Source organism: Patella vulgata, chromosome 5, assembly GCF_932274485.2.
Source record: "Patella vulgata chromosome 5, xgPatVulg1.2, whole genome shotgun sequence".
Lineage (NCBI taxonomy): Eukaryota > Metazoa > Mollusca > Gastropoda > Patellidae > Patella > Patella vulgata.
This window is the reverse complement of record NC_065883.2, coordinates 10,533,407-10,750,628: the sequence shown is the minus strand read 5'-3', so window position 1 is coordinate 10,750,628 and position 217,222 is coordinate 10,533,407. Positions and strand designations below refer to the sequence as shown.

Genomic DNA, 217,222 nt, shown 5'->3' with positions numbered 1-217,222 from the left:
TTTAGATATTTTATTCAAAGTGAGATATGCTCCGTCCTTATTTTCAAAAAGGAGGCTAGGATGGCCGAATGGTAAGCACGTGCTCAGTCCTTATTTTCAAAAATCGGATATGTAATAAAAAGGGATATTATTACTTTCCTTATTAATGCATTGAGAACTTTGTTCTGTATCATGATTGCAAACTTTAAAGGGTGTATGGCTCTATTTTCAAAAACCTGATATGTTATAAAAAGAGATATTATTACTTTCCTTATTAATGCATTGAGAACTCTGGCCTGTATCACAATTACAAACATTAAAGGGAGTATGGTTCTATTTTTTGGAACCTTGAAATAGACAAAAATGGTTCTAAAAGCACATATTAATGTAATATGAATGTATGTAAATATTGTAATTTCTAATCAATTATATTTGGTGAAATAAGTGAACAGTTTAAATTGAACAGCAGTCATTTATGCCTGATTAGTGCATTTTACACATTTTTAGAATTATTATTTTGTCGTTTGTGAATCAGCCTTTACTAATTTCTTCCAAATTGTGTGGTAGGATATGTTTTTATTTGTTCATTACAAAATGGCACCCGAAACAAAAGGGTACACATCTCGTGTACTAATAATAAAATGTTCATTGTGTCTTAAATATTGGATATTAGGATCCTATAGTTTCATGGCAAGATAACAACTGATTAAAATTGATTGGAATTGATTAATATTGAATTTTAATTCATTTTTTTAATTTCGAATATTAATTTGAGACTTAGCTCCTTTAAATATCAAAATATGACTAAAATATTAACTACTTGCATAGCATGTTATGGATCGGTCATGTTTACCCACTTACCCTCTAATTCATTTTTTTAATTTCGAATATTAGTTTGAGACTTAGCTCCTTTAAATATCAAAATATGACTAAACAAGCCAACAGTGAGGCTGATGTCCCCCGCCGAAATAGGAAAATAATTAGAGGACACATATAAATTTATCACAAATTATCTTTTACAAAGTATTGAACAATCAAACAGTATATCTTTACTTATAGTCTAAGCATACAATGTTTTTGATGGAATAATTATAGCATATTAAGGGGAAAACATGCTCTATGCCTACAGATCTAGAGTTTGGTTGTATCAACGGGTCTATTTTCCATCTTGCTGCAAGTTGTGCAAAGTTCACTGTTTTCTTTCTGTCATTAAATGTCAATTCATTATTGCATACTACATATTTAATTAATTTATAATAGTTTCTTTTTCAATTTGTTTTTTCCATTTATTTGTTTATTTACCTTGCCTATATTCATTGTATTGGATTGTATTGGAATTGCTCAATTGATGCTTTTATCAATACCTGGTTATAATATTATGACATGTAATGTGGCAAGTTGAGTCGGGACATGTAGGCTATAATGTAACCTAAATGTATACATAAGTGGATTTCGTTTCATTTTTTTCGAAAATATTGTACAGATAAAAGAGGAGGAATTACAGGGGTAATACATTGGAAAGCTTCTTCAAGAACTAAAGCATAAACTATATAAACGAGCTTATAAAAAGGAAAAGTTTGTATAAAGACGTTTCGTTTGCACAACTGGGTGATGATAAATCACGTTTTGTCTTTCTAGCAGACGACACCGTTTTACGGCGAAAGCACGCGCTCTATTTGTGACGCTTAATTTATTTTATTATTCACTCGACGTCATCACTTAGTAGACTTACTATTTTTAATATGTTGTCTTCGGTATAAAGCTGTTTATGCACAAAACCAAATACTATGACATAGAATATTTTGTTTCATGGTTTATCGGCATTCTATTTGTCACTCATTCTATCGCTATTTATAGAATAGGCTACCTTGGTTACACAACTACGGTACCAAATGTATCTATTAATAAACTGCTCCCACTCCCAGGCTACAATTTGTACACGCTGTGTCTGCTAACAGGTATTTCCTAGATATCAACGGTCAAATTTCCCCGAATATTATTTTACATTTCTGTGATATGTGAAAAGGTTTGTTAAAATTAAATATTGAATACGATTTTATTGGAATGTACGATTTATGGGTAACTCAATTCGAAGGAGTGTGACGGACAGACAGACAAACAGACGACGGACGAACCCATTTTAATAGTCCCCTGCTTTCTTCGAAAGGCGGGGGACAATAAGCATACACACCAATTTTAAACATTTTAACTCAATTCGAAGAAGAGTTATTGTGTTCCAAAGTCTCAGCAAATCAAATTGCTTATCGCTCTGCTTAATCTGAGCAGAAAATGCTCATTATCGATCTTAGTCAAGGTATTACTGTAATGAAACTATACACCAAGTTTCATCACTCTCACTTAATTAGAACTAAAGTTATAGTGTCCCAAAGCATCAACCAATCAAATTGTTTATCTACTTAATTAGAACTAAAGTTATAGTGTCCCAAAGCATCAACCAATCAAATTGTTTATCTCTGCTTACCCTAAGCGGAACGGACAGACAAACAGACAGACGGACGAACCCATTTTAATAGTTCCCTGCTTTCTTCGAAAGGCGGGGGACAATAAGCATGAACATTTACTCAATTCGAAGATCAACCAATCAAATTGTTTATCTCTGCTTACCATAAGCGGAACGGACAGACAGACAAACAGACAGACGGACAAACCCATTTTAATAGTTCCCTGCTTTCTTCGAATGGCGGGGGACAATCAAAGTAGGAGAGTTATTGTTTTCCAAAGTCTCGACCAATCAAATTGCGTATCGCTCTGCTTACCCTGAGCAGAAAATGCTCATTATCAAACTTAGTCAAGGTATTACTTATCGTGTCCCAAAGCATCAACCAATCAAATTGCTTATCTCTGCTTACCCTAAGCGTAAAATGCTCATCTTCGAACTCCATCAAGGCATTGACCTAATCAACACATACACCAAGTTTGAACATTCTAGCTCAATTAGGAAGAGAGTTATCGTGCCCCAAAGTATCAACCAATCAAATTGCTTATCTCTGCTTACCCTAAGCGGAAAATGCTCATCTTCGAACTCCATCAAGGCATTGACCTAATAAACACATACACCAAGTTTGAACATTCTAGCTCAATTAGGAAGAGAGTTATTGTGTCCCAAAAAGTGTGACGGACAGACAGACGGACAGACAGACGGACAGACAGACAGACGGACGAACCCATTTTAATAGTCCCCTGCTTTCTTCGAAAGGCGGGGGACAAATATTAACTACTTGCATAGCATGTTATGGATCGGTCATGTTTACCCACTTGTCATGATGGCATGTAAACCTCTGGCAGTTTTCAATTCAAAATAAGGTGGCGATTAAGAGAATCATAGAGACTTCAAGCAAACCAAAGGCTGGAAAAAGCATGTGGAGAAACAGTCAACTCTGATGTTTGTCTCCAATTATAAGAAAATCTGCAATGAAATTTTTTTTAAACTTTAAAGTTCGTCCCTCTATATAAAAATTGAGAAAAATCAAATTTCAGTTCAAGTAAAATGTATGTGCACAATACAGACTTTATCAAGAAAATCAGAATAGACAAATTAATTTTTCAAGCCAAACTTTAGTCTCTAAATGGGCACATTATAAATTTTACCAAGAAAAAAGTAATTTTCTCAGGCGCAGACACCTTTGTTCACTCAGTTTGAAACGAATGGATTAATTTTTTTGTTTTTTTAAACTGCAATCTGTTTCAATGACAGCAGACGATAAAAAAATCATTTATTTTGCAGAGTCTAATGTAAACACGTGTCTGTAATTTAATGACAATACAGAGAAAGTCATTCACACCAGGAGTGAAATGTCAGACATCTTAAACAACTTGTGGACACACTTATAAACATATATATATACAAATACACATACTCTAGTGTTAAAATATATACCAGTTGAAAGTAGTTTTTCATTATATCATTTCTGATTTCTTGGCCAATCTGAAATATATAAACATGAAAATAAAATGGGTTTTGTTTAATGTCCTACTTTTCTGCACCAACTGGGCTAATGAAGACAGGTATCCACAATGTAGTGTCCAAAGAGGGAAATTCTGATCAGAGGGAGAGAGAGAGCGAGAGAGAGAGAGAGAGAGAGAGAGAGAGAGAGAGAGTTTAACATACACTCTACACAAACATAAATTTTATTTCAATAATTCGCTTGCGTGTAGGGGTCTTTAGCAGTGGGAGGACCCGGAGAAAACCCACTGGGTTGGACAGGCAATCCTACTCCTTGTCACGTACAACCGGGGAATTGGAACCACGCCAGTTCACTCAATGACAGACCTTATGATAGAACGCGCACACACCAACCATTCGGCCATCCAACCCCCATAAAATATAGATGAAATGAAATGGGTTTAGTCTAATGTCCCACTTTTCTGCACCTTTTGGGAATAGAAATGAAATGAAATTTGTTTTAATGTCCTACTGTTCTGTTCACCACGGCTCCCCTAAAATGTATTACAAATGAAAGTAGGTTTTCATTATATCATTTCTGGACCAAACAATGAGTAATTAAAACCTGTGAATCATTAACATCGTCTTTTATCACCCAATAATACTTTCTACAGTAGATATGTGATATATTTCATAATCTCCTTAGGAGATATCGCTGTACATGAATTTGATTGGTCAGTTGAAAAGGAACTACTTTTTTTTATTTTCAAAGAACAGTTCATTTCTTATTAAAAGTAACTTTTTTTTTTATCAAAAATGAACTATTGTTATTCAATTGACCTTGATGGAAACACTGGGTCAATATAAAGGACTTTGCATTGGTTGAATTGCTGTCAAAAAATAATGTATCACTACGCGGTAATGTTCAGTAAAAGAATTATACTTGTGCATGTAAGAAGGGATTGGGTGATAAATAAAATCTCCTACTCGTCTTTTTTGTTACTTTATCAACTTGTGTTGATATTTTTTGATATAAAAAAAGACTGGTAGGAGATTCTCTATATATCAGCTCAGTTTTCAGTATACTTTAAATAGTGAAATAAGTTCATTGTTTTCACCAGAGGACTGTATATGTAAGATCTTGTGTGACAATTTGTACCCAAGACAACTTTATCCTATCTCCAGTGTGACAATTTGTACCCAAAACAACTTTATCCTATTCCCAATGTGTCAATTTGTACCCAAAACAACTTCAACCTATCCCCAATGTGACAATTTGTACACAACACAACTTCAACCTATCCCTAATGTGTCAATTTGTACCCAAGACAACTACATCCTATCTCCAATGTGACAATTTGTACCCACGACAACTTCATCCCATCCCTATGTCAGATTGAATGCATACAGGTAGATTATCTACTATTTTAGTACATTTTAATCTGGGAAGTGAGATATTGTCTGAAAAATGCACGATCGGGATTGTCGATTTTTCACGGAATGATGATGTGTGCTGATTTCAGCGGGATTTGTGACACTTTATTCAACTTTTTCTAAGTGTTGTGTAGCTAAGCAGTAAAAGCAAGCTTGAAAAAACAGATTACCTGGTTTGTAGATAAAAACAGAGAGAGATAGGGTTTAACAGTCCATTCGCCATGGCTAGGTAAATTTGGGACTAACATATGGTTCAAATTTATTTTAATAATTTGTTTGCTCGTAGGGTCTTTAGCAGGGGGAGAAAACCCATGTGTTTGGGAAAGCGAAACTTCTCCTTGTCACATACAAGCTCAGAATTGAAACCACTGCAGTCGACTCAATGACAGAGATGATCTACAGCGCACTGGTTACACAATTTGGCCACCCAACCCCCAAGTCTATAGATAAAGGAGAACAGGCAGAATTTCTATTTGTATTGTTGTTTTTGACTGACAGGAATGTTCGATTTTTGTCACCAAATTTCTAAATACTAGTGATAACGAGAGGCATACAGCAAAACATTTTCATCCAACAACAGAATAAAATGCATCGTGCCTGTATTTAACATCAAGATTGGCAACAGATACGAGAAAATGTACGCATTTGATGGTAAAACATCATCCAACAATAAGCTGTTAATATCACTGCTGAAGGTACAAAACTCTACGCATATCTGATCAGATCTTATCAACATCCAATTCTATCATCTCAAGTTTCTAAGTAACTGTTACAAAAAACATCACATATATATGAAACAAGAGAAAAAAGATGTTTCACAACTTACTAACAACAAATAGTCTTTCTCTGAAAAACTAATCTACTTCTTTTGTCCAGATTTTTGTTAGCCATTTTTAGTGCCATAATTGTATTTTAATGTATCTAAAGCTGGTTGATGATCTGCACAATAAAAATAAACACATTATGTTTTGTTTGGTGATGTCAAGATTTATGAATTTGTTTGTCTACGACTTTAAAGAAGTTTTGAAGAGCTTTTTCTTTTCTTTTCGTAGACATGTTAAACTTCGTACCAGATTTCAGAGGAAAAATTGCTAGTTGATTTTGAGAATACCAAAGGAAAATCGAATTGTCCTGTTGGATATAAGTTTTATTAAATTTTGCAAAATAGGTCTACAGAATATAAAATTGGTTTTGTAAAAATTGCGAGTTGATTTTTAGAATACCAAAGGAAAACTGAATTTGTTTTGTTTTTTTTGGATAGAAGTTTTTATCAAACTTTGCAAAACAAGTCTGCAGAACATAAAATTGGTTTTGTAAAAGGTAAGGTTTGGATGGCTTTTATGGCATCTGGAACATACATTGTAAAAGGTTTAAGGTTTGACATCTTTGATTCCATAAAATTTATTAATTTATTCGTAATCAGTAGTGTTTCAATGGTGAATAAATGGAGGAAGGGAAATGGAGAATTGAAACCACACAACTTGACTATATTGTAAGTATTTATTTTATATATGTATGTTTGTTTATTTTATGTACAGTTTATTATTTATAACCTTGTAGTCCTAAGTTTTTTCTTCTTCCATAGCTACCAGGCCCGGATCCAGGATTTTGTTGAGGGGGTTGGGGATACATTGGAGCAAAGGGTAATCATCAGAGTGCCGCATGCATTAGTGGTTTGGAGTAGTCTCCAGAGTCTTCGTCGTGGCCTCATTAAACAGAAACTAAAATCTGGGAATCCCATTGCTGGCTGCAGGTGCTGGTCTGAACAGTGATGACCAGTCTCACTGGGGCTGAGGGGGGGGGGGGCACCGCCCCCGCCCCCCCCCCCTGCCTCCCCCCCTGGATCCGGGCCTGGCTAACGTGCTTGTTCAAAATGTGACATCTGCCAAACCTCTTTCAAATGGTGATCTGAATTACTGTGGACAATGCGCAGATCCATTCAAAATAGTGAATATTGGGTTAATGAAGACGGATTGTCAATAAAAAAAGACATTGCCCAGACAGAACAACAGTTTACATACGGATTTTGATTCTTTGACATTCACTCGCATGATCGTTAAATCAACTTCTTGGAATAAATTATTTTGTATTTCTGTGCTAAAAGTTTGACCTTACCTTTAAATCTTCATACAAAGGGACGCAAACACTTTGTACCAGAATATCCAGAATTAGCCTAATCAGAATGGCGTGCCACGCAAAGTTGTAATTTTTCTATACAAAATGCCCTAAAGTTGAAGCTTCTAAGCAAACCTAAAAGATTCCGAAACTGAACACGTTTGAATTAAAAGAAGGAATTGTAAAAATGTAGTTGCACCTATAGTATTATTCTTGGGCGTCCATCTGTGTTTGCCGCCAAAATAGAAAGCACGTGTTCTCATATTTTCCGGGATTCCTATAATTTATTCTCATAGGGGTTATCTCCCTTCAATGGACTGGCGTTGACTCAATCTGAACCACCCTGCCTTACTTTTTAGTTACGTACGGTGTTAACTAATATAACCAGAATTAAGGCGAGTGTGAGCGAGTGCAATGTGTTCACCCTCTCCAGAATGACAGTGAGGTGCCAGGAACTTCTGATTGGAAAATTTCCAGGTTCTTAAAGGGCCAATCTCTATTATATTTTGGAGAATAAAACTGCTTAATTTTGCGTTAAAGGCCCTCAAATTCCTCAACCTTAGGGCCGAACAAGTAACTCAATATACGTGATGCGTTTTCAAACAACTCAAACCCGTCAGTCTTCATCTGGAAATGGAGACCGGAGTTCGAAGCTGTATTTTATGGTGTCTGGATAAAACCATATTTTTATTTTATAAAAATAATGTGTAGGTGAAATTAACCTTTCGTTACCAAGTACAGCATATGGGCCATGCCCCCAATTTTATTTCTATATAAAGCATATAATTTATAATTTTATGATTTTATTCAGTACGTATGTTTGTGCCAAATAAATCTATCTAACATACTTGACCTACACATTGAATTTGTGTGAGTGTGACGGAGAATGACCAGAATATACCCGTTTATTGTTGTTGATACAAGGGTCCCAGTGACAATTTTAGGGCCCCGGGGAAGCTTAATCCGACTCTGCTTATACAAGAGAACTAAAGTCTACATTGTCCAGACTGATGAAAATATCTCAACTACTACCAAGGGAAATAATCAAGGTCAAGATGGTGTATAATATTGGGGGGGGGGGGGGCGCTACTACCAAGGAAAATAACGAAGGTCAAGATGGTGTATAATATTGGGGGGGGGGGGGGCGCTACTACCAAGGGAAATAATCAAGGTCAAGATGGTGTATAATATTGGGGGGGGGGGGGGGAGGCGCTACTACCAAGGGAAATAAAGAAGGTCAAGATGGTGTTTAATAGCAATATTTATTTATAACATCACAAGACCGTTTTATTTAATATCATGTAAGCACTTCGACCATACATCATGCACTTACAATACAAAAATAAATATTTATATATATGTATACCAGTTTGCTTTTGCTTTTAAGGGGGCACAGAAAGATAAAACTAGAATTATCGCCAAAATCAAATTTTAATTGCTACTTTAATTTTTGTATCCAAAATTATGATTTTGGCGATCAACAGAATGAGCCCTGGTTTTGGGCCTATAAGTGAGATAGAATTTTTTTTTTTAAAATTCGCTAATAACATTAAAGGTCACAAACCCACAGTAATTGTATTCCATGGCGTTGCATCCTGTGCATAAAACAACATTGTACTCTAGTTCACATGAATCGAGAATCAGTTCACACTCTAGATAGGGAAAACCCCCTGTATTTCCATCCAATATATACTATTTTTCATGTGCTAATGAAATTTATACTAAATAATTGGATCAGTGGATATGAAACATTCGTAGCTAGAAGAATTAAACACATTTCTAAGCACACTATTGACTAAATGCTGAAAACATAAACATAACAAATATAAAATAATTATCGTTGATAATTTGATACACTTCTCAATCAGAATTTGATTTTAAAAAATAGGCTAGTCTACAATAATACCTCGGCTAGTGAAATAAGCATGGATTTATACTGAAAACATATTGACAAAATCGTCATTTTATATTCTCAGTAACATCTATTTGTGAAAAAAACAAAAAGGTTTAAATGTCAAATACAAAATTATTACCACAGAGTATTTGTGAAATGAAATGGGGTTTAACATCATATTAATGAAGATGGGTATACACCATATAGTGTGCTATGAGAGAAATTTTGCCCAGACTGTTTTCCATCCCATCCGAATGACTATACATCGTTCCTAGGCTAGCAAGCTAACGCAGCTCCCAGAGTATTTGTAAATAGTTCAATGAAGATGGGCATACGCCATATAATGTGCTATGAGAGAAATTTTGCCCAGACAGTTTTCCGCCCCATCCGAATAACTAGACATTTTCCCTTGCTTGTACTACTTGTAAATAGTTCAACGTTATAAACCCCATTCAATTACACATTAACTTTTTATAGAGACATATAAATAAGAATTCTGACATTTTCAATAAATTAAAGAAGGTATGGGACTATTCAATTGTACATTTAACATCTAGTACAGATAAATATAGACGACTTCATGCAGTTCCCAGAAAAAATTAGGGAGAAATTGTATTTTTGACATTAGAGTATTGTTGCCCATCGTCCAAACCATCCAAAAGTACTGCTCCCTAAACTGCTCTAGTCACAAAACTTTTTTGTAGGGGTGGGGGTGGGGGGTGGGAAGGGGGAATGGAGATTAGCAGTCACTCAACACAAACTTGGTCATTTCGGGACTAACATATAGGTTCAATTTTATATGGTCTTTAGCTGTAGGACCCAGAGAAAGCCCACAAGGTTGCACAGATGGTCATACTCCTTGTCGAGCGGGCAATCGAAACTACGCCACTGGACTCAATGGCACACTTTAAACCATTCGGCCTCCAACCCCCAGAACTGTGAGGGGCTAGAGGGAGCAGTAGTGTCAAGCAGGTTCAGGCTGTTCAGGTAACAATGGGTTTATCATAGAATACATTTCTAAATAAAAATTGGGCATAAAATAACTACAGCACATGTGTAAATCCATACATTTCAGTTAAAATAAAAATAACTAAAATAAAGCACTTTTGGTTTCCATAAAATTCAATATTTGACATTTGTCAAAGGAGTATTGTTCTTTTTTGCATTTTTGGCAGATGCATAAGTTTTAAGCAACAAAAGCGCAAATCATTCCTTGCAAAGTCCAAAAAGCACTTCATTTTGTATGCTCCAAGGGAGATAAGAACATTTCTGAATGTCTGTTTCCAAATGAAGCTAGAATAATTAACAATATTACAAACTTTCAATTTTCAATCTACATGCAATTTGTAAAATATGTTCCAAAATTTAGGTGGCTTATATAAAAAAAAAAAAAGATAGAAATGTAAATCTTACTCGGTAAGAAAAATCGATTTTGATTTACAGTGAATTAACAGTTATGCAAAGAGTGTTCAAAAATGATATGAACCATTTGAGACATATCTGCCAATCCATCTATGACATATATGCTTCCTTCGCTGGTTTTTGTTATCCGATTCTTTATGCATGTAGATTGTAAAATATTTTCAAAATGAATACTGCTGAAACAAAAACTTCAGCAGAGTTTCTTAAACAATGCCTTGAATCAAAGCAGGCAAGACCCAGGATTTACTGTAATTGGCTGAGTTTACAGTTATTCTGAATTAAATTTCTATTTCTGTATCTTCTGTAATGCCTTGAATCCAAGCAAGCAAGTTTAGAGTTATTCAATTAAACTTCTGTAATCTAAGGTTATTTTTGAATATGATAAAAGGGAATTAATTACATTTATTTTCTTCATAAAAACTTCTAAGATATTTTTTTATTTTTAAAGTCAATGATCATTATTTGTGTATTTTTGGGAAGATATCTAATGACAGATTATTTAAACACGCATTATTCAAGACCTAGATCTTGCAGGTCATTCATTAGGCTTCAAATGTTATATAAATAATAATTAGACATTAATCAACATGACAAGACTATAATCAACTCTTGATGCCATCGGATGGCTTAGATATTAAGTATATTTAAATATGTTTTGCGGTTAATAAAGTTACCGTAAAAATAGATAATCGAGACTTTGTTTATTATAATAACAACTGCAGCAATGACTGTAATTGATTCACTGATAACTAGGCTCAGAGTGAAGTAATTTGACTAAAAGTTTCAATATATTCCGTTTTCATTATCTATTTTTTAACTATTATAGCAAGAACTGTTCAGCTCATTATCTAATCTTACAATTTAACATCTAACTTATAAAACAAAATCAAAATAACAATGGTAGATAATTGATAGGGGGCACTGACTTATACTTATACAGTCAATGCAGAATGTCGGCATTTTTGGCCTGATATTCCATTTAGAGATTCAACTCTCACAATACTATGCCGGTAGTTTGCAAGGGATTCAACATCCCTGAAATGAATATCAGATAACACAAGGTACAATTTTATGGTTACACAATTACTGAGTTTAATGCTAAGTGACATTTCAACGAGAGAGAGAGAGAGATCGGGTTTAACGTCCACTCGACACAAACTAGGTCATTTTGGGACTAACATGGTTCAATTTTATTTCCATACTTCGCTTGCGCGTAGGGGTCTTTAGCATTCGGAAGAAACAGGAGGACCCGGAGAAAACCCACGAGGTTCGACAGACGACCCTACTCCTTGTCACGTACAACCCGGGATTCGAAACCACGCCAGTTGACTCAATGACAGACTTCATGATACAGCGCATGTGCTAACCATTCAGCCATCCAACCCCCCGACGCTTAGCATTAAACTTTATCGCTTAGTATTAAACTCAGTAATTGTGTATCCATAAAATTGTACCTTGTGTTAATATTTTTTAATTACTAAATGCCAATCAAAGAAGACGATCTGAGACTTTAATATATAAAATACAGGCTGGCCACATTCCGTTCAGTAGATTAAACTCATTTTAGTGCAGAGAATGAGTTTTAACCTCCACTCGACACAAACTACCGGTAGGTTATTTCGGGACTAACTTATGGTTCAATTTTATTTCAATATTTCGCTTACGCGTAGGGGTCTTTAACAGTGGGAGGAAACCAGAGAACCCGGAAAAAAACTCCTTGTCACGTACAAGCAGAGAATCAACACCACACCACTTGACTCAATGACAGACCTTCTGATCCATTGTGTTAACCATTCAGCCACCCAACCTCTCTCATTTTAGTGCAAGTAAAACTGGAAAAATGTCTGCCGTACAAAAATAAAGTTCTTCTAAAAGATTCCTTGTAAACATACATGAGTATTTCATCAACAACAAAAACAAAAAAATTCACTATCCACTTCCTTGGATATTTTCTGTAAAACTCCTTAAAAATTATACAGTTATATAATGTTTTAACAATAACATTGATGTTTGTAGCAACAGAGCTATTTGGTCCTCTATAAAATATGTCTGGATATCTGGATATACAAGCACACACACAGAGTTCGTCTGGATTAACCAGGATGGCAGTAGACATTAACCCTCATACCACATTCTTTCACTGAAGTATACATGGAATAATAACAACTTGCCCTTTAAGAGCGCACCAATAAAGCATTTCTCACTTCTAATAAACAAATGCTGAGACAAGACACGATTTCTGTGCACGGAACTATTGGCGATCGAGAGCGGAGAGTAAATCTGGTTCATAGATGGCGATAACAAGCATGATCCCTGCACCGAGAACCATACCGGCACACTGAAACACTAAATGACAGTACGGATTCTCACCATGCTTCGTTTCTACGGAAGTCATTTCTGGTAACTGAAAGAAAAAAAAAGTTTGTGTTAAAGAATGTTGGTTAACTCGAAAATTCACAGTTGTAAATGGGTTGGATAGTAATGGAAGGAGTTTGAATTTGATTGCTGTTAAGGAATGATGGCACATCTCCATGTATATTTGTCCGTCTGTTTAGGGTTCGTATTGACCTAAGGCTGCCCTGAGCCTCAAATTTGGCATATAAGGGCAGCTGGAGAAGCCATCGAGTGACAATTTAAGGCCTGGTGGAGTTGGTCTATCAACTCTGGTTTCTGAGTTATACTACCTCCGATCCATGGTTAGGGTTAGTGCCACTAAAATTGAGGATAGAGGGGCAAATCAAGACGGGTAGAGACATATATATATATAAGCCTGGTGGCATTGAATTAACACTTGCATTACCCATACTAAACTTATGCTGTCTGTCTACAGTTAGCTCTGCTTTAGAACAGACACTAAGACACTATTCTGATTTTATTTAATAAAATTAAAAATTAAAAATATTTAATTATTCTTTCAGTGTATAACACATATGAACCGGTGTAGGACCACATTACAAAACAGTACCGTATACTAATTGTTGGATATGGCTGCCATTTAGGGCAGAGATCTTATTTAAAGTAGAGTAGATAATTCTGTGTGCAGGAGAACTGTACTACACGCAAAACAAAACAGACAACACAACTACATAGACGTTGCAAGAAATGAACAAGAAATATCAAATCGACTGAATGGATCCAACTGATGCTATTTCATTTCGTTTATTATAGTTCAAAATTTCGTTTTACTTGTCTTTAATACATTAGGTTCTGGAAGAGTTGTTATATAACCCGCGTTCTGGTTGATGTGAGGGATTAGCCAATGAAGCGGTCTGTTACAGGTAAACCACTATAAATGTCAACGCTGAATGATTAATCAATGTCTAACATCATCATAAGGTCAAAAGATGCTCGTATGATTCCTGATGCGACCTTCCACTGCAACTGGTCAGATCTTCATGTAGTGTAGGCCATCAAAGGTATAAAACAATCGAAACGGAATATAAATCTGGCCCCAAGTTCACAAAGCATTCTCAGACTTAATTTAAGAATTTACTCAAAATTGTTTGCCTTATTTTAACTAAAATATAGCCCTTTATAAAACTTTTGTTATTTAAATGTATCAAGTACATCAATAAGAAACTATTTGCAAAGTTTTGTCTTTCTGGATCAAAGGTATTTCTCATAAACAGTGGCTGAAAGTTGAGTAAATTCTTAACTTAAGTCTGAGAATGCTTTGTATTTCAATCAGATTAGAATGGGTCTGTACTCACCATATCTACTAGCGCTATATAAAGAAACATTCCGCCAACACAGGCAAATATCCATAATGATGCCTCATTTAAATTTCCTAGTGCCACGCCTATAAACATTCCAATAAAACAGAGAATGGATGACACACAGTTGTACATTATAGCTTGCTTTATATTCATACCCGCTCGTAATAACACCGCAAAATCACCTGAAAAAAATAAATAGAAATAAATATAACAAAATATAATCATCTAACATATATACAATTATAACACTATGAAAAAATAGACAATTATTTACACTATGAAAAAAGAAACAAATATCGTATAATATATTTAACAATAAAAATGCAAAGCGGCGACAAAAAAAAAATTAACTGAAAGAAGAGGGGCGAAAGAACAGTACTTATATACGTAAGGGTCTCAGTGATACAGCTGGGAAATCCTTGTAAATAATCCAGGATGTATTGTTGGGTTGTTCAAAAATTTCAATAAACCACATATCAATATATTGCAATAATGCTAGGGTCCCACTATCACGATTCTTGCTACGATTGAAATCATGGTTTTAATCGTGGAGTAATTGTGGTGATCCTATCAGGTCTTGTCATGTTGATTGCATCAAAACTTATCCAAATGTATCTACACGTAGCAGACCGTGGACTCAATAGGGACAATCCTATCGTAACGCATTGCATGACAGTGGGAACCCTGGCATTAGAATCCTCTGCAATATATAAATGTCAAAACAAATCTAAACAGGAAGAAATCTATTTCGCTATCCTGAAGAAGATTTTTGAAGATAAACCTGCCCAGTCCCTGTATGTGGCAAGCAACTTCATTTGAACAAAGTTAAATAATATCTTGCAACAAATTTACCAAATTTTATTGAAATCCTTGCGACATATTTTCAATTTTTTTTTTCGAAACCAATCAAGTGGCTTAGGAGAATCTATTGATTTCACATTGTCATAGTTTTTGGTTCTTATGTATTTTTTTCAGTAACATCAAGGCCAAATTAGTTTTCTGATTTACTTGTCTAAAATAACAATTTTAAAACCACAACCAAGCTTTTGGCAAAGTCTAGCACACAAAGGAGTCAAGGAATATCTGGCGTTAAAACGACAATCAAAAGTCATGAATAATTAATGGAAAGATGCATTTATTTATGATATTTGATACCATTTCTATGATTTTTGTTTAGAGGAATTTCCATTTTGCAACCCCCCTATTACAGCCTATCAAAGACATTCTGATTTTGATAATGATCCATTTATTATAATGGCTACAGAAACAAGACCAAGAGTGTGTTGAAAGCAATCTGAGATCTCTCTGAAACACAACCATTCTCCTGTGGCAGTGTAGTGTTTTAACACATGACATAATTATATGACATACAAGTTATTTGAAAGATTTAATTCCAGTGAGGTTTCAAAGACGTTTTTTGCTCGAAACCTTGCTAGAAATAAATCCTTTAAGTAACATGTATTCCCTATAATTGTCATGTGTTATTCTCATCCAGTTACTAATGCCGCTTAAACAATTAAGTGTAGTGTTTTGTTTGATTAGACCTAAATCCCGCTCAGTTTCCACAGGTCATTGCTTCAGGAATATGAAACTTAGGAATATCAAACTCAACTTTTTAGGTTTGTGAGAAAGAATGTGTTTGCTATTGTTAGGTTTTGGTATTGTTAAGTTATTGTCTACAACTGTACTAATGCACTGCATTCATTTAAACAAATAAAAATAAATCACTTTACACAAGGAAAATATTATTTAAAAATACCTGCACTGACATTTGTTATAAAAGAAAATGTTTTGTTCAAATATATGTATTTAACAAAAAAACACAGATAAAGGTATTTCAATAAATAGATAGTGTCAGGTGATAAAACACACACACGTCATTAAAAACACATTAAAATGACCTAATTTCACTTATCATGCCTTTCAAATGTGATACATGTCAGGCAATGTGATTCACATACCAGTTTTTCTTACTTTATATTGGACTAATTTGTGTCTCCAACGTCAGTATCTAAAGTCATTGACTGTCTACTGTACTAATGTAGACTTTAAAAATAAGTTTTTTTTTAATACTTACATTTTTTTGGACTAATTGGTGTCTCCAACATCAGTATCTTAAGGTCATTGTATGTCTACTGTACTAATGTAGACATTAAAATTTTTTTTTTTTTTTTTAATTTTTAAGATGTGTTGGGCTTTGTGATAAAGGCCATTTTGAACTGTGTGATACAGACAAAACAAATCGCTAGTTTTATTTGACTAGTAAATTCTAAACTTAGTCACTGACATAAAATCACCAGACAATGAACTTTTCTCTGCAGAAATTCATATCAAGAGGATATGTTTCTACAGAGAAATAAGGTGTGCTGAATGACCTACAAGACTTTGTGTAAAAAAAAATACAAATAACAGAGAGAGAGAGAGAGAGAGAGAGAGAGAGAGAGATGGGGCTTAACATCCACTCAACACAAACTAGATCATTTTGGGACTAACATATCGTTCAATTTTCCAATAATTCGCTTGCGTGTAGATGTCTTTAGCAGTGGGAGGAAACTGGAGGACCCAGAGAAAACCCCACTAACCCTAACCCTACTCCTTGTCACATACAAACGGGAAATGGAAACCACACCAGCTGACTCAATGACAGACCTTATGATGAAACGTGCACATGCTAACCATTCGGCCATCCAACACCAACCCACCAGCCACCTCAGGGAATAGGATTAGTCTATATTAATGTGTGTACTAGAGAGTTAATTGAGTTTTGCTTATTTTCAAAATAATATTCTCGACAATGATTATCTTACCTATTTCATGGGGCAGTTCATGACACATGACTGCTATGGAAGTACTAACACCACCAGTAATGCTGTTAGCAAACGCTGCACCTATCGCTAAACCATCGCTAAAATTATGTATACCATCTCCCAGGATAACCATCCATGCAATCGCTGCTATCGACTGGGACTTCACATCACCAGAAATAGCATGGGAATGACCATGGCCATGGTGGGAATTAGAATGAAGGGAATGAAAACTTTCATCGTCATTAGGAATTCTGCCACTTGAATGATGATGATGGTGACCATGCAACAAACTGTCATGTGTGTCGTCTGCCAAGTTTCGTAATGCTGAAAAATAAATTACAAAGTCATGAATATGTTGGGTTTTTTTCTGCATACATTGTAAAATCATAAAAAAAATTTGTAGTTTCAAATACACAGAAGATATTATATATATCGAGCAGTGCTTTGTGTTCAGGATGAAAAAAGTCTTTTTTTTTTTCTTTCTAGGTTTCTGTGTTTTATAAAACTAGAATTTAATATTTGTTCTTAACGTCTACATTTCAAATAGTTAAAAATATTAATTCTACAACAAGTTCTATATATAATAAAACTATCATATCACATATTGGAAAATAACAAATGCCTGTTTAAAATGAAACAATTCAGACCAGCCTTTGTTTGATACGCGAAATCTACATTTTCACATTAAAAACATTTGAACCTTTTTTAATTTATCGTTAATCATCATGCCAAGTGCATCAAAATCAAAATAACACACCTGGGCAACCCAATTCAACACTTGTTTTAAAAAAAATGACAATCATTTAATATGGATCTTTTTTTATTTAATTATACAGGATATTTTTGTGCAAAATTGAAATTTACAAGTTTTCATTAAAATATCACTTCGAAACAGGGCTTTCTATTCAAACCTTTGTTTTCCTCAGATTAACAAGAAATAAGGTGATTTTAGCATTATTACAATTTTCTAATCTGGTAATATTTTTCTACACAAAAGTTACAAGTTTAATGTATTTATTGTATTTCAAAGTTAAAATTCTTTGTAATTCAGATATTAGTGCACATAAATTGACTGACAGGTAAATTCTCCAATTGGTCATTTTTCACTGCCAGTCAGTCAAGACTCATCAATCTGATTGAAACTAAAGCCCTGTTTTGAAAATATAAGCATATCAAAATCATAATTAATACATAACGAGGTATTTGATAGGATATGATTACACATATGGGAGTGAAGGTGATACATTCAGTGCCAGATTTAGATGAAAAAAGCCTCTCTACCTTTTCCCCCTTCTTCACGATTTGAAGAAGATGAAAGTATGTTTTAAACACAATTGAGGGGCTAGGCTTTGTCACTTATGAAGGCCCCTCCCAATGGATCACCCACCATGACTCATTAGGAATATGAAAGCGTATTTTAAACGCAATTGAGAAAATCTGATAATGAGGACTGGGGTCATATAGGCTACATGTATTTCATTTATCAAAAGCCTCTCCCAATCCCTAAACCTCACGATTGAGGAAGATGAATAATGAGTTTTAAACACACTTGAAGCCTTTGGTTATTCCGCTTATGAGGCTCCTCGCAATCCCCACTCATCACAACTAGAGGAATATGAAAGTGTGCCTCAAAAATAATGTAACAAAATCGAGCAGGATGACAGATTCTTAAGACTGCAGTGCATGTTGGAGCAGCTTTTATCAAAAACACTATTCAGTGACCCCCTAGATCTTTAAAGCCTAGCCTAAAGGAAAATCCGGCACTGGATGCACCTGATGATGGCTGTGCGTGATGGAACAATGGTAATTATATTCTCCTTAACATATATTACATCTTGACATAAAAAATGTAAGCTGATATAAACTAGATGTATTGAAATATGTCTTAAAAGTCATTTGGTTATAGATAAATGTTTATTTAGATATATAGCAAACATTTAGAATGAAAGAATTATACTGGTCACATAAACTTATAAATTGAATACGCCAGGGGACTTCACACATGTACTGTAACATTATTGAAATATATCTTAAATGTATATATGTCATTTGGTAAGAAGACATAGACGTTTATTTAACAGAAAAAGGATTAAACTGCTCCAATATATTTACTTATAGTAGAGGTGCTAGGATATGGTGTGAAAGGGAAGTCAAGCAGAAAATCAGAAGGAATTCCTGGCAAAATGAATAATTTGGAGTATGTCTTGACTACAGAACACAATCAACATAAACAACTGCATTTTGGCATCGATCAGAAACAGATATAACTGACTCGCTTTTTTTTACTGAAATATTTTAAGTTTGACAGGGGGTGGGGGTGAGGAGCCCCTGACACTGCCTTAAAATTTTGACAAATTTTTTAAAAAAGTATATAAAAGTGAAGTCATACTTTGGGTTATACTATCTGAAAAATTAATTTCTAAAAAAAAAAAACCGCTTAGAATTTGAAATGCACACATTTGATTTTAAATTTTTTTTTGTCAGAATCGGGTGAGGACTGAAGACCAACTGACACTGCCTTAAAATTTCAACAAATTTTCAAAAAATTTGGGTTATACTATCTGAAAAATTAATTTCTAAAAAAATGCTTAGAATTTGAAATGCACACATTTGATTTTTAATTTTTTTTGTCAGAATCTCTGCAAAATTTTAATTACAGTATATGTGCTGTAATATTTTTCAATATATATTATTAGCCAAAAAATGAATTTTCGAAGAAAAACTTTTAGGGTATGTTATGTGAAATCAACTACAAATTTAGACTAAAACAATATTTGTACATATTTTATACATTTGCTATTATAAATATCCCTCATTCATCAATGTGGTATCAAAATATATGGACATGAATTTTAAATTTTTATAACCTTAATCCAACTTTTTTATATTATTAATACTATAAAAAAAAAGAAGATAGAAAGGCAGTTTAACATTCATACAATGTACAACACAAACTATCCGGTATGTCAAATCTGGACTTTCATGTGGTTTAATTTTATTTCAATATACTCGCGTGTAGGCATCTTTTTCATTGGGAGGAAACTTGAAGAGCATGAGAAAATCCACCCCATATACGGTATTCAATTTTTTTTTTCAATAAAATGCTTGCATGAAGGGGTCTTTAACATTGGAAGTAAACTTGGAGACCTGGAGACCTGGAGAAAATCCACTCCATATACGGTACAGAATGCAGCAGAAAATCGTACCATATTTTACTGGTAAGGTACCAGTGACATTATGCAAGTGATAACAATGTCTTCTTGTTGTTAATGTCTTACCATATTTTTCTTCAGAAATTGACGACTAGAGAGAGAGAGAAATGGGGTTTAATGTCCACTCGACACAAACTAGGTCATTTCGGGATTAACATATGGTTTAATTTTTTATTTCAATAATTCACTTGCGTGTAGGGTCTTTAGCAGTGGGAAGAAACCGGAGGACCCGGAGAAAACACACGAGGTTGGACAGGCGACCCTACTCCTTGTCACGCACAACCAGGGATTCGAAACCACGCCAGGTGACTCAATGACAGGCCCTATGATACAGCTCGCACATTCTAACCATTCGACCATCCAACCCCCCTGACGACTATAATGTATCATAAATGGAGATAGCTATTTCAAGTATGACATTTTAAAAACCAAATGAATACAAACATTTTTAAAAATATTTTTGGAATAACATTTACCTCGGCCTTTATATGTATCAAGTTAAATATTGGATGTTTTTCTGTTTTTTTGGGGGGTTGTTTTTTTTTTTGCTGCATCAACCCAAATTATGATTCAACTTTTATTTTTACAAAGCCTCAAAGGAATTAAAACATAAATCAATATAAAATCGGATATTCAATTTGAAATTTATTTCTAGTATACAAAACAAATTGTAAAACTATCTACAAATCTTAGCAATTGTTTAAATGGCATAAATCTAGTAATTGAATTGGAAACACACAATTCTAAGAAATAAAATTATTGCTTAAAGAGTCATTTTGGCCGAGAATTCTGTAGTTTGTATTTAGCACTGACAAGAGCATCCTATTTGAATTGTCGCTCATTAATAAACAGTGATGGAATTCCATCAAATTATGTCCTGTGTAATGACATTAAAAAGATACTAAAACTGTTTAAGAGGAAATGTTTCTCTAAATGAAGCGAAGGCTACATGGAGGAAATATCAAATTTAAATATTAGCCTAACACTAACATGATTATTTGGCAAGACATGTATAAGAGGATATTAGCTTGGGTCTAATCTTTTAAATTGTAAACTGTTTTGTTGAGGCAGGCAAGATAAAATTAAACTAAACTGAACCCACCAACATTAATGAGATTAAAAACAAAGCAAATTCTGACTTGACAACTGTTGTAGTAAAAGAAACAAAAAATACAAAATGTGACATTTGTCATTCTGCATTTAGTGATTATGAATTTGATTGTCCTGTTTCATTTCCTGTATCATGCCCTTTGGCATGTTCGAGGCCCCCCAATAATTCCAAAAACTCAAGAATTTTAAATACTGGTATCACTATCAATAATATATTTCATATAAAATAAAATTGTATGCGTTTTGGCCAAATCGATCTATTCCTTATCAATGTGTTTTCATGGAACAAATCTTTATGTTATAATCGGCAAAACAAAGAAAACAAAGTGGTAAACTCTTAAACTTATTCAAACCAATATGTTGTATTGTAATCCTTTTGGCATTCATAAGTACAAAAAATAACAAATTCATGGAAGTAGATATTATCCCTGTATTTATATCCATAAAACTGTCTGAACTACGAACATTGTTTTTAAACTATGATTTGGCCAAGATTTTAAATGGAAAATTAGAAGTTATGCTGTTGTTATTTTTTTGGCATTCGTTGGCCAAAAAAAAACAAATTCATGAAACTAATACTCCAGTATATATACCATTACCATTCCATGGATAGTCCATATATAATCCATATAATTATTCCAATCATATGTATGAATATTCATAAAATATTAAACCTTTCGAGGCTAACAAGAATGTTTTGTTAACATTAATCCTTTTAGTATTACATATTATTTTTATTCATATTTGTAAAGTTGTATTTGTGTGTGAGAGAGAGAGAGATCCATTCGACACAAACTAGATCATTTTGAGACTAACATTTTATTTTAATAATTCGCTTACGCGTAGGGATCTTTAGCAGTGGGAGGAAACTGGAGGACCCAGAGAAAACCCACGAGGTTGGACAGGCAACCCTACACCTTGTCATGTACAACCGGGGAATCAAAACCTCGCAAGTTGACTCAAAGACAGACCTTATGATACAGCGCGCAAGTGCTGAACATTGGGCCATCCAATCCCCCATTTGTAATTGAAATGAAATTAAATGAGGTTTAACATCCTACTGTTCTGCTCCTAAACTGGGCTAATGTAGACGGGTATGCGCCATACAGTGTGCTATGAGGGAAATTTTGCCCGGGCAGCGGCGCTACTGCCTTCTCTTATATCGAATTCCAACTGACAAGGGATCTTTTACGCCCATGTGTACCCGGGACCTTGGTTTTTCGTCCCATCCGAACGACTAGACAGCTGTCCTTGTCGGGCATTTGTAATTGAAAGAAGCAATATATTATAAATATATTATATACTGTATCATAATTAAAAAATAGATCAGATACTGATATTGTAGGCTTTAAATAGAAAGGAAGGTTTTGTGTTAATTTTTGGATTAAAAGCTTTGCAAAGCCATGTGAAACTTACAGCCTTGTTTTTCGAAATATGCAGATTCTGTAAAAACATGCACAATTAAATAAAAAAAACATTGTAGAATAAACATGACAAAAGAAAAAGGGTTGCATATATGAACAAGCAAAATAAAAGACTGGACAAAACAACAAGTGCTCGGTATAAATTTTAGTTGTGGCTGAAAATAAATCTGTAAAAACCTCTCAAAGATTTTAATAAAAATTTAAAATACAAACTAAAAACAAAGATAACATACATCTGGATGTCATTCTAAATAGGGCTGTTCACAGAATAAAAAACAATACAGAATATTACGGCTATAACAACAGAAAATAATAAGGCTGTTCACCGGAAAAAACAACAGAGAATAATTGTGACTGTTCACAGAATAAAAGCAAATAATAATAATAAGGCTGAACAGATTTTAAGGCTGTTCACAAAATAAAAACAATACAGAATATTTTGGCTGTGCACAGAACAAAAAAGCAAAGAATATTAAGGCTGTTCACAGAATGAAAACAGCAAATAATAATAAGGCTGTTCACAGAATAAAACAATACAGAATGTTTTAGCTGTTCACAGAATAACCACAACAGAGCATAATAAGGCTGTTCACAGAATAAAAAAGATAGGTTGCCAGGCACCGAAACATACGGCCACAGCAGCTAAGTCGTCTGAGCAGTCAACAAGAGTTGTCGCATATTTTTTCTATTTTCGGTAATGAAACATTTATAATACACTAAAATCTGATTAAGAGTAACCTCATGAAGTAATTATCAGAAAACCATTAGAATTTGTTTGGGTTTTAGGTCTGCTTCATACTAACGTTTAGTATACGAAACATTTAATATCATGGATTTAGCTGTTCAAGTTATCAAAATTCATTGAAAATCAATATACTTGTTCATTTCAAGACCTTAAACTCTGTGTATCAATCTAAAGTCAATCGGCTAATAACTTTGGTCTCTAGAGCATCCACAAGATTTTTCAACGTGATCATGGGCCATAACTCTGGTGTAGTAATTATCGGAAATCGTTGAAAATCAATAGACTTCTTCGTCACATGACCTCAAACACTATGTATAAATTTAAAATCAATCGGATATTAAATTTAGCCTCTAGAGCGTCCACAATGTTTTTCAAAGTGATCAAGGGCCATAACACTGGCAGTAATTATCGAAAATTGCTTAAAAGCAATAGGCTTCTTCGTCTCATGACCTTAAACACTATGTATAAATTTAAAGTCAATCGGATATTAAATTTAGCCTCTAGATCGAGCGTCCACAATATTTTTCAAAGTGATCAAGGGCCATAACTCTGGCAGTAATTATCGAAAATTGCTTAAAAGCAATAGGCTTCTTCGTCTCATGACCTTAAACACTGTGTATAAAATTAAAGTCAATCGGATATTAAATTTAGCCTCTAGAACATCCACAAGATTTTTTGAAGTGATCAAGGGCCATAACCCTGGCAGTAATTATTGGAAATCGTTGAAAATCAATAGGCTTCTTCGTCTCATGACTGTGTATAAAAATAAAGTCAATCGGATATTAACTTTAGCTTCTTATAGGACCGATGGACGGGGCGACGACAATATACAACCATATTTCAATGTGGGCGTATAACAACAGAGAATATTAAGGCTGTTTACAGAATAAATTTACAGCTATGGCGTGCCTATAAGATTTATCGACTTTATTTATTGTTCACGGATCATTGAATTTCAACAATGACAATTTACTTGTTGACTTTGTAGGCCTTTAAAAACTCTCCACCTAAAGGCAATTCAGTGCATGTCACCAAATAAAGCAGACAATTGCTGCTATTTTTGGTTCAAAATTCAAAAAAACAATTTACGGTTAATTTTCACTGATAAATTGAAGGAAAGATTTTAAACAATCTCTTAGATCGCACATACCTAAACATGTATATAATCAACATAATCCTAATGTATTGTTTGTAAACGTTAGTCACTCGATCATAAACTAAATCACTATAATATTTAATGGAAGGAAGTCTTGATCTTCCTAGATTAATATCAAGGTGACCCTTTTAACATCCCTCTAAATACCAAAAATAAAGTGTTGATCTCTTAAATTGGACACCATCCTTATCCTTACATAATTGTTTATTTCAATATTAAACATATATTATACAAGAGCTAAATCTGCCTATTGCAGGTCTTTCTTTAGGCCTGTATTGTTACATGTATATATACTATTAATTAGACTTTTATTAACAAAACAAGACCATAATCAACTCTTGATGGCATCGGATCCTCGAGATTTTAACTAGATTAGAACGGTTTGCCATTAATTAAAAATTTAATTCAAGAATGGGAAAGCGAGGTTAAATCTCTAATATACAATGTACCAGTGCCCTGGTTACCACAATGCACACAATAAATAATGAGAGAGAAAGAGAATTGGTGTGTAACGTCCACTTGACATAAACTAGGTCATTTCGGGACTAACATATGGTTCAATTTTATTTCAATAATTTGTTTGCGTGTAGGGGTCTTTAGCAGTGGGAGGAAACTGGAGAACACGGAGGAAACCCACAAGGTTGGACAGGCGACCCTACCCCTTGTCACGTACAACCGGGGAATCGAAACCACACCAGTTGACTCAATGACAGACCTTATGATACAGCGTGCACGTGCTAACCATTCGGCCATCCAACCTCCCAAGAAAATAATGTCACATGTACAAATTAATAGTGGACATATATATTGGCAGTTGGAATTCCAGCTTGATGTTGATAGCATAAAGCCAACAATGTAACCATTTTCTGACCCTTCTCAGCCCTGGTCGGGAATCGACCTGCGATATTACCAGTTGAGACTGAAGTGTTGACCAAAATTTACAATCCTTTCACTAGTTTTAAAATTTCTTTGCTAAGGTATATATATATAGTGCATAACTTATAATCAAAAGGTGAAAATACTATAGAGCATAACATATAATCAAAAACTTATATATACGCTCGTACATAAAATATCCTTGCTAAGAGATGGTTTAAGGTGGACAGAGCATAACATACATGTATAATCAAAAACTTATATATAAGCTCGTACATAAAATTATATAAAATATCCTTGCTAAGAGATGGTTTAAGGTGTATAGTGCATAACTTATAACCAAAAACGCATATACATGTAGACATGTACATGTATGTGTTGAATTTAAGATCCTGTATCGAAGAAATAATTGTACAGAAACCAGGAAGTTTCTTTTACCTTTTACTGTAAAAATTGTTTTGGATCTTTTTCCCTTCTTATCTTTCTGTTTACTTTGTTATTTTTACACATGTGGAAAATGAATGGGATGTGATATGTTTTGATACAGCAACTTAGAGGTCAGGGTATACAATAAGTTTGGTGCAAATACATGTGGTCCAGTTTACATAAGTTTGGAGCGATCGCATATGGTCAAGTTTCATAAGTTTGGTGCAAATGCATATGACCATACCCAGTATTCATAACATCAGTACAACTACATATAGTCCAGTTCATATAAGTTCAGTGCAAATATATATGGCCCAGTTTGTATTAGTTCGATACAACTGCATATGGCCCAGTTTGTATTATTTTGGTGCAACTGTATATGGCTCAGTTTGTATTAGTTTGACGCAAGTGCATATAGTCCAGTTTACATAAGTTTGGTGCAACTGCATACACCCATACATAAGATCAGTGCAACTACATATGACCTGATTTACATGTCATAGGTTCAGTGCAACTGCATTAGTCCAGTTTACAGAAGATCAGTGCAACTGCATACGGCCCTGTATTTATAAGTTCGGTGCAACTGCATATGGCCAGTTTGTATAAGCTCAGATCAACTGCATACGACCCAGTTGTATAAGCTCAATGCAACTGCATATGACCCAGTTTGTATACGCTCAGTGCAACTGCATACGACCCAGTTTACATATGTTCAGTGCAACTTAAATAGAAATAGTCCATTTCACATAAGTTCATTGTGACTGCATATGGCCCAGATTGTGTAAGTTCAGTGCAACTATATATGGCCTAGATCAGTGTAACTGCATATGACCAAGTTTGTATAGGCTCAGTGCAACTGCATACGACCCAGTTTACATATGTTCAGTGCAACTTAAATAGAAATAGTCCATTTCACATAAGTTCAGTGTGACTGCATATGGCCCAGATTGTGGAAGTTCAGTGCAACTATATATGGCCTAGATCAGTGTAACTGCATGTGACCCAGTATACATAAGTTCAGTGCAACTGCAAATAGTTTAAATAGTTTATATCCATAAAACAATAAATTTTGTGAAATGATCTTATAAAAAAAGTAATAGTCCAGTGCAAAAGTAAACAGTCCATGTTCATAACTCCTTATGCTTATAGACCAAGTTTCAGTGAATACTTGGCATGAATCTACAATACAACCAAATTCTACATGCCCACATGGTCTGTGCATGGTAGAATTCCATTGTATTGTATGTGCACGATATAAAACCAATTTCCAGCTCCCATACATTCTTGTTGAGTCAATCTGATTAAAACACAGATCTTATTTCGTTTCATTTTTATAGTTCAAAATTTCGTTTCATTTGTCTGTACTACACTAGGATCTGGGAGAGTTGTTATATAACCTGCGTTCTGGATAGCGTAAGGGATTAGCCAATGAACAATTTGTTACGGACTAATTCTTGGCATGCAATGCACGGAACTGTGGGTAAACCACTAGACACTTCAAAGCTGATTGATTAGTCAAAAGCTGACATCATAGGGTCAAAAGCTGCTCGTATGACCCCTGATGCAACCTCCCAATACAACTGGTCAGATCTTCATGTAGTGTATGCCATTGAAAATATAAACAAACGAAAAGTAATATAGATCTATATATTAATCAGATTGTTAAGTTAAGTGAAACAAAATCTCTTAAAATACTTACACTGATCTTAAGATAATTCAAATTTAATCAAAATATAACAATAAATGAAATGAAATGGGATTTAACGTCCTACTGTTCTGCTCCTAACTGGGCTAATGAAGACGGGCATACACCAAACAGTGTACTATGAGGGAAATTTTGCCCAGACAGCGGCACTACGGCCTACTCTTATATCGAATTCCAACTGTCATGGGATCTTTTATGTGCACGTCAATGTGTACACGGGACCTCGTTTTTCGTACCATCCGAATGACTAGACATCTGTCCTTGTCAGGTCCTCCGTCCTGCATCACTGACAAGGGAGATATGTTGGAAAATCCCAATGAACTTTCTCAGCCAATGCAGGGATCGAACACCCGACCTCCACGCTAGCGAGCCAGTGTCTTACCCACTTAGCCACTGTGACCCCACCATTAAACAATAAACATTTCTACATAATAAATAATGTAAATGATCAACTGCTATATTTTGGTCATTGTTATTAAAATTAGCAATTAAATAAAATGGTTATCGAGAAAATATTTGGCTACATTTTACTATTTTAATATTCAGAGTATATATTTCCTTCAAATCAGTTTATTTTCTTTTACCCAAACTGATCATTTTCCATTAGTTTTGATTGACAATGGATACCCTTTTTTTCTCTCATGTTCAGCACTATAGAAAATCACCATCATTAATAATATTAAAGGACAATGTTGGTGTCGGCCAATATTACACATATGTTATAGACCTGGGTCCTGTTTCACAAAATTTTAACTAAGATAAAATCTAAATTTTAGTAATTTGATTGGATAATAGTAGATTAATTTTAGTGCTTAGCCAATCAAAATTGAAGTATCTGCTAAAATTTGGATTTTATCTTTAGTTAAGATTTCGAGAAACAGGGCCCTGGTTGAACACATTCAAAATATAGTCCTAACACTGAGACCTTTGCTATGGTTGATGCGTAACAAAATTTGAAGAATCAGGAAGTGACACAAAAGAAGGAAAACACGAGATATCCTTACACTGTCTTTTATGCTAGGTTCCCATTGTGTTACGATAGGGTTGTTCCCATTGCGTCCACAATCTGATACGTGCAGATACGTTTGAATACATTTTGATACGCTCAACTCGATTGCTATAACTGACCTCTATATATGATAAGACCTGATAGGGTCACCACGATTAAAACCACGATTTCAATCGCAGCACAAATCGTGATAGTGGGAACCTAGCATTAATTAGATCAACAATGTGTTCATTTAGGCTATTTAATCCTTTGCCCCTCCTCCCCATTATGTAATTATATAAAAAAAACATACCTTTATTAGGATGTACGATCATAACCATTTCTTCACAGGTCTGATAATCAGAATCTGTATGTGTTGATAATTTGGCACCAACGGCCTTATCACTCTCGACCTGACATTGTTTGTGTGGTGTCTGATTCTTTAACCTTTTCTGTAAATAATGAGTAAGTTATACATATTTTCAGTTTTTCATACAAATGGAAGGAAGTTTCATATAGTAGGAGCCTAAATATAGGTTGTGATGCAAAGAAACTGTTGCTCAAAGCAGCTAAGTGGTCTGACACATGGATGTTATTTTGCCCCATTCACCCTTCAATTGATTTTATTGCTGTTAATTGTGACATAGAAACCAGAACAGGAACCTTGTGGTTAAGTTTGTCATACCCACATGGGATTGAAAACACGAAGAGGGGTTGGGTAGCCGAATGATTACGGTTGTATCAGAAGGTCTGTCATTGAGTCAAGTGGCGTGGTTTCGGTTCCCCGCTTGTACGTGACAAGGAGTAGGGTCGCCTGTCAAACCTCAAGGGTTTTCTCTGGATCCTCCGGTTTCATTTTGTGGGTTTGCCACATTCATGATGATAACATCCGTGTTATTGTCACTGATGGCTATCACCTATTATTAATAAAATAACGTACATGTACAAAGAAGAGGTCTACTTTTTCCTAAATAAATTTCACTGACTAAAGGTTCAAATAAACGAAGTTGAATCAATACTTTATTTTTCAATCTTGGTGTTTAATGTTTACTTTCACAGAGATGATATCGCAGACAAGTTGTCATTGTTGTTCATTAGTTGAGTGGACTCATATGGGTCTTTCACACATATGCTCAAACCGGGGATCGAAACCACAACCAGCCAACTAGAGCTCGAAGCGCAACATGCTTGAACACAAGACCTGCCTCCCCGCCCCCACCCTCCTGAAAATAACATAGCAATCAGATCAATTAATTAGCCAGAAGCTCACATCTCTGTGTCTGCCACGATCTGGTCTTGTATCTTATGTATTACATGTATACCCAGTAATCTACAGTCTAAAAGGGGACTGTATATATATATAGCAACAATAATGACTGGCACCAGTGCTGTTTTTAATTCTTTAATGTGACCTTAATCTTTAAGAATCTGGTAAAGTTTGATTGGGGCTATAATCCTTCAAACACAATTTATATATGAACAAGGTAACCAATGCCTAGAAAAGCCTTTACCTCTTTTTTGAGCCTGACAATGAGTGGACTTATTATTCTCAAAAAACGTTTCACAGAAACTGAAAGGAAGTTAGAATATTTGGCTCAAAAAGAATAAATGTCTCACCGTTTGTTTACGTTTTCTTTTCAGATCTGTCATAATAGTTAAAATTCTCTCCATTAGGAAAAAGAAGAAAATACCGGTTAGTGCTATTAAACCTTTATAAGTTGCTTTAAGATGGCTGTCATTGCCTTCCCCATGTCCATGATCATCATGACCTTGTGCACTATGACCTCCACCAATAGCCTGGATAAAAAGAGAGAGAAATGGTGGGTAAATTAATTTCATTCAACCCAGAAAACATGAAATTCTGGAAATATTCAAAATTGCTTGCATTCACATTTCATGTTTTCATATCGGCATTTCGAATAATAAATGACATTTCACAATAATACTTATGTTATTTATTAATTAACATTGTGGATGTTTCCATGGTTAGGAGCACAAAAGGTGTTTGTGAAACTTATGGAGCATGTGATTTTTGTGACAATATATTATACACTACATATGAAAACATATTAAGTCTTCTTAAATGTTTAACTTCTACTTAACACATTTAAGGCATTTTGGCTCTAACATGTGGTAGGAGCCACGGTTGCTAGGTGGTTAAGACGCTGGCTCGCTAGCCTGGAGGTCGGGTGTTCGATCCCTGCATTGGCAGAGAAAGTTCATCAGGACTTTCTGACGTGGTTTCCCCTTGTCAATGGTGCAGAACGGAGGGCCTGGCAAGGACAGCTGCTTAGTCCCTTGGATGAGACGAAAAACCGAGGTCCTATGTATACATTGGAATGCACGTAAAAGATCCCTTGGAATTCGATATAAAAGTAGGCGATAGTGCCGCTGCCCGGGCAAAATTTCCCTCATAGTGCTGTATGCCCGTCTTCATTAGCCCAGTATAGGAGCAGAACAGTAGGACGTTGAACCCCATTTCATTTCTAACATGTGGTATATATATTAATTTGATTAATCACAAGTATGAGTCTATAATTAGTAAAAGGAAAACAGAGTCTAGAGAAAACCCCACAAAGTTAAGAGTACTACCCAACTATTTGTTATCGCAGAAGCAAAAAGGAAAGGATCAACAAAATTTTAGCTATTCTGAGACCAATGTATTGTACAATTTTTGCCTGGTCACGGGGTCGGGGGTTTTGTTCCCACCAGTAGCATCTTGTTAAACGAACAATTAAAATAAAGATTGTTGGAACTTACGTGCGGCAGTAAATGAAGAAGTGAATCTCCTGATAAAGCACCAACAGCAAGCGCCACCAAGAACTGTAGCAGATGGTTATAAAAGACTTTCTGCATTATTGGAATAACAGCCACACCAAACAAACCAGCTAGACTAATCACCACAACAGCTATGGTACTATATCCCCACACTATAAGATAAATTATACATATAAACATATATAATATATATTAGAAATTAAATGAATGAAATGGGTTTTAACGTCCTACTGTTCTGCTCCGACTAGGCTAATGAAGACGGGCATTCGCCATACAGTGTGCTATGAACGAAATTTTCCCAGACAGCGGTGATAATTCTCTTACATTGAATTCCAATTACCAGGGGATCTTTTACGTGCATGCCAATGTGTACATGGGACCTCAGTTTTTCATTCCATCAGAATGACTAGACAGCTGACCTTGTCAGGCCCCCTGTCCTGCACCACTGACACAGGGAAATGTCAGAAAATCCAGATGAAATAAAATGAAATGGGGTTTAAGGTCCTACTGTTCTGCTCCGACTGGGCTGATGAAGATAGGCATACGCTATACAGTGTGCTACAAGGGAAATTTCAACTATCAAGTGATATTTTACGTGCATGCCAAATATTCATACAGTTAAATTGCCGATTTAAGTTTTGAACTTACCTTTTGGAGCAATGTTATTTATGTCTTTAATTGAATTCATTAAAATACTGGAATTACTATTTTTATCATGATGGTGGTGATCGTGGTCATGGTTGTCATGAAGATGGTCCCGCTTTCCTGTATTGCTACGACAACTGTTAGTCTCTATTTGAAACAGTAAGGCTGGGCACAGGTATATGAAAGAATCTTCGTCAATACCTTTTCTCTCATCGTAATGAAAAGTTTTTAATAATTCCATTGATGATAAACACTGGAAAAAAAAGCACAGAGGAAACATGTTAAATTATGTTCGAGCCATTTATTTTAAGTTAAAATCTTAAGTTTTGCCATTTTTGATAACACTGGCTTGGTAGAAGAAGGGGGTAGAGGTGTCAAGGGAGACAGATGGGGACATAAGTCATCCCTGGGCAGAGCTGCAAAGGTGTCGCCCCTTTTTCAGATTTTTATTTTTGCTCCAAATATAAATGATAACATTACAAATAACACTACATGTTTGTTCAACATTTATTCAATATACATGTATAATCAAATCTATTTCATTTCACTGATTTCTTTTTCTTTTATTATTGAATTTAACAAAAGTACCGGTAGGACGAAATTATTACTAACTTGTTTGAAATAACAAAATGGTATTTAACCTGTGGCACAGAGAACCCTTGCTATATCGCTATATTGAGAGTATTTGATTAAGAACAATAGGAAAGAACATGTGTACTAAAATAATATTGACTAAAGTTTAAAAGATGTATTATGTAAGATTTTGATAGAGATCTGTCCGTTCTTGTTATAATCGTTCAAAAATACTTTATTCTGATCAAATTTTGACAAGTTATAGCGTAAATAGTCTCGACTGTCCAGTATCATTACCACAAAAATAGTCTTAATTATCTATTTTAACGTGAAATTATTATATGGGACGACTGATCTAATCTATGAATATCTCAGTCATCTGATAGAGGGAGAAATGGGGTTTAATGTCCACTCAACACAAACTAGGTCATTTCGGGACTAAAACATGGTTCACTTTAATTTCAATAATTTGCTTGCGCATAGCGGTTAACAGTGGGAGGAAACCGGAGGATCCGTCGAAAACCCACGAGGTTGGACAGACGACCCTGCTCCTCGTCATGTGCAACCGGGGAATCGAAACCAGGCCAGACCTTATAATACAGCACGCACGTGCTAACCATTCGGCCATCCATCCCCCCACCAGTCATCTGACAATCTAGAGAGTTAAGAAAACCCATGAGGTTGGACAGCTGACCCTACTCCTTGTCATGTACAACCAGGGAATCAAAACCATGCCAGTTGACTCAATGATAGACCTCATGATACAGCGTGCACTTGCTAACCATTCAGCCATTTAAACCCCCAACAATTTATATAACATTTGAAGCCAGAAAAATGACTTGTCATAGCAAGATTTATAGGGCATAAATGTTAGAATTATTTCATCTTATTTATTTATATCTTTATAAAATTTTATCATAGATAAATTTATTAGTAATATGCTGATAAATTATTGCACACATTGTTCTTCATGTGTATGTGGGTCGAACGGTGGATGATAATCAGGAGTAATAAATAAACTTAAAGTGACCATATAGACCTTTGTCATCATAAATGCCTCGGAAAGTGTCACTTGAGTTAAAGAATGTCAAATTATAAATTATTAAAATTATAACCAACATATACATGTAGGGGTTCCACATAAACTGTTGGTCATTTTTAATAATGTGTATGTATATCATAAAGAATGTCAAATTGTAACTCCACTGGTGTAAACACAGGGCTTCGTCTTCAAACTTTTGATGGTCGGTCATTCTTGATAACGCACAGAAACTTTGGGTTTTTTATGCTTTTATCTAAGTACCGTATGGTGAATTCACATGTCTACCACATTTTGTTCATGTAATAGGATAATAATCATCTATTAATGAAAAATTTGTTTTAGTTATTTAAAGATACATTATGGGAGATTAGATAAAGAGTTTGTGCTATAATAGTTTAAAAAAAATAGATAACGCACGTAGAATATGTTGAAATTCCAGTCAAATTGCTCCACTCTGAACCAAGATATTTTGAATTTTAAGCCTAGCCTTGATCATCATTACTAAAGTCGGTACAATAAAAAACATACGGGTAGTCTCAATTATCCATTTTGGATTTAATCATCAATGAGCGTTGAGCAGCAGATTGGATTCAAAACGAGTGAAAATCCGACACATAAGATGGCATCGAGAGTTGATTATGGTTTGGATAAGTTAATTAATGTCTAATTAATAGTTTATATAACATTTCAGGCCTAAAGATTTAGCTCTTGCATAATGTATGTTTAAATAACTTTTATTATCAAAATGTCTTCTTTCATCTATCCATCAATCAGTTTTGTGTATAATGGCCTATTTTTGCCCTTGGTTTATTGAGTGATCATGATCTTAAGTTCATGGTCATATGCTTCTATTCAGGGCAAGGTTAGTGCTAAATGACAAGGCCAGCTCAATTTCCCGTCAGTGGTCAATAGATGTAAACAGAGCTGGCGCTAAACCCAACCACTACCCTAACTCTGGACCTGGCCCAAATGCTTACACTAACCCTTACCTACAACCTCGCCAACAATCACGTGCCCAAACCTTATTTACATCTCAACGACCTTGACAATAATTGAGCTGGCCTTAACAAAGGTCTGTTATTATGATTGATTCATCTGGCATGGTTTTTATTCCCCGATTGTAAGTGCAAGGAGTATGGTCGCCTGTGAAACATCATGGGTTTTCTCTGGTAGTCTGTGTCCTCCTGTTTCCTTGCATTGCTAAAGACCCCTACGTGCAAGTGATTTAGTGAAATCTAATTGAAGCATATCTTAGTCTCAAAATGATCTATTTTGTATCGAGTGGACTTTAATCCCCATTTCTCTCTCTCTCTCTCTAACCAGGTCTTTTGTTTTAGTCATATTTGTCAGTTTCAAGGATCATCATCACCACTCCCAATTCAGTAAACCTCAGGAAATAGAATTACACTCATCATAGCCTGTTTCATATTACACATATACTTACTAACCTATTTAACTTTGGTCAATCAAACCTTCCATCTTAAAAATCAGATTATTTGAAATCGAATGCTTATCGTTTAAACTAATTTCCCAATAGAAGATAGACTTAATTATCTATTACAAAAGGGAGTGTGGTTACATGTGTATATTATCTATGTCAATAATAATAATAATAATATTTGTATCACGCAACTATTCAATCCCCTAAGCGGTAGAAAATTTTCTCACTTTGGAGTGTTAATGATAGTGACTAATTAACCCAGTTCTCAGCAGCTTATAGTATACATGTACTACTAGTACACTACCCTTTTTTAAGTACAATTACTGGGTATTACATGTATAGTTAATTTCCTACAAATGTAAATCAGAATATATTATGGAAAGCACCCCCTCCCTCAAAACAAATTACCTGTGTTACGGTTACACTCTGATAAAAGGGAGTGTGGGTACATGTGTACATGTATATCATCTATGTTGATAACTAGTATAATACCCTTTTTTTATGTAATAAGTGGGATAGATAATTTTCTACATGTGTTAATCAAAATATACCGGTAGGCTGAACTATAAAAACCCCTCCCTCAAAACAAATTTACAGTTATGGTTACCCTCTGATAACTACTAGTATACTCCCCATTTTTATGTAAAATTACTGGCATAATGAGGTGGGATAGTTACATGTAATTTTCTAAATTAAAATGTACCCGTAGGCCTAACTATAAGCCCTACATTGTATTTTTACGTTCAAGTATACACACCATATTTTGTTTCATGGCCTGAAGGTCTTTATCTAAGCATTCCAGATGATTTCATCTGATTGTTCCAACCGATTTCACCTGGGGTGTGAATTCAACAACAGATCGAAGAAAACAACAAAGGTTAAAGACACTGATTTAACCCAATTATCTGCAATACTTACATAAATGTCATTCACGTAGGCTACTCATAAATATATCTTAAAAGGTTTTCATTCAGGCATTCCTGCTGATTGCATCTAAATTAGTGTTCCAGCTGACTTAGCAATGATTCATAGTAGAAATATTTCACAATTTTTAAGCTTTAGAGTGCTGATTGTATAATAAGAATAAATAAAATGAACCGAAGAACACTGTACATTTAGAATTTTATTTATTCAGCTGTTTCAATTGTTTTTATTATTACTTTTGGACCTAAATCACATTCTTCACAGATTGTCACATACAAGCGGGGAATCTGAAACATGCCACTTGACTCAATGACAAACCTTTGTCCTTATGATCTAAAGGGCATACTTTAAACCATTTGACCAAGATCATACTTTAAACCATTTGACCAATCACACAGCCACGCCACCCATTTTATGGTTGTATTCAAAAACAATTAAGTTCAGGATAAAACACAAGACTCTTTACGATTTGATCATACATGTATTTACTTTGGGGTTAAATCAGGACCCATTCAACAATTTGATCATTTTTATTTTGAGGATAGGCCTTAAAAAACACACAAACCTTGATGATTCGATCATATTTAATTTGGGGATAAAACACATGACCCATTCAACAATTTGATTTTTTTATTTTGCAGATAGGCCTAAACACACAACCCTTGATGATTCGATCATAATTAATTTGGGGATAAAACACATGACCCATTCAACAATTTGATCTTTTTTATTTTGCAGGTAGGCCTAAAACACATAACCCTTGACAATTCGATCATATTTAAATTGGGGATAAAACACATGACCCATTCAACAATTTGATCTTTTTTATTTTGCAGGTAGGCCTAAAACACATAACCCTTGACAATTCAATCATATTTAAATTGGGGATAAAACACATGACCCATTCAACAATTTGATCATTTTTATTTTGAGGATAGGCCTAAAACACACAACCCTTGATGATTCGATCATATTTACTTTGAGGTATCACATGACCAACTCAACAATTTGTTCATTTTTATTTTGAGAATAGGCCTTAAAAAACACACAACCCTTGATGATTCGATCATATTTATTTGGGGTTAAATCACATGACCCACTCAACAATTTGTTCATTTTTATTTTGAGAATAGGCCTTAAAAAACACACAACCCTTGATGATTCGATCATATTTACTTTGAGAATAGGCCTTAAAAAACACACAACCCTTGATGATTCAATCATATTTAATTTAAGAATAGAACACAGGACCCTTGAGGATGTGGTGTGAATATATTTTAATTTGAAAATGTATGAAAAGAACACTTGACAATTTGAGCTGCCTAGATGGACTGCATGCTATGATTAATATGCCTTTCAGATGCATACGTTAACACTGGTATAAAACTGTGGTGAATATGATTTAAACCACTTAATGTCTTCTGAAGGCCAAGGTGGGGCAAATAAATCAGTTTAACAATGTTTTCTGAAGGCCAAGGTGAGGCAAAAAACTCTGCTACATGTATGTACATGTAACTGTCTTCAAGCATGCTATTTTATAAATTCGCTTTTCTTGGCAGCCTGAATGGATTGTTGCATGCTGTAAGTTATTTTCTAGCAAAAATGATGACATGTACCTGTGTAATTTTTGTTTGACATTTTGTGCCTTGATTTGGGACTACCTCAAAATATCCAAAAATGGCTTTTTCTCTAAAATTTCCAAATAATGAAAGTTGTAACTTACCAAAGAATGATCAGTATGATGTTCAACAGATCGCTTCTGAATATTTTTTCTTTCTGAGTTCTTTTTCTTATTTTTCTTTTTCTTCTTTCTTTTCTTTTTATCGGTTGATTTCTTTCTACTGTTTTCTGGTTTCTTATCTTTTTTACTTTCTCTTTTTGATTCAGCAATAGCCGTCGTGGTATCTAGACTTTCATCAATTTCAGTATGACCTACATGTTCTTCACTTTCATGATTGTGGTTGTCTTGGTGATCATGGTTGTCTTGATGATCATGGTCATCATGGCTGCCTTGGTGATCATGGTCATCATGGCTGCCTTGGTGATCATGGTCATCATGGCTGCCTTGGTGATCATGGTTGTCATCAGTAACATCTTCTTGATCACGGAGTTCTTGGGGATCTTCAGTATCCTGATGACCATGATCATCTTGGTGATCTTTTGTATTATGAGCCACATGGCTGTCTTTGTGATCTTTAGGATTGTGATTGCCTTCGTGATCATGCTCATGGTTTTCCATTTGTGGATCATGCTCTGCCTGGTGCTCATTTGTTTCATTCGCTGTGGTGTTTGTTAACTGCTTGAACAGTGAATTATTCTTTCCAAGGCCTAAATTAAGCATCAAATTTTCAAACATGTCATAGGTAAGGGTTCCATTTGCTCCTCCATACTTTTCAAAAATCTTTGTCACAAAATATCTGCTCTCCAATCTGGCAATAGCTTCCTTTGATTTTTCTGCGATTTGATAGCCATCATGATCATGAATATGCAGCGGACCATTTTTTGGTGTCGTTTCCGAGTTGGTTGGTGAAAATGAAAGTAGATAGCTAGCTAAGAAGCATACTATACACAGTTTCCTTGTGACACACATGATTGAAAACACCTTAGCCCAGCTAATAGTTAATCCACTGTCACCACTGTTACTCTGAAAAAAATCAAGAAAAGAAATGGGGATTAGCTTTCTACTGTTTTGTTCCGACTGGGCTAATGAAGATGGGTATACACCATACAGTGTGCTATGAAGAAAATTTTGCCCTACTCTTATTTCGAATTCCAATTGTGCAGGGATCTTTTATGTGCCCGCCAATGAGTACACACAGGACCTCAGTTTTTCTTCCCATCCAAACGACTATGGTCCTGCACCACTGACAAGGAGGAACCACTCTGGAAAATCCCAATACACTTTCTCGCCCAATGCAGGGATCAAACATGGGACTTCCAGGTTAGTGAGCCAATGTATAAGCCAATGTGGCTCCTCCTCCATGCCGAAAATAAATATGGTTTCTCACAGCCTATTTTTGTATGGTACTACTTTACAGATGTTGATCAGATGCTAACTGGTCAGGACTATGTTTAGCCTTTAGAGCAAGTATTAATTAAAAGCATCTCTGGCTGTAATTTCAGCGATCATTGCAGTATACCGTTATGAGAGAACAAGATCTAGTAATCAGGTTAGCAAGAGTTTTAGGTCTTAACACAAGGTACAATTTTATGGATACACAATTACTGAGTTTAATACTAAGCGACGTTTCGACGAGGATACTCTCATCTTTATCAAGCAAATGATACAGGTATGTGAATAGTAGGCAAATATATACAGAATATGCAACAAAAATAAGAATCAAATACAATTAAATCTGAACACCTTTGATTAGGGGGCCATTCTGTATATATTTGCCTACTATTCACATACCTGTATCATTTGTTTGATAAAGATGAGAGTATCCTCGTCGAAACGTCGCTTAGTATTAAACTCAGTAATTGTGTATCCATAAAATTGTACCTTGTGTTAAGACCTAAAACTCAATCAGGTCGTGTTTTGTCACCCTTAACGTCTCTTTCCACCCACGGTGCCGATAACAGACATTAAGGTTTTGTATCCATGCATATGAATTGTACAAAAATACCTGTACTCGTAACAATATCAGTTTTGTAACAATATCAAGTTACAGTATGTGTAAATATTATCTAACACGAATATATATATACACATAGAAACACATAATCATACAGGTGTATAACTTGTAGGCTACACCAGTAGGCCAACTCCCTAATTAAGCAGCCCCCTCATTGCCTCTTTCCCTTTTTGTCTCTCTCCACTTAATGCCTTATGCATGTTATACATATTAGATCTATCTAAAATTCATTGCCACTGGATGAGGATGTCACAATGGGGGCCTTGCAGCAACAGTGAAAAGGTAGATATATGTATATAGATTAATTTGGCATCAACATGTCCAACATAGTAAATGACATAATATTTATGGAACCAACTTTCTTTAGAATTGAGAAGTATTTCTAGGGGCCCTTTAAAATTGGGGGCCTATGGCTGCAACTCAATCAGCACTCCCCACCCCCTGTCGTTGTTGTTTGTATGTTAGAGGAGAGTCGAAAAAATCTCACTTTAATCAACAAATTGAAAAAATCTCTCCCCTAGAAAAGCTCTCCCAGTTTTGATAAGAAGAGTGATTTAGAAATTAAGGCGAGTGATCTGATATCAAGGAGAGTGATTAGTTGTGTGTATGGGAAATCGTTCTGAAGATCAACAACTGCATGTTAGGGGATCATTCCTGGATTCATAATACTTATAAACTATACTTCATGCTTTTTTTTTATTATTTACCAGTACTTGTATAAAAACATGTTCTATCATTTATTTAATAAAATCCATGTGAGGGAGAGGAAGAAATGGGGTTTAACGTCCACTCGACACAAACTAGGTCATTTCGGGACTAACATATGGTTTAATTTTATTTCAATAATTCGCTTGCGCGTAGGGGTCTTTAGCTGTGGGAGGAAACCGGAGGTCCCGGAGGAAACCCACGAGGTTGGACAGGCGACCCTACTCCTTGTCACGTTCAAAACCACGCCAGTCAACTCAATGACAGACTTTATGATACAGCGCGCGCACGCTAACCATTCAGCCATCCAACCCCTCTAAAATCCATGTAAGCATACAGGTAATTTTAGACCTTTTCATGTACCGGGTACTGTTGTGAATTTTTAGTTTTGTATTCTATGACAATAACCTACACGGTAATTTAAAAACTTTGTATGGATTACTTGATCAAATAAAAATAGTGTTCTTTTGTTTGTTACCTGAAATTGGATTTTGAAAAAAAAATTTTTTTTTGGGGGTTTTTTTTTTCCATGTAATTGGATTTTGCAATAATTATACTGTGATACACTGTTAGGTAACAATAAACGACCCTATATGAAAAACTAATATCTAATATCTCACACGACGCAATTTATTTACATGTAGCTTATATAAAGTACTGACTGGTTTACAGCTTATAATCTCCAGTATTTTCTTTTACCTTATTTAATCTAATAAAGGGCTGCGTTGGATCAGTGAGTAAAATTCTGGCTTGCTAGCCTGATGGTCAGGGGTTTGCTCCTGGTGTTGGCCAAGAAAGTTCCCCTGGATTTAGGACAGCAGACCTAACAAGGACAGCTGTGTAGTCATTTGGATGGGACGAAAAACTGAGGTCTTCTGTATATTTTACAGCAAATACGTTATTTGTTTTAGCCTATAGGAAGTATTTATACTTGGTATTTATCTCAGAATGTCAACATCTGTCATAAACAATATGATATCATATTGGCAATAGCAAACAACTTGACATAGAATATTAAATGGATGAAAGGCTTACCGGTATAAACATTTCAAAAATATCTAATCCTGTTGTAAATTGTCCTTTAAGAATGCACTTAACCATATTATCGTACAGAAATTATTGTTAGGCCTACTATTAATATAATGTGATCTTTATTAATATTATCTTTCAAATTATTTCAATATATATCATACTTACAATTATTGGTTAACAATTGACTTAGTAATAGGCCTACATGTACTAAAAGGAAAGTCTTAAAAGCAGGTCACCTATATATATAACTTCTTTCAATGACATTTAGTAATTGAACACGAAATACACTGGGCACAATTCTATTGAATACAAATTACAATACTGGTATACAGGGCTGTCGGTAATTTTTCACAGTTGATTAGCAGAACTGCTAATCAAAAAGTCCAATTTTGCCAAATTTGATTAGCAAATTTAAAAATTGATTAGCAGTTTTTCAGTTTCAACATAAAAACCTAAATAACAAGATATTACTTTAGTTCATAACAAATATGATTAGATTCCATTCTTACTATTCTTAGATTTTTTTAGCACTGCCACAAGTACTTGTGACAGTTTGTGAATGTGATGTAGACATTTAGTTAGGTCTTATGTCTGAATCCAATTCTTAACAGTGACTTCCAAGGCCTCAATCATTTTAATTGTTATTTTTTGTTACGTTAGAAATCTTCGTTAGAAAACGATTTCGTCTGGTTTTTATCGTGTATTGCTATTTTTGTTCAATCGAGCGCACCTCGATTAACTAGACACACGCGATATTTTACGGGAATTTTTACTTTGATTTATCATTTTACAATACGTTAACATATATTTATTTTTTTATATTTTATTTACAATACGTGGGGGATACACTGGCTTTATTTCTTTCAAAATGAATATAATATAATTACTTGATGTCTCGCAACGTGAGTGGTACTACTTGATTCCCTATTTCCGGTTTAATAGTCCCTATTCATAGAGTTATGTCCCTGTATTATATAGTACCGTATAATGAATTGTGTCTGGGTAGTTCGAGAAAAAAATGTCACACGGAGAATTCAGTTTTGTTTATAAAATTTTATTCAACATTTTATACACGTTGAAAGTGTTCAGAAAGCCTTCTAGTCTTCAAATGTGGATTATCCTTGTGTCAATATCCAAAATGACAGGCATATTAATGATTCGCAGTTACTGCGAATCAAAAACTATAGATTTTAATTTTTGATTAGCAACGGACAAAATATGTATCGCAAATTGCGCTGCGATACTGGTTGTCGGCAGCCCTGCTGGTATACTGTGTGACACCAGTATATTTCGATCCAAAATATGATAAAAAAAAACGACTAGTAAATAAATAAATAAGACAAATCAATACAAAACCTACATTCATAATGATTTTATTACCAACCATATTGTTTATTACGAACGTTGTTTCGACAACGCTTCTGGTAGGCCTATTCTCTAGTCTTTATCAAGCAATGATTACAGATAAAAAATAAATATGATAGGACATCACATTATATACATGTACATGTACCAAAGAGATAAAGAGATAAGGGGATTAATATTCACTTGACACAATCTAGGTACATGTAATTTCGGAACTAATATATGGTTCAATTTTATTTCAATAATTCGCTGTCATGTATGAGAGCTGGATCTCGAGGATCCAGAGAAAACCCAATCTGATTAAAATACAGATCTGTATTTCGTTTCGCTTTTTTATACTTTCGATGGCCTCTACTACATGAAGATCTGACCAGTTGTAGTGGGAGGTTGCGTCAGGGGTCATACAAACATTTTTTTTACCCTATGACGTCAGACATTGATTTACCCACAGTTCCATGCAGAGCACGCCGTAACAGACCGTTTCATTGGCTAATTCTCCACATCAACTAGAACGCCTGTTAACTCTTCCAGATCCTAGTGTTGTGAAGACAAGTAAAACGAAATTTTGAACTATAAAAAACGAAATAGGATCTGTGTTTTAATGAGACAGGAAAAAACCCACATGCTTGGACGGGTGACCCTACCGCTTGCCAGTAAGCTGGTAATAAAATGACAGATAAGAATTTAAAGCTCACATATTAGATCATCTTATTTTAATAATAATATTAGTTGGGGTTAAATGGCCGAATGGTTAGCATGCGCGTGCTGTATCATACGGTCTGTCATTGAGTCAACTGGTGGGGTCTCAATTTCCCTGGTTGTTTGTGACAAGGAGTAGGGTCGTCTGTCCAACCTTGTGGGTTTTCTCTGGGTCCTCCGGTTTCCTCCCAATGCTAAAGACCCCTACGCGCAAGCAAATTTTTGAAATAAAATTGAACCATGTGTTAGTCCCAAAATGGCCTAGTTTGTGTTGAGTGGACATTAAACCCCATTTCTCTCTCTCTTATAATATTCGACCATGACACCTACTTATATAAGTACAATACAAATACAATAAGAATGTAATATGTATATGAAAAAACGTACATTCATAATGACTTTGTTACCAACCATCTGCAAACTCAACAATAACTGATGTCACTTCACCAAAATATTTAAAAGTTCACGCCTCAAATATCTTTTGCTCAAATATTCTTTGTTCAACTTTTAAACTGGATCAATTGAATGATGTAAAATCCACTATAAAACTATAATACAGTTTTATCTGTCGAAATGAAACCAAATCGAGCACAATCCAAAGCCAATTAGAATTTATAATAATTTTGTGTAGAATTTTTCTAGTTCGTTAGTTCAACCCAATAAATTAGGCAAAACACTCAGTCTTTATAATAGCTGTATATTTACAGTTAGCCACTCGTCAAACAGTGACATACAGAGGTCATACATTACTATCCCCATGACATTAACTCGTTTATCTAATCAAAGTTCAAAGTGATGGATAAGCCTTTATGATATGATGATATCTTACTACTGTGACATCAAAGTAATATTATTTGTTTACAAAAATATAGATTTCACGTGTCACCGTGAAAAAAGCACATGTGAAACCTCGTCACAGGCAGCTTATTATTGTCCCGAACAGCCTCATGGGCCTGTGCAATGTAATAAGCCTTTGTTAGAATGAGAAATCTGTTGCATTTTAATAGAAAAACACCAAATATTTTACCTGTTTTAACGTGCTTAGTTGATGTCACTTATAAAATATATTTTATTTAGCACACTTAAATATCCCGGCGATATGTGATATTCGTGAAGTCTGTTTTTTTGTGCCGTGTGCAATTTCAACGTGAAAATAAAATGGCTGGCCTCTTCACATTGCACGAAGACGCTCCCAAACGAGGGTGGAATGTTCGAGAATCCTGTAGTCGCGCGCAGTCAGGTCTTTTTCATTGGTCGGGAAAGAATGGCATCATCGTTGTCGACAGTTTTACAGCGTGATTAAGCAAAATAGATCCAAGTCGGGATATTCACTTCTTTGTCATATTTAGTTTATGCAAATTTTATAGCCTATAACGACATTAACCTTGTTATTATACATTTAAAAAAAATTAATTTTGTGGGAGGAATCGGGGATTTTCGAAGTGAATTCCGGTGATTAGATGTGAATTTCCGGTGAATTCCGGTTATTAGTCGGGCCCCAAGTTTTGCAACAATGCTAACACCTGTCCATCATATATAGTCCATGTAAGATAAGATGTTTATGGCACATCGGAACTCTCGTGTAGCACTGATTCAGTGTATAAGGGTTGGTGACAAATTAGGCAATGGCGCTGCCAGCTTTTTGGGTTTTTGTTTTTTTTGTTTAAATATGTTTGATGTATAAGGTTATATTTTTGTGTTTTTAACTGTAATGGGGTGCGGGTCGACGTGAAGGTATGAAGACATTTCGGTTTCGCGACCTTTTTGGATACGTACAGCGACTTCGGGCTCATCTGATGACGACTCGAACTTAACGACGGTTCAGACTCTTATTTGAACTCAGTCTAGACGACGGCTCGGGCTAACGGCGGTTCGGACTCGATAATAATAAATGATGAATATCAATTGTTGCTTGATACATTATGATGAATAAACAAAACATTGTTGGGGTGAAAGTATCAATAAGACGTTTCGGTTTCGCGACCTTTTTGGATACCATATTCTGAAAGCGACGGTTCGGGCTCTTCTGATGACGGGTTGAACTCAGTCTAGACGATCGACGGTTCGTACTTAAAAACGGTTCGGACTTTATAATAATAAATGATGAATATATATTACATTGTTGCATGATGAATAAACAAAACATTGTTGAAGATTTGTATATTTTTTTATTGTTTTTTTTTGTTTTTGTTTTTCTTTCATTTTAAACCTCAAAGCGATGGAATTAGCCGAATCATTCGGCCGAATGGGTGGACGCACCAGGCGAATGCTTCGCCCGATTCACCAATCGATTGCATCACCTTTCACGATACAGGATTAAACATGGCGGCGACAATGTCTTCAAACAATCACGTGACTTCTCGCTATTCGATATGACTGGAGAATTAGCTAATGAATTCTACATTCGGACGAATGCTTCGGCGAAGCGGACACACTAAGCGAATATCAAATATGTTTGATTCGGGTGAATATTGGCCGAATGACAGCTGTGGACACACTCGGCGAATTTCGACGCCAATTGATTTGGCCGAATAATTCGACAGGTGTGTCCATCGCGTCACTCAATATTATCCACAAATTAGAAATTAATAACACGAATTAGAAGACTGGCGTCGTTATCTTGCCGTCAAAAATATGTGATCCTAATATTCTAAGGACATAACTGTCCCGAGCGCCATTATAATGACCAAAAGAAAAACATATCATAGAAGATAATGCAGAAGTAATTAAAAATGGCTGATTCACAAATGCCCCCGCCCCTCCCCTCAAAAAAAAAAAAAAAAAAAATACCCTGAGCCGTGCAGTAGGATGGACAAAACAGGCAGGCACAAATGACTGCCGTTTAATTTGGACTGTTCGCGTATTTCACCGAACATAATTGATCAGAAATTACTATAATTTATTTTTGTATGATTGGATATGAATCACTTATTATACACTCATATTAAATTTAGTGGATTATTGGAAAATTAACTCGATCTGAACTTAAAGGAGCTAAATCGCTAACATTTTGGACCTAGAAATTGACAAAAGTAGGTCGCAACACATATAATACTGTAGTATGAATGTATATAAACTGATTTACATTCAATGGTTTCCGTTTTTACTCCAATTTCAAATCAGTTATGTTCGGCGAAATAAGCCAGCAGTCTCAAGCGAGTGTAAATTTCTAGCGTCTGGTTATTCCAGCTTACATACGCCGTTTGATTTGGTGCAATGTGTCTAGCCTCGTCCCTCGAGTCTCTTGATACAACTGGGGCTGAAGCGCATTATGGTACACGATTCGTGTACCAATGGTAAAATTTTTATTTTGTCTTAAATATTGGATATCAAAAGCCCATCTTTTTCCGGTAAGATCACAACATCAATGTTGATTTAATTTGACAAATAAATCGTGTTTTCAATGTTGAAGATTTTGGATGATATTGAGTTAGAGACTTAGCTTCTTTAATATAAACTGACTATGGACGGGGTACAGACGAGATAGACGTATTGAAGGCTGTTTATGAACGCATTAGGATCGTATTATGGACATTATTTACAGATTGCACCCCGACCACAACACATTTTCAGGGTCATAACTAGCTCAGAGCAACGAGTAGTGCGGGAAGTGTTCTCATGGGTGCTGTAAAATTGACGGACAATGTATATCTATGGTCGACAATTTTTTCACAGGGAAGGGGGGGGGGGGGGGTAGCTACGAGAATGTAACTAAAAACGCTGAGATATACTGATGTGCTTGTTTTTAGCTACGATTGGATGCCTTTAGTTCCAAGTGGCAAACTCAATTTCTTTATTAATGTATGTACCATCTTAAAAATAAGTTAATTTTATACTATTAGTACTTATTACACATACACAGTCCAATCTACTGAAACAACATTCATTTATCAGCAAATATTGACAATAAAGTAAATCAAGCGTTGTTTTTATCAAAATTGATTCGAACGTTCATAATTACGCCGTATTACTACTGCGCAACTCTGATCAGATGGGTACTTTGATTGGCTATTGCACACGATGCCCCGCCTTTATGTGTTACATACGTAAATTTAAAATGTCGGAAAAAGCAATCTACTGTCGCTTTGATTTAAAAAGAAGGGATTTGTACCCGTTTCAGGTAGGATTATATGCTTAATTGTGGTTGGGTGTGGCAGAAATATTATAAATAACAATAACCAATCGTTGTTTCGATTAAAAATATTGTCAGTTTTGTTTACAAATGCCGGGTGCGAATCGCTTCCGCATGTGCTACATTGAAGGTAATAGAATCATCTCTTATCTCGAAACATGGACGGTTGAGAGATTAAGGTTTGTTATCTAGGGGGGGGGGGGGGGCGAAACTTTTAGCACGGTGGGGGGGGGGGGCTTACCGAAGAAAATGGGCGTGTTGGTTAAAATCTTGATGCGCGAGTTTAAGCAATAGGAATCCCTTGCAAACTACCATACATTCTGAACATAAAACTGAAATGAAATGGGGATTAATGTCCTACTATCCTATCCCGAACCATACAGTGCACTGTGTGAGAAATTTTGCCTTGTCAACAGTTGATAGTAGAAATTCGATCGATGAAAATACAATTCTGACTATTAAAAGTTGAAAAGTGAAAAGATTGAGTCAAAACTCTGCTCGCTTTCTATTAAATTTCTTCTGTGCTCCAGAGGAGAGGGGATGGCGAATGGATTAACGCGAGCGCTTTAGATCTCAAGATTCCCAGCTTTCTCCAGGACCCCCGGTTTCCTCCCGCTGGTAATGACCCCTCTGCTCTGCTCTTTTCTTGTGGACCGCTACGGAGTCGGCCGCTACTTGACGAAGTTCGCTGGAAACTACGAAATTATTCTAGATGGGAATCGGACGGGTTTATCTTCTATCGCGTGGGTGGTCACGGTGTGGATTTGGAAACAAATTTCGTCATTAGTTTGATAACAATCAGTGAAATCCTTTCGAAACATGGTGTGTGTATAATGTAGTGATTGTTATCCATAGAACTGTGTTATCTTATGTTCAATCGCTAAATGTCATTGACAGACTAAATTGAAAAGGGAGCTATATTTTCTTTATGAACAATTATAATCCAATCGTACGTAAGAAAGGAACCCAGTTAAACAAACGGATTAAAATACAGATCCTAGTTTTTCATTTCGTTTTTATACTTCAAAATTTCGTTTTACTTGCCTTTACTTGCTATCGAAAGTATAAAAAAACGATATGAAATATAAATCTGTATTTTAATCAGTATGCGAGTTAAACGTCTCGACAACAAAATACTGAAGTGAAATGAAATGGGGTTTTGCGTCCTACTGGTCTGCTCTGACTGGGCTAATATAGACGAGTATACGCCATAAAGTGCAGTGTTATGAGACAAGCTTTGCCCTGACAGCGTCATAACGGCCTATTCATATATCCAATTCCAATTGCAAAGGAGTCTTATGCGTACGTCAATGTGTACACGGGACCTTGTTTTTTCGTCCTATCCGAAAGACTATATATTCTCTTGCCAGATTTTCTGTTCTGCACAATGAATGACAAGGGGGAACCGCGCCGGAAACTCTCTCGGCCAAAGCAGGGATATGACAATGCAGGACATCCAGGTTAGCGAGCCAACATCTTACCCACTGGGCCACCGCGGCTACCCAACACAATACTTTAGTCAACAAATATAAAAACAAAGTATTACTTACCCTCGATTTAAAATTATCAAGCGACATACTAATATGAATTTATTTTCTGGACTAATTTTCCCGTAAATGACAAAACATCGCCAACAAGACTAACTGCCCAGTTAAACGTTTAGAATGTTTATATAATACGGATATACTTTTCCACGCCCATCCATTGTCAATTGCCCGAACCGTATCAAAACAGCGGACTGTGAGGTACAATATTTATGTAACCTATTACGGTATGTGAGTAAATAGCTTTATTTAACGTGCGCTTCGACCAGAGCTGATACAATAACATCTGTGTATAGCGTAAATAATTTTTCACAGTCAACGCGACAATCTATATCAGTAGATATCAAAAGTTATCAACTGGTGAAATAATCGTATTGGAAATAAATAAAATTGGATTTAATGTCCTACTTTTCTGCACCAACGGGGATAATGGAAACACGCCATGCAGTGCCCTATGAGATAAAAATGGTGCCCTGGTAGCGGCACCACCACTTACGTTTCATTGAATTACAACTTTCAAGGCTTCTTTTACGTGCATGTCAATGGGTACATGCGTGAACCATGTTTTTTTTTGTGTGTTATTTTTTTTTTTTTTTTTGCTCCATCCGAACGACTAGATGTCATTCCCTGCCGTCCAACACACAGTCCCGCATCACTGACAAGTCAAGGGGCAACATGGATCGAAACTAAGCTGCTTCGGACCATGACTCATTCGGACCAAATTCAAAGCTCATTCGGACCACTATACGACTGTTTGGACCACCATCCGGCTCATATGATAATATACATACTAAAACCGAGATTTAGACATCTAACTAAGTTTAAAAGGGTTTCATCTAGACTCTATCACGTCTATCCGTGCTTTTATTTTGGCCACTTACGTTAATTTCAATACCAGTCCCAGTAGTACATAGCATAATGGAAAATTTACTATCTTACGGCGAATAAATGATGTATAGAAAAGCAATGGAAATATTTCGCTTACACCTTGTTCCAATTAATAGGGTTTCCCAATTTATTAACCCAATTTTAAAGGGGCTAAAACGCTAATATTTCGGACCCAGAAATTGACACAAATGGGTCGTAACGCATAAAATAATGTAATATGAATGTATATAAACTGATTTACATTCAATCGTTTCTGTTGTTTTTTTTGTACAATATAATTTCTAATCGGTTATGTTCGACGAAATACGCCAGAAGTCTGATCAATCGAATGACAATCTCTAGCGTCTGGTTATTCCAGTCTACAGCGATAGTACTTATTGCGTATGCTCTCAAGATAAGAATATGGCGTCACCGTTTCACACGACTTGTGGAAAATGCCTAGTCTCGTTTTTCGAGTCCTTTATTACAAATGGCGCCGAAACGCATTATGGAAATAACCACCCGATAAATACTTTCCTGGGAAAGTATCTTAAACTCGTCTACCACAGGAATAAAACAATTGGATACAGAAGGCATATACAGTTTAATTACAGCATACAAAAGGGATACAAAATCGTTGAACGAATAAATCAATGACGCCTTGCACTAATCCTAACCCTAACCCAGGACCTAGCCCCAAAGCTTACCCTAACCCTAACCTACAATCTCGCCAACAATCACGTGCCCTAACCTTATTCACATTTCAGCGACCTTGACAAATATTGAGTTGGCCTAAACTGATAGATTTAACCCTTTTGAAAGGTGAATAGCCTGTAGACGTTTACTTACATTCCCAGTTCTGTAGTCTGAGGGAGACTAATACGGTAAACTTTTGGATACAATCCACTAAATTTTATAAAATGAAATGGGGTTTAACGTCCTACTGTTCTGCTCCTAACCTCTAAATTTTATAACTTACAATAAAGGGACTAAAATGACCACAAAAAGAACGCCTTTCGGATTAACATTCGAAATAATCTCCCATCTCACGACTAGAGGAAAATGAAAGAGTTTTCAACACCATTGAGCAAAGCCGAAGGTGATGATGGATGTTCAAGATTATTGTGCGTGTAAGAAAAGCTTATGACACTTTCACAAATATTGAACACCTTGGCCAGACGACCCCAAGATATTAAGGCCCTAGGTGTCAGTCTGTGAAGCCTATAGGCAAATCCGACACTGTGTTGAGGACTAAAATGTAATTACTGTTTGTGAAAATTATTTTCACATCACTTCGCTCGGCTGATCATTAATAAAGCATAAAATGTATCCAAAGCTACTTTGATCTAACCTGTTGCAACACAATGAGAATGTTCATTTTTTTGAACAACTAAATCATGAAGTACATTAAGCATAACACCCTTTAGGCTAACTATAAAAACGTGAAAAGTAGTCCTATATCTGCATTCACCAAGCTTTGATGCACTAGTATAAATGTATTAAAAACTAGGCTATATATTTCGTTCAGCCTCGTCTCCATTAGACCAGCCAGTGAAGAAACGTATAAATTTAAACCCCCCATTTCATTTTATTTCAGTTCGTCCCGCACGTCTGTCATTCTTTTCTTATATTATCATTTATTTATAGGGATAATAGAAATATTGGCGGCAGTGAGCGCCAAAGACAGGACAGGGGTTGGGGGGCTCCCCCAGAAAATTTAGAACATTATCCAGAATCACATCAACCAGAAAGTAGAAATAAAATTCCCGTTCAGTTTCCTAGGAGTTGCGTGCGGACGGCCTCGCGCCATCGGAGGAAAAGGGAGGGAGGGAGGGAGGGAGGGAGGGAGGGGGGGGTGTTATCCCAGAGAGTTAGACGGCTGCAAACTCGTTTTCATGGTATTTCTGCCCGCCAATACACCAACTTGAAATTGGTCCGAAATATATATAGCCTCAGCTAATGTGATTTTTAAAGAAGATTTCCATCCATTCGATATAAAGGGAAATAACACGTTTATTATTTCAGGATTCAGCCTATTAATTTTTTTCCCATTAACTTCATTGTGAAATCGATGAACATTATTATATTATTATTATAGAATCATTTATATAGTGCACGATTTCACAAAAATTTGTTCAGGTGCGCAAACAATACTAAAAATAATAATAATAAATATGGAAAATATACATTTAAGAATCTATAATAAATAAAAACATACAATTCAGAATCTATAAGGAGGTGGGTGGATAAGGAGGTGGGTGGGTGGATGGCCGAATGGTTACACGCAGTATGATAAGGTCTGTCATTGAGTCAACTGGTGTGGTTTCGATTCCCCATTGTACGTGACAAGGAGTAGGGTCGCCTGCCCAACCGTGCGGCTTTTCTCCGTGTCCTCCGGTTTTCCCCCACTGCTAAAGATCCCTACGCGCAAGCGATGTATTGAAATAACATTTCATAATTTTGCGATCGTTCACCGTAAGTCTTCAGTCTGGCTGTTGTGCAGACAAGTACGGGAAGGGAGGAATATAAATAAGCGAATTTTTTTTCTGAGTCATTAGAAGAGACTTGATATGTTTGCCCTGTAGGGCTCATCAGTGATCGGCGTTTTATTTAAATTACTAGAGCAACGCTGTTGTGGTTGTTATGACCACAGATCACTAAAGATTTCTCCATTGGCTTTAATGTTAATTCTCGTTTCTTAGGCCGGCTCTAACTTTTCCCAAAATTTTCGTTGGATAGAACGCTTTCTACCACAGATGGAGCAACATGTGGCAACCTCTTGCCCAAAAGCACGTATGAAGTTCACTTGGCAATGTAAAGACTAAAAAACATGCCATTTTCTGCCCTACATTTCAACCTAACAAAGCCCACAACTCTCGTATACTTCCGCCTCAGAATCATGACTATTCACCAAAACCTGACGGGAGATGTATTTACAAACCCTTTTCTTCGATTCTACGCCAAAAAGTTAACAAAATTCGGCATACAAAAGGGGAAAAAAGAGAAAGGGAGAGAAAGACAAAAAAATAACGTTCGCCCTTCATTTGGTGAGCTGTGTCCACCAATCTGAACGACAGACTCACCCTACCTGCAGAGAAGTGACTCTGACACAGTGAATAGCCATGATATCCATATGACGTTATCTAAACGTCACAGGTGATGAGGTCACATCAACAAACAAATGTAAACACCATCATTATGATCATTATCACCATTACAAGACACAATGTTACATTGTAAACAATAGCCTTTTTGCAGCCTTTAGGACGTCTTATCGCTTCTTCCAATGATTTTTCACAAAAATAACATCATCTACAACTCTAGATTTGACGTCGGCATATTGGCACTATTTTGTGCTTCGGTCGTGTCTATTTCAGATATACACAATCAATTCTGTTAATGTTTTTAGCATGGGGATTGACTAAAAGTTAATTTATTTCAGTTCTAAACAAAAATTTAAAACTTTAACGCAATTTTAAAAAAATAGCCAAATTCTGGCTGGGATTACTGAGCAAAATGGCCATTCACTGTATACGTGCGAAAAAAAAGCCAGCTACCATTTAATTTTCGTACGTTAGTTACGTACGCTAGTTACGTACGCTGTGTCCATGTAGAGATGGGGTCATTTCGGGACTAACATATATGGTTCACTTTTATTATAATAATTCGCTTGCGCTTAGGGGTCTCAGCTAGAGGACCCGGAGAAAACCCACGAGGTTTGACAGGCGACCCTACTCCTTGTCACGTACAACCGGGGATTCGAAACCACACCAGTTGACTCGATGACAGGCCTTATAATACAGCGCGCACGTGCTAACCATTACGACCCCCCCACCGAACCGAGAATAAAAATCGTTTTATTATAACTTCACTGGTTATCTATTGTTTTTAAAATTCAATATAAAATTATTCCATTAACTTTTAAATGTTTAAATCATATGGTACCCTTATATTAATCACCTCTTTTAGGTATGCATGTTTTTGTTCTTATACGTGAATGTAAGGCTTTTCTTTAATTTTTTTGTGTGTGTGATTAATCAACATTTCCGTGATATCAGATTGTCGGTTTAAGTGTATGAATCATGGTATGTTTCGAGATAAGAGATGGTATACTATATACATCCAACTAGCCAACCCCAATGCTAATCACAGCTGGATTCAAATAAGCAAAACTGACAATTTGTTTTCAAAACAACTATTGATTATTGTTATTTTGAACATATCTGTCACATCTAACGAGGTACAAATCACCTCTTTTAAATCGAAGCGATAATAGCTGGCTTTCCTCCGGCATTTTAAATTTGACATCCTTACGTCATAGCGGCGGGGCTAAAAATATGTCATGTACAACAGCCAATCAAAATACGCGAAAAGTAGCATACCCTTCAAAGGCCACAAGAATGGCCTTGTCAATTCTGTTAGAAGCACCGCTTGAAAACTTTACTGACAATATTTACAACGAAAGTTGTTTCACTACATTGGACTGGATATGTTTAATTAGTCCCAATAGTATAAAATTAACTTATTTCTTATTAATAAAAAAATTAAGTTTGACATGTGGAACTAAAGGCATCTTAGCACATCAGTATATTTTAACGTTTATAGCTACATGTATATGTTGTCGCAGTTAGGTAGAGATGATCACCCTGTTTCATTAAACAGATGGTCATTAAATGGCCGAACCGTTCTAATCTACTTAAATCGGAACCATTGTGCATTACCCCAGTCGGCGTAGGGCGTTAAACCCTATTTCAATTCATTATTTATTGAAATATTTTATTGTGAGATCTGTTTAAGTAAGTGGAGATAACACAACTTTTAATAGTCTTTTATCATTGTTTATCACCCAATAACACATTCTACACTAGTTATCGCTTGTGTGATAACTTTCATAATCTACTATACTGAGCTATATATATCGCTTTAAAAGATATCGCTTTACATGAATTTGATTGATCAATTAAAAAGGAACTACTTTTTTTTATTAAAAGGAACTACTTTTTTTTATTAAAAGGAACTACTTTTTGGATCCAGTAATATTGCTGGGGAAAAGTTCTCAATTGCCATAAACAATTACAATACTTCCCATAACCTTAAAGGAAACACCGGGTCAATATAAAGGACTTTGCAAAGGATAACATGCTGTCAAAAAATGATGTATCACTACGCCGTAATGTAATCAGGTTCAGTAAAATTAAATCTATAGCAAAGAATTATATAATAGTACTAGCAGGGGGGTCATAACTCCGTAACCGGAAGTGGTAGACTAACGCCACCTGGCCTATGTTACTCCCCGGTCCGAGCTACCCCTATACCAAAAATTTCAGACTCGGGGCAGACCTAGTGTAGCCGCCAACCCCGAACAGACAGACAGATACCCGGCTTCGCTCGGGGGTCATAACTCCGAAACCGGAAGTGGTAGACTAACGCCATCTGGCCTATGTTACTCCCCGGTCCGAGCTACCCCATACCCCAAATTTCAGACTCGGGCCAGACCCAGTGTAGCCGCCAACCCCGAACAGACCGGCTTCGCTCGGGGGTCATAACTCCAAAACCGGAAGTGGTAGACTAACGCCACCTGGCCTATGTTACTCCCCGGTCCGAGCTACCCCTATACCCCAAATTTCAGACTCGGGGCAGACCTAGTGTAGCCGCCAACCCCGAACAGACAGACTTCGCTCGGGGGTCATAACTCCGAAACCGGAAGTGGTAGACTAACGCCACCTGGCCTATGTTACTCCCCGGTCCGAGCTACCCCTATACCCCAAATTTCAGACTCGGGTCAGACCTAGTGTAGCCGCCAACCCCGAACAGACCGGCTTCGCTCGGGGGTCATAACTCCGAAACCGGAAGTGGTAGACTAACGCCACTTGGCCTATGTTATTCCCCGGTCCGAGCTACCCCTATACCCCAAATTTCAGACTCGGGGCAGATGTAGCCGCCAACCTCGAACAGACAAACTTTGCTCGGGGGTCATAACTCCGAAACCGGAAGTGGTAGACTAACGCCACCTGGCCTATGCTACTCCCCGGTCCGAGCTACCCCTGTACCCCAAATTTCAGACTCGGGGCAGACCTAGTGTAGCCGCCAACCCCGAACAGACCGGCTTCGCTCGGGAGTCATAACTCCGAAACCGGAAGTGGTAGACTAACGCCACCTGGCCTATGTTACTCCTCGGTCCGAGCTAACCCTATACCCCAAATTTCAGACTCGGGGCAGACCTAGTGTAGCCGCCAACCCCGAACAGACAGACAGACAGACAGACAAACGACAGTCACAAATATATATATAGATAGATAATAATATATATAGAAGATAAAATATAGAAATAACACCGATTTGCTTTTAGTTGATATTTTTTGGTATCAAAAAAGACGGGTAGGCGAATCTATGTTTATTCCTCATATGTCGAGTAAATCTAAAATCAATGGCTCAGACAGTAAAAAAACCCAAACAAACCAGCAACTATCCCATTTTTCTGCACCAGCTTGACTAATGAAGGCGGAAATGAATTGAAATGGGGTTTAACGTCCTACTGTTCTGCTCCGAACTGAGCTAATGAAGAATGGGGGGAAATTTTGCCTGGACAGCGGCCCTACGGCCTACTCTTATATCGAATCCCAACTGTCAAGGGATCTTTTACGTGCACGCCAATGTGTACACAGGACATCGGTTTTTCGTCCTATACGAACGACTAGGCAGCTGTCTTTCTCAGCCCCCCCCCCCCCGTTTGCATCACTGACAAGGGGGAATCACGCCGGAAAATCTGGATGAACTTCTCGGCTAATGCAGGGATCGAACACCCGACCTCCAGGCTAGCGAGGCAGCGTCTTACCCACTTAGCCACCGTGACCCCCTAATGAAGACAGGCGGACATACGCCAAACATTGGGCTGTAAGCGAATTTGTTCCCGGACAGCTACTGAATTGTAACTACTTTCACGTCAACGTGTACACCGGAACTCGAGTTTTTGTTCCACCCGAACGACTAGACACACTTCCTCGACAGGTCCTCAATTCACTCGGCAAACCTCAACAGATTCCAGTACCCTACATCTAATATAGGCTTACGGAATCTGCCGAGGTTTGCTGAGTGGTCTTCAATTCTGCACATTTTTTTGTAACAGGTATGATTCACTAATGGTATGATCCCACTGTCGTACGATGCGTTACGATAGGATTGTGACTATTGAGTCCACGATCTGGTACGTGAAGATACGGTCGGATTACGTTTGGATACGGTCACCCCGAATGCTGAGATCGACCACGATATATGATAAGACCCGATAGGAGAGAGGGAAAAATGGGGTTTAACTTCCACTCGACACAAACTAGATCATTTCGGGACTAACATATTATGGTTTAATTTTATTTCAATAATTTGCTTGGAGGTCTTTAGCTGTGGGAGGAAACCGGGGGACCCGGAGAAAACCCACGAGGTTGGACAGGCGACCCTACTCCTTGTCACGTACAACCGGGGATTCGAAACCACGCCAGTTGACTCAATGACAGGCCTTATGATACAGCGCGCACGTGCTAAGGCCTGATGGATCACCACGATTACTCCACGATTAAAACCACGATTTCAATCGTAGCACGAATCGTGATAGTGGGACCTAGCATAAGATAACACTGTACACTAACCTTGGTATATAACTCCGATCTGAACAACGAAGTGGAATAAAATTCTTAAAATCAACCTCATCATTCAGTTCAAATATTTATCCTTGAATAAATAAATGATAGCTTTTCCTTAAATTTTACTTATATATTATTATGAAATACGGGCAAAAGGGGGTGTGGTCGAAATAGACAACGTGTGCAAAATTATCATTGGTATTATTACTTATATATTTAACAACCAGCTTTAGGGTTAACAGTCGCTGGGTTTATTAACTGCAACATTTCAATGAGGATACTCGCAACGTTATTAAGCAATAAACCCTCATTGAAACGTTGCAGTTAATCAACCCAGTGTCAGTTATATTTCTATATATATCGCTTTCACTGATGCCCGTTAAAGATAAGATAATACGTATATATTACGAAATACGGACAGAAGGGGCGTGTGGGTGAACATAGTCAACGTGTGCAGCATTATTTTGGTATCAAATTTCATTTTATATATTCTAGTGACTTCTTTGTCAGCCTTTAAATCAGACTCAAAAAATCATCTTTAAACGATTAACAAAAGCTTTTGTATAAAGTTTTGTATGTGTACCCTTGAAGGGTGAATAGCTCATTTCTTGATAATAATAATAACTTTATTTTCTGAGGGAACATATTTAATACACTAGTACTTATTTTCGGGCGGGTTACATGACTGAATAGTTAGCGCGTGTGCGTGGCATCATCAGGTCTGTCATTGAGTCAACTGGCGTGATTTCGATTCCTCGGTTGTACGTGACAAGTAGTAGGGTCACCTGTCTAACCTCGTGGGTTTTCTCCGGCTTCCTCCCACTGCTAAAGACACCTACGCGCATGCGAATTATTGAAATTTAATAGAACCATATGTTAGTCCCGAGCTGACCTAGTTTATGTCGAGTGGACGCTACCCCCCCCCCTCTCTCTCTCTCTTATTGTCAACAAGTCCCTCCTACTCTATAAAACTAGCAACTACACAGTAACAATATTTACAAAGTGTATATATATATATCAGCTTACCAAGGGGAACATTCAAACAAACAAGAAAGAAAAAATGGTAAATAAACATACATTCGGAGGCCAACAGTAATTAACAATGATTAAAACATTTGCCCTGTTGTACTAATGTTAGACTCCCACTATCACGATTCGCGCTACGATTATCATATATTGAGGTCAGTCGTACCGAAACGTATCCGAACGTATCTTCACTATCTGATTAAAACACAGATCCTATTTCGTTTCGTTTTTTTATAGTCTTCACTACATTAGGCTCTGGAAGAGTTGTTATATAACAGGCGTTCTGGATGGCGTGAGGGATTAGCCAATGAAACCATCTGTTACGCCAACTTCTTGGTGTGCCATGCAAGGAACTGTGGGTAAACCACTAGACACGTCAACGCTGATTGGTTAATCAAAATCAGACGTCACAGGGTCAAAAGCCACTCGTACGACCCCTGACACGACCTTCAAGTACAACTGGTCAGTTCTTCATGTAGTGTAGGCCATCGAAACTATAAAAAAACTAAACGAAATATAAATCTGTATTTGAATTAGATTGGTGAACTCAATAGGGACATTCTTATAGTAACACATCGCACGGCAGCGGAAACCTAGCATAACCCCTTTTTGAAAATAAATCATGAAGACGCATGTAAACAAAAATAATTCTAAAAGAACACCGTAATGTAATATGAATATCAAGTCATTTACATTGTATACTATTCAAAAAAAGTAGGGGATATTTGATTTTGGGGGCATAATACTAAAATATGCAAATGACTACGAAAAAAGTCACTATAGAACTTAACAGAAGAAACATTTCCAGTTACATGTGACGCCCAAACGCACCAATAGCTACCGCATGGAATGCAGGTGATGCTTGGGATCATCATGGGGGTCCAACCCAAGATTTGCACGACTCTGACTTTGAATGTTACAGTCATTGTGGCATTGAATTCCAGGGTGGAAACATCAGTTTAATTGTTTTAGTGACCAGAAAACAAATTTTGATATGCGTCGGCTTACACAAAATGAAAGGTTACGTGCCCTTGGCATGCTACAGATCGGCACAACACAGGCGGTTGTGGCGCGGACGATGAATGTTTCTCAGTCTGTCATAAGCAGGCTATGGTCCAGATACCGTGATACACAATCTGTACAGGACAGACCACGCTCAGGTCGACCAAGGGCGACAACTCAAGCCCAGGATCGATTTATCCGTACCTTGGCCTTGAGAAATCGTGTCATCACAGCAAATCAGATCAGCGCTCGTCTTCAAACAGACACTGGTGTGAGAGTGAGTGGCCAGACGATTCGGAATCGACTGCATAGGGGTCACCTTCGCGCCCGACGTTATCGCGTGATCCCTTGTTTGAGAGATCATCACATTCAGGCAAGACGTCGTTGGTGTAGGGATCGTCAACACTGGGATAATCGACGCTGGAGCAATGTGATGTTTTCAGATGAGTCAAGGTTCACTGTTGATTTTTTGAACAGACGTAGGAGGGTGTGGCGTCGTCGAAACGAGCGCTTCCAAGACGTTAACGTCATCAGACATGATCGATTTGGGGGTGGTTCTGTTATGGTGTGGGGAGGCATCACTGTTGCTGGAAGAACGGCTTTACATGTTGTTGCAGGGCGTGTTACAGGCCAGTACTACCGGGACAACATCTTGGCAGTCCATGTTGTGCCGTTCGCACGACGTCATGGCCGCCGTTTCATCTTCCAGGATGACAACGAACGATGTCACAGGGCCAGGATCGTTACAGGTTACCTCCAACAACAGAACATCACCACATTACCTTGGCCAGCACTGAGTCCCGACCTCTCCCCCATCGAGCATGTCTGGGACATGCTTGGACAGATGTTACGTCAACGTCAACAACGTCCTGCCAATGTCCAAGAACTTGCTGCTGCGTTGCAACAGGAATGGGACAATCTGGACCAAAATGACCTTAGACGTCTCATTAGGAGTATGCCACGTCGGATCAATGCTTGTTTGGCAAACAGAGGAGGATTTACCCGTTACTGACTTGGTTGTGATGCTGTGGTAACTTTGCTGTTTGACCCCGGGTATCATTTTACCCTTATAATGGTCAGTCTGTGCCTTACTTAGTCTAACGATCATTTGGAATAAATCGATGAATGTGAACTTCATTTCATTTTGTCATTTGTTTCATTAGGTGACTTTAATAACACTTAAAAATCAAATATCCCCTACTTTTTTTGAACAGTATATATTCATTTTTTAATTTTTTTATTGTAATTTTTAATCAGTTGTTGCCTGGCAATTTGTCTGCAATATCACCACAAGGAAGGAATGGCCTGGCAATGAACAACGCCTAATCGTTCGGAACAACCGAGATCCTATACACGTTGGTTTTCACCAAATGTATGGCGGTATACTAGATTCAAAATTCAAAATTTGTTAGTGTCTTGCTATCGTCTAATTTCTAACTTCTATTCATGTAATTTCTGAATTAAGGCAATGTATAATGCAATTTATTTCAGCTTTTACTGTATTTTATCTTATTTCTATTATTAGGACAAAAATGTCTCCTTCATTGACGCTTTACATTTTTAGCATGAACATCGAAAATATTTAGAATTGTAACAAAAAAATTATAGATATTACAACCCCGCCCGCCCATCTCTCTCTCTCTCCCTCTCTCTCTCCCCGCTTACTCATTGAGCCATTGCGGCCCCCAACGCATGTAACAGTAACAAAGTAGCATTTATTTATTTTAATGTTAGACAATCATATATCTAAAATAGTGGAAGCGGATTCGATAACAAGCCGATTGTTTTGCCAAACTAGCGTAACTAGTAATATTCATACAATTCTGATAATAGTAATGTGAACACCCCAAACTGACTGTATGCCCATAGTGCATGAAAAGAGTTCAGTTTTCTACAATTCGAGCAAGGAGATTATTCCAATTCTGAAAGTTATGGACTAGCAATTATTTGCCCATTGACTTCAATGTTAAATGGCTGTAACATCACAGGCTGTAGCTCTTTGCTCAACATTCCGCTGGTTCTAATCTTTATAGGCACAATGGGGACCACATTTGGCAATCTACTCATCATAATTTTGTAGAGGGTTGACCGTTTAGATTTTTTGCTATGGGGATTTGAAGTTGACTGGGGTGAAAATCGCACTTCCGACACAATGATTGCTCTGCAGAAAGACACTTTACACCCCTTATCCCTCCCCTGTGATATCATCAGTATTACCCCAAACTGCTATGAATTGCAAATTTGATCCCTTTTCTCCAATTCTAGACCAGCAAGTCAACCAAAAAATGCAGGAAGAGTGGAGAAAACAATTAAGGGGAAAACAGTCTATGTATAACTCGCACTATCATGAAATAAGGGGAAATAATTACTAGTCCGAGTCCTTATAAGAAGAAATAAATTATCAGAAGGAATCTGAAGATTAAAGTAAAGTAATTCATGCCAATATCTATTGAAATATATTTTCAGAATAATTACGATCTAAACAAATGTCAGGCTACTAGAAACAAAACTATTATCGTTCAAATTGATAGATGAAAGGGTTAGAGAAAGGTCAGAATTGTTATTATCGCAATCGCAGAGATACCAGCATAACAAATCTTTACCAACCACTTGAAATAAAGAAATAGGCAAATTATAATTGGTGATCAACGGTAAAATTGGTTAAAGGAGATGGTCCAATTATTTTTATATTCTAGGAATAGATAGATAACAATTGACAGGTACTCGAATCAACTTTTAATCAAAGATGCATTCATTATTCAAGAGCTAAATCTGCATATTGCAGATCGATCTTCCTTTGGACCTTAAAGGACAACATTGGTGTCAGTCATTATCACATATGTGATAGAACTGGTTAAACACATTTTAACACAGAAATCATGGGTACGATACATGCGTTATGGAGATTTCAAAAAAGGGAAGTGACGAACGCAAAAAGAAAACACGAGTTATCCGTGTAGGATAAGCACGAGCCAGAGGTTATGCTGGGGGTGCTGGGGAAAGAAAGACTGAAGAAAATAACTCGTGAAAAACAAAAAACGAGAAAATTAGAAAAAAATTCGTGCATTACCATGTTTTTATTAAGTATATAGAATGAATAAAAACAAGGGAATGTACAAACTATTTCTGTTTTTCTCGTGTTCTCTTATCTAATGACATCCAATTACTTTTTTGAATTATCAGATATCCTTCCACAGTCTCACAAAACGACTTTATTAGTGAACAGACATTCGTCCCTGTATCTGTTCTTTTACGTGCACGCAAATCGACACGGGATCTCAGTTTTTCGTCCGATCCGAACGACTGTACGTTGTCCCTTGCCAGGCCCTCCGCCATACACCACTGACACGATGAACTCTTTCGGCCAACGCAGTAAACGTCCACTCGACACAAACTAGGTCATTTCGGGACTAACATATGGTTTAATTTTATTTCAATAATTCGCTTGCGCGTAGGGGTCTTTAGCAGTGGGAGGAAACCGGAAGACCCGGAGAAAACCCACGAGGTTGGACAGGCGACCCTACTCCTTGTCACGTACAACCGGGGATTCGAAACCACGCCAGTTGACTCAATGACAGGTCTTATGATATAGCACGCACGTGCTTACCAATCGGCCATCCAACCCCCCGACATATGGACAAAACATGACATAAACAATATGTGAATACAGACCAGACAATCCAAATATCAAAGTAATTAGCATATAAATCTAATGAAAATAACAAAATACACAACCACACATTGACGATTAATCAGGTTCTTTTAATGGCAATTAGTCCAGGCCAAATACATTGCGCGGTAAAATTCTGAATGGATAACCTAAAAGAGAGCGAGAGAGAGAGAGCGAGAGAGAGAGAGATAGGTGGGCGGGGTTGTAATGTCCATATTTCTAAACTGTTTCGATGTTCATGCTAAAAATATAAAGCGTCAATGGAGGAGACATATTTGTCCCAAAATAGAAATAAGATAAAATACAATAAACGCTGAAAGAAATTGCATTATACATTGTCTTCATTCAGAAATTACATGAATAGAAGTTAGAAATTAGACGATAGCAAGACACTAACAAATTTTGAATTTTGAATCTAGTATACCGCCATACATTTGGTGAAAGCCAACGTGTATAAGATCTCAGTTTTCCATGCCAGCCGAACGATTAGGCGTTGTTCATTGCCAGACCATTCCTTCCTTGGCGCCTAGCGTCCGTTTCCACCTGGGTGATATTGCAGACAAATTGACAGGCATCCGTTCTGAGCCCTTTATGAGTGAACTATACGGTGAAGAATAGATTATTATTAAGCTGTCGCTTTAAAGACCTTCACTGGTAATTTAACCCTTGAACCGTTTATATGATACTGTGGCCTAAAACCCTAAATCCCTTCAACCGTATGCGACCAATATGTAAACATAAAATAATGTCCATATCATTAATATTGAATGTCCATTAACTCGACACAAACTTGGTCATTTCGGGACTAATATGTATATGGTTTCATTTTATTTCAATAGATCGTCAGCGCGTAAGGGTCTTTAGCAGAGAAAGAAAACCCGGAGGACCCGGAGAAAACCCAGGAGGTTGGACAGGTGACCCTATTCCTTGTCACGTGCAAGCTGGTTATCGAAACCACACAACTTGACTCTATGACAGATCTTATGATCTAAAGCGCATGTATTACACCATTGGGCCACCCGACCCCGAGAAAAGAGAAGAAACAAACAGTATAGTCAATCATAATCATTCTAGTTTGAACCACTTCTTAAAAGTCAAAATCGCCAATTTGTCATTATAATATACGATTTAAATAATTCAGATAAAAATTTGTAAATTATCATTGTAATATAATACGATTTAAATAATTTAAATAAAACTTTGTTTTTAAGGACTACATAAATCCCGTTTGAAAAAATGATAAGGGAACCACGGTGGATAAGTTAGTAAGACGCTGGCTCGCCATACTCCTCTCAGTGTTTCGTTTGATTAGAGCTAATCACACTTAACACTGCTGTAAAGGAAGCACATTTCTGTTCCAAATTATAACTGTTCAATAATCCGATTAACAACCAATAGCTGACTGCGTAACAATATCATTCAGGTTTAAACGGGGCTCCAAATTGGACCAAATATGTTTACATAACGCTACGTCATGGCTCACTATTTTATTATGCACAATTAACCAGTGCTTAGTAGAATACTGCAAAAAAACTAATTGCGTGACAAACGAGGCTATCTACACGAATACAATGTAAACAATACTGTATGGAGACGAACAATACTTTAACCGTTTTTAATACCTTAAATCACTGTCCAAAGTTTTAGGGAAGATCCCAAATTAAACGAAGGGTGGTCATGTTGCTGTACTTGGGGATAAATTTGATTGAACGGGCAGAATAGACACACTCCCTCAAAAGTATCAGAAGCCAATCCAGCAATGGCCAGAGCGGGAGAGGGATTTCTCGGGCCATTGCATCAGGAATATGCTCAATCTATTGGAATATTCTGGCTCGCTAGCCTGGAGTTCGCGGTTTCAATCCCGGTGTTGGCCAAGAAATTTCATCGGAATTTTTCTGGCGTGGTTTCCCCTTGTCAGTGGTGTAGGACGGGGGGCCTGACAAGAACAGCTGCCTAATCGTTCGGATGGGACGTGCAACAGTTGGAATTCGATATAAAAGTAGGCAAAATGTCCCTCATACTCACTGTATGGCGTATGCCCGTCTTCATTAGCCAAGTCGGAGGACAACAGCAGAACGTTAAAAACCATTTCATTTTTCAAAAATGATAACCCTCAAGCGTACGGAGGTAGAATATTTTTCTGGATAATAGAGACTAGGGCTCGCGTTGTCACTGCCCAATCAATCACCACAATAATTTTTAAATAAATTTAACAAAAAAAACCCAATGGAAAATAAAGAACTATACATCTATAATGGCAAGGGACTTGAAAAAAATAAACATAGATATATTTTTTATTACCTACCCGTACTTGGTATATAACTTTTTTATTCATAGTAAATTATGATCAATTGCATTTTTATTATTCATAGTAAATTATGGCATCTACATTTTTATTCGAAGCCATTCTTAGTCATACAGTAAAGTATTTGGTGGCAAAATAATATTTAAAATCTCACAATTATTTATTGTAATGTATTTTTCGTTTTACTAACAGTGTGTGTGTGTGTGTGAGAGAGAGAGAGGTTGTAATGTATTTTTCGTTTTACTAACAGTGTGTGTGTGTGTGTGAGAGAGGGAGAGAGAGAGAGGGGGAGGAGCGAGAGAGATGGGTTTAACGTCCACTCGACACAAACTAGGTCATTTCGGGACTAACAGTAGGGGGAAACCACGAGGATGGATAGGCGACCCTACACCTTGTCACGTACAACCGGGGAATCGATATCACGCCAGTAGACTCAATGACAGACCTTATGATACAGCGCACACGTGATAACCATTCGGCCGTCCAACCCCCCAGCATAAAAAAGACAAGGCTGAGCAACTTATATTAGAGAACATTTCACTGATTACACAATTTATTTTACAGAGTTCACGTTATTTACATTCATATTACATCAATATTTGCTTTTAGACCCATTTTCGTCTATTTTAAGGTTCCAAAAGAATAGAACCATACCCCCTTTAAATATTTATATTGAAGGATGGGATAACTCATGTCAGGTTGCTCTATTCGCCCTTTAAATATTTATATGGGATAACTCATGTCTATGGAAGGGTATCGCTGCCAATATTAAATGCTCTGCGACAATGTCGTTTCCATTGATTATATGTAAAAAGTACAATGTACAAAGTCCTAATACCGATATTGATAAAGTCAAAATACCTCTAAGGTAAGAGTTAAATGTAAAACGTCAAATGATAATTGTTAAATGACAAATGTTTTGTGGGAAAATGCTTTTTTTTGACGTGTCTACATTTTACATTTTTCTCATTACATTTTACATTTGCGCTCTGTCACATCCCATTTGTCCTTCACACTTTCTACATAGCAACTTAGAGGTATTTTGACTTTATCATTACCGGTATTATGACTTTGTACATTGTACTTTTTACATATAATCAATAGAAAAGACATTGTAGCAGAGCATTTAATATTGGCAGCGATACCCTTCCATACATGTCAGGTTGCTCTGATATAATATGTATAGAACTACGTCCTTCACTCGGCAATAATTATTATGACGTCGGATCTAAATTGCGTCACCCACAGTTCTAGCTTGTACGACACTATAGAGAAAAAACGGTGGCTCAGCGAGTAACACGTTGGCTTGCTAAGCTGGAAGTCCCCTGTTTGATCCCTGTGTTGGCCTAGAAAGTTTATTGGGATTTTTCGCTGCCCCCCCCCCCTCTTGTCAGTCAGAGGCGGATCCAAGGGGAGGAGGCGAGAGGCGCCCCCCCCCCCCTAATTTTCGACAGTGCCCTTTTTTACTGCTGAAAGTGCCTTTTCTCGGACCCAAATATGTCCGTTCCCAACCCGTTGCAGGGATCCCAAATCATCGACTCAAACACACCAGTCTGGTCTAATTAATGCTTCCATTTTCAAACGAATTCTTGTTGTTAAGCTGACGGTGCCCTAATCCTATACAGTGACTATAGACAGACATCAATGATAGCATCTTGTGGAATCGGCGGCGTATACACTCATGCCCATCACCGACGTGCATGTGTGCAACTTGATGTAGCATTGTTTCATGTGTGGACAGTACACAGTACAAGTTACAAGGCTTAAATAGTGAAGTGGCCAGGGAATAGATTCGTCTTTTTTCCCATCATAATGCCTCGCTCGCCTTGACAATTTTCGAGTCGCATGTCCACCTGGCTTTTTTGTTCGATTTTAAGGCTCTTTTTCAACGATTTCCGAACGTTTACTATGACGAAAATATCAGCCAAATAGCTCTTGGAATGGCTACAGATGCACGGAAATGACGGATAATTTTCTTGGGGACCCCCCCCCCCCCCAAAAAAAAAAAACCCTCTCAGCGGCGTGCCCCGTCTCCGTAGTCAGTGCCCTTATTTTGCGCCCCCCCCCCCTTTTCAAAATTCCTAGATCCGCCCCTGTTAGTGGTGCAGGACGGAGGGCAAAAGAACACTTGGCATATGGAATTCGATATAAGAGTTAAGAGTATAAGCGGTAGTGCCGCTGTCCGGGCAAAATTTTCACTCATGCCCGTCTTCATTAGTCCAGTTGAAGCAGAACAGTATGACCTTCAACCCCATTTTATTAACACGACACTATAACTTCCGTACTAGCCTACAACTGTTACCCTAGGCTATGGTTATTGTAGATGAATATTGTTCAAATAGACATAAGTGACCATGAATATTCTATAACTGGTTTTAAAGGTCACATGTAGCCTTAAACCCCATGTTACAGCTTACATACTACACACAGACAACTGGCTCTCTGCCCTAAATACCCGTCATATCTAAAAATTAGTATGCTATTTTGTAATGTGGTTCAACTCCGTTTATATACTCGTGTGCCACACACACACAAAGACTAAATACACTGATGGCCCCGTGTACACATTTGTCGCGCACGTAAAAGATCCCTTGGCAGTTGGAATTAGATGTAAGAGTGGGTCGTAGCGCCTCTGTCCGAACAAAATTTCCCTCATAACATACTGTATGGCGTATGCCCGTTTCATTAGCCCAATCGGAGCAGAAAAGTAGGACGTTAAACACCATTTAATTTCATTTCTTTGTTGGCTGTTTTGTTCAAAATTTCAAGAACTGAGCTCAACATCCTAATTAATTAACAAGCGCTTTCCTGAAGTTCCTGGGAGTTGGGTGGCCGTATGGTTAATGTGTGCACGTTGTCATTGAGTCAACTGGCGTGGTTTCGAGTCCCCGCTTATACGTGACAAGGAACCTACGCTCAAGCGAATTATTGAAATAAAATTGAACCATATGTTATAGTCCCGAAATGAACTAATTCGTGTCTAGTGGACATTAAACACCATCTCTCTCTCTCTCTCTCTCTCTCTCTCTCTCTCGGTATTATCCAGTTTGGTTTCCCCTTGTTATATAGGAGGAGGACTTTGGGCCTGACAAGCAAAGGCGTCTAGTCGTGTGAACGAGACAAAAAAACTAAATTCCTGTGTATACCACTAACAGAACGTTAAGGACCCCCCCCCCCCCAGATGCAGTTAGAAATTGAAATAAAAGTATGTATTATAGCTCCACTGACAAGGCACAATTTCTCCCATTAGCATGTCCCGTCTTCATTAGCCTCGTGGGGGTCACGGTGGCTAAGTGGGTAAGACGCTGGCTCGCTAGCCTTGAGGTTGGGTGTTCGATCCCTACATTGGCCGAGAAAGTTCATCCAGAGTTTCCGGCGTGGTTCCCCCTTGTCAGTGATACAGAACGGAGGGCCTGACAAGGGCAGCTGTCTAGTCGTTCGGGTGGGACGAAAACCGAAGTCCCGTATAGACATTGGCGTGCACGTAAAAGATCCCTTGACAGTTGGAATTCGATATAAGAGTAGGCCATAGTGCCGCTGTCCAGGCAAAATTTCCATCATAGCACACTGTATGGCGTATGCCCGTCTTCATTAGTCCAGATCGGAGCAGAACAGTAGGACGTTAAACCCCATTTCATTTCATTTCATTAGCCTCGTTGCGGGAACAATTATTTATTAAACACCCGGGATAGAAAATTCACAATAAATCAAAGAGATAAGCACATATTTTATAGATGTATGTTCAAATAAAGGTCAACAATGTTTTATAGTTCCTACAGAAAACTGAAGTGATCCTACAGAATGAGATTTAAAACTATATCTTTATGTATCCTCTTGAATCTATATATGACATGCGGTAAAGGTATGTCTAATATTTTTTTCCGCGTAGACTACCTCGAAATATGCCCACACGACAGTCGTGTGTCTCGGAAAAAGAATAGCTATAGACAGCAAATAATACTTGGTTGTTGACCAAATTTGATAAGGATTATTTATGCCTTCAAGAAAATGATCTCTGTCGTGTTCATAGGAAGGCATATAATGCTGAAGGTCATAAGGGTTCTTCCTCTCCGATCCAAATGCTTCTCACCAAATTTGAAAATCAATGGGGTTCATCCTCTCCTCACAGCCCTAATGGTGCACAACAATAATACCGTAGAATCTTTCGCGTTAACGATGTTTTTCGAAAAAGGCATACTGCGGCATAGAAGGTCTCTTAATGTCGGTAAAGTTCGTCACCTGATGATCCCAATGATTCAAGCCAAACTTGAAAACTTGAGATATATAGTTGGTCACATATTAAACTGTGGCCAGTGCAGTGTCGTTCTGGGGTTAGGTGATGCCCGGGGGGGGGGGGTGACTACTTGATGTTGTTATCTTGCCGTAAAAATATGGGATCCTAATATCCAGTATTTAAAACAAAATGACCATTTTAAAATCAGTACACGAGTCGTTTACTCTATGGTTCCCGGTGCCATTTGTAATGAAAGAAGAAAAAGACATCCCATAAAACAACACGGCTGATTCACAAACGACAAAATAATAATAATAAAAAAAAACACGACGTGTAGAATGGACTTTTCACACATTTCACTTTATATACATTCATATTGATAATGTGCTTTTTAGACACAGTTCGTCTATCTGAAAGGGACAATAACACTCTTGCTGGCTTGACAGCTCCAGAAAATAAAAAAATAGCCTTATTCTAAGTACTAGATGTGTTAGTGTTTTACCTGTTGTGTAAATTATCCATTAAATCCTATTTTACTTGTCCAGAGGGTTCAAAAATATTTTTAAATCCAAGTCACATTTGAAAAGCATTACGTCAGGCTTTTCAAATCATTTAGTTGAATTTTTCCAATTTTTTAAATTAGGTGTGTTAAGATGACATTTGTATCATCAATTAATTGGATTATTGTAAAATAGTACAATTTGTTGACCAGAATAAAGATTGGGACATATTATTCAGTTACAACAAGAGTGGTATTGAGCCTTTAAGGTTCTAAATCAGTGATTTTCAACTTATAGTGTGCCGCGTGTGCCGCGAGATCTTCCCGGGTGTGCCGCGAAATTTTGAACGGCTCACTAAGGAAATTTCTCACTAAGGAAGCCAGCCATTTGACTTTTGAAATTCGAAACACTGCAATAAAGTAAGTTCATAGCTGTGTTTTTCTTTATTTAGTTTGAGTCATTCTATGTGTCTATGACTACTCTATGTCTACGGTTGTATGCCGTCTATGACTTGCCATGTTTTTATTTTGCAAAATTCAAACATTTTTCATATATATTTAGCCAGGTGTGTCATGTGTTCCAACGTGTGCTGTTGGCAAAAAAAAGGTTGAGAACCACAATGTCTTAATGATAGAGCCATTTGCCCTTTAAGCGTGACAGCTTGTAGTCCCCTACACCTAATTATAAGTTAACACCTAGTTCAAAAAACTAAAATTTTAATTTTTTATCTTTTGATTATGTGTCCCATGAAATGGATGCCAAGGCAATCGCCCACTCTGCACCCCACCACCCCATCTCCGCACTCCATTGAATTAATAATAGATCCCCTTTACATACTACTAAGTTGAAACTATAAAATAAAATTTAGCACAAAACGAAATTGTAATAATCGTTTCGATAATAGATTTATATAAGTTACACATCGAACTATATGGACCTATTGAATAATCAGAATATTCGATATGCAGACGTATGTGTTAATAAAATTTTTCACAACATCAATAAAATTTAGTTCTAAATAAATAAAATGAAATGTGGTTAACGTGTTGCTTCTCTGTTTCATCCGGGCTAATAAATACGGGCATACGAAAATTCCAACTAGCCAAGGCTTCTTTAACGTGCATGTCTACGTGGTAAAGTTTATTTTGGTGCCAACCGAATGACTAGATAGGCTGTTATTTATTTGGTTGCCTAAACGAAATCCCTAGCTCTGTCAAAAAATAAGAAAAAATCTTCTAAACAATCGTTTGGTGGATCTTTAAATATTCAATTTTAGTTTTTTCATATCTTTATGGACACTTTTATTGACAGTCAGTCAGGTTTTTTTGATTTTTTATACCCGAAAAAAAAAAAAAAAAATTATGGGTGGGCTTTAAAGATCACGTGATAGGTCACATGGTCAATGTAAACAAGATGGCTGAGGGCAAATGGGAAAACTGTCAAAATTTGCCACCTGTTCATGTGTACACACACGGCGGTGATGTTTTAGCTGGGATTGAACCCCGTAAATCAAGCTCTTTAAAACACAAACAACATTTGATCGATTTGTCAGAGGGTAATCACTCGAATAACAACTTCGTGAATGGCAGAATTCCTAACGATAAACTTGTTCATGACATCGATTATGAATTTGTAAATGGTGGTTTATTAAATGAAGACTATGATTCGCTTGCTGGCAATAATAAATCAGAATTTGTAGGTCACGACGATTTTGATGACAGCCTTATTAATCTTAAAAGTGGCAGTACAGACCTAAATGAACATACATTAGAAAAGAGAGACTTTTATAACACGGAAGTATTGCAGTCAACTGACAGAACGAGGACTGATAAGAGACAAAGTGAAATTGATTTATATAAAGGCGACAAGCACGTTGCCAGTTCAGTGTTATGTGAATCAAAATGTGTTAAGTCAAAAGCTAATCACACGTCTAAACAGGATCTAAAAACTAATCAACCTAATCAGGTCTCAACTATAGGAATTGATCCATATGTTTCTGTTCGATCTAATAATAATGATTCACGATACCGTGTCGAGTTAAACAGGGAAAACGATTTGTTGCTAAATAACCAGGATCAGGATCAAAACGACGGAACCTCGACAGGAAACATGATGGATATGACAGAAGACGTACACTGCCACTTTGGCAAAAAGGTTAAAAAGGATGTCGTAGCCAGAAATCAGTTGGCCGCTGTGGTGATTCTTTGTCTGACTTTTATGACCGGTGAAGCTATTGGTAAGAATTATTCAATGATAGATGCAAGCCAGGACATAAGGCACCTGTGATAATTTGTTCCTGATAATGTCTGTGACAGGTGCCTTATGTCTTCAGGCTTGATTATGTGGGTGATATTTATGTCTTACAATGTCTTTGACGGAGTCTACATATGTTCTAGTTACTCTAGTACATATGTTCAGACATGAAAATGTTATAGCCTTATAGTTTGAACATCTGGGTAGGCAATTTGGCTAAACAGATATTATAATTCCTCCCCAGTGTATATGAATGCTATATAATAATGTGTCCATCAAAGTCAACTTTGTCGAACACTTTTTTGCAATTTCTACTACAGGTGGGCTTGACAAGTTTTTATTTATGTTTATTATTTAATATTGCGTAGCTTTTGCACGTGAGGGGCCTAGAAATGATTCAACAATATATGTGCGTGTATATATGCGGTCTTTCGAACACTCTACATTCAAAGGGATTGTTCATTAGGTCATCATGTTCGATCCCTGCATTGGCTGAGAAAGTTCATCAGGATTGTTCGATGTGGTTTCTCCTTGTCAGTGGTGCAGGACGGAGGGTCTGACAAGTACAGCCATCTAGTCGTTCGGATGGGATGAAAAACTGAGGTCCCGTGTACACATTGGCGTGCACATAAGATCCCTTGACAGTTGGAATTCGATATAAGAGTAGACCGTAGTGCCGCTGTCCTTGCAAAATTTCCTTCATTGCACACTGTATGGCGTATGCCCGTCTTCGTTAGCCCAGTTCGGAGCAGAACAGTAGGACAGTAAAGTCCATTTCATTTCATTTCATCGGGTCATCAGTCAAAGATTGTTATCGAGGGTCGAGTTATCATATCAAATTGTTGATCAAATGTTATCCTATCCTGGAATTCACGTGCCTAAATTTAGGAAATCTTGTAAACACTGTATAGCTCGGAAACTTGGTGTGTTTATTCATTACGGTAAGGAAGGACCCAATCTATTTTCAAAATTTTAATACTAAAAAGAATGTATCTGTAATCATTGGTCAGTGACTTTATAGTGAGGCTAATTGTTCGTTCAAACTGTAGTGTAAAAGCACATAATTATGTAGGACTTTCAATAATTAGTCAAAACAGTTCAAGAACAAAATATGTCCAAACAAGCTAGTGTTATGCGAACCTGGCCAGGGGCAACAATGAGCAACTGCACAATGATGTGTAGACGGTGATACGTTGAATAAAGTTGTTTCTTTATTGGTTAAAGATCGTGTTTTTTTTATGATCAGATGTACCGGTATGAATAAAAAAACTGTATGTTTTATTTTACTAAAAAGGTTTTTTTTTGGGTCATATTTTCAGGTGGTGTTTTATCCAACAGTTTAGCGTTATTTACCGATGTCCTGCATCTAGGAAGTGATTTAATTAGTTTTTTGATTAGTTTATTAGCCATTTATCTCTCACAAAAACCACCGTCAAAAACCATGTCTTTTGGATATCACAGAGCTGGTAAGTAGCTGTCATATTGTGTTGCTTGAGCCATATACATATGTACATGTAACCTATTTAATAAAAGTCCAAGGACTGAACCTTGTGGAACCTCAGAATGTCTGTACCTTATATTATATTACTTGATCCACCATATACCGTAAATGGACCTAATTAATAAATGACGAGCCACGGTGGCTGAGTGAGTAAGGTGCTGGCTTGCTAATCAGGAGTTCCAGGACGATGGGGGACATGCAAGGAACAGAATCTTGTCATTTAGATGGATCGATCCTGTGTATGTAAAATGTTTGTGTGTATGTACATGTAAGAGAACCGTTGACATTTGAAATAAGGGTAGCCCATAGCGCCACTGTCCAGCCAAACTCTCTCTCATTGTACATGTACACTGCATGGCGTATGCCTGGCTTTTTTTTAGCCCGCTTTGTCCAGTTCGAAATAAATTGTATCCAAATCATATGTCTGCAATCTCGTAAAGGCACATACATGCACTATTGATTTTAATATAAATATCGCAAAATATGAAAGCTATAAATCTTTTCTTATCAAGGTAACTGCATAATGTGACCATTCATTTGTCAAACATTTGGTGCACTGTTAAAACTCTTAAAGAAATCCAGATTTATATTTAGTAATCTAATTACTAGTTAGAAAAAGGTCAATAAATGTTGATAAACTATTCATTCAAGTATTATTATAGTAAAGCTATGTTGGTCTAGTAGCAGTTAAGCCCCATTTCTCACTCTCCGTCTCACTAACTTCTGTTTGTTTGGAAATATGTGTTGTCTGAAGATTAAATATATAACGGATAAGATACAGACAGAATAAACAGAAAACTATTTAAAGGCGCTGGCTCACTAACCAGGATATCTGGGGTTCCATATCGGTGTTGCTTTAGAAAGTTCCCTGAAAATTTCCACAATGGTTTACACTTGTCAGTGGTGCCTAGCAACGGATATTGCCTAGTCATTTGGTTCTTGCAATATGCTTGAATAATGTTGATTGTTTGTGTCGCTTTTATGTCAGGTCACTTAAACTGTTATGCAGCCAATTTAAGAGGTGCCAAAAGTTGTATTTGAGAAATGTAAAGCTTTGTAAAATTCAATCAGTTCGTAAATGACATCTATATGTATCATGGCACCTTATTGCACCGCGTTGACATTTCTAGTGGTTTACCCACAGTTCCGTGCATGGCACACCAAGAAGTTGCAGTAACAGATGGTTTCATTGGCTAACCCCTCACTCCATCCTGATAGCAGATTATATAACAACTCTTTCAGATACTAGTGTAGTAAAGACAAGTAAAACGAAATTTTGAACTATAAAAAAAGAAACGAAATAGGATCTGTGTTTTAATCAGATTGGATATAATTAATACACCCAATTTTCACACATATCTCTTAGAAATGTGGACGTTAAACCCCATTTCTCTCTCTTAGAGTTGTATGATGGATTGTCATGACTCGATATACATATACAGTATATTACATGTCTATGACCCAGATACACTTCTTGAATATTTTTCAAGTAATTAAAGTTTATGTTACCACTTGTAAACACTTGGTACTGATACATACATGTACACACTTGAGATACAAAGATTTACTTTCAATTTAAAGGGCCAATCTCGATTATATTTTCGAGGATAAAACTGCTTAATTTTGTGTTAAAAGTCATTAATATAAGTGATACGTTTTCATATAACTTAAACCATTAAGTCTTCATCTGAAAATGGAGACTGGTGTCCAAAGCGGTATTATACGGTGTCTGGATAAAACCAGACTTTTATTTTATAAAAATAACATGTAGATGAAAATTACCTTTCGTTATCAACTACAGCACGTGGTTCATGCACTGTATAGACTTATAAAGGAACGGTAATAGATCATCATGCCATCCAATAAAAAAATTGACCCGAAATCTTAAAAGGATTACGTGTCCGGATAGGCAGTTCTGACATTCACGTCCAAACGACTCAATATTTTGAGCTGAAATTTTGAGACAACGTAAATACACCATTTCTCTATATTTTGGTATTTAAAATTCATACGTCGTCAGACTTTTATTTCTGAGACTCTGGTAAAATCATGATGATCTCTTTAACATATTGCCAGCCATATTTTTTTTGACAAATTATCACAGAACAAATCCATATACATAAGGCCAGGGTTAAAAATATTTCAGTTTGCCCAAACCCGACTCATGATGATTAGGTATGGGTAGGTAGGCAAATTCTTTTTTTTGGGGAGAGGACCAGACTTTGAGAACTAAATGCAAAAACAAAACTATATTTAAACTCTAACTTTATTATTAACGAGAACAGTATAACACAACACATTGTCCGTTGTCTTCGTGTTTATCTCTATTTCATCAACAGTGACATCATCAAAGACGTCCCTCCATGTCTTACTGTTGTTAAATCGCTGCAACTTATTCGAAACGATTGGTTTTACTTTATTTTCGCTTTTTATCACTACCGAAGACGACATAGTAAAGTAATTGTCCGCCATGACAATTGTCCTTGACAACAACTATCGCGATAAATAACGAGATTTTACGATCACATGTCGAGTTTGGTGTTACTATGTATAGACATGAGAGTGGCTGTTCAATCTCCCGACCGATTATTTCGCGTTTGGGAGTCATTGTCAAGCGTAAAAATAATGCTGTTAAAAAAAAAAAAAAAATCTTCAAAAACGGCAATAAAAGAATTTGACTCGCCGGCTTTTTTGGGGGTCGGTCGCGTTTGGGCAAACAGACAATCTTTTAATTTTGGCCTAATATATACATTTTCTAATGATTTGTGTCTGACCAAATATGTGACTTGTCACAGGTGCCTTATCTCCAGGCTCGATTAAATGCTAAATAATCAATATATATATATTTTATTAAAACAATATTTGTATTCAGGATATTTGAACAGGATTAGCCTACATTGTATGTAAAACCCCTCACCTTGTGTACGGTATATTAAACATTCATTATGTAAGAGCTAAATCTGCCTATTGCAGATCTTTCTTTAGGCCTGAAAAGTTATCTAAATCATAAATTAGACATTAATTTAACTTATCCAGACCATAATCAACTCTCGATGTCATCGGTAGCCTGCGATATTTACTGGATTGGAATCTGATCTGCTACTCAACGCTCATTGATAATTAAATAAAAAAAATGGATAATCAAGACTATGATTTTATCGTACCGACTTTAGTAATGATGATCAATTTGAGGCCTAAAATTCAATTGCTAAATTCTAGGTTCAGAGTGGATAAATTTGACTGAAATTTTCAGCAAATTTCCTTTACATTATCTCGATTTTAACTATTATAGTGAGCACCTCCAGCTCTTTGTCTAATTTATACTAATATTTGTGACTGTCGTTTGTCTGTCTGTTAGGGGTTGGCGGCTACACTAGGTCTGCCCCGAGTCTGAAATTTGGGGTATAGGGGTAGCTCTGACCGGGGAGTAACATAGGCCAGGTGGCGTTAGTCTGCCACTTCTGGCTTCGGGGTTATGACCCCTGAGCGAAGCCGGGCATTCTTCTAGTCTCCCATAATGTATCTTTAACATGGATTAAGCTGTAAGAAATTTGATATTGTGGTGAAAAATGCCTATAGGACTTTAAGATTAGCTTATAGATAAATATTCACAATTCTACCAGTTCATGTTTTATCTTTAGGAGTATATATGTAATAAGAGTCCAAATATAACTGTAAAGTTAATGAAGGAAAAAGATAAGCCTTGTTATTGTATATATATTATAATAGTGTTTCGAGCTGACTGCTTTAAAGATGTGTTATGTAAGATTTAGATAAAGAGAAGTGAAATTGACTGAGGTTGAACAAATGTCCTACTGTTCAACTCCAACTAGGATAATATAATGAAAATTCTATACAATGTACCTATGAGGCAATTTCGGCCAAACAGTGGTGCTATGGCCTACTCTTATTTCGAATTTTAAGGGTTCTTTTACGTGCATGCTGATGTGGACACAGGACTTTGATTTTTCATCCCATTTGAACGACTACTTCCTTTGCCCCTTGCCAGGCCCCCCAGTCCTACACCACTGACAAAGCGGAACCATGCCTTTAGATAAAGAGATGGCTGTTGTTGCTTCAATAGTTCAAAAATAGATAACTGAAATGAATATATTGAAAATTTCAGTAAAGACCCCTATGCGCAAGCGAATTATTGAAATAAAATTGATCCGTGTGCTAGTCCTGAAATGACCTAGTTTGTGTCGAGTGGATGTTAAAGCCCTTTTCTCTCTCTGTTGTAGATTTAATAAATATTGTCTTGATTGTTAAGTACCATAATACGATAATAAACAAACTCTCAATTATCCATTTTTTATACGCCCACATTTAAATGTGGTTGTATATTGTCGTCGCCCCCGTCCGTCCGTCGGTCCGACGTCCACAATTGCTTGTGGACGCTCTAGAGGCTAAAGTTAATATCCGATTGACTTTAAATTCATACACAGTGTTTAAGGTCATAAGACGAAGAAGCCTTTTCATTTTCAGGGATTTCTGATAAATACTGCTAGAGTTATGGCCTTTGATCACTTTGAAAAATCTTGTGGACGCTCTAGAGGCCAAAGTTAATATCCGATTGATTTTAAATTTATACACAGTGTTTAAGGTCATGAGACGAAGAAGCCTATTGATTTTCAGCGATTTCCTGTAATTACTGCCAGAGTTATGGCCCTTGATTCAAAAAATCTTGTGGACGCTCTAGAGGTCAAAGTTAATATCCGATCGACCTTAAATTTATACACAGTGTTTAAGGTCATGAGACGAACAAGTATATTGATTTTCAATGAATCTTTATGACTTGAACAGCTAAATCCATGATGTTAAAAGTTTCGGATACTAAACGTTAGCATGGGGCAGAACTTTATATAAACCAAACAAATTCTAATGGTTTTCGGATAATTACTTCACAAGTTGTTACTCTTAATCAGATTTTAGTGTATTATGAATGTTTCATTACCGAATAAAGTAAAAAATATGCGACAACTCTTGTTGACTGCCCGGACGATATAGCTGCTGTGGGCGTATGTTTCGTTGCCTGGCAACCTATCTTTTTGTATCAAGCTATTTTTTGTAGTTTGATATATTCTTAATCACACTGTCACGATGGTCTAGATCGTGAATTGCAAATGAATTTGGCAAACAGAAGTTAAGTAACTCTCATAATGTTGTGAACTTAAACAATGAGGCTAAAGAGACTTTAGTAAGACTGGGTTGTAAACTGTTTTTTGATTGGTTCGCAGACTCAAGCTATGATCAAGGCCAGAGCAGATAATCTGAATAATGTGAATACCCTATGGATTAACGCAGGGCATAGTGGAGTAAAACGGAATGAGACTACTGAAAAAACCGAGGATGGACAAAACTTGCCTTTGTGCTGGACATTGTCTGCGACTGGTACCTTATATCCAGGCTTGGGTAAAATCATTATCATTAAAATATTTTATCTGATCAAATCACCACTGAAATAGTTTACCTGGTCAAATCTTGGCTGAAATAGTTTGTCTGAAACAGTTTGCCTGCAATAGTTGATCAGGTATATAAGGTTGTTACCTTTGAAAAAAAAAATTGTGGGGGGGGGGGGAGCATAAAATCATGGCTGAAATAGTTTGTCAGGTGAAGTCAGTATTATGATAGTTTGTCAGGTAAATATATCTGATGTAAATCCTGATAAATTGGTTCAGTGGTATTCGATAATAGTTTTTCAGATAAAATTGATATTGAAATGGTTTGTCACATCAACTTGTAACATGGATGGGAAATCTTCCTTTGTTCTTTTCGTTCAATAAGCAAAGTGTTTTCCCTCTAGTAGATTGGGTGGAGCTTAACCGTGCAATATCTACACATTATCAATGTTATTGCACACTTTTGCTGGTTTACACTAGTTTTAGTAGAAATCATATAGAGAAGTGGGGTGGGTTTCCTGTGCAATAACAATAAGCATGTTGAGCAGTTGTCAATGTTACAAGTCATTTATAGCACGCTTCATTATTTAACAGGTTTAACCCTCGACCTTCGGCCTCTGGTTAAACTTGTTAACTCATGAAAGCTGTGCTATAAATATAACTTATCATTGTAATAATATACATGTATGCAGTTTCATTGAGTAAACTTTTTTGATATAATGTCCTGATAAATTGTTTCGATGGCAGATTTTTATTGAAACAATTTTATTTGATAAATACACAGTTTTCATGAATAAACTCTTCTTGAATTAATATCCTGATAATTGACCTGGAAATAATATAGCGATTGTATTTTAACATCCTGTTTACGACTAGGATAGCACAGGTGGCATGTATTTAATTATAAGTACTTGTATTCTGGTTCATACATGTGTCCAAAAACTGATACAACATCTACAAATGCTCAACAAATACAGGGGAGGAGGGTGGGGGGGGGAGACAATACATGCATGTGCTCTAATAAGATATGTACATGTATGTGCTCTTATTAGATATGCGCATGTATGTGTTTTTATGACTGTATAAGATGTCTATTTACTGTGAATAACATGTATGTGCTATACTTCCCTGTCTTGTCGTTTGGGTGGGATTAAAAAACGAGGACCCGTGCTGCTGCCCGGGAAAAATTTCACTGTATGGCGTATGGCCCATCTCCATAAGGCGCCCAGTAGTAGCAGAACAGTAAGATGTCATGTTCTGTAATTTGGATTATGTTTTTGTTAAAGCAGAAATTTACTCATTTTGCTGACTTGAAAACAAAATCAAATAATATATTTAAACATTTGCTTTGTACGTAGAAAAATTCACTTGTGTAATCAATCTCGCAAAACAGAAATTCATCAAATTTAATAAAAATCCCCACTGTAACGTTTTTCTCAAAATCAAAAAGATATTTTTGAATAATGTTGCATCAACTATTGTTTTGTTTTATAAATTTGACAGGAGACTGATTTATATTCCTGTCAAACTTTGTTATATAAATTATTTATAAAAATACGATATTATTGTGTTAATATTCAACAAAATATGTACATTTATATACTACATGTAAGGCTGAAACAAATCGTGTAAGCAGAGATAAGAAATGAAATGGAGATTAACGTCCTACTGTTCTGCTCCGACTGGGCTAATGAAGACGGGCCGTGTGGACTGAAAAAAATGTCACATGATCTTGCACAAGACATTGCTTAAAGGAGCTAAATCACTAATATTTGGGACCCACCTAGAAATTGATACAAATGGACGCAACACATATAATAATGTAATATGAATGTACATGTATATAAACTGATTTACATTCGATCGTTTCTGTTTTATTTTAATTTCTAATTAGTTATGTTCGGCAGAAGTCTCAATTGAATTGCAATCTCTAGTGTCTGGTTATTCCAGTCTACACCGATAGTATTTATTGCGCATGCTCCTTAGAAAAGAACATTATGTCACCGTTGTACACGACTTGTGGAATATGTCTAGCCTCGTTTGAGTCGTTTCTCGAGTCCCTTGTTACAAACGGCGCTGAAACGCATTATGGTACACGATTTGTGTACCAGTGGTAAAATGTTTATTTTGTCTCAAATATTGGATATCAGAAGCCCATCTTTTCTTGGTAAGATCACAACATCAATGTTGATCTGAATTGACAAATATTTTGTGTTTTCAATATTGAAGACTTTGGCTGATTTTGAGTTGGAGACTTGGCTACTTTAAATAACCTGTTGTATGTATCTTGCACCCCCTGACATGGATTAAGGAATTTTTGTGTTTACCTGTGAGTTGCTACAACCTGATGTACATGTATTTGTGTTCGCTAAGCACACCAAGTGTATTGACTTGACATCCACGGTTAAAGTTACACTGTCATTTGCATTTTTCACTAAAATATCAATATATCCACGCTAATATTTGTTGCTAAAATATCAAATTTGACTTGACATCCAAAGATAAAGTAACAATGCATCATTTGCTTTTTTTCACTAAGATATCAATATGTTCACGCTAATATTTGTTGTTACAATATCAAATATCTCATGGCTTAATCCACACTAATATCTACTCAGATTCATTATTTAAAATTTACTAACCACAACTCTAGAAAATTTTTACAAGTTGATTTGAGTAGCTGTCATGTTTATCTGGTTATTGTCAGAATATGTAATTATACATACAGATGAAAATGAAATAAAATGTGGTTGAATGGCTTGTCAGCACCTATACAAGCCAGATTGCAGGAAAACATATAGGAGAGAGATAGAAATGGAGTTTACTGTCCACTTGACACAAACTAGGTAATTTCAGGAATAACACATGGTTCAATTTTATTTCAATAATTCGCTTGCGTGTAGGGGTCTCTAGCAGTGGGAGGAAACCGGAGGACCCAGACAAAACCCACAAGGTTGGACAGGCGACCCTACTGTTTGTGGCGTACAACCGGGGAATAAAACCCCCCGCCAGTTGACTCAATGAGACATATAGGTGAACTATCTCCTTTATGGTGTAAATGATTATAATATGGTATATTTTCACATGTGTGACAGGAGTGTTAACCTTCTGGTGGGATTGAAACCTGTACATACATGGACACCCTACTGGTCACCCTACTGACCGATAGTCAATAATAATATTAACAGGTCTCTATTTCGCTTTGTTTTTTTTTTTTATACTTTCGATTGCCTCCACTACATGAAGATCTGACCGGTTGTAGTGGAAGGTTGTGGCCGGGGGGATACGAGCAGCCTTGACCCTATTAACCAATCAGTGCTGATGTTTCTACTGGGATATGCACAGTTCCTGCACCGTACGCTAAGAAAAACTTCGCAATATGCCGTTTCATTGGCTTATCGATCGTTCAACCAGAATGCAGGTTATATAACAACTCTCCCAGATCCCAGTATAGAACATAGAACAAACAAGTAAAACAGAATATTGAACCATATAAAAAACGATCTGTGATTTAATCAGATATACATATTAAACATACATTATGCAAGAGCTAAATCTGCCTATTGTAGGCCTTTCTTTAGGCCTGAAAGGTTATATAAACTATTAATTAGACATTAATTAATGTATCCAGACCATGACTAACTCTCGACGTCAACGCTAGCCTGCGATATTTGTTGGATTACTTTCCTTCTCGATTTAACGATTAAATGGATAATCGAGACTATGATTTTTGTCGTACCGGCTTTAGTAATGATGACCGAGGCTATGCGGAACTTTTGATCGCTTATTTCTCGGTTCATAGTGGATCAATTTGTCTGAAATTTTCAGCAAATTGCCTTTACATTATCTAGTTTTTAACTATTATGGTGAGAACTGTCAACTCCAACTCGTTATCTTATCTCCCATAATGTATCTTTAATAATACATGAAAAAAAGTGTACTTACATATCCAGACATTGTTGTGCTACATGTACATGTACATGAGAGGTCAGATGGAAAATACTGGACTGAATAACAGAATGTAAATGTGTTTATGTTTACTTAATCATTCTACGGCAGCGGGTTTTATAGACAATTATAGACAATTTAATCTAAAATTATAATTAGTACATACATACATACACACTATGTGCTTATTCAACTGGAAGCTGATAAAAGTGTTAAAGAGAGAGAGATTAAAAATAGTTTATGATAGCCATTCATACTTCATTTGGGGTGTTGGATGGCTGAATGGTTAGCGTGGGCGTGCTGTATCATAAAGTCTGTCATTGAGTCGACTGGCGTGGTTTTGAATCCCCGTTGTACATGACAAGGAGTAGGGTCGCCTGTCCAACCCATTGGTTTTTCTCTGGGTCCTCCGGTTTCCTCCCACTGCTAAAGACCCCTACGCGCAAGCGAATTATTGAAATAAAATTTAACCATATGTTAGTCCCGAAATGACCTAGTTTGTGTCGAGTGGACGTTAAACCCCATTTCTCTCTCTCTCTTTCTCTCATACTTCATTTAATGATTTTTTGGGTTTTTTTTGTTTGTTTACAGAGGTACTAGGTGCTCTCATTAGTGTGTTTATTATATGGTTGGTGTCAGGTGTGCTATGCTACATCGCAATAGAAAGAATTATTCATGAACATTATAAAGATGTAAAAGCTGATGAAATGTTGATAACAGCTGGTCTCGGTGTTGTTTTTAACTTAGTGTAAGTATTAAACTGTTCTGTTTTACTTTAATTAGCAAAAATTTGGGGAGTGTTTTTGCAGTATTGTAAAAATTGGATCTTTAAAAGAAACATCTGTCCCAAACTGATTTAAACCATGAGTGTTTAGTGATATCTTTTAATGGGCCCTTTTTTAATTGTAACAAAGAACAACGTCTTGTTGGCTTTCCCAGTTGCTGCATTTTTTTGTCTGGAACTTACATTATATTGCTTAACTTACATCCACACCCCTTTGGCAGCAAAAGATGCATGCTTATTGAAAATAAGGTATTTTGTGGTTACTTTTATCCAAATAAAAATCAATGAAGCGCAGGTCATAATGCTTTCATATTTTGGAAAAACTTTATTTAAACTTTAAATAAAGTTTTTTTCAAAATATGAAAGCATTATGACCTGCGCTTCATTGATTTTTATTTGGATAAAAGTAACCACAAAATACCTTATTTTCAATAAGAAAGTTAACTTCCACTGAGGTGACATTCCTGACATTGCCCCCTTATCTCTAGTGGTAGCTGTGTGTTTAATTATGATATGACATTGACAGTAAACAAAGTCTTGATTATGAATCGTTCTAGAGCATCTGATGCCATCGAGAGGTGATTTTGGTCTTGTTTTGTTAATAAATATCTAATTAATAGTTTATATAACATTTAAAGCCTAAAGAAAAACCTGTAATAGGCAGATTTAGCTCTGGAATAATGTATCTTTAAACTCTCTAATTGTTGACAAATGCAAATACTGTATATTATTCAAATCCATTAATGTTTATCCATTAATTATGTAGAATATATTAGTGTGTTCATTTAGAGAATTCGTTTTCTAAATTCACCTGTATTATTAAGTACTATAAAATCAATGGTAAAAGGGATGTAGCAATTGTTTCATTCTTGTAACTTTTTCCTGTTTGTAATGTAAATAAAGTTAATGTTTACACCACTGGTCGTCTGTCTTGAACTAACACTATTAAACCTTTCATCGTATGAATGTTCAAGCACAATTAATATGAGGGTAGTTAAAGGGTGTAGGGCTCTATTCTTTGCAACCTTAAAATAGATGAAAATGAGTCTAAAAGCAGATAGTAATGTAATATGAATGCAATATAATAGAGTTGGGCGATATACCGGTATTTCGGTATACCGTGATAAAATCATCGGCGATTTTATCATATCGGACTTACTTAAAAATATCGAAAAACCGGTTTATCGTGACTTAAAAAAATTATCGCGATTATGATAATTATCATGTCCCAATATTGATGATAATACATCGTCGCTTGGACTAGTAAGCGAGGAAAATGTGTTTGGCAAGGTCAAGGTTGGAGAGTATTTTCCCCAGTCGCAACTGTCACTGTTCTGATTTTCAGACAAGTAGATTTTAGAACCCTGCTAGTTCTGGTTACATATTATCGTTATATTAAAACTTAATATTCTGCTTCGACTAACTAGTATGTCATTCTATTGATAGAATTAAATTCGTCTACAAGTATAAAATATAGCATATTAAGTACCGGCGGGTCAAGGGTAAATATCCATCATAGCGTCTAGCAACAGTAAAAAAGTGACAACAAGCGACGATTTGCTGCCTAAAAAAAATTCCTCCAGTCCCGTTTGGACTTTCTTTGGGTTTAAGCCAAACGACGTAGACCAGGCCACAATATTCTGCAAAGTTTGCACAAATCCAGTAATGGCTAAAGGTGGCAACACAACCAACCTATATCATCATTTGCGAACACGACACCCAAGTCAGTACAAAAGCTTTTATTTATACGGGATTGCCAGGGTTGATATTAATAAAATAATAAATACAACATACCTTTTTCTTTATTAGTATTTGATACAGTATGCACACAAGACAGGGGTCAAGACCGTCACAAGAATTCAAAATTAGACTTCTATAGACACACGTAAAAATTATCACGATAATATCGTTTATCGTGATATTAGATAAATTATTATCACGATATTTATTTTTCATTATCGCCCAAGCCTACAATATAATATATAAGTAATTATTAACCTGTTGGAATTTAGCCGAAAGTAGATTTATGATACCATAGTAGGTTCATTGTTTTACCAATCGGCTTGATTGAACTTCAAGCGGCTAAAGCCGACAAAAAGCAATCGATTAAGATCCCTCAAATGCATATACATGCAGTGATTTATATTAAATTTTGAAATGTTTTATTGTAATTTCTTATCAGTTATGTTCAATGAAATATTTGAAGAGCCCAAATTGAACAGTAGTGGTTTATGCCTGATTAGTCCATTCTACACTTTTTTTTAATTATTATGTTGTCCTTTGTGAATCAGCCATTACTAATTAGTTCTCCATTGTCTTGTTGGGTATATTTTTCTTTGTTCATTACAAATGGCGCCCAAAACCATAGAAATACCTGACACTGATGTAAGTGACAAGGAGTAGGGTTGCCTTCCAACCTAGTAGGTTTTCTCTGGGTCCTCCGGTTTCCTCCTGCTGCTAAAGACCCCTATGCGCTAGTGTGTCAAGTGGGCGTTCAACCCCACTATAAGGTCTATGGTAGAAAAGATATAGAATTACTTTAAACCAGACAATCAATAAATATTAAGTTTGTTTATATTAGGAACAAGCTTCAAGAATGAAAACGACATTCTTGAAAAAAAAATTTGTTCCTGGTCGGCTATTTTGAACTTACACCTTTTTGTATGAATGTTTTTTTTCGAGGACAATTATGTTGATGTAGAGAGAGCATAAACCTATTGCCTTTTATTTGACATTGTTATATATTTTTCATTCATACATATAAGAAAACATATACCCGAAAAGAAAATATTTAAATAAATTGTAAGGAAATATTGAATAAATTGGATCTTGAGGTCAATGTGACTTTGAAATCTACTTTTGCACACAACTCTTGTTTTGTTAAACTCTTTAACACATCAATCACGTGTACGAACACATTTTATATTATGTCATCTCTGTATTTAATGAATGGGGGTATATTATATACTTTCCATATTAACTTGACGTGATCTTCAGATATATACATGTATTAAGAAACTTTTTATGGTTCAGAACTCTTTAATTTGAGAAGGTTCATCCATAAAACTATCTTTAAAACTTCAGGTATGATATCGATATTATTGAACATCTGCATAAAGATTTTGTATATTCCACGACTAATGATCGGTTATTAAAAATCAGTACAATAAATGTCTCTGAAAACTCCTGTTATTTCTTCAATCTGATTAGATATAAAGATTGGATATGTTATTTTCTCTGTGGTAATAATGAATGAAAAGGAGTTTAACATCCTACTTTTTCGCTCCAACGCGTTAGTAATAATTCATTTTATTAGGTCAATAAAACTGTTTACAATAATTTTTTTTAATAGTGATGTATGTTATGTTATGTAAAATGGTCAGGCCAGAAAGCCGGGACAGGAAAAGTATGTAGTTATTTGGATGAGATGGAAACCAAAGGTCGAGTGCACAGAGGGGGTTTGGATGGCCGAATGGTTAGTGCGTGCACATTGTATCATAAGGTCTGTCATTGAGTCAGCTGGCATGGTTTCGACTCCCCGGTTGTCTCATCACTGAGTCATTGTGACTCCCACATGGTCATAGACTATTACCAAAAGCAAAATGACATAGTCAGTGTCAACTAAATATTAATATCTCTCTCTCTCTCTCTCTCTCTCTCTCTCCTTCATCTTAAAAGCTTACAAGAAAACACAGTAATCATGTACATCAGATTGAGTAAGAAACAGATAAAGCACAATAATGAAGTATATTAAATCTAATAATGCACAGAAAAATCAATGTAAAATGCTTTCTAATTAACTATTTGGTTGTGAATTATTTTTTTAACACAGGTGTTGAATAGAATATAAATCTATAAAAACTATTAATCATATATTGCTTACAGGTGTACAATTATAATATCATTGTAAAGGCTGCCCATTCAATATTAAAATAAGGCAAGTTTACAGGTGTACTAGTATGATGATCCTGATGTTTAATATTAAAACAAGGGAATGCATCAAGAAGAAATGAAAAATGAATAAAACATGGCTACTGCTCTGTACAGGCTAATAAATATGTGCATTATGATGGCCATTTAATACTAAACATTAGGAATCCATCTAGAGAAAATGAAAAGGAAATAACATCCTACTTTTCTGCACCAAACAGGCTAATAAAGACAGGCATAATGGTGGACTTCGGTTATTCTGCCCATTCTTTCTCATTTCCACTTACTCTTATTTAGATTTGCAACTGCTGGGGGATCTTTAACGTGCTGCTAGGGTATATATAGGACCTCGGTTTTCTATCCCATCTAGACGACTAGGGGAACTTTCTCTCTGTGAGTTAAATGTCTCAAACCAAAAAAAATTGGCACCTCACAATATAGTGTGAAGAAAACTAGATACAATATTAAACACGAATTAAATAAAATTTATATTTTTTTAAGATATTTTTTAAAAGAAATGTTTAAAATGTCAGGGGATCTGTAAAAGAGCTGATATTTGTAACCTAAAAATTTACACAAATTGGTCGAAAAAGCATATGATAATGTAATATGAATGTGTATAAACCGATGTACATTCAGTCGTTTCCGTTTTTACTCTAATTTCAAATCAGTTATGTTTGGCGAAATACGCGAGAAGTGTCAATCAAATGGCAATCTCTAGCGTCTGGTTATTCCAGTCTAGACCAATAGTAATTATTGCACATGCTCTCCAGATAAGAACATGGGGTCACCATTTAGCATGACTGGTGGAATATGTCTAGCCTCGTTCTTTGAGTCCCTTATTACAAACGGCGTTGAAACTCACTATGGTACATGGTTCATGTATCAATGGTAAGATGTTTATTTTGTTTCCCGGTAAGACCACAACATCAATATTGATTTAAATTGACAAATAATTTGTGTTTTCAATGTCGAAGACTTTGGATGATATTGAGTAAGACTTAGCTACATTGTACTTTAAGATGCTGCAAAGGTCTACACAAAACCGCAGTTTTCTATCCCATCTAGATGACTAGGGGAACTTTTTCTCTGTGAGTTAAATGTCTCAAACCAACAAAATTGGCACCTCACAATATAGTGTAAAGAAAATTATATACAATATTAAAAAAGTTTTAAATATTTTATATTTTTTTAAATATTTTTTAAAAGAAATGTTTAAAATGTTCATTCAGATTATTCAGGGGATAATAAGCAGAATATGTATTTAAAATAATTTTCTTTATAAAGAGTATTATTTTCGATTAAAACTTGACGCACAGCCAGTTCAGATTTTTTCAAGAGATAATCAGAGAAATTTTGTGTATATCATGTACAATATCTTATGATATAAAAAAGTGAAATTTTATCAAAAAAAAAAAGATTTAATTTTTTCATTAACACTATCAGCTGCTAGATTTAAAGAGGAAGTGACATCAGAATAATGTTTAGTTATGAGTCTGCTTTTAATCATATTGATTGTTGAATATGCATTTTATTTTTAAAATTATAACAGTTTTAATCTCCAATCTCCTTGAAATATTCTTGAATGGGGGATCACGTGGCTAAGTGGGTAAGACACTGGCTCGCTAGCCTGGAGGTCGGGTGTTCGATCCCTGCATTGGCCGAGAAAGTTCCTCCAGATTTTCCGGCATGGTTCCCCCTTGTCAGTGATGCAGGACGGAGGGCCTGACAAGGACAGCTGTCTAGTCCTTCGGATGAGACGAAAAAACGAGGTCCCGTGTATACATTGGAATGCACGTAAAAGATCCCTTGGCAATTGGAATTCGATATAAGAGTAGGCGATAGTGCCACTGCCCGGGCAAAATTTCCCTCATAGCACACTGTATGGCGTATGCCCGTCTTCATTAGCCCAGGTTAGGAGCAAAACAGTAGGACGTTAAAAACCCCGTTTCATTTCATTTATCTTGAATAATGATCTTTGTTTAGCTCCCTATGACGTCTCTTATGCTAGGTTCCCACTATCACGATTCGCGCTACAATTGAAATCGTGGTTTTAATCGTGGAGTAATCGAGATGTTCCTATCAGGTCTTATGTATTTCCCTCATAGCTCACTGTATGGCGTATCCCCATCTTCATTAGCCCAGTTGGAGCAGAACAGTAGGACGTTAAACCCCATTACATTTCGTTTCATTTCATTGATTAAAAGCCGATTCATGATAACATATTCGAGTAGAGTTTTAGTCCTGCGAACTGCAGAATTTTCTTGTTATTGGGCTCTGCTCACTATAGTTTGTTTATTAAATTTTAGCGTTTTCCAAGGTTCTCCCGACATACTAATAGACTGATTGCTGCTTTAAGATTTGCACTCTGTCATTTAGAACTTTTTCCACAAATTGGATGCCTTTGTTGTCTGATGTATTGTATAATCTCTTTAATAGTTGGTTCATGGTTCATTTCATTAAAGTAAGATAACAAATGGATTGATGAATGGGCTTCTGTATGATAGGTGTCATCTAGATTTATGACGTTGGTATTTATTCTATGCTTTCGTAACACTTTTTTTGTGTGTCCCATTTAAATTTAGATCAAACATGTTTTTTTCTTTATTTATTATGAAACGTAAATTGAATTTAAAGGAGCTAAATTGCTAATATTTAGGACCTAGAAATTGACCCAAATGAGTCCCTTGTTACAAATGGCATTTAAACACATTATGGTACGCGATTCGAGTACCAATGGTAAAATGTTTATTTTGTCTTAAATAATGGATATCAGAATCCCATCTTTTCTCGGTAAGATCACAACATCAATGTTGATTTAAATTGATAAATAACTTGTGTTATCAATGTTGAAGACTATGGATGATATTGAGTTAGAGACTTAGCTACTTTAAAAGATATGAAAATTAATGTACAACTTTCTCCCCCAAAATAAAATCCTCATTTGAAAATGTTCTTTGAAATTTTGGTGTCATATCTGTGTATGACTATGACGTTAGTATTATTTCTACTTTCGTAACACTTTGTTTGTCCAGGAGCCCGTGTGGCTTGCCGAATAAGACGTTGTTTGATCCCTACATTGGTCGAGAAAGTTCAGTGGGAGTTTTCAGCGTGGTTCTCCCTTGTCAGTCGTGCAGGACAGGATGGAGGGCCTGGCAATGGAAAATGTATAGTTTGGATGGGACGAAACCAAGGTCCCGTGTACACATTGGCGTGCACGTAAAAGAACCTATCGCAGTTGGAATTCGACATATATGGTTGTCCTGTATAAAACTTGATCAACACCAGACTTCAAAAAGTTCTTTGAAATATGTTTGTTAATTTTAACCCTTTGAGGACATCCATGTATAAAGAATGGGCTCGTTTGAGCATGGTGAATAAAAGTCATTTTGACTGTGCATGTTGAATAAAAGTATTCTTGATTGTGTATGTTGAATAAAAGTACTTTTGCCTCTGCTTGTTAATAAAAGTATTTCTGGCTATGCATGTTGAATAAAAATCTTTTTGACTGTGCATGTTGAATAAAAGTATTTCTGACTGTGCATGTTGAATAACAGTATTTTTGACTGTGCATGTTGAATAAAAGTATTTCTGACTGTGCATGTTGAATGAAAGTACTTTTGACTGGGCATGTTGAATAAAAGTATTTCTTACTGTGCATGTTGAATAAAAGAATTTTTGACTGTGCATGTTGAATAAAAGTATTTTTGATTGTGCATTTTGAAAAAAAGCAATTTTGACTGTGCACATTGAATAAAAGTTTTTCTGACTGTGCATGTTGAATAAAAGTAATTTTGACTGTGCACGTTGAATAAAAGTAATTTTGACTGTACAACATAATGAATAAAAGTATTTTTAATCGTGCTTGATGATAAAAGTGTTTTTGATTGTTCTTGAAGATACAAGTACTTATTATAGCTGTGCATGATCTATACTTGATATTTATTTTGCCATTTTGAAGCTTTAATTTTATATAAATTTTTTTTTTTTTTTTAGGATGGCTGGTGTTCTACATTCTGAAGCATTCTGTTGCTCAGTTTCTTCACATTCCAAATTTGGTCATAATCATTCCCACTCTGCTGGAAATAGTCATGGACACAGTCACAACCCGTCAGAGTATCACCAGTTAACCATGGTAGGCAACTCTATGGAGGATGACGAAGAAATAATTGTCCCAAAACAGAAAAATATTAACGTCCGTGCAGCTTTTATACATGTTGTTGGTGATATTATTCAAAGTATAGGTGTTTTTGTTGCTGCTTTGATAATTAAATTTAAGGTAGGTACACATCACTATGATTTCTTTTTGCACCAATGTTCTACACATGATTGGGAGCCATGGTGGCTCAGTGAGTAGGGCACTCGCTCGCCAACCTGGAGGTCTTGGGTTTGATCCCAGTGTTAGTCCAGAATTCCTTGAGATTTTCCGGGGGATCACGTGGCTAAGTGGGTAAGATGCTGGCTTGCTAGCCTGGAGGTCTGGTGTTCGATCCCTGCATTGGCCGAGAAAGTTCATCAGGATTTTCCGGAGTGGTCCCGCCTTGTCAGTGATGCAGGACGGGGAGGGCCTGACAAGGACAGCTGTCTAGTCTTTCGGATGATACGAAAAACCGAGGTCCTTTGTATACATTGGAATGCACGTAAAAGATCCCTTGGCAGTTGGAATTCGATATAAGAGTAGGCGATAGTGCCGCTGCCCGGGCAAAATTTCCCCCATAGCACACTGTATGGCGTATGCCCGTCTTCATTAGCCAAGCATAGGAGCAGAACAGTAGGACGTTAAACCCCATTTCATTTCATTTCATTTCATTTCAAGATTTTCCAACCCAGTTTCCCACTTCTCAGTGATGTAGGATAGAGGTCCTAGCAAGGAACTGAAATGAAATGGGGTTTAACGTTCTACTGTTTTGCTCTGACTGGGCTAGTGTAGACGAGCATATGCCATATGAGGGAAATAATTGCCCAGACAGAGAGACACTATGGCACACTCTTATATCAAATTACAACTGTCAAGGGTTTTTTTTTTTTACATGCATGGCAATATGTACGCAGGACCTCGCTGTCCCTTGCTAGATGGTCTGTCCTGCACTACAAGGGGGAACCATGCCGTAAAATCCCCATCCCCAACACCGGGATCGAACAGGAATAATGTCGTACTCACTCAGCCACTGCGGCTCCTGGCCTGGCAAGGAAAAAGGATCTAATGAATAAGAACTTTTGGCCATTAGCTTTCATTTGAAAGAAAACTTAGTATTATTTCATACAGCAATTCGTCTTGTATTCAATTTCTTATTGTATTAGTTTTCTTTGTAATTACGTTTAATCTCATTCCTTACAGCCCGAAGAAAAGTATCGTCTAGCTGATCCTATTTGTACATTTATATTTTCCTTATTAGTACTGATAACAACTATAGCTGTCTTAAGAGATACTTTACGCGTTATGTTAGAAGGTAAGTTACAGTGTATTTTATCAACTCTAGGGGGGTTGGATGGTTAGCATGTGTATGCTGTATCATAAGGTCTGTCATTGAGTCAACTGGCATGGTTTCCCTGGTTGTACGTGACAAGGAGTAGGGTCGCCTGTCTAACCTCGTGGGTTTTCTCCGGGTCCTCCGGTTTCCTCCCACTGCTAAAGACCCCTATTGAAATAAAGTTGAATCATATTTTAGTCCCAAAATGACCTAGTTTTCTCTCTATCTCTCATCAACACTAGTAACAACGAAAATGAGTTTTGATCGATCACCAAATGACGCAATCTGTTTCACAGAGGATTACGAAAGTCTTCTAATATCTCTGTAAAAGATGACTGCCTTCAACATGTGATTTCATATCACACAGCGTCAATCATTGGCTTAATGGCACGTGCATTGTTTACATAAGACACTACTAGTCCAAGCAGATTGGTGCCTTTTACTCATTTTAATACCCATTTACACTAAATAGGAAATAATTTTTACCTACAAATACTTCAAACATTTTTGTGAATTTTTCTAATACATACAAAAATTGTTTTAAAATTTAATTTATCGGAGGAAAAAAGTTCATATTTGTGACTCATTAAGTTGTGTCGATGTCATCCTTGTACGGCCCAGTGAATATTCACTGCTGATCAAATGACTGTGGTGTATTGCATCAATTCTGTAGCAATGACAGTTCAATATAAAATGCACAAATTTATTTTTATACGCCCACATTAAAATGTGGTCGTATATTGTTGTCGCCCCCGTCCGTCCGTCGGTCTTGTGGACGCTCTATAGGCTAAAGTTAATATCCGATTGACTTTAAATTTATACACAGTGTTTAAGGTCATGAGACGAATAAGCCTATTGATTTTCGATAATTACTTCAAGAGTTATGGCCCTTGATCACTTCAAAAAACCTTGTGGATGCTCTAGAGGCTAAAATTAATATCCGATTGACTTTAAATTTATACACAGTGTTTAAGGTCATAAGACGAAGAAGCCTATTCATTTTCAGTGATTTCCGATTATTACTGCCAGAGTTATGGCCCTTGATCACTTTGAAAAATCTTGTGGACACTCGAGAGGCTAAAGTTAATATCCGATTGACTTTAAATTTATACACAGTGTTTAAGGTCATGAGACGAAGAAGCCTATTCATTTTCAGCGATTTCCGATAATTACTGCCAGAGTTATGGCCCTTGAACACTCTGAAAAATCTTGTGGACACTCTAGAGGCTAAAGTTAATATCCGATTGACTTTAAATTTATACACAGTGTTTAAGGTCATGAGACGAAGAAGCCTATTCATTTTCAGCGATTTCCGATAATTACTGCCAGAGTTATGGCCCTTGATCACTCTGAAAAATCTTGTGTTTAAGGTATTGAGACGAAGAAGCCTATTGATTTTCAGTGATTTCCGATAATTACTGCCAGAGTTATGGCCCTTGATCACTCTGAAAAATCTTGTGTTTAAGGTATTGAGACGAAGAAGCCTATTGATTTTCAGTGATTTCCGATAATTACTGCCAGAGTTATGGCCCTTGATCACTTTGAAAAATCTTGTAACGCTGTAGAGGCTAAAGTTATCATCTGATTGACTTCAGATTGATACACAGAGTTTAAGATCTCGAGACAAACAAGTATATTGATTTTTAATGAATCTTTTTGACTTGAACAGCTAAATCCATGATGTTAAAAGTTTCGTATACTAAACGTTAGCATAGGGCAGAACTTTATAAAAACCAAACAAATTCTAATGGTTTTCTGATAATTACTTAATCAGTTGTTACTCTTAATCAGATTTTAATGTATTACATGTATAAATGTTTCATTACCGAAAAAAGTAAAAATATGCGACAACTCTTGTTGACTGCCCGAACGATATAGCTGATGTGGGCGTATGTTTCATTGCCAGGCAACCTACCTTTTTGAAATTCAATATGTAACCGTATATAGATAAAAACAAACTATAAACATAGGTTGCCTGGCAACAAAATATAGCATTAGCAGCAGCTACTGGAAAGTCATCCAATCAGTTATGAGATATGCAAACTTCAAATACTTTTTGGAAACATCAAATCATAGTTACATCAATACAGTTCTTCCTTTCAATAGACATACCTGTTTCAGAAAGGTCAGATCGTTATTTAAGCCTCTATATTGCTAACAATATTTTGTAACAAAAGGAAATAACTCTAACGTTATTATAGAAAACCATTGAACATCAATAGGGTTCTTCATTTTAATAGAATAGACATGCAATATAAGTTTAATTTGTTAATAGTGCTAACAAGATTTAATAACAAATAGGGAATTACTCTGGGATTTGTCCAAAAGTTTCTCCCTTTTATTTGTGCAGACAGCCAATATAAAATTTCAGAAAGATAAGGTCATTTGAAGCCTCTACAGTACTAACAAGAATACCTAACAGTGTCCGGGGTGGGAGTGTGGGGGGGAATTGCCGAATGGTTAGCATGTGCACGCAACATCATAAGGTCTGTCATTGAGTCAACTGGCGGGATGTCGATACCCTAGACTCGCTTGTCCAACCTCATGGGTTTTCTCCAGGTCCTTCAGTTTCCTCCCACTGCTAAAGACCCTGTATATATATTTGCATGCACTTAAAAAAAAACCTTGACAGTTGGAATTTGAAATAAGAATAGGCCATAACCACTACAGTCCAGCCACTGCATGGCGTATGTCCATCTTCTTCATTAGCCTAGGGGGTGGTGGATGGCCGAATGGTAAGCACGTGCATGCTGTATCATAAGGTCTGTCATTGAGTCAACTGGAGTGGTTTTGAATCCCCGTTTGTACGTGACCATGTAGTAGGGTTGCCTGTCCAACCTTGTGGGTTTTCTTCAGGTTCTCCGGTTTCCTCTCACTGCTAAAGACCCCTACGCGCAAGCGAATTATAGAAATATAATTGAATCATGTGTTAGTCCTGAAATGACCTAGTTTGTGTTGAGTGGATGTTAAACCTCATTTCTCTCTTTCTCTCCCATTAACCCAGTAGGAGCAGAATAGTAGGATGTTAAACCCCATTTCATTTTATTTCAGTTCACTTTTGTGTTCTACAGATTTCCTGAACGGATATGAAAAGCCAAAGTTTAGGTCTTGTACTTGAAATACCTGTTGCTTATTTATTTAAAATTTGATGGTATAATGCCTGGGGCTAATTTTTAAGTGTTGTAACATTGAATTATTTATAGGTGCAACATTAATCAGTTTTAAAAGTCAAAAGTTTTATTTTTGGGACAGAAAATTACAATTTAATCAGTTTTAAAAGTCAAAAGTTTTATTTTAGAATTTAATCATCTGTTATGTAGAGCAAAACTGACAAGTGTTACTTTAAAAAATTTGCATAAATGTCAGTTACTGGTAGAATGTTTTTATTTGTCAACTATTGCAGTCATTTAGTACAAGTTGATTTATTTTATTAATTGTTAGGGTCTGGTGGAGTGGCCGAATGGTTCAACACGTGTGTATTGGATCATAAGGTCTGTCATTGAGTCAAGTGGCGTGGTTTCGATTCCCAGCTTGTACGTGACAAGGAGTAGGGTCACCTGTCCAATCTTATGGGTTTTCTCTGGGTACTCCGGTTTCCTCTCACAGCTAAATATCCCTATTTTCAAGCTCATTATTGTAATAATATTAAACCATGTGTTAGTCTCGAAATGGCTTAGTTTGTTTTGAGTGGACATTAAACCCCAATAATTCTATCTGTCTGTTGCCCAGTTGGTGCAAGGGCCTGACAAGGACAGCTGTCTAGTCCTTCGGATGAGACCAAAAACCGAGGTCCCGTGTATACATTAGAATGCACGTAAAAGATCCCTTGGCAGTTGGAATTCGATATAAGAGTAGGCGATTGTGCTACTGCCCGGGCAAAATTTCCTTCATAGCACACTGTATGGCGTATGCCCGTCTTCATTAGCCAAGCATAGGAGCAGAACAGTAGGATGTTAAACCCCATTTCATTTCATTTCATTTCCAGTTGATGCAAAATACTACAATCTCAGTAACCAGGAGGCTGGGTATTGCCACTGCACTCAAGATGCGGATAGATGAATAATTGATATTTTTAGTCCTGTCGATGTCAAAGAAATAAAAATGTTTTATATCACGATATTGATGTGGATCATAATAAGGACCAAAACAATTTAAGAGTATTTTTGTACCTATTGATATTGTGTGACGTGGATAATTAAGAGTGACAGGTTACTAATTGAAGCGAGATAAAAATAAATGATATCTCGGGTACAGTGTATGTTTTTTTTCTGGCAACTAACATTTGATCAATTCAAAAATTTCAGATAGATGCGATAGCTATTGCTGGAATTCAAATTTACAAAGATTGATTATAACAACCCCTATAAACGAAAGTGCAGAGTTAGTTATTTTTGCAATTGTTACGAGTTGTTTAGCTCTGATGACATAGCTACTACTTGTGATCATTCATTTCATACTAAACAAATTCACCAGATAGACACCGCAGACTTTATAAGCATGCAAATTTACAAAGATTAAGCCACCCCACATAAATAGTGCTGAGTTAGTTATTTTTGAAATTTTAATGAGTTGTTTAGCTCATAATTGCTTGGATGACTTGGCTGCTGCTGGTTGTATGTTTGTTGGCTGGCAACTTATGTTTCATAAATTCAAAATTTTCAGATAGAGTTATTTAGCTCATAATTGCCCGGATGACTTAGCTGCTGCTGGTTGTATTTTTGTTGGCTGGCAACCTATGTTTCATAAATTCAAAATTTTCAGATAAACAGAGTTGTTTAGCTCGTAATTGCTTGGATGACTGCTGGTGGTTGTATTTTTATTGGCTGGCAACACATGTTTCATCAATTCCAAATTTTTATATAAACATAATAGTGCAGATATATTGTATTAGAACAATGATTTCCTCCCAGGCTTAAGTACGCAGTTTGTTGTCAAGATTGTTCGTACTTGATTATAATTATTTTTATTATTTTAACAGGCGTTCCGAGAGATATAGGATTTGAATATATAAAAGATCATTTAAAATCTATAGAGGGTGTGAAGATGGTTCACAGTCTCCATTTATGGTCATTAACTCTAGGTCGTAATGCACTGACAGTTCATATAGCTAAAGGTAGGTATTGCTGTATCCATATATTGCAGTAGGATCGTTTTGCTGTATCGATATTTTTCTACTTTTATTTTATATTCAAATGTTAGCTAGGCTGTTTATAAAGACTTTATAATCAGTTTATCTGTAAAGACAAGACCCAGGTTGTAAAAACAAATAAATTAAAATGTATATTCACATAATCAGTCAAATTATACTAATTATAGGTTTTGCAGTAAACAATAAATGTCCAAGACTAAAGTTGTAAAAACAATAAAACTATTCAAAATAAAACTTTGCTTTGTGATAAACCCTGACTTTATAGAAATATTGCAGTAAATATATATTTAAGAGATAATCTTATTCATAAATATGGAGTTCTGGTGGTCCTGGTAAGACGCTGGCTCACTAGCCTGGAGGTCGTGTGTTTCATCCCAGTATTGGCTGAGAAAGTTCATCTTGATTTTCTGGCATGGTTTCCCCCCTTGTCAGTGGTGCAGGACAGAGGACCTGACATGGACAGCTGTCTAGTCATTCAGATGGGACGAAAAACCGAGGTCCTGTGTATACATTGGCATGCACGTAAAAGATCCCTTGGCAGTTGGAATTCGATAAAAGAGTATGCCATACTGACACTGCCAGGGCAAAATTTCCCCCATTGCACACTGTATGGTGTATGCCTGTCTATTCATAAATACACTATTTACTATGTAATCTTTATTCATAAATACACTTTAGTATAATCTTTATTCATAAATAAACTATTTACAAAATAATCTGTTTTCATCAACAACAGAATTTACTATACAACCCACCCATGCTTAAATTAACTGATAAGCCTACCAGAAATTAATGGCATTATATTAATTTAACACTCCATAAACTCTCACTGTGTATGATCAACAACCATATCAGAAAAGTTATGTAATATATATATATCGAACAACTTCAGATTTTGAGCTATATAAAGTTTTGTAACCAACAAAGCTCCTAAAAAGACAGTTACGTATTATGAATCTAGATATTGTTTGCTGACTGGACGCTCTGGTATACAATGCAATGTTTGTTTTTTTCTGTAGTACAAATATGCGCAATAAATTAAATAGAAAATTTTAAGAACAGTGAAACCCTTCTATTAAGACCACCTGTGGGTCTGTGTAGATGTGGTCTTATTATAATATATACATGTATGTACAGCAGTAGTCCTATTTAAAACATTGCAGTATACAATAATACATTGATTCAGCATTAACAACTGAAATAACCATACATTAATCTCTAGGGGCCATCCAGCTGGCAGAAAACCCTGGGCAGCATCGCCTTAATCCAGTCCAGACCAACTTTTACTTCATTTAATATCTTGAGCCCCTCCAGTTGATGAAGAACCCTGGGCTGCAGCACCTAAAGCTGTTGCCTTAAGCAGATTCAGAATCACTTTTCTATTATGGAATATTTATTGAAAAACTGTTGTATTATTTCAGATAAAGAGGTTAGCCATCAACACATCCTTCAAGTAGCCACAAAAATGCTTAAATCAGAATTTGACTTTTTCCACATAACTGTTCAGGTTGAAGATTATAATTACGAAGCTATGACAACATGTGATGAATGTCTAGAACTACAGTAAACAGGAAGGAATGTCTAGTACTACAGTAAACAGGACGGAATGTCTAGAACTACAGTAAACAGGAAGGAATGTCTAGTACTACAGTCAACAGGAAAGAATGTCTAGAACTACAGTTAACAGAAAGGAATGTCTAGAACTACAACCAACAGGAAAGAATGTCTAGAACTACAGTAAACAGAAAGGAATGTCTAGAACTACAGTCAACAGGAAGGAATGTCTATAACTACAGTCAACAGGAAGAAATGTCTAGAACTACAGTCAACAAGAAGTAATGCTGGGTTATGGCCTGGGACTTCTAAGTGATATACAGGACTAGAAATATCGTTTCTAACTGTACCTGACAAAATGTTGAGCACTGCTGAACTAGTACCTCATATTTGGAACTTTGTGACGGACAGGTATGAAAGATATTAATAAAAACACGGAAAACAGAAAGCCTGGATTCAAAGCCCAGCTTAACCGGAGCGGAACCCTGAGTCTGACTAAAATTGCGGGGCCTCTAACGCGGCGAAAAGATTATTTCATATCCTTTTTAATGGAATGCATACGTAACACACAATTTGTAACACACAATTAATCGGGGATAGCTCAGTCTATCCGCCCTCGTGCCGCTAGATTGATAACCGTGAAACTTTCATCTGGAATTTGAATTTTTTCCCTTTTTGCCATGAATCGCGGGGCCCCCTAAACCGCGGGGCCTGGTCCTGGGCCCTTTAAGCCCATGCCTAAGCTGGGCTTTGCCTGGATTTGTTCCTGACAATGGCTGTTGATATTTATCTATTGTTGCCTTACAATCTGAAGACATATTTTTTTTATACAGTGAAGAATTGATAATTCTGGCTTGGCTTGTGAAAGTGGCCGTAGTTATGAGTTAAAAATCACTATATATATATATAAACAGACAATCAAAATACCAGAACTATATTGCCTTTACATGTATGTACATTTCGTGGATGGAGCTAGGGCTCATGATATTGTCTAGATTGATTATTTCTCATTGCTCAGAAATATACTCAGAAGAGAAAATTATATGAAGTCAGTGTACGTGCACACAAAGGAAATTAACGCACACACAAATTTGAGACCTTATCAGAATTCAAAATTATGGTTCTCACAAACTACTGCATTGCTTTAACAGAGCTGAATAACCAGCTTCATTAAGCATGAGAGATAGGCATCGCTAAAATTATCTTAAAACAATTTTAAGTTTATGTATACATTTACTATTTTTACAGGAATACTATTTTTACACACACTGACCATTAACAATTTGAGTTAACATTGGTGATAGTGATACAAGCATACCACATTTCAATTTATAGCTAGAACCAGTTGAGAGACACAAACTAAGTAATTTTGGGACTAACAGATGGATCAATTTTATTGCAATAATTTGCTTGCATGTAGGGGTCTTTAGCAATGGGGAGAAACCGAAGGACCCGGAGAAAACCCACAAAGTAGTTATCAGTTGAGAGAGAGAGAGAAATGGAGTTTAACGTCCACTCGACACAAATTAGGTCATTTCGGGACTAACATATGGTTTAATTTTATTTCAATAATTCGCTTGCGCGTAGGGGTCTTAAGCTGTGGGAGGAAACCGGAGGACCTGGAGAAAACCGACGAGGTTGGACAGGCGACCCTACTCCTTGTCATGTACAACTGGGGATTCGAAACCACGCCAGTTGACAGTTATCAGTTGATTTTGTGTCCTGATTTAAAACCGAAAGAACAACTGATATCATTTTACTATTGATATGGTTCAGGCATTACTAACATTAAATTTATTTTGAGCTCAATTTAAGGAATCTGCTCAATTTTTTTTTTAAATTAAGAATCGACAACACCACATTCCTTATTACAGATTTTTTTTCAGAGTTTTTATGGTATAAATTTTGATGAAATAGATAGCACAATCCACATGTTTTATTTTTTAGATTTTGCATTTTCATTAAATTATTGCATTTAAATATTCTTTCAAGTATTTTGATAATATTTTGTTTCCTATATGAAATATTTAACAACATTCATACTTTTCTTGAAATGACATCATGAAGCAGGTTAACTATTCATAATAAAACACAATACAAGGTATGGATATAACTACTTTTCTATTATTTAGTAACAACGTTTCGCATCACGTACAGTCACCTTTTCAAGTTAAGTGTATGTGTTATGAGAGAGGGAGAGAGGAATGGGGTTTAACGTCCACTCGACACAAACTAGGTCATTTCGGGACTAACATATGGTTTAATTTTATTTACATAATTCGCTTGCGCGTAGGGGTCTTTAGCAGTGGGAGAAAACCCACGAGGTTGGACAGGCGACCCTACTCCTTGCCACGTACAACCGGGGATTCGAAACCTTGCCAGTCGACTCAATGACAGACTTTATGATACAGCGCACGCGCGCACGCTAACCATTCAGCCATCCACCCCCCCCGTATGTGTTATGAATTGTTGTTATTAAATAATAGAGAAGTGGTTATATCCATATGTAACTTGTGTTGTGTTTTGTTATGAATATTCAAATTTCAAAATAACTGGTTAGAAATCCAAGAGAGCGAGAGAAATGGGGTTTAACGTCCACTCGACACAAACTGGGTCATTTCGGGACTAACATATGGTTTAATTTTAATTCAATAATTCGCTTGCGCGTAGGGGTCTTTAGCAGTGGGAGGAAACCGGAGGACCCGGAGAAAACCCACTCCTTGTGCCGCACAACCGGGGATTCGAAACCACAGAAATCCAAGAACTAAATAAAACAGATGACAGCTTTCTTTGGTCATTACCCAGTTAAACACCTCAACACTCCTTTGCATAATCACTAATCAAGTTTTGAAAAATATAATTTAAATATAAATTCTTCAAATAAAAGTATAATATAAGAGTAGGCCATAGTGCCGCTGCTCGTGCAAAATTTTCCTCATGCTCGTCTTCATTAGCCCAGTTGAAGCAGAGAGAGAGAGACAGAGAGATTTCGGGACTAACATATGGTTTACTTTTATTTCAATAATTCGCTTGCACAAAGGGGCTTTTAGCAGTGGGAGGGAACCGGAGGACCCGGAGAAAACCCACATTCTGGACAGCGGACCCCGCTCCTTGTCACATACAACCAGGGATTCGAAACCACACCAGTTGACTCAATGACAGACCTTATGATACAGCGCACACGTGCTAATCATTTGGCCATCCAACCCCCCACTACATGTGAAATATAAATGATATAGGTACAACACTTTTTATATGCCCACATTGAAATGTGGTCGTATATTATCTTCGCCCCCATCCGTCCGACCACCGGCCGGACATCCGGCGTCCACAATTGCTTGTGGACGCTCTAGAGGCTAAAGTTAATATCCGATTAACTGTAAATTTATACACAGCGTTCAAGGACATGAGAGGAAGAAGTCTATTGATTTTCAACGATTTCCGATAATTACTGCCAAAGTTATGGCCCTTGATCACTTTGCAAATCTTGGGATGCTTTAAAGGCTAAAGTTATCATCCGATTGACTTCAGATTGATACACAGAGTTTATGATCTTGTGACGAACATGTATATTGATTTTCAATGAATTTTTATACGTCCACATTCATAATGTGAACGTATTATGCCGTCGCCCCTGTCTGTGTGTGTGTGTGTGTGTATGTATGTATGTGTGTGTGTGTGTGTGTGTGTGTGTGTGTCTGTGGTTCGCCTACAGGGCGCAATTCTTCATGGATTTTCTTCAAACTTGGTATACTTATTCCTTATACCCCAAGGAAGATCCCTATTGTTTTTGGTGCATGCCCGACCCCCCGGGGCAGAGCCACGCCCATTTCTAGTATTTGTTTGTTTGTCGTCTACAGGCCACATTTCTTAACTAATAATCTTGAAACTTTGCATACACATTCTTTGTACCCTAAGGAACATCCCTATCGTTTGGGGTGCATGCCCAACCCCCAGGGGCAGAGCCACGCCCATTTTCTTTTCGTGTGTCTTTGTGTCGCCTACAGGGCGCAATTCTTACTGGATTTTCTTCAAACTTGGTATACTTATTCCTTATACCCCAAGGAAGATCCCTATTGTTTTTGGTGCATGCCCGACCCCCAGGGGCAGAGCCACGCCCATTTCTAGTATTTGTTTGTTTGTCGTCTACAGGCCACATTTCTTAACTTATAATCTTGCATACACATTCTTTGTACCCTAAGGAACATCCCTATCGTTTGGGGTACATGCCCAACCCCCAGGGGCAGAGCCATGCCCATTTTCTTTTCGTGTGTCTTTGTGTCGCCTACAGGGCGCAATTCTTAATCGATCAACTTGAAAAAATTTCATATAAATTCCCTATACCCTAAGGATGATCCCTATTGTTTTTGGTGCATGCCCGACCTCCAGTGGCAGAGCCACGCCCATTTCTTTTATTCATTGTTTGTCATCTACAGACTGCATTTCTTAGCGTATCACCTTGAAACTTTGCATACTTACTCCTTCTATCCTAAGGAACATCCCTATTGTTTGTGGTGAATGCCCAGCTCCCAGGGACAGAGCCACGCCCATTTTCTTTTTGTGTGTCTGTATGTCACTTACAGCCTGCAATGCTTAATCGATCATCTTGAAAACTTTTTTATACTTATTCCTTATACCCTAAGGCTGACCTCTATTATTATTGGTGCTTGCCCCACCCCCTGAGACAGAGCCACGCCCAAAATTTGTGTGCCTTTTGTGTCGCCTACAGGCCGCAATTCTTAACATTTCCTTTTGAAACTTTGCATACCTATTCCTTTTCCCTAAGGATGCCCCCAATTGTTTGTTGGTGATTGCCCAACCCCCAGGGGCAGAGCGACACCCATTTTTTCTTTGTGTCTCTGTGAGTTGCCTACAGGCCACGATTCTTTATGGATTGTCTTTGAACTTGGGATATGTATTCCTTATAACCAAAGACGACAACTGCATATCACGACCCCCAGGGGCAGAGCCACGCCCAATTTTTATGTTTATATCATTTACAGGCCGGAATTCTGAATGGATCAACTTGGTACTTGGCATTTGTATTCCTTATAGCCTAAGGGCATCAACTATTGATTTTGGTGAATGCCCCGACCCCCCGGGGCAGAGCCACGCCCAATTTTTGCCTTTAACACCCAAAGGCCACAATTCTGAATGGATTATCTTGGAACTTGGTATACTTATTCCTTATACCCTAAGGATGGCAACTATTGATGTTGTCATTTCAATAACAGGATGGTACCTATTTATATTGTTTCCATATCCAACCCCAACGGGCAGAGCCATGCCCAGTTTTTGTATTTATAGTCTACATGCTGCAATTCTGAATGGATCATCTTGGAACTTTGCATATTTATTCCTTATACCATAAAGACAGCAACTATTTATTTTGATGCTTGCCCCGACCTCCTGGGGCAGTGCCACACCCACTTTATTGTTAGTATTTTTCTGGATATTTGGCAAAACAAACCCGACGTCTAGCCTTCTTTGCCTCTGATCATATTACAGCAATTTCATATTTCATTCTCTTCATTTTAAAAGGTACCATATATCAATCAAAGCTGGAATGTGGACGTATATTGCAGCGTTAGCGATGCTCTTGTTATGAAATGAAATGAAATGGAGTTTAACGTCCTACTGTTCTGCTCCTAACCTGGGCTAATGAAGACGGGTGAATTTTTATGACTTGAACAACTAAATCCATGATATTAAAACAAACAAATTCTAATGGTATTCTGATAATTACTTCATGAGTTGTTGCTCTTAATCATATCTTAGTGTATTATAAATGTTTCATTACCGAAAAAAGTAAAAATATGCACAACTCTTGTTTACTGCCCGGACGATTTAGCTGCTGTGGACGTATGTTTTAATTATTTCATTTTAAAAAGTAGACTAGTTTTTTCTGGGCAACCTGATATATTATAATATTTGAATGAACATATGTAGTTGTAATATTGTAATTTCTATTGATGATTTGTGTCCATCGTGATGTTAACGATGGTGATATAAATATTTTAATATATTGTTATTGTTTGAATAAATATATATAGTATTGTGTCAATGAATATATGTTGATAGTATTTAAATGAATGAATGAATGAAATGTAGTTTTATGGCATGTCAGCTCCAACAGGGCTATATTGCACCAAACATGGTGAATTGTATTTAAATGAATATGAATTCTATGGTATAAATGACTATGAATTAAATGGTATATATGAATTATATGGTATAAATGAATATGAATTGTATGGTATAAATGAATATGAATTATATGGTATAAATGAATTTAAATTGTAATTTTGTAATCTATATTGTAATATATTTTTTAGTGTTTGTAAAAGTAATATAATATATAATCTAGAGACAATATTAATTTATATAGATTAATTTGGCAAAGTAATAATTGGTCTATTTGGTATTATAAAGTTTGTTCCAATAATGTTTTAGTGATCTGTTGGATATTTTTGATATTTTTTCAAGATAAGAAGATATGTGTTCATCATTTCTATTCCATCCCATGCAAAAAAAAAAATGATATTGAAACTTTAAAAGAGGACAAAATGTTTGTCCCAGTGCTTTTGATTCTTAAAAAATACCCTGAAATGTATTCATATTGTATTCTTGTATTTATATTGTATTAATTTATGACCAGATCTTTAATACAAATACAAATACAACTGATATTTTTTGTATACATGTATATATATATGGGATGGGAGAATATTTACAATTATTTCAATATATATATATATATTTGCATTTAAAGGTTCAATGAAATCTGGTGTTTAACTGTAAAAGTGATTTTTTTTTACAGTAAATCCTAATAAGATATTAGTTTTCTTGTTATAGCCTTTATTATTTGTAATATTTTTGTTTTTGTTTGTTAGAAAATCGATTTTTGTTTGTCATTTATTGAAATAATTGTAAATATTCTCCCATCCTGAGTAAAACCCAGTTGGTTAATTCCAAACATGTAACGCATTGCAGTAAAGTATATGTATTGCAATACACATCGATATACAGCAAAGTATGTTTATAACGTTTCACTGGGGACTGGCCTTATTTTGACGTTATATAGTAACTGTAACGCACTGTTGTAAAGTATGTGTATTACAATACAGGCCAATTATAACGTTTTACTACTGGAGGCTGGCCTTATTTTGACGTTATAGTATAAAGTGTAACGCACAGCAGTAAAGTTAGGTATAATACACGTCAATATACGGTAGAGTATGTTTATAACGTTTCACTAGAGACTGGCCTTATTTTGGCCGTATAGTAAATATTTACAAACTTGTAACGCACTACAGTAAAGTATATTTATTACAACACAGTCATTTCAGCATACAGTAAAGTATGGTTATAACGTATTACTGGAGACGTTATAATAAATATTTGCAAACATATAACGCATTAAAGTAAAGCACACGTCGACGTCAATATAAATTAATATGTTTATAACGTTTCGCTTGAGATTGGCCTTATTTTGACGTTATTGTAAATATTTGCAAACATAAAGCACTAAAGTAAAATACACGTCAATAGAAAATAATATGCTTTTAACATTTCACTGGAGGTCTTATTTTAACGTTACATTGAGGTATTTACATCAGTCACAAATAAATACTGTAAAATAGTCCCAATAATTGGTATGATTGGTTTTATTCGATTAGCACAATTCTTCGGCATTTAGAAACTCTTATTTTAATCTTAATTTACTTTCTTAGTATCTGTATAACTTTCAAAACAGAAATGACCAAAAACCGTATAAATGCATGTCCTTATAATAGGTGTCAGATTTAAAAATTGCGATCTTCCGCAAAGACTATGATATTCCAGGATTCTTTATAAAGATACCGAGGCAGAAATAGAGTCTTTTGTTCATGGATTCCAGATTCTATTCAATCAGTATGGTTACTTTGCCGCGCTAAATTACTCCGTTGTATAATTACTGCTATTGGATTTTTTTTTTTTAAATAGATATGTACAGAAATGAATTTATATAAAAAATGTTTTGTAATATTTGGCGGCAATGTCTAATAAAATTGGTATATTTTCAGCTATTTTTAGTTTAAACGTAAAATAAAATGAAATGAAATGGGGTTCAAATCTTACTATTCTGCTCCTATACTGGGCTAATGAAGACGGGCATACGCCATACAGTGTGCTGTGAGGGAAATTTTGCCCAAGCAGCGACACTATGCCCTACTCTTATATCGAATTCCAATAATGTATACACGTGTTTTGTACCATCCGAACGACTAGACAGCTATCCTTGTCAGGCCCTCCGTCCTGCACGACTGACAAGGGGGAAACCACGTCCGAGAAAATTTCCTTAATTTGTTGCTCTTAACACCTTTATCAGCGCTACCATTTCTTGAGGCACCGTGACCAAACGGACAGTCTCCGTGTTACACTTTTATAACTAAATAAGGGGGTTGGGTGGCTGAATGGTTTAACGTGTACACATTAGTTCACAAACTCTGTCATTTGAGTCAAGTGGCATGGTTTCGACTCCGCCCCCCAAGGCTAATACCCTTACGAGCAAGAGAATTATTGAAATCAAACTGAACCATATGTTAGTCCCGAAATTACCTACCTATGGTTTGTGTCGAGAGGACGTTTCATCCCAACTGACAGAATGAACAGATTTATAACTGCGTGTCAGTATGGTTAGCAGTGCCGATTTAAAAGCAAAACGAACCTTCATGTCCACATATCCCCACCCACTTTATCCCTTCCTTACGTACCGAGAGAGAGAGAAATGGGGTTTAACGTCCACTCGACAAAAACTATGTCTTTTCGGGCAGACGGGTAAAGCGAAAAAAATTTTTTTATTTCATCTACTTGGCAAAATAAAGTGCCCGAAATCTAATAAAACACTAATTTTACGGGCTGGAATGGCAGTACAACGCGTCGTTTGCGACCGTCAAATATTCCACAATTTTCGTTGGGGGGGGGGGGGGTCCACACAAGCTCAGCTCCGCTTCTTCGCCCCTCGAAGAAAACCGGCGCCGCTGTCTGTAAACCTAAATTTTTTTTCAGGCAATTCTAGTATTGCTTCCCTAACTGTCACCGAGCCCTAAAAACACTAATTTTACTTTACTTTTAATAGAATACCACGAATTTATACTGAGTTGATTATTGATTAAAACATTTTGTCTGGAGCCACTCTACTTTGTGCGACATTTTTCGGGCATCGATTATTATTTGTGAATGCAGCTGCAACAGTCTGATTGGATGGTTGGAATTCTAAATGGGATTTCGGTTACAAAACCATTGGATACTTTTGGAGTTGCTTACACGGGCTAGAATAGCAGAAAACGCATTTGCAGTGGTTAAATTTTCAAAATTTTCTCCGGGAGGGTGAGGCCCCCATGCCCCCCCCGACGATTGATTGGTTGTTTAGAATTCGGGTCAGCCAGATATGTTATATTGGACCAGATTGAAGTTGCTGTATTCACAGACTGGAATAGCGCAGGAAAACGCGTTTGCGGCAGTTAAATTTTCTCCCAACGGTCCCATCTCCGTGGACTGTAAACGATTGATTAGAATTCAATTTATCCACCTTAATTTTATCCACCAAATTTTCTTTGGTGCGGGGGGGGGGGGGCATACTATAACATAATGACTTATGTCATAGAGGCGTCCTGCCATATTAAAATACGTGTTAGTGATTGTAACATAAACCTGTCGCTATCAATACCCGGCTGGAGATCTTGGTAGTATTCCTTATGTCATTGCGTAACTATAACTTGTTGTTGGCATGTCTTATCTGACTTTCTTTGTCTGATAAACTATATTGAATGTTAAACCTTCATATGATGCTTGATACATTAGACAGGTGTCTAATGAGCTCCTTTGTCTCGAATACGTTTATAAACTCAGAACAGAAACGAATCTTTAGGCGGGTCCAGGAGGCCATGCTAGGCGGGTGCCTAGATCAAGGTACCTAATGGATACGAGAGAGGTGCAGGCAGGGCTAGGAGTTAGGTCCGGCCAGGACTGAGCTAAGGCCATGGGCGCCTTGGCACGAGACGGTACGAGACGACAGCTTCTGGAGTTAGCACACTCATGCTAAGCCAAGCTAATTAAGTCATGACTCCTTCCATATAGTTAGTTCTACGGTCGTTTACATCACGATGTTTGTACCTAATATTGTAAGAAGCAGAATAAAACTATTATTAGATGTATATACCAGTGTTGTCATCAAAGAACCCGATTTAAGAACCAAATACTGTCACATATTAATTGATGCCGTAGACCAGAGCAACGCTTGAAGTCTTATACCACTAGACGACCACAGGCCACAGATTTTAGTATTCACAGGTAATTCTTTTTCTAAATCCTACCATGGCGACGGTTAATAATGACATTGTGCTATAATGTATTATAATTTAACTGGGAAATCAGCAGTTTATCATCACGCTTTATTAAATATCATGGTGTAGTTACTTAATTTAATATAACGTTCAAGCTAGTAGTGGAACAGTCCTTAACTATTTGTAGGAAAATGACTAAAACAAAATTGTATATATATTGTTTGTTTTACAATGGGTCATGTTGTTTTTAAAAGATTATAAATTATAATTGTTTGTTTTGAACACATATTTTGGCATTTAAAATTAGTATCAATAGGTTAATATCGAAAAGTAAAATGTTTTGTGATTGTTTAACTAGAATTGGGTTAACAGTATCGTAATTTGAAATTTAACCCAATAACATTCACACAGTTTTACCGCGTTTATCTCTAAGGTTTTTTATTTGTTTTGTCTATACGTGTATATTACCCCAAGTGTTAATGGGATGGCCCGATATTTACGGGAAAGATTTTATTCGTGTTTAACGTAGTACCCCAAATGTTAATGGGAAGACCCGATATTTACGGTAGAGAGTTTTATTTGTAATACCCCAAAGTTTTATTGGGAAATGCCCCGATATGTAACGGGAGAAGTTTATGTTAAGTGGTTTAACCCCAGGAGGGTTGTGCTCGGATTTACGAGCGAACGTATCGTCTTATTTTGTGTTGTGTTTAAAAATTATAGAGATAAACCGTTAGTTCTTTCAAAAATATCTTATTTAAGATTGGTTAAATGTGTTCAGATCATTCATTATTCTTGAGATAAAACAATATGACTCCCTAATTTCAATTGTATCCATGTAAATAATACTGTAAATATCGTTAGATCGATATCTAAAGTCAAATCTGTTCCACTTGCTAATTTGATTAACTATTAATTAAGTTCACTCCATGATATATATGTTAAGCAGATGATAAAACTTCGGCACGGGTGGCAGTTAATACTCTTCATATGCACATGTCATAACACGCCGTTTTGCCAGACGGTATGGAAAATGAAAAGACTACCGGTCAATAAGAAGAGCTGAACTAAACGGAGCAGGGAATATTCTGACCCCTCAACATTACTGGAACGAGGAAGGGCATCATATGTACCCCACCCCTACAGTTGGCTACGACAGTGCAGTAGCGGTCTTAGAAGATAATTACAGTAGTTTGTGTTCGCGATTCCACCAAATAATCGGTCTAAGAAGATAATTACAGTAGTTTGTGTTCGCGATTCCACCAAATAATCGGTCTAAGAAGATAATTAGAGTAGTTTGTGTCCGCGATTCCACCATTTATGTGAATAATAAGAGTAGTCTGTGTTTGTGATTCCAGGATCTCGTTTGTTTTTTTTTTCATTGACTCGCGTGTGTGACCGATTGTGTGTATATAACTTTTAAGTTCGTGTGTTTTTCATTGACCTTTTCATTTTGTTTAAAGACATTTTTGGATATTATGACATTTTACATGTATATATAACTTTTAAATTCGTGTGTGTTTCATTTACCTTTTCTTTTTGTTTATAGACATTTTTGTATACGACATTTTACGAGTGTTGTTTGTTTTTATATATTTTTTCATTATTATTATTGTTGTTTATATCTTAATAAGAGTAGTAATTATCGACTCCATAGGTATCTAATTTTGTAATAGTCTTTAAAAGTTATTTCATATAATTCATAACTTTATTCAAACAAAGAGAGGTATATAACATAATGACTTATGTCATAGAGGCGTCCTGCCATATTAAAATACGTGTTAGTGATTGTAACATAAACCTGTCGCTATCAATACCCGGCTGGAGATCTTGGTAGTATTCCTTATGTCATTGCGTAACTATAACTTGTTGTTGGCATGTCTTATCTGACTTTCTTTGTCTGATAAACTATATTGAATGTTAAACCTTCATATGATGCTTGATACATTAGACAGGTGTCTAATGAGCTCCTTTGTCTCGAATACGTTTATAAACTCAGAACAGAAACGAATCTTTAGGCGGGTCCAGGAGGCCATGCTAGGCGGGTGCCTAGATCAAGGTACCTAATGGATACGAGAGAGGTGCAGGCAGGGCTAGGAGTTAGGTCCGGCCAGGACTGAGCTAAGGCCATGGGCGCCTTGGCACGAGACGGTACGAGACGACAGCTTCTGGAGTTAGCACACTCATGCTAAGCCAAGCTAATTAAGTCATGACTCCTTCCATATAGTTAGTTCTACGGTCGTTTACATCACGATGTTTGTACCTAATATTGTAAGAAGCAGAATAAAACTATTATTAGATGTATATACCAGTGTTGTCATCAAAGAACCCGATTTAAGAACCAATACTGTCACAATACAAGGTAAGCTCCGCATCTTCGACTCTCGAGGAAGATCGGCGCCGCTGTATGTGTAAACCCGAAATTTTTTCGAGCATATCGAGTTCTGCCCCCCTAACTGTCATCGAGCCCGTATACCTATAGATCCATGTATATTTTCGAATGGTTAAAGTGAAAGTCGGCGGAAATAAAGTTGTAGACATTTAAAAATGGCGTACGTTTTACGGAATCTGTAATTTAAAACTACCTTACTCGGGAAGGATTTGTTTGTTTCAATGGCGAGCAAACATGTTAATTGAAGTAAGGACATAAACAGCATGCGCACTGAGGCAAAAGATTGGTGCATTTTAGTTACGTGTGCAAATGACAGCTTTTCAATAATACCTTTTCACGTGGTCGATTGTGCGTATCATGCAATTAGTTGGTTTAGTTGATCGTCTATAAATTTTTATACGTCAATAATTTTTAAATCTATTTTCACCGCAGGTAAGTCACTAATAGTGGCATTATGATTCATCAGTAGTCAAATGCTCATACAATGTATATTGTAGCGGGGATCACGTGGCTAAGTGGGTAAGACGCTGGCTCGCTAGCCTGGCCGAGAAAGTTCATCGAGATTTTCCGGCGTGGTTCCCCCTTGTCAGTGACGCAGGACGGAGGGCCTGACAAGGACGACTGTTTAGTCCTTCGCATGAGACGAAAAACCGAGGTCCCGTGTATACATTAGAATGCACGTAAAAGATCCCTTGGCAGTTGGAATTCGATATAAGAGTAGACGATAGTGCCGCTGCCCGGGCAAAATTTCCCTCATAGCACACTGTATGGCGTATGCCCGTCTTCATTAGCCCAGTATAGGAGCAGAACAGTCGGACGTTAAACCCCATTTCATTTCATTTCGTATATTGTAACATTATCGAAACTCTTCAAAATTTAGCGTTAATAAGTCTCGCCCCATCAGGGCATTCAAAATCACCAAAATGCACAGAATAAGAGAGGATAAGCCCACTATACCGAAAACACATTTAGAAGACCCCCCCTCCCCCCGCAAGCCCCACACCTAAATAAACAACAAACAACAAAATTAAAAAAACAAATGGCCCCTCTATAACTCCCTTTTCATTGTTTATTACTGACAGCAGTCTAATTAAAACACAGATCCTATTTCGTTTCGTTTTTTATAGTTCACATATGTGTTTCTGGTCTTTACTGCACTGGGATCTGGAAAGGCTGTTATAATTCAAGTGTTCTGGGTGATGTGAGGGTTTAGCCAATAAAACGGTCTGTTACGGCGAGCTTTTGGCGTGTGGTGCACAGAGCTGTGGGTAATGCACTAGAAACATCAATGCTGATTGGTTGATCACATGTCTGAAATCATAGGGTTAAAAGCTGCTCGTATGACTTCCAACGCGACCTAACACTACAACCGGTCATATCTTCATGTAGTACAGACCATCGAAAGTATAAAAAAACCGAAGCGAAATACAGATCTGTATTTTAATCAGATTGTAGGCCTGTTTGTTAATTGTGTCTTTCCGTGTGTTGTTTCTTTATTATATGGTCGACTTTCATTATCACTGTCACTGTCCAGTGATTTGTTTTTCAATATAGCAAACATGATTTTTTTTCAAGAAAGCAAACCCCTTTTTTTACCCAAGAAATACGTTAGAATCCACCAAATGGCAGCGATTTTCAAACATTTTATGGAGGAGGTCTCCTTCCCCCGCCCCCTCCCATTGGTTCCAAAGCTGAATCCCCTTCCGAAAACTCCGTCAGATCACAAACAACAGGGGGCGGGGATTGAATTAATTTGTTTTTGTAAAAACGCATTAAGCTGTTGTGAGATATTTTTATTGTTTAACAGATAAGAGTTACATTATCATTAATTGTCTATAATACATTTATTTACATTTAGTTTTGTTCTCTCTCGTTCTCATTGTTGTTATATTAATAATTATACTGACGATAGACGCTTACAATCATACTAGTGAGTGGTATTCATTGCTTAAACAATAATCATTATAGCTTAGATTAAGGTACCCCATCTGTTGACCATCAACGTTCATGGCGACGTTCTTGTACAGTAGTTTCCTGAATCAATATCAAACACTATATATTTCAACATGTAAAGCCTGCTGGGCTGATATGCTATAGAGTGTTGCTCAGTCGGATGTGGATACCTCACTTTAAAACGTTTAGTTTGCAAGGACCGTGTGCCATAAAATTCATTGAAAATATCTAGTTTTATTGTTGAAGTTGAGAGCGTGTGCATCGTGTTGTGTTGTTTCTCGGATATTTTACTGTAAACGTTATGTGGCCGTGTGCAAGAATTGCGTCGTATGCACTGACCAATTCTTCAGGACTTATATTACCATATCTGTAATTTACCGGATCCGCATCAAACAAACATCAAAATGTCATCAGAAGAAACTTTCCATTGTCATTCCAAAGAGAAGACTGGTAACAAAAAGGTGGCTAAAAGCAAACTTCTTATTGTTTTATGTCTGTGTCTGCTGTTTATGGTTGTAGAAGCTATAGGTGAGTGTACTTATTTTCTCGCTAAATTTACTTATTTTAAAGCTACAATTTCATATTTTTAAGTTATATTTTTAAAATTTATTAAAATAAAGCCTTAAAATAGATGGTATCCATAAACCGTCCTACTTGTTAAAGAATAATCCTATTAATCCTATAATTCACTATTGTCAGCTGAGAAATTGGCAAAAATATCATTTTCAACTTCAAATTCCAACGTTTGAAGGTAGCTAATGCATGGAGGCAATAAGAAAACAAGGGAGGTAATTGTGTTATTATTTCCTGTGTCAATGATTTTTAAGGGTGGGAAATAATGCCCATGGTCGTATAATAGTGAGTTCATAACCTACTGTTTTGACTTTCTTAGAAAATATGAAATTCCCGCTTTAACTGAAAATTTGTTAATTTGTATCACACATCTCGAAATATGGGAAACTGCTGGGCAACAATACAAGAATAATCCTTTCGAGGCTTTTAATAACTGGACCGAATAATAAACTAAAAGAAATACTTAATGAAAACAGCTACTAATCGCAGACTTGCCCCTGAAGGGATAAAACATTTTTTGAACACATACGTCTGAAAAACACCTACTATATTTGGACGACATTTCGAAGAGTATTCTCTCAAAGTTATTATTAGCGTGATAAAAGTTTGAGAATACTCTGTGAATCGTCGTCCAAATATAAACCAGCACATACTGACAAATTAAAAAAAATATCGAAAATACCGGATCTGAAAAACCCCAAAAATTGAAAAACAACACAAGCTAATATGCTATAGATTTTCATGAAAACATGCTTACTAAATGGTGTAAACGGGAGAAGTTTCCGTCCGAAAAAAACGTAACCCTAACCAGTGACCCAACTGAAGTGCCCCACAATTTTTATAAGTGGCCTAACCTGACCATGACCCACCCAAGTCTTATGCGTGACCTAGAGTGAACCATGATCAACCTAGAGTGCTCCACTACATTTTTGTGTGACCAAACGTGACCCATTAACCACCATTATAAACCTGTAACGGTAAATCTCTTTGATCTTTGGGGTATATTATATGCCCGGAATAACTTGCGGTCTGAAAGTCGGGGCGGCTTTGTATACAGGGAAATATGGGGTTATTCTTCAGAAAGCTTTTCTTTAAACCTGTACCGGGTTATTCTTCCAGGGTAGAGGTTTTTTTTCCATAAGAAACCATGATATAAGGTTTTTCTTACGGGAATTCTGGGATATTCTCATCTTGCGTACATGTAAACATAGACGGTTTATAAGCAAGATAAAGTCATCTACTTTGGTTATGCTGGGGAAGAAAGACTTCAGAAAAAAACCTCGAGAGAAAAAACCTCGGCCTGCCGGCCTCGGTTTTTCCTTTTCTCGGGTTATTTTCTCCAGTCTTTCTTTCTCGGTATTTAGTGATTTTTCGGTATTTAGGGTTTTTCAGCTTTCTTCGGTAATTAGTATAAAACATTCTTTCGGTGTTTTTCGGTCTTTTTTCAGAATACACCCCGCCCCCTTCCTCTCTCCATAGCAAGAGATTATGTCAGATGCCCCCCCCCCTTTCTTCACATTTAAATTTATTCCTCTGATGTTCTAATACAGAAATAAAATCCGCAATCATCGTTATTCTTAGACCAATTGCCAATAATGGCAGAACTCACGAAGTTAAACAATTTAGGGAACGAACACGCCATTGGTTACATTTTTTATACATTATTTATTATTTCAGGTGGTGTTTTATCCAACAGTTTAGCGTTATTTACCGATGTCCTGCATCTAGGAAGTGATTTAATTAGTTTTTTAATTAGTTTATTAGCCATTTATCTCTCACAAAAACCACCGTCAAGAACCATGTCTTTTGGTTATCACAGAGCTGGTAAGGAAATATATTATATAAAGATATATATTATGTTTTAATTTAATTTTATATTGGGGGGTTGGATGGCCAAATGGTTAGCGCGTGGGCTTTGTCATTGGGTCAGCTGGCGTGGTTTCGATTCCCTGGTTGTACGTGACAGGGATTAGGGTTGCCTGTTCAACCTCGCGGGTTTTCTCGGGGCCTCCGGTTTCCTCCCACAGCTAAAGACCCTTACGCGCAGGCAAATTATTGAGGTAAAATTGAACCATATCTTAGTCCCGAAATGACCTAGTTTGTGTCGAGTGGACGTTACCCCTCTCTCTCTCTCTCTCTCTCTCTCTCTCTCACACCAAATTAGATGTAACCCGATTTTGTGACGCAGTTATGACGGGTTTCATCGAAGACAAGTCATTCTTGCGATATGAGCAAAATGGGAACGAAAAGTAACAGCAATAAGCAGTAAATGAAACCGAGCTAATGAAACCACGGAGTGTGCAACGAGGGAAATTTTGCCCAGGCAGTGTGAAAGGAGGGAAATTTTGCCCAGGCAGTGACGCTTCCGTCTAATCGTTATCGAATTCCAACTGTCAAACGTTCCTTTACGTGCACACCCAATTTTCTCATTCCCTCCGAAAGACTAGATACTCATACCCGCGCATCACTGACGAAATTGCGCTGGAAAATCCCGTGAAACTTTCTCGGTCAACGCAATGAGCCACTGTGGCTCCAAACAGAGAAATAAACGTGTTTATGGGATCTGAAAGACTAGACACTCGTGCATCACTCACGCTTGAAAATCCCAACAGGAGAAGAATATGGGATCTGAAAGAATAGACACGCGTGGCTCCAAACAGAAGAATAATAATAAAAAATAATAGTTTCACACCCATGCTGTATTTTTTGTTCTTTGGTGCTTTCAGTAAATAATAAATAATAGCATTTTGCCTGCTGTACTTAATTTACTCTTGACCAGAAATGCAAAAATTATCGAATATTTGTGATTATCGGGTCATAAAATTGGGTTTAATGTGTGGCCAATGGTGTTTGCAGGATCTTGGTTTTCCATCCCATCAGAATGACTAAACACTTTTCCTTACGGGCCCTCCTGAGGAATCTTCTTGACCTACACTAAGATCAAACCTCAGAGCTCCTTGTTCATGAGCCTAGGCCGACCATACCTCGAGAACGTTAGATCGGCAACGGTCCTGCACATTTTAGCACATATGACGTCATAATGGATTGTGGGTTAGGGTTTGGATAGGGGCTAGGACATGCAGATTGAGTCAAAATGAAGACGTACACGGGACTAGCTCCAACCCTAACCCTTACCCTAACCCTAACGCACAGTCCACATATGACGTCATATGTACAGGACCGTCTCCGATCTAGCGTTCTCCCACTAATCCACCATGATTTACTCATGATTACAAAACATGACGAATCATTGATCAAAATAACTAAATACAGCCATTGAAAAAATAACCTTGGCCAAATAGCTTTCTTCAATCTTAAACTTCTGAAATGGGAGAAAAACCCCCCACCTTTTTTCAATTTGATACAAAATCAAACCTTGGCCAAACAGCAGCTTTCTTCAATCTTGAACTTCTGGAATGGGAGAACAAAATATAACGTTTTTCAGTTCGATACCAAATCAAATTTCATTTCCCATAAAATTCTCAGCAGGGTTGAAATGTAATCCCAGAGTAGATGATAAACCTTTTTTTATTTGAATTAAATATAAACCACATTTTCTAACTTAAAAAAATATTACGGAATTTAATTACTTCATTTATCAACTTTTTAGGAATGAAAGAAATCTCTATATGGTATTAATGACATAGGGAAGTTACATTTAAAAAAAAAACCTTCTAGATATTAATAAAACGGTGAAACCACACAGGGTTTTTACAATTTTACAATTTAATCCCACATTATCCATCTGCACAATGTCAAGGACCTTGACTGTGTTAGGTGACTTTTTTTACACATTTTAAAGAAAATACATATAACGTGTATCCATCAGCACATTGACTTTGTTGGCGGATTTATTTCATACATTTGAATAGAGGAGATCTAAAAAATGCAGATATATACCCATCCATGAACTACCGTATTAAAGTACATCTTGGAGAATTGGTGCATGAATTTTTGTGATATCAAGGAAAATATATAATGCAATAATAATTAGGGGGTTGCGTTGAAAAAAAAACCAAACACACATTTTTTGGAACTAACGTTTTCAGTATTCTTTAACCGATAAAAATATCAAAAAAGTAAGCACAATTCGTCATAATAATCTTTTAAACAACACGAAAATATGTCTATAAAGATTGTGCATCGCCTCTAATAGTACGTCGGAAAAGTGACAAAAAATGGCCGAATTGTGGGATCTTTGTTGAATATCTTAAGAAAACTGTTCTAACAACATAAAAATATGTTTCTAAAAATAACCTCAAATATTGAGTCTGATAAGTACCAAAAAATGGTCAAATTGTGGAATCTTTGTTGAAAGCGTGTAATTTAGCTCCTTGGTGGTGACAATGCGGGTCGTTATATAAGTGTACTCGCGACCTTTTAGGCTAAGGAACATGACTATAGGAGACCAATCTTAACACAGATTCAGCATCACTTCATTACGTTTATCTAGGTAATTTCCGGGCCTGATTGACATGCAATGATAGGAGATCATCGAAGGCTCAGCAGATTGCGGAAATTACTGTGTTAATTCCAATGAAGTAGTCCAATTCCATTAAAGCCGTTTGAGACATTTTGACTCCATTAAAAATTACATTATTGTAAAAGTTGAACCACAGAAAGAAACATCAATTCGAAAAAAATGGTGTCAAATTCGTTTATAATTTACATGGATTTTAAGATTTTAAAAAATGAGAAAAAAATATTTTCAGCGCGCTAATGCACTATATAAAGAAACATATTATGTTTAAATTTAATTTTATATTACCGTTATCGGAGGCATCTGTAACTCGGCGCTGGTGTCGCTCACACTGATCAGCAGTGAATATTCGTTAGGCCGCGACAATCACTGATAAGGATGACATCGATGCGACTTAATGGGCCACAAATATTAACTTTTTTCCTCTGACAAATTAAATTCTAAAACATTTTTTTTTTAAGTATTAGAAAAATAAATAAGTATCCGTAGGTAAAAGTTATTTTCTATTTTAGTGTAAGTGGGTATTAAAATAAGTAAAAGTCGTCATTCTGCTCGAATCAGTAATGTCTTATGTAAACAAGAGCAAATGATTGACGCAGCGTGATATTACGTCATGTGTCCCTTTCCCCTGCTGATCTTTACTCGGTCCTTTTGAATTGGGTAACACGGTGGCTCAGCGAGTATGGCGTTGGCTCACTAACCAGATGGTCCCGGATTTGACCCAGTTGTTGGCGGAGACAGTTTCTGTTTTTTTTATGAGTTGTCCCAACACTCGATCACGGGTCTAGTTCGGAATGTAAGAAAAACTGAGATCTACCAGTGTAACCGTTGTCCTGCACGAAAACCGACAGTTTTTCATTTGATGGAGATTTTGGCGAAAAACTCCCGGGCAAAGTGTCACCAATAGCATACTGCATGAGATATTACCGCCTGCATAAGACGGTTGGTGTCCGCCAAAATATGAGGTTAAACCTCGTTTCATTTTGAATTTGAATCTCCAGTAGTGGGACTTTACGCTATGTTTCATTTCATTTCATTTTGAATTTGAATCTCCAATAGAGCACTGCCTGGAGTGGGACTTTACGCTATGTTTCATTTCATTTCATTTCGAATTTGAATTCTTCCCAAGGCATACTTTAAACTCCGCTTCACTTTAATTTGAATTTACAGAAGTGGTAGGAGCTTTATTCAGTGTATTATTTATATGGATGGTATCAGGTATTCTGTGTTATATTGCTACATTAAGAATCATACATGAAGACTATAAAGATGTGAAGGCAGATGAAATGTTGATAACGGCTGGTCTCGGTGTTGTTTTTAACTTAATGTAAGTACATGTATTAAACTTCTTATGTTTTGGTCTAATTAGCAAAAATGCGGCGGGTAACAAGACAGAAACCGAGGTATGGGAGATAACAATCTGTTTCACAGAGAATTACGAGTCTCGTATAATATCTCTGTCATAGATGACTGCCTTAACACGTGCTGTCACAGCACGCGGTGTGAATCATTGGCTGAATGGCGCGTGCATTGTTTACATAAGACATAACTGCTTCGGAGAGAATGCTGCATTTTAATCATTTTAATACCCATTTACACTAAATCGGAAATAATTTTTAACTACAAATACGTCAAACGCCTTTATTTATTTTTCCAATATATACAAAAAATGTTTTAGAATTTAATTTGTCGCAGGAAAAAAGTTAATATTTCTAGCTCATTAAGCCGCATCAATGTCATCCTTATCAGTGATTGTCGCGGCCAAGCAAATATTCACTGCGGATCAGTGTGGGGAGATAAGTTCACCCTTCGTTTGTTTGTCTCTGGTAAAACTCGCCGGTCTTTTTGAAATCGACAGCACTAAATTCTAACAAATCCTGCCAATCAGTAGCCACTGGGGGTGGTGCTAAGGAACCGATTTCACGCTGATTAATGAGCAGCAAGTTTTACAAGAGATAAATGAATGGTAAACATATCTCTGGGAGCCGAGATTGGGAAACAGCTGGTCGTTGTTTGACTTATTTTGAAACCCTTTTAAATTAAACTATTGTAAAAGTTAATTCTCTAAAAGGACTATCAGTCCAAAATAGGAAACAGATGATGGATTTTAAATATTTTAAATGTTGAATCTCTAATTTATATAAAAAACAGAAAGTTTCTCCGCCAACAACTGGGTCAAATCTAGTTAGTGAGCCAACGGCATACTCACTGCCCATGTGTTGGCTGAGAAAGTACATCGAGATTTTCTGGCGTGGTCCCCCCTTGTTCCCCCTGACAAGGACAGCTGTCTAGTCGTTCGGATGGGACGAAACAACGAAGTCCCTTGTACAGTGAAGTGCACGGAGCAGAACAATAGCACATTAATCCCCATTTTATTTCATTTACATGGCGACCACCAGTCACAAGGAAGAACACTATCGAAATTCAGAATCTTCCGAACACAAATGCGTAGTTATCTCCCGCTCACGTTCAAATTATGAAAAACCCTGACAGAATTCTTGGTGTTTTACACGGAGTTATTTGAGTTTTAAAATTTGTTGACATTGAATTTAAAGTTACAATTTCATATTTTTAAGTTATTTTTTTTAAAATGTATTAAAATAAAGCCCTAAAATAGATGGTATCTATAAACAGTCCTACCTTGTTCAAGAATAATCCTATTAATCCTATAATTCACTATTGCCAGTTGAGAAATTGGCAAAGATATCATTTTCAACTTTAAATTCAAACGTTTGAAGATAGCTATTCCATGGTGGGGAATAGAAAAACAAGGGAGGTAATTGGGAGGTAATTGTGTTATTGTTTCCGGTGTAAATGAGTTTTAAGTGTGAGAATGACACCTACGATCGTAAAATAGTGAGTTGACAACCTATCGAGCAATAATTATAGAAATAATTATGTTTTGAGTTTCTTAAAAAAAATATGAAATTCTCGCTTTAAAGCTGTTGGTTGATATGTAGATGGGAAGGGGCACACTAGTCTGTTTCCACATTCCAGAATGTTTTTCGCTGTTTTAGTGTAATCAGTAGTATTGTTTGTTTTTCGGAACTTAATGAACGTACAACTTCAATAGAAGGCTTGATCTCGCTTTAACTGCGTACATTTTATCCAGATGTTGTAAAACTCGCAGTCGTTGCATCAGGAAGATGAACGTAGGAATTTGTCGTTCTTTTGTTTTATTTCAATGTAGCTAACATTTTGTTGTGTATGCTTTATTCCAGAATGGCGGGCGTTTTACACATCAATGTTAAACATTCTCATTTTGGTCATAACCATTCTCACAGTCCAGGTGATAGTCATTCTCATACACCGTTCAAGGAATATTCTCATGCATCTTATGGTACGAATAATGAAAGTGACGCGACATATGAGCCCATGGAAGAATCACCGCCTAGTACGGAAAACATAAACGTGAGGGCTGCGTTTATTCATTGTGTGGGTGACATCATACAGAGTTTAGGAGTTTTTATTGCGGCGTTAATTATAAAACTAACGGTAAGCTGTCAAATTTTAAAACTGACAATTGTAAATCATAAAACTAACGGTAAGCTGTCAATGGTAAAATTTGTAAAACTGACAATTGTAAATTATACAACTTACGGTAAATTGTCGATGGTAAATTATAAAACTGACGATGGTAAATTATACAACTGACAGTAAGCTATCGATGGTTAATTATAATACTGACGATAAGCTGTCGATGGTAAATTTTAAAACTGACAGTAAGCTTTTGATGGTAAATTATAAAACTAACGGTAAGCTGTCGGTGATTAAAGGCTCAATACCACTCTTGTTGTAACTGAATAATATGTCCCAATCTTTATTCTGGTCAACAAATTGTACTATTTTAGAATATTTCAATTAATTGATGATACAAATTTCATCTTAACACACCTTATTTAAAAAATTTGAAAAATTCAACATAATGGTTTGAAACGTCTAACGTAAACCTTTTCAAATGAAACTTCGATTTAAAAATATTTTCGAACCCTCTGGACAAGTAAAATAGGATGTAATGGATAATTTACACAACAGGTAGGACACTTAAACATCTAGTACTTAGATAGAGATATTATTTATTTTCTGGAGCTTTCAAGCCAGCAAGAGTGTTATTGTCCCTTTAAAGGACAATATCGGTGCCAGTCATGAACACATATATGATAGAACTTTTTATACACGTTCCAAATATAATTTTAACACAGATATCATTGATACGATAGATGCGTTATCCTTCTATATAACTAACTGAAGTGGCGAGTGATAACAGATTCACAGGCGAATTTCTGCTCACTAATAATTCCTTTGAGGTGATCAGCCAGCGAGAGCTCGAAGCGTGACACTCTAGACAACACATAGGCTATCCCAACCCCCCAATTTTTCGATGAATAGGGTCACGTATAATTTTATAGTATTGTAACCAATGATTGTCCTAATTTAAATAATTGTAATATTATATGAACAATTTCTTTTTTTAAAATATCATTCCAGACTGAACCAGAATATCGTCTTGCTGATCCCATTTGTACCTTTATATTTTCAATAATAGTCTTATTTACAACAATAAACATCGCTAGAGATGGTATACGGGTAATCTTAGAAGGTAAGTACCATATAGTTTCGTATTGACTTATGCTAGGTTCCCACTATAACGATTCGTGCTACGATTCAAATCGTGGTTTTAAACGTGGCGTAATCGTGGTGATCCTGTCAGGTCTTATCATGAAGTCAGTCGTAGTGATCGTTTTGGTCGTATCGTAACGTATCCGAACGTATCTCAGCGTAGCAGATCGTGGACTCATTAGGGACAATCCTATCGTTACGTATCACATGACACATGTGGGAACATTTCATTGAGTAGCCTAATATGTTGTTAGTTGTATGCATCACAGAAAAGGAGAAGGATAGAGAGAGAGAGAGAAATTGGATTTAACGTCCACTCAACATAATCTAGTTCATTTCGGGACTAACACATGGTTCAATTTTATTTCAATATTTCGCTTGCTTGTAGGGGGTCTTAAGCAATGAGAGGACACCGAAAGGCCAGGAGTAAACCCACAAGGTTAGACAGATTCACATTCACGAGTTCGATCCGACGATTGTACTATGATTGTTAGTCTGACTAGTAACGTTAGACCAATCCCAAATCCTAATTATTCCTGCCAGTTTTATAATAAATTTTACTTTATACAAGTAATATAAATTCTACTGTATGCTAAATTCTACACTGGGTAATAATATGTTACAGCTGTTCCCCACGGGATTAGTTTTGAGAGTATTAAAAGTGAATTAGAGTCTATAAGAGGAGTTAAAATGGTCCATAGTCTGTATATCTGGCCTCTGACCGTTGGGCGTAATGCTGTAACAGTTCATCTTGCCAAAGGTAAATTTATATTTCTAATCGATCAAATAGTTTGAAATACTGCAGGGGCGGATCTAGAGCCCCCTCTGCTCAGCTACATTATTTTTTTTTGTAAATCAGTACTTTTTCTTGTCTGCGATATCACTTCGGTGGAAGCGGACGCAAAATACAACTAACTAACAACAACATCAGTACTTTTTATAAGAAAAGTTTCTCGGACGGACGTGTGCTTTATCCTTTATCGTCAGATGTGGGACAGGATGGGCACTCAAACCACGCGATAATGATATAGACATTATGCGATATCACAATTAGTGCTTTGCATCCATGAATGGAATGACAAAGTCATTGTATTAATTCATAATAAAAATTGACATCAAACGAGGTGTTGAATTTCTCTGTTTAAAAAGCTCAATGTTTATGTACATACGCCAAAATGACGATAGAGACCATTCGGGGGAGGGGGGGAGATACATTGTCTCAGGATCCGCCCCTGTACTGATATCCAAATCTAAGCCATTGCCCTTTGACTATAAATAATTACGAAGGCAGGGTATAACACTTTACCATTCGAGATTTCAAATATCTAACATGGTCTAATCGACACCCATGTTCTCATCTTCGCGTCTTTTGGAATAGTTTAGGTCCGAGTAGACTAGGGTGTCCATTATGGCGGGAAATACCAGGGGGAATAACTGTCCATGGTAAAACAAGGGTTATCTCTCTTTTATAACCCCGCGCTTGAAAATGATCATTTTGATGAAATTATATAATTTGCATTGTTAGAAAGATATCTGGAACACAGAACTCGGGGTGTTTTGAGGGTAGCCGGACTAGCACGGATTTAACAACGTCGTGGCCGGTCGGTGATCTGCCTTTTCCGATTTGTGGACGGGTGTTCTACTGGTATCATTTGTTCGTTCGTTGTCCAAATCTATCGATGGCAATATGATGTTTGATTTTCGAGTTGATGCCATTCTATGATTTGGCTGCCCTTCCAGGCATGACTAAAAATATATCGACTTTCAAACGGTCCATTATTTGGGATTACATTTTCAAACACAGTACATAATCTTTCTTTTTAGTACTACATTTTGGAGATTGATATGCGTACTGTACTTAAAAGGGGCATTTTTCATGGGACCATTTTAACACGATGACTTCGCCTTTAATTAAATCACTTTAAAAATCATTTTTTTCAGACTCAGAATTTGATAACCCCGACATAATGGAAACAGCCACCAGAAAATTAAAATCCGAATTTAATTTCTCGTATATAACCGTACAAGTGGAAAATTATAATTTTGAAATTATGTCAAAATGTACAGATTGTAAAGAGATATGATCATAAAAAATGTCTGTTTTGTATATTATAATCATATTATTTTGTTGTTTGAATCCAAATTCTCAGACTGTTGAAAAATGCCTCCATTACAAGTGTGTACTGTGTAGTATTTTTATTGTTGTTATTGTTTATTACAATTTTAATGTGACAAGGATAGGGTCGCCTGTCCAACCTCGTGGGTTTTCTCCGGATCCTCCGGTTTCTTCCCACTGCTAAAGACAACTACGCTCAAGCGAATTATTGAAATAAAATTAAACCATATGTTAGTCCCGAAATGACCTAGTTTGTGTCGAGTGGACGTTAAACCCCATTTCTCTCTCTCTCTCTCTCTCTCTCTCTCTCTCTCTCACACACACACACACACACATGTGGTACCATATGGATGTTTGATAACTGCAACTCAAATTACAGTCAACCAATTTTAATGCCCAATACAGTATGCATGATATTTCGGAGAGGTTTGATTTAATTAAGGTTATTTTCATTTGAAGGCATAAGAAAGGTAAAAACATTTAACAATGTCATATAGCTGAACAGGTGGATTAAATTTATAAATTTGAAACTGTTCGTGAGTGGTGTTGGTAATTCAGGATTTTATGGGGTTATATATTGCCGTCGCAAATATTGTATATCCAGCCAACGTTTTAAGTGTTCATTAGTATGGGTTGGTGCCGAACGGTAGAATGTTAAACCCCGGTTCATTTCCAAACGACAATTTACCTTTTTAGCAGCAATAGCCACTTCTTAATAAGCTGGATTTACCAATATATAAAATTACGGTACAAAAGAAATTAACACATGTTTTTGCCAAAGATTTTAGTTTTCTTGAACCTTTTCGGGTCATATATAAAATAACATTAAAATAGAAATAAACTCATGTTTTTAATTCTCTTGAACCTCTTCGGGCCATATTAATATGTATAAAATTACGTTAAAGGGACAATAACACTCTTCCTGGCTTGACAGCTCCAAAAAATAAAAAATAGCCTTATTCTGAGTACTAGATGTGTTAGTGTCCTACCTGTTGTGTAAATTATCCATTAAATCCTATTTTACTTGTCCAGAGGGTTCAAAAATATTTTTATATCCAAGTCACATTTGAAAAGCTTTACGTCAAGCTTTTCAAATCATTTAGTTGAATTTTTCCAAGTTTTTTAATTAGGTGTGTTAAGATGAAATTTGTATCATCAATTAATTGGAATATTGTAAAATAGTACAATTTGTTGGCCAGAATAAAGATTGGGACATATTATTCAGTTACAACAAGAGTGGTACAGAGCCTTTAAAAAAGAAACAAACACGTGTTTTTGGCTGACGTTTTCAGTGTTCTTGGCCATGAGAACGGTTTTTTTTTTATTTCCATTTATCTATCGTCCTTACACGAGGATACCTTGATAATCCGTTGGAAATAATGTGCCTCGGAAAAATTATATATCCTAGGGGTGTCTTCCGATAATGCGCAACAGGAAACCCTTGTCCCACAGCAATGCTAAATATAATGACGATATGATGTCGTTACGGGGTGACCGTGGTACTGGAGCGTCTAAAACAAGAGAAAAAGAATACGTTTGTTAAGAACAACTGACATTTATTTCGGGTGCTGGTATATACAGTGTGAGTGAGTCACATAATATTAAACGCATAATAATTAATAAAGAAAATACAAAATACATATTACTATAACAATAAGAAATATAAAATGTCGACTTGGAACATTGTACATCGTTTATATGTCACCCAATACGCTCGTGGATATTATTAATAAACCAAAGATTTCATTATTAACGCATGCACTAATTATGTGGTCTTTAGAATGTACCAACATTGTACGCTCAATATTAGAGACTATTCTATTTGCCCCTCAAATATAAAGTAACATACATAAAATATAAGACAATTAAAATATTACAATAAGACAATTAAAATATTAAAATAGACAAAATATAGTTTAGGCTTAAGACAAAAGGGAAATTATACTTTTAAGAACAACTGACGTTTAATTCGGGTGCTGGTATATACAGCTGTGTGAGTGAATAAAGAGAGACGGCGCTAAGTAACTTTTAATCCTCTTAGTTTCTAAACTCGGTCTGAATAAAATAAAACCAAGTACGAACAATCCAAACCATTAGACAAAATTCGAAGTCCTAAAAAAAACGGTATAGGCAAAATAGTGTAATAAGGCAAAATATAATTGCAGGAAATCGTAATTAATGTTTCGACTCTTAACTATACACTATAACCCGGGTATCATTTAATCTTGTGTATCTAGCACTAATTTCTTTCACATTCATTCAATGTCAAATCTTTGTTTAAAAATTCGTATAAATAATTTAATATCACCCCAAACCATCTAATTTGTACATGTGTCTAGTTTAAAGCTGACTAATTAATTTTGATAATGAGTGTTCAATTTACAAGTATTTAATATCCTTACCACTGTTCAAAAATTAATTATTATACATCAACAATCAATTTGGTTGTTTATTTTTTTAACAGAGATCGAGAAATTAAACGCATGTAAATTCGACATAATTGAATGGTCAGCTTTAAACTGGACACAAGTACAAAATAGATAATTTTTCGTGATTTTAAACAATTTTTACGAAGATTTGATATTAAATGAATACGAAAGAAATTAGTGCTAGATAGACAAGATTAAAAGATACCCGGGTTACAGTGATATAAAAGTTGAATAAGAGATATTGAAAACCGCTTAATTTTTTAAATATTTATAATGTACATGAACTGTGCAGCAAAAAGACTTTTCGAGGAGATGTGATAAGACATGACTAAACATCAGAAAGTAATATCTGTATACTATGTCAGCCATATAAAAAAAGGATTATTATTAAAGGCTCAATACCACTCTTGTTGTAACTGAATAATATGTCCTAATCTTTATTCTGGTCTTAACAATCTTAACACACCTAATTTAACAAATTGGAAAAATTCAAGTACATGATTTGAAAAGCCTGACGTAAAGCTTTTCAAATGTGACTTGGATTTAAAAATATTTTTGAACCCTTTGGACTAGCAAAATAGGATTTAATGGATAATTTACACAACATTTGGGAAACTAACACATCTAGTCCTTAGAATAAGGCTATTTTTTATTTTCTGGAGCTGTCAAGCCAGCAAGAGTGTTATTGTCCCTTTAAAACTTTAATCCGAAGCGTTGTACTAATAAGAGGGTGTATGTTCAATATTCTAAGAATAAGCCGATGGATTCTCACTTGACTATGAAGACGTCGTAAGGCCGAAAGATCTTAGTAAATATGTAAATTCAGAAATAATTAAACTAATTAAGTTGTAATAAATAAAATATTTTATTAAACATTAATTATAACTTTTGATTAAGTCACAAACATATCATAATTTCAATTTATTTTAATACTCCGAAATTGCCAAATCATCTTCAGGTGCTATTTGTTCAAGTCATCACATGTTTCTTTTCAACTTTGTACAGCCACAAGTTTACACCTAATCGGCGCATTTAACGAACTCGCCAAATTTTAACTACAAACGTGTTAAATTCTTTATCACAATTTCTGACGAGCAGACCTATCTCGCAATATGTTGACTGACACCCTTGGTGAAGACTGTAATGCTGGAATATTGTTTGTGCAACTGTGCCAAGTGTAACAAAACATTTAAAGACTGTTGAAGGTTGCAATAATAATCAGAGAGAGAGAGAAATGGGTTTTTAAGGTTCACTCGACACAGATTTTTCCATCCAAATCTTAATATTTTTGGTATATAAACCCGGGAGTTGAATTTAGAAACTTTTATATATATAGCAGACGTTGACATAAATGAAATGGGGTTTAACGTCCTAGGGTTCTGCGCATCAAATTCAACGCATATTACCTCAGTATGGACCCCTATTGAATTTACATAAGGTTGATATAGGGAATAACCATAGTTGCTATGGGGATATGGTCTTGATGTGTATTACTGTAGGTAATGACCCCAATTACACAGCTACTGACGTTCGTTCGTTTCTGGAGTTTTACGTCCACTCCCACCTAAGGTGATATCGTAGACAAAAGCTACTGTATGCAAAGTTCAATTTAAATATGATTTAATTGAGGGTGTGCTGGGGTTGGCTTGGGACCGTAAATTGTGGGTCTTTCGGCACGGTAACTGCATTTACAAACCATGTCACGTATGATACAACTGTACTGGTTTGAACTCCCAATTAAAATGTAGAAATTCTGAGCAAAGTTGATCAAATAAATTACGTTGCAGATTGACCATGCAGTATCGACCGTGTGCCTGTGAAAAGAGTACTCATATTCCTCTCCTCGAGTGAGTATATTACCCATTTCATACACACCAATTATGGATACGGGCAGCAACGTAACAAACGCCAACACTGATATTAATATCAGTGGGAGGGTTGCGCGTATCGCGGTTCGAGTAATGTCGCTGTCTACAGTGTTAAAGGATCTTCTAAATTTCAGACTTTTAATAATTTGGATAGCTACCATAATGTTTAAAATGAGCAGAAATACACACGGTAGTGTTGATTGTAGAAACAGGTTGAAATATGTCCCTGCTTCCAATGCTTCGTCACTGAATATTTCTCCGCAGGCTCTTCTGCTGACTCCTTCGTCCCCAAGAGCTTCTGAGAGCACTGCCATAGTTCCCCCAAATGTTACACAGCCAATGATCAAACACGTCACCCACGCAGCCTTCTTGGTGCAGTATCGGCTTTTATGTAACGGTTTCCAAATCGCAATACCTCGATCTAAGGATAAGGCTACAACAAACCAGGGTGAAGTAGTTCGGAACAAGGAGTAACATACCATCCATACTTTACAGAAATGAAAAGACATCTGATGAAAAGAATGTATAAGGTCCAGATGATCTAGGATATCTTCAGTTGCTGTTTGGAGTAACACCATGGTATCCGAGATGGCTGTAACCCGGAGATAAATAGCATAGGAATGTTGGGATATATTCTTATGAAAGGTCATGAAAAATATCAGAATATTGCCAATGAAGCCGATGCTAGCTACGGTACCAACAAATGTGGCGAACGGGAATTGTTCTGTACCGGCCTCTTCGGCGTAATCATAAAACCCCCAAAATGTGTGATTGTCCTGGAGGAGCGTATTGTTGAAGTTCGCCATGACTTCCATTGAACGAATCTGGAATAGACCAAAACATGAAATAAAATAACTATGACCGCAGTTGGACGAATGGTAGACGGTAAACGTCGTTGTCCCAGTAAAGTCCCTCGCTTTGTCGAGGATTGGTTGGCCGAATGGTTTAACCCGTGCGTGTTAGAACATGAGGTCAATTATTTTGTCAAGAAGCGTGGTTCTGATCCCCCACTTGCACGTGACAAGGAGTAGGGTCCAGTCTCGTCGGTTTCCTCCCACAGCTAAAGATCTCTACGCAAAAGCGAATTATTGAAGTAAAATTAAACCAAATGTTGTTATATGAGACTCTAAGAGTATATCTGACAATTCAAAAAAGTAATTGAATGTCATTAGATAAGAGAACACGAGAAAAATAGAAACAGTCCGTACATTTACGTGTGATTATTCATTCTATACTTATAAAAACACGGTGATGCACGGACTTTTTTTTATTTTTCTTTCATGTTATCTTATCTAGTGACAGTCATTTTTTTTTATGAATTGTCAGATATCCTTTCACAGTCTCACACAATTCGAAGGAATTATTAGCGAGCAGAAATTCGCCCATGTATCAGTTATCACCCGTCACTTCAGTTAGTTATATAGAGGGATAACTCGTGCTTTCCTTTTGCGTTCGTTACTTCCGATTGATGAACGATTGATTATGCATCTATCGTATTAATGATGTCTGTGATAAAATAATATTTGGCACGTGTTTAACCGGTTCTATCACATATGTGATAATGACTGGCACCAATATTGTCCTTTAAGCAAAAGCATTATATGAACATTTATACACGCAAATCCGCGAATACAGCTTGTACATTGTTTCTACTATAATAACAGGAAAAACGGTAGATAAACCAGGCTAGATCTATTACTTAAGGCCAACTCAAGATTTCGTCAATGTCGCTGAGATGTAAATAAGGTTAGGGCACGTGATTGTTGGCGGGATTGTGGGTTAGGTTTAAGAATTTGGGGGAGAGGTTAAGTCTCCACATAAGCACTGACCTAGGATGATGAAAAGTTGTTCGTGATATTTCCTAGTTTTATTAAAAATACATACAATACATTAGATTTATATACAAAAGCGATTTCACTGTTTTTTGGTGTTGGTGGCGCTGATGTTCTTCCTTGGGTTGTGGGTTAGGGTTAGAGTAAGCATTAGCGCTCGGTCCAGGGTTAGAATTAGCGCTATTCCTGTTTACATCACATGACCTTTGACCAAACTTGAAGCTGGCCTTATGACATCGATCTAAGCAGATAAACCCCAACAATAATCGTGGAATATCTTAAAAGGGGAATATCTTCGTTTTACCTTAAAAGCTCTTCGCGCTCGCAGATTAAGTCAATTTTAAATTGAAGATGATCAGCATTTATATTCCCATACCCGTGAAACCGGATTGAACTATAGGTTCTGCCCCCACTTGCGGGACGTTAAACCCCCCTTTCATTCATACGGAGATAAAATGTACTTACCGAATAGGTCGGTGAAATAATTTAGAACTTCTGCCCGCGCGCTTGTACAGGAGTGGTTATTGATAAAACGCGTTGCTGTCACCTTCCAAAAGTATGTTGGATGGGAAATAGACACTTTACAAAAAGTCATTACAACTAACAATGGTTTAATGTAGACAATGGATATGAATCGATCGTATATTTTCGTTGTATTAATGTAATGGCGAATCTAAGTGGAGGTCCTAGGGACCCGGACCTCCCCTAAATAACAATATAAGTAATCCACGTATTATTCTCTGTCTACGAAAACTGTAAACGTAAGCTTTGGTTGGGTGGTGTAGCTGATAAAATTGAATATGCGCTACAAATCAGCATCATCGACAACCCAATTTTTCTAAAATTTTCTCCGAGGACCCAAGCCCTTCCCCCTAACCATATACAACCATAACCGTATTTAACCATTAATGGGTATAATTTTGTATCTGTACTGCCATTCTTATTGGTCATCATTATCTTAGTATTGTTTTGTTAATTGTAAATTACATTTGACATATGATCACTGCTTAATGGACACCGCTGAATAATAGTAATTGTCATTGTTCTGAATGCCTCGCACCCAGAGTAGTGTGCCTACGTAACGTCAAACACATTCAAGCGCTAATTATTTCTATTGCAGATCTTGTTTACTATTGTATATATAGAAATGTCTTCATATGACAAGCCCATAACCAACTCTCTAGGCAATAAGATGACCGAGATATTAACTCATTAACCCCTTAACCTAAGTAACTACTTCTTAATCCCCCTTAGCCAATTAACAGCATATCTCCCTGGAGCTAATTAAAGGATTATCTAATAATCCCATATATTGCAGAGAACACAAAATAACATTTACTATTATTCCAGTCAAAAAGCGGTTGCCATGCAAGATACGCCCACATTTTGCAAGAGATGGACAGAACAAAAGCTAAAAAAAAAGCGATTTTTCGTACAATCAGGGGATATAATCCAGGATGTTATGGTTCGATATGCGCGAATATCATGAGGAATCCAAATCTCTCGGATATAAACATATATTTTAAGTTTCATCCAAATCAGATAAAAATTTTGATCTCTAGAGAGTCCACAACCTTGGCATTACATACTTTTACACTATTTGCATACAAGGAACGACCATTTTCACGAAATTCGCACTCAACCATCATTAGGTTGTTACACTAATATATTTAAACGTTTTTTAAAATCCGATAAAAATTGTGCCCTCTAGAGGGTCCACAAGCTAAAGACTTGATTTTATTGTACAATACAGGGGTAACAATCCAAGAAGTTACGATCCCATATGGACTCAGACTAGTAATTATTTGCCTATTGACTTCAATGTTAAATGGCTGTAACATCACAGGCTGTAGCTTTTTGCTCAACATTCCGTTGGTTCCAATCTTTATAGGCACAATGGGGACCACATTTGGCAATATCATCATCATAAATGTGTAGGGGGTTGACAGTTTAAATTTTTTGCTAGGGGATTTGATGTTGACTGGGGTGAAAATCTCACTTCCGACACAATGATTGCTCTGCAGAAAGACACTTTACACCCCCTATCCCTCCGCTATAATATCATCAGTATTACCAAAACTGCTATGAAAATGCAAATTTGACCCCCTTTCTCCAATTCTAGACCAAAAAGCTGGATTTACCAGTATATAAAATTACATTAAAAAATAAATTAACACATGTTTTTGCCAAAGAATTTAGTTTTCTTCAACCTCTTCGGGCCATATTAATATGTATAAAATTACGTTAAAGGGACAATAACACTCTTGCTGGCTTGACAGAAAATAAAAAATAGCCTTATTCTGAGTACTGAGTGTCCTACCTGTTGTGTAAATTATCCATTAAATCCTATTTTACTTGTCCAGAGGATTCAAAAATATTTTTATATCCAAGTCACATTTGAAAAGCTTTACGTCAGGCTTTTGAAATCATTTAGTTGAATTTTTCCAATTTTTTAAATAAGGTGTGTTAAGATGAAATTTGTATCACCAAATAAGGCTATTTTTTATTTTCTGGAGCTGTCAAGCCAGCAAGAGTGTTATTGTCCCTTTAAAACTTTAATCCGAAGCGTCGTACTAATAAGAGGGTGTATGTTCAATATTCTAAGAATAAGCCGATGGATTCTCACTTGACTATGAAGACGCCGTAAGGCCGAAAGATCTTAGTAAATATGTAAATTCAGAAATAATTAAACTAATTAAGCTGTAATAAATAAAATATTTTATTAAACATTAATTATAACTTTTGATTAAGTCACAAACATATCATAATTTCAATTTATTTTAATACTCCGAAATTGCCAAATCATCTTCAGGTGCTATTTGTTCAAGTCATCACATGTTTCTTTTCAACTTTGTACAGCCACAAGTTTACACCTAATCAGCGCATTTAACGAACTCGCCAAATTTTAACTACAAACGTGTTAAATTCTTTATCACAATTTCTGACGAGCAGACCTGTCTCGCAATATGTTGACTGACACCCATGGTGAAGACTGTAATGCTGGAATATTGTTTGTGCAATTGTGCCAAGTGTAACAAAACATTTAAAGACTGTTGAAGGTTGCAATAATAATCAGAGAGAGAGAGAAATGGGTTTTTAACGTCCACTCGACACAGATTTTTCCATCCAAATCTTAATATTTTTGGTATATAAACCCGGGAGTTGAATTTAGAAACTTTTATATATATAGCAGACGTTGACATAAATGAAATGGGGTTTAACGTCCTAGGGTTCTGCGCATCAAATTCAACGCATATTACCTCAGTATGGACCCCTATTGAATTTGCATAAGGTTGATATAGGGAATAACCATAGTTGCTATAGGGATATGGTCTTGATGTGTATTACTGTAGGTAATGACCCCAATTACACAGCTACTGTACGTTCGTTCGTTTCTGGAGTTTTACGTCCACTCCCACCTAAGGTGATATCGTAGACAAAAGCTACTGTATGCAAAGTTCAATTTAAATATGATTTAATTGAGGGTGTGCTGGGGTTGGCTTGGGACCGTAAATTGTGGGTCTTTCGGCACGGTAACTGCATTTACAAACCATGTCACGTATGATACATCTGTACTGGTTTGAACTCCCAATTAAAATGTAGAAATTCTGAGCAAAGTTGATCAAATAAATTACGTTGCAGATTGACCATGCAGTATCGACCGTGTGCCTGTGAAAAGAGTACTCATATTCCTCTCCTCGAGTGAGTATATTACCCATTTCATACACACCAATTATGGATACGGGCAGCAATGTAACAAACGCCAACACTGATATTAATATCAGTGGGAGGGTTGCGCGTATCGCGGTTCGAGTAATGTCGCTGTCTACAGTGTTAAAGGATCTTCTAAATTTCAGACTTTTAATAATTTGGATAGCTACCATAATGTTTAAAATGAGCAGAAATACACACGGCAGTGTTGATTGTAGAAACAGGTTGAAATATGTCCCTGCTTCCAATGCTTCGTCACTGAATATTTCTCCGCAGGCTCTTCTGCTGACTACTTCGTCCCCAAGAGCTTCTGAGAGCACTGCCATAGTTCCCCCAAATGTTACACAGCCAATGATCAAACACGTCACCCACGCAGCCTTCTTGGTGCAGTATCGGCTTTTATGTAACGGTTTCCAAATAGCAATACCTCGATCTAAGGATAGGGCTACAACAAACCAGGGTGAAGTAGTTCGGAACAAGGAGTAACATACCATCCATATTTTACAGAAATGAAAAGACATCTGATGAAAAGAATGTATAAGGTCCAGGTGATCTAGGATATCTTCAGTTGCTGTTTGGAGTAACACCATGGTATCCGAGATGGCTGTAACTCGGAGATAAATAGCATAGGAATGTTGGGATATATTCTTATGAAAGGTCATGAAAAATATCAGAATATTGCCAATGAAGCCGATGCTAGCTACGGTACCAACAAATGTGGCGAACGGGAATTGTTCTGTACCGGCCTCTTCGGCGTAATCATAAAACCCCCAAAATGTCTGATTGTCCTGGAGGAGCGTATTGTTGAAGTTCGCCATGACTTCCATTGAACGAATCTGGAATAGACCAAACATGAAATAAAATAACTATGACCGCAGTTGGACGAATGGTAGACGGTAAACGTCGTTGTCCCAGTAAAGTCCCTCGCTTTGTCGAGGATTGGTTGGCCGAATGGTTTAACCCGTGCGTGTTAGAACATGAGGTCAATTATTTTGTCAAGAAGCGTGGTACTGATCCCCCACTTGCACGTGACAAGGAGTAGGGTCCAGTCTTGTCGGTTTCCTCCCACAGCTAAAGATCTCTACGCAAAAGCGAATTATTGAAGTAAAATTAAACCAAATGTTGTTATATGAGACTCTTAGAGTATATCTGACAATTCAAAAAAGTAATTGAATGTCATTAGATAAGAGAACACGAGAAAAATAGAAACAGTCCGTACATTTACGTGTGTTTATTCATTCTATACTTATAAAAACACGGTAATGCACGGACTTTTTTTTATTTTTCTTTCATGTTATCTTATCTAGTGACAGTCATTTTTTTTTATGAATTGTCAGATATCCTTTCACAGTCTCACACAATTCGAAGGAATTATTAGCGAGCAGAAATTCGCCCATGTATCAGTTATCACCCGTCACTTCAGTTAGTTATATAGAGGGATAACTCGTGCTTTCCTTTTGCGTTCGTTACTTCCGATTGATGAACGATTGATTATGCATCTATCGTATTAATGATGTCTGTGATAAAATAATATTTGGCACGTGTTTAACCGGTTCTATCACATATGTGATAATGACTGGCACCAATATTGTCCTTTAAGCAAAAGCATTATATGAACATTTATACACGCAAATCCGCGAATACAGCTTGTACATTGTTTCTACTATGATAACAGGAAAAACGGTAGATAAACCAGGCTAGATCTATTACTTAAGGCCAACTCAAGATTTCGTCAATGTCGCTGAGATGTAAATAAGGTTAGGGCACGTGATTGTTGGCGAGATTGTGGGTTAGGTTTAAGAATTTGGGGGAGAGGTTAAGTCTCCACATAAGCACTGACCTAGGATGATGAAAAGTTGTTCGTGATATTTCCTAGTTTTATTAAAAATACATACAATACATTAGATTTATATACAAAAGCGATTTCACTGTTTTTTGGTGTTGGTGGCGCTGATGTTCTTCCTTGGGTTGTGGGTTAGGGTTAGAGTAAGCATTAGCGCTCGGTCCAGGGTTAGAATTAGCGCTATTCCTGTTTACATCACATGACCTTTGACCAAACTTGAAGCTGGCCTTATGACATCGATCTAAGCAGATAAACCCCAACAATAATCGTGGAATATCTTAAAAGGGGAATAACTTCGTTCTACCTTAAAAACTCTTCGCGCTCGCAGATTAAGTCAATTTTAAATTGAAGATGATCAGCATTTATATTCCCATACCCGTGAAACCGGATTGAACTATAGGTTCTGCCCCCACTTGCGGGACGTTAACCCCCCCCCCCTTTCATTCATACGGAGATAAAATGTACTTACCGAATAGGTCGGTGAAATAATTTAGAACTTCTGCCCGCGCGCTTGTACAGGTGTGGTTATTGATAAAACGCGTTGCTGTCACCTTCCAAAAGTATGTTGGATGGGAAATAGACACTATACAAAAAGTCATTACAACTAACAATGGTTTAATGTAGACAATCATGGATATGAATCGATCGTATATTTTCGCTGTATTAATGTAATGGCGAATCTAAGAGGAGGTCCTAGGGGCAGTACAAGTAATCCACTTATTATTCTCTGTGTAGCTTGTACATTCCTTCAACTATCTACTAAAGGCGGGTTTAGATGAGGTGGCTATTAATGCGCACTTTCAGACATAAATAGGCAAAACCACGAAATTCACCTACACATAAGCAAAACCACGAAATTTACTTATACATAAGCAAAACCACGAAATTTACTTATAAAATTCTAACCCGCGAAAAGGGCGGAAGTACAAACAACAGCAAACCTTGTCCTTCCAGGCACACAAGTTGCCAATAATTAAAGCATTGGCAAAGCCACGAATTTCCAGACACAAAAAACGTCAAATGGACGAAAAGAAATACAGCTCAGTGTATTCGAACCTTACAATCTGTCTACGAAAACTGTAAACGTAAGCTTTGGTTGGGTGGTGTAGCTGATAAAATTGAATATGCGCTACAAATTAGCATCATCGACAACCCGATTTTTCTAAATTTTCTCCGAGGACCCAAGCCCCCCCCCCCTAACAATATATAACCATAACCGTATATAACCATTAATGGGTATATTTTTGTATCTGTACTGCCATCCTTATTGGTCATCATTATCTTAGTATTGTTTTATTAATTGTAAATTACATTTGACATATGATCACTGCTTAATGAACATCGCTGAATAATAGTAATTGTCATTGTTCTGAATGCCGCACACCCAGAGTAGTGTGCCTACGTAACGTCAAACACATTCAAGCGCTAATTATTTCTATTGCAGATCTTGTTTACTATTGTATATATAGAAATGTCTTCATATGACAAGCCCATAATCAACTCTCTAAGCAATAAGATGACCGAGATATTAACCCATTAACCCCTTAACCTAAGTAACTACTTCTTAATCCCCTTTAGCCAATTAACAGCATATCTCCCTGGGGCTAATTAAAGGATTATCTAATAATCCCATATATTGCAGAGAACACAAAATAACATTTACTATTATTCCAGTCAACAAGCGGTTGCCATGCCAGATACGCCCACATTTTGCAAGAGATGGACAGAACAAAAGCTAAAAAAAAGCGATTTTTCGTACAATCAGGGGATATAATCCAGGATGTTATGGTTCGATATGCGCGAATATCACGAGGAATCGACATCTCTCGGATATAAACATATATTTTAAGTTTCATCCAAATCAGATAAAAATTTTGATCTCTAGAGAGTCCACAACCTTGGCATTACATACTTTTACACTATTTGCATACAAGGAACGACCATTTTCACGAAATTCGCACTCAACCATCATTAGGTTGTTACACTAATATATTTAAACGTTTTTTAAAATCCGATAAAAATTGTGCCCTCTAGAGGGTCCACAAGCTAAAGACTTGATATGGACTCAGACTAGTAATTATTTGCCCATTGACTTCAATGTTAAATGGCTGTAACATCACAAGCTGCAGCTTTTTGCTCAACATTCCGTTGGTTCCAATCTTTATAGGCTAAATGGGGATCACATTTGGCAATATCCTCATCATAAATGTGTAGGGGGTTGACAGTTTAAATTTTTTGCTAGGGGATTTGATGTTGACTGGGGTGAAAATCTCACTTCCGACACAATGATTGCTCTGATAAACTGTTTCAATGGCATTTAGTAATTGAACTAGAGTATACAGGTCACAATTCTATGGAATACAATTACTGCTTTTTACTGAGCGACGTTTCGACTAGGCTTCTCTAGTCATTATCAAGCTATGATAAAAAATGAAAATAATTTAATGCACTCAATATTTCTAACCCTGCTTTTCTACATCACCATAACATCCAGTGAAGTACCACTCAATATTTTAAATTGTCAGCCTTCAGGGGACTATTGATCATTTGTGCAGTCATTGTTCTAAGGGTTTTTCGTATATCAGTGTAATCACTCGCATCAACATCCACATATCAATTATTTTGGTCATAACACAAATCAAATCTCATCTTCGTGGGATGTTGTCATTATCAAAACCTCATCAAATCGTTGTAAATACTCCACAACAATCTATCCTTTTACCATTTGCATTTATTTCAGTGAAAGGGGTCGTTGATAACATTTCATCAATTTTCATTTTCTTGCAACGTTTGTATTATTAAAACCCACTAATCATTGTGTATACTCCACAACAACTTATTCATTAATCAATTAGTCAATTTTTTAGGTTAATTGGTATTATTACTTATTAGCGTACAATTAAATCAGATTACCATTAGGTACACGTAATTAAGTTACATCCCTGGTTTGTCATCATTAACTTAGCATTGTGGTGTACATGTATATATTGTCCTGTCATATTTTCATTTTTTATCATAGCTTGATAATGAATAGAGAAGCCTAGTCGAAACGTCGCTCAGTAAAAAGCAGTAATTGTATTCCATAGAATTGTGACCTGTATAATGATTGCTCTGCAGAAAGACACTTTACACCCCCTATCCCTCCGCTATAATATCATCAGTATTACCAAAACTGCTATGAAAATGCAAATTTGACCCCCTTTCTCCAATTCTAGACCAAAAAACTGGATTTACCAGTATATAAAATTAGATTAAAAAATAAATTAACACATGTTTTTGCCAAAGAATTTAGTTTTCTTGAACCTCTTCGGGCCATATTAATATGTATAAAATTACGTTAAAGGGACAATAACACTCTTGCTGGCTTGACAGAAAATAAAAAATAGCCTTATTCTGAGTACTAGATGTGTTAGTGTCCTACCTGTTGTGTAAATTATCCATTAAATCCTATTTTACTTGTCCAGAGGGTTCAAAAATATTTTTATATCCAAGTCACATTTGAAAAGCTTTACGTCAGGCTTTTCAAATCATTTAGTTGAATTTTTCCAATTTTTTAAATAAGGTGTGTTAAGATGAAATTTGTATCACCAAATAAGGCTATTTTTTATTTTCTGGAGCTGTCAAGCCAGCAAGAGTGTTATTGTCCCTTTAAAACTTTAATCCGAAGCGTTGTACTAATAAGAGGGTGTATGTTCAATATTCTAAGAATAAGCCGATGGATTCTCACTTGACTATGAAGACGCCGTAAGGCCGAAAAATCTTAGTAAATATGTAAATTCAGAAATAATTAAACTAATTAAGCTGTAATAAATAAAATATTTTATTAAACATTAATTATAACTTTTGATTAAGTCACAAACATATCATAATTTCAATTTATTTTAATACTCCGAAATTGCCAAATCATCTTCAGGTGCTATTTGTTCAAGTCATCACATGTTTCTTTTCAACTTTGTACAGCCACAAGTTTACACCTAATCGGCGCATTTAACGAACTCGCCAAATTTTAACTACAAACGTGTTAAATTCTTTATCACAATTTCTGACGAGCAGACCTATCTCGCAATATGTTGACTGACACCCTTGGTGAAGACTGTAATGCTGGAATATTGTTTGTGCAATTGTGCCAAGTGTAACAAAACATTTAAAGACTGTTGAAGGTTGCAATAATAATCAGAGAGAGGGAGAAATGGGTTTTTAAGGTCCACTCGACACAGATTTTTCCATCCAAATCTTAATATTTTTGGTATATAAACCCGGGAGTTGAATTTAGAAACTTTTATATATATAGCAGACGTTGACATAAATGAAATGGGGTTTAACGTCCTAGGGTTCTGCGCATCAAATTCAACGCATATTACCTCAGTATGGACCCCTATTGAATTTACATAAGGTTGATATAGGGAATAACCATAGTTGCTATGGGGATATGGTCTTGATGTGTATTACTGTAGGTAATGACCCCAATTACACAGCTACTGTACGTTCGTTCGTTTCTGGAGTTTTACGTCCACTCCCACCTAAGGTGATATCGTAGACAAAAGCTACTGTATGCAAAGTTCAATTTAAATATGATTTAATTGAGGGTGTGCTGGGGTTGGCTTGGGACCGTAAATTGTGGGTCTTTCGGCACGGTAACTGCATTTACAAACCATGTCACGTATGATACATCTGTACTGGTTTGAACTCCCAATTAAAATGTAGAAATTCTGAGCAAAGTTGATCAAATAAATTACGTTGCAGATTGACCATGCAGTATCGACCGTGTGCCTGTGAAAAGAGTACTCATATTCCTCTCCTCGAGTGAGTATATTACCCATTTCATACACACCAATTATGGATAAGGGCAGCAACGTTACAAACGCCAACACTGATATTAATATCAGTGGGAGGGTTGCGCGTATCGCGGTTCGAGTAATGTCGCTGTTTACAGGGTTAAAAGATCTTCTAAATTTCAGACTTTTAATAATTTGGATAGCTACCATAATGTTTAAAATGAGCAGAAATACACACGGCAGTGTTGATTGTAGAAACAGGTTGAAATATGTCCCTGCTTCCAATGCTTCGTCACTGAATATTTCTCCGCAGGCTCTTCCGCTGACTCCTTCGTCCCCAAGAGCTTCTGAGAGCATTGCCATAGTTCCCACAAATGTTACACAGCCAATGATCAAACACGTCACCCATGCAGACTTCTTGGTGCAGTATCGACTTTTATGTAATGGTTTCCAAATCGCAATACATCGATCCAAGGATAGGGCTACCACAAACCAGGGTGAAGTAGTTCGGAACAAGGAGTAACATACCATCCATATTTTACAGAAATGAAAAGACATCTGATGAAAAGAATGTATAAGGTCCAGATGATCTAGGATATCGTCAGTTGCTGTTTGTAGTAACACCATGGTATCGGAGATGGCTGTAACCCGGAGATAAATAGCATAGGAATGTTGGGATATATTCTTATGAAAGGTCATGAAAATTATCAGAATGTTTCCAATAAAGCCAATGCTAGCTACGGTACCAACAATTGGGCCGAACTGGAAAATATCTGTATCGGCCTCTTCGGTGTAATCATATGTCTGATTGTCCTGGAGGAGCGTATTGTTGACGTTTCTCATGTCTTCCATTGAACGAATCTGGAATAGACCAAAACATGAAATAAAATAACTATGACTTCAATTGGACAAATGGTAGACGGTAAACGCCCTTGTCCCTGTAAAGTCCCTCGCTTTGTCGAGGATTGGGTGGCCGAATGTTTAACGCGTGTGCGTTAGGCGTTAGATCATATGGTCAACTATTTGGTCAAGAAGCGTGGTTCTGATCTCTTACACGTGACATGGTTGAAAGTCCTCCGCCCCCCCCCACACACACTGCTAAAATCCCTACGCACAAGCGAATTATTATTGAAGTAAAATTACACCATATTTTTTGCTTTAATAATACATGAAATCAATTTACAAAAGTACATGCATTGACATAAGGATACAATTCACAGGCTTAAATAATATAGTATACACTGTACCGGGGATGATCAAGAAATCAGAGTTACGATACATCATACTGCCATTTTGAACTCAAATTAGGATTTGCAGATAGTTCAAGTTCAAGCTTGTTTCTTATGTAAGCCTTATAATGTTCGTTGGACAGTGTTTTACCTGTGCATTTTAATTTGAAGATGAAGTATTTTGTTAGACGGATTACATAATTGATGAATTCTAACTGGGATGTGTTTTCAAATTTGCTAACATCGTCATGTAAATTGTAATATCCAAAATGTATGACAGAAGGAGATAGATTACTGTATATTCTATTTTTAATCAAGATGTCATTAAGAGTATTCAACAGGCTTTGAGAAAAAGGGCATTGAATTAATAGGTGCTCTTTAGTTTCCAGCATGCTGTGGCAGAAATCACATAGACCCGAAGCTACTTTTCCAAATTTAAATAATCAATTATTTGTGTATATTATTTTGTGTATGTATTTAAACTTTTATATGTATACAAATGTTATGACTTTAATTAAATATGGATTTTATAGTTTTTTCATCTAATTGTCTACCTAAATATTCTTCCCATTTTAATATAGCAGTGGGTTTAATAAACCTCGCATTAATTCTTTTAAAATAAATATCCTTTGACTTTAAAGTGTCTGAATGAACATTATATAATAGATTCAAATTATTTATTATATCAGTGTATATTATTAATTTATATTCACCTTTATTTATTACATCAGTGTATATTCTTAATTTTTATTTCAAATAATCGTACGGGCAACTTGCCAATCGTACCTTGTCAAATATTAGACTCGAGTGACGTATTTCACTGTAAACGCACGTGCGGAGTGTCTGTATTTTAAGATGTTTAATGGTCTCGAGCTGAGACATTGCGTAATATATTGTAAAAACACTCGGACCTGACGGTCCTCTTGTTGTTACAATATATTACTTAATGTCTCGCTCTCGACCATTAAACAATACATATTCACCTTTACTCGCAAACGAGATATCTATTATTTCGTTTTCAATATTTAAGTTGTAATATTTGCATGATTTACATATTGCAAGTTTCAAACTCCCCGAAAAGGAATCTTTCGCTGGGCTTAAGTGCCGTGGCTGGATAGTTAAGGAAATTCTGTATAAATATTAAATTCCTACTCAAGAATTGTAAAGTGTCACTGGTTGTTATGTTATTCAAATGTTTATTAATATACGTTACTTGATTTGTTATTGGAACCCTATCTCCGATTTTTGAATCGTATATAGTATACTAGTTTGTGATGAGTTGTTCATAGAAATTAATACTAAATTTTGCATATTTAGGGTTATAATTACCTCCAGATAATATTAAAGGGTTATATGGTGAAATGCAGAATGAAAATATTTTAAACCATGGGCTAGTATTGTCTGTGAATATCTTATTAATCCAAAAGAAGGATTTATATGTTAAATATTCGTGGATGTCTACCATTTTAAACCACCATGAGAGAAGTCCTTACAAATCACACCCCTTTTTATTTTATCTTGTCCCTCCCATAGAAAATTGTATAAAAGTTTGTTTAATTTATCGGCAATATAATTAGGAACATAAAGTGACTGTAGTTGGTGGGAAAGTGTAGAAAGACAGAATGTTTTTATTAAAACTATTTTACCCATCAATGTCAATTTTCGTAATTTCCAGTTATTTAAAATGTTTTTTAATTCATTAAAGATACATTATGGGAGATAAGATAAAGAGATGGCAGTTCTCGCTATAATAGTTAAAAACTAGATAGTGTAAAGGTAATTTGCTGAAAATTTCATTCAAATTGATCCACTATGAGCCGAGAAAGAAGCGGGTGAAATTTTTGCATAGTCTTGGTCATCATTACTAAAATCATTAATATAAACAGCATATTCTCGATTATCCACTTTTTCTGATTTAATTATCAACGGCTGTTAGCGGCATATAGGAATCTAATCCAGTCAACATCGAAGGCTAGTCTTGACATCGAGAGTTTATTATGGTCTGGATGAGTTGATTAATGTCTAATTGATAATTTAGATAACATTTCAGGCCTAAAGAAAGACTTGTAATAAGCAGATTTTGCTCTTGCATAATGCATGTTCAAGTTTATTTTCAAAGTTCAATTGATTACGAAATTTTGTGTCAAATGAAAAATGAATGCCAAGGATTTTAATTGAGGAGGTACATAGCGACTGACCTATGTTTTTTATTTGCTGTTCAATGTCAGGGATTTTCCAGTTAAGATCAAATGCTTCAGTGTTTGAAAGGTTAACCGATAAACATGAAATGAGTTTAAATTGATTTAAAACTTTTATTAAATGGTGTGCTGATTTATAGTCACGTAATAAGGATGTGACATCATCTGCGAAAGCGATAATTTTTGAATTACCAAATGTGATACCTGAAATATTACTATCATTTCTAATATGTACACAAAGTTTCGAGAATTAAATTGAACAAGCCTGTTGACATTTGGTCGTCCTATCTAACGCCGCTCCCTATTGGGAAATAGTTTTGTTGTGTAGCCTTGATTTTCTTGTGTAGTCTTTCTTCCCCAGCATAACCGAAGTCGGGGACTTTATGTTGCTTAAAAACCGTCTATGTTTACATATACGCAAAATGAGAATATCCCAGATTTGCCATAAGAAAAACCTTATATCATGTTTTCTTATGGAAAAAAACTATCCTGGAAGAATAACCCGTTACTGGTTTAAAGCAAAACTTTCAGAAGAATAACCCCAAATTCCCCTGTATATATCCAAAGCCGCCCCGCCCCGACTTTCAGACCTCAAGTTATTCCGGGCATAGAATATACCCCAAAGTTCAAAGAGATTTACCGTTACAGATTTATAAACTGAGATAAAATGTACTTACCGAATATGTCGGTGAAATAATTTAGAAGTCCAGTCTCCGCGCTTGTACAGGTGTGGCTTTTGATAAGACGCGTCGCTGTCACCTTCTAAAAGTCGACATAAAAGTGTGTTGGATGGAAAGTAGACACTATACAAAAAGTCATTAAGTAGAAAATCGTGGATATGAATCGATCATATATTTTCGTTGTATTAATGCAATGGCGAATCTTAATGAAGGTCCTAGGGGCCCGGACCCCCCCCCCCCCCAACCCCTAAATGACAGTATAATTAATTCACTTATTATTCTGTGTCTACGAAATGTGTAAACGTAAGCTTTATTTGGGGTGGTATCGCCGATAAAATTGAATATGCGCTTCGACAACCCGATTTTTTAAAAATTCTCCGAGGCCCCAGCCCCCCCCCCTCTAACCATATATAAGCATAACCGTATATAACCATATATGGGTATATTTTTGTATCTGTACTGCCATCCTAATTGGTCATAATTATCTTAGTATTGTTTTGTTAATTGTACATTAAATTTGACATATGATCAGTGCTTAATGATCATCGCTGAGTAATTAACACCAATTGTCATTGTTCTGAATGCCTTGCAGCCAGAGTAGTGTGCCCACACATTGTCAAACACATTCAAGCGCTAATTCTTTCTACTGATTATCTTGTTTTCTATTATATATATATTAATATTTAGACATTTCTTCGTGACAAGCCCATAATCCACTCTATTGACAATAAGATGGTCGAGATATTGACTCATTGACCCCTAAACCTAGGTAACTACTTCTTTATCTCCCTTAGCCAATTAACAGCTAATTAAAGGATAATCTAATAATCCCATATATTGCAGAGAACGCAAAATAACACAAACTATTATTCCAGTCAACAAGTTGTTACCATGCAAGATATGTCCACATTTTGCTAGAGACTGACAGAAAACAAGATAAAAAAAGCGATTTGTCGTACAATCAGGGGATATAATCCAGGAAGGTATCATCCGATATGCGCGAATATCATAAGGAATCTAAATCTCTGGGATATAAACATACATTATAAATTTCATAAAAATCAGGTACCAATTCAGATCTCTAGAGGCTCCACAACCTTGGTATTACATACTTTTACACTATTTGCGTACAAGGAGCGACCATTTTGTCAGACAGTTTCGGTATGATATTCACGAAGTTCGCACACAACCTTCATTAGGTTGTTAAAGTCCGATAAAAACTGTGACATCTAGAGTGTCTACAAGCTAAGTTTCATCAAAATCGGACAAAAATGTGACCTCTAGCGGGTTCATAAACTTGGTATTACATACTCTTACACTACTAGTATTTGCGTTCAGGGAGCGGCCATTTTGTCGGTCCGATTTTTCCGAAATGAGAACTCCATCATCATCAGGGTTTAACGGTGATATATTTAAACGATTTTTAAAATCAGATAAAAATAATGACCTTTAGCTAAAATCAAGCTAACAACACGAATTTTCTTACAATCAGGGGTCAAATTCCAGGAAGTTTCGGTCCGATATGCCTGAATATTTCAAGTTTCATCAAAATCAGATAAGAATTGTGACCTATAGAGTGTCCACAAACAAATTGTTTGGGTTTGGGCCATAAACATACATCTCAAGTTTCATCTAAATCAGATAAAAATTATGACTTCTAGAGTGTCCACAAGCTAAAAGCGTGATTTTTCGTACATTCAGGGGCCATAATCCACGTAGTTTCGATCCGACACATGCCATTATCGAATGTGATTCGAGATCTTTTGGAGATAAACCTATATTTCAAGTTTCGTCAAAATCAGACAAGATATGTGACCTAGAGTGTACACATACACATTCTGAACGGATGGACGGGCAGGGGTGACAACAATATACTTCCACGTGAAAATGTAGACGTATAAAAATTTTCATATATTTCAATTGGAAATAATATATAAGTGGGCATTACGGTGTCGTAGCGTAAAACCGAACGGCGGTTTATTATAGACAGACTTTTGATGGGACTAAAGGTCTTAAAAACAAAATACTCACGTCCTGAAGCCTGTTATTAATTAGTGTGAGTTTAATTGAGAGAACGAATGTAGACTACATCTCAACAGAATTCTTAGTGAACAAAATCAAGAGAGGGGACCATCTAAAAAAAAATACCCAAGTCCCGAACACCGTTATTAATTAGTGTCAGTTTAATTGAGTGAACGAATGTAGACTTAATCTTAAATGAATTCTTAGTGAACAAAATCAAGCGTGACCCAGCTTCTTTCAGTATCAAAATGCACATGAAATGAAATGAAATGGGGTTTAACGTCCTACTGTTCTGCTCCTATACTGGGCTAATGAAGACGAGCATACGCCATACAGTGTGCTATGAGGGAAATTTTGCCCGGGCAGCGGCACTATCGCCTACTCTTATATCTAATTCCAACTGCCAAGGGATCTTTTACGTGCATTCCAATGTATACACGGCACCTCGGTTTATCGTCTCATCCGAAGGACTAGAAAGCTGTCCGTTCTGCACCACTAACAGGGGGAAACCACGTCGGAAAATCCAGATGAACTTTCTCGGCCAATGCAGGGATCGAACACCCGACCCCCAGGCTAGCGAGCCAGCGTCTTAACCACCTAGCCACCGTGGCTCCCATCAAAATGCACAGTTACACCCAACATGGATGGCAACTTCAAGAAGCGGTAGATATTTATGTGCTAGAGATTTTAAATATCGATTCAATAAGCGCCTTCCTGCAAAACATTTTAATCATTTGCCCATGCTGCTAGCCCAACTGTAAGTCTACAGCCACGACAGTTGATGACTTAGTAACAAGATTCCACCAGCGTGTCCATTCTGATATCACTGAAAGTAAAATTTAATCATAGGCTGATACTAGACTGATACTTTACTCAAATGGTACATACTTCTTAGGCCTACAGTTATTTATTTCTTACCCAACACACATTTCTAATATGCCAATGTTTAAAATTTAAAATTAACATCTTTCTAGAATAATCATTGTTTATCAAACATTACTTTTATAATTCAACAGGTTACAGAAAGTATTCAGAATTAAAGAAGATCGTCCAGACAACAACGACGCCTATTCCACAGAAATTCCAAGAAGTTATTAATACCCTGTGTCATTGTGAATGGACAGAAAACAGCATTGAGCAATGTATCTGCCATTACATCTTACTACTCTAAGACGCATGCCCTTTACCTAGCCGGAAAGAAAACCTTTCCACGACTTCCCCATTGACGCATAGATAATATATGCTATGCCCACACGGCTTTTATGTTACTCCCCGTCTCTTCTATCAAATGCACACCTTCCATGCCTTAAATCACGCTTTCCATTGGTGTATTTTTCCTTCCAGATAAATCTGAAAGAAGTGTTGTAATTTTACCAAATCTAACCAAACTAACCGTACCAAATTTAAAGTTCCCATATTACTACGCTGGTATATAAACAGATTTCACCGTCTGAAGATCGGTCTTTCTTTTTCAACATTGAAAAACATAAAGTCAACTTTATTGATTACGGTAATTGGATTACTTTTTGACTGGGTTGGGGGGGGGGGGGGTGGCCGAATGGTTAGCACGTGCGTGCTGTATCATAAGGCCGGTCATTGAGTCAACTGGCATAGTTTCGAATCCCCGGTTGTACGTGATAAGGAGTAGAGTCGCCTGTTCATCCTCGTGGGTTTTCTTCGGGTCCTCCGGTTTCCTCCCACTGCTAAAGACCCCTACGCAGAAGCAAATTAGTGAAATAAAATTGAACCATGTGTTAGTACCGAAATGACCTAGTTTGTGTTGAGTGGACGTTAAACCCCATTTCTCTCTCTCTCTTTCTCTCTACCTTTTGACGGACATTACTCAGCAGCCAAGTGTTGGCTAAAAATACAAAAGAAGTCACAAATGAAGCCCATCTCAGCCCCATGTAATACATGCGAGGTTTAGTTTGTATTGTTTCCTTGATTAACCATTTCCCTCTGTTTTACCTCAGCTTCAAGAAGTTACAATTTTTGTGGTATAAGGGTATGCCTGTATCTTAATTTTTATAATCCTTTACTTTCAGAAGGATTTTGAACTAACTGCTAAGAATGCTAAAGCATCTGTTTTCCCTGATACTGAATGGAAAAGGTGCTTTTTTATTTTTGGTCTGTGTGTATGGGGGGAAAGTACAGATTCTTGGTCTCCAGAATGAATACCGTGACAAAAAAGAAGGCCCACAGATTCGTTAAAAGTATGAGATTGCCTTTAATTCCACTACCAGATGTAAGTAAACCTACATATCATCTATTAAATGAATGGATATCACGTGGCTAAGTGGGTAAGACTATGGCTCGCTAGCCTGGGCCTGTTTCACGAAATTTTAACTAAGATAAAATCCAAATTTTAGTAATTTGATTGGATAATATAAGACTGATTGTAGTGCTTAGCCAATCAAAATTGAAGTATCTACTAAAATTTGGATTTTATCTTTAGTTAAAATTTCGTGAAACAGGACCCTGCAGGTCGGGTGTTCGATCCCTGCATTGGCCGAGAAAGTTCATCCAGATTTTCCAGCGTGGCTTCCCCTTGTCAGTGATGCAGGATGGAGGGCCTGGCAAGGACAGTTGTCTAGTCGTTCGGATGGGACGAAAAACCGAGGTCCCGTGTACACATTGGCGTGCACGTAAAAGATACATTGACAGTTTGAATTCGATATAAAAGTAGGCCGTAATGCCGCTGCCCGGGCAAAATTTCCCCCATAGCACACTGTATGGCGTATGCCCGTCTTCATTAGCCCAGTTTAGGAGCAGAACAGTAGGACGTTAAATCCCATTTAATTTGCATTAATACAAAGTAAAAACAAAGGTATTCTTTATTTAAGATCAACAACTACCAGTATGTAAAATAAACAAGTCAATTGACTAGTTTATAATTGTTGTTTTGCTTCATTTTGAAGTTAATAATTCTCTTTAGATTAATGACTTATTTTTAAGTCAATACTTTGAATAAATGAATACAAAAAATAGTCCAGAATATTATTCGAAGTTTATAAGAATAATCGATGTGGAAATATCTATTTTTGGCAATTAGTAATTTACTTCATAATAAACTAAATCTATAATTACCACATAAGATACGCTAATTATGGTTACGTTTTGTAAAACTAAATCAATATTTTAAAAATCAGACTATTTATTCGTCAATGAATGTTTAGCACACTCACATTGTACAACTGGCAATATATGTAGCATTCGGCCGTAGTCATTCGTCTGATTGGCGATCAAAGTGTACAAGATCTATTCCAATGAACAAACTAAACGCCAAACTATTGTATTAACGAAACTTTTTATTACCGTAAAAGCAGTACATGCAAATCAAGGCTATCTACTGTGCCACATCTTGTCAAAACTTCAAACACTCATACCACATTAATTACCAACAAATTAGTGACACAATAAACTAGAACCTCGAAGGAGTATCGGTACGTTAGTTCACGCCAACAATCAAGTTACACCATGAACTATTGAGTATAGTGACATCCAATACCTGTTAAAGTGAAAAAAAAAACTTGTTAGTTTTTAACTCTTAATAAAACCAAACTTTTTGATATTAGTTTAGTAGACGTCAGGCTCATCATATATGCAAAGGTCAAGGATTATTGAATGGTCAGGTCACCAGTTCGTAGGTCAAAAGTCGAAATACTTTCAAAGTGAAACCGGAAGTAAACAAAATGAAATTCAAAAATGAACTCCTTAAGAATTGTTGCCATTTGGAGTAGGTTAGAAAAAAAAAAAAAAAAAAAATGGGAAAATCGGAAACAAAATGGCGGCTGAACATCGATTTGAAGCTTGTTTTATAAAATCCAATATGGCACCAAACGGTTGAAAATGTTATCGAATAAGGTCTCTGAAAATGAAAGGTAATATCTGCGGCTAATAACACCATATGTCATTTTTGGTCTATTTTTAAATTGGAGAGAACTATTCGTATTCGGGAAAGATTGGGAGACTTCGGTAATTTCCGGAAGCCGTCACAAAAAATGAATATTCAAATTTAAAAGCCTCGGTATGTTCCTTATTCCTACCAATTTTCAACTTGCTACCCCAAATAGTGACGAAGATACGCCATCTTGGATATCGATAAAATGTTAAATAGAAAACTATCGGAAATCTTTGATGCTAAAACAAAGTAATCGAGCGAACCCAAAAACGAAAACCCGACGAAGATCCGTTGAGAAATAACCGAGATAAGGCCAATTGTTCGTCCTATCCTTAAAACTATTCCTGTTTGTCAAAAATGATCCAATTTATATTTAAGAAATAGACCCACGGAGGCCAACCACCTCTACGTTTGAAGAATCTTTGCACCATGTAAGTTGGCTGTAAACTCTGGCTAAATCCCCCCCCCCCCTCCACACACACACAAAAAGAAAAACTATAATAAAAACACTTACAGAAACAATACGGGTTTCGATCAAACGTCGTGGGCGAGGAAATAACTGCTTCTGTATTATGTTCAAAATATAACTATTTTCACATCAAATATTGATGCATTGTATTTGCCGTTCTTTACATTATATTAAAAAATTAATTTCATCAACTACACGTAATTAAAGTACCAAGCACGTCGTGCAGAGTCTAAATAAAGGCGAATAGAGTTTTGAAATACTTCGCATTAATAATTATCTCTTGTCGACAGTGTTTGTAAATTGTTTTCCGACTGAAATTAACAGATTCCATTACGGCCTGTCCACTTGTTATGCTATAATCCCTTACAATCCATTCTGACATAAATATGGGTTCTTGTACACATTAATTCATAAGAATGTAGTTTGGACAGGCACTATTATTACGAATACCAGTCCAAATTTAGTTGATATCTCTGCATTTGTAGTAAAGTTATTGTATTTAAAATAAATTCCAGTAACAAACGCAAATGGCGTTGATGTTCGAGCTTAAAAGTTGTTTTATTGCGTTTCACCGGATCAACCAATTCATGCAGCATATTAATATAAAGGGCGATAATGTCACGGGTTGTTGAATATTGGACAATAATTGAATGATATTATACAATATTGGTTTTTTACAAAGCTGTGGAGTAAAAGCAGACCAAGGGCTAACTGGTGAACTAACACCATGTGTGATAAAATCATGTAACTGTTTTACAATTAGTAAATGAGAGAGAGAAATGGGGTTTAACGTCCACTCGACACAAACTAGGTCATTTCGGGACTAACATATGTTTGTTTTTTTAAAAATTTTATTTACATAATTCGCTTGCGCGAAGGGGTCTTTAGCAGTGGGAGGAAACCGGAGGACCCGGAGAAAACCCACGAGGTTGGACAGGCGACCCTACTCCTTGCCACGTACAACCGGGGATTCGAAACCACGCCAGTCGACTCAATGACAGACTTTATGATACAGCGCGCGCACGCTAACCATTCAGCCATCCAACCCCCCAATTAGTAAATGTCTTCTATAGAATTTATATTATGTACATTTAATTAGCTTAACAAACATTTATGTATTTTTCGTCACACAAAAATCAATAAACTTTCATTGTGGTTCCTGGGCTCAAAGTCAATATTCCATCATGCGTTATTCTCAATTCCCTGTTCTTACAGAGCGAGAGAGAGATGGGGTTTAACGTCCACTCGACACAAACTAGGTCATTTCGGGACCAATACATGGAGAAAACCAACGAGGTTGGACAGGCGACCCTACTCCTGTCACACGCAACCGTAACTCGTCAATAAATAATTGTTTGCTGGATAAATCTTTTTTTATATCGTTTAAAAAAAAAGTTAAAGCGATTAAATGAAAATATAATAATATTGAGTAATTAAGTTCTAAGCTGAGAAAAAAGTCTTTATGTGTTTCAAAACGTTTACCTTTGCTTCAGAAATGTTTAGATTCACTTTCTAATTCTACTTTTTATTTAAATCCGCCCATGTACTGTACATAACAAAAAAATGTGGTATTGGTGTAATAAAACTATACACCAAGTTTCATTACCCTCACTTAATTAGAACCAAAGTTATCGTTTCCAAAATCATCAACCAATCAGATTGCTTATCTCCGCTTAGCTTAAGCAGAAAGTGCTTATCTTGGAACTCCATAACGGTATTACCCTAATAAACACATACACCAAGTGTGAACATTCTAGCTTAACTAGAAGGAGCGTTATTATGTCCCAAAATGTGGGAGAGACATAGTCCCCTGTTTTCTTCGGAAGGCGGGGACAATTACATAGGTCGTTTCATTTTATTCGCATAGTTCTCTTGCGAGTAAGGCTCTTTAGCAGTCGGATGACCCGAAAAAAACCCACGAGGTTGGATAGGTGACCATACTCCTTGTCACGTACAACCATAAGTTGAAAGCAGGGCCCTGGATTGTCTGCGATATCACCTCGGTGGAAGCGGACGTTAAATGAAGCTATGATTAGAGTGTAACGAGGGGGGTTGGATGGCTGAATGGTTAGCGTGTACGCGCTGTATCATGTAAAGTCTGTCATTGAGTCAACTGGCGTGGTTTCGAATCCTCGGTTGTACGTGACAAGGAGTAGGGTCGCCTGTCCAACCTCGTGGGTTTTCTCCGGGTCCTCCGGTTTCTTCCCACTGCTAAAGACCCCTACCTGCAAGCGAATTATTGAAATAAAATTAAACCATATGTTAGTCCCGAAATGACCTAGTTTGTGTCGAGTAGCCATTAAACCCCATTTCTCTCTCTCTCTCTCTAGAGTGCAACAAAGATTAATTGCTAATGATGTCTTTTCCGTTTATAAATTGGGTCCATCTGGTGTAGTAACTGTGTTAATAAAAGGTATCACATGCCATTTTATTTCAAATATGACTTAATTCAGTTTGTACTGTAGTTGGAGTACAGCTTGGAATCGTTGGTCTTACAGCACGGAACCGGAAATTACAAACAATGTCGCACAAGATGCGCCTATATTGATTTGAACTTCCTATCAAAATAAAGAAATTTTGAGCAAAGTTAATCAAATAAATAATGTTGCAAATTGACCACACAGTGTCTGTTGTCCCCTTTTCGACGGATTTCTCGTATTCCTCCCCTTGGGACAGTATACTCGTTGTTTCATACACTTCAGTTATGGCTATAGGTAACAGTGTCATCAACGCCAGAGCTGAAACCAAAATCAGCGGAAGTGTTGTACGTATTGTGGTTGTGTTATTGCTTCTCTCACTTGTGCTAAAGGATCGTCTAAAGTTAAGACTCTGCTTAATCTTAATCACTACCATAATGTTGAGTATCAATAGAATTACACACGGCAGTGTTGACTGTAAAAGCAAATTGAAGTAAGTGATATTGTTTAGTGTTTCCTCGTCCATTTGTTCCCCGCAGATCGTCATGTTGACTTGTTTTTCTGTAAGAACCACATAGTACACGGTCATGTTTCCCACAAATGCTACACAGACAACAACTAAACACATCAACCAAGCAGCCTTCTTGGCACAGTATCGACTTTTATGTAACGGCCTCCAAATAGCAATACATCGATCTAATGATAGGGCTGCAACAAACCAGGGTGAAGTAGTTCGGAACAACGAGTAACACACCAGCCATACTTTACAGAAATTAAAAGACATCTGATGAAAAGACATTATGAGGTCCAGATGATCTAGGATATCTTCAGTTGCTGTTTGGAGTAACACCATGGTATCGGAGATGGCTGTAATTCGGAGATAAATAGCATAGGAATATTGTGATATGTTCTTATGAAAGGTCATGAAAAATATCAGAATATTTCCAATCAAGCCAATGTTAGCTACGGTACCAACAATTGGGCCGAACGGGAATTGTTCCGTATCGGTCACTTCCGCGTCATCATTAGATGCCATAAATGTTTGATTGTCCCGGAGCAGTGTGTTGTTGAAGTGTTGAATAACCTGTAAAAGATGAAATGATTCTGTCATTTTGAGAGAGAGAGAGAGACACAGAGAGAAATGGGGTTTAACGTCCGCTCGACACAAACTAGGTCATTTCGGGACTAACATATGGTTTAAATTTTATTTCTATAATTTGCTTGCGCGTAGGGGTCTTTAGCAGTGGGAGGAAACCGGGGGACCCGGACAAAACCCACGAGATTGGACAGGCGACCCTACTCCTTGTCACGTACAACCGGGGATTCGAAACCACGCCAGATGCCACTGTTACCTATAGCCATAACTGAAGTATACTGTCCCAAGGGGAGGAATACGAGAAATCCGCCGAAAAGGGGACAACAGACACTGTGTGGCCAATTTGCAACATTATTTATTTGATTAACTTTGCTCAAAATTTCTTTATTTTGATAGGAAGTTCAAATCAATATAGGCGCATCTTGTGCGACATTGTTTGTAATTTCCGGTTCCGTGCTGTAAGACCAACGATTCCAAGCTGTACTCCAACTACAGTACAAACTGAATTAAGTCATATTTGAAATAAAATGGCATGTGATACCTTTTATTAACACAGTTACTACACCAGATGGACCCAATTTATAAACGGAAAAGACATCATTAGCAATTAATCTTTGTTGCACTCTAGAGAGAGAGAGAGAAATGGGGTTTAACGTCCGCTCGACACAAATTAGGTCATTTCGGGACTAACATATGGTTTAAATTTTATTTCTATAATTTGCTTGCGCGTAGGGGTCTTTAGCAGTGGGAGGAAACCGGGGGACCCGGACAAAACCCACGAGATTGGACAGGCGACCCTACTCCTTGTCACGTACAACCGGGGATTCGAAACCACGCCAGTTGACTCAATGACAGGCCTTATGATACAGCGCACGCGTGCTAACCATTAGGCAATACACCCCCCACCCCCCTTTCATTTTGAATGTAAAGTAAGAATATTTTGTTCTGCGAAAAGGCAATTAATGACACTTTCGATAAAGTTTGCTTTAAAAGGGAATTTGTGTGAAGATTGGTAATAATACAATATTAAATGCGTAATACCAGACAATAAGATCAAACGAAGTAAAAAGATAATCTTTGGCACTCGACTAACCACAAAATTTATCCTTAATGCAAATGGTACAAATTGATCCATTTTGTCAAATGACTTACCTGCCTGCCAAGAGTTCTCTGAAACAGTTCATAAGAAACGAAACTGTCTTCTCTTAAGGTTTCCTCACCTTTTGTTAAACGAAAACTCTACAGGTTTAATTTTAATTGCATTGACGATCAAATACATGTAAAAAGGCGTTAAAATAAAATCAATTAGTTTTTCCGCTTGGTGTTTGCATTGAACTAGACTGTGATAGTAGGTGTCAGGCCACTTCATGAAGTTTCTGGGCGAGGAATAAACAGAGTGATTTGGATTGGGAGAGGACAATGCTGTTCTAAAATGTTCAGTTATATTATTGGGCTCATGGTGCGAATACAATTCTTTGTTTCACGAAAGGCGGTGGTTCACTGAACACATTTGGCATCTTCAAATCAAAGTCATTTGTTATCGTATGTCCTTACTACCATATCCACCTCACCCTATTGCAATCAATTCCAGTTTGGGTCGATTTTAGACTTGCGAAGATAGAAAGAGTACTGTAAAACATGAAATTATTGCGACATGAAATTATTGCGAGTTGGGGTGGTGAAACATAATTGCGACATGAAATTATTGCGAATTTAAATAATTTTTTTAGTAAATTTGTCTATAAAATGTGGTAGATTGTTAATTTTGAGGTGACAGTCAGCTCTTCAAAACATCGGTGATCATTAGTAACAGTAAATAAACAACTATTAAGGATTATGACTTTGAATCTGTATTCAACAGATCAAAGAAAATTAAATACCTGTTATCAAACTCAATTTTTAAATAATTATTGTTAAAGGGCCAATCCCGATAATATTTTGGAGAATAAAACTGCTTAATTTTGTGTTAAAAGCCCTTAAAATCCTCTACCTTAGAGCCGAGCAACTAACTCAACATATGTGATACGTTTTCAAACAACTTAAACCCGTCAGTCTTTATCTGGAAATGGAGACCGGTGTCCCAAGCTGTATTATACGGTGTCTGGTTAAAACCAGACTTTTATTTTATAAAAATAATGTGTAGGTGAAATTTACCTTTCGTTATCAAGTACAACACATGGGTCATTCATTGTAGAGACCTCTAAAGAAACGGGGGTCGATTATCAGGTCACCCAACGAAAAAATTGACCCGAAATCTTAAAAGGGTTACGTGTCCGGATAAGCAATTTTGACGTTCACGTCCAAACGAATCAATATTTTCAGCTGAAATTTTGAGACAAGGTAAATACACCATTCCTCTTTATTTTGGCGCTTAAATTTCATGCGTAATCAGACTTTTATTTTTGAGACTCTGTTCAAACCGGGATAGTCTCTTTAAATTAAATCCCTTGATTAACTCCAAGCTGACGAACGACTATAAAACACATGGCATGTGACATTTTTATTACCTTCAAAATGGCGATGTACTTATTGGGACTCTTTCTTGTGAAGAGTAATGAAGGGGGATAATTCAATATGGCCGACATTTTAACGAATTTTCACGAAATTATTGCAATTTTCGCAATAATTTCATGCTCGCAATAATTTCATGTTTTACAGTATTTCGTATTTTATTCTTAAAAACACTTAAACTGTTCGTTTTGTTTCCCTACTCAGACGATATCCCATTCCGAAATCTGACCCCACCCCTCCTTCCCATATACTTTAACAATCTGTTGCCCTGAACAGTATCAACAAGCTCAATGATAATCTGACCCCAGCCGCCCTTCCCGTCTACTTTAACCATCTGTTGCCCTGAGCAGCACCAACAAGCTCAATGAAAAGCATCCCAAACGGCCACATCGCGTAGCTTTCAAACTACAGTAGGGGGAATAAACAATGACGGTTTCCAAGCCAGTATGTCTCTTAAATCCAGCATTTAAAAGGCGGGAGAATAGCCATAGAAATTCTGTGTTTTACAAGTACATGTAATCTATGGCGTTGTTTAAACTGTTATCTAACAGGACAGGATGTTTTGCCAATTAATTAGCCAGCAGTAATTACATTTTTCGATTGTCGATAAAATAATAGGTAAATGGTATATATGCAAACACACTGCTGCGAAAATTGTTTTCAATTAGATAATGCGGGGTATAAATCGTTTACATGTATTACAAAATGTGCTAGGTCATGATAACTTTGATAAAAAGCATATTAAATGTCTTCAAACATAGATAATGGAAATGTCTATATGGCAGTAGACTTCCTAGAATCTAAAAATGTCTTTGTTGGACTCTTTGAATCATTTAACATCAATGAATTTGAGTATGTGATGAAATGAACTATTAAAGCTGTCGGGGAATACCCCAGTAGACTCTATAAGCTATTCTATGAAACAGACAATAAGAGAAAGAGAGAGAGAGAGAGAGAGAGAGAGAGAGATGGGGTTTAACGTCCACTCGACACAAACTAGGTCATTTCGGGACTAACATATGGTTTAATTTTATTTCAATAATTCGCTTGCGCATAGGGGTCTTTAGCAGTGGGAGGAAACCGGAGGACCCGGAGAAAACCCACGAGGTTGGACAGGCGACCCTACTCCTTGTCACGTACAACCGGGGATTCCAAACCACGCCAGTCGACTCAATGCGCGCGCAATACAATAAGAATATTACACATGCTGATGTCATCAGAGGTAAGAGGCCATGCTATAAAAGTTGTCCTACATATATCGAATTCCAACTGCCAAGGGATCTTTTAAGTACACAGGATCTAGATATTTCGTCTCATCCGAACGACTAGACAGCTGTCCCTGTCAGGCCCTCCTTCCTGCACCACTGACAAGGGGAAACCACGTCGGAAAATCCCGATGAACGTTCTCGGCCAATGCAGGGATCGAACACGCGACCCCCAGGCTAGCGAGCTGTCGTCTTACCACCCCGATTTCACGCAATCAATGCTCACAAGCTGAGGTTTGAATGTTTTACAACGAATACCTTCTAAGGGCATTGACACAACCGACGGGAAAGATGCCCGATTCAGATACGAAAGTGAAAGCCCTAAGCCCGTTTAAGCAGACCGCCGAGGCACTGAATGCGTAGAATCTCAGTCAGGTAAAAGGACAAACACACAAATGCAAACCACCCAAGTACAAGTTACTTCTGAAATAAAAAGCCCCCCCCCCCACCTACAACTCATCATACAGGGACAACAGTAATAATAACACGGAGAACTAGAATCCAGTAAAAAAGAATGCCATCGGTGTCGTTTTGGACATTATTGATAAAGACCAAGTAAGTACTGACTACTGACCCCACCATCACTTTTCCCTATTTGACTTGACGGAGCTAAATCTCTTACTTAATATCTACAGTCTTCGACAAATTCTAAATGTGTTCGATGTTTATTTTAAACATATATATATCGTCTTAAACATTGTCAATCTAAGCACAGGTCCTAATCAAGGTATAAGGCTTGCTTACCGACCTTAAGCCTGTTCTGCTTCAAACAAGATGGCTGACCATAGAGTTATTCGACGGCATTTCCTACATCTATTGATACCAAAGAGACAATTGAAAGACAGAGAAAATCCTTTAGAAACATATTCTCGAGAAGAATGCTATAGAAAATTTCGCTTCTACTTCTACCTTGAAACCATTTTATTTATTTGCAAATTAGTAAACAACACAAACACGAGATACTTTAAGATATGGCGCTCTCACAATTATTCCGTCTGTTTGCATGTGCTTGCGGTTGTTTTTTTTTTTGCTTTTTTTTTTTTTTTTTTTAGCTTGTGGCACATTTTATATATGTATGGGGTACATGTCAAATGCATCCAAATCGACTATTTGCCGGGAAGTTAATGTCATTGATCTATTTATAACTCTATGCAGCCGACCAATTTATGACGTAATTCGCATAGCAAATTTGTTTTTATGACGCTAAACAGCATCTTAGTCTCAGTTTACCAGTCACATTGTGCTTAACTCCTACTTGACTTGTGCTTACGTAAGAACGGTCTTGAGAATTTTCTAGACGGTATTTTATAAAGTTTCTTACGTAAGCTAAAGTGAAGCATGATTTTGTGCTTACTTTTAAGAATTTTCTAGGAACCGGGCCCAGGTCTGCAATAGCCAAGTCGAAAGCAGAACAGTAGGACCTTAAACCAAGGTCTTGAAGGCATCTTGTTACATATAGCTTGGGAGCGGAGGGGGGGGGGGCTTGGGGTGGAATTCCGAATGGTTAGCGTTTGTGCGCTGCACCATAGGTCTGTCATTAGGTCAACTGGCGTGGTTGCGATTCCCCTGTTGTACGTCACAAGGAGTAGGGTCGCCCGTCCAACCTCGTGGGTTTTCTCCTGTTCCTCCGGTTTCCCTACGCGCAAGCAAATTACTGAAATAAAGTTGAACCATACGTTAGTCCCGACATGACCTAGTTTGTGTAAAGTACACGTTAAACCCTACATGCTTTATACAGTGTTGTAGTTCTAAAAAGGAAACGTATTCTGAAATAATAACTCAGATATTTGCTGGTGGACAAAAACAGTTTCTTTACACTCACAAATTTTAGCAAGAGAGAGAGAGAGAGGGGACAAACAGAGATGGGATTTAACGTCTACTCGACACCATCCAGGTCATTTTGGGGTTTACACATGGTTCAATTTTATTTCATTAGTTCGCTAGTGTTTAGGGTCTTTAGCAGTTGGGGGAACCCAGAGAAAACCCACGAGGTTTGACAGGTTATCCTACCGCTTGTCATGTACAAACGTGGAATCAATACCACGAATAGATTACCAAATGAGACAAAGCACCCCCCCCCCTCTCTCTCTCTCTCTCTCTCTTTTAACTGTGGCGAACCTAATTTATTTATTTTTACTAATCGGCATTGCTATCTTGTTGTACGGATGTAAATAATTAGTTGTCGCTATCTCTTACCTTTTTATCATATATTTTGTTATTAATTGGCATTGTTATCTTATTGTGTCGATGTAAATAATTAGTTGTCGCTATCTCTTATGTTTTTTTTTACTTTTTATTCTAATTATATTACCTTATAAAGCTAGTATAAATTTGTACCAAGCTCAGTTTTATCTGGCAACATAAATCACAGATCATCGCTCAGTATATAATGTATTATAAAATGACAACTACAGATACATTGTTGATTTTTCTTGTTTTATCAAGTCAAGTTTGCTCTATATTCGGTAAGTTGAAAACAGGTTTTATCAAGTTAACTCTATATTTGATAATGTTTATGTTTCTATTGGTAAGTTCAAAATACATTTTTCTTGGTTCTGTCAAGTCAAGTTAACCCTATATTTAATAAGTTGAAGACACATTTGTCTTGTTATGTCAAGCCAAGTTAAACATACATTATGCAAGAGCTAAATCTGCCTATTGCATGTCTTTCTTTAGGCCTGAAATGTTATCTAAATTATTAATTAGACATTAATTAACTTATCCATATATATATTTTTTTATCCTACCGACTTAAGTAATGACGATCGGGGCTAGCCCCAATATTCAGTCGCTAAAATCTAGGTTCAGGGTGAATTAATTTGACTGCACTTTTCAGCAAATTCCCTTTACATTACGTAGTTTTAACTATTATAGTGAGAACTGCCAGCTTTTTATCTAATCTCCAATAATGTATCTTTAATATTTCGTAATGTCAAAACATATTTTTATGATTCTATCAAGTCATTTCTAGATTTGTTGAGTTTAATGCACATTTTATTTTAAGACTGTCTATAATTGGGGTCTGTTTTATTTTTCTTCAAAGCATTTCGACTTTAAAGATGCATTATGTAAGATTTAGATAAAGAACTGACAATTCTCGCTATAAAAGTTCGAAAACAGAGAATGAAAAGGAAATATCTAGAAAATTTCAGTCAAATTACTTCAGTCTGAGCGAATGTTTCGGGAATAGCGAGGTCTCGGCTGTCACCCCTACCGCTGTTACGAGAGTAAACAATGTTTAATATAATCAATAACTGCCCATCATTTCTAAATCCATTGAAATTCAAGAGCACCCAATGGCCCGGAAAGTTGATTATAGTCCAGGCATGTTAATAAATATCTAATGAATAGTTTATATAACATTTAAGGTCTGCAGAAAGACCTTCAATAGGCAGATTTGGCTTTTGAGTAATGCCTCTTTAATGAATAAATTATCATGCCTCATATGACTTTAATGCAACGAGAATTATTCTTGAGCTATTAGTGAAGATACAACTTACACCGCCCGCATGTAACTCATAAGTCAAGATACAAACTGATATAAAACTTCCACGATAAACTGATTTGTAAGCTATACAACGTTTCTGGTTTCAGATTTGATTTACTCCCAATTTACTGTTTCAGATTATCCAATCGGACAACTCCATATTCTGGTAAATTGTCTTTCAACTATGTGTGGTTGGGTGGTCTAGTAGTTTAACGTGTGCGCGTGAAATCATAAGGTCTGTCACTGAGTCAAGTGGTGTGGTTTCAATATATTCCCCGCTTGTACGTGACAAGGAGTAGGGTTGCCTTGTTCTAGCCTTAACTCAAGGCGCCCATGGCCGTCTTTCCACTATCTCCTTTTCATTCCTGCTTATAAACCCTTTCTAGACAAGGATCACGGAAGAGATTATACAGCTGGCTATATTGCATCATATACCAGTTTAAACGTTCAGTACATATTGCTTTACAAGACATAGGACATTACATAATCCAGGCCAGCTATAAGTTAACATTATGGTAATGACTAATGGGTGCAATCTGGACGACCATGGATGTCAATAGCCGACATAAAGATATTGTAATCAATTTTGCTTTACTACTATCTATGTGCTCTCTCTCTCTCTCTCTCTCTTTTTTTTTTAAGTCTTTAGCACTGGTTCTTGATTCCAGGTGCCATCAATGTTGCTGTTAATAAACCAACACGACAGAGCACGATTAATCTTGGTGTAAATACTTCAAGTTGGGCTGGATTCACAGCGTGGTGGTGTATGGATTTAAGGCAGGAGTTTCATATCAACACAGTTAAAATATCAAAACCAATACACGATGGTATGTAAACTAAAAATATAATTTTGGGTACCCCGAATGTGTCGCAATTCAGGGCCCGATTCATAGAAAATTCTTAAGCACGTTCTTGTGCTTAGATTTAAGTAGACTTTGCATTTAAAGATGGGTTCCCAGAAAAGTATTTATCGGGTGGTTATTTCCAATAAAAGTATGGCAATTTTGGTATATATGGAAAGTAGAGATATCCAATCCTACTAGAAAAATACTGGATTCCCCGAAAAACACTTATGGAGCGTATACAGGACAAAAATGTAAGGGTTCCCCTAATCAACAGCCCGACGATTAAGAGTTTCTGCACGCGTAATGTCAAAGGTCACACGCGAGCATTGAGCGATTGATGTACAAGTTGATAAACTTTATGAAGAGTTAGACGTACAACACTTTCTGAGATAAAAATGACAGAAAAAGACGCGGGTAGTGGTTAATCCGAGAATTTAATTAGGATTCGATATTTGTAATAAATAGTAAGCGATTAAAGACAACATCGTCTTATGTATGCAATGAATTCTCCTCTGATTTCCATGACGTGACGTAAACATGACCTGGTTTGATCGAATTTTAATAGCAGGGCATTCCTTCGCAATTACAATGTTTGAGAAGGATTTGAAGCATAATTATGACAAATTAATTAGATTGAATATGTTTTTAGTCCATATATACCATTAAATCACCCAGTTTGTACGCGGGAACCCATCTTTAAGTAAACTTACCTTATTTTGTGTTCCCAGAAAATTCTTAAGAACGTTTTTGTGCTTAGATTTTAAGTAGCACAAGAACGTTATTATGCGTTCCAAGAAAAAGCTTAAGCACAACTTCGTTCTTAAACATAGTCAATCTAAGCACAAGTCCCAAGCCAGGCATACGGCCTGCTTATCAACCTTAAGTCTGTTTCTGCTTCAAAAAGATGGCTGACCGTAGAGTTATTCGACGGCATTTCCGACACCTTTTGATACCACAGAGACAATTACAAGACAGAGAAAATCCTTCTCCAGAAGAAATTTCAAATATACACTTCGAATTAAGAATGCTATAGAAAATGTCGCTTCTAGGCCTACCCTGAAACCATTTTATTTATTTGCCAATTAGTAAACAATACTAGGCTACAAACACACAGGCTACTTTAAGATCAGGCGCTCTCACAATTATTAAGTTAGTTTGTATGCGTCTGCGTTTTTTTTATCTTGTAGCACATTTTATACGTGAATAGGGGACATGTCAAATGCATCGAAATGAACCATATATATATATATATATATATATATATATATGACGTCGATGAAGCAGACGACAAATTTAAGACGTAATTCGCATACCAAAAGTGTTTTTATGACGTTAAAGAGCATCGTAGTCTCAGTTTATGGTAAACTTTACCAGTCACAATGTGCTTAGACTTATACTTGACTTGTGCTTTCGTAAGAATGGTGTTGAGAATTTTCTAGGAACGGTATTTTTATCAAATTTCTTACGTAAGAAAAAGTGAAGCATGACTTTGTGCTTACTTTAAGAATTTTCTAGGAACCGGGCCCTGGAGACAATCATCGTCAAGACCTGTTAGTCTTTCTTGTAAATCATATTTGTTTCATTTTGTGTGATGCCTGTATATCAATTACAGGCCCGTGACTGTACAGTACGGGGACCACGGTGGTTAGATGGGTAAGACTCTGGCTCGCTGCGTTGGCCGAGAAATTTCATCGAGATTATCCGACGTGGTTTCCCCTTTTCAGTGGTGCAAGTCGGAAGACCTGACAAGGACAGATGTCTAGTGTGCAGTTGAATTTCGATATAAGAGTAGGCCATAGTGCCGCTGCCCGGACAAAATTCCCCTCATAACACACAGTATGCCTGTCTTCATTAGCCCAGTATGGGAGCAGAACAGTAGGGCGTCAAACCCCATTTCATTTCATTTTATTTCTGTACAGCGCCGTGGGTCCATTTATTGTTTATTTCTTGCAATGTGTATGTGAAAATGAAATGAAATAGGGTTTAACGTCCTACTGTTCTGCTCCGACTGGGCTAATGAAGACGGGGCAATGTGTATGTAGTTTGTATCTCGTCAGCAGGTATATCTTGTCGGTTTTTTTGTGTGCAGGGGCGGATTGGGGCCTGGAACCGGCCAGGGCTCCCGTGTCGGAGCGGCCCCTTTTACTGATGGGGGTCCCGGGGCTCTAACTTTCGAAAATTTTGAATAATGAACCCCAAATATTCGATTTGGTGGCATATCTGATTATAATCTCTGTCAAATAATATATCTCATAAATCGATTAATTTAGGCCAAAACCCCGACCTGCAAGTAATTTACAACCACCGCAACCTGTGAAATTATCATATCGTCATATTATTAATTTTGCTGAGGCCTTAAAATTGAATTTGTTTTGGAGTTACGAACCATCGGCAGACGTTTCTGGCGTATCCCCACAAACAGTGTGCAGGTGACTTAATAATTAATAAATTTGCGGGCGACAGTGTCGGGTGAATCCGATGAAATTTTCGGATGAAATTCGGAATCCCCATTGTAGGATTCCGAATTCCGGCCCACACCCAGCACACCCGATCCAGAAAGTCTATTATACCAGCCCATTCCAGACTCCAGTGATGGCGTGGCGGCCCGTTAAAGCCATCGGCCACATACAACATGATCATTATCGCTTCATGGCCGGTCCAATACCCATATAATGTTCAGTAGAAAAAGGTTTTTTAGACGAATTGGACAAAATTATTTTTTTCATTTTTTGTCCGACCGGCCCTTCGGGCGATGATGGGCCAATCCGCCTCTGTTTGTGTGTAGTGCGGTCCTCCTGCATTCACTATCATAGTAATCGTCATGTTTTTAGCATAGATTTAAGTGTCAACTTTCTCGGAATTCGCGGTAGCTCAGTGGGTAACAGGATAAGAGGTTGACTCGCTAACTTTGAGTTCCTCTATTCGACAGACCCCTGTGTTGACCTAGAAAGTTTATCGGGATTTTTCGGCGTGGTTGCCCCTTGTCAGGGGTGCAGGACGGAGGGCCTGCCAAGGGACAACGTATAGTCGTTCGGTTGGGACGAAAATCCGATGTCCCATTTAGATATTGCCGTGCACGTACAATAACCCTTGGTAGTTGTTATTCGATATGAAAATAGGCCGTAGCTCAAAGTGTCCCTGATTAGCCTAGTTGGAGCAGAAGAGTAGGTCGTTAAACCTCATTTCTATTCAATTCAGTCAATTATCTCGTCTGTTGAAATAGGTCGAAATAAACAGCTAGATGGATTTGAGATGAGAATAAGTTCTAGTGGTCAGTGTGATAAAGCAGGATTTACAGCAGCCACACCATGCTACAAAGATAGAGCATCAACAACAGATTCTGTATACACCATAGAGAGATGCAATCATCCAGCAATACCATCATTATCCGCTAGATATATTTTTATATCTGTTAAACGCACTGATCCCCGATTGGACATCTGTGAGATTCAGGTATTCGCAGGTACGTATACCGAATGGGTTGTCCTTTGGTTGATGGTCATTTTATTATATTTAAATAACAGTCCAATTCGTTTATACGGTTTTGGGGATCCCCTCCCTTTTGTTACTGCAAGGCCATTTAAAATATCAGTGAGAAATGCACAGGCTCGCTAATGCTAGTTTCCCACTATCGCGATTCGCGCTACGAAAGGAATCGTGGTTTTAATCGTGGAGTAATCGTGGTGATCCTGTCAGGTCTTATCATATATTGAGGTCAGTCGTAGCAATCATGTTGGTCGTATCGAAACGTACCCGAACGTATTCTGCCGGTACCAAATCGTGGTCTCAATAGGGACACTCCTGTCGTAAAGCATCGCACGACAATGGAAACCTAGCATAAGCTGGAGATCGCGGCTTTGATCTCGGTTTTGGCCGAGAAAGTTCCACAGTGGAGAAAGACGTGGTGGTGAGGGGTGTACCCCTTTGGCGTCCACGTACAAGAACCCTTGACATTTGGAATTCGAAATTAGAGTAGGCCGTAGCGGGACTATCTGGCCGCACGTCCGACTTCATTATCCTGGACGTTAAACTGCATTTTATTTTATTTTCTATTATTAATTAACAGCGCTTTCCATGAGAATATTGTCTCATTGAACTGTTGTGCTATATAGTGGTATCTTTGTGATCTTTAGATGACTGTCCAAATGGTTTTTATGGCACCAACTGTAACATACGATGTCCCACATCCTGCCTGAACAACACATGTGATAAGATAGGAGGATCGTGTTCTCACGGTTGTTATGGTGATCACTATGGTAAAACATGCCAGTCTACTTGTAGTAGCCATTGTACTGATGGTAAATGTGATGACATGACAGGGCGATGTTTTGGATGTAAAGATGGTTACTATGGTAAAGAATGCCAGTCTACTTGTAGTAGCCATTGTAAGGATGGTAAATGTGATGACAGGACAGGACGATGTTTTGGATGTGAAGCTGGTTACTATGGTGATGTGTGTGCAGAATCGTGTTCTACGTGTAATGGTCTATGTCGACAATTAGATGGTGCTTGTTTGGATGGTTGTAAAGATGGTTATTGGGGATGCAATGGGTTGTGTCTACAGACATGTTCCTACTGCTCTACAGGAGGCTGTAGGATAGAAGATGGCGTATGTTTTAACGGATGTAAAGATGGCCTGAACAACATTAAATGTAACCAGGGTAAGTTACTCATAACACACTTCATGCTCGTCGTGATTAAAACAGCCCGGGTAGAATTGAAGATGTTTAAGATAAAGACTTAGATAAAGAGCTGACAATTCTCTCTATCATAGGTAAAAACTAGATAATGAAAAGGGAATATCTTGAAAATTACAGTCAAATCTTGTCATTCTGAGCGACGTTTGGAAAATAGCAGAGTTGTTACACAGTTGGGGGTGGGGTGGATGGCCGAATGCTTAGCACGTGCGTGCTGTATCATACGGCCTGTCATTGAGTCAACTGGCGTGGTTTCGAATCCCCGGTTGTACGTGACAAGGAGTAGGGTCGCCTGTCCAGCCTCGTGGGTTTTCTCCGGGTCCTCCGGTTTCCTCCCACTGCTAAGTCCCTACGCGCAAGCGAATTATTGAAATAAAATTAAACCATATGTTAGTCCCGAAATGACCTAGTTTGTGTCGAGTGGACGTTAAACCCCATTTCTCCCTCTCTCTCTCTCTCTGTGTTACACGATTGACTTTATTCAGTAAACTAAGTCTAAAATTAAAATCATTAACCGTCAATTGTGTCTAAATTCGTTGAAAATATCGAGCATAGAGAACTGATTATGGTCTTTCCATGTTAATAAATGTCTAAATGATAATATAACATTTAAAGCCCAAAAGAAAGACCTGCAATAGGCAGATGTAGCTCTTACATAATGTATGTACCACTATCTTAGTTATAACAGAGATTAGATTCGTAAATATATGGTTAATTTACATCAGAACAGAACATCAAACATCTACAGTTACATACATACACCAATACGGGAACTTTAACTATATAGCAACTTAAACTAATCTACATGAACTAGACTACGACAGGAACACATATATAACTATATTAAATCCAACATTCTGCCCGTCTGCAAAGGCAGCGGCTGAACCCAGGTGAGTCCATACGCCGGTCTGTGCGTCTTCCCTCCTCTCCAGTCGTCTTTAGTCGTCCGCATAATTGTCAGCAAACTACTGCTTATACAGCGTACGACAATTAGGGAAAATGGTTAAGAGTTATCATCATATATGGTATTGTTTATTTATCAGATTCTGGTATCTGTAATTGCACTGCGTATTTATTTTGAAGTCATTATCAGATCATGGTATGATGCACTGACCACTGGTACATTCCCTTTGAAGTCCTGCCAAGCGTTGCACACAGATCAAGTGCAGCCCGTAAATGATATATTGAATTAGATTATAGCCAGTTCGTACCCTAACATAAGTTTATACAGAGTTGAAACGTCAATATCATGTATAATCAAAAAAAACAGCAGAGGTCATAAAGTTCTAAGCACCTAAATGATCGTTCAATTTGATAAAAGTTATAGAGTACTTTGTCACATGTGTCTTTAATGCTAGGTTCCCACTGTCATGCGATGCGTTACGATAGGACTGCCCTTATTGCGTCCACGATCTGATACGTGCAGATACGTTTGGGTACGATTCCGTACGATCAACACGATTGCTACGACTGACCTCTATATATGATAAAAGCTGGCAGGATCACCACGATTACTCCACGATTAAAACCACGATTTCAATAGCAGCACTACTCGTGATAGTGAGAACCTAGCATTATCCCCAATTCATTTCATTTATTATGCTCCCAATATTAAAGTTATTAATTACACGATGATGAAGAGGAAATTATATAAGTTTAGTGTTTAATCTGCCTTTGCACGGCGTTTTCTTGGCTTCAAATGCTATATAGATTATTTACATATTTATTGAAATGACAAGCCTCGAATGCACTCTCTATACCATTGGATAGTCTGGATATGAAGTTGACTAGACCATCAGCGCCATTTAATCGGTTAACATTAAACTGGAAAATCGAGACGTTGTTTATTATCACAGTCATGACAGATCGAGACTAAGCTATTGTTGTCAAAACTTCGCTCAGAGAGACTGAAATTTTCAATATAGTGTATTCATTAATTATTTTTGCACTATTATAGCGAGAACTGTCAGCTCTTGATCTAAATCTTACATAACCCATCTTTAATGCAGGCTGCAAACTTGCCACGGAAAATGTGTACACGATCTTGACATCAGAGTTCTTGCTATATTGGTTCTAGCTGAGATTGTTAGACTCGCCATAGCGATGAACCCTACTAATTTAAAGTGGGGTTCTGAAAATGTTTTCCCAGCATGAAGCAATTGTTCCCTCCCCTGGAAATAACCAGGGAACGTATCGAACTTTGCGCATTTGGAGTTACCCCCCTTGTCACATTTTCTTGTACGGATTTTGTCCACGCTTGCTGACATTGTTCTGCCAGGCATTAGGCGGGGGGTGGGTGGGGGCGGAGTGTCACACATATTTGTAGCAGATATATGACTATTTTCATTACAATATTGTAGACACGACATATCATTGCAATAATGTCTAGGTTATTAGTCTTGGGACTCTAAAGTTGTACATCATTTCGTTTCTTTCTGAAGAGAGAGCGAAATGAGGTGCAACGTCCACTCGACACAAACTATAGTTCAATTTTATTTGATTAATTGGCCTAGGGGTCTTTTGTTGTGGGAGGAGGAGATCTCGGAGAAAAACCACGATGATGGATTGGCGAGCCTACTCCTTGTCACATAGACGTGGGGACTCGAAACCACGCCATTTGACTCAATCCAACCCCATTGTTTTTTTACTGGAGTTTAGTTGCTGCTCTGCTGAATTAAAAAGTAACTCTCTGTGCTATTCTTGCTTGTATTTTGTTATGTCAATAAGTATGTCTTTTTAGATGCAGTATGCGGATCACTACCTCCCAGACTACATGCAGTTGCAGATCGCGTGCAAGAACTATATCCTGCTGGTGCTATAGTTAACTATAAATGTATTAAGGGGGCTTATCTACAGGGGTCACCACAGGCTCATTGTCTACCATCTGGTGAATGGGATATTCAATTATTTACATGTAAAATTGGTAAGTCACCATTATGCCCACTTTAGTCAAAATATAATATTAACTCATTAGCTTTTAACCTTGTTATTAACACACTTAACGTTCGCGATGGGCCATTTGCATTTTCGATAAAATTTCTCAAGACTTAATATGTACTCAGATTTATTATTTATCATTCAATTAAGAAAACAAAATCAAAATACCAACGCTCAATAATCAGGTGTCTCGGCTACCGATAGATGCAATTCCGAACTCAATTTATGAGAACTTTGTAAATACCGAACGGAATTGAACCATTTTTAGACTTATATTTATTCCTTTAAATCAAATAGGGAAAATTGGCTACATCTGTTGACATAAACTTTTACAGGTAGACAGGCATCCGCTCTGAAAAACTAATTAACTTAAACTAAAGAGACCCTTTTATTTTTAAACTAAATCAAATTGGTGTAGTCATTTGATCTCATAAATAATAGCTTTGACAACATACTAGTAGTTTGTATTTTGTGATTATAATGATTATTATTATTATTATTGGGGGCCACGGTGGCTACTTGAGTAAGCCTTTGCCTGTGAATGAAAATGAATTATGTAGTTTATATATTTTGTGAATAAATAAATTTACAAAAAAAGACGTTGCCTCGCTAACCTGATCGCTGTTTAGGCTGAGGGCCTGGCCAGGAAGGCATATACTCGTTCGGATGGAACGAACAACCGAGGGTTGTTTACACATTGGCGTGCACGTAAAGCATCGCTTGGCAGCTGGGATTTCGTGTGAAACTAGGGTACATTACATGGCGTATGCCGGTCTCCATAGGCATCGTTGGAGCAGAATAGTAGGACTTTAAACACATTTTATTTCATTCCTTATTATTATTATCATTGTTATTATTATAGCCAGGACATGTGATGAAGCTCATCAACTGGGAGTACCAGTTACACCTACGCTAGTCGTTAGACCGGATATCAAACAACCAGCTGTAACTGTATCTTGTGAAGTTACAGACTATGGTGTTTATACAGTTATAGGTAATTCTTGTTAAAACCTAGATATATCACCCTACAAACCATAATCGGTGGCATTCCGTTCCACTCGACAAACCCCTAACCCCGGGGTTATCCATGGGGAAGACACGTATTCCAATTATCTGCCCTTGATTCTAGGAAACCATCAAAAAATGGTTTACAAACCATTCTTAGCCTCATTGTTTACGTTTGCAACAATATGGCGGCTTGTTCGCTCGGTTAAGAGACAGTTTGCATGAAATTTAATATTAAAAAGATGTTCTAAAATATGTTTTTGGTGATAAAGATGCTTTTATGTCAGTTTTTATATATTTAACGATTTTTTCGATTGGTCGATAAAAATAGCACAATCATCAAGGGCCGATAATTTGAATACGTATCTCCCCCGTGGATGAACCCTGGCGTTAGTGGAGTAGAACGGAATGAGACCACTGGGAAACCATTTTAATGTGTTATATTGCATGCCATGATGTAGTTCTCAAAACACGTGCAGCTTTCTTTTGTTATGATGTTGCTAAAAGAACACCTGTTACGAGTTTTTTTTTTTAAAACATATTTTTATTCAGTTTGACTGAATGGGATTGGGGAACAGGCTTAGCCTATGTAAAACCCCTCTCCCTAAATTATTTGTATATACATATATATTATTAATCCAAAAGGGTGTATATACATAGTTAAAATGGCAAACACATACATATTATATAGATATAATAAAATGGGTGAAAATGTACAGTATATATAGTAGTTAATAATTATACATATGCAAGCACAGTAAGAATCTTTTAATAATAATCAGCATTAGAGAGACTATACATACATAAAAGAGAAGATAAAATATTATTTGATCGAGATGAGATTAGAATTTGTTTGATATATCTATAAATTTATGGACCCGATTAAAAATATTAGAAATAACATCAAGACTGTAGGCTGTGGAGCCGAATAAAAGACAGTTTATATTTTTAAAATCCTGTTGTAATTTGTCTATGGTTTCTGTTCGTGCAATTGAATGTAAGGAACATCGCAGGAGGTAATGATCGGGATCTTCAAATATATGACCGCGTATATATGTTACGAGTTGTGTGTTATGTTATAGATCATAATGTCGCCAATAAAACACATGCAGCGGTGCTACGGCCTACTCTTATATCGAATTCCAACTGCCAAGGGATCTTTTACGTGCACGCCAATGTGTACACGGTACCTCGGTTTTTCGCCCCATCCGAACGACTAGACAGCTGTCCTTGGAGGTCGCCAATAAAGCACATGTAGTAGGTCATGTGTTATGTTAGAGGTCGAGATACAGACAATAGAAACCACGTCACGATGTAGCTAATAACACATGTAATGTGATGTGTTATGTTATAGGTCATGATGTCACTAATACAACATATGTAACATGTTATGTGTTATGTTATAGGTCATGATATCACTAATACAACATATGTAACATGTTATGTGTTATAGTATAGGTTATGATGTCACTAATACAACATATGTAACATGTTATGTGTTATAGTATAGGTTATGATGTCACTAATACAACATATGTAACATGTTATGTGTTATAGTATAGGTTATGATGGAGCTCAAAAAAGACATGTAACGGGTTGAATGCCACAATGTCTCTAATAAAACACGTGTAGCATGGTATGTGTTATGTAATTAGTCATGATGAAGCTAGTAGATCATATGTAACATGTTATGTGATATATTACAGGTCATGGATCTAACAGAACATATGTACATGGCTATGAAGCATCTAGAAGTTATAATGGCACTATTAACTACAACATTGATCTTCATCAAGTTATAAACATAGCTGATGCATCGGCTGAATGTGAACAATTCATTAAATTTGAATGTTACCATGTTCACATAGTCAGTGATGTTGGCTTAACCACACGAACTGGCGAACTAGCTACTTATTTAATTGGAGGTGTCAAGGGTCAAATAGACTGCGCATGCCATATCAGTAATATGTGCGCTAATGATTTGAAGTGCAACTGTGAGAACAATGATGAGCAATTGCGAGTTGACGAGGGGTATATTCGATATAAGGAAGATTTGCCGATAACCGCCATTTTAGTAGGCGATACGGGTAGGTATATCTTCAATTGTTAATACAGTGTACTATGAGAGGTATTTTGGCCGGACAGCGGCGCTACGACCAACTCTTATTTCGAATTCCAACCGCCAAGGAATCTAAGACATACACACCAATGTGAAAAAAATAAAATAATGTTTAATAGCACCGGTCGGGTTATATTGCGCCAAACATATAGCGAATTTAAACATTATCACATTAATATATTTAAATACACAAAAATAATAAGTATAACAGATAATATATATAATTTAAAAATATATATTGCACATTTCGTGTATATAAATAGATAAACGAAAAAGCAAGTTACATTTATATAGTATTTATTATAAAATTTTGCCTCTTTTAGAAAGTCCAGTATTTTACAAAATAGTCCCGGTTGTGCAAATAATTGATGTAGTGAATGGCAACGGTAAAATGTGATCTGACAAGCCCTATGCGCAAGTGAATTATTGAAATAAAATTAAACCATATGTTAGTCCCGAAATGCCCTAGGTTGTGTCGAGTGGACGTTAAACCCATTACAGGTATAAAGACCGCCATCTTCCATCTTGGCGTTTGGTATGACTAATACTCGATTATACAGTTCATATCTTTCTCTCTCTCTCTCTCTCTCTCTCTTTCTCTCTCTCTCCCTCTCTCTCGTCCCGTTGTGCAAATAATTGATGTAGTCAATGGCAACGGTAAAATGTGATCTGACACCGCCCCCACCCCCTCTCTCTCTGTTTTTATCTTGTTTATATTTTGACAGGGCACAGTCAAGAGTACGCATATTATACCGTGGGAAATCTGAGGTGCAAGGGTTAGGTAGGTGTGAATATATGTTTACTTTTAGCAAATCATGTGTGATGGAAAGTGCGGAGAAATACGAGGATTACGACAGTACACCATTAATTTGTTAATTCTCATCTCTTTCACCGGCTAAAACTTTTCCCAAAATGTTCGTAGGGTAGAACGCCTTCCACCACTCTTGACAACGTTTTGTTCAAAAGCATATTTTGAGGTTCGCCATTGAATCTTGAGATGTAGAACTGGAAGTAGCATACCATAAACATGCAACTATTCGCCCTACAGTTCAACATAATATAACTTTTAACTTTGTTATCCTTCCAATTCAAAATGATGAATATTCACCAAAACCTGGCAGAAAATTCGATTTTATATGAAAACGCCAACAAAAAATGCTATTAATAACTTTGCACAACATTCGCGGATGACCAAAATGAAATGAAATGGGTTTTAACGGACATATGCCATACAATGTGCTATGAGGGAAATTGTGTCCGGACAGCGGTTATAACGTCTACTCTTTATTTCGAATTCTAACTGTCAAAGGTCCTTTTACGTACACGCCAATGTTACATGGGACTTCACGGCAAAATGGCCCGTCTTCATTAAAAATTCAGTCAATCACCATGGAGAAAATGCCTTCATCATTGAAACTCGAAACATTCTATTCCAACTGGAATCAATATTATAAAATTTGGTTTAAATGGAACATTCGATCGCCAGGCAAGCATTTCATCAGGAACGTATTTGTTTTTGACCATCGCTATAGTAACGGTTGTTAGGTGTGGGACGGTACGCTTACCTTTCTGACTTCTCCTATGTAGTAAACACAGTATATAATTATAACATGGCGGAGTTAGATTTGTCTGTTACGCTATATTAAAAAGTAATTAATTTGTTTACAAATGATGATTCTTATTTCTCAATTATCTTGTTTGTAGACGCATCTGTCACCAACAAATAGCGTAAATAAAATGCATCTGAATTCAGACCGGTTGTCGATTCATTGTCAGTTGTTGTTAACATAGTCTATATTTGGTCAATCCTTTAGTATTGTTGGGAATATTCAACCAATTAATTCCAATTAATTAATTAAATACCTTGTTGTCCATGGAATAAAATTAATATGAAAGATCAGACCTCGCTCCGATTGGGCATAACCTCGATTAAATTCAGAGAGCAAGTTGGTATTCTCCAGAGTGGGGAATATTGTGATTACCAATTCTACCTTGCTTACAAAAATAAAAGTCAGTCATCGCACCTGAACTGTTGTTTCTCGAAGTTATGAGTGTTGGAAACTGTAGCGTAGATTGTTTCTTATTATAGTAACGGACCCGGACAAACGAGACTAAGTCTCGATTATCCATTTTATCGTTAATTTATAATTTCGTGGGCGTTCTAATCCATTTAAATCTCTGCCATCTGATGTTCTAGATAGTTGATTATAGGCTTGTCATTTGAAGATATGTTTAAATATTAGTCTATATAACATTTGAAGCCAAAATAAAGACCTCCAATGGGAATAGACAGATTTAGCGTTACAATAACGCATCTTTAAAGTGACAATAACACTTTTGCTGGCTTGAGAGCTCCAGAAAATAAATAAGAGCCTTATTCTAAGTATTAGATGTTTAAGAATCCTACCTGTTGTGTAAATTATCCATTAAATCCTATTTTACTTGTCCAGAGGGTTCGAAAATATTTTTAAATCCAAGTCACATTTGAAAAGCTTTACGTTAGGCTTTCAAATCATTTAGTTGAATTTTTCCATTTTTTTAAATAAGGTGTGTTAAGATGAAATTTGTATCATCAATTAATTAGAATATTGTAAAATAGTAAAAGTTGTTGACCAGAATAAAAATTGGCCTGTTACATATTATAGAGCGAAGCTCTAAAGCATCGCGCGAAGCGCGGTGCTTGAGCAAAGCTCTTTTCCTGTAACACAGGAGCGAAATTGAAAAAGTCACCCACAGACTGTTGATTAAAACAAAATTCAGACAGGAACCGGATACACTGGGCAAAACAGGCAATGCGCATGTCAACTTACCAAATCTCGCCCAAGCGAGATCACGTAACTAACAAAAATAATTCTACACACCAAATCTCGCCCAAGCGAGATTACGCGCCTCATAGAACTATTTCTATGACGCGTCTAATCAATGATGTCATATATTTTTTACGTCAATGAAAATAATTCTCACACCTCTTTGTTCTTTTTTTAAAAACAAAATTAATGTATAAAATTTAGATCTAAATAAAAATCACTTTTGAAAAACAAAATTATTTAACATTTTTTGTATCACTTGAGAAAATTAATTATGAAGGTTTTATATTTGACAATAATCAGCTTCGCTCTACTCAGGCAATGCCTGTTACATATAACAGGCATTGCCTGAGTAGAGCGAAGCTGATTATTGTCAAATATAAAACCTTCATTCATAATTAATTTTCTCAAGTGATACAAAAATATTAAATAATTTAGTTTTTATTGAGATCTAAATTTTATACATTAATTTTGTTTTTAAAAAAAGAACAAAAAAGTGTGAGAATTATTTTCATTGACGTAAAAAATATGTGACGTCATTGATTAGACGCGTCATAGAAATAGTTCTATGAGGCGCGTAATCTCGCTTGGGCGAGATTTGGTGGATAGAATTATTTTTGTTAGTTACGTGATCTCGCTTGGACGAGATTTGGTAAGTTGACATGCGCATTGCCTGTTTTGCCCAGTGTATCCGGTTCCGGCTGAATTTTTTTTTAATCAACAGTCTGTGGGTGACATTTTCAATTACGCTCCTGTGTTACCGGAAAAGAGCTTTGCTCAAGCACACTGGGCAAAACAGGCAATGCGCATGTCAACTTACCAAATCTCGCCCAAGCGAGATCACGTAACTAACAAAAATAATTCTACACACCAAATCTCGCCCAAGCGAGATTACGCGCCTCATAGAACTATTTCTATGACGCGTCTAATCAATGATGTCATATATTTTTTACGTCAATGAAAATAATTCTCACACCTCTTTGTTCTTTTTTTAAAAACAAAATTAATGTATAAAATTTAGATCTAAATAAAAATCACTTTTGAAAAACAAAATTATTTAACATTTTTTGTATCACTTGAGAAAATTAATTATGAAGGTTTTATATTTGACAATAATCAGCTTCGCTCTACTCAGGCAATGCCTGTTACATATATGTAACAGGCATTGCCTGAGTAGAGCGAAGCTGATTATTGTCAAATATAAAATGTAACAGGCATTGCCTGAGTAGAGCGAAGCTGATTATTGTCAAATATAAAACCTTCATTCATAATTAATTTTCTCAAGTGATACAAAAATATTAAATAATTTAGTTTTTATTGAGATCTAAATTTTATACATTAATTTTGTTTTTAAAAAAAGAACAAAAAAGTGTGAGAATTATTTTCATTGACGTAAAAAATATGTGACGTCATTGATTAGACGCGTCATAGAAATAGTTCTATGAGGCGCGTAATCTCGCTTGGGCGAGATTTGGTGGATAGAATTATTTTTGTTAGTTACGTGATCTCGCTTGGACGAGATTTGGTAAGTTGACATGCGCATTGCCTGTTTTGCCCAGTGTATCCGGTTCCGGCTGAATTTTTTTTTAATCAACAGTCTGTGGGTGACATTTTCAATTACGCTCCTGTGTTACCGGAAAAGAGCTTTGCTCAAGCACCGCGCTTTGCGCGGTGCTTTAGAGCTTCGCTCTATATTAGAGCGGTGCTTGAGCAAAGCTCTTTTCCGGTAACACAGGAGAGTCACTAAAACTGTCACCACAGACTGTTGATTAAAAAAAAAATTAGACCGGAACCGGATACACTGGGGAAAAATGGCAATGCGCATGCCATCTTACCAAATCTCGCTTGGGCGAGATTACGCGACTCATAGAAATATTTTTATGACGCGTTTCATCAATGACGTCACATATTTCTGACGTCAATGAAAATAATTCTCACACTTTTTTGTTCTTTTTTTAACAAAATTAATCATATAATTTAGATCTATATTAAATTGTAGCCCAAAATGGAAATTTATTGGATTTTGATTGGTCGAAAAGTGGCGTCGAATGAGAATAACAGTCCTCTAAATTTCCTGGGCGACTCACTGCGAATGAATATTTTTTGTGTGCTAGACTCTGTTTGCAGTGGCCAAAAATTCTACACCTCAAAACTTTATTCTAGGAAATCTTCATGACCTTTTTCTTGTATGTGATCAACAATGAAATTCAACCATTGGCTCATTGAAACACACACCTGAAACACAAAAAACAAAGATAGTGAGTGTATTTGAAATATAATGGGTAAATTTCATTTCAAGGCTGGTCTGACCATAATGGTTGCTATGGTCATATTCTATCATAATCAGACTGGTCCAAATCGAAGATTTTCAACAAGTCAATAAAAATACTACAATTTATTGAACCCCGTATGGACCGTAAATAACTGCATGCGTTAACCAATGGGCCACCCAACCCCCCCCCCCCCCCTTACCCAATGAATTAAATAAATACTAGTATTTGTTACATTGTGAATCACATAAACAAACAACATTAGCTGACTACTGGGGCATTTGATGTGACCAAAGACTTATGTATTTCTATTTTATATAATAAAAAAACTACTGGAAGACAACGGATGTATCGAATTGCTTATTCCTTTATTTTGATATGTATACTTGGTTTAATGAAGTATCAATTACAATCGCTTTCGCTTTGCCATCTCTGAATTATTAAAATTCAAATATATCTATTGACGTATAACAGAGGATGGTGTAAAGGTATCTTGTATTATTAATATAGCATGACATGGTGATCAACCAGGGAAAGTTAAAAATGCATTACGTAAGATTTAGATAAAGAGCTGACAGTTCTTGCAATAATAGTTTAAACATACATTATGCAAGAGCTAAATCTGTCTTTTGCAGGTCTTTCTTTAGGCTTGAAATGTTATATGAACCATTAAAGGAGCTAAGTCGCTAATATTTGGGACCTAGAAATTGACACAAATGGGTCGCAACGCATACAATAATGTAATATGAATGTATATAAATTGATTTATATTCAATCGTTTCTGTTTTTACTGTAATTTTTAATCAGTTAGGTTCGGCGAAATACGCCAGTATTCTCCATCGAATTTCAATCTCTAGCGTCTGGTTATTCCAGTCTACGCCGCTATTATCTATTGGGCTTGCTCTCCAGATAAGAATATAACGTCACCGTTTGACATGACTTGTGGAATATGCCTAGCCTCGTTTTTCTAGCCCCTTATTACAAATAGCGCTGAAACGCATTATGGTACACGATTCGTGTACCAATTGTAAAATGTATATTTTGTCTTAAATATTGGATATCAGAAGGCCATCTTTCCCGTGAGATCACAACATCAGTGTTGATTTAAACCGACAAATAAATCATGTTTTCAATGTCGAAGATTTTGGTTGATATTGAGTTAGAGACTTAGCTACTTTAATTAGACATTTACTAACAAAACAAGACCATAATCAATTCTCGATGGCATTGGATACTCGAGATTTTAACGGTTCGCCATTTAAAAATTTAATTTAAAAATGGGAAAGCGAGACTAAGTCTCGAATATTTCAATCATTCGCTTGCGTGTAAGGGTCTTTAGCAGTGGGAGGAAACCAGAAGACCCGGCGAAAACGCACGAGGTTGGACAGGTGACCGCGACCCTACTCCTTGTCACGTACAACCGGGGAATCGAAACCACAACAGTTGATTCAATGACAGACCTTATGATACAGCTTGTACGTGCTAACCATTCGGCCACCCAACCCACCCAGCTCTTAAATTATGCATCTTTAACCAGCATAACATCCTTTATAAAAGTTATTATAAAATTTTAATCAGTTGTTTTCACAATGTTTAGCATGATTAAACTTAAGCGATAATATCTCAAAACGTTTCACTACCTTCGGCATTATTTTTCAGCATGATTAAACATTAGCGATAAAATCTCAAAACGTTTCAATACCTTCGACCTGCCTGATTTAATTTTAGCGATACATGGATGATAATTCGTCAGTCATTTGATTGTAACTTAAAAATTTCATTCAACGCCATGATATATTACACGCAGCCTTTCAAACAGTTCTGTCGCACAGATTAATAATTTATATATTTTGTTTAAATGAAAGAAGGGTATTATTACAGCTACAATAGAAATTTATATTGACTTGAATTTTTATTGTTGCTATGTATTATTATCCTAAATATCAAATGACATACGAATACAAACCAAGCTTGTGTGAATATTTCATGGTTTGATTTTCTATTGTTGCTATGACGAAAAGTGAAGTGACTATAAAAAATTATATCAACATTGTTATGCAAAAAAGATAATGTCCCGCAATATGATCAAGCAAAGGTGGCCACCCTAAACACAAGCCAGGGTATTTTGCGAAGAAAAAAAAATCAAAGCGTCGAAATGACAACGTAAACAAGCTGATTGGGATCATGGCTGATTGGGACCAAAAGTCAAAGCTGATTGGGACCACATTCCAGGCTGCTTGGAACCACATTCCAGGCTGATTGGGACCACCACTAGGCTGATTCGGACCACACGATAAAAAATACTAGAAACTGAGGTTTTGATATTAAATTAAGTTTAAAGGAGTTTTATCTAGGCTATAGCGTGCCTATAATTATGTGCTTTTATGTAGGCCTACGTTATTTATGTTTATATTCCATTTTTTTTATGTCACAGTTACTATATTAACAGAGATTATCTCATTAACCTTATGTAAATTATTATACGTTTTATGCAATTTAAACAGATCATTTTTATTTTATTTTATAAACTTCATAGCTTGTTTCGGAATCCATTATAGCCTATATATTGTGTGTAATTATACGTAGATATACTGTTTAAACCAATTTATGCTAATTTCAATAAGTCATACAAATTTGAAAACTAATACTAGCAATGCAATACAGTAGCATAAAGGAAATCCGAATCCATTATACATATATTGTGTGTAATTATTTAAACCATACAAATACAGTAGCAATGGTAATCGGTTATTTCAAATATGATGTATATAAAAGCAATCAAAATGTTTATCCTACCTTGTACAGAAAAAAACATAATAGATTTATAGGCTCAATTTTAACACAAGTAAACAGGTAGGTGATATCTAGGAAAGTGTACTATATTACTACATGAAAATTACTCAGATCTTACTGACAGCCACAACAGGGAATTTGTGTGATTGGATCTGATTATTTATTGGATTACTAGGCTTGTCATTAATTAACAATAAATGGTGTGATTAGGGTCTTGTATATTGCTACCGGAGTTTTATACTATAAAGTGTGATTTAATTAACTTTGTTTAATGTGTATATTACTAAGAAAATTTTACACATTTGTCAACCAATTTAGTGTTTTGCATTCAACACTTGTCTAGATCAGGAAGGTCTCTGTCTCGGCTACTACTAAATAATAAAATATTGGTTTGTAAAGGAATTGAATCGCCACCAAATGTCTCGTTTTATGAAATACAATGATATTTACAAATTAAAATATTATGCAAAGTACAATTTGTCTGTCATTTTTTCAACTTCACTCATTACAAAATATCGCATTCGTTGCGATCTCGGCCTCTAATGATTTAAGCGGTATCAAATGGACAATAACAGTCCTCTAAATTCTAAACAGTCGCTGTTTAAAAACCTAATTCAATTCGGAAAAACGAGATTATTTAACATTTTTTGTATCACTTGAGAAACTTAATTATGAAGGTTTTATATTTAACAACAATCACATCAGCTTCGCTCTACTCAGACTATGCCTGTTACATATTATTCAGTTACAACAAGGGGGGTTGGATGGCTGAATGGTTAGCGTGCGCGCGCTATATCATGAAGTCTGTCATTGAGTCGACTGGTGTGGTTTCGAATCCCCGGTTGTACGTGACAAGGAGTAGGGTCGCCTGTCCAACCTCGTGGGTTTTCTCCGGGTCCTCCGGTTTCCTCCCACTGCTAAAAACCCCTATGCGCAAGCGAATTATTGAAATAAAAATTAAACCATATGTTAGTCCCGAAATGACCTAGTTTGTGTCGAGTGGACGTTAAACCCCATTTCTCTCCCTCTCTCTCAGTTACAACAAGAGTGGTATTGAGCCTTTAAATCGATCAATAAAAAACAAACGTCATTACCGGTATTGTGACGAAAGGAAACGTCATTACCGGTATTGTGACGAAAGCGAATGTCAGATATAAGTGGATATTTATTTCACTATTCGATTTGAAACTATTTTATCCTTTCTTATTGCGAGGCAGATACAAAACAATATTAGATAATCCCATTTTGTTTTATTGTAGGTAAGCAAAGATGAAGACCTGTGTTTATTGGTTAGACGCTGTAATCTGAAGATTTCCTAATTACATTGTAATTGTAATTCAGTCGATTAAATGAAATATATATAAACTCTTATTAATTGTAATTCAATAGATTAAATGAAATGTATATAAACTCTATAATCATGCTATCTGTAAATGATGAGCAATAAGAAAAATATTTTTGTGTATAATAAATTAATTAATGAGAGTATATCTCAGATACTAGGCCTGTCTTTCTAACCCCGTCGAGTTTCTGCCTTTCTAACCTTACTCAATGACCTACCGCCTCCCCCCACATGTATTAGTCCGGTGGCTGAACGGGGAGGGGGGGGGGGATCGCCACCCGAGCTGTGAATTTATGAGGCCAAGTTTTTCTAGACCAGTGTTTTGCGTAGATTCCGAATATGGGAGGTGATCAGGCGTTTGAGGGGGCGTTTTCGAGATATGGGGGGTCCAATGTCTACAATTGGGGGAAAATGTGATTATGTTCACGTAAATGATGATCATGTTATATATTAATAAAACATAAATTTCTAGGACTGTTCATCTCTAAATAAGTGTTTATGATGCCACTGGACAACTGTTTTGATTGCGAGGTGGGGTAGGTGGTTACAGCTGTGAGTGTGTGTAAGGGGGGGGGGGGGTAAAATTGGCGGGAAATGAGTTCACGTTGATTTAAATGATGATTTTCTTAGAGCTTGATAAATACATTACTTTTTAATTCCGCTGCAAATCTCTAAATATGTGTATAGATTCCTATTTTATTGGGGCGGAGGTATTGGCAAAATGTGATCAGGCGTTTCGAGATATAGGGGTCCAATGCCTACCTACAATTGAGAGGAAATGTCATTATGTTGACGTAAATGATAATCAGGTTATATATTAATAAAACATAAATTTCTAGGACTGTCCATGTCTAAATAAGTGTATATTATGCCCCTGGACAATTGTTTTGATTTGTGGGGGGTGGGGGTTGCCGGTGTGGAAGGGTGGGGGGGTAAAAATTTGGCTGGAAATGAATTGATTTAAATGATGATTTTCTTAGAGCTTGATTAAAACGTTACTTTTTAATTTCGCTGCACATCTCTAAATATGTGTATAAGATTCCCATTGTAGGGGGGGGGGGGGGCAACAGCATAATTGAAGTCAAGGACTTTATTATGCTTATATATCGTCTATTTTTTACATGTACGTAAAATGAGAATATCCCAGAATTCCTTATATCATGTTTTCTTATGGAAAATAACCCCTACCCTGGAAGAATAACCCGTTACAGATTTAAATTCCCCTGTATATATTCAAAGCCGCCCACGGCTTTCAGACCGCAAGTTATTCCGGGCATAGAATATACCCCAATGATCAATGAGATTTACCGTTATAGGATTATGAGCTCAACGAAACAATAACAACAAGTCAAATGAAAATATGCAAAATTTAATAAATCTATCACAAATTTGTCTACAAGAAAACGATTTAAATAATATTAATCATCATCTGACTGTTTCTCCTGATTAAAGATACATTATTTAAGATTTAGATAAAGAGCTAGCCATTCTTGCTATAATAGTTCGAAAATAGATAATGCAAAATGAATAATTTGAAATTTTCATTCAGATTACTCTATTGCAAGCGAAGATATTACCCTTTGAAGGTTTGACAGACGTGTGCAATAATTTCAACAAACGGACTGGTTGTTCGAGGGTAAGTCTCACTACTCCATTTTTAGCTTAAATCAAAATATGGCTGAACTATGCCATCGAGAATTGATTATGGCCTGAATAAGTTAATTAATGTGTAATTAATAAATTAGAAAACATTTCAGGCCTAAAGAAAGACCTTCAGTAGGCAGATTTAGCTCTTGCATAATGTATGGTTAATTAAGATCAGAAATATATCCATTATTCATCCAGTTCTCATTTGACACTAAAAAATAGCTTCTACTCTGGTGAATAATACCATGGTACTCATCAACTCATTAACCAATCACTTTAACATCTGAAATTAGATATTCTTAAGTCAGAAACAAAGATTGCCAGGCAACGAAACATTATGCCCAATGATAGTGGGAGGAAGGGGGGGGGGGGCTGTATTTTCGGTTTACTGCCGAAATAAAATTGAACCATGTGTTAGTCCCAAAATGACCTTGTTTGTGTCGAGTGGACGTTACTCTCTCTCTCTCTCTCTCTCTCTCTCTCTCGTTGTGCATGCAATATACACTATGTTGTGTACAATACTCGTGGTGATAAAACCTACCTGATACTCGCAACTGTGCACTAGTATATACTGAACCATGGATGTTTGTAGCCTGACATTGATACAGGCCTCCATATCGTTCATACGCTGCATGGATCGTTAAAACATTATCTTTTATATCGATATCCCATTTTATAGGTCGTATAATCTGTTCATTCTTAATCCATCTATAAGATGGCGCAGGTTCTCCTTTAGCTTCACACCGAAATGATACTTTACTACCCTCAGTTACACGTTCATCCTTTAATATCTGGGTAAAGTATGGTTTAGCTGAAATTTAATATTGTGGTAATATATGATTTAGCTGAAATATACAGATGTAATTTAATATTTTGGTAAAATACGGTTTATGGTTTAGCTGAAATTTAATATCTGGGTAAAATACGGTTTAGCTGAAATATACAGACGTAATGTAATATCGAGGTAAAGTATGCTTTAGCTGAATTTTAATATTTGGGTAAAACATGATTTAGCTGAATTCTAAATATGCGTTATTTAATATTTATAGATAAAATACGATTCAGGTAAATTAGCATGTTAGTCTCAAAATTGTTAGCACGTGCGCGCTGCATCATTACGCCTGTCATTGAGTCAACTGACGGGGTTTCGAATCCCCGGTTGTACATGACAAGGAGTAGGATTGCATGTTCAACCTCGTGGGTTTTCTCCAGGTCCTCCGGTTTCCTCCCACTGCCAAAGGGGGGGGGGGGGTGGATGGCCGAATGGTTAGCATGCGCGCGCTGTATCATACGGTCTGTCATTGAGTTAACTGGCGGGGTTTCGAATCCCCGGTTGTTCGTGACAAGGAGTAGGGTCGCCTGTCCAACCTCGTGGGTTTTCCCCGGGTCCTCCGGTTTCCTCCCACTGCTAAAGACCCCTACGCGCAAGCGAATTATTGAAATAAAATTGAACCATGTGTTAGTCCCGAAATGACCTAGTTTGTGTCGAGTGGACGTTAAACCCCATTTCTCTCTCTCTCCCCCTTGAACCCATGGAATTAAAAGAAAAGTATCCCTTATAGCACACTGTATGACATTTTCCCCTATAGCACACTGTATGACGTTTTCCCTTATAGCACACTGTATGGCGCTTTCCCTTATAGCACACTGTATGTATGACGTTTTCCTTTATTGTCAATCTGATTAAAACACAGATCCTATTTCGTTTTTTTTTTCATAGTTCAAAATTTCGTTTTACTGGTCTTTACTACACTAAGATCTGGAAAAGTTGCTATATAACCCCAGTTCTGGTTGATGAGAGGCATTAGCCAATGAAACGGTCTGTTGTGATGCACGGAACTGTTGGTATCCTTCTAGAAACATCAACGCTGATTGGTTAATCAAATATCTGACGTCATGTGGTCAAAAGCTGCTCGTAAGACCCCTGACGCGATCTCCCACTACAACTGGCCAGATCTTCATGTAGTGTAGGCCATCGAAGGTATAAAACAAAACAAATCTCTCTCATACATACCTCGGGGGTCGGATAGCCGAATGGTTAGCACGTGCGCGCGCTGTATCATAAGGCTTGTCTTTGAGTCAACTGGTGTGGTTTCGAATCCGGTTGTACGTGACAAGGAGTAGGGTCGTCTGTCCAACCTCGTGGGTTTTCTCCGGGTCCTCTGGTTTCCTCCCACTTCTAAAGACCCCTACGCGCAAGGGAATTATTGAAATGAAATTAAAAAACATATGTTAGTCCCGAAAAGGCCTAGTTTCTGTCGAGTGGACGTTAAACCCTGTCTCTCTCTCCCCCTCCCCCTCTGTCTCTCTCTGTCTCTCTCTCTCTCTCTCATAAATACCTTGAACAGTCAAATTATATGATTTATGGTTATCATATTCTCCTGGTGTTAATAAATAACGGCCATGGGCTGTACAGGTATAAAGACCGCTATCTTCCATCTTGGCGTTTGGTATGACTAATACGTGATTATCCAGTTCATATCGTACATTAGCAGGTAGTCCTCCACCCTCTCTTGTCCAAGAATAGGACTCGACTCTGAAAACAAGAAGATGGTTATACAACTAAATAGTATATGGTATGTTTTCAGGTAATACGTCTTCACCTTTCGTCCAAGAATATAGGTCGTGGCTCTGAAAACGGGCAAAATGAATAAACATTATATTCCATTTCAATTCGAGGTCACCATAAAGGCTTATCACGGTCTATGATGTTTAGACTCGGTCATCTAGTCAAAGCTTGCTGATCTCGAAAAAAGATAACGATTTTAGGGACGCATGCGTAAGCTCGAATGGTATTTCCCAGGCCCAATTTCTTTGATAGTTATCAATCGAGCAGTTGACTAGAATATTCTGGACAATGAATGTGTTCTTCATGGTCTTTTGGGTGGTAAGCTAATTTCCCTTGAACCCGGGGGGGGGGGGGGTGGCTGAATGGTTAGCGTGCGCGCGCTGTATCATAAAGTCTGTCATTGAGTCGACTGGCGTGGTTTCGAATCCCCGGTTGTACGTGACAAGGAGTAGGGTCGCCTGTCCAACCTCGTGGGTTTTCTCCGGTTCCTCCGGTTTCCTCCCACTGCTAAAGACCCCTATGCGCAAGCGAATTATTGAAATAAAATTAAACCATATGTTAGTCCCGAAATGACCTAGTTTGTATCGAGTGTACGTTATCCGACCAAACTTCTTCTAACCAGCAGGAAGCGCTTTGATTCATGGGTTTGAAGAAAAATCAGGGCGTATAGCGTACCCCTGTCTTTCTAGTTTCTATACTATTATTGTTTTTCTTCGGATAATTTTTTTTTTATCCCTCGCGTTTTTGGGAAAAAGTATATGTTCTACAGAATTCAATTCTATAATATCCGAAAGGTATTTAGTTCAAAAGTTGAATGAATAACTAAAACTTTAAAAATGATATCAGAAGGTGACGTCATCGACGAAAATAGGACATAGATATCAAAAGAAACTTTTTTGTTTTTCAACCAATTTGAATGCCGTGTTCACCAATTTGTAGCTGTTTGTATTTCTCTACTTTTATTTTCGGACATTGTGGCCCTTACGACGCATGCGTATAACTCAATTTTAAGAGTGAAAATTCTGAGCGTAACTTTTTTTTATTTTTGAAGATTTCGACTTGGAACTTTCCTGAATACATTACAAATGGCTGGATTAAGCCAAATATGTCAACAAAAATGTTCCGATTATCTCCCTTTTGAAGATGGGGTCAGATTTTCAACTTCTATAATTTTGCCTTATTTAAAAATATTTGTCAATACGAATCGTTTATCAACTTTCTAGAGTAATCTCATAAAGTTAAAATTCACCGGAAGTGCCACCATTTTGAAATGTAAATCAATCTTCAAAACCCTATTCGTCTTACAATTTTCATCCGAATGTCAATAGCTTGAAATTTTTGGAAAGCATTCACTGTTCGCAAGCGATTATCGCAATAGAAATTTGATATTTGACCTAGATTTCTTTTAAAGTGACTTTGCAATCATGTAAAATTCCAATGACAAGCGATAAATTGAGTCATTTGGTGCATATTCTGAAAGTTTTATCAAAATCAGTTGATAAACAAAAGTTCTGTTCAACTTTAAAATGATTAATCTGATAGATTATCTTTTTGGCTTCTACAGTTAAAATAAGTCATTTGAGTATGTAATTGTTTGCCATCGAATTAATATAACATGTCTTTTGTCTACATGAGAGTATGTCATTTCGGAACTAACATATGGTTTAATTTTATTTCAATAATTCGCTTGCACGTAGGGGTCTTTAGCAGTGGGAGGAAACCGTACTCCCGGGGATTCGAAACCATGGCAGTTGACTCAGTGACAGGCCTCATGATACAGCGCGCACGTGCTAACCATTCGGTCACCCAACCCCCATGTTGTTAAGAACAATTGAGCCTTTCTGAAAATCTAATCCCATTAAACCCCATTTCATTTCACAATTATAAACCACAGTCGCTTTAATATTATGTAGCAATATACCCTACGTCATAATCATATCAGCTAAACTATGTACTCAAATATATTACATATCGTCTCTAGCATGTTCCACAATGAATATTGGCACTCTATTTCTCACGTTGTGTAAAACTAAATCAAATAGAGAGAGTCATGGTGGTCCAGCGTCTAAGGCGTTGCATCGCTAGCCTTGAGGGTCCTGTGTTTGATCCCTGTGTTGACCAAAACTTTCATCATGATTTTTCCACCTTGTCAGTGGTAAAGGACATAGAGTGCCCGACAAGGGACAACGTATATTAGTTCGGATGGGACGAAAAACCGAGGTCCCAGGTACACGTAAAAGATCCCATGACCATCTTAATATTATGAAAGTGCAGGCCTTGGCGCAGCTGCCCGGACAAAATTTCCCTCAAAGCACACTGTATGGAGTATGCTCGTCTTAATTAGCCCAGTCGAAGCAGAACAGTAGGCAGTTTAACCCCATTTCATATTTATTTCTTTTCTACTCATTTACTTACCCATGTTACCATAGCAACGACTACGCGTTCTACAACAATATTATGTTAAGACCTTGATACAATTACGGGGCTAAAGCGAGATCAAAACAAGGGCATGTAACCTATTTTTTCCTCAAAAGTGACCGACACTTGTAACCATTTTTCAGTCTATTATTTATGAATGGTTAAATGGTCATAGCTTATATTATTAAGTACAACACGACCATTTATTTAGTGACTATAAATGGGCGAAACTGATTTAAGGCTTGGTATATATATATATATAACTATTGTGGTGTAATTGTCACGATATTTGGGGATATTAATTTATTTATGGTAGGGTACCCTACTTCTGTTGGAGATGTTACTTACCGTCCGAAAGCAGCACACTCTAATCTTAAATCTTCGCCTGCCATTGGTGGATATGGGAAAACGGCGGGAAATTCGTCAGGGAATTGTGGGATCACGCTTGTGTGACGGTTGTATTGTGAACCTATTTCCAAATACAAACAAAACCGAAAGTAAAATCTAAATGAAAATATTTTAAATATTGTGCGGGCATGGGCATTTATTTAGTAAATTGGTCATTTTGGTACCAGTCTGGCTATGAGGAAAGTTTTGTTTCAACTGTCAAGGGTTCTGTTATGTTTACAGGGAACCGTGGTATTAGGGTCCTTTCGCATCGGTACGAAAACGAACACCAAAACGAACATTTGTTCGTTTACGTTTTCGTTTTCGTATCCTCTAACACGCGGTTTGGCAATCCGACGTACGATAATAGCTAGATGGCGTTAATTTCCACTCCTTGAATGTCTCGGTCAAGGCAATGTTTTCAGTCGATTGTTTGGCAGATGTACAACAAATCAAGCAGAATATTGCTTTTGAGAACATTCTACGAACTCTACACAATCAACAATATACACAAAGCCTCGAGAAATGGCGGAAAATTCAATATATGAGACGCGTAACGTTTTTCACTGGCCGAACACTCATTACGGATTGACGTCACAAGTACACACGATTCGATGACGTTTTCGTTTTCATATTCGTTTTCGTACCGATGCGAAAGGTCCCTATTATGTCGTATCCGAACGAACAACTATAGTTTGTTCCTTGCTAGGTTCTCTGCCCTGCTCCACTGACCAGGGAAACCTACGAGGACAAATCCGACAAAGCAGGAAATGTAATGTCTATGTAAGAACAAAATCCATAATAGAACTTCTTTCAGAAGATGGGGCGTTGGGTAGCTGAATGGTTGACGCGTACGCGTTGAATCACAGGGTCTGTCATCGAGTCAAGTGGAGTAGTTTCGGTTCCCCGCTTGTACGTGACACAAAGTAGGGTTTTCTCCCGGTCCTCCAGCGTTTCCGCCACTGCTACAAACCCCTACGTGCACGCAAAGTATTGAAATAAAATTGAGCCATACGTTAGTCCCGAAATGACCTAGTTTGTGTCGAGTGGACGTTAATCCCCGTTTCTATCTCCCTTTCATTCCGAAGCAAAAATGGTGCCACGGAGTAAGAAGCTGGCTCGCTAACTAAGAGGTCTCGGGTTCGCTGTTTCTAAGGATTTTTCGGGCACGGTGTCTCGTCGTTCGGGTGGGACGAAAAGCCGAGGTCTCGTGTACACATTGGCGTGCACGTATAAAAGCCGTTGATAGCAAGAATTCTAAATCCTTGTTGACACAGCTCACCACTCATGGCAAAATTCAATATAATCCGATATATTTTAATCCTACTCACCTTGGAGAGTAAACAAGACGTTGGTAGCCGTACTATTCTCTGTTTGTGGTACTGACTCGTCGCTTTCTGGTTTCTTCAAGGTAACAGAACATACAAATCTCCCCGATTCCAGAAAATAAGAGAAATAAAGTCGACCATTCTGTGATGGAAATATATCAATATCACGTTTAAGGGGTAGATCATCTTTATACCAAGTGTATTCTACGCCTGTAAATAATCAAACACAAACATGGAATCTAGACTCCATCTGTTATGAGAGTTGTTTCTCTTACTTTGACTCAAAAACTTGGCTGAATCTATTTGCTAAGGCCAGCTCAATTTTTGTCACGGTCGTTGAGATGTAAATAAGGTTAGGGCACGTGATTGTTGGCGAGATTGTGTGTTAGGGTTAGGATAGGTCGAATATCTCACAAACGCCCCTACGACGGACTGATTACCACTCGGCATCGTATTCTACGCAAAATTTTACAATAGAAAAGTTGGGTCTGATTTTGTGCCTATTTGATGGACACCCCCGCGCACTGAGCCTCCGGTCTATAAAATATCCAAAAGTAATTAGACTGACAGATTTGCTGTTGTCATGAACGTCTGAGTTTCAGGAAAAATGAATAAAACCGACTTGTTATTCTGACTCACACTGACGGTCAACCAATCGTAACATGGGATTGGTTTCAACGGGAGACGATACAAACGTTACAGAAGAATGTAACATTTTAAAAACATAAATTGTATACATTATAGAGGGGGCCACGGTGGCTAAGTGGGTATAACGCTGGCTCGCTAGTCTGGAGGTCGGGTGTTCGATCTCTGCACTGGACGAGAAAGTTCATCCAGATTTTCCGGCGTGGCTTCTCCTTGTCAGTGATGCAGGGCGGAGGACCTGACAAGGACAGCTGTCTAGTCGTTCGGATGAGACGAACGAAAAACCGAGGTCCCGTGTATACATTGGCTTTAACGTAAATGATGCCTTGACAGTTGGAATTCGATATAAGAGTAGGCCGTAGTGCCACTGTCCGGGCAAAATTTCCCCCATAGCACACTGTATGACGTATGCCCGTCTTCATTAGCCTAGTTTGGATGCAGAACAGTAGGACGTTAAACCCCATTTCATACATTCATTTCATAGCCTACCTGGATAATTTAACGGCGTTTTGCAGTCTATAACAAGATGGCCGTAACAATGACCAGTTACATTCTCTCGAACACCATCATAAAATTTGTTTAAAACTTGAATGAAAAAATGAAATAAAAGAACATTGAAATTAATCTGACACAAATAATAACAAATACTATGGACGCCTAGGAGAGAGAGAGAGAGAGAGAGAGAGAGAGAGAGAGGGAAATACTCGAAACAAACTAGGTCATTTCGGGACTAACATATGGTTCTATTTTATTTCAATTATTTGCTTGTGCGTAGGCATCTTTAGCAGTGGGAGCAAACCTGAGGACCGGGAGAAAACCCAAGAGATTGGACAGGTAACGCTTCTCCTTGCCACATACAACCAGGGAATCGAAACCACAACAGTTGACCCAATGACAGACCTTATGATACAGCGCCCACGTGCTAACCATTCGGCCATCCAACACCGCTAGTCAACTGAAATTATAATTATGATGTTTGAACCTGGAAATGGATACATATGGCCTACTGGGTAATCTTGTGGCGAAGTTCTTGATAAAAGTCTAGGCTCCATTAATTCGAGCACAATCGGTATTACATGCTTATTCATTGCACAATAATTAGTGTGCATCGATTGACGGATATGATGTCACAATTCCAAGAAGGTGTCCCCGTCTTCATTAACTCAGTTGGAGCAGAACAGTAGGACGTTAAACCCCCTTTCGTTTCCACGCGAGTGTCGATGACGTAATGGTCAGTTCACATTTCATGCATTGCGGACACAGAAACCTATCGTCTTCGAGTATAGATCTCTGCCCTAAATGGCCGCCATATCCCCAAAATAGTATAGTATTTTGTAATGTGGTTCTACTCCGTTTCATGTCTGCCATAGGCTACACACAAAGACTAAATAAACCTTTTCAATGATATTAAATTGAAGCCGAATAAATATTTCTCAAAATTAACGAGGTATAATTAGAATTTTCGACTAAAATCCTTGATTTAGGAATTACAATGTCGGTCAACTAGCTTAGTGTCTGTTCTTAAGCGGAACTAATTGTAGACTAGTTACTTTAGTAACGGTGTCGGATTGGATTACTAATTTTCATTTACGGTAACATTCAATTCCTAGATTTTAAATATTGGATAAGCATAGCCACGAGCCCGTAACCTTCGGTCTGCGCAAACGCGGGTTTCATCATGGCAGTCCAATTCAAATAAATTTGTTTGTGTTTTTGAATCGCAATATTCTACTTGAAAATAGTTGATTATTATGAATTTGTGTCAAATGTGCTACGAAATGATTCCTTTGGCGAACAAAGAAGAATCCCGATGAAAAATAGACGGCAAGGATTCAAAAATAGCCTTAGAACAGGAGGTGGTGTAAAGCGTTATTTTCATATTACATGTCAATAGAAACAGCCAGTAGCGATGAAAGGACATACTAGTCCGATTCGACACCGTTACTAAAGTAACATAGTAGTCAGATTAGACAGCGTTATTAAAGTAACATAGTAGTCCGATTAGACACCGTTATTAAAGTAACATAGCAGTCCGATTAGACACTGTTACTAAAGTAACATAGTGGTCCGAATAGAAACCGTTACTAAAGTAACATAGTAGTCCGATTAGACACCGTTACTAAGGTAACATAGTGGTCCCATTAGACACCGTTACTAAAGTAACATAGTAGTCCGATTAGACACCGTTGCTATGGTAACATAGTCGAGCGATTAGACACCGTTACTAAAGTAACATAGTCGAGCGATTAGACACCGTCACTAAGGTAACTAATTGCAGCCAGACCGACAGACGTGTAGTACGCTTGTTAACGAAATGATGTAGAATGATAAAACGTCGATCTGCTGGAGATACCGTTTACTCCTCTCGACCTCTCCAGCCTCAGTTCTTGAGTGGAACATTAAAACCAACTTTATATCATTTATCTTAGTCATTATAGTACTAGAAAATAGAAAATAGAAAATAAAGACTCTTACATCCAGCTTTAATCCTGGCCGGGTTGCTGAAAACAGATGCATAATGATTATAGGCAACACATCTATAATCACCCGGATCTACATTTACATCCGGGTTACGTATAGTGAACCTTCCTTTGGTAAATGAATATCGTCTGTCTGTTCCTGGGTCTAAATGTATTCGGAATATTGTGTCGTAATTTTTATACCATTGATAGCGGGTAGCGTTGCTTGCCTCACATTCTAACTCAATACTGGTTGCCAGGGAATCTCTATATATAAATACAGATTCAGGTTGTTTTGTTATTCTCGGTACCGTGTCGTCAACTGTTTTATCCGGTACTGTAGCACTATCCACTGCACAAATACAATATTGTATCATTAAATGTTTAGTGTTATAGGTACGTAAGGGGGACTAACATACGGTTTAATTGTATTTCAATAATTAGCTTGCACGTGTGGGTATTTAGCAATGGGGGAACCTGGAGGACCCGGAGAAAACCCACGACGTTAAACAGGCGACCCTACTTCTTGTCACGTACAACCGGGGAATCGAAACCACGCCAGTTGACTCAATGACAGACCTGATCATACAGCGCAGACGTGTTAATCATTCGGCCATCCCCAGGAGTGGGAGGGGCGGGGTGGTGTCCGTTCACTAACCAAGAAAAAGTGGTTCGATCCCGATATTTTGTTAGTGGTGGAGGACGACGAGTCTGGCGCGGGAAACGTCTAGTCGTTCGAATGGGATAAAAAAAAACCCGAGGGTTAGGGTCCCATCCTGTACATTTGACAAACGGAAACCACGCCAGGTAATCCCGAACAACTTTCTCGGGCAAAACCGGGAGCGAGCCCGATATCCCTGCTTCGCGAGCCGGAGTCTTACTAACTGCGTCATCGTGGCTTCCGTGTTCAGTTGGATTTTCCAGTGTGGCTTCCATTGTCAGTGATGTAAGACTAAAAACCTGGTCCTGAAGAGAGACACAACTAGCGACTCTGACAAGGCCAAGACGCTATGTCTTATCATTACTCTTTACAATATGATTAAAACACAGATCCTATTTCGTTTCGTTTTTTATAGTTCAAATTTTTTACTTGTCTTAACTACGCTAGGAGTTGTTTCAGCAAGTTCTTGGCGTGCGATGCGCGGAATTGTGGGTATCCTACCAGAAACATCAACGCTGATTGGTTTATGCCGCCCGTATGACCCCTGACGCGATCTCCTACTACAACTGGTCAGATCTTCATGTATAAAAAACGAAACGAAATAGAGCCTTGTATTTTAATCCGATTGCACTCTTTTTGAATCTTTTGTTGTAGAATGTGCATCGTATCTTTTCTTGTCGCTCATTTTTACCAATACTTTGGGCGATATTTACCAAAATCGCGCTTGCCTGTTCTTGTTAGTATTAAGTAGGACCACTAAATTAGAGTCCTGATATTCATCTCGATTTTCCGGCGTGGTTTCGCCTTGTCAGTGATGCAGAATGGAGGGCCTGACATGGACAGCTGCCTAGTCGTTCGGATGGGACGGAAAACCGAGGTCCCGTGTACACATTGGCGTGCACGTAAAAGATCCCTTGGCAGTTGGAATTCGATATAAGAGTAGGCCGTAGCGCCGCTGCCCGGGCAAAATTTCCCTCATAGCACACTGTATGGCGTATGCCCGTCTTCAATTAGCCCAGGTTAGGTGCAAAAGAGTAAGGCGTTAAACCCCATTTCATTTCATTTCATTTAGAGTCCTGATAACGTGAAATGAAACCTACCGTGCAGTGTTATAAAACAGGTCCCTAATAAGAAACACGCCAATAACACCATCCTCAATTCCACTGGTAGAGTCCTAAAATAAACGTTCTCATAATATTACACAGATAACACAAATAACAGCTGACAAACATTGGTCGATTTCTCATAAACGGTTTAATTGGCTGTTCAGAGAGAGAGAGAGAGAGAGAGAGAGGGGTAGGTTTAACGTCCACTCGACACAAACTATGTCGTTTCGGGACTAACTATGGTTTGATTTCTTTTCAAGAATCCAACCTCGTGGGTTTTCTCCGGATCCCCCGTTTTACTCCCACTGCTAAAGACCACTACGCGCAAGCGAATTATTCAAATAAAATTGAACCATATGTTCGCCTTGAAATGACATAGTCTCTCTCTCTCCCCCCCCCCTCTCTCTCTCTCTCTCGTCAAGAAATCGCTAGCGCGTAGGGGTTTCAGCAGTGGGAGAAAATCGGAGGAAACCGGAGAACCCGGAGAAAACCAACGAGGTTGGACAGACGACCATACTCCTTGTCACGTACAAGCGGGGAATCAAAACCTCACCACTTGACTGAATTACAGACTGTGCGTTAATTGATACCCCCCCCCCCCAGCCCCGCCCTCTTAGGTTTTTTTCAGATGGGGAACTTAGCGCTTTCGCGGAGAATGGGTTTAACGTCCAATCGCATAAACTAGGTCATTTCGGGACTAACATAATGGTTTAATTTCATTTCACTAATTCGCTTGCGCGTAGTGGTCTTTAGCAGTGGGAGGAAACCGGGGGACCCGGAGAAAACACACGAGGTTGGACGGACGACCCTACTCCTTGTCACGTACAGCCAGGGGAATCGAAACCACGACAACTGACTCAATGACAGATCTTATGATAAAAACGCACGTGCTAACTATTCACTCCCCCCCCCCCACCCCGACATGAATTAAGTAGAAAGTTGAGTATTGGGTATTATTTTTGCATTTTGGTACAACATAATTATATATGCTTGATCTAGTACTATGTAGATGAGCATCCCTCACTAAGCGAAAATTGGCTTTCATGTACACCGGAGACACATTATGAAAGATTTTGTGAACATGGTTCAGTTGCAGTTGTTTGACTCTATTATCAAGATTTAAACTATTTAAATCTTTGTACAAATTTTGGGTAATTGAATCTCTGGGACCTAAGCCGTGTATGAATCGGATAACTTTGTTGTGAATAATTTGTAGTTTGTTCTTCAGCTTCTTGTTTAAGCCTGAGAACCAAGCTGAACATGCATAATCTAAGTGGCATTGTATAAGAGCATTGGTTAATAATTTCCTAGTATACTTTGTTAAAGACTTGTTATACCTATATAAAAATTTCAATCTGGTATTGACCTTTTTAATAATATTATTAACTATTAATTCACCAGAGAGACAATGATCAATATATAGACCTAAATATTTTACACTATCTGTTGCCTGAATGACATGATCATTACACACTATTTCAAAACTACTAGTTTTCTTTAGTTTTCTACTTGGGCCAAATAACACGCATTCAGTTTTATCTAAATGGAGGGATAAATTGTTGTCTACTAACCAGTCTGAACAAGCCTTTAAAGCTTCGCTAAGTTTTAAAGATACTATTTCAGGATTTGGATGAGAAAACAGGATTGCACTGTCGTCAGCATATGAGATTAATTTACAAGGGGCAGGTATGCTAATGATCATGTCATTCACATAACAGATAAACAACAAGGGACCAGATAAGTAAGCTTAAAGGATCTAAACCGCTAATATTTGGGACCTATAAATTGACACAAATGGGTCGCAACGCATATAAAATTAATATGAATGTATATAAACTGATTTACATTCAATCGTTTCCGTTTTTACTCTAATTTTAAATCAGTTATGTTCGGCTTAATACGCCAGAAGTTTCGACCGAATGGCAGCCTCTACCGTCTGGTTATTCTAGTCTACACCGATAGAATTTATTGCGTATGCTCTCCAGATAAGAATATGACGTCACCGTTTGATATGACTTGTGGAATATGTCTAGCCTCGTTCTTCGAGTCCCTTGTTACAAATGGCGCTGAAACGCATTATGGTACACGAACGGTAAAATGTTTATTTTGTCTTAAATACTGGATATCAGAGGTCCATCTTTTCCCGGTAAGATCACAACATCAATGTTGATTTAAATTGACAAATAATTCATGTTTTCAATGTCGAAGACTGTTAAATTGGCTTATCCCTCACTTCAACCAAAATGCCGTAAATATAACAATTCTTCCAGACCCTAGTGTTGTGAAGACAAGTAAAACAAAATTTTGAACTATAAAAAAAAAAACGAAACGAAATAGGATCTGTGTTTTAATCAGTTTGCGGTTGTTTTTAAAAGTAGATCAAAGATACATTATGGGAGATTTGATAACGAGTTGGCAGTTCTCACTATAATAGTTAAAAACTAGATAATGTAAAGGGAATTTGCTGAACATTTCAGTCAAATTGATCCACTATGAACCGAGAATTAAGCGACTGAAATTCCCATAAGCCTCGGTCATCATTACTAAAGTCAGTACGATAAACAGCATAGTCTCGGTTATTGATTTAATCGTTTAATCGAGAAGGAAAGTTATGCAGTAAATCGGCTTACAATCCACTAAAGATCGCAGGCTAGCGCTGCCATCTAGAGTTGATTATGGCCTGGATAGGTTAATTTATGTCTAATTAATAATTTAGATAACATTTCGGGCCTAAAGAAAGACCTGAAATAGGCAGATTTAGCTCTTGCATAATGTATGTTTAATTAAGCGTTTTAACAACATACCAATAGAATGTGAATACTGTAGCTATGAAATACATTAAGAGAATATAAATGAAACGAAATGGGGTTTAACGTCCTATTTTTTTTGCACCGACTGGACCCGGCTGATGAAGACGGGGAGTAATTAGAAAACGTAATTGGTGTACCCGATGTTTACAGTAAATCATTAAAAAAAATTCATGTCAGCGTCATTTCCTCTTCAAATCAAGGAGTCAGCGCCATGGTCGCTGGGCCATCGCGGCTTCACCAAAATACAGTAAAAATGTACTTACCACGGAATAAGATGTGAATCGTCTCAGAGAAGTAAAATAAATTTGAGAGTAAAATAAATTTGAGAGTATTTATACGATGGGATTATTGCGAAACACCATGGCTTGGTGGTTAATCAAATATTAGAGTATTACCAGATCACTTGACAAAATATTAGCTTGTGATAATATTTGAGATACGAAAGTTTAATAATATCATGCGCGTGTCCAGAAGCAGGGAGTGGGGGTGGTGGGGTAACACATGTTTTCTCGTACTTTCATTTTGAAAAAAACAAACATGCGAATTATTGTCACCGTTTTGACTTGACTTCAATTTAATCCTGGACTAACATGTGGTTCAAAATTCTTTCAATAATTCGCATACTAGGAGGGGTCTCTAAGCAGTTGTGGGGGGGGGGGGGGCGGGGGAGACCAGGAGATAACCCACGAGGTTGGACATACGACCCTACTCCTTGTCACGTACAAGCGGGGAATCGAAACACGCCACTTGATTTGAGGACAGACCTTACGATCTAAAACGCACTGCTAAAGAACACTATGCGCAAGTGAATTATTGTACATTGGATCTCCGCCCCGCCCACCCACCAACGTCGGTTATACGTTACAATAGCCGCGTATGATTTTGAGGTAACGAACTTAAACTCAGCAGTCGAGTATCGACCCCTTCTTGGTCCCGATGCTAGCTAAAACGTTATTATATCCTTCCTGTAATCTTATTATATATGTACTTTAATACTCCATATACATGTATATTGATAACTATAATATATGTTTATATCATTTATGTATCTTGCTTTTGGTAAGCCGATTTATATAAGCCTTTGGCTTGTTTCGGTATCCTGTGAATAAAAATATTGTTTCAAAAAAAAATATATATCCTAATTTATGTCGAGTGGACGTTGAACCCCATTTTTCTTTATCTTTTGAACTGCTGACCTGGGTTTTTAGGTCTGAATTGTGAAATTAAACAAATACATTATTGTGAAATATTTGTGATTATCTGGGTCGATACCTTGACATATATAAAATTAATACTACAGCAATACAGGTGATTGTTGACACTGCTTGGTACGTGTATGGCCTTCGGTCTTTCGTAAGATTAAATAGGGAGTCGCGTTGGCTCATTGGGTAAGACGCTGGCTCGGGATCTCTCCAGCTGTTGACCGAGAACGTTTCTCATCATTGTCCGGTGTGGTTTCTATAGATGTCGGGATCGATCCATCTGCTGGCTGAAAAAGTTTCTGGTTATTTTTCGGTGCGGTTTCCCCTAGTCAGTGACGCGGGGCGAAATGCCTGACCGGGAAAAGTATCTAGTTGTTCGGATAGGATGAAAACGCGAGATCCCATGTATGTTTAACCTGTGTAGACTATAAACAACCCTTGACAGTAATTGGAATTCGATTAGTCCATAGTGCCCCGGACCCGGCGTATGCACGTCTTCATTAGCCCAGTCGGTGCAGAAAAGTAGGACGTTAAACCAGATTTTATTTCCGATCCCATTATGGTATATTGGCGTTAAAGCGAAACATACGCCCACAACAGCTAAATTGTCGGGACGGTCGACAAGGGTTGTCGCATATTTACTATTTTGTAGGTAATGGAGAGCATTTACAAGACTATTTCATACAGATCAGATTATAATTTCCGTCGTTTGAGAGTTCAAAAGGTTCTATAAACTGGAAGAAACTTACAGAAATTGTTGAAATTTCATTTCACTAATTCAAATAATGCATATAAATTTCATACAGATCGGATGATAACTTTTGTCATCAGAGCGTTCACAAGGTGCAACAAAGTAAAACATGGTTCGTAACTCCAGAAGAAATTAACGGGAATTATTGAAATTAAATAGTATTCTTCATCTTACTAATGTTCATAACATATATCAATTTCAAAACTTTAAGATGATCAATGTAGTCTGTAGAGTGTTCAGAAGACATTGTGGACGCCGGACCGACGGACCGTCGGACGGACGGAACTACATTTCCATGTGGGCGTATAACACTTCACTGTTCTGATGAGATTCGCGTTCTCTAGTACATGCTAGATGGTAGAGCACGTGTATGACGACGTAGGATCATGGAACATGCACATAGGAACATGGCGACGTATGTCGCTATACAAAATAGCACGTAAAACATTGTCAGGTTTTTTTTTGAACATTTAGTTGTCCTTCCAAAACTTGAAGATGTTAGAACAATATCATATAAACTACACCAAATGTTTGACTGCTATTGTGTCCTTGTTTCGAGCTCTATAGCTGAACTAATGTTTTCATGTAAATTCACATTGGATACATCATTTTTTTATATACATGTTTACAGCTATTTCCATCTCAGCAATAACATTATGCACGTGTGCGCTGTATCATAAGACCTGTCATTGAGTCAACTGGCGTGATTTCGAATCCCCGGTTTTACGTGACAAGGAGTAGGGTTGCCTGCCGACCTTGTGGGTTTTCTCCGGGTCCTCCGGTTTTCTCCCACTGCTAAAGACCCCTACGCGCAAGTGAATTATTGAAATAAAATTAAACCATATGTTAGTCCAGAAATGCCCTAGTTTGTGTCGAGTGGACGCTAAACCCATTCTCTCTCTCTCCCTCCCCCTCTCTCTCTCTCTGGTATTGGGTAGTATTGGGTAAATCTTCCCACCCCAATTCTTATGGCTTGTATTAAAGACAGCTGCAAGTCTCGAAATACTGACTTAGTATACATTATTACACCTGTACTGAATATATTGATCAGGTTATCAAAGGTATATGTATCCATTAGACATGGAGTCTAAATTTAGCATTATATAAAAATACCCCTACACTTTTGCTATAACTACTACTATCTGTCGCATGTTTAGTCCTGTTTATCCCTTAAACATACATTATGCAAGAGCTAAATCTGCCAATTGCGGGTCTTTCTTTAGGCCCGAAATGTTATCTAAATTATTAATTAGACATTAATTAACTGATCCAGACTATAATCAACTCTCGATGACATCGCTAGCCTGCGATGTTTATTGGATTAGGTTCCGATTTGCTGTTATCTAAATTATTAATTAGACATTAATTAACTGATCCAGACTATAATCAACTCTCGATGGCATCGCTAGCCTGCGATGTTTATTGGATTAGGTTCCGATTTGCTGTTCGACTTCGATTAATAATTAAGTCAAAAAAGAATAATCGACACTATGTTTTTTTTATCCTACTGACTTTAGTAATGATGATCGACTCTAGCCCCAATATTCAATCGCTAAAATCTCGGTTCAGAGTGGATCAATTTGACTGAAATTTTTCGCAAATACCCTTTACATTATCTAGTTTTTAGCTACTATAGTGAGAACTACCAACTCTTTATCTAATCTCACATAATGTATCTTTAATTAGCTCCAGAACAAGCCAGAACTCATACCAAAATGGTCGCTTTATACAAATGAGTATTTAGGGGAATACTAACCCGAACCCTAACCCTAACCCTTTTAAGAGAAGTAAAAACTAAATTAGACCCAAGTTCAGTCTTTTAAATAGGGTTAGGGTTCGGGTTAGTTATCCCCAAAATTCTCATTTATATAAAGCGGCCATTTTGGACTCCGGAAGCACCCGAACCTCGATAAACTACTAGAAGGTTTTATTTGTACCGTGCGGTAAGGACGACCAGCCCTCGATAAACTACTAGAAGGTTTTATTTGTACCGTGCGGTAAGGACGACCAGCCCTCGATAAACTACTAGAAGGTTTTATTACTCAACAAATACCTTCTCGAAGTATGTAATAAATCTAATCGGGTGGCTGGATAATCACAAGCGCATACTTTTACATCTCCATTGGTAATTTGGAAAGGAATACTGTAATGACGTTATATTTGACTTTCTGCATCAAAGTTATCACTTTGTTTCGGACAAAAATCATCCCATCACATCTGTGTGCAATATTTTTATATGTCCCTCTTTGAAAACCCCGTATGCCCCCCCCCCCACCTCTTATATGCAGTTCCTTTCATAGACGCATTTCCACATTTCTTAGTTTGAACAACCTAACCCGGTGAAAGTTTTACGTTCGGCAGCGTTCTTAGGTCATTCTTCCACTCCACTTTGCTAGCAAACAGTATCAAATCGGAAAATGTATTGCCCATAACATCGCTCATGACAGTTGCCTGAGATGGAGGTTCCGTCGAAGCCCACCCCTCACCCACCTCCGTTTTAGATGTTAATTTTGATGTAAATTGCGCAAAAGATCTGGACACCAATGATGCCCTGTTCCCTTCAATACTTGCATTTTCATTTTTAAGCCAATATTTCAGCCGTTTCACGGTCAAAGCCTTGAAATCTGATAGCGACTGAGGACCCATTTCTTTGTCCTTGGGCGCGGCCATCTTTGTTTATAAACCCGGAATGTTTAGCCTCGGTATTGTGAATCTCGACTAATGATAAGATTGCCGTTCGTTATAAATTGGTGGATAAGCTGGAAATACCGTAAAGGTGTTGTTGAGATAAAAGAGAAATCGATTATTGTCGTTTGTTAGTACTTTAATAAGTCTATATATCAACAGAGCACTATGGAATACCGACAATTCAGACACCCTGTGTAAGACCGACATCCCATTGAGGGGGGGGGGGGAGGTGGATAACCGAATGGTTAGCATGTGCGTGCTGTATCATAAAGTCTGTCATTGAGTCAACTGGCGTGGTTTCGAATCCCCGGTTGTACGTGACAAGGAGTAGGATCGCATGTCCAACCTCGTGGGTTTTCTCCGGGTCCTCCGGTTTCCTCCCACTGCTAAAGACCCCTACGCGCAAGCGAATTATTGAAATAAAATTAAACCATATGTTAGTCCAGAAATGACCTAGTTTATGTCGAGTGGACGTTAAACCCCATTTCTCTCTCTCTCTCCCGACATCCCATCATCTAAAATACTAAACACAATAGAACACGAAACATATGTTAATGCTCAAGTTAACCTATACAGCCACGCCCCATAAGATATATTGATCAAACACGCGCATAAAAAAAATCAGTTGTTATTCGACCAAACTCAAAATGCTTCACTGAAGATATTTCCCAATCAAAATGGGAACGTCAGAAATCTGAAAAAAGATTGCGACAATCCAGGCTAGAAGTCTATAGATCTCGGGACCTTAGGAATAAAACAAGTAAACTTATAAAAACTGCTAAATATGATTTCATTCGAGATTCAATACAGAACAGTGCTAGTAATACCAAAGAAACATTTAATATTGTGAATAAACTGCTTAAACGACCAAACAAGCGAAATCTCCTATCTTATCCGAATAATGAGGAACTTGGAGAACTTTACCAATAATGAAGAAATCATCCGTCCAATCTTGGATGATAATAAAACGCACGATCGAGTCGGTGACGCTTCCAAATCAGTGGCGTTTGCTTGGGGTCCTTTACTCCAACTTTTACAGAAGAGATAAAGAGGGTCATTTGCTCATCATTGCCTCGATCCAATCCCAACGTGACTTCTGAAACAATGTCTTGATGAACGGCTTCCTTGTATTACAACTATTATTAACACATCAATGAGAACAGATGACTTTCCTCAAATTGTTAAACGTGCCGTTGTTACGCCACTTTTAAAGAAACCCACACTTGGTCAAGAAATTCTTTAACACTACAGACCCATTTCCAACATGTTATTTGTATCTAAACTAATTGAGAAGATAGTCTCATTACGATTGAAAGCTCACATCAAGTGTCAAAACATCGACAGCATATTGTAATCTGCCTACAAGTCACACCACAGTACAGAGACAGCTTTGCGTCGAGTATATATTGGTGTCTTTGCCATATCGACAATAAAACCAGTGTATATCTTCTCCTACTTGACTTGAGCGCCGCATTTGACACGGTGGATCATGAAATCCCAATAGAGCGACCCCAGTTCCGTTTCGGAATCACAGACACAGCACTGCACTGGTTCAGATCTTACCTGACCTCTAGAACACAAACTCTATCCGTCAACGGAATTCAATCAAATGCCACTATCATAAAATATGGAGTGCCACAAGGGCCCGTTCTTGGACCATTATTGTTTATTTCAAATCAGGGACTTGACTTCCACTTGTACACTTACGATACGCAACTTTATATCGCATTCAAAGCATCTACTGGGGGTTACGGTGGCTAAGTGGTTAAGACGCTGGCTCGCTAGCCTGGAGGTCGGGTATTCGATCCCTGCATTGACCGAGAAAGTTCCCCCTTGTCAGTGATGCAGAACGGAGGGCCTGACAAGGGCAGCTGTCTAGTCGTTCGGATGGGACGAAAAAACGAGGTCCCGTGTACACATTGGCGTGCACGTAAAAGATCCCTTGACACTTGGAATTCCCTGTCCGGGCACAATTTCGCTTATACATAATGTATGGCGTATGCCCGCCTTCATTAGCTCAGTTCGGAACAGAACAGTAGGACGTTAAACAACTCCATTTAATTTCATTTCAAACCATCTACTGAGACATTTGCAAAAGCCAAAGTGGAAAACTGTGTAGCTGGAATTGGTCATTGGATCAAATCAAACCCGTTAAAAGTAAATGATGATAAAACTGAACTTATAAAACTCGGCACAAAACATATTTTAAATCAAATCGGGGATGACGGTGTTAATGTTGGAGACTGTGCTATATCCGTCAGAGAAACTGTTAAAAACCACGGAGTCACATTTGACACCACTCTTTCTATGCAAGATCATGTATCAGACGCAAACAAATCCTGTAACTTTCATATCTACCAAATTGGCAAAATCAGAAAATACCTAAACCTCGAAATAACGAAACTCATAGTAAATGCATTTATCACCTTAAAATTAGATTACTATAACTCACTTCTGATCAAACTTCCGGCAAAATGTCTTCGATCATTAAAACGTATTCAGCACTAAGAAGCAAGAATTGTTTCCAGATCAAAACCTTTCACTTGTATTACATCTGTACTCAAAGAACTGCATTGGATGCCCTTAGAATTTCACATTAAATTCAAAATCTTATGTTTCACATACTGTTCTCCCTACTCTACTGCTACAACAGTGCCACCCAACCAGACGCCTTCGTTCAGAGAACCAGAATCGATTGGTTATACCAAAAGTAAAAGTAATCTTGATCTCCGAACTTTTAAAGCGGCTGCTACGCCACTATGGAATGAACTTCCACTTGAACTGAAAAGTGCAGACAACATACACATTTTCAAAAATAAACTAAAAACTTTTAACGAATATTTTGTGATTCCCCAGTGTGATCTTTCAACTTTATTCCAATGTAACATTATTTAATTTTCTTTTCTTTTTTCTCGGCTATTATGAATAATGTAACGGCGCATCAAAGCAGCTAATCTAGCTGAATGCTGGCGCTCTATAAATGTCCATTATTATTATAATTAACACAATGTTTATGGGAAACAATCACTGGTTTTATTCTAAAGGCATGTGCTGAAGCCGTTTTCACAGATTAAATACAATAAGAAGTAAAATAAAACAAAAACAAACGAAGATAATTGTCACCACACTCCTTGTCACGTACAAGCGGTGAATTGAAAGCAGACCACCTGACTCAATGACAGATCTAATGATCCGAAGCGCATGAATTAGACCCTTAGACCGCCCAATCCCCCATGATGTGGTGGGACTGTATATTACTTATCAGGTCTTTTAGGTTTATATCACGTTGCCAATTTTTTTTCAAATGTGATTTAATTCATTGTTTGCTGTAGTTGGAGTACAGTTTGGAATCGTTGGTCTTACAGCACGGAACCGGAAATTACAAACTATATCGCACAAGATACGCCTATACTGATTTGAACTTCCTATCAAAATAAAGAAATTTTGAGCAAAGTTAATCAAATAAATAATGTTGCAAATTGACCACACAGTGTCTATTGTCTCCCTTTTGGCAGATTCCTCATATTCCTCTCCTTGGGACAATATATTGATTGTTTCATACACCTCAGTTATGGCTATAGGTAACAGTGTCATCAACGCCAGAGCTGAAACCAAAATCAGCGGAAGTGTTGTACGTATTGTGGTTGTGTTATTGCTTCTCTCACTTGTGCTAAAGGATCGTCTAAAGCTAAGACTTTGCTTGATCTTAATCACTACCATAATGTTGAGTATCAATAGTATTACACACGGCAGTGCAGATTGTACAAGCAGGGTATAGTACGTTTTTATGTTTAGTGTTTCCTTGTCCATTTTGTCTTCGCAGATTGTCATGTTGTCTTGTTCTTCTCTAAAAATCACAGAGTTTATTGCCATGTTTCCGATAAATTCTACACAGAAAACAATCAAACACGTCCCCCAAGCAGCCTTCCTTGAGCAGTATCGACTTTTATGTAACGGTTTCCAAATAGCAATACATCGATCTAAGGATAAAGCTACAACAAACCAGGGTGAAGTAGTTCGGAACAACGAGTAACACACCAGCCATACTTTACAGAAATTAAAAGACATAAGACGAAAAGACTCTATGAGGTCCAGATGATCTAGGATATCTTCAGTTGCTGTTTGGAGTAACACCATGGTATCTGAGATGGCTGTGATTCGGAGATAAATAGCATAGGAATGTTGAGATATGTTCTTATGAAAGGTCATGAAAAATATCAGAATATTTCCAATCAAGCCAATGCTACCTACGGCACCAACAATTGGGCCGAACGGGAATTGTTCTATATCGGTCTCTTCCGCGTCATCATTAGATACCAGTAATGTTTGATTTTCTTGGAGAAGCGTGTTGTTGAAGTTTTCCATCGCTTCCGTTGAATAAACCTGTAACAGATCAAATGATAATTTGAAAGTAAAATACGAATTGTTCTGAAGACAGATTGTGTATATATACCCGGAAAGGTAAATAATACAACTTTCGATAAAGTTAGTCTTGAAATGGAATCTTTGTGAGGATTGGCAAAAACTAACAAAAACACGGGTTTATTGTTCTGAGTCTCCCCATAATTAAGGTTACTGCAAGAGTCGGGCATTTAGGACAAATGCAGCAAGAGATATCAAATGTATACTTACTTTGGTCATTTTTCCAGATTACAGGACAATGAGACTAAACGAGAGGCAAACTTGCCAAAATAATGTATAACTATTTCGCCCGGTATGTTGTAATATGTAAGTAAAGATACGCACACAGGGGAAAATTACTACGCATAAAAATGATGACGGGGTGGAGAGCAAGTGCCCGGTTATTATTAGCCAAAATACCGTACCAATAATTGTGATATATTAAGGTCTTCGTGGGTTACACGGATTAAGCTCATCAGAAAGTTAAAAAATTAAAGATTGATTCGTTCTCTATAATATAAGAGGGAATGTCGAATTGTAATAAGACCGTTTGTCTATTTTTAGATGAAAAGATACTAGTTGGCCGTGAAGTTGTTTGTTTTGTCATTGTAACCAATCGGTCATTCCTGATGACAACTTAAAAACTAAGTAAATAAGCCAGCTTTGGTGTGGCAGTTGCGCTTTTTGGTAAATTTCAATTTTTCCGCAGTTTGTTTAATCCACGCTAATATATACTCGTAATATTTATTTAACATTTACTTAAATTATTCAATCTGATTACAAAGCGACTCATTAAAAGAAATGAAATGAAATGAAATGGGGTTTAACGTCCTACTGTTCTGCTCCTAAACTGGGCTAATGAAGACGGGCATACGCCATACAGTGTGCTATGAGGGAAATTTTGCCCGGGCAGCGGCGCTACGGCCCACTATTATAACGAATTCCAACTGCCAAGGGATCTTTTACGTGCACGCCAATCTGTACACGGGACCTCGGTTTTTCGTCCCATCCGAACGACTAGACAGCTGTCCTTGTCAGGCTCTCCGTCCTGCATCACTGACAAGGGGAAACCACGCCGGAAAATCTGGATGAACTTTCTCGGCCAATGCAAGGATCGAACACCCGACCTCCAGGTTAGCGAGCCAGCGTCTTACCCATTTAGCCACGTGATCCCCCCTCATTAAAAGATGCTAGGAAAGATTATAGAGGGCCCTGGCTTTTGACCATATCTCGTTTTTATCGTTGACAATTTGTCATCAGATTATATCTTGGTATATACTGAGCTTCATTGAATGAAAGAACTGTTGTTTAATGATACTTCAGCACCAGCCGGGCTATATTGCGCCTGCGAACTGCATTGGACGAATGTTGTACTGATAGTGTAGTTTGCAAGTGATTGCCAGTGGGGAACGGACTTTTGGGCATAGTGAGACCCACTAGTGGGACTAATTGAATCCGTAAATGCCCTAAGGCCCCCGTTCCCTTAAATGAAGCACATAGACTTTAAGATAAGACCCATGATTACGTTTCGTAATCAATTCAAAGTAGTAGTCATTCAGGACAAGAGCATGTGAGTGGGGACATCAATTCCAATAATAATCGTCGAAATCTTACATATTGAACAAATAAAAACTCTTGCCTATAGATAAAAATGAATTCGTCAACAATGAATAACCCAAACTTTACTATCTAACTTGTAATGTAAAACGATAAATGACTTACCTGCCAGCAGTTCTCTGAAACAGCCCATAAGACACGCACGTCACTGTCTTTTGTTTACCATTGAAATAAAACGAAGGTGTTGTCACCTATTGTTAAACGAACACTGTCGATTTCATGTTAATGGCATTATCGACAAATTAAAAACTTTATGAATATAAATCGATTTTGTATCCCGCTTGCTGTATGTATTTAATCAGACAGTGCCAGGCCACATCATTAAGCTTCTGAGTGGGGAATAAACAGACAGGTATTTAAATTGGGAGAGGACAATGCTGTTCTAGAAATGTTCTCAAATATTATTTCTTCTGATTACAGGATTTTAACGATTTAGGCCTACGGTGCAAGTACAATTCTTTGTTTCATAACCGTCCGAAACAGTTCCTGCGCGGTATTTGTCCACGTGGTTTCCGCTAATCAGTTGTGGATGATAAGTTTGGCATCTTCAAATCGAAGTTATAGGGTAAACTGATTTGAATTCTTTGCTTTCACTAGGATATCCAAGCTGGTGATGTCCGGCACACTGGACAACAGAAAACATCTCGATGCACAACCAGAATGTGTATAATTCATGAGAATCAAGTCACATCTTGCACTAACAAGTCTCTATAATGGGAAAACTGGGAATGTTCAATATGTCCTAACATATATGTTTTGTTCATTAAACTGACAAAAAACCCTCCGCTATGTCCCAAAGGCTCTCTGCTCCCTAAATACGACTATTATCTGTTGGCAGGTAATGCACACAACCCATCTCTTTACGTGTATAAAAGGCGAAGTCCAGGGCGTGTGGGTTATTCCTCTTGTTGCTGTTAATGATAACAATTATTAATTATTGGGAACATTAAAGGCATGGCAATATGCTCCCATGTAGCTTCAAACTAGTCCCAACCTAACAGAATAGTCGGTCCATCTAAGGGAAGGTACAAAATATTTTTTAATTACAGTGCCGTAGATCAGATCAAATACAAACAGAAACCAATGAAGACCAAGATCGACTTGTGATTGTACTTGAAGCATCTGACATTTTCATGTTCGGTGTTATCAAGGATGTGTATACAGAGATGAAATTTACATGGTAAAACAAATCAGGAAGCTTATTCAAACTATACAATTTTTATTGGCAGGGCCTTTCTGAACTCCTCGCGGTCAATGAGAATGATTCTCATTGACTGGTTTCTGGGGGTGACATAATAGCATTCGTCTCTTTGGCCAAGGTTTGGGTGTGAGAGTGAAGCGGGTAGAGAGATCTGCACCCGGGTTGGATGCGGATGGACCTTAGCTAAGCGCCCCAAACGAATTATTAGCTTTTTTCACAGTCTCGCATCGGTATTCCTGACGCGTGGAACCTAGGTCAATAATGGTAGATGAGAAAAAATTCTTTTAAATGGATATTCCAGACTGGCCTGCCCTTGGTGTTAGGCGATTAAGCCGGCAAGAAAGGGCATCTGTCCTGTCAGATGAGATGAACAATCTAGGTCCCAATCTAGGTTCCATGTATACCATCAACAGCAAACCAATAGGACACGATTGAACCAATTTCCAGTTTGATTTTAGACTTTTATCTCGGGGGGGGGGGGAATGGTTAGCGCGTGCGCGTTGTATCATAAGATCTGTTACTGAATCAACTGGCGTGGTTTCGATTCCCCGGTTGTACGTGACAATTCCAGAATGTCTCCTAAATTCAGCATTCAAAATGTAAAAGCAAGAGAATAATACAAGTGATTAATCACGCTTTTTTACACAATGTTATCTCTGCTAACAGGACAGGATGTTTAACCAATTAGTTAGCCAGCAGTAATGACACTTTTCGATTGTGGATAAAATACAAACACAGAGCTGCGAAAATTGTTTCCAGTTAGATACTACCGGTTGTAAACCATTTATTACTAACCGTGTGTTGTTGATGAATAATAATCAAAAAGGTTCGGCTATCAACATACCGCGCCTTTGAAAACTGTTTCAAATTGGATTGCATAGAATCATAAATATGATGAAATTTGATAATTTTTTAATTAGACCAACTAGTACAATAGGTTGATGTGTGGTTTTTTTTGTACACGGTGAACAGTCCATTTGCTAATTACACTATTTTGCCTATACCGTGTTTTTAGGACTTCGAATTTTTGTCTAATGGTTTGGATTGTTCGTACTTGGTTTTATTTTATTTTTTATATCTGGAACGGTGTATGAGACATGTCCCTAAAACTTTCTCCCCATTAATCTCGGCTGACGCGGGATAATTCAAACCGTAACAAAAATAAAGATGTAATGTTAATCCAAGAATCTGATTTTAAATATATGTGCTAAATTTAAGTATGATGCTAACGAATTCATATTTGTACAGATTGATTCAGACAATCCAGTGTTATTGGATTCGGGCCACTTAAAAGTAGAAAAACATGAAAGAATTGAATGGAAAATTCCAGGGGTTGTTTTGGGAACTACCAACACAACCGAAACGGACATATCTGTTTTGTTAGCCGTTGTAGTTGCTAAAGGTGGTATCAGATTGACTTGAAATTAATACACATCATTTATGGTCATGAGACGAAGACTCCTATTGATTTTCAACGAGTTCTGGCAATTATTGCCAGGATTATGGCCCTTGATCACTTTGAAATATTGTGTGGATACTGTATAGGCTAAAGTTAATGCCCAATTCACTGTGAATTTATACACAGTGTTTAAGGTCAGGCGACGAACACTTCTGTTGATTTTCAAGGATTTACAATAATTACAGCCAGAGTTATAGCTCTTGGTTACTTTTTAAAATCTTGTGGATGCTCTGTGGGCCAAAGTTATGATTCGATTGACTTATACACAGAGTTTAAGGTCATGCGACGAACAAGTACATTGATTTTCGGTGAATTTTGATAAATTCAACAGCTAAATCCATGATATTAACGGTTTTGTATATGAAATGTTAGCATTGGACAGAACTAGAAGCGCAAAAGATTCTACTGATTTCTGATAATTACTTAAAATCATATTTTAGTGTGTTGAAAATGTTTCATTACTAACAAAAGGAAAAATATGCGACAACCCTTGTCGACTGCCCGGACGACTTAGCTGCTATGGGCATATGTGTCGTTGCCTGGCAACCTGTTTTTATGTTTTGAAATGCCCCGATCTTCCATGTAAATGTTGCGACCATATCAAACCAAAGAAATATAATGTTTATAATTAATACTTCACTTTTTAGCGTGAACGACAATATGAATTTTGAAGAAACAAAATTTAATTAGTTTTACCGTTCTTTTCAAGTGTATATTATTTTCAATGGACTTCACACCTCTGTGCGAACCTTGGAACTACATTTAATTTGTATCCGCTAGCTACAAATACTAAATTTAATTGATCTACATTATTTTATAAAATTCTTTCAGAGTTTTATTTGTTTATTACCAATTATAAATTATTTTTGACGCATTGCTACTTTAAAACAGGAATGTCATAATCATTAATTCATAAAACAAATACTGTGCAATATTTACATCAAGTAAAGGGCCCGATGGGAGCTCAGAGAGTGGAATGCTATCTCAACAACCAGGTCTAGTATTAGGGTTCGGATGGGGCGATATAAAACGAGGTCCCGTGTACACATTGGCGCCCACCGTTGATAGTTGAAATCGAAATAAGAGTAGGCCGTAGCGCCTCATATTACAGTGTTTGTTGTTTGTCCGTCTTTATTAATCCGGTTACTCGGAAGTTAACCCTATTTCAATTCATTTACATGGAGTAAAAACATAATCATCTATATAGTTTCTTAATTTAAATGAAACCGAAATACCGTGTGTTTAAAGTAGACGACGTTATCAAGAGATAAATAAGACAGTGTTAAAGACGGTGCTTGAACTGTTTTAATTACTGAACAAGAGAGAGAGAGGGAGAGCTATTTCCATAATTCGCTTGCGCGTAGGGGTCTTTAGCAGTGGCAGGAAACCGGAGGACCCGGAGAAAACCCACGAGGTTGGACAGGCGACCCTACTCCTTGTCACGTACAACTGGGGAAAATTGCTGAACGAATATGTACAATTGACAGTATGATTAAAGAAGCTGAGTCTTTAATTTCTATTAAAGGAGACAAGTCTAAGTCTCTTATTGTTCCAAATATTATTTAAAACGATCAATCCTAACAATAGCACCACACACAAAATATAACCGACAAGACAAACCTGCGTATGACAAACTACAATGACATCTCTCTCTCTCTCTCTCTCTCTCTCTCTTTAATTTCTATTAAAAGAGACAAGTCTTTAACTCCATATCATCCAGTCTTCCACATTGCAAACACCACTTATTGGTCAAGTTAAATCAACATTGATGTTTTTATCTTACCGTGAAAATATGGGCTTCTGTTATCCAATATTCAAGACAAAATGAACATTTTAAAATTGGCACACGAATCGCGTGCCAGGATGCTTTCGAACGCCATATTTAATGAAGAGACTCGATGAACAAGGCTAAACATATCCCACACGAGAATACAACCGATATAGACTGGAATAACCAGACGCCAAAGACTACCATTCAATTTGGACTCTTCGCGTATGTCGCCGAACATAAATTATTAGAAATTAAAGTAAAAACAGTAACGATTGAGTAAATCAGTTTATATACATACATTCATATTACATTATTATATACGTTGCGACCCATTTGTGACCATTTCTAGTTGCCAAAGAATAGAGATTTAGATCCTTTAAAAATTGATTAAAGAAATGATTTCTTATTCAAGGGACGATAATCAAGGGATATCA

The 217,222-nt window shown here is 36.9% G+C and overlaps 4 protein-coding genes and 1 long non-coding RNA gene across 9 annotated transcripts; 3 read left to right on the top strand and 2 right to left on the bottom strand.

Moving 5' to 3' along the window:
- Nucleotides 1–8,677: 8,677 nt before the first annotated feature.
- On the bottom strand, nt 8,678–83,843 carry LOC126821935 (zinc transporter ZIP10). Of its 5 annotated transcripts, none has more exons than XM_056101174.1 (10): nt 83,768–83,843; nt 38,040–38,960; nt 32,340–32,589; nt 31,674–31,843; nt 30,531–30,710; nt 29,227–29,365; nt 23,010–23,036; nt 17,272–17,595; nt 14,459–14,646; nt 8,678–13,152 (listed from the first exon to the last, which is right to left on the bottom strand). In XM_056101174.1, exons 1-10 carry the CDS (start codon nt 83,777–83,779, stop codon nt 13,000–13,002), a joined length of 2,364 nt encoding a protein of 787 aa, XP_055957149.1. In that variant the 5' UTR covers nt 83,780–83,843; the 3' UTR covers nt 8,678–12,999. The 5 variants fall into 5 exon arrangements, with proteins under 5 accessions (XP_055957149.1, XP_055957148.1, XP_055957150.1 ...); XM_056101173.1 differs by lacking the exon at nt 83,768–83,843 and adding an exon at nt 49,435–49,555; XM_056101175.1 differs by lacking the exon at nt 83,768–83,843 and adding an exon at nt 44,780–44,953.
- On the top strand, nt 72,079–108,725 carry LOC126821951 (proton-coupled zinc antiporter SLC30A2). The gene is made up of 7 exons (XM_056101176.1): nt 72,079–72,905; nt 74,242–74,388; nt 84,362–84,518; nt 92,481–92,763; nt 93,823–93,934; nt 98,934–99,068; nt 100,526–108,725. Exons 1-7 carry the CDS (start codon nt 72,083–72,085, stop codon nt 100,669–100,671), a joined length of 1,803 nt encoding a protein of 600 aa, XP_055957151.1. The 5' UTR covers nt 72,079–72,082; the 3' UTR covers nt 100,672–108,725.
- Nucleotides 108,726–115,299: 6,574 nt separating this feature from the next.
- Nucleotides 115,300–127,194, top strand: LOC126821952 (proton-coupled zinc antiporter SLC30A2). The gene is made up of 7 exons (XM_050550625.2): nt 115,300–115,859; nt 117,582–117,728; nt 121,555–121,711; nt 123,606–123,879; nt 124,873–124,984; nt 125,630–125,764; nt 126,946–127,194. Exons 1-7 carry the CDS (start codon nt 115,736–115,738, stop codon nt 127,086–127,088), a joined length of 1,092 nt encoding a protein of 363 aa, XP_050406582.1. The 5' UTR covers nt 115,300–115,735; the 3' UTR covers nt 127,089–127,194.
- A 36,513-nt stretch (nt 127,195–163,707) lies between these two features.
- On the top strand, nt 163,708–185,823 carry LOC126821595 (uncharacterized). Its single transcript, XM_050550047.2, has 9 exons — nt 163,708–163,831; nt 165,522–165,680; nt 168,922–169,161; nt 169,832–170,359; nt 173,136–173,318; nt 174,195–174,326; nt 176,044–176,424; nt 177,182–177,237; nt 185,586–185,823. The coding sequence occupies exons 1-8, from the start codon at nt 163,756–163,758 to the stop codon at nt 177,235–177,237; spliced, it is 1,755 nt and encodes a 584-aa protein (XP_050406004.2). The 5' UTR covers nt 163,708–163,755; the 3' UTR covers nt 185,586–185,823.
- Nucleotides 185,824–187,171: 1,348 nt separating this feature from the next.
- Nucleotides 187,172–194,210, bottom strand: LOC126820530 (uncharacterized). The gene is made up of 5 exons (XR_007679996.2): nt 194,021–194,210; nt 192,651–192,771; nt 189,655–189,851; nt 187,857–188,126; nt 187,172–187,598 (listed from the first exon to the last, which is right to left on the bottom strand). It is a non-coding gene; the product is annotated as an uncharacterized LOC126820530 (long non-coding RNA).
- Between the last annotated feature and the right edge of the window lie 23,012 nt (nt 194,211–217,222).

Excerpts from the sequence above, each read along its gene's own strand:
- LOC126821935 (XM_056101173.1), bottom strand. The coding sequence starts at position 49,461 with ATGTCGCTTGATAATTTTAAATCGAGG. Across the intron at positions 32,590-38,039 it reads ATCATACTGATCATTCTTTG|TGTTTATCATCAATGGAATT; the intron begins GTAAGTTACAAC and ends TTTTTTTTCCAG. Across the intron at positions 23,037-29,226 it reads GATCGTACATCCTAATAAAG|AATCTGCATATTTCGAAAAA; the intron begins GTATGTTTTTTT and ends ATGTTTTTACAG.
- LOC126821951 (XM_056101176.1), top strand. The coding sequence starts at position 72,083 with ATGGCTGAGGGCAAATGGGAAAACTGTCAAAATTTGCCACCTGTTCAT. Across the intron at positions 92,764-93,822 it reads CTTTGATAATTAAATTTAAG|CCCGAAGAAAAGTATCGTCT; the intron begins GTAGGTACACAT and ends CATTCCTTACAG. Across the intron at positions 93,935-98,933 it reads TTTACGCGTTATGTTAGAAG|GCGTTCCGAGAGATATAGGA; the intron begins GTAAGTTACAGT and ends TTATTTTAACAG.
- LOC126821952 (XM_050550625.2), top strand. The coding sequence starts at position 115,736 with ATGTCATCAGAAGAAACTTTCCATTGTCATTCCAAAGAGAAGACTGGT. Across the intron at positions 115,860-117,581 it reads TATGGTTGTAGAAGCTATAG|GTGGTGTTTTATCCAACAGT; the intron begins GTGAGTGTACTT and ends TTATTATTTCAG. Across the intron at positions 125,765-126,945 it reads AACAGTTCATCTTGCCAAAG|ACTCAGAATTTGATAACCCC; the intron begins GTAAATTTATAT and ends CATTTTTTTCAG.
- LOC126821595 (XM_050550047.2), top strand. The coding sequence starts at position 163,756 with ATGTATTATAAAATGACAACTACAGATACATTGTTGATTTTTCTTGTT. Across the intron at positions 170,360-173,135 it reads CAACATTAAATGTAACCAGG|ATGCAGTATGCGGATCACTA; the intron begins GTAAGTTACTCA and ends ATGTCTTTTTAG. Across the intron at positions 176,425-177,181 it reads CATTTTAGTAGGCGATACGG|GGCACAGTCAAGAGTACGCA; the intron begins GTAGGTATATCT and ends ATATTTTGACAG.